Source organism: Myotis myotis, unplaced genomic scaffold (assembly GCF_014108235.1).
Source record: "Myotis myotis isolate mMyoMyo1 unplaced genomic scaffold, mMyoMyo1.p scaffold_m19_p_2, whole genome shotgun sequence".
Classification (NCBI taxonomy): Eukaryota; Metazoa; Chordata; class Mammalia; order Chiroptera; family Vespertilionidae; genus Myotis; species Myotis myotis.
Genome location: NW_023416324.1, coordinates 198,857,100 through 199,145,457, shown reverse-complemented (window position 1 = coordinate 199,145,457; position 288,358 = coordinate 198,857,100). Strand labels below are relative to the sequence as shown.

Here is a 288,358-nt window from a genome sequence, read left to right as displayed (position 1 = left end):
AACCAACATTGAAGATGCCACATTGGTGAGGCCATTCCAGCTCTCCCTGGCAGATTGGTCAGGGGTGTTTTCTCTTTTATAAGAACTTTTATTCCAACCTCAGTATTGTGTTCCATCTCTAGTCTATGGGCTTCTTAAGGAAAGGGATCATATAATGTTTATCTGTATAGAGCAGGTACTGCCTGTAGTAGCAGTTTATTTTTTAATAAGATGAGTTGAATATTTGAGAAGGAAAGTGATCTATGGTGTTAGATTAAAAGTTAAGCCCTGGCCAGAAAACTCAATTGATTGTAGCATAGTCCCCATATGCCAAGGTTGTGGGTTTGATCTCCAGTCAGGGCACATAGAAGAAACAACCAATGAATACATACATATGTGAAACAACAAATTAATGTTTCTCTCTCTTCTCTCTCTCTCTCGATCTCTTTCTCTCAAATTAATTTTTTTATTTTATTTTTTTTTTATTTTTATTTTTTTTATTGCTTAAAGTATTACAAAGGGTATTACATATGTGTCCATTTTATCCCCCCGCCCTAGACAGTCCCCTAGCCTCCCCTATCCCCCAATGTCTTATGTCCACTGGTTATGCTTCTATGCATGCATACAAGTCCTTTAGTTGATCTCTTACCCCCCTACCTCCTGCCCCGCAACCCTCCCCGGCCTTCCTGCTGCAGTTTGACAATCTGTTTGAGGCAGCTCTGCCTCTGTATCTATTATTGTTCAAAAGTTTATAATGGTCTCTATTATCCATGAATGAGTGAGATCATGTGGTATTTTTCCTTCATTGACTGGCTTATTTCACTTAGCATAATGCTCTCCAGTTCCATCCATGACGTTGCAAATGGTAAGAGTTCCTTCCTTTTTAGAGCAGCATAGTATTCCATCGTGTAGATGTACCACAGTTTTCTAATCCATTCATCTACTGATAGGCACTTAGGCTGTTTCCAGATCTTAGCTAGGGTGAATTGTGCTGTTATGAACATAGGGGTGCATATATCCTTTCTGATTGGTGTTTCTGGTTTCTTGGGATATATTCCTAGAAGTGGGATCACAGGGTCAAATGGGAGTTCCATTTGTAGTTTTTTGAGGAAACTCCATACTGTCTTCCATAGTGGCTGCACCAGTCTGCATTCCCACCAGCAGTGCACAAGTGTTCCTTTTTCTCCACATCCTCTCCAGCACTTGTCGTTTGTTGATTTGTTGATGATAGCCAGTCTGACAGGTGTGAGATGGTACCTCATTGTTGTTTTGATTTGCATCTCTTGGATGATTAGTGACTTTGAGCATGTTTTCATATGTCTCTTGGCTTTCTGAATGTCCTCTTTTGAAAGGTGTCTATTTAGGTCCTTTGCCCATTTTTTGATTGGATTGTTTATCTTCCTTTTGTTAAGTTGTATGAGTTCCCTATAAATTTTGGAGATTAGGCCCTTATCGGATATGACATTGGCAAATATGTTTTCCCACACAGTGGGTTTTCTCGTTGTTTTGTTGATGGTTTCTTTTGCTGTGCAGAAGCTTTTTATTTTGATGTAGTCCCATTTGTTCATTTTCTCTTTAGTTTCAAGTGCCCTAGGAGCTGTATCAGTGAAGAAATTGCTTCGGCATATGTCTGAGATTTTGTTGCCTTTGGATTCTTCTAGAATTTTTATAGTTTCCTGTCGTACATTTAAGTCCTTTATCCATTTTGAGTTTATTTTTGTGTATGGTGTAAGTTGGTGGTCTAGTTTCATTTTCTTGCATATATCTGTCCAATTTTCCCAGCACCATTTATTGAAGAGACTATCTTGGCTCCATTGTATGTTCTTGCCTCCTTTGTCAAATATTAATTGAGCATATTGGTTCGGGCCGATTTCTGGGCTCTCTATTCTATTCCATTGATCTATATGCCTATTCTTGTGCCAGTACCAGGCAGTTTTGAGAACAGTGGCTTTGTAATACATCTTGATATCTGGTATTGAGATCCCACCTACTTTGGTCTTTTTCAGGATTGCTGCAGCTATTCGGGGTCTTTTTTTATTCCAGATGAATTTTTGGAGAGTTCGTTCTAGATCTCTGAAGTATGCCGTTGGTATTTTAATGGGAAGTGCGTTGAATTTATAGATTGCTTTGGGTAGTATGGACATTTTAATGATGTTGATTCTACCAATCCATGAACACGGTATGTTCTTCCATCTGTTTATGTCTTCCTCTATATCTTTTTTCAACGTCCTGTAGTTTTCTGAGTAGAGGTCTTTTACCTCTTTAGTTAAGTTTATTCCTAGGTAGCTTAATTTTTTTGGTGCGATGGTAAACGGGATTGTTTTTATAATCTCTCTTTCTGAAAGTTCACTATTGGTGTATAGAAATGCCTCGGATTTCTTGGGATTAATTTTGTATCCTGCTACATTGCCAAATTCATGTATTAAGTCCAGTAGCTTTTTGATGGAGTCTCTAGGGTTTTGTATGTATAATATCATGTCATCTGCAAATAAGGACAGTTTTACTTCCTCTTTTCCAATTTGGATGCCTTTTATTTCTTCTTCTTGCCGAATTGCAATGGCTAACACTTCCAGTACTATGTTGAACAGGAGTGGTGAGAGGGGGCATCCCTGTCTTGTTCCTGTTCTTAGGGGAAATGGTGTTAGTTTTTGTCCATTGAGTATGATGTTGGCTGTGGGCCTGTCATATATGGCTTTTATTATGTTGAGGTATGATCCTTCTACTCCCACCTTGCTGAGAGCTTTTATCAAAAATGGGTGTTGAATTTTGTCAAATGCTTTTTCTGCATCAATTGATATGACCATGTGGTTTTTTTCTTTCAATTTGTTTATGTGATGTATCACGTTTATTGATTTGCGGATATTGTACCATCCTTGCATCCCTGGGATAAATCCTACTTGGTCATGGTGTATGATCTTTCTGATGTACTGCTGGATCCGATTTGCTAAGATTTTGTTGAGGATTTTGGCATCTATGTTCATGAGAGATATTGGCCTGTAATTCTCTTTCATTGTGTTGTCTTTACCTGGTTTTGGTATTAGGGTGATGCTGGCTTCATAGAATGAGCTTGGAAGTGTTCCTTCCTCTTGAATTTTTTGTAGTAGTCTGAGGAGGATAGGTTTTAGTTCTTCCTTGAATGTTTGGTAAAACTCCCCTGTGAAGCCGTCTGGTCCTGGGCTTTTGTTTGCTGGAAGCTTTTTGATGACTGCTTCAATTTCTTCCATAGTTATTGGCCTGTTGAGATTTTTAGATTCTTCCTGATTGAGTTTTGGAATGTTGTATTTTTCTAGGAATTTGTCCATTTCCTCCAGGTTGTCTAGTTTGTTGGAGTAGAGCTGTCCATAGTATTTTTTAACAATCATTTGTATTTCTGTGGGGTCTGTTGTTATTTCGCCTCTATCGTTTCTGATTTTGTTTATTTGGGTCCTCTCTCTTTGCTTCTTGGTGAGTCTGGCTAGAGGTTTGTCAATCTTGTTTATCCTTTCAAAGAACCAGCTCTTGGTTTCATTGATTTTCTGTATTGTTTTTTTGGTCTCTATGTCATTTATTTCTGCTCTAATCTTTATTATCTCCTTCCTTCTGCTCACTCTGGGGTTTTCTTGTTGCTCTCTTTCTAATTCTTTGAGTTGTAGAGTTAGATGATTTACTACCATTTTTTCTTGTTTGTTGAGATAGGCCTGTAGAGCTATAAACTTCCCTCTCAGGACTGCTTTCATTGTGTCCCATAGGTTTTGGATTGTTGTGTTTTCATTGTCATTAGTTTCCAGGATGTTTCGAATTTCTTCTTTGATTTCATTGGTAACCCAATCAATATTTAATAGCATGCTATTCAGTTTCCAGGTGTTTGAGTATTTTGGGTTGTTTTTATTGTAGTTTATTTCTAATATTATGCCATCGTGGTCTGCGAAGACGCTTTTTATGATTTCAATTTTCTTGAATTTGGGGATACTTTGCTTGTGACCCAATATATGGTCTATTTTTGAATATGTCCTATGAGCATCTCAAATTAATTTTTTTAAAAAGTTAAGAGTGGTTTAGGGAGATACACCGGAAATGGGGATTTGTGTGGTTATCTGGGAGGAAACTTTTCCAATAGACCAGTGAGGGGAAGTCTGGACTCTGAGTTGCTGAAGAGAGAGAACACCAGGGAAGGAACAGGGAGCAGAAAGAACAGACTACCTTTTAATGAGTAAGGCTATGAAATAAAACATAAAGTGGATGACTTTTTAAGTTGAAAGCAATAATAAGGAAAGTTTGCTTTGTTTTGGTGACAATTTTGGCCTGCATTTATGAAGGAGAAGAAAGGAATTAACTTTAAAAAAAAAAAAAAGGCAAATGAGGGGGGTTAAAAGAATGAGAAGGCAGTGTGTTCAGGAGATGGGAAGAATTGGGCTCAAAAAACATAGGTGGTGTGGTTTAGCAAGGAAAATGGAAAGGTCTCTTTCCTTCTAAAACAAGAGAAAGAAAGGAAAGGATAATTGAGATGAGACCATTTGATGTCATAAGAGAAACATGGCGGATTTATGTTAATCAGCCTAAATCCTCTTAATGAAAGGAGTGTAATGGTCACCTGCTGAGAGGGAGAGAGTCAAGAGTAAGTTTTCGGTTGATCATAAGCAATGGTGAAGTCAATAGAATATAAACCAGTGACATCACAAATATTACTGAACAACACTGAAAACCCATCTGAGGCCAGGGGCATACGTTAACAGTCCCTGCAATACACTGCAAATCACTGTGTGACGTCCATCCAATACACAGCACTGTGTGACGTCCATCCAATACACAGCACTGTGTGACGTCCATCCAATACACAGCACTGTGTGACATCCATCCAATACACAGCACTGTGTGACATCCATCCAATACACAGCACTGTGTGACAGCCATCCAATACACAGCACTGTGTGACGTCCATCCAATACACAGCACTGTGTGACATCCATCCAATACACAGCACTGTGTGACGTCCATCCAACACACAGCACTGTGTGACATCCATCCAATACACAGCACTGTGTGACATCCATCCAATACACAGCACTGTGTGACGTCCATCCAATACACAGCACTGTGTGACGTCCATCCAATACACAGCACTGTGTGACGTCCATCCAATACACAGCACTGTGTGACATCCATCCAATACACAGCACTGTGTGACATCCATCCAATACACAGCACTGTGTGACGTCCATCCAATACACAGCACTGTGTGACATCCATCCAATACACAGCACTGTGTGACATCCATCCAATACACAGCACTGTGTGACATCCATCCAATACACAGCACTGTGTGACAGCCATCCAATACACAGCACTGTGTGACATCCATCCAATACACAGCACTGTGTGACATCCATCCAATACACAGCACTGTGTGACATCCATCCAATACACAGCACTGTGTGACATCCATCCAATACACAGCACTGTGTGACAGCCATCCAATACACAGCACTGTGTGACATCCATCCAATACACAGCACTGTGTGACATCCATCCAATACACAGCACTGTGTGACATCCATCCAATACACAGCACTGTGTGACGTCCATCCAATACACAGCACTGTGTGACGTCCATCCAATACACTGCAAATCACTGTGTGACGTCCATCCAATACACAGCACTGTGTGACATCCATCCAATACACAGCACTGTGTGACGTCCATCCAATACACAGCACTGTGTGACGTCCATCCAATACACAGCACTGTGTGACGTCCATCCAATACACAGCACTGTGTGACGTCCATCCAATACACAGCACTGTGTGACGTCCATCCAATACACAGCACTGTGTGACGTCCATCCAATACACAGCACTGTGTGACATCCTGGAGACGCATTTCCTCCTGAGTGGAGGAAATAGACTGTGGAATGTGTCCAGGATTGGGGAATAAGGTAAAGGGGTAATGAAAGATAAGTTTAAGTGATTATGGGATCTTTAAGTGGGTAATGAGGCCAAGGAGATAGCGTGGTTTTTCATACCTGAGTATAGTTCAAAGGACTTAGAAATAGTCACAATGGGGACAAAGCAACAGATTCTGTAGGAGTGTGGAAACTCATGACTGAGAGGCAGGTTCCAGAATTTATCATGAAGGACCATTTTGAGTGACAACTAGGGCAGTGATGGCAAACCTATGACACGCGTGTCAGAGGGGACACGCAAACTCATTTTTTTGGTTGATTTTTCTTTGTTAAATGGCATTTAAATATATAAAATAAATATCAAAAATATAAATCCTTGTTTTACTATGGTTGCAAATATCAAAAAATTTCTATGTGTGACACGGCACCAGAGTTAAGTTAGGGTTTTTCAAAATGCTGACACGCTGAGCTCAAAAGGTTCGCCATCACTGAACTAGGGTATCCCTGCTAGTGTGAACAACTGGGCCGAGGGGGTTGGAGGGATTCCAGCATAAGAGAGAGAGTTAAATCCAGGTGTTGCCGTTGTAGACACTGAGACTGCAGGAGGTGTTTCAGTGAATAGAAGCTGCAAGGAAAGCACCAACCACATAAGGGTTTCAAAGGAGAAGGTCTTGGTGAGTTGCTGTTGCAGAACCATGAAGCCTGGGTGAGAGTGGGGAGCAACAATGTCATCTGGTCCCAGCTCTGCTTGGGGGGAGAAGGACAAGTAGAGTTGTCCTTTTGAGAAGGAAGAAGGGACGTGCTGTTGTAAATGGAAACCAGGAAAGGGGGAAAAAAAAAAAGAGCAAGTGTCCCAGGCAAAGTTTACATGTATATGTGAACATATTTGTTCCCAATTGACAGATGTAAAATATGTACTAAGGTAAATATAACTAACACTAAAAAATAATAATAATAATAATTTTCCATTCAGAGGTTACCAGTTTAGGACATAAAATGTTTAGCAAAAAACAAAACAAAAAAACAAAAAACAAAAAAAAACCACAGGATTTTATACTGCTGATATTCATGGGATACTTTAAAATAGCCTTACATCTCAAAATGTCCTATAACCAATAGGTCCTAACCTTTGATTAATTTGATCAATTAATTTGATTAATTTTTACTTATGCTGTATTGTAGATTATCATTTTTAGATGGGTAAAATTTCCTATATTCTCTCCAACATCAATATAAGTTTTTAATAGATAATAAAGTAATTCATAGTGGCTCAATAAGTTTACTAGTTTTCTAAATTTTACTGAGTACAAAATATATACCAGGTACAGTGCTATGGACTAAAGATGCTGAAAGGGGCCATTAGAGGATATTTCTTTTTTAAGAATGCTGAGTTTTCAAGCTATTTTTAATTTTGTGTAAGTATGCAAATAATCTTTTAATATAATCAGAAAATGTGTTGGCATGTAAAAAATAGATTATTTTAAAACTTAACCTTATTTTAATAGATATATTTATATAGTATAAACATAGTAACAGTATTACAAGATTACAGTGCTATTTTAGAACATTAAAATATAGTAAAACTAAGTTGTTTATGAATTCTCACACATAAAAGTCTTGAATTTAAAGAACTAAATGTTGAATAATGTATGTGTGAGGAGATTTGGAAAATTTAGGGTTGTGTCTGTCATATTTGTAATTACTACTGTTTTCTAAATAAACATTCAGAAATTAGTTCGTTTGGGGGGAAAATGGAGCATACCTCAAATGTCTCATAGGAAAGTTCTAAAACTTTTGTGGTTTTCATAGTACCTGAAGATTTAATGTATTTTCAGCTTCCAGAATATTGTAACTTAAAAAACAAAGTCATTGAACCATCAAAGAAAAAACGGTTTTAAAATGTAGTGCTTTATTGCACAGAATACGGAAAGCACTCTTTTCTTACATAATTGTCGTGTTGGGTAAGAGGGGGAAAAGTGTTTCATGATTAAACAGTGACCGAACAGCCCCTTTACCCTTCCCTGCCTTTTTGGAGAGTCACACGTGTATGGGTGCCAAATCACAAAGAACCACAAAAAGGTACAGGACCCAGGGCCAGGACTGCAAGGACTGCGAAGGAAGCTGGTTTCATTATCATGCTGGCCGCGGGCTCTCCTAACTGGGTCACTGTAAATTGAATCCACCATTCTTATAAATGCTGTCATATAAAGCAATATTTCTGCACATAGTTTTGAAAAACTGCTCAACTAAAATGCTGATTTTTTTTTTTTTACTTCCTTTGGTTATATTACCACCAAAGTTTCTCTGCGTCCAGGTATTCATTGCTAACTTGGATAATGGATCTATTCAAATAAGGTTGGATGTGCCTAAAATGCCCCAGGTGTTAACTCTCGCCTATACTTCCCCCAACTACTTGAGGTAGTGCAAAGAATTATCATCTTTCTATAGATTTTTGTTTTTTGGGTTTTTTTTACGCTGGTAATATAGTTCAGGGAAAATGAGAACTCTCTGACATTTTTACTAGTTGTGTGGCTTTGAACAAATGGCTCTACCTCTTTAAAAAAAAAAAAAATATTGGGATGCTTATTGCAAGCAGTAAATGAAACCATGTCTAGCTTATTTCAACCCTGTTTCTTCTGCCTTGTTTCCTTAGGCACAGTTTCAAAATTTTCATCATTGCTCAGTTTTCAAGATCTTCCCTGTAGTTATCTGTGTCCTTGTCCATATCAATTAATGCTTTAGACTGCATATAATAATACAGGCTTTAAAAAAAGATATATTTTCATCTGCTCATGTAATAAGAAATCTGGAGATAGTTACATCAGCTCAAAATGTTAGGACTTAGTTGTCTGATCCTCTTTGACATTTGTGATCACAAGATTCATGTTCTAGCTTCAGTCACCAGGTCTAAATCCCAGGCAAGAAAAAGGACAGGAAAAAGGCCAGGACAGAAAGGAGGTGGGGGTGGGGGTGGGGGGAGGGGGCACATACCAGTTGAATCAGCTCATTCCTTTAAAGAGCTTTCCCAAAATTTCATGCAATAACCTCTACATAGATTTCACTGGCCTGGAGTCGCTCTAGGAATAATTTAAGAGTTTAATATTTTAGGTTGGCTCATTGGCCTTCACACAGAAATTTTATGTTTTGTTAGGAAGGAGGAGAGAAGAATGAGTGTTAGCTAAACCGCATGCTGCATATACCCCGTCCTTTCTCTCCCAGTGGGTCCTAAGACCTTATTTATAACAGGAAGAGCATAGCACTTAGGATTAAGAGCCATGAGTATTACAGTTAGTTTTATGCGTCCAGTTGGCTAGACCAAGAAATCCAGATATTTGGTCAAACACCAACCAGTTTAGATGTCGCTGTAAAGGTACTTTTTGGAAGTGCTAACATTTCTGTCAGTAGTAGACTTTGAGTAAAGCTGATTACTTTCTAAAATGTGGGTGGGTTTCATCCAATCTATTTCAGGCCTTAATAGATGAAGAGTGTCTTCCCCCAAGGAGAGGTCATTCTGATAATTCTGTCTGATGTGAGTAGCATAATCAACTCTTCCCTGGGTCTCTAGCCTTCCACTCTGGCTTGCAAATTTCAGATTTACCAGCAGTCCCCCCAATAAAGTGAACCAATTCCTTAAAATCAATCTCTCTCTCTCTCTCTCTCTCTCTCTCTCTCTCTCTCTATATATATATATGTATATATGTATATATATATGTATGTATATATGTATATATATATATATATATATATATATGTATATATATATATATATATTAAAGGCCCAGTGCATGAAAATTCATGCACTGGAGGAAGGGGTCCCTCAGCCTGGCCTGCCTCTTCTCACAGTCTGGGAGACTCCAGCAATCAGGGGAAGGTGATGCCCCAAGCAGAATCCTTGGCTGGCCCTGGTTACCTGAGCCTCAGGTGGCCCTGGGCAGCTGGGGGGCTGAAGGGACTGGGGGGTCTCCAGAGGCACACACGCAGAACAGCCGGGCCCGCCTGCAGCCGCGGTGGGGCTGAGGGGACTGGGTGCCACCATCTTGTCACTGTGGGCGCCGCCATCGTGATGCATGAGGGTCAATTAGCATATTCCCTCTTTATTAGATAGGATGTGTGTGTGTGAGTGATATATATGTTTATTATATAGTAGAGGCCTGGTGCATGAAATTCGTGCACTGAAGGAGGCTGCCCTCAGCCTGGCCTACACCCTCTCGCAGTCCAGGACCCCCTGTGGCGAGCGGGCATAAGCTGGCATTCGAACATCCCTCTCACAGTCTGGGACCCTTCGCAACTTACTGCCTGCCTGCTCACTGCTCCTTAGTGCTGCTGTGGGGGCAGGAGAGGCTCCCACCACTGCCCCTGCACTCGCCAGCTGTGAGCCCGGCTTCTGGCTGAGTGGTGCTCCCTCTGTGGGAGTGCACTGACCACCAGGGGGCAGCTCCTGCATTGAGCGTCTGCCCCCTGGCAGTCAGTGCACATCATAGTGACCATTCTGGTCATTCCACCCTAACGGTCACTTAGGCTTTTATTATATAGATATACTAGAGGCTCAGTGCATGAAATTTGTGTACTGGGGGGGTGTCCCTCAGCCCAGCCTGTATCCTGTCAAATCTGGGACCCCTAAGGGGATGTCTGACAGCCTGCACCCTCTCACAATCTGGGACTGCTAGCTCCCAACCACTTGCTTGCCTGCCTGCCTGATTGCTCCTAACTGCTTCTGCCTGCCAGCCTGATCACCTCCTAACTACTTCCCTGCCAGCCTGATTGATACCTAACTGCTCCCCTGCCAGCCCTATTGCCCCAACTGCCCTCCCCTGCAGGCCTCTTCACCGCCAACTGCCCTCCCCTGCTGGCCCGGTCACCCCTAACTGCCCTCCCCTGCTGGCCTTGTTGCCCCAAACTGCCCTACTCTGCAGGCCTGGTTCCCCTAACTGTCCTCCTCTGCTGGCCTGGTCCCCCTAACTGTCCTCCCCTGCTGGCCTGGTCACCCCTAACTGTCCTCCCCTGCTGGCCTGGTCACCCCTAACTGCCCTTCCCTGCTGGCCTGATCGCCCACAACTGCCCTCCCCTGCTGGCCATTTGGGTGGCCATCTTGTGTCCACATGAGGGTGGCCATCTTTGACCACATGGGGGCGGCCATCTTGTATGAGGCCATGATGGTCAATTAGCATATTCCCTCTTTATTAAATAGGACTAGACTAGAGTCCCCGTGCATGAGATTTGTGCACAGGGGAGGAGGGTTTCCCTCAGCCCAGACTGTACCCTCTCCAATCTGGGACCCCTTGGGGAATGTCTGACAGCCGGTTTAAGCCTGATCCCACAGAGATCGGGCCTAAACCAGCAGTCGGATATCCCTCTCATAATCCGGGACTGCTGGCTCCTAACTGCTCACCTGCCTGCCTGATCGCCCCCTAACAGCTCCCCTGCCAGCCTGATTGACATCCAACTGCTTCCCTGCTGACCCGATCACCCACAACTGCCCTCCCCTGCCACAACCCACCTCCTTCCCGTGAGGCGGCAGAGACTCCAGGACCGGCTTCCTCTGCACTGCACAGAGCCGCGGGACCCCTAGGCCTCACTGCACGGAACGGCTGCTGGGTCCCACCTCCACTGTGCATGCGGCCATCTTGTGACGGCCATCCTGTGGCAGCCATCCTGTGGCGGCCATCCTGCGGGGGCCATCCTGCGGGGGCCACTTGGCTTTTATTGTATAGATATGTCACATCCTCTTCTATTTGCTTCTATGGAGAACCCTGACTAATACATTAGGTTTGAGTTTTGGGTCCCAGACTTACTAATCGGGTGATGCTGGACAAATTACCTGCAACTCAGGACTAGTTGGAATGAATAGGAATGCTAAGACTGTGCTCTAAAGACCTTGTATAGGTGTGTATGAAGGATAATGGTGGGCAGTAGGGAGAAATCTTGGACCTTTTTATTTCTATTCTATTGTTTTAACTTTATTTCTATTTAGTTGTTGTTTTTAATTGAGCTCACCCATTAAATTCTACTTGAAGAAGTGGGTCTACTGATTATAATCACACACCAGATGAGCTTTACTAGTAGGTTTCATTATACTTCTAACAAATAAGTGTTGTGTAAATGAATTCAGCTTGAGGCATGCTAGGATCTCCAACTGGTGGGGCCAGTTGGGACTGTGGCTAAGGGAACTGATTCCCAATGTAGATGAGCTCCCCAAAAGTATCCAGTGCCCCAAATGACAGTGTCTTAAAAGGAGATGAAAACCTAGATTAGATTAGAGTAGTGTACATACACAGGGGTTCAGCCCAGTGGACAAAGAACAGCAGTGAGAGTTTCCAGACAGGGGTGATAGTGCTATGGGTGAAATCCATTATTTGGTCTGAGGCTGCACAAGTAATTCTCTGTATCCCCACCTGAGGTGGGGAGTGATGCTTCTGATATACTTGCTCCTGATCAGATTGTTTCAGGAATAGAGGGGTTAATATTGATATGCAAGTCTCTGTTGCCATGGTGAGTCTGGCTAGGGCAAGTAAGGTCTGACACTAGATCATATGACCTTTTTATTGTCAGAAACTCTTTACCTACAGGAGATACTCAATAAAAATATGATAGATAAATAAATCCTCAATGTCACTGTACAGCTCCCAATACAAACGCAAAGGGGGGCATAGTATTAGATGTAAGAATATCATGTCTGTGTTTTCAAGGAGATGTTCTCTTTAAAGTGCAGCAGATTACTTCCCCCAGAAGCAAATCCTTGCTTTTCCAGGTGTAAGAACATTTCTGCAGAAAGACTTTAACAGGAAAATTGGTATATGGTGTTGTAGTCCACCTCAACACAGCAAATGAAAAGATTTCTACAAGAGGGAAAAAGCCATTTTTCAAAAGATGGTGAAATATAATACAAGTAGAGTTTATTATTAGAACTGACTTTATTATTGACCCAAACTAATCCTCTGTGAAATTTGACCAGTCTGCATTTTGCATTTCATTCAGTTTATTCTATAATAGCTTTAGGAGAGGTGGTTTTGACCAAAAGGGTATCAGATATATCTTAAAATTAATAATTTAAAATCTGTGGCAGTGTAAGCGATTAAGAGCTTTTCTTCTTCTTCTTCTTTTTGATAGTAGCATCTGGTTTCAAGTCCAGGTTCTGCATACTTAACAACTGGGTGACCTTGGACAGATTGCTTAATCTCTATAAGTCTCAATGACCTCACTTGTTAGGTGAGAGCAATAATAATACCTATTGCCTTATAGGTACTGAGTTTGAAGATTATATGGGGACGTTCATGTCAAATACTTATTAGGCAAGTGCCTGGCATATAATGAAAATTTGGTGTTAGTTATAATTTTTCCATTTTGAAAAAAAAAATGATGGCTACGTTTAATAGATACAAATCATCTTCCATTCCTAAATTGAAGTGAAATCTTGTTAAGTGGGTAGTGATTACAATGGTGTCCTATTTACCGAGTTTCTTTTTATAAAAATATTTTTTTATTGATCTCAGAGAGGAAGGGAGACGGAGAGAGAAAAACATCAATCATGAGAGAGAATCATTGATCAGCTGCCTCCCACACACCCCCTACTGGGGATCGAGCCAGCAACCTGGGCATGTGCCCTGACCAGGAACCGAACTGTGACCTCCTGGTTCATAGGTCAATGCTAAACCACTGAGCCACACCAGCTGGGCCAGAGTTTCTTGTTTGTACATTGAAAACATTATCTTGATAGTATCATGGTCTAAAGTGGCTCTGCTCACTCTGACTTTGGGAAAGATGTTGGCATGAAATGAAAAGTCCTACTTCAGATCAATCAATATAGGATGAGAGGGGCGGTAAGGTCAGGAAGATCAGTAGGAAAAATAGGAAGTAGGGCGGGAAGGATGGAGAAAAGAGAGGAGGAAGGGAGAGATACAGACAGAGAGGGAGGGCTCATAAATAGTTTAGAACTGCTTTCTGGGCAATTGGAACTGAACCTTCATCATGGGTCTGGTTAACACGTACACCTCTGCTCCCCTCTCCCCAGAGACCACCTTCCCTGGGGTTTGCTGATGCTCAGGCTCTTCCTGGTGGCACCCTTAGGATTATCTCAAGGTGATATTCATAGAAGCTACCTTCAGCATAGCTGGAGGTTAATAAATTGCAGCTACTGTTATTTTACTACTTATATTTGGGAATTCAAACTCTATAGGATCACACCTAAGTAAGAAATAGGAGGGGTGAAAGATATTAAGCTTAAATAAGACTCACCAAAGCGAACATTTAGCTCAATGGCCCAAGGTCAACTTTTGAATTGCTAAGTATTGTGAAATGAGGCAACCCGTTTTTAGCCAGAGTCAAGGGGCTTAAGGCTAGGACTGAAATTAGGAAGACTGCCAACTGGGAAGAGTAGGTAAACACAAGCCTGACCCAGGATACCTGGCCGCATAGGTGAAGAGGTGAAGAAGCAATCAGTCTCTCAAGGAGACTCATGTTGTTGGCATTCATTCAAGCTCTGAGGCAAGCTGGCCGCAAGCTGGAAACCTGAACCTTTCAGATACTTGAAGAGCATTGTGATCAATGTCTCTAACCCACTCTGCTATGATGGGAAGTCTGATTATTTAGCTTTAATCACCATTCCATTAGCAATACCAGACCCGCTCTCAAATCTAGATTTAACTAATATTTACCGTGTATTTTTTCTCTTTATTCTCGTTCTCTCAGAAGCAGCGTAAGTTTTAAGTTCACATCTGTAACTAATGCTATAACGTTTCTGTGTTTCAGTGTTTGCCTTTTGTTGTCACTGGCTCTGGTGGATGGTCTGCCTCGCAGCCAGGAGTGAAATGCTCAGTCAGGTTTCAGTCCAAGTGGGTGTGTTTCCTTGGAAAATCCTAAAGCAAGAATTTTAAAATGGCCATGAAGTGTCTCAAATTCTAAGTAGTGAATAGCAATATTTAAAGCGTCTTGCATGAAGAATTCATGCATATGCCATTACTTTTGTTATTTTCCTTGTTCCCATTCTGAGTGATAGTCTGATGAGCTGGAAAGAACCTTAACTCTTGGACCCCACAGCCCATATTTCAGTTCTGACTCTCCCACTTGCTCTAACCTTAAGCAAATAACTTGGCCTCTTGGAATAAAGAAGAACATCTCTCTTTTTAAAAGTGGGGTGCTGCCCATTTGAGAGAACTGTTAGAATGAGATGACAAAATATGTGGAAAGATGGAGCACATGATAAGCATTCAGTAAAATATTGTTGTTTTTATTATTCTTGTTGTCACTAATCATAGTTCCCCATGTCATCAAATCACTCTAAAATATTAGTGGTTTGGCATATGCCTTGTGAAATTATCATAATTTAAATACTTTACTAATTAGAGCATATTTGTCATTGGACAGGGCTCTTGAAAAGTCGCTGCTCTTAACTCATAGAATTTATAAAATGTGATGTGATAGTGCTAATGGTGGTTTATTTTTATTTTCAGAAATCTTAGTACTGGATGCCTTTCTTTAAAAAGCTGATCACTTACTAATGGATGCAAAGTAAGACATGATTTCTGCCTGCCCTCAAGAAAAATAAGCCTAGCATGGAGTATGAATAAAACGCAGGAAGAAAAAGCCAGTGGGTGCCATAAACATGATACAAAGTAAAGAGAACGCTGGGTAAATGGATCAGAAAGACTTTGATGGCCATGCAAAGATTTACCATGGAAACATGGGGAAAGGCATGAAGAGGAGGGGATTTCTGGTAGAAGAACCAGCATTATAGTAGATACAGGAAACTATGGCATGTTTGGTGATAAAATTATAGACATGGTGTAGAGTAACTTTTCTCAAATTCTTTTAGTAGTTCAAAATCTTTTATAAATATTTTTTTTATCCTCACTTGAGGATTAATGGAGAGAGTGGAAGGGAGGGAGGAGAAGGGAGAGAAAGAGAGAGAGGAAAAGAGACACATCCACGTGAGAGAGACACATTGATTGGTTGCCTCCTGAATGGGCACCTCTACTGGGGCTGGAAATTGAACCCATGACTCTTTGGTTTGCGAGCTGATACTCTAACCACTGAGCAAAACTGGCCAGGGCTAAATAAAATGTTATTCAGAACCCTCATATATAAACTATTTCAGATTAATAACTACTCCCTAAGTTTAGATTTAACACAGTTACCCCTACAATGCTCTGGTATCATGGCATTTAGACATTTGAATTGCAGAGGAATAGGCAATAAATAGTTGTAGTCTCGGCATTTGTTGTGCTTGGATCAAAATTTCATGAGACTCTCCTTGGATCATTAGGATTCCAGAAAACTCATTTGAAAAACCACTGGAATAGAAGAATTTGTAATACAGCCTGACAGGTTTATCCTCCCTCAATTAAAACTGGGAGCCTTTGGAGGTTTAGTGTGAGAATGCTATAGAATAGCATGGCTAAAGGAAGATTAATCTTTTCAAAGAAATAGGATAAACTGGAAGAAATAAAAGTGAGAGACAGGGAAACCTCTTACTTGGCAGACTGTTGAAATAGTGCAAAGGAGGCTAAACCAAGGCCCAAAATGAGGATGGAATGGGATGAAATATTTATTAACACTCTGGTTTAAATTGGAGCTTTACTTTCCAGTAAGAGAACCCTGTTTTAATTTCACGGTCTTAATAGTACAGTTGCTATTATTACTTCTACATTATAGGCTCACATACATTTTGTTGGCTTTTAAAAAAATTTCATCTCTTTGAAAATTAACTGCTTGCTCCCTAAGAAATGGAATCTCCTGTAATTATTTTGGAAGGTATATTTTTAGAATTGTGTTTAATTGGAAATGATGATCTGAAGGTTTTTCTTTCTTTCTTTTTTTTTTTTTCTTTAGGGTTTTAGTTCTTTAACTCTTAGTCCATTAAAGACTCAGGTTCCTCTTTCCTGTATGAGATAAATTAGATGTAAATCACATGTCACTCTTTAAAAAATAACTTGCTTTAAATGAGTCCAGAACCTTTTATTTTTATTCTTGTTACATGAACTTAGCACGAGATAGGATCTTCATTATCAAGCTGGCTGGACTTGATAAGTTACTGTGAGACCCATTTCACATATAGAGAACGAAGTTCAGATAGGTTACGTGATAAGGCAAAGGGCATAGAAGAGAATATTACAGTTCCAGGATCAAAGCCAGGTTTGTTGCATCCTAAGGTGCTGCAAACAGCACCCTGAGGTTTCCTGGTTTCGTCTCTTGTTTCAAGGAAGTCTCCAGAAACTTTCAGAAACAGCTGGCATTTTCACAAAAGCTCCCCCTGACAAACCACCCTTCCTAGTAGCCAAAATTCTTTTCCTTCCAGGTTCTGTAATCTTAGGAGGATAAACCTATTAGATTACAAATAGCTACAAAAGGAAACCAGATTGGTGCACAGTAGCTAGGAATTTGCCTTTTAGTAGCAAACTTTGGAAAAACTAAAAATGTCAGGAACATGCTGGGATTTCAGGCACTGTGAGTAGATTCTTGGAAAGTAAGTATTTTAGGGAAAGGATATTTCCTGGAGACTCACCAAAAGCAGAAAGCTTTTTCCTGAAGTTTGTATAATCCAATCCTTTCCCATCACAGAATGACAATGTACAGCCAATATTAGTGATAGTAGAAGAGTTGTTTAGCCAGGGGACAAGGGTACAGATGGAAATGGTTGATGTCTCATGTCTAATGGGCAGATTGAACAGGAAGAATGATCCCTTAGAAAAGAGACAGGAAGATATGACAACTGAAAGAGATGTCAGAGAGGAAAACAAATGCATTAGATTTTCTTTTCACAGAATAACAGTTTCCTTCCCATGACAAGAGACAAAGCAAAAGTAAGATTTCATGCCTACCGATGACAAGCAATTTTCGTCGATTTACAGTATTTCTCTAGGCTAGTGTTATCCAGTAGAATTTCTGTAATGATGAAAGTTTTTTTATATCTCAGCTGTCAAAGTGTTAGCACTTGAAATGTAGCTGACACTATCGAATAAGTGATTTTTTAAAATCTTTAATTAATGTAAATTTAAATAGCCTCATGTGTCTAGTTGTTACAATATTGGTCAGGGCATCAGACAAGGTAAGAGTTGAAACCATTTCTCCACCTTTCTTCCTATCCAATCAAATGAGCTTTTGATAGTTTATTTTTCCTAAGTATTACAAAAGATTTGTGGTTAGATTGCAGGTAGAAGTTAGCTTTTCCCTGTGAAAAAATCTAAAGCAAGTGAGATGGCTAGCTTGATCCGTAATTTCAGCTATCAGAAATAGTGTTCTTAAAATAATAGTTTTACAAACATGCACTAATCATTTCTGTCTAAAGACAGAGTATGTAACTCATTTACATAAAATAGCATAGGAAATTAATGAGTTAAAGTAAAAATCATTTAAGGTGACAGTTCCTTTTGTGCCATGAAAGTATTAGCCAATGACATGAACCTCCTTTCTTGGGGGTTACACATTGAAAGAAAAGGAGGAACCAATAAAAAGAAAGGAGGCTATCGTGCAGGCTTTGCGCACACAAGTGTCTCAAGGGCTGGACAAAATGTAAAATCATACTAAGTGTGAAGCAGGGAGCACTGCCCACTTCCCTGCCCCCTTTCCCCACCCCATCACCACCAAGGGTATTTTACTGATCTGGTTACACCAGGGGACCACCTGCTCAGCCAATCTGCCCCACCACAGCCACCACACTCCCAACACAATTGGGGAAGCCATCTGGCCTCTTTCAAGCAAGTTTCAAGACCACTGTACTACATGGTTGCTAACGTTCTCTTCAATTCTAGCATCTTTGATTCTAAGATTATATAAATTCAATATTTTTGGTGGGAAAAAATGAGTTTTGTTTTCATCCAAATGCTAAATCATGGAGTTCTGATTCATAGAGGTAACTTCATAGCAGCTACAAGTATTTATGAGGTGAGGATTTGAAGATTATTATATGAAAATGTTTTTCTATGTAAAATACTATTTACTGTTTATTTGCATGCCAGCTCAGAGCCTCTACATTAAGGGGCAGCCATGGGCATAACCTAATCAGTAGTATGTGTGCCTTATATATTTTGCGTAACCACTCACCAACAAACAAGAAACACAGCTGGTGCTCAATTAATGTTTAATAAATGAACAGTGCAGAACTTTTGCACAGTAGTCAAACTTTTGCCCAGTAAGAATAATTACCCTACCTTTCCATACTGAAAAACTCCTAAATCCTTTGATGTTATAATGTCTGACATCATTCATTTCATTTTGTGTCTTTGATGTAGTTAATGGTTCAGTAGTCAATGGCTTATCTCCATCATAGCCCTAAGTCCACCTTCTTCTCTGACTCTATCATCACCTCCATGCTCCTAACAGGCGCCACACATTGTGAATGCTAGGTTGCTGAGTGCTAGCTTTTGTTGTATTCCTTTAAAGATTATCAGGCTTCATTCACATTTTATAACTTTGATCTTTGAAGCACCTTTTTAAGTCATTTTAAGGAAAATCTAGAATAAAATGTACACATTTTGTTTGAGCCACACTCTGAGATGGGGCCGCTTAGGTAGACTCTCCTGAATGTTTTGTGTATGCAACAAGGCATCTCTACTGTAGCTGAGAGGAACTCAACTCCCAGCTGTGTGTGAGTTTGAGGAATTACTGATTTTACAGTTCTGATATAATTTTTCTTCCCCTGAAATATGGTTTTAGTCTGGACTCATGGGCTACACATTCCTCGTGTGTACTTGGTATTCAGACAAAGAATACACATCCCAGCTCTGATCAGTTTGGCTCAGTGGATAGAGCGTCGGCCTGTGTAGTGAAAGGTCCCAGGTTCGATTCCGGTCAAGGGCATGTAGCCTGGTTGTGGGCACATCCCCAGTGGGGGGTGTGCAGGAGGCAGCTGATCAATGTTTCTCTCTCATCGGTGTTTCTAACTCTCTATCCCTCTCTCTTTCTCTCTGTAAAATCAATAAAATATATTTTTAAAAAAAGAATATGGATCCCCAGTCAGATTGTTGTAGCCATTTCTCTACAAAGTTCCTTAATCTCAGATGCTTTGTCCTTCAGATTCCAACTGCTCAGCCTCCTCAAATTGAGATATCATCTCCCCAACTCCATGAGACTGCCAGGCTTCTTTTGGTTTCTTCATTCCTATAACTGCAGCCTAGAAATTACCTCAAAGCAAGGTCAACTTACTAATTTCTGTCTTCAGGGACCATTAACTGCACTGCCAATGGTCCAATTTCTAAAAATAGATGTTGTCTATACTTTGTCCAGTTTTCTATTTGTTTATGGATGAAGGTGAATGCTAGATTCCATTACTCTCTCATGGCCAAAAGCAGAAATGTTTTGCTTTTCAAGCATAACTTCCTTTCATGCTTGTAATTTCACTTTAGTTTCTTTTAACACACAAGGTTCCCTCTCACCAAGGTGGTTATATATGTACAAAATAAAACATTCCTGAAGAAGAGATTGTTTTCGCTTTGGCTGTCACTTTTGTCTCTTCTCAAGAGATTCTAAAAGATTTTTCTGATGTGCGTTTTTGACTGGACAAGACGCATCGGGACTCTACGTGGAGTTGGATGAGGAAGCACTGGGCCCTGTTCACTCTCAGTTCCAGTCATCAGTGGTGGTACCTGAAGTTGTTGATTGCCATAAAAATAAATTTTAAACATCAGTGAAAACGAAAGTATTAAATTATATTGATTTTTATTGTAATTAATTAATTAATTATAAGATAACTGATAGAAAAAATTTCCCTTAATGGTTGACTTTTGTTTCCCATTCTAGGTGTTTTAGGCACCTCTAGGTTTCAGTGAAACTCTAGGTGATGCGACAGTTTTTTATAAAAAAATTTTGAAAGCTGGTCTTAAGTGTAACTATGAAGTTGGCAATTACTATTCATTCCAAAGCAGGAAGAGGAAGTAGCTGCAGATCTAGTTACCCAAGAATTATCAAACTTTTATCCTAGAAGATGAGAAATCTAGAATTAATACCAAAATTTATCTTAATGTAATCATCATGAAGCGTCAGTGAACATATAGCTTAATAGCTTAGTTCCATTTGAATTAGAAAATTTACAGATTTTACAGGATGCAAAGGTGCAAAGATCATATCAGACTTTTTATACTATTATTCAGATCTCCATAGTACAACCCCATTTAAAAAATTAGTATTTAGTAAGCAATTAAGATATGCTATAGGCTAGAGGGACAAGAATGCTCAAATTACCTAACCCTTTATTCAAGGACATTCTTAGTTTAATAATAGTGTTGTGTAGTATAAACCTTGTAAATATATTGAATCACATTTTTTAAAAAAATGCGAATCTATATTTAAACGTTATCTCAAGTAAAATTACTAATGTATTTAGATAAACAGTAGAGACCTTCATGCAATGTATTTCAGAGTATAATAACACTGTGACTTTTACACTTCAAACATCCAGTAGCATAAACAGTGGTAAGTATGCCTGAGACAATTTGGAAAATTGCCTGGAAAGAGTCAGGGTGCTGCAAATTGTTTTACCCAACATGCGATATCTGAATTGGAGGGCTGCAAAGCACTCTGCATATAGGTACCTCCACATTCCCCTCTCCCTTAAAGTTAGTTACAGGAGTTCCTTGTAACAAAATCCATTTTTTAAAAATATATATTGCAATGGATGGTAGTTCATTGATTTAGTCACATTTCTGGTCTTTTGTAGTACAGTTCAAGATTTTATTGTTTTCTTGACCAAGCTAAAATAAAACAGATGCCAGTGAATCAGACAAAGATGTGAATTTGGCATATGAGTAGACAGAGGGTAGAATTAATGTTTCTTTCTTGTTTAGTTAAGCAATGATAAACGTATTCTGTTATGGTGAACAAGGAGTAATGCTTTAGAGTAGTAAAAACAGTTTAGTTTTGCCAATTCTGAAATTTGTAATAAATTAAGCATCAGGGAAAATAAGGAACAAACAGAAACATGATATCAACATGTGGAAAATCTACTAAACAGTAGGAAGACCTACTGGTCTCAACTTAAAGTTTTAAGTACTAATGTTCATATAAAATTTTTAAAGAATTATTATGTGGGAACTTGTTCCTCAGCCTTGAATACCTACTAATTGAACAGGGTAGTTCACTCATTGAATCGCTCATTCAAATACCGATTGAATGTGGGTGAGTGTGGTGTCTATTTGTATATGTAAATGTAAATAATGTGCTGAGTGGTATAGGACACATATTACATTTGGTGAAAATGCAGCCATCTTAATATTCACTGTGGGGTGAGAGGAAGACATGATCAGTTTCTGACAAAGCATAATTTATTTTTAACTCAAATTTGCATTCATGTTTTACAAGAAAAAAGAATGATTTCAAAATGTACCAATATGACCAATGTTTACAAAATCAATGGGCCTATAAGTTTGGATGTTTTCAAGGGAAACAAAACAAAGTTTTAGTCAATGACAAAATAACCCATTGATGTTTAGGTCCATGAAATGTGTTCTTGCTTGGCAAGAACGTTTAAATGTAGCAGGATGGCATACTAGAAAGGTACCCAGGTTAGTTATCAAGAATCTAAGAGAATTTAAATGGGAAGCAGATATCATTTTCATTCTAAAACTTGTAATTTTTTATAAAACATATCTAGGTCAAATCTTTCAATATTAATACTCTCTCCAAACTTTTCTATCATATCCTATTAAATCACTTTTGCTTATAGCCATAACTAGACATTATATGTAGTAAAATAGAAGTTAAAATTTTTGAGCTATGATTTTTTTCATTTTTTTTCTTTCAGCAAATTTTAAACAATAAATTATGATAAATTTAAATGCATGATAATTTTAATAAAATACTCCAATATAAAAAAACCAATAAAGAATGTTAAAAATTATTCATAAATAAACTAATATTTGCAATATATGCAGGAAATCATTTAATAAATAATTCTTTGTCTAAAGTTTTTATTTGTAACTGAAACAGTTCTTCATTATTATCTTTCCAAATAATATTTTATGTCACCATGGAGAAAGAATTTGACTCATCAGCATTCAATAGTTTTATTAAGGCTCTCTGTGTAACATTTTTTGGAATCTATAATAATAAAAGCATAATATGTAATAAATTAACCAGACAGCCAAATGATATTCCGGTGTCATTCCAGACGTCCTTCTGGATGAAGCTGCAGTGGCAGGGGCCAGGTAGAGGCAGTTAAGGGCGATCAGGCAGGCAGGCGAGCAGATAGGGGCTATCAGGCAGGCAGGCAGAAGGGTTAGGGGTGATCAGGCAGGCAGGCAGAGTAGTTAGGGGCAATCAGGAGGGCAGGCAAGTGAGTGGTTAGGAGCCAGCAGTCCTGGATTGCGAGAGGGATGTCCGACTGCCTGTTTAGGTCCAACCAACCGGGCCTAAACAGGCAGTCGGACATTCCCCAAGGGGTCCTGGATTGTGAGAGGGTGCAGGCCGGGCTGAGGGACCCGCTCCCCTACATGAATTTCATGCATCGGGCCTCTAGTTTTTAATGAAAACAGCTGAAATTCTTGCATTTAGAGTATACTTTGAACATTTGTATCCTTCCATCTTGCTAACTAATAATAAATGTAAATTTACGAGGTATAATTTTTAATTAATGCCTACCAACTGAGAATTATTAATAGTTCCAATATACTAAATGCTAAAAGACCAAGGGATTTAGTCTGCTGAATAAAAAATAAAATTGCTTCCTTAAGAACTAATAATAGACAATAATCTGTCTATAATAATAGACAATATGTTATTAGTTTAATAACATATCATATGTACAAATTTTCTATAGTTTCTGAAAATTGTCTACAATATATGACAGAGAGTCACTGATGAATTTCTTTTTTCTCAGAAAAAATATACTATGGGTATGAAATAAATAGATATCTTTTAATATATCAACCATGTAACTATTATTCCCAAACTAGAAATAATTTGGGTATTCTATTATATTTAAAAATTTGAAAGAATCAAAGTAATTTAGTTTAATTCCGTCAATAGCCCCCAAAACCAAAATAAATAATGTATAAGGTTGTAGACTACAGGCTATTTACAATTTTTTAATTAATTGCTCATATCATCAGCATCACATATCTCATTCTCCTAATCTGTACAGTTTACATATAATCAAAGAATAGTCAAGAATTTAGAGATAATTTATTCTAAACCTTTTCATTTTACAGATGCAGAAAATAAAGTCAAGAAAGGTTGTGTCATTTTTTCTTTATATTTAAACATTTAAACCTTTAGCAAAGTCGAATAGTACAAAAAACACCTTGTTACCATTTGGCAAAGTTGTTTGTTCTCACTTCACACACACGTATGTTTGTTGAACTTGCTGTTGAACACCATGATACTTCATCTCTATTTTAGAATGCATCTCCTAATTAAGACATTCTCACACAAAAGCACAATACTGATAATAACCTCAAAGTTATTTATAGTAATTGAGTTATAACATCTAACCTGCCATTCATACTCAGATTTTTGTCTCCAATGTGTCTTTTATAATTTTTTTCAAACCAGGATCCACTCAGAGTTCATTTATGGCATTTGGTTACGTCTCATTGGAGTCTTTTCATCTAAAACTATCTTTATGTTTTTTAATTGTTTTAAATGACACAAATTTTGGGGGAGTACAGGCCAGTTGTATAGTAAAATGTCCCACATTTTAGATTTAGGTGATTATTTTTTTAGGAACAAATTCAAGTCAAGTCAAGAAAGTTAACAAGACTTAGTATAACCTTATAACTATGGGGAAACAAATTCAAACAGCCAAGATACAGCTAAACTTTTGGATCACATCTCAATAAAACTTGGAGTCTGTCTGTATTTCTAAATTTAATCAGTTAAAGAGTTGTAATCAAATGTCTGTGGCGACCAAATTATTTTGAGCATGTTAAATCATGTCATACTTAACCTTCCTCTTTGATGAGTTTCTGCAATTTTAAATAATTCCAGTGAGTCATTTTTCTTAAAGTTTTTTGAGTGTGTGCCATTTGCATTACAGATGAGTTATTTCTCCCAAAAGTAGTTTTTCCTTTCTAGTCTCTTTTATAATTTCCCAACACGTTACTCACCCATCCCTACATACTTCCAGGTTTGGTTTTTATTTTTTATTTTTTAAATATATTGATATTGATTTCAGAGAGGAAGGGAAAGGGAGAGAGAGATAGAAACATCAATGATGAGAGAGAATCATTAATCGGCTGCCTCCTGCTTGCCCCATACAGGGGATCGAGCATGTGCCCTGAACAACCTGTGACCTCCTAGTTCATAGGTCGACACTCAACCACTGAGCCACACTGGCAGGGCCAGGTTTGGTTTTTAAGTGAACTATGTAAAGAATACCTAACAAAAAGATAGTTAGGAATTAGTAGTTTTTCATTCTGATAGTTGGTTTACAAGTGTTCATCATATTTTCTGAACTTACCTTTATTTATAATTTTGCTTCCAAGTTAAAAAGAAATCAGTGATTTTCTAAATACTACTTCTGCTGCTTCGGACATAAATTTCTTTGTGAATTTTGATCTCTTGATCATCCTCAGCATAAAACTCACTGCAAACTTTTAGCTTTTGACTATGCATCTCCCTAAAACCTTCATTTGCCCAACTAACATCCTTAAGGTTTATAGCTCCTTCTCTAAAGATCTCCTCTGGGTCTTATCTTGCCAGGTTTTGTGGAAAGAAATTATTGATACTTCTCACTCACCTTTGACATACAAACCACTAATACTTAATTCCTGAAGTCACATACTTACACAATCAGACAGGCTGATTCCCAAAACTGTCTCTTGCAGGTTGAGGCCTATCTTGGTTTGTAGAAAATAGTTCCTGTGTGTCTGTTGATAGCAACAGAAGTGATGGCAGTTGAAACTGCTTGAATGCAGAGCAATCAGCAGTGTCAATCACTGGTTCTAAATGTATGGGCCATATCTTTTTTTATAAAAGGTCTCTAAATCATACATATGCATGTACTTCAGTAGCCTGGACATATATGGTCTATAACAATATATTCTATTATGTTCAAATGCATATAGGTGATGTGAATAATAAGTATTAGTAAATTAATAGTGGCTTTGTCATTATAGATTTTCCCAACCTGAAAATGGTAAAAATAGAAAGGCAGATATATAGGATTCTGCTATATATGAACATGAATCCGGAAGGATGTGTATAAAAATTGAATAGTAATAATCTCCAGCTGATTGAAACAAAGAATAATCTTTATTTTCCTCCTTATAGTTTTATGAGGATGACAGATTGCTTCTGAAGCTCCCATACACCAAAAAACTTACACACAATTATATGCAGAGTGTGTATATACACATAGATACACTATCTTTAATAATAAAAATGTAATATGCAAATTGATCAAACAGCAAAATGACCCTCCGGATGACCTTCTGGACCACCACACTATGACACTCACTGGGGGCAGGCCAGCCAAGGCGGGTGTGATGAGATTGGTCGGGGGACCCCGCCATTGCCCCATGATTTCCCCTGCAGAAGGAGGCCCAGGCCACCCTCTGTGGGGTGATCAATGGGGGGCTTTATGATAGATCGCCCCAAAGAGGGAGGCCCAGGCCACTGGCAGGCAGAACGATCTATGTGTGTGTGTGGGGGGGGGGGGGGGGGCGTGCTCCACAATTGCCCCAAAGAGACCCAGGCCATCCTCTGCACTGTGATGGATCATGGAGCCCCAGCCAGGTGGGCAGGGCCTCCCTCTGTGGGACGATCGATCTGGGGGCCCCACGATCAATTGCCCTACAGAGGGAGGCCCAGGCCGGCCAAGCAATTGCACTCCACAGAGGGAGACAGCACTGCACAGATGTCAAGCAGTGGCAGCAGCGGGGGCGGGGCCAGCTGCCAGCAGCTGGGGGAAGGAACACCCTGATAGGCCCTGATCACTGGCGCAGGCCAGGGATACTTCCCTTGTGCACAAATTTTGTGCACCAGGCCTACCTTGAAAGCCCCTGATTTAGTTGAGGATACAGTGTATGGGCTTAGCTTCTCCAGTGTGTGTCACGGATTTCAGCTTTGATATTTTTGTGAATATTCAGACACTATAAACATATGTGACTTAATTTGAAGACTTCTAAAAGCTGTGTACCTGCTAGTAAATGGCTTTGGGAAGAACAGAATGCATTAAGGCTCATGTAAATGTTTTTTAACAAAACAGCACATCTAAAGCTTTGCAATATGACCACCAAGGGCTCACTCTGCAGTAGCCAAATGCCATCCACACTTCCCATCAACTGTCAAAACTGCTCTTCAAAACTCTAAAGCAGTGAACTCTATTGAGAAAGACAGCTCTCCCAAAGAACAGACATGAAATCCTCCTTAAGAAATCCCACTTCTCTTTTTGATGCTTACAGCCCCATAAACTGAACCCCCATAACATTCTCAAGTAGGTATCTCATCATTGCTCCAAACAAACAAAAAGCAAATAAATGGAGCCCATGTATCATTTTATGAGCGCGTCCCACATTACACCACACCACTGTTTCCGGGAGTCTCATTAAAGCAGCCACAGCGTTCTCACAGGGGCTGTGATCTGCTGGAGTCATCACCAACGGCTGTTGCGCTACCTGGAGGGTTGGGTGTGGCCAGTCCCCAGCAACTTTCCTCTGGAGGCTTTTGTCTTGGCCTGACCCCATTTGGAAACATGTTCTTCTGTTGCGGTGGTTGTGTGCTGTGGAGGGGAACATATCCTTTCTTTGTCTCACCATAGAAATAACACACAGCCCTCTCAGGGGGCAGAAGCAAAGTGTTTCACTAACCATAGAAAGTGCCTCTGCTCAGGATTTGACATGTTCTTACAGAAAAAAAAAATCTGTTAACATAATTCATTTGCTAGGATATGAAGACTCTTAGAAATCATATACTCATTGGATTAAAACTATAATGAATGTTCCAAGAACGAAAAGCCTTTAAATCATTTGGTGATTACGGAAAGATTAAAGAAAATAAAATGTTGATTAGAAAAAAATGAAGCAAAAAGTTATTAAAATATGTTAGATAGGTTCAACGTTGAAAACTATTTCTAAAGTGATCTGTTCTATTTTATATTAATTGAGAAAATTTGAGACATTGTTATTTATAATTTACAACTCACTAGTTCCATTAAACAAATACAGTTTTTGGAAAATCTACTACAAACAGAAACTGTGATAGGACAAGAACAAAGTACAGCATATCTCACCCCCTTCGGAGCTGACAGTATGTAGTATGCGTCCTTGAATCTAAGAGTCTTATTGCTTCCCTATGTGAATAGGCCTCACATCAGGACCAGCCTTTTACTTAATGCACACATTAGGAGGGAGTGTTTTTAGTCATTTCTGCATCAAGCATTCGATTCCATCATCCTTACTGTACCTGATCGTCCAGAAGCAGGAATTAGAGGCTGGCACGCCACTCAATGCCATGGAAATGTTCCAAATCTCATTAGGCACAAAAGAATGCATATTCGAGGGCCTAAGAGAATTCTGTTCAACACCAGATTATTTTTCACACTGCCTTCCCTCTAAATGGGTGTTTCTGCCCGTAGAGAATCTGACATATGTCCTTATGACTCTGAACAATTAGAGAGAAAGGCATTATTAATTTGACTGGGAAATGAGGATGCTGTAGCTTCCAGTTTATTTTTACTGAAGCAGTGTTTTGCTTACATCATTTCCCTATTCGAAAATAATAAGTAGCTCCTCATTTCGAAGGCCTAAAATTGGACTAGAGGCTCAGCTTTAACTGGACTTCTGTCCACTGCACCTATCGCTAGGATCTAGCCTAGGGCTGCGCTAATTCTATTGAGCACTTGAAATGTGGCTAGTGTGACTGAGGACTCAATTTTTAATTGTATTCAATTTTAATTAATTTAAGTGTAAATGAAAAAATACAATTTTCTATATTGATGACATATTGAAATGGTAACATTTCTATCTGTTGAGTTAAATAAAATGCTTTGTTCAATTTTATTTCACCTGTTCCTCTTTTTTAAAAATATATTTTATTAATTTTTTACAGAGAGGAAGAGAGAGGGATAGAGAGTTAGAAACATCGATCAACTGCCTCCTGCACACTCCCCACTGGGGATGTGCCTGCAACCAAGGTACATGCCCTTGACCGGAATCGAACCTGGGACCCTTGAGTCCGCAGGCCGACGCTCTACTGGCTGAGCCAAACTGGTTAGGGCTTCACCTGTTTCTCTTTAATATAGGAATTAGAACATTCTCAGTGATATATGTGGCTTGTATTATATTTCTATCACACACTGCTGGTCTAGAGACAATGAAAACCCTTGCTTTTCTTGACACCCTGCACTTAAATAAAATATGCCTTCTTTTCCAGATTTTCCTTCCTGATATAAAAGATCCTTGTGCTTGCAAGTGTTAGAAACCCAAGAATTTATTGGCACAATAAGTGAAAAAAGCAGAGATCAGGAGTCAGGGGCTGTAGTGATGTTATCAAAATTCAGTCTTACGGATAGCTAATCCCAGCAAAAGCAGAGCTTAAAATTTCCAGACGTAAGTCTCATTGGCTGGCTTGAATCATATGACCTTCTTTGAACTGATCACTGTGGCAAAGGGAAAGGATTAAGCATGTATTGACCAGACATTGGTCACATGCTTACACCAACGTTAAAGTATGAAGAAAACCAAGGCCACTCACCTTACATTGGCTGATGCCAAGGATGGGCTTGGTACTAAGAGAAACAGTAATGGGTACGAAAAAGAACAGATGCCCAAAAGACCTGATTGCTCACCTAAAGGTTGTTTTTGTTTGTTTGTTGTTTGTTTGTTTGTGTGTGTGTGTTGTTGTTGTTGTTTTTGTTATTGTTTTTTGCTTTTTTCTGGGGTCATACTTCAAGACACCATTTCTTACTATGCCCTTTGTCATCCTCTCTGGCTTTATCTGCTCCTTCACCTCTCCTTTCCAACCTTCCCAAATAGCAACTCCATGAATAGGATGCTTTTTCTCTGGCTTCCATGCATCTTCCAATTCCTCCCCCTTCTAAGTACCCAATGAAGTCCTACTCATCCTTTGAGTCTCTGTTCATTATCATTTCTCTGAACTGTGATCTTTGATTCCCCCAACCTAAGACATCTTCTGTGGCTTTCTACTGTGTGTTTCCTCTGACACTGTACACCTTCTGATAGGCCACTTTCAAAGTAATACGCATAATTTGATTGCATAACAAGACTAATGTAGATGTGGAGAACAAGCCCTGCCTGAGTGGATGCACTGAAAAGGAACCATTTCAGAAAAGTTAATGAAGGGTTGTTGACAGGTGTTGACATGATTAGGAGTCGACCAGGATTGGTAAAGAACCCAAAGGTTGACAATGGTAAAAGCTGTCACCACTCCTAGACCTAAAAGGCAAGGAAGAACCATGTTATTGAACTTGGTCAAAACTACAGCTGAGGAAGAAGAACAGGTGGAATGAGGTGGCTCTAAAGCGCGGAATGCAACCACTTCCCAAACCGTGCCTGACAGGATGGAGATGCAAATACACACTCCAGTTCTGTTTCCTCTATCTCGTGCTGATGCCTCCATTGGCTAATGCTAATCAGAAGGAAGAGGGGCAAGGGAGCCTGGGATGTGGTGTGTATAGATCAGCTTCTAGGCAAAAGAGCAGGTCAGGGAGGGGTGAGACAGACAGAGAATAACCTGCACAGTCCTATCATTCTTTTGGTATTCCCAGCTCCTGGTATAATTCCTTACATATAGCAGCAAATAAATATTGAGTGGATGAATGAACGGATGACTTTCCACAAATTCCTCTATTCTTGATTCTTTTGATTCATTTTTCTTAACAAACACAAGACATGTAATGTTTTTTAAATAAATAAATGAATGCATAAATTATAATAATTTTTAGTCCAATCGTGTGCTCTCCAAATTTGGGAAGTATCAGTGTCGTACTTATCAGGAAACTTATTCTGCTGGGCTTTTTACTTATAATATCTAATTAATCCTCACAGAACCCTAATAAAATTGGTATACTCATCCCCTCTTTACAGGTGAGGAATTGAGGATCAAAAGTATTTGAGAATGATCAGACAATGCTTTCCTCTTCAATTCTCCAACTGCATAAAATCAAAACAGAAAAATGATATGAATGCTTAAATAGTAAAGCCGTTTCTTTAATAAGTTAAAAAATAAATCCATGAAACAGAAGTACTTCTCTCACCACTGAGCTATATAGATAGCAACCAAACTACTGCTATTTCAGTAGTCTTCAAAGTTGGTCATGAAATAGGTCTTGGGGGGAAAATGGTAGCTAAAACCATGAACATACTTATTTTGTTTTAATCGAACACTATTTTTAGGGAATGAATGGTGGTGATTGTTGTATAACAATGTGCACATACTTAATACCTCTGAACAACACACTTTAAAATGGTTAAAAAAAAATCTAGCTAATTTGACTCAGTGGATAGAGCATAGGCCTGCAGAATGAATTGTCCTGGCTTCAATTCCGGTCAAGGGCACATGTCTGGGTTGGGGGCTAGATCCTTAGTAGGGGATGTGCAGGAGGCAGCTGATCAATGATTCTCTCTCAACATTGATGTTTCTATCTTCCTCCCTCCTTCTCCTTTCCTCTCTGAAATCAATAAAAAATAAAATAAAATGGTACAAAAAAAGGTCAATTTTGTTTTATGTATATTCTAACACACACACACAAGCAATGAGGACTTGAAGGAAGTCAATGTTGACAACTTTCTCAAAAAGGGAAGTAAATAGGGCAGGTCACTCAGGGGAGCATTTTTTGAGATGTAGGAAACTTGAGCAGATTCACTAGCCTGGAAAGGATCATTTAGAGAAACAGATGCATATGCACCAGCCGAGTAAAAGAGACACAAATCCTGAGGTAGCCCATTAAAATCCAAGATATTGAGCACTGTGCTTCCAATAATATTAAAACCCAATAATATTAAAATTTTCCTTCAAGGATTTTTCCTATACGTATCTCACAATGAATTCAAATCAAATTTTATATTGATGGCATGCTGGTGGGTTTTTTTATTTGGACTTTTTTTGTTTTGTTGTGTGTGAGGGGACAGCTTTCTTAGTATTGTTTGTTCATTTATTTTTACTTCTTGCAAATTCACATTAAGTATGAGTTCAGGTGAAGGGCAAAATGGTTCTATTTTTAAACATCCCTAACTACAGTTTATTGCCCCTTTGAAAATAAGGTTAAGTAAAAGGCAGAGAGTGGTATAGTATGATCCTTTCTAAAGTCCAGAATGTGGTTTTTACAACTTGTGGAAGTTTGCATAACCATTAAGTTTTTCTTGCAATTCACCTTCTTCCTCTTCCCCAACAAGCAAGGGAGGTGGGAAGGGACCACATACAAATTGCAGCTACCCATTTGCTTCTGTTATACTTTCTTTCCTTTGAAGTTGGCAATAGCATTTGCTTTGATCAACTGTTGTAGGCCCTTTTGGACCACTGTCCCTACTGTCCCATAAAAGTTCTGGTAATGTCCCAACCTGTTAGAAACTTAGCCAGATAAATGTTCAGCGTTTCAGGAGGTGCACCTGTTTTTTGTTCTTGTGGCTGAAGTTGAGAGAGACCATAGCACTTGGATAAGCAACAGTTTCGGTTTTGTAATGCTTTATCTGTATGTCACAGGCAGCTCCTCATGAGAAAGGAAGTTTAAGACTTGTAGGTAACAAACCACTACCCAGATTCCAGGAAAATGCCCGTTTACTGAAGCCATTTTTCCCCCTTTTTATAAGATGTCTGTAGTCAGTTTAGCATTTAGGTCATATTCCAAAGACTTTAAACTAATTAGCCTTATAAGAGCAATTTCATTCCTCGTGTATCAGCTTGACAGTTTTCTTCCTCCGAGAGCAGCATTTTCTGGTTTTCTATGATAATTGTTGAACCACACACGAGATGTTTCCTTATGTAAATGATCATTACTTGATCAAGTATAGACTTCAATCACTTTTCTAAAATTCACTTACAGATATAAATGTGTATACAGTAGTTACATACATAGACCCACACAAACGCTAGCCGGTCACTGTGATTCCAAGTGTAAGCTTTATGAGTAATTTTTCATTTCCATACCATGTAAAAAACATAACAGCTCTGGTGTTTCACCACTTCCTCTTTGGGTGACTATCCTTTTGCAGAGGAAAAAAGAAATGCCTCATGAAGAGAGCAGAGGAGAGAGCAGAACCCTTTGAGGAGTTGGTAGATGAACTCAAGTATTTAAGCAGCTTAACAAGCAACTGTAAATAAGACAGAGGTAAGAAAACACTTGTTCCTTGCTATTTCTTTATTTTATTATTTGGATTACTCTTTATAGAACAACAGTTTTAATGCTGGCTGGATTACACAGTAGATTAGATAAATCGAATACCTCTGTCTAGTGAGCAGTCAGTATATTAAATGAAACCGTTTAGAAAATTTGCGAAGTTTCAACTTCACATACAACCTTTTAAAAAGCTGGAGATTTTTAAAGTTCTCATTGATCTCACGTTATTTTAACTGCAAAGTGAAACCTACTCCTTTCCCCATATTTTTACGCATAATTTAACCCTGAGAGAGCTTTTGGACTAATAATAAATTTGAGAACTTTTCCTTCTCCTAGCTCGTTTGTTCTTAACATTTGTAAATTTCCTACATAGATCCTTTTGTACAGTGTGCACTTTACTAGTTGGACTTTAACCAGGAAGAATACATCCTTGCATTTGTTTTTACCCACTGCCAAAATATATTGTATTATTTACAATGTGACATTTCAGTATTATTTTTCCTATCATCACATTATGGTGATATTTAAATAGTATAGAAAAAGCAGTTTGTAGTATAGGTAGTATGATTTTAGAATCTAAATAAGACAAGTAAACCCAACTTTAGAAATTTATCTTTTTCTTAATAAAATTAATTTACAATTATAATGCTTAAAAATGGAGCAAGAACTAAAACAAAGTAAGACTATTTGGATCCATCATTGGAGACCCAATTAAGCAAAAACTGATCTCATTAGTGAAATGTTAAAATGATCTAAATCCAGCAGAAAATTTTTCTTGATTGTGCCAATCTAGAGCAATGCTTATACATATTAACTATTTCACACAGTTGTGTTCATTATTTAGCAATTTTAAATCTTCTTTTTAAAAACAGTTGGCCTCTTATAGTTGGCATAAACCTTATAGTGTTTAATACATTTTTTAAAAATGCAGTAGGGAAGTATTCTGTTTAGACATATGGGAGTTTGCATGGTTGCCGCTAGCTACTCATTTTGAGAAGCTGACATACATCACACATTTGCTCTGTGATATTTGGTAAAAGGTAGATATCCCAAGTAATAGAAAATTTGAATGAATTTTTACTTAATTTGGTTCAGTGGTTTTTTTATTTTCTTAAAATAAAAATTTTAAGAATTAGAATTATCTCGTGGCTTAAAAAAAAAGTAATTTTGCATTGTTCCATCAAGTAATGGATTTAATTTTTATTAGTTTTGGAAAACAGTAGTATCATACTGGTTCTATTACGTTACTTGTAAAATGTTTTGTTGTTGTTTTGGACACAAGGTGCTATAACAAGAGGTTATAGGGAGAAGGAAAGCAGACTTTTAGTATTATAAATTCAGGAAATGAACTGTGGACTCAAGTTTGACATCCTGAACTAGATCGTCATTTTTAAATTAAAGTTGATCGTTGTGAGAAACCCATAAAAATTGTGCATTCACATCTTATGATTTATACACTAATTAAACACAACTAATTCCATCAGCCCTTGATTCTGTTATTTACAATACCATTTGAATGCCCTCTTTTAAAAAATAATGGAAGTATTATAAATGTCCAGAACTTCATGTATGAGATATTTTTTTTTATCATGAACTGTTGAGCGCTGTGGATGTTTTACACATAGGGTGGTATTACACTGAATAACTGATAACAGCCAAGAGAAAACATAGCCCAAGGAGATTATAGTCTCAATTGATCACCACTGTAATTAAGAGCAGCAAATAAAGGGCAAAGCAGTAAAGAAAATGCCACCCTGCTGGCAAGACAGATGTGCTGATGCTGTTGCTGGCTGTTGAGGATGATTAAAGTTCCTGAATGAATAGCCTCGTCCCAGATCACAGAAAAAAAGTTCAGAATTTGTTCTGCCTTTGCAAAAATTGTATTGACAGAAAATTTAGTGCTTATCTGGCTGCGTTTCCACGAGACATAAAGATTGTTGAAGGCGACATTTTGGTCATTGTTAGGAGAACAACGGATGCATTGCATGTGCTTTTGATTTCACATACTGTTGTAAGAACAAGTGTTTTGAGCCTGTCCCCCAATCCAAATGTTTAAAGTGAAATGAGGGATAACATTGTAAATATAGATGTTGACTTTTGAACTATAGATGTATATTTTACTATGCTTCGTTAAGATTACCTTCACGTGGCACCCTAAGACATTGATTTTCATTGAGTCTGATGAAAGCTGAAACTGCATGACTGCTGAACAGCATCATAGAACTTTTACATCTGTCTCAGAAAGGCATGGATGGCACGCGGGTGATCTTGCTGGGAGTGCGTCAAACTATTGATATCCAGGGTTGATCCGGCCGATCTAACATGGGGAGCATGGAGAGGTGTCTCCCTTCATGGTATGACCCTCCCACCTGTCGAAGCTGCTTGTCATGGGCTCTATCCCATCCCAGCAAATGTATTACCTTTCAAATAATAATTCACTTTGAAGCAGCAATGCTATTTGTTTTTGACCCATAGGAGGGGACTTCCAAATGAACTTTTGAAAGATTGAAACATTTTTTCGTTTGCTTATTTTTAACCTTCTATTGGTCATTTTTCTTATTTACGAAAATAAAGACAAGAACGTTTGTTGCCCGACAGAAAGATTATGGTTTGGGTGCAGACTAAGAGGGATGGAATTCAGGAACAAAGATGCTCTAAATCTAGATACTGTGGGTCTTCCTGCCTTTATAAACTAATGTGTGTCTACCTACGTTTGTTGAACGATTTTTAATTGATGAGACTTCTAAATAAGTTCTACGTGTAGCATGTTCATGTTTATTATATTAATAAAAGTATATGTTAAATAAATATAAAAGTATTGTTTTCACAAAAATATGTACTGTGGCAGTACATGTGCTCTGTTACATAGAATATGCATCTCAACTTCATACAAGAAATAACTTCGGCCATTATAAAAGACAGATGCAGCTACTTTTACATTTCTTCATATTTCCCCTTAAAAGATACATTAAATGCAATCAATTTATACATCTGTACTTTAAAATAAAAACACATATTTAGAAATCTTTAAATTTATATTACCTGACATCATTGATATTGTTATTATTTTACATGAACTAAAACTGGGTACTTAGATTTGATGTTTTCCAAATTCCTTCTAGTTTTATTTTGTCATCATTCTATACATGTACAAGAAATAGGTTTTAATTTTTCAGTATTATTGAGGAAAAGACTGAATTTGTATCTTTAAATGTGGTATTAAAGCCATTTATTAATATAGGAACCATGGAACGTAGATCAGAAATTTAGTCTACTGGCACCACTCCATGAACCAGTATAAAATGTCACACCTCATTATTTTTCTATTTTATAGATATTTCATCGTAAACTTTAGTGTGTTTTATATGTATTAGTTATCACATTCTCAAAATTCTTCTTATTTGGAAACTATGTAAATAGTAATAGGATCTTGAAAAACATCACCACCTTGTTTTCATTCTGAAAAGAAAAGAAAACTAGTAGATATTTTTTTACATATGCCTTAGTTAAATGTATTTCCACTTTTCATAAGAAAAATAATTTAAGCAGATACTTTTATTCCCTTTCTATGATGGTGAACAGATCGGAATTAGAGTAGACGCAAAAACATTTTCCATGAAATTGGGCTGTTTTCTGAGTAAAATAAAACATGGATCTGATAGCACTAGATTTAAGTGCTCACTGGAAATGCTTTAGTACTTCATTGTTAATTTTTTTTTAAATTTAGAAATAATTTTAAGCTCAAAAAAAGTTGTAAAATAAAAATAATACAATGAACTCCCATATGCCATTACTAAGATTTGCCTAATCTTAATATTTTACCCCTTTTACTTGATAATTTTCTCTCATTCTATCTTTCATCTCCATAATTTCTTTCCTGGACCAGTTGGGGGTAAGTTATAAACAACATAGGCCTTGCCTCAGTGTCTCACTGATAAAAAATAGAGGTAATCTCTTACACAGTGCTCACATACAATTATTCACTTCATACATTTTCATGCATAAGATGCTTTTATAGCATTTGTCCATCTTCTAGTTCTGCTATTCACCTTCATGGTGTTTTCTCCTCCAGAAAGGAACCAGTCTAGAGTCAAGGATCACATTTAGCTGCAGTGTCTCTTTAGCCTCCCTTCATAGCCTCCCTTCATCGGGGACATTTCCACATACTGTCTTTGTCTTTTAGGAAAGCGGACATTTTAATGAGTACCAGCTAATCACCAACTCCTTTCCCCTCTTAACAGAAGGCTTCTCATTTTGCCTTTGCCTGACGTTTCCTGGTCATTAGATGGTAGTTATGCCTTTTCTGCTAGGATACTGCATAGGTGATGGAGTTTTCTCCAGGGATGGCAACATCTTAAGCACACATCTCCCACCTCGGTGATGTTCATTTCGTTTGTTTTTTTTTAATTTTTTAAATTGTTTTCAGAATGGAAGTGTGAGAGAGAGATAGAAATGTCAATGATGAGAGAGAACCATTGATTGGTTGCTTCCTGCACGCCCCACAGTGGGGATTGAGCATGCAACCTGGACATGTGCCCTGACCGGGAATCGAACTATGACCTCCTGGTTCATAGGTCGATGCTCAACCACTGAGCCACGCTGGTCGGTGATGTCCATTTTGGTTGCCTGGTCAAGGTGGTGCCTGATTTCTCCATTTTATAAAGATAGCTCCTCGTAAGAAACTCCCCCTTAGGTTTATTATTAATTGATGCTCTCGGCTGATGCCATCTTTCCTATCACGGTTACAAAACAACATTTCAACCCCAGGACGCCCCGCACATTTGTGTCAGTTTTTCCCTTCTACTATCAGCGAAAGAACTCCCTGATCTCCCATTTATTTAATTATTCATGCCTGTATCTAAATGTTACTGAATTCCTATATTTCCAGTGGTTTATATTCATTACTGCCTTCCTTATTTTGGTGTGCAGTGTCCACCCTTGACAAACGGGGCCTCTTCATTCTGGCCTCTATGTCTTTTGTGGCCTGCCCCCACCATATTAGGGAGCACTTGGGTACTTCGTGTGGCATAAAACGATGTTCCAGGCTGATTGGGTGCTTATCCTGTTCCACCCCTGGGACCACTCATTTCTCATTTCCTTGGGGGGTGAGGGGGGTGTTAGAGGCTGAGATCTGGGTGTCAAGATACTCACTGCCCCTGGAGTCCTTTTGCTTCTTGACCCTTTCACAGAAATATATGAATGCATACACACAGCTAGAGACACAGACATACAAATGTGTGTACACAAATGCATATGCATGTGTACATAAAAACATTTGTACATTTACATATATTTTGGACATGATAAGTTCATCTGGTACCTCCAATTCCAATCTGCCCCCACAGGGTCTTGTTTGCCCTCCCCCTGCTCCTTTTTCCCAGGGAGAGTCCTGGATCCTAACAACACCATCATGCTTACTCATTTACTCAGCTCCCTCCCTTCTTCCCTATCTCGTTCCTTTCCTCTCTATCTCCCTCTCTTCCTCCCTCCCCCCTCCTTTTCTCCCTTCCTCCTTCCCTATCTCACTCCCTTCCTCCTTCCCACCCTCCCATCCTGTTCTTTCTTTTGTTCAGGCTTATCATAGTACTCATTTGAAATACAGTTGGGTTCATTTGTTTCAGCTTGTTTGTAGTTTTAGGACATTTTCTCCCCTCCCCCCTGCATTCTTATTGATTTAATTTAATTTTTTGAATTGGTTTACTTTAATCATTTTTCCCCCTAAGCCATGGAGATTAAGGGCTTCTTGCCCCAGCCATTTTTATTAAACAAACTTCATATGTCATCTCTTATGATACAATTTAGAAATAACTGTTTGAGTTGTTGGATAAACTTCTGTCTTTATATTTCAATTCTATTCAACCTACATTTAGTCTGAAATCAATTGCCTTCTTGGGTATTTCTAAAATTGACAATTTCAGATATCTGTGGTACTTGTTCAACCTTATAAATTTATTATTCTGGAGGTTATTTTCTTTAAGTTAAGTGTGAATATACATCACACAATTAGATAAGGAAAGGAAAGAAACAACCATGGATTTGTGTAGTTCATAAGTACCAGAAAAAACTCTCACCCTTTTATATGAGTGATTCTAGAATGTTCCTTCCCCTAACACTCCCCCATATTCTATTGATACTTACAATTCTGAACATATGTCAATATTTGTGGTAGCAAGAGAAAGTGGGTTCATGTCAAAAGATTCATTTTCAATTTCCATTCTGTCTGTGGATCTTAGATACCTCTTCTTTCTTCAGATATCTAGTCCCATAACTTCAATTTTTTTATCCCTATTTTCTTAACTTTCTGCCAATCTCTCTTCTTTCTCCAGATACCTATTCCTATAATTTTAATTTTAAAACAAAGAAATCCCTGCCCTAACCGGTTTGGCTCAGTGGATAGAGTGTCAGCCTGCAGACTGAAGGGTCCTAGGTTCGATTCCAGTCAAGGGCATGTACCTTGGCTGTGGGCACATCCCCAGTAAGGGGTGTGCAGGAGGCAGCTGATCGATGTTTCTCTCTCATCGATGTTTCTAACTCTCTGTCCCTCTCCCTTCCTTTCTGTAAAAATCAATAAAATATATATATATTTTAAAAGAAATCCCTATTTTCTTAACTTTCTGCCAACTTCTGGACTCATGCCTCAAAGGGATCATTACATTTCTTCACTCAGATATCAACAAGCATCTCAAAGTCAACATATCCACAATATAATTCCTCATTGTCTTTCTTGCTCTTCTTCATCCCCAATGGGTTTTGGTAATTGGATCATCTTACACCCAGTTATCTAGGTCAAAAGAACCATTGATTCCTTTCTTTCCCTCACCTACATCTTACTTATCAGTAAGTTTGTCAATCTATTTTCCCAAACTATGTCCCAAGGCTGACCACCATCGGGAGCACAAATGGACACTTCCCTCTCTGTTCTGGTTGTAGCCTCCTCAGGAGTTCCTCTTTCTCTACTCTTGCATCCTTGCCAGCATGACCTTTTGAAAATAAGTCAAATCATGTGGCTCCCTTCTCAAAATTCTTTAATGGCATCCTACTGGAATTGGGATAAAATCCAGATTCCTCACTATAGGTTATATGTTTGGCTTCCACCCGCATCTCCTCTTTCATGTCCTACCTCTCCTCCCTTTATTCGCTGAGCTCTGGCTCCGCTCCTCATTTTGCCCCTAAGCCATCACAACCTCATTTCTGATTCAGGGACTTTTTGCATGCTCTTTCCTCTTTCCTGGCATGCTCTTCCCACACGTATTACTGCAACACGATTCTTCTTTGTTCAGATCTCTGCTCAGATGTTCTTACAAATGGAAGTCTTCCATGACCAACTACATATTGTAGTGTAATGTCCCTAACCCAGTCACTCTCTGTCCTTTTGCCCCATTTGTATTTTCTCAATAGCACTTAATACAACATAAAATTTTCATTTTTTTCCTACACAGTGTGGCTCAGTAGTTGAGCGTCAACCCATGAACCAAAAAAAGGTTATGGGTTCCATTCCTGGTCAGGGCGCATGCCTGGGTTTTAGGCTGGCTCCCCAGTAGGGGGCATAAGTGAGGCAGCCAATTGATGTTCTCATGAATGTTTCTCTCTATCCCCATACTTTCCTCTCTCTCTCTAAAAAAAAAAAAAAAAAAAAAAAAAAAAAAAAAATTAATAAAAAACATATTTAAATTTTTTTTCATCTTTATTACTTTATTCAATCATTTATTTTCTGTTTCTCCCACTAGAACATAAATCCAGAGGGTAGGGATTTGGTCTGCTTAGTTCATGCTACATCCCCAGTACCTAGAAGAATGCATTGAACATAGGAGGTACTCAAATAAATGATGATTAAGAAAAAGGCCTCAACATTTCTGGGCCTCATGTATAAGGAAATAGGCATAATAAAATATAACAACCATGTCCCAGGGTCATCTGGAGGAGGCCGAGATCAGGGTAGAGCTCTAAACTGCCATGCAATTGACAGGTGGGGATACTTCTGCTAGCACTGAGTGAAAGGAACTGAAACCAAAAAGTGGTCCCCGGAGTCAACGAATAGAACGAGAAGTTCCCCTTTTCTCTGTGTGGGCTCTTTCCCCTGAGCTAAGAAGAGAGGAGTTCACAGTGGCTGCTGCAATGTCTCTTAGAATTGCTCAGAGTCGCTGCTCCCTGCCTTTGCACTTGACTGCCCCTGCCCTCGCCACCCAGAAATACATGTGCCCACCCTTCTATGCCTGTTAGGGTTCACTGCTTCCCTCAAGCCAGATGGAAGAGCGGTCTCCTTTCAGACTCCTTTCCTGATCCGCCATCTGCCTCTGCTGGCCTCGCGGCTGAGCATATAGCTCACATAGTGTTTTGCAATTATTTCCTGATTCTATTTTTGTCCTTAAAGCTACTCTAGGGAAACTGTTTCTTTTGTGCCAATGTATTCAGTTTAGGGTTATAAATATGATTTGGTTCTTGAGAGTACTAGGCTCTAAATAATAAAGAGGATGATGATGATAATGATAATCATGACAATGTTAATAATAATAACAATAGCTTTTCTATTACATTTCTTAGTATCGGTTTTTCAGTACCATTGCACATCACTTTGTAGTATTAGTTTTTAGTATTATTTTGTATCAGGTGCTTCCCATGATTAACTAATTTAATACCCTTACCAACCCTGTGAAACAAACTCTATTATTTCTATTTTACAGATTTTTTAAAAAAAAGTTTAATAAAATACAGCCTGGGGAATATGGTCAATAATATTATAATAACTATGCATGGTGTCAGGTGGGTACTAGACTTATTGGGGGGAACACTTTGAAAATTATACAACTGTCTAACAATTATGCTGTCCACCTGAAACTAATACAAAATAGCATTGAATGCCAACTGTAACTGCAAAATAAATTTTAAAGGAAGAAAAGCTCAGAGAGTGAAATGTAGCTTGATAATGGTCACAGAACTGATGTTGGCTGGACCTTTATCATGTTATTATTCTGCCTCGACTACTTATTTATTGTGAAGTAAGGCAGGCCAAACTGTGGTTTAGATACAGCAAATACTCCTCTGATTACAGGGTAAGTCTCACACTCTAGTAGGAAAAATATTAAGAGAAGTGGATTTCACAATATGAAAAATATGTTGTGTCACCTGAGCCCTCACAATAATTGAGAGTTACACTCCCAGGGCAGCAATGGCACCAGGATCCTGAGAAGGACTGCTTTGGTGTTGAAGCAGCAACATTTTCAGTAGATGGAAAAGACTTGGGATAATACATTTTCAGAAAATGCAGAAAAATCTCAAAGAACAGAGAAAACCTTTTCATACATGAAATTACTATCAAACCACATTTTCCTCTATTTTATGGTCCTACCATAGGAGGTATTTGATGGCCCTGACTTTGTGGTTCTTCTCAGGAAGTCAGTTGTGTAAGAAGAGGTGACAAAGGACCAGGATCCCCAGGTTGTAGGCCAAGAAAAGGAGTTGTGCATTGTGAGCAAATATTTGCAGGGACGTGTGCATGTGTGGATTGGGAGAAGAATGCATTGAATGAACTATTCATTATCTGTGTTTTACACGGGCCAGGGAAAACTGTTGTTAGAAGGGAAGCAGGATTTACTACATAGGTCCAAAGCTTTCTTAGAAGATACATTATTATGTTTAGAGAAGTTTTAGATAAGCTGTGTTGACCTTCAAAGGTTCACTACACTTTCTTGCCTTTTCATTTCGATAAAAGCTGCAGGTCTGATAACAGTGAAAAAGGGCTCAAATATTATTTAAATGTGCCAACTTAAATTTTGTTAGCTATTTTACTGTGGGATAATTGGCCATTGAAAATAGGTACACTGATATCTGGTAATGGGATCATCAAGCACTTTCATTTTTTACATAGATATGAAGAAGAAAAGACTAGAGAAAAGGTGATTTTCCAGTCTCCAGAGACAGTAGATGGTCTCTTGTCTCAATGGCAATGACAATAGACACCCTTGAAACCTCAACCTCTTTCTCTTTAAGGTAGTAGTTACTTTGCATTTTCCAGAGTAATTATCAATTTTCTCTGATTTATGTTATTATCCCAACAGATCTAAATGACCCAATTATTATCTTTTGAATCCAAGAGTTATTTAGACACACCTTTTGGGGGGAGTTGGTAGGTTGAGTGTGATTTAGGAAGGGGATAAAAAATAGCTTACTGAAAAAGACATATTCTTTATTATTATTATTACTAGGGGCCCGGTGCACGAAATTCGTGCACTGGGTGTGGGGTGGGGGGGAGTGTCCCTCAGCCCAGCCTGCCCCCTCTCACATACTGGGAGCCCTCAGGCGTTGACCCCCATCACCCTCCAATCGCAGGATCGGCCCCTTGCCCAGGCCTTGACGCCTCTGACAGAGGTGTCAGGCCTGGGCAGGGGACCCTCATTTCCCCCCATCACTGGTTCTGCCCCCAGCCCATGCCTGATGCCTCTGGCCCAGGCGTCAGGCCTGGGCAGGGGACCCCCAGACCCCTCCGATTGCTGGCTCTGCCCCTTGCCCAGGCCTGATGCCTCCGCCAGAGGCGTAGACCCCCATCACCCTCCGATCACCTGATCGGACCCTTGCCCAGGCCTGACGCCTCCGCAAGAGGTGTCAGGCTTGGACAGGGGACCCCCATCTCCCCCCGATCACTGGCTCTGGCCCCCGCCCAGGCCTGAGGCCTCTGGCCCAGGAACCATGCCTGGGCAGGGGACCCCCATATCCCTCTGATCGCTTGCTCCACCCCCCATCCAAGCCTGACGCCTCTGACCCAGGCTTCAGGCCTGGGCAAGGGGACCATCATATCCCCCCAATCCCCGGCTCCGCCCCCCACCCAGGCCTGATGCCTCGGCCAGAGGAGTTGACCCTCATCACCTTCCGATCACCAATCACCGGATCGGCCCCTTGACCAGGCCTGAAGCCTCCGGCAGAGGTATCAGGCCTGGGCAGGGGACCCCCAGCTCCCCGCAGTTGCAGGCTCCGCTCCTGCCCAGGCCTAACGCCTCTGGCCGAAGCATTAGGCCTGGGCAGGGGACCCCCAGCTCCCCACAGTTGCAGGCTCCACCCCTGCCCAGGCCTAACGCCTCTGGCCGAAGCATTGGGCCTGGGCAGGGGACCCCCAGCTCCCCGCGGTTGCAGGCTCCGCCCCTGCCCAGGCCTAACGCCTCTGGCCTAGGCTTTCAGCCCAGGTAGCGGGGACCCGCAGTGGCAGCGGGGGGCGCCGCGATTGCGCGGGCTCCGCCCCTGCCCCTGCAGGACACCTCTGGCTGAGGGGTCCGGTCCGGGCAGCGGGGACCCGCAGCTGCAGCGGCCCCGCAATCATGGGCTCTGCTTTAGGCCCAGGCAAGGGACCCCTAGTTCCTGGGACTGCCAGCTTTGACCGTGCCCAGCTCCCATTGCTGGCTCCACCCCTACTTCCTGCTATCACTGGCCAGGGTGGCAAAGGTGCCTGATTCTCCGATCATGGCTGGGGGGCAGGGCAAAGGCGGCCCCAGGGCCGCCTTTGCCCTGCCCCCCAGCTCTTAGCTCCCCCCTGGGTTTCCGATCACTGTCAGTGGCAGGGGGCTTCTTCCTGTTTTCTCTTTCGCCTCCCTGCATTGTGCCTACATATGCAAATTAACCGCCATCTTTGTTGGCAGTTAACTGCCATCTTTGTTGGCAGTTAACTGCCATCTTAGTTGGCAGTTAATTTGCATATAGCCCTGATTAGCCAATGAAAAGGGTAGCGTCGTACGCCAATTACCATTTTTCTCTTTTATTAGTGTAGATTACTAGAGGCCTGGTGCACGAAATTCATGCACGGGGGTGGGGGGCGGGGCGGTCCCTCAGCCTAACCTGCACCCTCTCCAAACAAGGAGCCCTCAGGGGATGTCCTACTGACAGCTTGGGCCCACTCCCTGTGGTTCTCTGCTCTCTGCGGGGCCTGCCTGCTCCAAACCACGGCAATGGGCAAGCAGGCCCTGCTGGGTGCTGCCTGCCGGCCTCGCTTGCCTGCTGGGCTCACATTGCCAGGGTGACGCTGCCAGCATCCTGCCCAGCTGCTATGGGCGCCGCCATCTTTGTCACAGAGTGACGGTTACTTTGCATATTACTCTTTTATTAGATAGGATTATTATTATAATTATTGAATAAATAGTGTCAACATCTATTAGTTAGGAACCACAAGAACATATGCCTTCCCCTTATACTTAAGTTAAAGACCAAGAGGTGAAGGGATTAAGAGGTGCAAGTTGATAGTTAGCAGAATAGTCAGGGGGATGTGAAATGCAGCATAGGAAATGTAGTCAGTGATATGGTGACAACTATGTATGTTGCCAGGTGGGTACAGGAAATACCAGGAGAGCACTTTGTAAAGTGTATGATTGTCTAATCACTATGCTGTATACCTGAAGCTGATGCAAAATAATATTGGATGTAACTGTAATTGCAAAATAAAATTCAAGATTCTTTAAAAACTATAAAAGAAACTAGAGGCCCGATGCATGAAATTCATGTAAGAGTAGGCCTGCCTTCCCCCAGCTGCCGGCACCGGCTTCCCTCTGGCACCCGGGATCCGAGCTTCCCTCACAGCCCCGGCTTCAACCAGAAGGTCATCCGGAAGAACGTCTGGTCTAATTAGCATATTATGCTTTTATTATTATAGATAATTTATAGAAGTGAAAAAAGTTAATGACAACTAGTATGGCTTCTGTTTCTGGTTTGGTTAAAAGCTGTGGCCTTGGATGTGTGTGCTAGAAAGATGGCAGTGGGTGGGGTTGAGAGGAAGAGAATCCTAACTTCCCCAAGGCAGGCAGACATGATATTGTGGGAGCGGGAGCTAATTTTTAAGGGCTCCCAACAACGTCCAAATAGGAAACCATGTGCTACTGGTACTGGGAAGTGTGGAGGAGTACAGATGACTTAGGTGCTCTTTAAGCGGTGAATTTTATCCTATAGTGTAAATATGTGGGAATGAGGATCCCCTTATTATGGGGTTAGTGCAGGGGTGGGCAAACTTTTTGACTCGAGGGCCACAATGGGTTCTTAAACTGGACCGGAGGGCCGGAACAAAAGCATGGATGGAGGGTTTGTGTGAACTAATATAAATTCAAAGTAAACATCATTACATAAAAGGGTACGGTCTTTTTTTTTTTTTTTTTTAGTTTTATTCATTTCAAACGGGCCGGATCCGGCCCACAGGCCGTAGTTTGCCCACGGCTGGGTTAGTGCAAAGTGTGAAAAGCTATGTGGTTTCCAAGGGCAAGTGTGAGAAAATAAATGCATGGAAACCTGCAGTGCGTGAACATGAGAGAAACTTTTAAAACAGGAAGCCATTCTCTGACCTGCTGCTTTTTGAAGGCATCTGAACCCAGCAGCGTATCTATTAAAGTAGGAGACAAGCAGGTTTTCTGTTGTGAGAGCCCTGCCATTTGTTGCGTTAATGGGAGAGTGTAGCAAGAGCACATGGCTCGGGACATGACTGTATTTAGTTAAGGTGAGGATCGCCCAACAGATCTGCCTGCTAAGGATGCTTCCTCAGCGCCAGTTCTCCTCTCGTCCTGCCTTATTTGGCTTTGTTCCTCTGGCTGGAAAAGAATCTCTTTCACAAGCATAAATGTTCCTCTTTCTGTGGGTGACGTCGTCATTCCTGTGGCCCGAGCGTTGGTTACTAAATTGTACTTAGCAACACATTATCATTCCTTTCTCTCTTGGAGTTCTGCGCCTGTTTGTTCTGACAGAGTTGAGGGACACGTTTTTTGTTTTGTTTTTTCAGGGAGGTGAAAGTAAAAAAGCTGAAAAAAAGGAAGCTATGCTTGGAAGGTTCTCTGGTCTTCTGGTACTTGAACAAGTAGACAACTAAAGTTTTATCCTGTGGTAACAGTTCTGAGTTTAAAAAACGCACATACGCCTCTAAAGGAAGTGGTTTCCATGCAACCGTGCATCATATACTCTCCTTTAAAGCGGTAGATGCTCTTTGCTTGGCTTGACTTGTCCGCCTCGTGTTTTGCCTTGTCAGGTTAATGGGGAAAGTTGGACAAAAGAAGGCTGTGCACTGTCCAGTTAAGAGTGATGCTGCTAAAGTGCCTGTTTGTCGTTCCCGGGAACATCATGGATTCCCTTTTCATTGCATCCTACCTCTCTGTTCAAAAAACTAAGATGATCTGCTTCTTCTCTTGCAAAGTGTGGCTGTAAATTTTTTAAAGTTGTAATTTGATCTTAATCCTTATATTTAGAAGAGACCTGAAGTTTGACATGAGTTTATTTTTCAAATAGTCTAGATTTTTAAATTCACAACTACTATTTCAAATGATAGAAATAGCTATCGTTTCTCAAAGGCCTGACCTATGTTAAGCTAGTTTTCATGATGTCATTCATCACCACAGGTCTGTGCAATAGATGTTTTAAGTCTGCAGGAAGCTGAGACTAACACTGTCCAGAATCCTGTGTCTAATAACAGACTCTAAAGATTGTCTGTCTTTCACAGAAATCAAGGCCATGGGCAAAACAGCAACCTTTGAAATAACACCCTCTTGTTTTGTAACCTGGTTCTTCTAAAAAGTGTGGTGCACACACAGACCATTGCACCAAGCCTGGAGGGAGTGGGTATGTCCCATTGTCAGCAGCAGCCCTATGGAGACTGGCCTGTGTGTCATATTTAGCATGTGTATACCTGTTGTCTATAACTCCAAAGTAGAAAGTGTTTTCCCTGAGTCACCTGGTTATGTGGTCATAAATAAAATAGATTTACTTGAGCTGGCTTCTTCTTTCACTGTGGTAAGAAAAATATCCGAAGTTGTGCCCAGAATCATCCCGGTGCTCCCCTTTTCTAATAATGGATGTGGCCGCCTCATGTAAATGAGATATTTTGTGCCAAATCTGCACTTTCCTATAAGTGCAAGTCTAATCTAACAAAGTTAACACCTCCCAGGGCCCATGTCAAGTTCTCAGTATTTAGGGAACTTGACAAATTATTTACAGCCTTTCCCAAGCCCTATCTACCAGACTATGTAAGAATAAACAGACTTCAAAGTCGGCACAAGGTAGAAAAACTACTCTGGCTCAGTCTGTAATTTAGACTATCTTCAGAAAAGAATGACTTCATGAAAAGAGAGGCCCAGAGTGGCCAGCCCCTTCTGAGCAGTTAACTTTGTCTTTACTTGAGTGTAGAGACTAAATGACAGGTAGGAAAGTGCTTTTGCAGGAACGTGGGAGTCTTGAAACTGTAGAAAGAAGTTGCACGGTGCATGGGAGTAAGCCGGTGGGAAGATGTTACAGACTGCGGCTCTATTGCTAGTCCAGAGCAATCAGGCATAAACATCTTTGAGTGGCACCTGAGCACAATAAACTCCTATAAAGGCGCTTGATACATTATTTAAAGTAACTACATATTACCTTTTATATCAGGGAACAGAAAACAAATAATTTTACATCCAGGAACAAAGATTTTTTTTTTTTTTTTTAAAAAAGAACCTTTAACTTTGACAAACCAAAAGGTAATACCATTGGATTTTTAATTGATTGATTTATCTACTTACTTATTTTAATGAGAGAAAGGAAGGATGGGGGAGTAGAGAGAGAAAAAACATTAATTTGTTGTTCCACTTTCATATGTATTCATTGGTGGATTCTTGTATGCGCCCTGACCAGGATCAAGCCTGCACCCTCGGCATATCGGGACAATGCTCTAACCAACTGAGCCACCGGGCCAGGGCCTATTGGATTTTCATATTTTAATTCAAAAGCTGACATGCTATACTCTGAAAGTATGAGAAAGAGAATCTGGCTCTGTCTTTAGCTGTCATAGCCTTAAAAGATTAAACCCAGGTAATGAATGAAAGCAAACACACACAGACACACACACATATACAGCAAGGGTAGTCATGATCAGTCACAGCACAGGTTTCCTCAAACCTTGCCCTCAAGGGCTGGATGGTGGACACCCTATAGCTTACCCGTGGTCGGCAAACTGCGGCTCACGAGCCACATGCGGCTCTTTGGCCCCTTGAGTGTGGCTCTTCCTAAGCCTTAGGAGTACTCTAAGTTAATAACAATGTACCTATCTATATAGTTTAAGTTTAAAAAATTTGGCTCTCAAAAGAAATTTCAATCGTTGTACTGTGGATATTTGGCTCTGTTGACTAATAAGTTTGCCGACCACTGGCTTAGACTATTTCATGTCACCAGTGATAGAACTCCAGCTTACAAATTGGAGAGGAAACCAGGCAGTGTAGCCGTGTGGTGTAAATGGTACTCTGATGGCTTTCACACACATAGCTGTAATTCTAGATGTTTGAATTCAATGAAAAAAGAATTTTAAAAAATGATAATTGCCGTTTGAGTTTAGATTCATTAGTTGACATTCTTCTCTTTCTCTACACTTTGCACATTTATATTCCTTACTTAGTTGATTATAATTATTTACAGTTTCATAGCTATTGTCCCTGCTGGATGGTATGTTTCAAGAAGCCTGAGGCCCAGTTGTGCTCACCCCACAGCCTCAGATTCTAGCAGAGGCTGGCCCTGTGCCAGGTGCTCAGGGACGCTTTGGGGGCTGGACAGGAAAGCTCTTAGCAAAAAGGCTTAGAGTGAAAATCCAGCAGTTAGGGGTGACCTCCAGCCAGAAAAATCTGAAAAGGGGAAAAGAGTGTTCCATAGTGTCTAAAAATCCATCCGTTACTGAGAAGGCTAGATGGATCAGGTCCTGCCAGCAGTTACTCGCTGCTAAGCTTATGGCCAACAAATGGGCATTCAGATCCACCCACGTGTGGCCAGAGGGTCGTTTGGACTGATGGCACATTCGCAAAGACTGTAAATTGAGGCTTCTAACATTACCGGAAAGTGAGATACAAACGGGAAATGGACTATTCATTTATTTGTACCGAAGATTTAACTATATTAATTGGTTGAATGAATTTATAAAGTATACTAACATTTGCAAAGAAGTTTTATTTCCAAAAATTCATATAGACAATATATAAATGTATTACATATATATTCTACAACATACATATATTCTATAGTCTAACATAGCCCCAGGACACTGTGTCTCTCAGAGGCCCTGTGGTCATTCCCAAGGGGCGCTCAAGTCGTAATGTCTTTGAAAGGGGCAGGGTGAAGGCGTTTAAGCAAACAGCAACCTAACCATTATAGAATATGAAGGATTATCTTCTGTGTGGGCTTGACTGTTTGTGGAGTTTGTTGTAAGCCCACAAGCCACTGACGCTTCCCTGGTGTGAAGTGAAACGTATTTCAGTTGCCTGAGAAGAACCATGGCTTTGGCCAGTTCCTCAGTGGTTAGAGCATTGGCTCACGGACCAAAGGGTCACATGTTTAATTCCAAGCCAAGGGCATGTACCTTGGTTTCAGGTTCAACCCCTGGACCCGACCCGGTTGGGGCACGTGCCAGAGGCAGCCAGACAATGTGTCTCACATTGGTCACATTGATGTTTCTCTCTCTCTCTCTCTCTCTCTCTCTCTCTCTCTCTCTCTCTCTCTCGCACCCCTCCTCCCTTCTCTAAAAAAACAATGAAAAAATATCATTGGGTGAGGATTAAAACAATGAATAAATAAAGCACCATGTCCAAGCAGGTGCAGGACAAAGGCACACCACTCTCAGCTCTCCAAACCTAACAGCCTGACTCTACTTAAGACAGAGTTTCCTGCAGAGAACTTTCTATAGAGCCAAATAAACTTGACTTGCCAAAGGCAAAAAATGGAGCAAGTCAATGGATTGCCAGTGATTCTGGGAAATTTCATTTCCCAAACTCCGGCTCAGTGGTAGGAAACCTTAGTTGTCCTAGTGTCTGTCTCCTCATTTGTAGGATGGGCTTAAATGTACCATCCCACAGGCCTCTTGTGAGGGTCCCAAGTGCTAATGCCTGCAGAGTCCCTAACATTTCAGTTTCCCTTCATAGAAAGGGAAGGCAGTGGGGGGTGAGGAGGCAGAAAGGTGAGGAGAGGGATCCTTCCGCAGCCAATTAGTGGTTCATTATGGTTAACAAGCTGTCCTTTGTCAAAGCAAACACTTTTAAAGGATTAGGCCTCATTCTCGCTTTAGTGCGAATGGCTTTAATCAGATAATCTCCTATCACCTCCTGGAGGATTTCTCATTGAAAGTCTGGGGAAGTCAGGAGAGAGCTGCCCGATAGCCTGGGACGCACTGGGGCAGGGGCAGGGAACCTGCTGGCGGGGAACCCCGGGGTCTGGGAATTGGACTTGACACTCCAGAGGCTAAAGGCAGCAGCAAAAAGAAGAAAAACAAACTTTCTCCTCAGGTTGCTAGGGCAACGGTTTGTGTGAAGCGTTCCTATGATGGAGTTGCTTGTTTGTCCAATGGCCCTTCACCCCTACTCGGTGTCATTCTTCCTGCCACGCAGCCCTCGCATGTGCCAGGTAATTGTACTGTTTGCCAGCTGCTTGGGGGTCTGTGCGGAGCGAGGCCTGGCCCAGCCCGCTCCCCCTTGCCATCTGCTCGGCACATGTGAGCACTCAGAGTTTGCTGAATTTAACCGAATTGTTGAATTTGCTACTCTCTGTCTCAAATGTGCGAGGTTCTTTCCCACCCCACCCCCCCCCGTCTCCACCCCCACATCTGTCTCCTCCCACTGGGCCAGACTGCGAGCGCCCTGAAGAAGTCTGAATGATTTCTGTAGCACCAGTGCCAAGCACAACTGCTGGCCCATCGTCAGTGCTCACTGCATATGTGTTAAGTGAATTAGGGAGCACTGGGCAGCACACTGAAGCCCACGCTAAGCTGTTAGGATTCATTTCTGAGGACTGCACGGCTCAGTTGCCACACTCCGGGCAAGGCAAAGAGGGAGAAAAGAGAAAAAAAAAAAAAAAAGGTGTATATGACGCTCCTACCATTTATTATGCGACAAAAATCACTTTAGGGCATTTCTTCAGACAAGGTCTAAAGGTAATTTTGGGAAACAGGTAAGAAGGAGTAAGAAAAGCCAACAAAAGATGCTAGAGCTAGAGCTAGAGCTAGAGCTAGAGCTAGAGCTAGAGCTAGAGCTAGAGCTAGAGCTAGAGCTAGAGCTAGATAGAGATGAAGGGAGGGAGGGAGGGAGGGAGGGCGAGAGAGAGAGAGAGAGAGAGAGAGAGAGAGAGAGAGAGAGAGACAGAGAGAGAGAACCCACACAGTGGAATGAACAGAGAAAGGGATATAGAAAATTATAGAAGCTAAACTAAGGAACTTAAAAGTGAAATGAGTAGCTAGATACATACACATTTAGGTGGTGGTGGGGGGGGGGTGGGCAGCTTTGTTATTGGTACTTTCAAAAATTTTGTTTGCATTTAGGAACAAGTGAAGCAATGGCCATTTTTGACTTTCAGGAAAAATAAATTACACACACGCCACACATTTCACATTATTCAAGGCACAGAGATGATCACCTTCTGGATTCTTTGCAGCTCTGAGATGTGAGATTCTAATGTTTACTCTATCCCCCTGCTAAGGGTTTTCATCTAAATCACTTTCTTCTGCCAGATCTTCAGCCACTTGCTGCCCTTTGCCCTCTGACCAGGGCCCACCCTTTTGGAGCACTTTCTGCATTCTGTTCTGCGATTAGGCCATTAGACTCCACACAGCGGTCAAGGCTAATCTAGTCAAATCTGTGAAGAGCACAACTGGATCCTGTACCACCCCCCACCTCCACCCCACCTCTAAAACAGACACTTCAATGGCCCCACTGTCCAAAGGTATCAAGATTGTAGCTTTACATTTGGATGTGATTGATTCGATCAGGGGGGTTTCTCTTGACTGTAAGCTCCTTGAAGTATCCTGCTCGTTTTTCTTCAGCATTAGATTTCCAGTTCTCGCCTAAGCGCAGATTCAAGGCTCCAGACCTGCGGTTCCCACTGCCTTCAAAGGTCCTTCTGCAGAAGTTCCTCATGTCCTTGAGGACCCTGCCTATCTCTGACCACCTCAATTCTTCAGCATCCTGTTTAACTACCACCTCCCCTCCTCATCCCCTCAACCTGCTTTCTTTTACTTCAGAGCACTTACCTCCATCTGAATTAGTCTCCTCTATTTATCTTCTTTTTTAGGTTTATTCTTTATTTTTTTTAGTGCCTATTGCCCTCCATGCTAGCAGACTCTACACTCAGACAAAGGTGACTGAGTTGTATTCATTTCTGTAATCGCAGTAGCCAGAACAGGACTTACTATGGTAGATACTCCATAAACATTTGTGAAATGAATACAGGCATTATGTGAAAAGTGTTTCCTGTGTGGAAAGAAGGAAGGATAGAGAAATGGAAAGAACACAATAAGACAAAAGGAAAGAAGGAAGAAATAGAGGAAGAAAAAACTATACTAGAAGTATAATGTGGCTCCTCTTCATATTACAGTTGGGGACCTATATTAGGGTGTTTGGTTCCCCCAAGTTTTAAAGAAAAACAGTGACAGTAAATGGCCTAAGAGAGTCAGAAGGACATTAATGCCAGTTCTGCTCCGTCACAGTGCCAAGTACTTACACACGGATGTTCTCCCACCTAGCAAGGGAACAGGACTAGATGGTCTCCAATGTTCCATTCCCTTCTAACATTCGGTGCTTCTCAACTTTTCTGAAGTGTACTTGCTTTCTATTTCTTTATTCCGATGCCAGAATAATTATATTGAAGATTTAGATTCAACTATATTGAAGATTAGGTTAGGTAAAATTACTTAATTGATAAATGTATAACCAAATCAGTATCTTAACTATTTTAACCTTTATAAACATTTAAGACAAATACATTGATTTTTATAAATTTTCACATTTATATGATTTATGCATTAAGCATTACATATATGTGTAATGTGTTATATAATATTCTATGTAAACAATCTGTTGTATGATATAATATATAGATAGATGCCCCTTGACTTAATATGGGGTTACATCCTGATAAACCCATAGTAAACTGAATATATTTTAAGTCGAAAATGCATTTAATACACCTAATCTACTAAACATCATAGCTTACTTTAAATGTGCTCAGAACACTTACATTAGCCTACAGTTGGGCAAAATCATCTCACTGTGACTGCCCAACGTCACAACAATATCATACCTCATATCACTAGCTCAGGAAAAGAGCAAAATTCAAAATTCGAAGTATGGTTTCCACTGAATGTGCATCACTCTCACACCAAGGTAAAGTCAAGAAATCTGGAGTTGAACCCTTATAAGATGTGGACTGTCTGTACACTATATATATATATATATATATATATATATATATATGCGCAAAGTGTCCCTTCAGGAGTTCGACCAACTGGGAATTTGATCACTTGCTATGACATGCACTGACCACCAGGGGGTGGCGCGGAATGAAGGAAGGCCCTGGCCAACAGCTGGCAGCTGCTAGGGGCTCCACCCGTGCACGAATTTCATGCACTGGGTCTCTGGAATATAATAAAACATATATTATATATATTTAAAATACTGGGTATAATTTTAAAAACATACTTTGGTGTGTGAAATATATAAAGGTCCTTGAAAGTAAACTAAATTCATGTCATTCTATCAAGTACGTTTATTCTTGAACAAGTTTGAATCCAGGGTATAAAAGAGTGTGCCTCCTCCCCTGTTGTGAAATTTAACAGAGATGCACTTTTTGCATCTATTTAAAAGGGATTCCCCATCTGAGAATTTTTCCAACTCTTCATTGCCTTCCAACAGCTTCTTCTCTTAACCATCTATTTTTAAACACGGACTAGAAAGCAAGGGACCTGAATTGGGTCTCAGTTTTGACACTATCTTGCAATGGGTTATTTTTATCCTGGTGTAAGAAAAAAAACATTCCTAGATCAATGATTTGAGATTCTTTCATATTTGGGTTTTTGAAAAGCATACCTTCTTGGGAAATTTTAATTTATATGATTTTTTTTTGGGGGGGGGGACAGAAAAGCAAATTATACTTGGGAGGCACTGAGAGCTTATTGAGAGCTATATGTGTGGTATGTAGAACAAGAAAGATACAATTCAGAACACCTACACTCACACTTACACACTTAATGACTGCGTTCCTGTGAAAAAGATAAATGCTACCATTTCCACTATTGGTAAACCAGGGAGTTGATATTATCTCTAAAAAACATATTTCTTAACTGTATTTCTGTTGGGATTAATTGGTATAATTAAGACTTGAATGGTCTGAAATATTTCAGTAACCCACGGTGAGCATGCTTTCTTTTATCTGAGAATGTAGTTTTATTTCATCTGAAATTGTTTTCTATAATTTTTCCCACTGCACATAAATGATCTTCATTATATTTATGGATGTACTCACTCATCAACCTGGGGACCATAACTACACTTCACAGAAGTAAGAGAAACCATAATTCTCTCCTGGCACCGAGAGAATATCGATGGGTATTCTAAATGAGGAACTATTTACTTTTTATTACTATAATAATTTTTTTAATAATTTCCACAATTTGAAACGTGATTAGAATTCCTCTGGTAGTTGAAAGCTGGCAACACGATCTAATATTTTTAACATATGAGCTGCTATTTGCAAGAGTGCTTCAAAATTTAAAATTATTCATTATTCATGTGATATTGTCTATGATAAATTAAGCTAAACCAGTGACAGTGAAATTTTATATCACAATTTACTTTAACTAATTTTTAAAAAATATTTTTATGTGTTCTTATTGATTTCAGAGAGAGGAAGGGAGAGGGACAGAGAGATAGAAACATTAATGATGAAAGAGAATCATCAGCTGCCTCCTGCACGTCCCCTACTGGGGATCAGCCCACTACCTGGGCATGTGCTCTGACCAGGAATCAAACCATGACCTCCTGGTTGATGAGTTGACACTCAACCACTGAGCCACACTGGCTTGGCTTTAACTCGTTTTTGAGTCCTTGGTTGATCATTGTTTTATATGAGGGTTTTGTTTGTTTTTGTTTTTGGTTTTTTTTGGCCATCCTTTTCCTCTCTCAGATGTAAAATAACATTTTTCCTCTTTGTTAGTTACCGGGTTGTTCATTTTGTTTTTAACATTCAGGGTCTTTCTTGTATTTCTTTGTAGTCTGTTCAGTGGAGCAGAAAATATGTCTCAGTTTCAATTTCTCTTTTGTTCCCACAACATCCACCCCCCCCCCGCCCCCCGCCCTCCAGTACTGAAGTGGAAAAATAATTTCCCCTCTTGCTCCATGCACAGATTCAAAGTCCTGTTTTTCACGATGTTGTTCCAAACAGCAAATTTTCTAACCCACAAGAAAAACACACCAAAGCACTAACTTGGAACTCCACAAGGTCTGAGAACAATTGGAAATAATTTCCCACAAGCGGGATCAGCCCTTGGCTGTTCATTGGCCGTGCTGAGCAGAGAGAGGCACATGGAAACCAGCGAGGGCACCGACCTGCTAGCAGATGCAGAGGTGGCCCAGCTCCGCAGCCAGAGGCTGCTGTTGTGGAGCATGGCAGGCAAACCAAAGAAACTAAAAGGCAAGTAGCAAACAATTCAGTAGGCCAAGCCAGGGATCTGGACGCCTCCCAAGGCTCCTCCTCTCCTCCTTCCCTGCGTGAGTCACTGTTCCAGTCTGTCCACACCCATTCAGCCTTCTTCCGTAGGCCGCCACCCCACACTTCAGTCCCCCTCAAGCTGTTGCCACAGGATCTTTCTGAAAGGCAAGTCCAAACTCCACATATCTCCTTGCTGTGTCAACTCTTCTAGTTCATCGCAGTTCTCAGAGTGAAGTTGAGATTCCTTGGCCAAAGGCAGACCTGCTCTTAGGTCATCCGCCACCCCCCAGCTCTTATCCTCCTCTTCCAACAGGCAGCCTGCTGTACTGGCCATGCTCCTTTCTCCATTTGACCAGGCCCCAGCCCCTTTTTCATCTTGCGAATTTCTACACACCTGTTTTTGTTTTTGTTTCTTTAAATCCTCACCTGCCTGAGGGTATTTTTCCATTGATTTTTAGAGAGTGGAAGAGAGAGGGAAAGACAGAGAGAAATATTGATGTGAGAGAAACACATCAGTTGGTTGCCTCCTGTACATAGCTCTGACCAGGGCCTGGCCAGGAGGATCCTGCAACTGAGGTACGTGCCCTTGACCAGAATCGAACCCAGGACCTTTCAGTCTACACGCCGACGCTCTATCTAGTGAGCCAAAACAGCTAGGGCTCTACTCACTGTTTAAAGTACCCATTAAAGTAACTTCTCAGGAGCCTGCTGGGTTTGTCTCTTCCCCAGTAGAGGTATTATCCTTGAGGGTAGGGACCGACTCTGTCTTATCATCCATTCTGGCATCTCTGGCATAGCGGGCACCATAGTTGTTGAAATAAATGCGGAACGAGAAGGAAGTCCTTGTAGCTATTAATTGGGAGGTAGGGAATGTCCATCCAGAGTCTCTGAGAAATTGCCAGTGTCCTTTTTAATTTGCTTCAACTGTGTGTGCACTTGGGTAGATTTTAATCATGAACACCGAGAAGGGGCACCATTTAATTAATTAACGAATTAGTTCTGGAAGGGAGCAGTGTGCAGTATTAACTCGGTGTTTTGTGGACCTAGCTAAGGGCCGAGAATTCAAGCTCTGTACTAATGCCTCAGGAAGTATTTCTGTACTTGAGCACATTTCATGTTTTTTCCTGCCCCTTCTTCAGCTGGTCCCACCCTCTGTAACACAACTTAACAGTAAGTTGTAGGAAGAACATGGAACCATATCTACCATCTGGTTCCAAATTGTGTCCAAACATGAAGCAAATGTTTTCAATTAGCATCATTGAACAAGTTATCAACATTCCTTAAATCCAAAGAAAATTCTACCCCCCCAAATTTCCATCACTTTATCACACCACGTTAAGTCTAGGATTCTTTCCATTCAAAGTGAAGCCAAGTTACATCTTATAACACCCAGTGAATTATGATTTGGGGCTGCGGTTTCTTTTGCGCCAACAACAATATGACTTATTTGCCTTGGGATAATCCAGTATTTCAGAAAATGATATTTTATTTATTAAGAGGGTTGGGGGGGAGGGGAGGGAAGACTGCTTTCTATCAATCAAATAATTCGGAGTGGGCAAGAAAGGGGCTTTTTTTACATTCCAAAAATTATTTACAAACTAGATGGGAAGCTAGCCTGTGTTTGTGCTTGTGTGACCATCCGCCCGACTGAGGAATTCCAAAACTGCGGACACCCTGTTACTTGAGAAAGATACTCATCGGAGGTCGGTCTTGCAGATGTTTTTCCCGCCCGTGAGCCATCCAGGTTCAAACAAACCGTGTGGTGCCTTTTTCAGGCGGCAGCCCCCTCCGATCCCACCGCCGGATCCTCCTCGGATTCTCACCTTCAGCCTCACCTTGCGGGCTCCCTTACAAAGCCCCCTCCGTCGGGCGCCTGCAGCACGCACACCGATGCGTCTGCCCAGGAGGAGCCGAAAGTGCTAGGAACGCGCCCCGTGGGCACCCGGGCTGGGAGGTTATCATGTGGGACGTGTAAGATGGAAGATACCACCGGGCGGCGGCGGGGATGCACCTCGCCCGCGCCGGCTGGGGTTCCCTACCGCTCTCCGCGCCCACCCGCGAGTGGCCACCACCCCCCACTGCGGACTCGGCTGGGTTGAGGGGCGCCCGATCGGCCCGGGGGGAGAGCGGGGCGGGCGGCGGAAAGTTCCAGCCTTTTGCCCGCGCCGCGTGCGTTCCGGGCCCGGCGAGTCCGCCCCGGGCTTCCTGGTGGGGCTGGGCGGGCGGGCGGGGGAGGGGCCGCGCAGCAGCGGCGGAAACCCGAGCTCGGCGATAAGAGGCTGCACGGCGACATGCAACAGTCTTTTCACTGCAGCTGAATGACTTGTGGCGCTCACCATGCTCCCGTGACCGGGCGCTGACAAGTTCCATTTGCCATCGCGCGGGCCTCTCGGAAGCCGGACTCCCACAATGCCCTGGGCACTCGGTCGGCAGTCGGGCTGCTGGTGAAAAAAACATGTGAGAGGTAAGTTTCCATGTCCGCCGTCTGCCTGCGCTGCCGGCCGGGCGGCTCGGCATTGTCTGGGCGCTGCCGGGGCTGGACGCGGCTGGAGGAGGGAGGGAGGGGAGGCTCCGGGCTGCGGCTCGCGGCGGCGGGCACCGGCTCGCCCGGGCTGCTCCCCGATCGCACCATCGGGGGCTGGAGGGGGGGAATCGGGAGGTCGCAGATGCAGCCCGGCTTCCGCAGCCCCGTCCCCGGGCAATGCGGACACTGTCAGAGCGCAGGCAGCTTCCAACTTGGCAGCCGAGAGAGAGAGAGAGAGAGAGAGAGAGAGAGAGAGAGAGAGAGAGAATATAAACAGGTGCGTGCAAGTGTACTTGCAACTTAATGACCTTCGTGGGGTGGGGGGGAGGCGGGGGGAGCGAGCCCATCCGATGGGAGCCACCGTTTCTCCCCGGAGACCCCGCATCCCTGTCCCTGGGGCTGCCCTCCAGCCCGGCTTGCATCTGGGCCGAATATGTGCACGCAAAGGTTAATTCTCTGCCTGCTCCCCATAAATTACGCATGACATGTTTAGCTGGGCTTCCTTATATGGAGAGCGCCGTATTTCAGGCCAGTTTGCCTTTTTGCCAAGTTTACAGGGCGGAAGACGCCCTGCCCGAGAGGGCGCCTACCCCCCGCCCCCCACCGTTTTGTGGTGCGTCACTCAAAGCGGTAAGAAAAGTAAGTGCAGGCGCCGTGCTCTCTGGGTGGAGCCGCCGCTGGTTGATTGAATTGTTTCCTTGAGAGGGTGAAAGGTAGGAAAAGTAGTTAGTACTTGGGCTCAGGTTTTTAGACAAAAGCAGGACAAATATGTACAGCGCTCCCCCTTCCCCCGTTTTTCTTTCTTTTTCTTTTCTTTTCTTTCTTTCTTTTTTTTTTTTAACGGAGCCGGAATCTGTTATTGGTAGTCATGTGTCATGTGAGAATACTTTGATTCCGGAGCCTGTAACATGAGCAGGTATATATGGTGGAGCTGACGCTTGCCCCGCACACAGCACTTTGCAACTCCAGGGCTGCTGCCAGAAGAGCAATTGTGTTTCTAAGTCTCTCCCGGGCCGGGAGCCTTAGGCAGCTGCCGTCCGTGTGTCTGTGACGTGTTTCCGTGGAGTGGGCTTCCCTAGGGTTCAGGGTGAGCCAGGAGCTGCCCGCAAGGTTATTGCCACTGCCTCGGCCCTGCGTGCCCACCGGCGCAGGCAAAGCGCTAGCCAATGGCAGGGTAAACTCTGCCATCTTCTGAGGGATTGCTTCAACAAATTCATGCACCGAGAGGGAAGTCGTGATGAGCGCCTCTGGTTTTGCAGGCCCTCTGCAGCGCGCTTTGAAATACTACACCGGTGCGCACGGGGTTCCTCCCTCCCGAGGGGGTTTGAACACGGTGCCCGTTTATACACAGGGGGCATTTATCGCCCAACTGTTCTACACCAGCCTGAGTGACCCCCACTCCTTGTTATCTCCGCGTGGGTGCCTGAGAGCGTTGGTGTGTCTCCTTGCCTCGTTGAGATAAAACATTATCAGCCAGACAAGTTAAAATGAAAGTTAAGGAGCGTAGAATCCGTCCGAAGAGTATTGAGCTCAAAATGTAGAATGTCTGAGGGGTAGTTACAGCCAGAGACGCTGAATACCATGATTTGGTGGCCCAAGAAAGCGCATCGTTGTCACTTGTGTCTTTGCTGTATTAGAGTTGGTGGCAAGTACAGCTCAAAACTGTTTTTATGAGGAACCTACAGTGGTCTGATTTTTGTCTGTGTTCTGTATTTGCATGGGAGTGGACGTTTGTTTGATGACTGTTAGAACTTCTCACAAGATGTAGACACAGTTTTTCGTTTTGTTTGTTTAATGGGGGGGGGGGCGGTGGTTTCCTCTTTGAGGACTACAAAAGTTGCCTTTTGTGCTTGAGGGAACAGGTTGGGTCAGCACCACAAAACCTGTTCACCCATCCATCCGCCTGTAATTACAGTGTCATCCAAGACATAATCATCAGGTCTTATTATTACAGAGAGACCCAGAAAAGCTCACATGTGCTCAGTTTAGTTTTCCTCCTCGTGTGACTAAGAACAAACTCGCGTGCAGACACACATCAAGTGTGATGCTCCTCTCTGCAGCTATGCCAACAGAGAATCCAAAATGGTTTATGGTTTGAGATATTATTGCGTGTGTTTACATTGCCACATTGGAGGCAAACTCCAAGTTGAATTAATTGCATCTTGATTCCAACATTCTGTTTTCTTCTGGGCACAGAATTCCTATGCAATGAAATACTGGATTCTGTTCCAGAAAAAGAACAGAATATCCCAAGGTATCTCCTGGGGGAGAAGGGGGAGGCGGGGAGGAGGGCAAAGTGTAAAACTGTATTTCTCATTGAGGAAGGGTGTGTTGCTTCATTATATAAAATTTCCTATCCTCCCTGTAAGCAAAACCAAACTGTCCTTGCATTTATCATTGTCACCATACATTAGGCCTGTGTTGGATGTATCTATTTATGGAAACAGAGAGAGAATAGCCCAGCTGCACCTTCTGGCTGGCTGCTTTGTTAGAAGATGCTCGGATTAGAGTTTATCTTAGATCTTGGTTTAGAAGAAGCTGAAAAGAATAGGTGGTGGGGTTTCCTATACTCTAAGAAAGAGAGTATGGGCAGTAGATATGTGGACCTGGGGAGTGAAAGGAGGAAGTGAGAGACATTAATTTAAATGTTTGGCTCAGTATATAAAATCCTAACAGCAGTACCGATCATCCAGGATGTTACACAAGAAGATTTTAAAGTGTGTGGCCCGTTAGGCCAAAAAGCTTCATCTTACTGGCAGTCTCGAATGTCCAATATAGTAGCCACTGGCCGCTTATGGCTGTTGAGCACTTGAACAATGTGGCTGGTTTGGATTGAGATTTACTTTAAGTGTAAAATACATACTGGATTTTGAAAACATTGTACAAAGGGAAGGATGTAAAACATCCGATTGATATTTTTATATTGATCATAAATATGTTGCAGTGATAATATGTTGGATATATTTGTTCCAATAGAATATATTATCAGATAATTTCACCTGTGGTTTTGTTTTCTTTTAACTTTTTAAATGTGGCTATTAGAAAACTTAAAATAACAGATGTGGCTTGCATTACATTTCTGTTGGACAGTGCTGTTCTTGAATAAAGGCGGAGAGCAGTACTCTGGGAGAAAGCCTACAGAGCTTGCTGGTCAAAACACAATAAAATGAACTATTATTTTTTTTCAAGCTAACGCAGTTTAGTATATGTAGAAGTTCCTCATCATTCTTATCCATTGTAACCAAAATTTGAGAAAACACACCACCTAACATCTATTTTTATTTCCTCACAACTACTGTTTAGTTTAGAGATTTAATGGTGAGGTAGTAATAGCACAGAAAAGACTTATAATTAGGGGATGAGTGTTAACACCTCTCAAAGGCCAGAATAGAGTATGATTGCTACTTAGGAACATTTAGAGACACTATAGTTATCATTGTCCCAAAGTTACCAAACATGAACGAGTCTCTCAAATTTATTTTAGAAAAGAGCTTTCAGTAAATAACAATTATCTCCAAATGCTTAATATGTATTTTCCTTTGCTATGACTTTCTTGCCTTCGAAAATAAAAACACCAAATAAATCCAAACTCCTGACCAAAGGTTAACCAAAGATTAATGAATTCACGATGATGAGAAATTTGCATCTGAAGGGAAGATGGTATTGTTTGAAATGTTAGAAAGGTAAAAATAGGTTTCTGCGGCAATGTTATGGGCCTTGAAGAATTTCTATACACAGAGAGGTAGCTTTATAATTTGAACACGGCCTTGAAAAATCATCTGACTGGTAAACAAAGCACAATGGCATAGGTCCTGGAAGCATTCCTTTTAGATATTTTCATAACCGAAGTACATTTTGCCATGCACAGTGAGAGTTAGGCTGAAAAAAAAAAAGCAGTTCTTTTCTAACTGTATAAAGTATGCTTACTTTTATTTCCTTGAAGGATGCCAAAGATATAAAACAGGAAGGATATAGTGGGGTTTTTTGGGGCGTGTGTATGTGGGGAGCAGATTTTATTGGGAACCTCAGAAGAGTTGCCTTTGGCTGGTTGTCATCTTGAGTCTGTCTCCCACTATATAAGGCAGAGCTGCCATTAGTGTCGACACATGTTTGGAGCGTGAGGAAGCCAGGATCCTCATGAACACTGAAGATCATTTTTGATGAGTCATGACGCATGCTCACTAATGATTGGAGAATTAATAATTGCAAAGCAGAGGACTCAAGAAGAACTACTGATAGATGACATTTCATGTCTCCCGACATAGTTTGTATTTTTAGATTTGAAGTAGGGAAATTGATTTGTTTGCAGTATTTTTCATATTATAAAAACGTACATTCCTGTAAGCATTACATCTGTACCCTTGGGGAAACACTTAGCAAATACATGGTTACAGTTTTCTACATACTATTAATTAGGTTTTTTTATGATTCCGGTATATCTCTTTGAGATAATTATTCATGTTTAAAACTTATATTTGACACTGGATTTCCTATATCTGTAATAATGATACATTCACATTTTGTTTGTTTCAGCCTTATCTGATTTAAGAGAGCATTACTTTTACAGTGACCTTTCAGTGCTCTATGGGGATAGATAACTCTCATGGAAGTAGAAAGATAGTCTGGGGTGGGTGGTGGGAGTCAAGTTAAGTGACAGAAAGAATAGGAGGGCACAAGGCCTGCTGCGGGGGGAAAGTTGTAGGGAAAAGCTGGGAGCCATTGACTGAACTTGCCACACTCAAGTATTCTCCAACCCAAGACCCCTGTTGATATTTCTGCTTACTAAATTTTAGTTTCAAAATGCCTATGAAGAGATACATCCATTTCTATAAACACTACTAGAGGCCCGGTGCATGAATTTGTGCATGGGTGGGTCCCCACAGCCTGGCTGGCGATTGGGGCCGATCGGGACTGTCTCTCTCGCCGATGGGGGCCCAGGGCTGATCAGGGCGGGCTGGCAGGGGCCGGGGGAGGGACCGCAGGAGGTTGGCGGGCTGGCCAGGGAGAGGGGCTGCGGGAGGTTGGTTGGCCACGGGAGGTTGGCTGTGGGAGCGCACTGACCACCAGGGGACAGCTCCTGCGTTGAATGTCTGCCCCCTGGTGGTCAGCACGTGTCATAGCGACTGGTTAAACAGTCAGCCAGTGGTTTGGTTGTTAGGTCACTTAGGCTTTTATATATATAGATACTTATGTACATTTGTTTTGCAAGCCAGTCTTTGTTGCAGTGCAGGTATTACAAAAAAAGACCACCAGGGGATCATGTGTTTTGAAAAGTGCAGGACTGTATATATGTAAGAGTGACTCAATACTATTAACATTTTAAATTATTCTATCTTTATATATTTATTGTATTTCTGTCTATATCTTGAAAGGAGTAATAGACTTCAGTGTGGGGAGGGGCACAGACAACCTCACAATGTATAGATTTAACTTTACCAGGCCAGATCCGACTAGATGTCTAGCCTGCATAAAATCATTGACTCTTTGTTCCTTAATTTCTCCAACTCTGAAATTATAAACATAAGTAATTACTACTAGTAGAAGCTGCTACTTGTCATACATTTTTTTTTTTTTTTTTTTTTTTTTACAAAATATCTCATCTAATCTTTTTACAGCTGGAAAATAGGCCTTATGACCTTTATCTTAAAGATTAAGTAGCATGACTAGATAACACTTTTTGTCATTTGTAGAGCTATGAGTCTTATTTATTTTTTCTTTATTTCAATGTCCATATTTTTAACCATTTTTTTTTGTCTTGCCTTCAATGCTATATAAAGAATAGTGAGGATGGTAAGAGCTATTACAGTGATTTCTAACATTTTGGACTACTTTTTATGTGCCAGATTAAGGTTATGAATTAATTCCTATATTCCTCAGAACAACCCTATGATATGGGTACTATTAATATCATAGTTTCACAAATGGGGAAGCAGGCACAGGCAAGTTAAATACTCAAGGTTACTTAACTAAAAGTAGCACAACAAAGCAGTGAACCAAGATAGCCCAATTCTAGAACCCATGATTGGATGTAAAAGAATAAAAATAGATTTAAAAAATACTTGCATTGGGTGCTGGTAGGAGATTGAGACCATCAACATTTTGGAGTATTCTAGTCATGCTTCCTACAGTATTTGAGGGGACGCTAGAAGAATGGGTAGAAACTAAGAGGATAGAAAGAAAAGGCATTGGCGGGGAGGATGGGCTGTTAGTAGATAGGAAGAAATGAGGAATCAGGTGGGAAAGGGAAATTGTTAACTACATTTTGGAGGACATCGGAGAGCAGGTAGTATGTTTGATACAATGGGGAACATAAGAAGACACTTGGCTAGGCAAGCAACCTTACAGGAGTTATGTTTTAGCGCATTTTATAGAGGAAGAATAGGACACATATAGCGTGAAGTAGAGACTGTAGAATAGAGACGAGGACTAAATGAGGGAATGAAAAAGAGGCTATGCATGCTGGGGTAAAAGTGACAGGCTTAGGATCCATCGGAGGTAGCAACTGATTAGAGGTAGACATTAAAAGTGATGGGAGGCCCTAACCGGTTTGGCTCAGTGGATAGAGCATCGGCCTGCGGACTCAAGGGTCCCAGGTTCAATTCCGGTCAGGGGCATGTACCTTGGTTGCGGGCACATCCCCAGTAGGGGGCGTGCAAGAGGCAGCTGATTGATGTTTCCAACTCTTTCTCCCTCTCCCCTCCTCTCTGTAAAAAATCAATAAAATATATTTTAAAAAAAGTGATGGGAGGTATTCAAAATCATTTAACAAATATAGTAAGATTTATTAAAACTTCATTAACACTCTTTCTTTAAACTTTAATGTTATCCCTGTTCATCATATTGTTACTTGTGAGATCTTTTATTTTTTAAATAACTATATTTTAAAATACCAGCAAGAGAAACACACTTCAAATTATGTTTTATCAGGAACGAAAGCTTCAATAGGAGATACATATTAAATTCTTAAAGCGTTTCGTTTTGTGTCAAGCTCTTTAAAGCACAGGATCTGACTATAGAAGATCGCCAAATTCTTTAACCCAAACAGGCAATTCCAAAGTAAGCATAATTTCATCTTTAGGGGTAGATTGTTATTTGCTAGGAAAGGCCTCATGGTTGGCAGGCAGTCCTGGTCTCACTAATGTTCATGCAGAACACCAGGGTGACCTAGTCTCAGCGATGAACCAGGTGGCAGGGAGATACATGATAAAACCAGATTGCAATGTACTCAATGTGCTTGATGTTTATACGTCTCAGCCCTTGCTATTTTAGGGAAGGTGTCAGTATAACCGTGATAGTCTTTTTCCTGGACAACAGAATGATTTACATATGGGAATAAATAAGCAGTTGCATTAAGTTCACAGTCACCTGGAGTTGTGAAGGTAGTTATATTTCAAGGAGAATAGAAGGCTTTACAGGACACTCATAGGTCTTTTTACCTAAGGCCATTACATGCTTTGCAAGTAAATGGCTTAACATATAAGTAGAAAATATCATAGCAATGGTAGATAATGTTATATTATGTTTAATATTTATATGCCTGTTAATATATTGTGAAAGCCACACTTGGAAATGTCTTTTTCTGTTATTAGACATTTTCCCCCCCTTATCTGGATTTTGCTTTGTATTATAAAGATATGGTAAAAATCTGTTTTTGATATTAAGATAATATTAGAAAATGTTCATTTTAAAGTAACTAAGATTAAGTATTAAGCATTGTAATGAAAACTCCTTCTTTGCCTTCTGTGTTCAAGATAAATTTTACTTCAAATTACTTTTCAGCCATTATTTGAGTTTCAGTGCTCAAATATCTCAGGGAAAGCTGCATTGTCAACTTCGTGGCATTCACTTAAGGTGTTTGGTCTTAAATACCCCATCCAGAGGACTCTCAGAGTTTGGATGGGCATAGCAAAAGTGAACATCAGGGAATACAAGCAAGTCTTTGATCCAGGTGTAGAGACTCTCTGAGATATTGTATTACCTTTCCAAAAAATAATTTGAAATGTCCAGAACAATAATTGAGGCTATTGGTAAAATATATACAAATAGAATTCTGCATACTGCTTTCTGGGGGACCATATGTTCTGAAAATTGCATGTGGGGAATGACTTTGTCAGAGAAATAGAGTTTTGAGGGTTGGATTTTTAAAACAAATACTGTTTGGGGAGCAATTAATATAGGAAGAGATTGTGTCTGTTTGTCAGTAACGGAGTATAAAGTTTAACTGCTGAGGTCTTTTCACTTACTAAGTTACTTTACTAAGTTTAACAATATGGTGATATAGGCTAGTCACTTCATCCATCGTGTTCTGCTGAACAGTTAATTAGCAAACCTATTTTGAGCACCTGTTAGAGTTAAGGAAGAAGTTCCAAAGAAGAATTACATAGTTTATATTCTTTGACATGTAACTGGCTTATAATTGGGGAGAAAGATGAGAAATTGTGCCGGGAGCCGGTCCATGCTTGCTGTTTCAAGGGGCCTGGCATATATGGCATACTGTTCTTAATATGTTTGCTCACCTTCTTGGCACTATGTGTTTTAACCAAGGTCTCTGAGAAAGGGTGTTTCCCCAGGTAGGGATTTTCCCCTGAAGTTAGGGAGGGAATAAAACCTCTTAACTAAGTGCCAGGTGGGTAATTAATCACTTTAACTACGAACAATCATGCTTAAGCTACATAATCTTTACTCCCTGGAATGGAGATAAGAAACGCCCTAACCTTTGTAATAGAGATTGATAGGATTGAATCAACTGGTATAAATACAGATGTAACAAGACAGCAAGAGTCAGAACTTAGAATACAGAGCTTAGAACACAGAACGAAGAAGACAGAACCAGGAGGCACAGAACCTACACAGAATGTTCTCTAGAGACAGAAGAACTTCGCTGGGGAGAACATGGCAAAAGATCCTGGACTGAACCTGACTACAGAAATTGGCAAGAGAACCTGACTAGAACCTGGTGACTGAACCTGGCTGGAGAACCTGGAGAACCTACACAGAACCTACAGACAGAAGAACTTCGCTGGAGAGAACATGGCAAAAGATCCTGGACTGAACCTGACTACAGAAATTGGCAAGAGAACCTAACTAGAACCTGGTGACTGAACCTGGCTGGAGAACCTGGACAGAACCTGGCTGGAGAACCTAGTGGGGGAACATGGCTACAGAACCTGGCTGGAGAACCTAGCAAGAGAACATGGACACAGAACCTGGCTGGAGATCCTAAGCAGAAACTCTCTGGAGATCCAGACCAGAACTTGGCTGGAGATCATGGCTAGGCTGCTGATCAACTGAACGCTGTCTCCGTGTCCTCCCTTCTTCGCCGACTCCGTCCACACCTTTGGGGACCCCTGGACCCCTGGGGCTGGACCCCGGCAAAATTGACATATAATTGGCATGTCGTTGGTGAGAAAGACAACAAAAGTTAACAGTGTAATTGGGTATTGCTGCTGTACAATTGAGTACCAAAGGAGGAACTTTGAGCCTTTGTGGAACTGAATGGTCAGGGCATGCTGTATGGCGGAGGTGACACCTGACGTAGGTAGGAAGTTTACACGGTCTTCGGAGTATGGAGAGAAACAGCATGAACAGGTGGAAATGATGAGGCTACTTATTTGAGCATCTTCTCTTTAGGAGACATTGCTGGCTTACGTTCTTTTGGGAAACACAATCTCATCGTGGTGCTAAACAATCAGGGAACAGACCTATGTGGCAGGAACCTTCATCCTCTTGCTAGAGATAAGGAAACAGACTCAGAGAAGGTGGTCTATATGTCCAAATGCACATAGCCGGTGAGCAGCCACACTGGATGGCAGCCAGGCCATTCCTCACTGAAAAACCAGAATTGTTTATTTCCCCTTGCAAATCTGCTAGGAGTGAATGTGGTATAGTTATGATCCAGTAACTTAAAAACTTCACTCATACAACATCTGACACATGTCAAGAAGGTATACGTTTAATATAATCGGTGGACGAATAAAATTTTGTCTTTATGCTTTAAGGTTGGATTGGAAATGGCATGTCGTTTGACAAAGGCTTATACTCATTTCTATGATTTATAAAAAACAAAACAACAAACTAGACTCCCGTCTTCAGCAGCTATGATAAGGGCTTACAGTAGTGTGACGATTGCATTTGGCCCGTTTGGGATCCTTTTCCAGAGGAAGCTTTGCAAAGTTCCAGAAGATAATGTACTTTCTCACCAATAATGGAATGTCAGGCAGTTTTCACCAAGAAACAACAGGGGTGACTGCGGAGTGCATGCTAAATTCATTTGTCATCCTCACGTGGTCATTTTATACTTTCCTGTTGCATCATTTTCACACACTGGCCTGTGCTCTCTGCCACAAATGGCAAAGCTTATGACTTGAGAAGATAATCTATGCATGGAAGACTTGTTTTGCCGGAGACACGGCATTTTGCTAACAAATTCCCCTCTTCTTAGAGTTATTTAGAACGCATACCAAGTAAAATTGTATATTGTTTAGAAAAGGACAATGGAAGAACCTTACGCCATTGCTTTTGGCCTCAGAGGAAAACACTGTTATTGAGTGGATATTTATTGAGTGCGGTGTCCTTTGGAGGATGGAGAGGCGAGTAGGATGTGCCCTGTGCTCAAAGCAGTTTCCTGTGTAGTGATTGAAATATTCACAAGAAACGTACGGGCAAAACAAAGTGGGCACGGAGAGCCAAGAATAGGCTGCCCGTGGGCAGAGTGGGGAATTTTCCTAAAACCATCCAGTAGACACACGAACTCTTTCTGTACTTTGTATATTAGAGAGAAGACCACATCAACTCATGATTTATTAAAGTCCAGTATTTAAGACATTTATTTTTCTGTTTGAGTATTTGATAAGTAAGCAGGAGCCAAACACAGTGTCAACCTAGACCAGTGGTCGGCAAACTCATTAGTCAACAGAGCCAAATATCAACAGTACAACGATTGAAATTTCTTTTGAGAGCCAAATTTTTTAAACTTAAACTATATAGGTAGGTACATTGTTATTAACTTAATTAGGGTACTCCTACGGCTTAGGAAGAGCCACACTCAAGGGGCCAAAGAGCCGCATGTGGCTCGCGAGCCGCAGTTTGCTGACCACGGCCCTAGACAAAACAGAAGAGATTAATTTATTTCTGCTGCTGCTATTTTGGACAAAGGTGGTACATAGAATTTATTGGCGGAAGCTTCTTCATGCTCACGCCTGGTGAGATTAAAACACGCAGTCCTGACAGTCCAGTTTCAGAGCCTGCAACTTTTATGTTAACAGAAGAGGAAAAAATCCATAAACGAGAGGTGAGCTGTATTTCACTTCAATGACAAAGGGTTTTAGATGTGCACACGATGCTCTTTTTCCTCCGGCTTTTCTTCATGTGCAGGAAATAAAGCTGTACTTTGTGGGCTAGTTTCCAAACTCCCAAACGGTGACGGTGCAACGGTGCGTGTCCTGTAAGACCCTGTTCAGCTGCGAAGGGTTTGGGCTGTTCCTTGTGTCCAGGATTTAATCTGCATTCTAGGTTAGAAAAGTCAGAAGTGCTCTTTTATCACTCACCATGACTCATTTCTACACATCAATGCTTATTTAAAGCCCACTGCAGAAAAAAGTTGATGATCATACGTCAACTGAAATTTTCAAGAGAAATTAAGATTCAAGTTCTGCTTTTCTGAAGTGTATGGCCTAAAGCAGCCGTGGGCAAACTACGGCCCGCGGGCCGGATCCGGCCCGTTTGAAATGAATAAAACTAAAAAAAAAAAAAGACCGTACCCTTTTATGTAATGATGTTTACTTTGAATTTATATTAGTTCACACAAACACTCCATCCATGCTTTTGTTCCGGCCCTCCGGTCCAGTGTAAGAACCCACTGTGGCCCTCGAGTCAAAAAGTTTTCCCACCCCTGGCCTAAAGGATAAGGTGCATTCATGGTGAAACAACGAAAACAAAACAAGAGTCACGAAAGACCAGACCATGAGCCATCATCATAATTATAAAAATAGCTGTGTATCTGGTAGGAACTTATTCTTTCATCTGTGTGACCGTGTCTGGCTCTTACACAGCCCTGTGAGATGCATGCGCTGCTGGCCCTCTCTAGTCCACAGGTGAGAATATGGAGGCTCCTCAAGGTTAAGGTCAGTTGATTTGCCCAAGGTCAAATAGCAAGGTACTCTGAGTGCTGAGGTCTCAACCCAGCAGTTTTGCTGTTTGTCTCCCTGAGTAAGTACACGATTACAGGGAGTATATAGATTTGAGGTCTAATCCAGGTTAGTTTTAGAAAGACTACATGGAGGAGAGAAAATGTGAAAGACAGGTTTTGAAGCATAGTGGCCATAAAAAGGCAGAAGATGGAACAGGCTTTGAAGCTCCACTGGCTTGGAAGGGAGGGCCGTATCAAATGGCCTTATCTGCCTCTGTGGTTTGCACACCTAATACCCTCTGCCCCGGCACTCGCCAAGATCAGCAAAATCTACTTTTAGACTCAAAATCATTACCACCTGTGCCGTTTCTGATGTCACTTGTGAATGACATAGCACTCTGCCAGTTGCTCAAGTGGATGGCTTTAGGTTGTACAGCGTAGGGAATATCTTGAACCCAAAAGACTGTGGCAATGCTCTTGTAATCTATTCAGCTACATTACTGGAGGCATTAGGGCAATTAAATTCATTTCTTTCATCATTGAAAAATAGAAACCAGTTGCCAAAATAAAAACAATCAAACCTGTCATTGAGAACTGACATTCGCTCGGAGATTTCTGATGATGTTTTCTCATTTTCTCCCCAAACTCTAGTGGAGTAATGAGAGCATGTCTGTGTGTGTCATGTGTGCATATATGATGTGTCTTATATACACTGTACGTCTATATTCCGTGAAGGATTATGAAATAGTGCGTAAGTTATAGCTAAGCATGGAACAGAGTAAATATACGAAGTGAAGGAATACATTCACCAACTAGTGTGAGTTTGTAAATTTGCTTTGAAATATTGTGTTTAATATCATTTTGTGGTTCTCTGAAGTGATTACAAATAGGATTTGTGAAATTACAGTATGCCACAGATGCTACGTAGAAACAAAAGACACTCTGACATACAAGCATAAATTTAAATATATTATTACTCTGTAATAGTTATTAAGCTTTGAGATCACTTGATAGATAGCATTATTAAGAAACTTAATCTGTGTCTTAATGAGTTGATTTTCATTGCTGTTTTCTTCCATTGACATTAAACTTTAACCTGTTCAGACAGCAACAGGTTTGTTTGTTAATGACCTGACATTAATGGATTTAAAAAATAGTTTCCTGTCATGTACTAAGAATTCTCCTGCATATTTTTTTCTCCTGCATAATTTTTAAGAGAAATATTCCTTGCTGATGTACTAGTTTTGGGGGAAGAAAATTAAGCACCTATATTTCAGTTCACTGGTCCTCTGATAAATGAAGTATAATTAAGCATGCAGATTCTGCAACATTTGCTTAAATATTAATTTGGGTTCTTTTATATTCTAGGCACCATGCTAGGCATTGAATATATAATAGTTAACAAAAACAGATGCAATTATAGAGGTGCAATTATAAAATGTAGACATCTCTCAAACTTGAAATTGGCCATTGCAGAAATAATGACATTATTATGGTTCTTGTTGCCACAACATTTAAATACTCTTTTCAGTGATTAAAAAAATATTATTTCTAGAAGTCAGCAAATATGTATTCCAAAGCCTCTATTAAAGTTAGGCTTACCGCGTATACGCAAAGTATTTTCATATAAAAGTGCCATTTTAGGCTGTCTGCTTTACAGTTTAGCAAGAGAAATAGCATCACAAAGGAGAAGGCAGAAAGAGAAAACTCAGCTTTGAGTGGCAGCACAACATTGTGAGTTTAAAAGGTCAGGCTAGTGCAGGAGGCTCCAGTTTTGCCACTCAGTACCCAGCAGAAAGCTGTGACAGCCAGGGCTGATACAGCTGAAAATATCTGCAGCCTTGGAAGCCTTGTGCATTTCCGAAGGTCATTTTGGCATTAGAGTAAGAACACGGATTCACGGGGAAGGTCGAACTGGACAGCCGGGCAAGAAAATAGGTTGCTGAACCCAACCATTGTACATTGTTAACTGCTGTAATGGGGTCTCCTAGTTCTGTGTGGCCATCTTTCATAGAGGACGTGTATAACGAACGAGCTTTACTGGGGTGAATTCTAACATCTCCTTTCTCTTCTGAAACTTGGCGTTGCGTCTATACCCTTACCTGGTACCAGGACAAATGTGGATTAATTCTATTTGTGCATGATGCATGCTACATCCAAAAAGGATCTGAGTCGGCTTACACCAGTCAAGTGCTCATAAAATGGGACTGTAAAGAAGAGACATAACAAATCAATTAGAAGGAAAAGAGATGAAACGAGTACTTGAGATGAAATTGAGCACTAAATTTATCTCTTCAGCTTCCTGGCAACCAAAGCAAAAGCTTTAGGAAGTAGAAAAATCCTGAGTTTATTTAATAAGATCTCCTCATCTCCCATATATAGTCTTATTCTTAGCCCTTAGGATATTTAGTTAAATAGTTTGATGCTGCCCTTGGGTGAAATCTTGGCATGGATGTAATGAAGAAGCGAAGGCAGAATTCTTACTGACTTGTGTCCAGCCCCAAATTCCAGGTCTGTCTCCTGCCATCCAGTTTCATATGAGTGCTCTAAACAGACCAATCCCCCAGTGTTCACATTCTGTGCTTTTCTATATCCTGGCAAAGGATATGGAAAACATTGAATGTGATATTACCACAGACTGGGTTGCCATTCCTTTTTGTTTGTAACCAAATGAGACTCACTCATCCTTAAATCTAGACCTATCTCAGATGTATTTTCTATTGTGAAACCACCCCTGACATCTCTCTCTAACTTACCAAGTTTTATTGTTATCTCTGCTGTATACTTCTCCCTTTTTTTAATGTACAGTTATTTGTGGGTTGGTTTTACATCCCAGATTAAGCAGTAAATTCTTCAAAGTTGGATCCACGTCTTACCCCTGTGTCTAGGCTACAAAAGAGGGTCATCAATAAACTATTAACATAATCAATACATATTTTCTTTATGTACTAGAGGCCCGATGCATGAAATTTGTGCAAGAGTAGGTCTTCCTTTCCCTGGCTGCCAACACTGGCTTCCCTCTGGCACCCGGGACCCGGGCTGGCTTCTCTCCAGCCCTGGCTTTGTCCGGAATGACGTCCAGTAGGACATCCGGTCTAATTAGCATATGACGCTTTTATTATTATAGATTATTTTTAATGAATATGTTTATCCACTTAAGGTTATTGTCTGTGTTGGATATATGTATTTGGATTGAAAGAAAGCATTTCTTTCTCTAGGATAGTAGGGAAGAAAGAAAGAACAGCAACAACAAAAACCCATGAAGCACAATTAGAACAACAACTGCAGTTTCTTTTCAAAGGAGATCTTTTGGGACAGTGAAACTGGGATTGCATTTTTTTTTATTCTTTTGACTTTGGGCTTTCTTATTAGAAAGGAATTCAATATTTACCATTTCTCTGCCATAAGGCAACTAATATACTAGTGAAAGAGAACAGGTTTGGTACATGTAAAAGAAAAATACCGTTTATGCCATTTTTTCAAACCCTGAGCGCTTTCTCCCTAATGTACTTTTCTATGGTTTTAACAGCTGTCAAAAATCTGACTTTACATGGCTTAGATTAAAAGTGTTCCAGACAGCTATTCCATCTCCTTTACTGCTTTTCAGATACTGTTTTAGTGGCTGATATAGGTCAGCCTTACTGTATGCATACTTATTTAACACACACTTAGTTTTATACTTTTAGAGCAGAATTCCATTTTACTTATGTAGGTTCCTGCTGATACAATATGAACTCCTCTAATGAAAGCTCTGAAGAAAATGTCGACTCTTCTTGCTCAGAAGGCAAACAAACAAAAATAAAATTGTGCTCAAAGACAATCTTTAAATCACTTATTAAGTAGAACCCTGTGTTGTATTAATTACTGGATTAAAACTGGTTAACAGTCTTAAATAAGAAGAAACTGATAGACATGTGTATAATTTTCACATCTCTAAGTATATGTCATTAGTGTCCAGTGCATACTCCATAGTCGTATAAAGACAATAACATCCGACTCTCAACTCCATAGAGGGGTCATCTTATCTCCTTAAGAATCTATAGGCAAGGCTTTCTCCTTCACTTACTTCTCAGAACAAACCACAGTGATGCAGGCGGGCCGCTTCAACGTATCCCACTCCACCCCCAATCTCTCTGGTTTATGGCTTCCATTATATTTGTAGTCATTGTCATTTCCACAGAATTTGGCATTAAGTTGTCAGCATGTGTTGTGAATTAAATTTCAGATTTGAATCAGAAGACCTGATTTGGGGTCCCAATTCTTCCCTTTAATTACCTTAGGGGACTTTAGTGAGTCCGTCACTTAACCATGCAAGCCTGACTATTTGTTCACAGGCGGGCAAGATGAAATAACCATCGCATAGAGGTGTGAGTAGCAAATGTCAAAATTCAGGTGAAGGAAATTGTATACCAAAATATAAAATATTTTCTGCTAGTGTTGAACAAAAACAGAATATATGAGTTCTGGGGAAAGATAAATTGTTCTACTTGGTTCCTCCAGTAGAAACTTTTTTATTAAAGAACCAGAGGCATACCTTGCAGATTTTATACATAAATCAGAAAAAAATGTAGCACAAGCCAGCTTCTCAAAAGTTGATTTCTGAAAGGGTTATTACCTAATGAAGGAGCATAGTTTGTAGTTTTATCTAAAATAAAGTGGTTCTTATTGTGAGAAGATTAAAGCATTATTTACGTCTTTCCCCCTCTATTAAGTTTAACACAGAGGTTTTACTTGAATTTAAATGAAAAGCTATATTTTAGTTATACATGAAGAAATGATTTAACTAATTTTTATGTTAAAGTTTTTCTTATTCTTTTGATCATACGCATACACACAAACATCTGTACATATCTATACACCTATACATATAATAATCCTTATTTCACATTTTATCTATTAACAATTGATTTTATCATATTGTAGTGATTGTATAGCTGCTTAATTGTATTTTCATCTTTTTGAAAAATAACTATACTATTATAAACTGTTACTATAAATATGAAATAAGGAGACTAAATATCACCATCTCTAAAGTATTTATTTTATGCATGTGTTTATATACAAACTAGAGGCCCTAAGCACGAAATTCGTGCAAGCGTAGGCCTTCCTTCCCCTGGCTTCTGGCACCAGCTTCCCTCTGGCACCCGGGACCAGGCCTTCCCTCGAAGCGCTGGCTTTGTCTGGAAGGTCATCTGGAAGGATGTCTGGAGGGACGTCTGGTCTAATTAGCATATTATGCTTTTATTATTATAGATTATTATAGATGGTGCATTTGACATTCAGATATAATAGAGACTTTTTAAAAAATTGATTAGAGAGAGGAAGAGAGAGGGAGAGAGAAACATCAGTCAGCTCCTCCTGCATGCACCCTGACCTGGGATCCAACCAGCGATTTGGGTATGTGCCTTGTTGGAGAATAAAACCAGCAACCTTTTGGTGCATGGGAAAATCCTCAACCAACTGAGCCATACGCTGACCAGGGCAATAGACAGTTTTAAGATTGCTTTATGATCCCTCTTTGAATTTATCCAGGGTAATCCTTCAAATATACTGAGGGGGAGGAATTCTTTTTACAAACGAAGTATGTTTTTGCATGCTAACTGGGAGTGAACTGTTGCTGAGCAGGAATATAACATAAGTGATCTGAGATGTGAAGAGTGATATGACATGGTGTGTAGTATCACAGACGGATGTGGAGGGGCAGGCATGGCATGGTGCCTGGTTTAAAATAATATTTTAAAAAGTGAATTTAACGTAACTTTGCATAACATTCTGCTGGTATGTTTCTATCTAGTTGATGGAATATAATCAAAAGGCATGCTACCGAATCTCCAACAAGCCATCTTTTCAGGACATACATTGGGTTTTTAGAAAATTATTGGGTAGACATGTAACAGATTATTGCTGGTGGGAGTAATATTTTAGCTCCAGTTGATTATGATTGCCAATACTTAATGGAATTAAGAATAACCTAGAGAGTTTGGTTAAAGTTTGGTTAAGTTTCGCCTTCAGCCTCAGTAGGTCTATAGGATAGGTCCCAAGAATATATATTTTTAACAGTTCTTCCCAGCTGACTGTTCAGATAGTTTAAGATTCTTTCAGGAGCATTTATATCCCAGAACAAAAAGTGTTGCTATTGATAAACTGTTGGCGGTTACTTGGCTTTTTTTAGCCAGCTACCAATGCATTGTGATTTCCTTGGAAAGTTGGTTATTGCTTTTTAAGTGCATATGTTGCTGGTGGGGACACATAGACCTTTAATCACTGTCGCATTAGAAGGGTGCAGTCGGTTCTTTGGATTTCCTCATGTGTTACAGCGTTCTCAGAATGTACGCAACCTTAGGAACAATTAATTAAGAAAGGGGTGTTCTTTTCCTATTTAGCAAAGGAGTCAAGCCGCAAACTGCCGGGTTAGTTTGCTCATTGTGTGTTCAGTACGTTTACTCTTTTGGAAAGTACAACATCCTACAAGAAAGTCTTTGATCTCATCTCCTGAGAAGCGTGATTTTTATTTATACTCTGATAACGTGCTGAAATCACATTGACAAAAAGATAATAAAAGCATTGGACATACCCACACGTTGCCAGCCAAGCATCTGAAGTCTTTTGAGAAAAATCCAGTTTCAAGTACTTCTTTATTCTCTGAACTGTTTTAATAATTGAAAAAGGACTGTTTGAAAGAGGGCTAAGTGAAGGGAGATTATTTTCTTTTCTAACAGGGCATATGTCCATTGGCAAAAGTCCGCCAAAAGCATATGCCTGTCTTGGTTCTTTTAATTGGAAGTACATGGCACTTCAGGAGAACACTCCAGTCCAGGGTCAGAAAGGAGGCAAGAGGAGCCCTAGCCCCCAGGGAAAGGACCACGTGGGAAAATGTGCTTGGGCCTCCGTGAGTTCACCGCTTTTATTGTGCCTTAGCTAGTTTGATAACGCCTTGCATTATTTATAGCCGTTGTCAGAAACCATTTCCTTTAGTCAATTAGTGTCTAAAAAAGGAGGGAGTGGAGTAGGATATTTTCTGACATTCGTAGAAATAATGTGTAAAAAACGCATCCCCTTAATGATTAGATATTGTGCTGTCAGAGATTTTCCAAATATAACATGCCCTGTGGACTGTTAACTGCACATTTTGTTTTTATTAATAAGAATAGTAAGTTATATATTTTTTGTTTTGATACACTGTCACCCCCCAAATTTACTAATATTCAAGCTTTCAGCCCCTGTTCTTTGGCAGATAATTACAAAATATACATATTATGATTGTTTTAGGAATGAAATGATTTATTTTGAAGTAACAAGAGTGGAAAAACTGATTTTACAAATGTTTCCATTGATTAGTTGCCATGTAAGGGCTAACAGTTCAAAATATTTTGCAAAATACATTGACAAGTCTCTCGTTCTATTTGTCGGAAAAAGGACATATATCTTTTGCCCATTCCCACAATAAAAATTTACAATCTAGATTTAGGGATAGTATCCATTTAAGGTCTAACATAGATTTAACAGACATTGTAAAGCATTTTAGTCATTTTTGGTAGAAGTACATTTTGGTAAACATTTTTGGGGAAGAAATTTGTTATTCTAGTTCAAAGTTAATATATGCAATACTCTATGTTCAAAGTGTATTATTAAAACCACTCAAATGTAAGCATCGTTGGTTCATACAATTGCAACATGGCTTAAAATAATGAAAGCTGGCTTTAACATAGGTTACCACTAGTAAAAAATGGACAGATAGTGGAGTAGTACATAGTTGTTAAACAGTATTTATGTTGGTATATTTCTATTGACAAAGAAAGGTCACTAATATATACTGTAGAAAGCAAGTTTCAGGATAATATGCTTAGTATGTTTCCATCGTTTCTGTAAAATGATAAACCATGTGTATATATGTATGTAAATGAATAGGGAAAGGACTAACCACATCATACTAATAATAGTTGTTACCTTGGGTTGAGAGGGTTCTGACTTGACAGTAGATGGAGGGGAAATTCAGTTTGACTTCCAATAAAACTCTTCTGTTTGTTTTAAATTTATTGCAGTGAATACATTCATTTAGCAATGTCTAAGACTACAAAAAGAAGGAACGGAGGGAGGGAGGGAGGGAAGGAGGGAGAGAGGGAGGAAGGGAGGAAGAAAGGAAAAAGAGGTGGCATTAATCTATGTAATTTACATAAATTATTTGCTAGAGATTTCTGTTCATCATTTGACCTTCTATTTTACCATCTCTTCCATTATTATTTACTCTGTATAGGAAATAGCTTTATAATTTATACCTAAGCTTAATACATAAAAAAGGCAGAACTATAGTTAAGAGTACAAATTGTTAATTATTTGACTTTGAAATAATTCAGGTTATTGTGGTCACTGAAGATGTGAAAGTCTAGATATGTAAGGAGAAAATAGGCTCAAAATTTAAATAGACACTGTTTGGTTGAAATTTTAATTTGCTCTTGAGCCTTTATATTTCTAATATGAGATCCTTCACTTTCACACTGTTAATCACACCACATGGAAGGTTTTTATTTTATTTTACAACTCTTGGTATTTTCATGTATGTTTGCAAAGTTACTGGGACTGAATGACTCACAGATTCCAGTTCTGCATTGTTGTTTGATGCATATGTAATGAGATTTCAGTTCTGAAGTCTGTTAGATATTCAAGGAATTCGAGTTGTGACACCAAGTGTGGTAAACCATTTATGTATAGATATAAATTTAGTTATCATGGAGACGAATTATCTTTTATCCAGTTAATCTTATATTTTCAGATTTGTAGAACCTCCCAGTATGTTTTTCTTTTTTATAAGTGAAGCCGTATAAGAAATACTGATGTAGAGACAAACAAAATATGCCTCCTTGTTACCACCCTTTTTTAAAAAAAATTAGTTAATTGTTGAGAGTATTGTTACCACCCTTTTAAAGAACTGCAGAGCTGCCTTTTGAAATTTTATGCTTCTGCAAAATGCAATCTGAAGCTCAGGGTTATTCTATAGCAATTGCAATATCAGCCTAATTGGTTGTTTTTCAACATCTCAGACCTAGTTAAATATATAATTTCTGTAGAACCTTCTGGAAAGAATACTTACACTACACTGGAGTGAAAATAATAGTTGTCAAAGCATGTCTTTGTTTGTAACATATCTTCCTCCTTTAAACCAGGGAAAGACAACTGGGTCTTGACTCACTATCAGGAGAAACAATTCTTGTTTGTATGTAAGGATATGTGAATTTGTGACTTTTTTTTTTTTAAAGCTCAAGTTTAACTGAGATTCTCATATTTTATTGTTACTGGAAAAATTCAGTTGATATTTGCATGTTATTAAGAGGATCTTTTGATACTTGTTAAAAAGGTAATCTTTAAGACCAAACATATCAATCAATAGAAATATCTATAGGATTCTAACATTAAACTGTGTAACAATTTTGTGGCTTGAATATTTGTAAACTTTTCAATAAGAGCTACATATGTGAAACTATAGGACTTTTACTGATTAAATGGAAGGAGGAAATGTTTATGCATTGTGTTGTGTTATAGGAAATCCACTAATTCATTGAATTAGGATATATTCAAGTAATACCATACTATATTCATAACTGGTTTCATTTAGTGTATTCTGAAGAATAATTATTTTAGGTCTTTATTTAACTACAAACAGATTTTTATATACTTTTCTCGTAATGATTAATAATTAAGCAACATATTTTGGGCACTCTTTAGTAGAAATAAGCCAATGAAAATTCCTAGATTGAAATTACTGTTAGGTTTTTGATCAGACATCTGGAAATTCAAGATTTATCTATTAAGATCAAGCTTTTAAACTCAGATATAGTTGATAGTATTGAGGGCTATTGCCACGTTAAATATTTAGGAGCTCTGGAAAATATGGCAACTATGATGATGTGGTCCCAATAGAGATATGCTTTGCATTTTGGCCTGAATTCGAAAATTTCTTTACATGTTGAGTTTATAATTTGTCCCAATTAATTGAGCATGCTCAAATGGAAAACAGGGATGAGTTAATTATGGAGATCTTGTGAGAGTGATATCTATCTTGGAAGAAAAGTTGGAACAGTGGGGCAAAGAACTACACATGCAGCTAATTTCAGGGATGTACAAGGTCCATGGGAACATTTCCCAGTTCTCTCATTAATCAATGCCACACTTATTTTTGAGTTGTGCAATAATGTTATTAGGGAAGCATAAATGAATTTGCTGTCATTTCTCAAGCAATGAAGGTCATATTTAAAAATGTTTTAGGCAGTGATACCACCAATTGCAGTAAGAAGCTAGGTGATAGCCCTAACCGGTTTGGCTCAGTGGATAGAGCATCAGCCTGCGGACTGAAGGGTCCCAGGTTCGATTCCAGTCAAGGGCATGTACCTTGGTTGCGGGCACATCCCCAGTAGGGGGTGTGCTGGAGGCGGCTGATTGATGTTTCTCTTTCATGGATGTTTCTAACTCTCTATCCCTCTCCCTTCCTCTCTGTAAAAAAAAAAATCAATAAAATATATTTTTTAAAAAAGAAGTTAGGTGATATTGTTCAGAAGTTGTAAAGGTTGAAATTTAAAATAAAGATTTTGGCCCTTAGTTACTATGCCAAATAAAATATAACTTATTTAAGTAAACTATAGACTCAATTGCATTGGGAATAACAATATCAAAATGTATTGCATTCCATTTAATGTTCACAGTTTTGTTATACTAATTTCACATTTAGATTCTGTTGGGTCAATGTACCAATCTTCTTGAAAATTGCTAGGAGGGTGACATTTGGTTTTTCTACCGTTTAGCTCTTGAGCACATATCAGCATTCTTTATTTTGTTGTATTCTGTATTCTGATTACTAAATGATATGGACAGATCAAAAATGACTTCCTAATGCCTACAAAGTAACTTTTTTGTGTAATAAGTAAATATAATACTAAATGGGATTAATGTTTTCTGTAGACAAATGATAAAGTAGCATGGGCCGTGTTATTTTATTATACTTTCTCATTTCTAGAATAACAGATAAATGTTAAAAGGCGGCCTGTTTGAATATTATCAGAAAAAAATGCAAATGTTCTCTTCTTTTGCCAGAATTGATGACTGATTCTGTCAGAAATTCACAGATAATTGTTTAAATGCTTCAGATTTGCAAAGCCACATGTAACTGTTTGCAGTTATTCTGCGGATAAAAAAAAAAAATATTTCATCAACTTCATAATTAAAAAGGAATGTAAATATGGCTCTATGTTAACTTCCTTGCCTCATATTCTTTCTAATGAATGGAGTTTGATGTTGGTTTCCTTCAGTTATAAATGTGATGATGATGGTGTCTTAAATTGTGTGCCTATAGCCAAGACATTGTAACTTATAGAAAATCCTTATGAACTAGTGTTCAGATATACTGAGGAAAAATTCAGTTGAACTACAAATACTGATTGTTGGCTGACTCTGGACCAGGCACTGATTTGGTGCTGACTCTGTCTTGGAGAACTAACCTGACAACTGCCTGCTGTCCTGGAGTGTCCATTTTTATGGCAAAGGTAGGTGATAAGCAGGGAGTAAGATAGGTACATACTATTATGACAACTACTAACAAGTTCTGTGAAATAAAATTAAAGCCAGGGAAGGGTCTAGTAAGTCTGGGCTGGTGTTGAAGGTTGGATATTTTTTAAAAATAAATTTGCTGGGTAACGTTGGTTAATGATATAATTTTCAGGGGTATAGTTTTATAATATATCATCTGTGTGTTGCATTGTGTCCTCACTACCCATGGGCTAGTCTACGTCTGTCTCCATTTGACCTCCTTTACCTCTTCACCCTTCACTCAACCCTGTTGTGTGTTTGTGGGCTTGTTTGTTCTTTGCTTTTTGTTCTACATCTCTCATATGAGTGAAATATTGTTCTTGACCTTTCCATCTAACTTATTTCACTTAGCACAATACTCTCAAGGTTCATCCATGTTGTCACAAAAGGCACTATTTTATTTTTTTTATGGCTAAGTAGTATTCCTTTGTGTGCATATGTGTATATATTAAAAATAGCTTTATTCTTAATTTTTTGAGGAGCCTTCATATTGCTTTTCATAGTGGCTGCAACAATTTATATTTCTACTAGCAGTGTACAAGGGTTCCCTTTTCTCCACATCCTCTCTTGCACTGGTATTACTTGTCTTATTGATAACAGCCATAGAACAGGTGTGAAGGGATGTCTCATTATGGTTTCCCTTACAGCTAGTGAAGTTGAGCATCTTTTCATATACCTGTTGGCCACCTGTATGTCTTCTTGTGAGAAGTAGACACTTCTCTGTTCACATCCTCTGGTTGAATACTTTTGATAGTGAGCTTGAAAAGCTTCTAGGAAGATAACTTTGCAGTGGGGATGGATGAAGGCTTATTTAGGTACAAAGCTAGTGACCTGGTGCACAAAATTCAGTGAGCCATTGTGATACATTTATCTTCTAATGACCTTAAAGCCTTTTAAATTTTACCTGATAGGGGAATCAGTTCAAATTAACTTTTTAATCATCGTCTGAGTAGAGGCTTCATGTTTATTTTGTCTTAACTATAAATACTTAGGGGCCATAATCATTTTCTAAAGTGAGTGCAGCTTGGTTAGCTGCTTTTGGAATTCTGATGTTTGGGGATAGTGAGTGCATCACTAACGTTCTTTCCTTATTCCTCCAATAAGGGACCACTTGATGATTAGGGATTCAGACCTATCAGAATCTTAAAGGAATGCTTTGGCGGACCTTAGATTACTTACTTATTGGAGTTGGTAAAGAGCCTTTTCTTGGCAGCCACTTGTCACCCATAGCATTTTGCAGTATGTCTACCAGCAGGCCGCACTGACATTCCATTCCCGAGGATGTGTGGTTGAAAGTTATCTTATTTTCACAGCAGTGTTTCTAAAACCAGTCATTTGCATATCTCCTTCATGATTTTTTTTTTGCCAATGTATTTACTTAGTCTTATTCTTTAAATTCTTTTTATTAAAACTGAGCCCTTTGTAAGTTATCATACCTGTGTAATCACAGGCTTGATGGGTTAGTGTTAGCATTCCAGTGCTTCTGTTAAAAGTATGTTGTTTCTGTATCACTTAAAATTTCAATAGTGTGCTTACCCCTCGCTGAGAAACACTGACCTCAGCTTTTTGTTAGGTAGACTTGAGTACTGCTGAAGACTGCATTAACTCATTTGGACCACAGTTTTTCCCATATAAGAAATAACAGCTCTGTTACTCTATTTAGGAACTTAGTGAGCAGAGAAATGGCTCTACAGCCTCCAGAAATGCTTAGTGGGCTGCATATGGAAATCTCTGTTAATATTTGGGATGAACCCTGGGCAAAATTGTTCATGAGCTAACATAGTAAATGACTAATTTTCCAAATAAACTTACTGATTTATTATCTATTTATTCACTTGCTAACTTTATTTAGTAATGTGTTAAATAATTACTAAAGTGATGCATTGCTAATTGCAGACTTGTCGACACCAGTGAAGGGGATGAGAAGTTATGGTTTGGGGCAAAGGGCTCCCTTTCTGTCCCCACCAAATATACATGGTGAAGTTGGACATCTCTTCCAGTTAGAATAAAATTGCCTTTGTAAATGAGAATAAAAAAGCCCTCACATAATTACTCAGTTAACTTCCTCAATATGTAACCTATTTCAGAAATCAAAAGCTATTAAAAAAAAGTCCCCCAAATTCCCAGCTATCCACTCTAAGATTAATAGGACCAAGCCGCCTATCTTTTGGTTCAGAAGAACTGAAATGATTAGTAAACATATGTGAGTAAGAAATTTTATCTTGCTCATGGAAGCCATCCAGTTCTCCAAAATAGCATTTTATTCTCATACCTTGTACGTGTCTATCCTCTATTGAAGTTTGTATGTACATTTACATAGATATTTATATGAAGGACATCCATTGTCAGTTTAATGCTGACATATATCAATTACTATGAGTAATTATTTCCCATGCTTAAAAAAAACTTTTTATCCATGAACCTTTTCTTGACTTTTTTTCTTCTATTTTTACATTTTCTTTCTCCCCTTATTATTTCCCCCCTCATATCTTAAAGTAAAAAATCACAGTGATTTTCGGTATCACCCAAGGAGAAATTGGTTTTTAGTTCTTGTGACAGAATATGCTTATTTGTGGAACAAGTCACATAATGTGAGGAACTCTATAGGTGAGTGTTTGGAATATGGTCAGTAAAGGGCTTGTTGTTAGGCAGGTTTCAAAAAGTTTGATTCTCACTGCAAAACTATTAAATTCCCTAATCTTTGTGTGGTTGTTGAGGGAAGTTTATTATAATACTAGAGGCCCGGTACATGAACTTCCTGCGCTGGGGGGAGGGTCCCTCAGCCTCCCTGCACACTCTCGCAGTCCGGGACCCCTTGTTCCTTACCGCCCGCCTGCTTGCTACTCCTTACTGCTTGGCTTGCTGCTCCTTAGCACTGCCGTGGTGGTGGGAGCTGCGCTTGCCAGCCTTGGGCTTGGCTTCTGGCTGAGCGGCACTCCCCTTGTGGGAGCACACTGACCACCAGGGGGCAGCTCCTGGGTTGAGTGTCTGGTCGTTCTGGTCGTTCCACTATATCGGTTGCTTAGGCTTTTATTATATAGATGTTGAAATATAGGTCAGAAATTTACCTCATACACAATTTATCCAGTAAACATATTTACAGCAGCAATATTTCCTTTAATATTTATAAGCAACACATATTTCTAGTGCAGATATGTTTGCAAGAATTATATAAAAGTCTGGACATTACCCACACCTGTTTCAATATTGTTGTATAGGACAAAAATTCATTACTAGTTGAAGAAATGTTTTGGGAATTCAGTAGTAATCCAAATCCAATGAAATCTTAATTACCAATATATTAAGTTATGAAGATTTTCAGTCCCCCATGAAATTATTTTATTTAAGCAAAGAGAAAGATAATCTGGTATCAGCAATTTAGTCAAATAAATTTATAAAGTGTAATCTAAATTTGTTACCCCCTTCCCCCTTCCCCCCCGCCCCATGTCAGAGGTGGAAACACATATTACTAGATGCATTACAGCTAGGTAATAATGCATAAAGGTTGGTATCCATTTTGATTGCTGTGTCCATGCCTGGCTAATTATAAATATTTTGGTTATCATCCTCCCCAATATACTTTACAATTAAATAGTATTTTCAACTTATAGAGATATGTCTATAATTCTTCCAGTAATGCCTTTTGAAGTAAATAGAATTTCTCTGCTACAGAAATTAAAAAATAATTAGAGCACCCAGTTGCCAGCATTTTAGTAATTGAGTGGATTAAGCTTATAACATGGCAGTAGGGGAAGATAATCACTTCTAGAAATGGATTTGGTAGTTGTATTTAGGCAGAACTTCCAAGCATTGAAGACATTAGTAATGGTACCGTCCTCCTTCCTCATAGAGTATGGACCCCGAAGATGATGCTGAAATATTTTCTCAGGGTTGGGGATACATCCTTATGTAGTCATAGCAACGTTTATTATCATCAGTTTAAGTAAAATTTATTTATCAAACATTTAAAAAAATCTATTATGTTCTAGGTACCAGATAAAAATATGGTGATAAACCCTGTTGTCAGGGAGTCTGTAACCCAGGGGTTAAAAGAACCAAGAGATACAAAGTACTGAGAATATTCTGAAATGGAATAATGTTTACCATAGTTAGCCCAGTCTTATCAAGTTGATGTTTGAATAGCAACTTAGACAAGGAGAAGGGATTTGCCCAGTTGAAGGGGTGAGGAAGTATGTGTCAAACCAAACAAAGGGTTAGCCTGTAACAAGTCCCAGGAGCTCCCAGTAGCATGGCATATGCCAGGAACCCTCCCAGCTCCTCCCCACTGCTCTCTGAAAGGCAGGAGGCTAGAGTATAGCACTGGGAGAAACCAAAAGACTAGAATGTGCCAGTTCAAGATAAGGAGAAAGGCTTAAGACAGAGGAAGTTCTCAGACTGATGGTTGCCAGAGAGGAGGAAGGTTGGGGGACTGGGTGAAAAAGGTGAAGGGATTAAGAAGTATAAATTGGTAGTTACAGAATGGTCATGGGGATGTAAAACACAGCATAGGGAATAGAGTTTATTATATGTATGTGTATATATATATATATATATATATATATATATATACACACACACATATATATGTATATGTATATATATAATTTTATTTTTAAAATTTATCTTTATTGTTGAGAGTATCACAGATGTCTCCCCTTTTCCCCATTGACCCCCTCTACCCAATAATATTGTAAATTATGTACAGTGCCAGGTGGGGACCACTATTCTATCCACCTGAAACTAACACAAAACTATATGGACTGTACACTGTAATTGAAAAATTAAAAAAATAGAAAGAAGGAGTTGTAAATGGTATTAGAGGTCAAGTAAAGGCTTTGGATTTGGCTTTTATGGGGCATTGACGGCTGTTGCTGCACCGTGAAGTAATAGGTGTGGAGGTCACATGGATACAGATTCCACAGTGAATGGGAGAGGAAGGAGCAGAAATACAGCGCGTGTAGATGACACTGTAGACATAAGTCTGGGAATGACGCCTTGAGAGCTTTCCGGAGAGGAGGACACGTAGCCACCGGGAGTCCCTGGCTCCTGCCAGGCCACCGCCTCCGTGCTGGAGTTCCTTCACCCCTTGGAGGGCTAAGACAGAATTGAGGGAAAGTTCATATATTGAGGGGGTATAAAGGGAAAGAAATCTTGAGAAGGGGTGAGTCAAGGGGGAAGCTCAGCTGTGGGCAGGAGAAGGGAAAACTCCTGGGAGATCGAGAAGATGCAGGAAGTATAAAGATGGGCGGCAGGAAGGTGAGAGAGAGTTCATGCCCTAGGGCCCTATTTGGACTAGGAAATATTTGAGACATAGAAGATCATCCCCTCACGGAGGAGTAGGGCCTGGAGAGTGATGAGGTTTGGGAAAAGCTGCTGTGTGGAATGTGCGAGGGAGCTGTCCAGGCCAAGGAGATTCCTAGACGTGACGCTGGGCTGTAGTAATTTATAGCGGCCGTGACGGATGTGTGCGTATGTGTGTGTTCAGGTATGTGATTATATTCATGTGTTGTGCTCATGTACATGTTTATAAGGGTGTGTTCATACGTGTGTTTGTGTATCTTTGTGCCCTGGAGATAATTCCAGTCCAGATATAGTCATCAATCACTTGATTTACCCTCGTTTATGGAGATCCATCTGTTTTTCATCACTATGCGAGGGACAGATTATTTCTGCCCTTGGGGACAGTGGCTCAGACCTATAAGGAAATAAAACCCTGTATAGGGTGCCGTGTAGTAGTTCAGAGGAGGTAGGTTAATATGTGAATGGAGAGGGAGGAGGTGGCATCTTGGAAGCTTCTTGGAGGAGGGGGCCTCTTAGCTGGCTTTTACAGGAAGTGAATGTTGCAGGTGAGGCATTTCAAAACTCTAGAGGGAAGGACAACAGAGATTGTTGACTCAGGTGTGGTGCATGCTCAAGGCATGCAGTAGCTGAGAAATTCTGAATCAGGGCAAAGATTCAGGAAGGTGGATGGATGTTAGAGTTGGTGACTGACCTGACTTTGTTCTGATAGAAATAGGAATTAGGACCAGAAAATATTTTGAAAACAAAAATATTTCTTGAGCATTGATATGAGTTGGTTCTTTTTTTATCTTTCTCAAAAGTTGTAGTGTAACTTCAGTATTTTCTAAGCCAAGTATCTGGTAGGTTTTTTAAAAAAAATAATATTAAGAATGACAGTATTAACCCTAAAATAAATTTTTAAAAATATGTGCTAGATATTCATGTTTACATGTATGTAATATATATTCATATTCTATATTCCAGTTCAGTTATATAGTCTATATTATAGGCATTTTCTGGTGTCTAGGTTATAAATGTACCATATGCCAAATGACCATTTTTGGCCCTTGAAGAACTATAATCAAACATGACTGTGTCATTTGCCTCTTTGGATTGTGAAACTTTTAGGTTATTAAAGCCTTGTTTACTTTGTTGATAACATTCATAAGGGAAAAATGTATACTTTTGCTTCTGTCACTACTAAGCATTTTCTGAAAGTCTGCCCTTCCGAATGAAAGAGAAAGTAAGTTGCTAAAAGCAAAAATGCCTTGCTCTAAGGAGCAGTCTTGTAGTGCCTAGGTAATTAGGCAATAGGGGATCCCCTCCAGGCCCCCCCCCCCCCAGCCTCCGGCTTCACTCGTACCCCTGAAGTGCATCATGCTAGCTGCCCAAATCGAATTGCTCACTTAATATTTAATGTTTCTGCAATGGAATCACTTTCTCCCTTGAGGTTGACTTCAGATTTGCCAGACACACTGACAACACTGCACTCCTTCTTTTCCCCACATGACCTCAGCTTCTGCTTAAAAAATGGACGAATAAAGGATGCTTTTGTTCCTATCTCGCCTGCCTGTGATATATTGACAAAGTGTCTGCCGGCTGAATGGCATAGTTTTACAGTGTGAGGGCTGCTTTCAGCGGAGGGGCAGGACTCTGGCTTCAGAAGGAAGTGAATTGGATAGGTCAGGAGAGCGTACCATTCGTAAACACCCCTTTCCTTTTTTATTCACGTGTCAGGACGGCAGGCGCAGGCTGCTCAGTGCCCGTCCCTGCCCAGAGCCAGAGGGAGAGCAGCTTGGAAGTCAGCTGCAATTTTTTTAAACCTTGCTTTTCCCCCCGCCTCTGGCCATGATCTTCAAGTGCCCGGACTTGTCTTAGGAGCTGTTTTGAAACTAACATGGTTTAGTCCACTCACTGCATGTTGGGTAAATTCAAAACCCACATGCTCGTCCTCTTGCAGTGGAATAAGTCACATCTGATGGACATTTTCTGTGCTTATAGCATAGTAATGAACGTCTGACAGGCGCGACCTTTCATAAGACAGCCCACACTATTGGCTTTCTGCCCAGAATATTGCTGCAACACTATCTGTGATTGGTTATCTCTCTATCATGCATTGCTTCACCAGGGGAAACGGCCCCTTTTTTTAATAAATCTACGATGGCTGGCTGCAATATGCCTCACTGTAAGTATTGTGTGTGTGCGTGTGTGTGAGCAAGTGTGTGTGCGTGTGAGAGAGAGAGAGAGACAGAGAGCAAGAGAGCAGGCTGACACGAATATGACTGAGTCTGGTAGCACATGGCAAGGTTGTGGTACTGTAGGACATGGGTGAAGTGCTACTTTAGTAAATCTTAACCTATCTCTTTTTTCTACAGGTTGGTACTAAGAAGTGCCTTTCCTGACGTCTCTGCTGCTTGGAACCGCTTCTAGAGCAGTCTCTGCTTTTGCCTTGCTTGCTGCCAGCTAGACTGTGACGACAGCACATCCACCCTCCACCTCTAGCCCAGACACCCCCATTTCTACTTAGAATCAAGAGAAAAGCTCTAAGTATCTGGCATTGCCCTAGGCTGCTTTAGTTTTTTGAACGAAAAGTTTTGCTGAAAAAAGTAAGATATCTTCTGCCAGGAAATCAAGGAGGAAAACAAAACAAAACAAAATCATTTTCTCGATTTTGCTCTAAACTGCTGCATCTGTCTATGCCAAACTAATCAATACCGATTGCACCACCAAGCTCCATTGCAAATCCAGCTGTGAGGAGATTCCCTTTCAGACAACTTTGCTGAGAGCAGCTTGGAAAATCGGTGTCCAGGGGTCTGCCACGGTTTCATGCTTGCATTTTGGGCTCAAAATTGGCACTGGGAAGGGGTTACTGAGAGCACAAGGCTGATTCCAGGCCCTCCTTTTAAACGTTCATCTACTTAAGATCCTAGGATTTCTCTAAAACAAACACCAAAACCTCTTTGAATTAACAGTTTCATGCTGTGAATTTCTAGTGGGAGATCTTTTCCTTGATATCGACAACACAATTTTCCATGTACTTTTAAAGCAGGGAGTGGGGGAAACGTATTTTGGAGGGGACGTTTTCATCATCATTTTACAGTTTTATCAGTTCAGCATTCAGCATTTTTTTTTTTTTGGTAGTAGTTTTTTTTTTTTTTTTTTTTTTTTGAGGGGGGGTTGGGTTTGTTGGTTTCACTGAAAAATTTAACTACCTGTAAAATCTAAACATGGCTGTGAGTGTCGCACCGATTCGGGACACAAAATGGCTAACACTGGAAGTCTGTAGAGAGTTCCAAAGGGGGACTTGCTCGCGGCCAGACACGGAATGTAAATTTGCACATCCTTCGAAAAGCTGCCAAGTTGAAAATGGACGAGTAATCGCCTGCTTTGATTCATTGAAAGTGAGTAAATGTTACATTATTTTAAGGCTATGCAATAATTGAATAGAGGGGATGTGGACATAGAGTTCATTGAGTTTGGGATGATGGATTGCCTTGTTAATAGTTTAGTTCTATGGGTGTTCTTATTGATGATATTGGGGTTGGGGGACTTGATTGAGAACCAATAGAAGCAAGCCTGGCCAAACTTGTTTGTTATGAATAACTTTACCAGTCCTTTAATGCTATGCTTTTTTTTTTTTTTTTTTTCCTAGAGCAGAAAGTGTCAGCTTTTTAGCTTCGTAATAAGTCAGCATCTATAGGAATAGTAAATGTAGATACATGTGTGTGTTAGCATATGCATAGATTATATACAAGGCCATGGCAGAAGCTGAATGAAGATGATTTGATTTTGCTTGTTTCTAAAGGTGCTGTAATGTTGTAAAAGAATAGCAAATATTAGGTCAGCTAAACTTGGAAAGATGTTTTATAGTAATATTTTGACATTATGGATTTCCTTTTCATTGTATGAGCATATAGTTTTAAGGCCAGAAGCAATGCAATTTGTGGAAAAAATAATTAGAAGTTTTGATCTGCTGCCTATAGCACCCTATCTAAGCCATAAAGTTTGTTGAATGTGAGTTTAATAAATAAGTAGAAACTCTTAAGTACTAGTATTAATTGGAATTTTTTTTTAGCTTCTAAATTTCTAATTTGAAGGAACTTTATTTTCTGTTAGGTCCTAATTATTTTTTTATTTGTAACAATCTCAGCTAGAAATATTAAGAGTTAGTTTTCGTGGGTACCATAATACTAAAAGATTCACTTTAGTATAACTAGACATTCAAAAATGTCCTTGTATTTTAGGTATCAGGTTTGAGAGTGGCTCTTTTAAAAGACAGCATACATGTCTTTAATTTTGACATGCAAGGTCAAGTCTAGGAGTATGAAGAGTCCTGGGTGCTCTGTCTGTTTGGTTTAATTCAATTGCCTTTGAATACTAATGTGCCAATATAATTCCCTCTTTGAGCCTTTGAGATGGCTCTGTTGTTTGTGTATATATATATATGTGTGTGTGTGTGTGTGTGTGTGTGTGTATATATATACACACACACACACATACATATATATATACATATATTAAAAGTCTCATAGTTTTATCCTTTGTTTTGCAAAAAAAAAAAAAATAGTGCTATCATATGCTTTCCTTAATAACATGGGGTGAATTAACTGAAATAGTTAGCTCATAAGCCAACATACAATTCACTCAGATGTTATAAGTGCACTTAAGAGTTAACTAGTTCAGTGAATTGCTTTTTTGGGGGTCCAGATTGGGCTGCTCCCTTCGCTAAAGTTTTTTCTCCAAAGACTCAAGGATATTATCTTCAGAGTAGGATAAAAAAAGAAAAGGTATTTACAGTAACACAGATAACTTACAATGTTAGATTATTCTTAATGTCCTAACCCTAAAGATCAGTAAGCAAAAGTTATAAGTTATCATGGGGTCCTTTTCCCCCCTTTACTCTAAAGACATCATTGAAGGGCACAGTGGTTGTAGCTTTGTGAACATGTATTCCTACATTCATGCCGACTGAATGTAGGTGTAATTAGAAACGGGGATCCATAAAATGAGGGGCAAAGGGCTAATTACACTTGTCGGTAAACAGCTGTGTCCATAAGTAACCCTCTTTTGACCCAATTACTAGTAAATCCAATTTTTAATCCTACAGACAGTTGATGATGCACTGGTAGCTGCAAAATGAAGGACATTTAACTTGGCTGTGACATTGAGTGGTTTCACAGAAGACTTGCCTCCACAGCATTTGGGAACATTGTGGAACATTAAAATTCAGTTGCTATTTTTCCATTTCAAAATATTTTTCTTAGTCGCTGCTCACTTGTGGCCGCAGAACAGTCCCCCTTTGAGTAGAGTAGCAGCTTTGCTTAGAGACGTGCTGTGTGGTTAACAGGATTCAACCGCCACATCAAGGACTTACTTTTTTTTAAACAACAAATAATTGGAAGATATAAAATTTACTGATGAAATGAACCCATTTTTAGCCGCTAATCAATGCAGACTTCGTCTTTCTTCTTTGTCTTTCTAAGAGAAACTGAAATTTACGTCCTAGTCTAAAACCCGATTTAAAAAAAAAAATATATATGTATATATATATATTGATTTGAATCTGAGGAAGAAGACACAAATGTATTTATGATGAAGCTTCATTCCCAAAGCAATAGTTCCTTGAATGTGAGTGAAATAACTGTATTTAGAATTAATTTTAGAATCTTTGAAAAGGTAATTAAGTACTCATGTTTCAAAAATTAGTTGTTTTTTATATATACTTTTAACACATGTGATTCTTAACACAGTGTTTGGAATCTGACCTTTTATATAGTAGTCTTCCTGTGTTCAATTTTGTGGCTAAAATAGATCAAAAACATATTTAAAAACAGTTAAAGTAAGCCTGTGACTCATGCCTGAAGTTCTGAAATTTGGGAGCATTATGAGATTTCCATGCCAGTAACTGCTAGGTTATTTGTATTGTCTCGGAGAGTAAACGGAAGGAATTGAGAAAACTTGCAATATCCTGACTTCTTTAATAAAATGTGTTCTGTGTGTTGCTGCGATCCACAGTCCAGCCTTTTGTGAGTTCTTGAGCCGTGAGATGGAGGTAGCCTGTGTAATCAACTATTTTTAGCAAGTTAGAAAAGCAAACCAAATCCTCGCCGCGAGGACCCTGTGAAATGGCTGTACCCTTCAGCTGTGCTGTTTCAGACTTTGGCCAGGCTCCCAGGTGACTTACGTGTATAGCAGACTTCTCTACTTAGAAGAGGAGAATTTGTTTCATTAAAAACACAAGTCGAACAGTTCAGAAAAGTCGTTATGCAAAAGAAACCAATCGGCATATGACTAAAGGCAGTAGGAGGAAAATTAGCCGATAGTATTTTAGTTGCCCATTGGTGATGTTAAAGTTTAAATAATAAACTTAGATTAAGTCAACTAGATGAAAGCAGAATTTTGTATCACAATAAATATGTTGATAAGTAAATGAGAATACATCGTAATGAGGGATATATATATATATATATATATATATATATATATATACACACACACACATATATATGTATATATATATTAGCAGTGGAATGACAACAGTAAGAAAGAGCTAAGGCTGTAATAATGTGCACTGGTTTATAACTAAACAATATTTTAAGCACTTAATGTTTCTCACTTAATTTCTTTTAAACATGCGGTCTTAATATACAACAGTCTAAAAGTATTTTCAAGTTAAATTGCTTGCAAACTATAGATTTGAGTGTTTTAGTAATACCAGAAACCCTGAACATTTAAAAAGGTACACTCTTTGATTCTAGAGGAGATTTTTTTTCCTTATGGTTTCTGAAGAGATGACAAAATAGAAAAAAAATTAAAAGAAAAATATCAACCCTGCAAGCTGCCATTAGAACATTATGTATCAGAAATTATTATGTAGTTAATAGTTAATGGCAAGTTGCCTAATTTTTTCCCCCCAGTAAATCTCTAAACTAAAATTTGGGTAGTTGATGGAAAGAAGCCTACGGAATGTATTTTAATGTGATGCTAAGTGATCTGTATTCTAACAAAGCTTTCACCACATGATGAACAGAAATAGACTATTGCATATTGATTCTTTTTAAAAAACCATTTATTTTTCAGGTACTTGGGGGGTGGGGAGATATAATCTTTATGTTTATATCTATTTTCCAAAAATATAACAAAACTTTTATATTTGAAAACTCACTTGTTCTCTTATCACATTAGGCAATTTTGTTTAAGCTAATTAAGCGTTTATTTCCCTGTCATACACATTTGTGTATATAGATAGCACAGCCGATCAAATTTATCAGATACATCAGAGATCGGATCCCACCGCAAGGTGGCATAAAATCAAGGGCACTGAGTGAGCACATTTGAAGTGTAATTGGAGACCTGGAAGAATATATGAAATACAGAAATCAGCTATTAGAAGACACAAACAAGTGAGCATCCAGGTAAATGAACAACTAAAACATCAGTCAGTGAGGCCAGTCCAGCCTCTAGCTGCTCACACAGGACAGGGCTAGCGTAACTGGACTTTATGAAGTGGTCCTGAAGGTCTTGGCAGTTAAATTTTAGGAGACCCTCCATTGTCAGCACAGTGTATCTTCAACGTAGCAATTGTCCCTGGTGCTGCTCTTTCTAAATCCCCAGCACAGTCTTTTCATTCTAATTTTTCGACGGGCTTGACTGATAATCCTGACAAAATGATATCTGCAAGTTTCAGACTAAACGTCCAATTTTCAGGGACAGCTTTGACCTGGCAGGCTTCTAATTGCAATGACTTTTACTAAGAGTTTTGTCATTGTTATTGTTGGATTATTGTTTGCTAATGGCATTTCCTATGTGATATTAAAACTTTGACATATTGTTACATATAGGTACATATTCAGTGTGTCTTTCAGGGACAGGTTGACACAGGACTTCCTTGTTTGCCCATAATGACTTTGGACATGAACTAACAATAAGGCATGACATGTGTAGCGGTGTGTATCATGTCAAAGTTCCAGGTGTCTTCTCTAAGCGGAAAGTGCACAGCTTTGTCAAGAATACCCTGTAAATGTGCTGTGATGTCATCAACTTTGACATGAACCTCTCCTTAATGAAATTCTCAATGGCTGTAGCTGCTTTGGTAATAAAACTTGACTCCTTTATCAATTTATATTCTGATAGAATTCTTTTAGAAACATATATATATTTTTTAAGAAAGTGCAGATTTTTAAACTTTTGGACATATTTCAAGCCAGGGTTTGAATCCTGCTACCTAAGGCACTACTTCTAGAGCTAGTTAATTTGTTTCCTTCCAGAAGATTTTGGTACACTGCTTCTATTTCTATTTCTCATTTAAACCTTGCTTCAGTTTGTGTGGGTGACAAACTAAAAACAACTTAAACCTAAAGCGCTGTGGCACTTACAGTTGAGTTCAAACTTTGTGACTCAGACTTCTAAACCTACACAAAATTCTGATTCCACAAACATCCTCAAAACAGTTGCATCTACAGGACCGTTGTGACTTAAAAGAGTCCATGCAGCGTGGGTAAAAATCTTCCAGTCAGGAAAAGCGTGACATCCGCCCAGTTGACTCCAGAGGTGAGAAATGGAATGTTTCTTAGACCCAGAACAGACACACCCCGGAACCTGGTTTGGGAAGCTTATCCTGTCGTTTTCCTTGCCCAGGATAAATAGAGGATTTCAGTGACCAGCATCGCTAATCCATTACCTTTCATGCTGAGCAGTGTCTATGCCTTCCCACAGACTTAGATAAAGCTGGTTATTTTCTGACAGAGAGACCCTATTGAGGAAATTGTGAGTTGTTTTTTTTTTGTTGCTTGTTTGTTTGTTTTTAACTTTAGCAGGAACACATCTCATGCTTTTAGATAGGGAGCACTGTTCTATATTAACAGGCCAAAAATTATGACCATCAGTGGGCATGGATCAATAACCAGATGGATTTTGATTTAGCACTAACGGTAGTAATTAATAATATGTAGAAACTTCAGTCAGAGCAACTGAAAGCTAAGCAAACTTAATTGTGTGGTGTATAATACATTATTAGAATAGCGATTTCTCTGTGAATTTCAGTGTAAACAAGATTAATTCTAGTGAGATCTTATTCTAATATTTATTTATAATGAACAGAGATTTTAATTCTAATAGTATATTTCTTCTACAAATAACATCAACTACACATCACCTACAATGTTATTCATATTCTCTGGCATGTTTTTAAAAGATTTTCACTTTGAGGTAAAACGTTTGATTTGTTAGAAATAAAATTTTTATATTATAAGGACTTCTGTTTTGAAAATTACTGATAGCCCTGACTGGTTTGGCTCAGTGGATAGAGCGTAGGCCTGCAGACTAAAGGGTCCCAGGTTTGATTCCAGTCAAGGGCATGTACCTTGGTTGTGGGCACATCCCCAGTAGGGAGCATGCAGGAGGCAGCTGATCGATGTTTTTCTCTCATTGATGTTTCATACTCTCTATTCCTCTCCCTTCCTCTCTGTAAAAAATCAATAAAATATATATTTAAAAAAAAGAAAAAAGAAAATTACTGATAGTTATAACCCTTATACATTACAATTTGGCTGAAAGACTGTCTCCTGGGTACCTTTGGCCTTGGTCGTCTCTGACCTCTCGTCTTCTTATGCTTCATCTCTGAGTTCTTTCCAGCTTCCTGATTGTTTGGCTTCCTAACTGTTGTTTCTGATCCCTCTTTATGTTATTCTCTGGAGTCACACAAAAATGACTTAGACACTTTTGTCTTTAAGGAATTATAATCAGCATTGAGTACCAGAGACAGCCCCTCCCCAGCATGTGGCATTAGCAGAGTAAGGGTTTATGTTTTAGTCATTTGTCCAGGCCTGTATGATGACTCCATAGTCATTAGAACAGAGGTTTCTTCATCCTTTGTTCCTGAGGAGCACATGCTTTCAACCTTAAGATTATTTCAAAATTGCAAGATGGCCACTGTGGCGCCAGCCATCAGCTCTGCCATTCCCTGAGGCAGGAAGAAGCAAGAGCAAAAGGGACCACTGCCAAGCTCACTTAGGCTCCTTTGAATAAAGGTCCTTTAAGCTTCACCCAGTGATTATTCCTGGTCTCTCATTGGCTGATTTTGGCAGCAAGGAAAGGTGGGAACTGTAGTCTTTAAAGTGTTGCTTAGAATAAAATCAGGCCTTTGATGGATAAGGTTGAAGGGGAGAAGGAATTTTCAGGAGGGCAGTCACTGGGATGGAAGAGTTAGAGAGATAGTCCCCCCCCCCCCCCCCCAGGGAGCTTCTAGAGTCAAGTAACTCTGAAAAGCACCTGGGTCTAGGAGGTTGCTGAGGGGAGATCACAATGGAAGAGAAACCTTTATCTTCTTATCTTGGTAAACCTGTCATCACTTCTGGTTAACCAGGGCTGTCTTTTTCTTTTCTTCCAAATTTTGATATATTTAGTCCATAAAACCTGGCATATCACAAATGGATTGATGTTTACTTATATAGAAAAAGAAAATGGCTTCATTTTTATTTTTTATTGCCAATGTATATTTATGTACACAGTTGCGTATTTATAACTGGACTGGAACAGGAACACATGTCATAAAAACAGGTCTCCAATGATTTTACTTGGCAGAAAGAACTTAGAGTTATTCTGATACCTATTTCTGCTCTTCTACAAATGTATTTGTTTATTTCCTCTGAAATAAAAGTAAAATGAGTTAAGATTTATTGAAATTGCTGTATGCTGGTCAGTATTTTCAGCATTTTTTAATTTTTTTATAGTATTTCTCTTTGAGAAAGTTACCTTTATTATGACCATTTCACAGATGGCCACACTGAAGGACAGAGAAGTTAGGTGATACGTGCCAGGTCACTCGGCCAGTAGAATGTGAACTCCAAGCCTGATAATCTGACTTCACAGCCTCTACTTTTAGCCACCTTTCCCACAAACATTGCTTCTTAATTTACACATCTACATCATACAGATTCCACAAAGAAAGCATCTGACATCAGTGCTTAAGAATAAAATTGAATGTTTAAGGCGAATTTATGACACAGAACCTAGAACAGTAAATAGTAAAGTCATTATATGTTAACTCAACTAATGAATCAATGAGTGTACACATGATAGCATCAAGAACCCTGCCACCAAATTTGAAAGATTATATATTTGTTCTAAGTATATGGCCATATAGAAAAAAGGTTGTAAATGAATCAACTTCAATAAGTAGGCACTGTGTAAACTATATAACTGCCTCCCAATGTATTTTTAAAAAGGCATATTCCAAAGTTTCAAGGTTTAGGAAGCCTTTTCCCACAGAGGCAATATGGTTAGGTCATCAGGCCAACCTGGGGAAGCCAAGTAGCGATAGGATGCTTGAGTTACAGTCCTGTACAAATAGTGCCCTGAAACCCCGGTGATTAATTAAACCCAGGAGACTCCACAAAAGCCTTGTAAGTACCATCTTATCATAAATCTTAAGGACTACTAGCGTCAGAGACCCCAACTGCTTTTGTCCAAATGTTTCTATGGAAAGATGTATTTCAGGTTTCAGTGTGGGGCTCTAGGAGTTCACCTTGGCCGACTGCAAAGGAAGTGGCCTCCCCCAGACCCCTGGGACACATTCCCCAAGTCAGTGCAGGAGTTGTCCGCAGCTCCCACTTCCGGTTGCTCTTGACCCCTGGAGCTGTTCCCTTTGCACAAGGCGGAGACTCAGGATCAGCCAGGACTAAGGACGGAGGGGGTGTGGGGCTGCAGCCCAAGCCTTCTCAGGGTGGACAGACCTCTTTGTCAATATGACTTCCAAGCACCCCCCTTTCTTTTCTTTTTTCCTAAAAAAAACTCACTTCCTTTTTTAATGCACCGCCTGTTGATCCTGAGACTGGTCCACCGTGAAATTTAATATTAAAATGACCAGCTTCTCTTCTTTCTCTTTTCTTTCTGAAATTTTCAAAAGGGTAGCCGTTTTGATACTGTTGTTTTCTAATTAGTAGTAGCCATGGGGAAATAGGTGAATAATGAAAATAGCAAACTAAAAAAAAAAAAAAAAAAATTGGGGGGTCATTTTATTACAGGATATAGTCAAGGGATCAGCAATAAAGAACCAGATGTGAGAAGAAGGGCATTTAGGAGGAGATTGACGGTGGGGATTCCATAATTCAAGGAGTGTAACTTAAACACTTCCTAGGTCAACCTTTGAGAAGGCAGATACTAAAACACAGTCCCCGGGGGCTGATTGCTCATGGGGAGGCCAGTGCATTGGGTGGTGGAGCTGGAATTTAGAGGGGGAACTTCTCAGCAGCCATTGGAAGGTCAGTGGGAGAGGCACTGAAGGAACATGGAGAGCCTTTGGTGGTGTATCTTTCCTTTGTCCTCTCCCTTCCCTCTCACAACTATTCATTCTGAGACCACAAGTGGAAAGAGAAGGAGAGGGAGTCCTCCATGTGAGAGTTCCCACAGCCACAGGCCGCCAGACCCACGCAGCCGTCCCTGGCTCATCATTGGTCGGCTGGGGACCACCTGTATTTCCACCCGAGGTCACAGTTTTGAGTCTTGGCAGCATTCTTTTGCAGCCATCTTGATTTACTCCACAATATTTATATGTATTTTTTAGTTTGGTAATGCTAGTTGAGACTCACTAATTATTGAGACTCAGTACCCTGAGTGCTCAAGACCTCGAATGATGCCAGGCATCTTAAGCGAGACTTTATCTCTCTCTGTATAAAATTCACACTTTGTGTGTAGGCTTCTGGATTTCAGAATCACTTATGGTTAAGTCTAGGCTCCTCTCAGATAAGGCAGGAAGCATCTGTGTTAATAGTCGACAGTAAATTACGGAAAGCAAAACATGGAAAATTAAAGTTAGAAAAGCTGGGAAGCTTTTCTATCATTTTCAATTTTCTGCACAAGCACGGACATAATCAGTGTTTAGGATCTGCTTGTGATGGATAAATTACATCTGTAATTCATTCTTTGCATGTTACTACATTCAGAAGATAATTTGCTTTCAGATATCTTTGTTCATCTAATATTCTAAAACCGTTCTTAGACTGAAAATAAGTCTAGTAACATCTCCCAATCCCAGGAAGCTTTTATAACTAAACAGTGTTAGTTTACCAAATGGCCCAAATTAAAAAAATAAAAGGTTTTAGAGAAAAACAGAGCCAAATTTATTATGCTCAAAAGAAGATTCCTCTTTGGTAGATGACGTTGCTCCTTATAAAACAATTCTCCTTCAAGGGAGACACCCGAGAAATGAAGCAAAGAGGAAGAAATAACTAAAAAAATCATTATTTATATAAAGAATTCTGTTAATAAATATCTGTATTCTGAATGACCTAACTTTCTTCACATTATCTCATATCTGTTCATGGCTAAGTGGAAACTAATGAAATCTAAATCTAGCCATGAGAAAAGATTATCATCATGATTTTATTTATTGAACTTTTTTTCCACTATTATGAACTTTTACTCCCAAACATTGCCTTCCATGAATCATAGTGGAGTAATAAATTGAAAACAAATGTCCACATAAGAAAACCCAGTATAGTACAAAACAAAACAAAAAACCCCTCAAACTCAGATGAACTAAAGAGTCATTATCCACACTGAAGAGGAGTCATTTCCATTGCAAATTTTTGCATGGTGGAATCAATTTAAGTAGCTCTCCCAAGGCCTTTAGAGTATGATTAACAGGTAGTAGCTTAAAATGTAACATACATATAATGGTTTAAGTATGCATAGTGAGAAATACAAAATTATTTGATATTTTTTTTAGAATCTTCATTAGATACCATTGTCTTCTGTATTTCCCATTAAGGATGAACAATACCAAAAGAGAGAGAGTGAGTTAGAGTTTTAAGATTCTAAGACAAAGCTTGGAAGTGAAGTGCAGGGCACCAGATAAGGGAATTTTCATTTCATAAATACCCTTATGATTCTTTTTTGGTATAAAATATAATATTCTTTCTAATTCAAGGAAGTTGTATAATTGATGTTCTTCTAATGCATAGAATCATGAGACATTTTGTGAGAGTTTGTTAGTTTTATTTCATGCATTTTACTGAATGTTTATAATAATATTGGAAACAAAAATGTACTTAAAAACCTTTGCAAATTGTATATGGAATTAAACCTACATGAAAACATTCACCTACCTCTTTGACGATGTTTCATATTATGTCTTCCTATCCAATGCCACACTTATGTATTTATGACACATTTTAATATTAATTTTAAAATTAATACTTAGGAATAAAATTTTAGAAATTAATTTTAATTTTTTGTATGTTTGTTTAGTAATTACAATATTAATAATGTTGAAATATCTAGATTTAGTAAGAGGAAATGTTTTCACTTTAATTTTATATGATGCATTTTTATACTTTAATTTTAATGATGTATTTAAAAATAGCTCACCTCATTCTTTTTAAGAGTTTTACATTATATGTAATTGAAACAAAAAACAATTTGTAATACTTTCAGCAATAGATTTAAATAAATAAATAAGATCGAAATGGAACAAACTAAAAAAAAATAATAATAAAAAATATTGTATATAGTAAACCAGTGATGGCAAACCTTTTGAGCTCAGCGTGTCAGCATTTTGAAAAACCCTAACTTAACTCTGGTGCCGTGTCACATATAGAAATTTTTTTATATTTGCAACCATAGTAAAACAAAGATTTATATTTTTGATATTTATTTTATATATTTAAATGCCATTTAACAAAGAAAAATCAACCAAGAAATGAGTTCGCGTCTCACCTCTGACATGCGTGTCATAGGTTCGCCATCACGGTAGTAAACGGCTACTATGCAAATCGACCGAACAGCAGAATGACCAGTCGCTATGACACACACTGACCACCAGGGGGCAGATGCTCAATGCAGGAGCTGCCCCCTGGTGGTCAGTGCGCTCCCACGGGGGAGCGCCACTTAGCCAGAAGCCGGGCTCACAGCTGGCAAGCACAGTGGCGGTGGCGGGAGCCTCTCATGCCTCCACGGCAGCACTAAGGATGTCCGACTGCTGGCTTAGGCCTGTTCCCCAGCCAGGAGTGGGCCTAAGCCAGCAGTAGGACATCCCCCGAGGGCTTCTGAACTGCGAGAGGGCACAGGCCGGGCTGAGGGATCTACCCCAAGTGCACGAATTTTGTGCATGGGGCCTCTAGTGTAAATATAATAATCACTGATTGTCTTTTGTTCCTGCTAAGACAAAAAGGACATGTTTGCTCTCAGAAAAAACATGAATTTGAGATTATGAAATTCCTGGGCTTACTGGATATTTAGTAAATATTAGTTTAAATTGTACTCCTGGATTGTTAAGAGATGTATCTCAAACATTACTGTTCATTATATGATTTAACATGCTCTCTGACTAATATATAATTATTCTCACAGAGCCATTCATTAGATGAATAATAGCTTGGACAAACAGCAAAGGAAATATTTAACATCAATAGCTAGTGTCATGAATACCTTTCCTGAAATGATTGGAAACTCAGTGCCTTTTGGCCATCCTCTTGAATGTATCAGTTTAGTTAAATAGCCATATAGATATGTTTTAACAAAATTGATTTTGTTAAATTCAAACTTGTTTAGTGTCCAAAACCAAATTGATCACAGGGAAATGTAAGTTGTATTTACCATCCTTTGATTTCATTTCTTTGGACATTTTCTTCATTATTATTATTTTGGTGTTTTCTGAGTGTCTAGATTTGCCTCTGCACTCCTTTCCTTGGGAAGACATTTACAGTTAATATTATTTTATAGCAAATAAATGTTGGTGCTAGGAATAGTGAGAATGTGACCACTGTTGGTTTTCACTTAGTCCCAATGCTGCCTTGGAATTTTTAATCAAAACAGGATCTTCAGAAAAATTGCAAAAAGCCATATGCAAAAACACGTAAATAAACAACTTGTTTTATGACATAGAGGAAGACCTCGTTAAGAGCCCAAAGCGTGAATTCAGCTGGATCTAGGTTGGATTCCTTCAGTCACTTCCGGGTAACTTCCCCTCTCCAAGTCTCCGTCTCCCCCTGTACAAAATGAGACCAATGCTACTGCTTTGAAGGTGTGTGAGGAGTCTGTGAGGTCAGTTGTATAACATAGGTCACTTCATGCAGTGTCTTGCTCAGTGTAAATAGTCCATAAATGGTAGCTGCTCGTGTTCTTGCTTGAATGCTGTAATTCAGTCCAAGTCTTCTTTCCCCTTATGGGAAGAACTTTGCCTTACGTCAGAATACATGTCATGTTAATTTGAATATTGTATTAACGGGTATCTATGTGTTACCTTATTAGAAATCATGAAAAGCGACTTTTATCTGGAATGTGTATAAATGTGCGTTATCAAATACTAGCTTATTTACTTACCTGTGACCAAGAGAAAAATACCCCTTCACCTCTTACCATGTGGACCATTCACTTACAGCTCATTGAGGTTGTATTCATAAAATTATTAAGTATTTCTATCATGGTCTAGGCTGAAAACCCATTTCATAAATGCAGTTACCCATGAATGAACAAGTGGTGATAACCACATCTGTTCCAACTTTAATTTCATTTCAAACTAATGCTTTATGCTGGTCTGAAACAGTTCACACTTGGTATTTCAAATACTATGTGATCGCACAATAATATAACATCTACCGCTTTCTCAAAGTTGTAAAGAAGCATCCAAGTCCTCATTTTTTTCCTCATTTTTTTTCTCCCTCTCACTATTACTCAGAATTAACAGTGATCCAATTCTAGCCCAGTAAAGTAGTCTCTTAATTGTGCCAAGATATGCAAAGATGCTGGCTGAATCCACAAGTTTGGTTAGAAATAGGAGAGAATATATCTTTTTCAGCAAGTGGGCAGGGGGAATCCTGATCCCTGATTTTATTGGTTCTTCAGAAATAATATTGGTTCCATGGCCTTCTCTGGGTTTTCCTTTATGGTCGGGTGTAAATGTTGTTATTCTCTAATTCTGCACATGAGTTGTGCCCTTACTGTTTGATTTACTATGCCATACCACTGCCTCCTCCTTGGGACGATTGATTATTGCCCATTCTGTTCTGTGCACTGATTATGTGGCAGTGAGTTCATTGTGTTACTTGATGTTGAGGGAAGATCAAATATGTGTTCAAAGGAGATGCTTGTAGTTTAATTGAGTTGGCTGTTAGGCCTTTAACATGTTGAGAAACAATTAGGAGAAAGTACAGGAGAACCTCTGAGGGCAGGGAACATAAAACATTTGTTTTCAGCATTTTGGAAGGTGCCAAAAATTGTGCAGCTTTAAGGCCTTCCTGGAAATAATGGCCAATTGATATTAGTTAGCAGATGTGTAGAGCCTGGAATTTCTGACCCTCCCTCCCCCCCTTATGTATTTTTCTTTTGAAAATCAGGGTAGGTAGCACATTCAGATACTCCTGTATGATTGAGAAAAATTCACTTCTCTTTAAGAATGATTTCCTATAGAAACTACCTATTTTGGGACAACAGTAGAAATAACAAGCAGAATGTTTATGTGTCAGTGTATGCTCACCTATTGGGGGCATTGCAGAGGGAGAAAATGAAATGAAATGATTAAGCTAGGGATCAAATGAGTTTTGTTTCATGTTTCATAGTTAGAATTATTTTTTTCCATGCAAATTACAACATTTGAAGTGAGGCTGATACTTATTTTCTCTAACATTAATTGTTTGAGTTTCCCAAACTTTAGACAATTCATACTTGATGTAAAAACATTAACCTTCAGAATGAGATCATGGTACCATGATCCCCTAATGAATGTTACCTTTTGTTTTAGCAGCTCAGCTGGCTCGGAGCCATGGAAAAGTTTTTATTTCCCATCAGCTCCAAGGTGGGAGCCAAACCAAAGTTAAAGAAACATTTTCCAGCAGACAAGTTTCTGCAGATATTATCAACAGTCCAAGAGCTTGCGCTCGGGGCTCTCTCTCTCTCTCTCTTTCTCCCTCTCTCTCTCTCCCTCCCTCCCTCCCCCTCTCTCCTTATGGAATTACTAGATCAGGAAAAAACTATTGAAATACTGAGAATGAAAGTAACTTTCATGTTAATAAAGGAGCTCCTTATTAATCCTTCCCAGTCACAGCTTGGCCTCAAAGTTTTCTTACTTTTTCAGAATGTATTTGCTTTGCGATGATTGACAGAGGATCACTCTCTCCCTGTGTTAATACCTTCCAGGGCTTCCTGCCACCTCTGGTTTGTTTGGCTAGCATATGATTTTTGAAGAATGAGGGAACATAAACATTCTGACTGGCTTTTTTTTTTTTTTTTAATGCCTGTTCAAAACCTGGCCTCAAAAGACCTGCCAGTTCAGAATTGTAACAGTAAAAATAGAGAGTGTATAAGAGATGGTGCCAATTGGACCACTTTGCTACAAATACCTAGTAGACCCAAGCCTTCCCCTTGCTGAGTGATCAGCCATACTCACAGCAGGATCTGCTTCAGGCCTGGTGAGTCAGGGCTTACGTGGCATGCCCACTGCATGCCAGATAGCATCTCAGGTACTTTTCCAGGCTTCCTGCAAAAGCGAAAGAGACTTGGAAAGGTGTATTTCTCTTAGCACCTTCCCCACCACCTAAACCTACTCAGTTGGAGTCTCTAAACCAAGAGACATGCCCAGATACATTTTGTAAAAGCTATAGGCCTTTGGATAACAACCACTTGTTTAATACTGCCGAGAAATTCAAGGGAACACAGTATTTTTGCCATGACTTCTCAATCTATAGAGAAGACGGATTTTTCTCCTAAGGATAAAACCATCTGGAAGTCTTCACATGATCCAAACTCACATAGAGCTGGCTTTGCTTTATGATTAGCACTGCGGGTGCATTTTGAAACATTATTTAAAGAACAAAATAAGCTCTTCACCTACTCAGTATTTCTTATTTATAGTTAGAAGGTGTAGTCACTGTTTCATTAACATCCCCATTAGGTTTCTGATTCAATAATAATTGTTTTGTTCTAAATAACATCCCCTATGACTTCTGTTCTCTGAAAAAAAAAAACCAGTGATACTTGATGTGTATCCATTATAACTAGCAGGTTTCCATTGACTATATATCTTTCATTTTGTTATATCTTCTTTATTAGTTATAATAACATAGCCAGTTGGTAAACGAATGAGTGTTAATTTTGAACGATTCTTATAATGTGTATCAACAAATGTGAGTCCCAGTGATGATCCGGTTTACCTCGTGACTATTTTGTTTTTTGTAAAGAATTTTATATATTTTTTACATAATGTATTTGATTTTATGTTCTCCAAATAACTCCCATACTCTCCAAATAACACTGATATCTTCTCTTTGAATTTCTAATTGATCCTTATTTGTAGCACTGAAGTTAAAAAACATGAGTCATAATGAAGGACCTTACCCTGTTCATTTAATTTTTTTTAAGTGCAATGAATTTAAATGAACAAAATGTTTCCTGCATAAGTGGTAGTCCTCAGGCATCTCAAATGAATAGACTAGCCTGTGTGGGTATAGTTTTATAAGCTATCAGCACATGAAAGTGGTCCTAAAACCCCTAATTCTGTTACTTGGGAATTTCATGCATACATTGCATGTGTTGTTCTAGGAATTAGGGAAAATCAGTGGTCAGCCTTACCCTGTAGTATATTTTGACAGCATGAATGAGTCAAGCGAGATATTTTCCAGACTGTTTCATAGTACAAAGGAAAGGGCTTCTAAGGAAGTCATTCTTATGACTAGCTGAAAAATATTTTTCTTAGTAACTGTTACAGAGAAAAACAGGTCACCATTGGAAGAAAAATGAAATCTCCAGTTACATGCATTCGAAAGTGATTTGATCGCTCAAATGTGTTTATCTTATGACAAAACTCCTTAAAAGGATACTGTTCAATGCAGCTCCAGATATTTAATAAATGTTGTCTTCAAGCTCAACAAGAAGCGGTGTAAAACCATCACGCATTTGAATTCAATCACTGTGGTAGACCTTCGGCCATCTTTTTTTTTTTTTTAACTGTGGTTTCTTTTGTTTCATCCCCCTCCCCCATTTGCACAAATATAACTACATCACATAACCTTAAAGATAAAATGATTTAAGTTTATAAAATTACTGCAAATTTATTCCACTGTGTGGTTCTAAACTGCACTTGACCTATGTTTGTGGGTTTACAGATTCTATTTGAGGTGATTGGTCCAGCAGCAACTCTTCACCCGGTGACATAATCCTCAGTGTTGAGCTTGATGGATTCTGACCACTGAGTTTATTCTTGTTGCATGGATCTTTGTAAGGACAGGCTGCAAATCTCATTTCTAAGCCATGACTAGCTATTATGTCAATTGAGAGAACAGAAATAAAATCAATACACATTAAAAAAACAAAACAGATATTCTCTAGTCATTCACAGAACGCAGCCAACTTCCAAATGGTAGTATCCTGGCTAGTGAAGTACCCCTAATTATTATGATTTTTCAATATCAGGTTAATTTTTAAGTTTGGATTATAACCAACGTTATTTTTATTTGCACTATTGGCAGTATCTAGCAGATTTGAAGTGAATTAGAAGAAAATTGAGATTCAGTGGTGGTTCCACTTGGGTTAAGTTTTTACCGGATTCGCAGTAATAGAGGCAAATGGCCTCATAGCCAAGCCTCCGCTATAATTAAAGCTTGATAAAAATTGTAAGGATGAAAACTTCAGATGCTAGGTTTGTCCATGAAAAACCTGACTTTTTCTTCTTGCCTAAATGTAAGGTTTGTTTACTTGGCATTTAAATGATTGTTTGCCCAGTGTTCAAGGGTTTTGCTTGATATTTAGAGATAAATTTTTTCCCTTGTCAGTTTCAACAATGAACTCCAGTGATCCATAGGTTTTGGGGATTGTAGTTGGAAGAGTCTTTAGGAATAATGTCATGAAATCCATTCATTTTTCACATGAAGAAACCAAGAAGCCACTGGTGAGGTTAGGGCTCAATCATATTTATAAATAACCTGAGATCACCAGGAACCTTTAATTATGACTAGTCAGTTGTTCACAGCAAATACTGGAATATGGAGTCTTCATTTCATGAAAATGGCATCACTGACTCACTGCTGTTAAGGCCGGGGCACTGCTATTCTCTACTGTTCAGGTGAATAACTCTTGACTCCTCAGATGGGTTGGTTACTGGTAGCGTTACTGGTTTACAGTGTTTTGCTGTTTAAACAGGCTCTGCCCACCTCCCCCCCAAAGTATGCATGCATATACCTAAGTTCACTGTAAAATTTACTAATACAAAGGATGTGTCAGGCATCATTGAAAATTATAATAAAATATACAATATTTTGCAGTTTAAATTATATATAGCCATTGATTCTTACAGAAGACTTTTTTTTTCCTGCTAAACTTTTGCTCATTTAGCAAAAAAACCCTCCAGCTAGCCAACCTATGGTTGCTGGTGAGAGATGAGTTTACTTCTGTCTCTATGCCCTTAATTACCAGAGGCTATCATTAGACAATGATTATCAAATAAGGCATACTTCATAAAATGAATAACTTCTTTTTTCTCTGCATTCCCTACCATTTTCTGTATCACAGAATAAATCACATTATTCTTGATTTTACAGTTCATTTATGTATGTTTCTTTTTCCCATTGGTTTATAAGCTCCCTCAGAAAGGAAAGCCTTACTTAATCACCTCTGTATGCATGGTGTTTTGAATATACTTGGCATTCATTAAGTGTTTAGTGAATTGCAAGCCATGTTTCTTCCTGACCATGACCAATAATTGTGAACAGATTTCATGTGCTTTTAAATTCAACTTTAGAGAATGTTTTTTTAAAGTAATGGGACATTTGTTAGGTAGATGTATATAACTGTTCATAAACTATTTCTCTATGAAATCCAACACCCTTCAGTTATGGTAGGATCCATCTAGTTAAATTGACCTGGCATTATCATGGACTATTTCTGTTCTGTTGATGTAAATTTCTGGAACAAGCCTGTCAGGAGCCGGTCCATCCTTGCTGTTTCAAGGGACCTGGCATATATGGCATATTGTTCTTAATATGTTTGCTCACCTTCTTGGCACTATGTGTTTTAACCAAGGTCTCCTCTCTGAGAAAGGTTTTTTCCCCAGGTAGGGATTTTCCCCTGAAGTTAGGGAGGGAATAAAACCTCTTAACTAAGTGCCAGGCGGGTAATTAATCACTTTAACTATGAACAATCATGCTTAAGCTACATAATCTTTACTCCCTGGAATGAAGATAAGAAACACCCTAACCTTTGTAATAGAGATTGATAGGATTGAATCAACTGGTATAAATACAGATGTAATAAGACAGCAAGACACAGAACTTAGAATACGGAACCAAGAGAGACAGAACCTAGGCACAGAACCTATACAGAACGTTCTCTAGAGACAGAAGAACTTCGCTGGAGAGAACATGGCAAAAGATCCTGGACAGAAACTGGCCTCAGAACCTAGAGACAGAACCTAGCGAGAGAACATGGCAAAAGATCCTGGACTGAACCTGACTACAGAAATTGGCAAGAGAACCTGACTAGAACCTGGTGACTGAACCTGGCTGGAGAACCTGGTAACTGAACCTGGCTGGAGAAACTAGCAAGAGAACATGGACACAGAACCTGGCTGGAGATCCAGAGCAGAACCTCTCTGGAGATCCAGACCAGAACTTGGCTGGAGATCCTGGCTAGAGATCCTGGCTAGGCTGCAGATCAACTGAACGCTGTCTCCGTGTCCTTCCTTCTTCGCCGACTCCGTCCACACCTTTGGGGACCCCTGGACCCGCTGGGGTTGGACCCCGGCATCTGGCACCCGAACAGGGACCCCTAGGTAAGCCCCACTCTCGGGATGGATAGGAGTCCACCGTAGGAAGAGGGTGGATAGTCTTCGCCAACTCCGTCCACACCTTTGGGAACCCCTGGAACACGATTCCCCTAGGTAAGCCCCCCCCCCCCATTGAGAACCCCCACACTCGGGACGGATAGGACTCCACCAGGGTGCTTCAGACCCCCCTATAGAGGATAAGTAGGGTAAGAAGGTGGATAGTACAGAACTTAGATTGAGAAGATGTGCCATACTGAGTCCAAAGAAAGAAGACTCTGTATTGTTCTTTTAACATATGCTTGCTAGCAGAGGAATTAAGGTTACTCCCAGTCAGACAGAACGTTTTATACAAGAAGTATGTCCATGCTTTTCTGAGGAAGGAAAGGTAAATGTAAAGGCATGGGAGGAGGTAGGCCCAAGGAGCCTTATCCTTAACCCCACTGCAGCCTTTCCACCCCGGGAAAGTGCAGGATTGGCAAGCTCTCCCTGGGGTGATAGATCAGGACTCGGGTAATAGCGGAAAGCACCAATCCTACTCTTAAAATGGATATAAGAGAGCATTTGAGGTTTTTCTTTTTAATGCCTGCTTTTAAAAAATAAAAAAGGGGGAATTTGCCAGGAGCCGGTCCATCCTTGCTGTTTCAAGGGACCTGGCATATATGGCATATTGTTCTTAATATGTTTGCTCACCTTCTTGGCACTATGTGTTTTAACCAAGGTCTCCTCTCTGAGAAAGGTTTTTTCCCCAGGTAGGGATTTTCCCCTGAAGTTAGGGAGGGAATAAAACCTCTTAACTAAGTGCCAGGCGGGTAATTAATCACTTTAACTATGAACAATCATGCTTAAGCTACATAATCTTTACTCCCTGGAATGAAGATAAGAAACACCCTAACCTTTGTAATAGAGATTGATAGGATTGAATCAACTGGTATAAATACAGATGTAATAAGACAGCAAGACACAGAACTTAGAATACGGAACCAAGAGAGACAGAACCTAGGCACAGAACCTATACAGAACGTTCTCTAGAGACAGAAGAACTTCGCTGGAGAGAACATGGCAAAAGATCCTGGACAGAAACTGGCCTCAGAACCTAGAGACAGAACCTAGCGAGAGAACATGACAAAAGATCTTGGACTGAACCTGACTACAGAAACTGGCAACAGAACCTGACTAGAACCTAGTGACTGAACCTGGCTGGAGAACCTGGACAGAACCTGGCTGGAGAACCTAGCGAGGGAACTTGGCTACAGAACCTGGCTGGAGAACCTGGAGAACCTGGCTGGAGAACCTAGCAAGACAACATGGACACAGACCCTGGCAGGAGATCCTAAGCAGAACCTCTCTGGAGATCCAGACCAGAACTTGGCTGGAGATCCTGGCTAGAGATCCTGGCTAGGCTGCTGATCAACTGAACGCTGTCTCCATGTCATCTCTTCTTCGCCGACTCCGTCCACACCTTTGGGGACCCCTGGACCTGCTGGGGTTGGACCCCGGCACAAGCCCTTATTTGGACACATGCCATGTTTTGTGTGTTATCTTGTGCAGGCAGCTCACGGGGACCTGGTCAGCTTCCTGGTACCTTAGCTTTATATACAGCCCATGCCTCAGAGAGGAATGAGAAATTCATCGATGCTCTGGCACAACACGCAGTTATTTTGATAACAGCATTAGTAAGAATGCTTGGTTGCAAAAGCATCCTGCTGTTGTAGCAGCATCATCGGTGTATTGTGAGGGGCACATTCTGGGAACCAGACTGCAACTGTATTTGTTGTGTTTTTATTACAGAACTAATAAGAATAACAGAGATATGAGACACTTATAGAGAGATCTATCCGTCTCTGTTACATTTGAATTTCTGCACACTCTAACTTCAGAAATGAAAAATTTGTTTGTCCTCCCACTGTGAAAACTTGACAGTGTTGCAGATCTTCAACCTGAAGCAAAAGAATCCAAGCTTCAGAAAAGCATAAATGCCTGGGCCCCTGCTACTTGTTCACTTGCTAATTTTTTCCCCCCTCCAACAGTTATTTTAGGAGTTGTATGATATAAGCTATTTTGAAAAGAACTGGAAGTTCTAGAGAATCCAAAATGATCCAGATTATGTGTGGATGCCAGTAGTCCTAGCAATTAAGAAATTTACATTTATCCACTTTGAAGAGGATCATCAGGAGGGCTTAAACATTTAGTACTTCAGGCTCATTAAGGGTGAGAGTGAAGTAATTATATAGCTAGTCACAAACACGACGATCACCACTTGAACATGAAGACGTTACTCATTGAGACTCATTGGCCCTCTTCAAGGAGCCTCACAATTGGTAAATGTCATCTACCTAGAGAATACGTTCTGCTAATCTGTTAGTTTATATTTGGCATGCGGTTTTCCAAACAGAGTGTGTTTTCAGAGAAAGTATGGCCTGGATATATACAGACTCTATAGAGTCTTGGCTGGTTGCTTTGAACAGTGAGCCTGTCCTTCCTACATGCTCAGAAGAGATGAGTGTAGAGAAGACCTTTGTACTCTGTTTATTTTATTTGTTGATAATAATGAGGATCATCTAATTTTCTAAACTTGCAAGTTGGAAAATAATTAAAATGCTTAAGAGACATCAGACTAAGTCTGGGCTGCTCTTCTTTGTCATTAACAGTTTGAGTTTTATTGTGAGTAACTCTGCATTTTATGTCTTGCTTCCTATTTGTATAGGACATAGTGATGTATTCATTTCAAAAGACGGGGTAGTCAGATCTACATTTAAATTAACGGGAAGAGATTGTGAGATATATATATATATATATATATATATATATATATATATATATATTTAGCTTGAGATTTTTTTGGTGGTTGTTTTCATCTGGACATATCAGTTATCACCCTATCTCTTAATGCCTAATCTAAAATGTAACTCATGGCTGTTTTAGATATGATTCTAATAAGGCAGGTAATATTACCTTAGCATAGGCATATGAAAACACATACATTACTTACTATGTTGTTTTACTGCTGCAAGAGAGAAGCATTAGAACTCTGCCTTTTCCTAGTGTAGACCGTTGTTAGGTTTTTACCTTCATGTCTCCTGTCTGGAAGTTTTTTAAAAGCAGAGACTGTGCCTTCGTCACCCATGAATCTCCAATGTCTACCCATAGGCCCGACACATGGTAAGCTTCCAATAAATACTAATTTATTCCTATTGAATTTAAAATGGAATGCCAACTGAAATAGTAGTAGCTCCTGATCCATGTCATAACCTTCCTTGCTTCCACACTCAAGATTAAAACAAAACAAAACTGTTAAACTGATTATAGTCATTACAGTTAAATTAAACCGTGCATTTCATTAAAAATTGACACAGTCAAGTCTTTGAAAGACCTCTTTCATTCAAGAAAATGAAAAGATGCATTGTATACAGAACACTAAAATCATTTGACTTGAGTGTCTGCTTCTCAGCTAATTGGGATATCACAAAATTAAAAATATATACTTACATTATCATCTCAGTCTGATAACTTGGCTGAAAAAATGCCAATTTAATTAAATAACAAAACTGGTTGCCTGAGTTGTTTTATGTACTAGGCAACAGTGTTGGTGATTGATTTAAAAATCTTAATCACATATTTCTGTGAATTTTTCTCTCCTAAGGGTGGACTGAAAAAGTGGTACTCCTGCCATTTATAAACATTATGAGTAAAAATCAATGGTTAAATGGACCCAATCAAAGATGCCTGGCACCTACTATTAAGATAAGAACATCAGAAAGCAGCATATATGGATGGACTCTAACAAGGCTCAAAAGTATATTTTGCATATGCATTAACTAGCTTAAACAGAGCTAATGACTTACATGTGCTCAATGGAGTCCATTTAAGCCAGGATTCTCTTAACTGCGAGGTAGGCAGCAGTTTTATGAGAGCCAGATTCAATCACAGGTCACCAGTAGAGTTGTTACATGCCAAAAATGGGGACACACTAGTTTTAGGTTGCTAGACCTCCAAAAAAATTTGTGTAGAATTGATCTTTTTTGCTTTGCTAATTGTAAGTTTCTTCTCTTTGATTATTATGTTTGCATTCTATGTGAATAATTGATTTTATATTTTATTTAAAATTCATCTAGATATATTTATTCATTGGACATTATTGTTAAACGATAAGGAAACTTTGTAAGGTGTTAGGAACAATATATTAATATTAATAATTCAAACTCTCTTTTATACACATATAAAATTTAACCATGATGATTCATTCAACACTATTGTTAAATGAGGAACCTAAAGGAATGTTTTTAAAGCAATAATATAAATATAATAATATTAGTAATTTGAATTCACACATATATATGTATATTCTTAACATACAAATAAGATATATGTATCTAGTTCTATGATTGGCTTTCTTGCTCTATCCTTCTGATAAATATCACTCAACACTTTTTATAAGACAGGTAATTTGTACAAAGCAAGATATGCAAAAATACCTCCCCTCCACTTTTTGGTTGTAATGTCTATTGCTGACCCCAATCAAATAGTTTCCTTCAACTTCTCTAGATGGAAATAAATCCCTTTGTGTGCTCCCTGAGGGAGGAATAATTTAGCAGGAAATCACTTAGTAATCACAGTTCATTAATAACATTGAAAGAATACTTTTTTAAAATGTCAACCCTGTCATTCATAGAAAATGTATGTTTCCTTGAGGAATCTCTATGAATTACTTCTTTATCCTCATTGCCTGTCATATATTACATTATATTCCTTAGGAATTCATTAATTTCAAATATAAATGAACTGCTAGTTGCATACAGAACCCTATAAACAATAGAGTTAGCAGTTGCCCCTTTTCTTTGATTTTCTTGTTATCCTCTGGTCATACAATTAACCTGTTACTTTCACTCTCTACTTATAACTTGTTGAAGGCTGTGGGCAGTGATATGCTGGAGCTGGCTCACATAAGATCTCTTCCCAGCTCCATGTTCAGTGACTTCCTGCTGGCAGCTTGAAATTGGCCATGGTAGAAACAGTTACACTTCTACACTATGGAAACTGACAAATGCGAGAACTCCGGGTCCTCCTCTTCCTCAGAGAGCCCTTATAAAACACTTAGCAGTGTCATCTCTCTCTAAATCATTTGACCATGTGGACTAGCCGTGTAGCATTTTATTTTCAAATATTTTCTTTCCAAACTGTTTGAAACACTCAGACATCACTCAATATACCACTTGCCAACTGAGTGACTCAGCAAGTTACTTCGCCCTTCTGTTCTCCATTGCCCTTATCTGTAAAGTAGAGATAATAATATTATCTACCTCAAGATTGATGTGAGGTTGATAAGAAATACATTTATCTATGTGTACTATCAAAATATCTCTTTGTATTTAAATTAATAGATATTTATTGATCTCTTATTAAGTGCTGAGCATTTTTCTGAGTCTACATGGGTCATTGGTTGAGACCTAATGCCTGTAACACAGAGTATTAGCCACAGTCCCCTTTTGCCGTTCCAACCTAACATCCTTTATTCTTTCTGCCTGTCTGCTTGGAATATTTTTTCTCCCTTTATGAGTTTTGCAAACTTTTTTACATATTTCGATTTAGTGCACACATTATCTCCTCTAGGAAGCTTCTCCTCACCTCAGGCCTGGCCATACTGTTGTCCTGCCTCTTTGTTCCTGTAATATACCAAATTCATATCTTTATAACTGTCTTGGCACATGAATCACAATTTTGCATTTCTCTCCCTCCCTGGATTTGAGAACATGGCCTGTGACTTACTACTTTTATGTTCTTACCATTGAGTGAAATACTTGCCAGACACTAGACCAGGGGTGGGCAAACTTTTTGACTCGAGGGCCACAATGGGTTCTTAAACTGGACCGGAGGGCTGGAACAAAAGCATGGATGGAGTGTTGTGTGAACTAATATAAATTCAAAGTAAACATCATTACATAAAAGGGTACGGTCTTTTTTTTCAATAGTTTTATTCCAGCCGTAGTTTGCCCACGGCTGCACTAGACCCACTAGAAATATATGTTGAATGGTTGTTGGTTGAAGGAATTAGACATGGAATTTGCTCCTAGAGACCTATGACTTAACTGAAGAGGTAATATACACACGTGGGACATGAAGGTGAAGAACAAAGCATTTTAATAACGATGCCTATATTTTTAGATTTTTAAAAAGTTTATAATTCATTTCACATATATATGATGTTTTGAATTAGGTAAGGCTGTTATTTCCCCATTACAGATATAGACATTCATGTTCACAGAGGTAAATGAATTGAGTTAGGTCAGCCAATCAGATTTAAGCAGCATGGCCTGGCCTGTCAACCAGGTTTTGTGATCCTGGGTCAGAAATACAAGAGCAAGTTTGGTTGTTCTTTTTCTTCCTATATTTTGATAGTTTTTAAATTCAGAGAAAACATTGCAATGATCCATATGTGTATGTATGTGTGTGTGTGTGTGTGTGTGTGTGTGTATCAGTATTTTTTATGCATCTACCCATGTACGCATCAGTCAACATCTTACCCATCTTGTTTAATTTATTACTACCATCAACATGCATTTTAAAACAAATCCCTGAAGTATTTTAAAACAAATATCAGACATCTTATTATTTTACCTGTAAATTCTAGTATGTATCTGTAATAGGCAAGAATTTGTTTTAAATATAACTCTATTTCCAAATTTATCAAAATTGACAATAATTTTATTATATAACAATACCCACTTTATGCTTAGTTTTTCACAGTTGGCACATCTGTTTATTTTTATAGATGGATTGCTCAAATGATCTTCTAAATGAGATATACACATTTTGTTTCTATGTTATGTTTTTTAAGGTTCTTTTAATCTATGATAATTCCTGCCCCCCCCCCCCCCCCCGCCATGTCTTTATTTGTTGAAAAATTCAGGTCATTGTCCTAGAGCAGGTCTGAGATTCAGAATTTAGCTACTTGCTTCTCTATCCTGTCATTTAATTTGTTCCTCTGTCACTCCTATTTCCTGTAGACTAGAATGTAAAGCTAGAATTGAGTTCATTTACTGTTACTTATCATTATTTGGTGAGAATACTTGCTAGATGGTTCAGTGAACTTCCATTTATATCGCATCAGGAGGGCATCATTTCATTTGTCCCCACATTTGTTTTGTAATGAATCATGTTTTATTTATGTATTTTACTCATTTACAATGTTTTTAAAAAGTCTTTATTGAATTTATTGGGGTGACATTGGTTAATACAATTATGTTAATGATGCTGAAATCTATCAATGGTTTCAGGTGAGCCTGGGCCAACCCCAAAACATTCTCCACCAGAATTGGACCCAGTGGTTTTACAACCCTTTGTTGATTATTTTGTAGTTCCATGATTTTTTTTAAAGGAATTTTAATTACATAATTCCTGCTGCATTTATTACCTGGAGTTTTTCTATAAAGGGCTTTACATAATAACCAATTGGAAACTCCATATCAGAAGGTGGAGAAAATGCATGATTCTGTCAATTTTCAAATCAGACATTATCTTCTAATATAAACTCCATATAGATATGTTCAAAGTGTTCCAACAGATTTTTACCAAGTTTTCCCTGGATAAATTATCTTAATTATTTCTCCAAATCTTATATATTTTTTTAATTAATATACCTTGATAACATTATTTTTTGTGGTACCAAAAAGTCCCTTTTTCTTCTTTTATTTTTTACTATAACTATACTTCTATGTGATGGCATTTATTCACTCAGAATATACACATTGAGCATTTTTTTCCTTGGCCAGCACTGTGCTAGCTGCTGGGGATGTAGATCTATGCTTTGCTTTTCCATAGAATATACAGTTTGGGTTTGTTTTCTACTCATAATGTGATGTGATTAAAAAATAAACATGTTTGCCGAATCCGGTTTGGCTCAGTGGATAGAGCGTCGGCCTGCGGACTGAAAGGTCCCAGGTTCGATTCCGGTCAAGGGCATGTACCTGGGTTGCGGGCACATCCCCAGTGGGAGATGTGCAGGAGGCAGCTGATCGATGTTTCTCTCTCATCGATGTTTCTAACTCTCTATCTCTCTCCCTTCCTCTCTGTAAAAAATCAATAAAATATATTTAAAAAAAAATAAACATGTTTATGAATCTGCTTTGCTTACTATAATATTTGGTGTTTATACTATACATTTGAACTAATAATACTTTTAGCTGCTCTTAGATTCCTTGGCCCTTGTGTTTAAAGTAGGACAACAAGGGGATTTGAAAATTAAGTTGCTCCTGCTGACCCAAAGCAAATGAAATATTTCTATATAGGATATTACATGTGACAAACAAGGATGTTATTATTATTTGGGAAAATAGGAAGGTGAAGTAATGGGGATTCTCCCCAAGACTCACTTACTTTAAGTGGTGGAATTCTGTGCTATTTTAATATAAGCAAGTATTTGAACTTCATTTGACTTCTGTTTTAGGGAAGTGAGGGTGACATTTTGTGGATGTCTTTATCTCCTATAATTAAAATGTTTTTGTTAGGATTTTTGAAGGTGTTTCTGAATTTTAGAAAATGTACAGTTTCTAAAGCTCTTGGAACATCTTGTATCGGTGGCCTCTGTAAATGGGACTAGTGATACACTTCTTCCTCTAAAGAATTCTGTGATTATACCATGAGGTAATGACCATGATATAATATTGAATTAATCAAAAAAATGTGCTATGGAAACCTGAGGTTGTGATTTATATTGTTTTGGTAGGCATGTGATATTGTGTTGTAAATTTTAAATATAATGACTATTTAAATCATTGTAATTCTAAAAATCTTCTCAGATGTCTTCTCTGGAATAGAAACGACTCTTTTACTCATGTTCAGCTACTATTATATAGCTGTTATAATTATTTGAGATTAGGGTGAAGGCAATTTTTTGGCATGTAATTAGAAGTATTTTTTTTGCAATTGAAAATCAGAAAGATGGAACCACTTCAGATTCTGCTTATAGGTCTGTCTATGCTAACATGTTTTATGATGTTATGGATAACTGCTGGGAAGCAAGAGAGTTCTAGAGATGGTATTCTGTTTCTTTGTTAGCACCTTAGTAAAACATTTAAAAGAGATGAAAAGTATAGCCCTTTAATTGTGCTATCTGGTAAGTCTGAGGATTAGACTGCATTTAATTTTTATATATAAAAATATATAAAAATTGGATATTTATATTCTGTCAAGTGAAAGAATAGTTGCATTTTTGACTTAAAGAGAAATTTGATCTGCATAGCACAATTGTCAAATTAGCTAATCCATAAATATTGACTATTTTAATTTGTTGAAAGCAGAAGGCTAGCATAAAGAATGTAGTATCAAAACTCTAAAAGAAGTCAGTGAAAAGTAAATGTTATGCAACATGAGAAGAATACAGGGGAAAAACTGACAGAATAGAATAACAGGAAGATTAGTCATTTCTGGAAGAAAAAAAAGGGTGGAGAGTGGGGGAAGAAATATTTTAAACAGGAAAGTAGATCTGGAAGTGCCATAAAAAAAGACAGATATGAGCTAATTAAGAGTGAAACTGGACTTTTGAAAAAGGAATAATACTGGTTGCATTTAATTACAAAACATAAAATTTGTATTAACAACAAATAAAAACAAAAATGGGCAAAATTTTTTATTAGGGATTAAGAGAACCCTGTAAAAATAAAAGAACAATGTTTACTTCTTAGCTGAGGTGACTTATCTTAGGCCAGCCAGCACTGCCATACATACTCAAAGAAAATGTATTATTTTTAAAAAACAAACTCATGTTCTACATTCATGTGTTGATTAAATAAAAGTATTCTTTGCATCTTAAAATATGCTTGCTATTTGGTTTGAAATAATTTTCACTTATGCATTTATCTGACAACCAAAGGAGTAACAATCTCCAACTATTTTAAGAATTTTTATAAATTCTTAAAAATATGTTGTAACTCTATATGTCATATGTGTGTGTGTGTGTGTGTATATATATATATATACACACACACACACACATATATGACAGTCCCTATAAAGAGAAAACAAAAAAAGTAAACATTGTGTGTGTATGTGTTGGTTAGTGGAATCCCATTAATACCTGGTTTCTATCAAAGGTATTTGGGCATTTTTGGAGCACATCTTCCTAGACACATTTTTCAACATCTCTGAGTGTTCTCATCTGTCAAATGGGAACAATAATATACCTGACTCAATGTTGTATAATCAGAATTTACAGGACTGGTAGATATAGGTATATACCTGACATGGAAATGGCATTTTGTTCTATTAATTTACAATCCTGTATACAGATATGGAAGACAAGCATATATGATGCATTTCCAACTAACACATGGGAAGGTGGACAATTTCAGTAAAAGATCTTACTAGTGCCTTGATATCTTAAAATGTCATTTGATAGGTTATGTGTCCATCCATACTTGACAAATATAGGGTGTCTCAAAATAGGTATACACACATTTTGAATAATTATAAAGCTGTGTTTATTAAAATTTGTTTCATTTCCAAAATTGAGCTATCTGCTGTTAAAGTTTATACATTTTTGGGGGGGACACCCTGTATAAAACTGTTATTTCTCTTAGTCATTCTGTAGTAACTACAGAAAATAAAAAATCACATAAGATGTATTTAAGTAAAGTAGGTATCTTTAGGATTATATAAGCAGAACCTCAGGATAAAATCTATTCATTCAAAGATATACAGAAAAAATATTATTTAATTGTAGAAAAATGGCTTATGTATATTGAAATATCAAATTAATCTAATTTAGAGACCCAAGACTTCTACTATTGTATGTAACTATATGGATTATATCATTATGTATCATTGAATCCATAGAAATGTGATATACAATCAAGTAAGTGTTTCCTGTTGATTTTATGTTAAATTGCAATACTTTCACAGCTCACGTGCACATAACTTGCTGAGATAAATTTTAACTCCAGCACAAAATAAGCAGTTTACATGAACGCCAAATTACTGCTAAAAAATCTCTCTCTCTCTCCCTTCTTTCTTTTCCCCTGCTCCACTCTTACACACACACACACACACACACACACACACACACACACACACACACACTGTCCCCCAGGAATAACTGCATAGGAAATGTTTATTTTCCAAACTACAGAAAACAAGCGTTATCTCAAACACTGAAAGTTCTTCCTTTTCCTGACTTGGAAACACTAAGTCATATTGAGTTGCTCGTAGATTTTCTTTAGCCAGCATTTAAAGCATAGGTTTATTTAAAGCATAAAGTTGTGAGGACAAAATGACTCAGGAAACTGTAATGCATAATTGGAGCTTTTCCCTTTTAGGTCACCAGTTTATATTTGGCTGACTTCGTGTTAGTTAAGGATTGGTTATGGTTGGTGCATTGTTTGGTTTCTAGGAGAAGCTGGGAGCTCACTGCAACCTCACCTGTTTTGACCCAAGTACCACCTAGAGTTGATATTCATTAATATTTTTCTTTCCAGATAAAGCCAAGTTAAAGGAATTAAATAAAAGAGAGTAGGCCCAGTTAGAGTTGGAGAATAAGATACTAATTTATTCATTTAACTTCTGTTGATCGATCTTTCTAAATGTAACATGTTAAAATGATCAGAAACTTATGTTTCTATGTTTTTTTAAAATTATTATTATTTTTTAATACTCACCTGAGGATATTTCTTCCATTGACTTTTGAGGCGGGGTGGGGGGATGGCGGGGGAGAGAGAGACACCCATGTGAGAAAGACACATTGGTTGCTTCCCGCAAGAGCCCTGACCAGAGTGGAGAATCTAGCCTGCAACCTAGGTACGTGCCCTTGACCAGGAACTGAACCCTAGTCCCTTCCATGCATGGGCCAACATTCTAACCACTGAGCAACACCGGCCAGCTATTTTTCTGTGTTTTTAATTGCACCACCATTAACATCAACATCAGCAAGAAATAAGAATTGTTACTGTACTAGGTAAGTTTAGCAGTCAGTAAAAGAATTTAAATATATATATATATATATATATATATTTGTATGACTGCATAAATGAGTCATGATCTTCCCAGTGTATCACTTAGTATTGCCAAGGCCATAAAAATCATTTGTTATGATTGTCTTATGTAATAGCCTATGGGGGTCACTTTGTTTTGCTCACCCAAAAGATGTCAAATGTGTTTAGAATAACTTTTGTGTTAATTCAGTGTTAACATTGAAGACAGATAAATCTTATTGTCAGCCAAAGAGAAAGCCAGTCTTTTGTGGGTATAATGTCTGCTAGCACTGCTCTAGAATTCTGCAGGGAGGATAGTTGTCCAGAAATAGGCAAAGAATTGACATCTTCCTTCTATGGAAACTTGATTATTAAAAAAAAATTGAGAGTAAGTAGACTCAAACTGCATCGCCTCAAACTGTGTCACATGGACACCTAAATTTCTTCTCGCTAAATGCCATCAAATGACTGCATTTCTTCTTACTTGTGGCTAAATTCTACCAGAGACGAGATGCCGTCACCGTAACTGTATTATTGTCTTTCTGAAGTGTTCATGGTTTCTTGTGCTAATTTAATTTACATTTGGTTAAAGCCACAAAAGCTGAAGCTAACGAAAATTAGTCCAGAGAGGCAGGCTTGCTGCCAAATTAAAGAGATAGATTGGTCTTGGTATTCTTCACTGGGGTTTCAGGCTTACATTTGGGACCCTCGGTTCTTGGCCTGGGCTGTCTGAGATGACCCAGAGGGCTTAGTGCAGATTCAAGGATGGTCGTTTCAGCTGCTGAATATTCAAGGAAGCCTCTTGGTCCAGGGTTGGTTCAGTTCCCATCTTAGGGGACGATCCCTGGATTTCTGAAGCCTCCTCCAAGCTCACAATTATTATCTTGGCCCTGCACATAATTAAATGTATTTGCCAATGATGGAGTAAGGTACAAGTATGACTTCCAGCAGTGGTGATCCCCCAAAGCAGAATGACCGACACTGTGATGATAATAAGGTTATTGCTAGTACCTCTGAAGATACGATACATTTGAAACAAAAGTGAAAATTGAATTTGTCCTTCACTTTTTAAAAATCTGAGTAACACATACAGCGTTTGTTAATCTCCTTAAATTGGTGAGCATTGTGAAGAGAAATGGATGTAGAATTGTGTATTATGTAAGCTTATGTACTTCATGCATATTACATTTTGGAAAAGAATAGCAGATCCTCCCCCCGCTAGGGTCCTGGCCAGACCTGACATTCCTTATTCCCTCTCTCTGTGTGGCTCACACCATCAGCTTCCAAGACAGCAGAGAGTAGGCACAGACTTAAAGCTACAACTCAGGGGCTGCCTTCCCTGGAGCTGAGGCTTGCATTTGCTCCGTAGTGGTTGTTTCTTAGTAGTTGTCTGACCTCTGGCAGCTTACCTGACACTCTATGCCTTGGATCCCTTAGATGTGCCCCTCAATCAGAGGCTGTCTGCCTTGTTGGATTGTTGTGAATCTGAAATAGATTAATACATGTGGAGGACTTACGGAATTCCGGGGCACACATTAAAGGCCATGTTTATTACTTATTATAAAATGTAAACATTTTCTAATGCCTGTGTATTAAAGGGGAACTTAAAATACACAAAGAAATGTAAACCAAAACGCATGCTGCAGTTTTAGTGAAACGTTTAGGAGCCGCAGTTCTGGAACCGGACCCCCTGGTTTCAAATCACTGGTGAGCTTGGTGACCTTAAACATGTGATGGAACCTGACTGAGCCTCAGTTTCCTTATTTGCAAATTGCAGCAGTGATAATATCTGTGAAGATTTGGCCCGGCCGGTGTGGCTCTGTGGCTGAGCATTGACCTACAAACTAGGAGGTCACGGTTTGATTCCCAGTCAGGCCACATGCCTGGGTGTGTGTAAGGAGGCAGCCAATCAGTGAGTCTTTCTCATCATTGATGTTTCTGTCTCTTTTCCCCCCGCCCCTTCTCTCTGAAATCAATAAAAATATATTTACAAAAAAAAAAAAAAGATTAAATGAGATAGCACATGTAAAACACAGAGCACAATGCCTGGCCCTTTATGACTATTCAGTGGGTTAGCTATTGTTCTTATTACTTTGATAATGAAGTGAACATTAATACACGAGAAACAATATTATCCTCGGAATCTCTGTGTGTAGGGTTTCAATGTTGCTAATTAGAGCTGTTATTCTCTACTGTGCAGCGAGCGCATATCTTAGAGTTTATAATTCTTCTCTTCAAGTAAATACTCATTAGGAAAATAATATGTTTTTTTTTTCACGTATTCTTTGCAGAGCTATTTAAATGAAAAAAAGAAATCTAGATTCTTTTTATAGCTATAGGACTTTATCTCTGAATGTTAAGTAAAGGGAATGCTTGGTTAATGACGTTACCTACGTAACTCTGTTGCCCAGCCATATTCTAACCACTCCTTATGGTGAAGAGAAAACTCATCAGTAGCACCCAAACGGGAGTAAAATATAGAAGCAGAGAAGTCGTTGATCCTTCCATAACATAGGATCACAAGACCGACTTCTCCCCGTCTGTTGGCGCCGTTGTAAAGATTATGAAAACATGAGCGTTTGCAAGAGATGACCCTGTGCCAGGAAAGGCAGATAGAACATTAGGAAAGAAATGACCAAAATTGCACGAGGCCATGTATTTTATATGGTAACATCCTTTCTTTCATTAACAGGAAATTTTAGTGCAATCCGCTTGCTTAGTCGGAGTGGGAAGGGTGGATGGAAATTTAAAAAGGATTCATCCAGTCTTCCTAATAATAAAGTAAACCTGTTTGCCTTGGAACTAGAACCTTCGCATTGCACAGTCACTCTATATTTCTCACCTTGTTTGGGAGCAGATTCTGAGTCTGATCACAGGAAGACACCTGTTTTGACAGTCTGCCGGAAAGGCGCAAACATACAGGTAAACTCTGTCTAGCTGTAGAGGGAACAGAGTGCTTGGCTAGCATCCTGCCAGGAACTGGGTCTCCACGTTCTGCTCCAGCTTCTTCTGCTGCTGCTGCTGCTAACGTTGCTGGGAAGGAGACGTAGCTGACCTGGCATCTCCTTTACTCTCGGTGCTGCAGCAGCCACTCAGGAAATGTTGTTTAAGGGGAACCTTCTGGATCCTTTCATGGCACCATGGCACGAAGAAGCCGTATTTTATCTATTGAAGATAAAGCATGGAGTTGGCTAATGGATGCTGGTGAGTGAACAAGGCACACGGGGAGCCAGTTGACTGGCATCTTTTGGGTAGGCTCGATCTCTCAAGGACTGAGATGGCGTCCATGGGAAAATGGCCTCTGAGACTCTGAACCTCAGAACGTTGTCTTAGAGAGGAACCTAGTTCTAACACACGTGATCCTGTACGTGTACCATACATAAAGTTTATATCCCCTCCCCCCTGGATTTGCTACTTGAAAAGACACAAATCCTGAAGTTTGTCAGATACCTCAGTATATGGAGCATAGTTTCTCATGGAATTCCTGTCACTATTTGATCTGTGTTCTTGTTTTTCACTTGAGCCATAGTAATTTAAAAAAAAAAAAAAAAGACCACTAGTAATAAAAGCAAGTATTCCTCCTTTCCATTCTAAATGAGAACCTCCCTTTTCACAACAGTGTTGAATTATAAATAAAAATATTATTTAACATGCATAATTTAATTCTTGCCAGGAGTATTCTTTTCAATTTAAGATAATTGTAAGTAAATTTGTAAGATATCGGTCATATTAGTCAGATAGTTGCATAGGCGTATCTGGGACATTAGCAATAAAGAAACTTTATTGTTAATATATTTATGCACCAATACAATACTTTACGGGAGCAAGATCCTTTATTGACCAAGGGAATGATTTGAATGAGATATTTCAGGTTTTCTCACTCTGAAATTTTCTCAATCTCAAATTCTCTTTCCCCGAAGCAGAGGCCATTTCTTAAATAAAGCCTACTATATTTGAAGTACACCACACATATACATATATTATATATATATATCTTCCACCTTATAATTTTTAATGGACATGAATATGGGCCAGTTAGTAGCTTACCTCTGTCTTTCTTTAAAAGATTGCAGTATATAGAAATATTAAGTTTGCCATAGAGGTGTAGACCAAATCTTTCTAGAATAATTAATCTGTGATGAATAGGTATTTCATAAAAAAAGGTAGAGTTTAGGAATTTATAGTAGTATAATAAAGGCTCTGACAAGTCATGCAGGAATTCACCTGTTTTATTTTATTTTAATTTTTAAGAAATTTATTTGACCATAACCTACCCCCCCTCCACCCCTACCCCTACGATGCAATCTTTCTGAAGAGTGTCTTCTCACATGTGGCACCACCATTCAGCCAATTAATATTCATTGGACACCTACTGTGCTGCCAGGCTAGGTGTAGGGATGCAACTGAACACATTTATCAAAAATTTATCCTTTTGTGATGCTTAGCAACAGGTAAACACTGGTTTAGATGGTCTGATCTTATTACTTTAGTAAGACACTGTAGTAGCAATACAATATTTATCTTTAAAAAGCTATTGCCAATTTTTCTAATTCCATGGATAATAGTCCTGACATACTGTCTTATCTGAAGAGTCTTATAAATGGACCCTGCCATTTCACATTGGCAGTATGTATTCACTCCCTTGTTTTTTCTTGCACATTTAAAAAAAAGTTATATTGTTGAAACTGGTTTTTATGAGTGGGATTGAGAACGTGGGTCAGAAAAACAAACTGTAATTGATTTTTAATAAAGTCAGATTTTTTATGTTTTAAAAAATCCACTTCCATTTGGTTTTTACCATAGGGATTCTCTGAATATTTTCTTATCTAAACCTATCCTATTGACAAGATATGTTTTAAAAAATTAAATTAGTTGAAATCAATATCTAAACTTACACACTGTTCATACAATGAAAGTATTTTTAGAGGAACATTCCGTTTCCTCATCTTCTTCCTTTATAAAAACTCAGTTCTCTCATATTTAAAATACTAGTTGCCTAGTCAATACCAACTATTTTGCAGAATAAGGGTTATTTTATAAAAATGTTTGGCTTAGTTACTTACTGGACATAATTGAGTTTGCCTAAGCAAAAGCTACTTTTATTGTATATATAATAGCATTACATTTAAGAGAACATAACTATATATATATCTGAGGTGAGACACAAGATTCTCTGAGCTATTTGAAATCAAGTGAAATACATTATCCCTATTTTAGTTAACTTGGGTTACAAAAATGTAAGTAAATACTTGAGCTTCAGAATGACATGGGCATCACTACTATCAGGCAGTAGAGTTTCTTCTTATTTAATTATAAAACACGTATACCGTACTGGTTAATTTGCTTCTGGTCTTGAAAAAGTGGCAATTTCGAAGTGAGACTGATTGTTTTTATTTTGATGCATATTAGGGATTACTAAAGTTCTGTTTAGATTTAATTCCTGACTTGATTTTTATCCGGCTCATTAAAGCAAAATTGTCCTAGGGTCTGCCTCTTGTAGCTGTTTAATATTTAATAGCCAGTGGGCTCCTGAAGAGGGGGAGTTCCTGGGGGCGTTTGGGCAGTTGAAGAGCCGTGAGTAGTGGTTAGCAAGCTGTAAGCATCTCCTTGGAAAATACAGCGTGAAGTCGAGATTCAGGAGAGTCTTAGTGAGTAGTTTGTTTGACACATTTGACAGTGCACTGCAATCTACTAAGTTAACCCCACTTTCCTTTCTTCCTCCTCTTTTCTTTTCCCCTTTTCTCCTACCTCTCCCCTTTTCGTCTGTGAACACTCTTTATCCACTCGCCCCTTTTTCTCCATATTCTCCTTCTCTTATCTCACTGAATTCCTTCAGTATTCCTCAGCTGATCATAACGGAACGTAATGTAGCTGATCAAATGTGCTGTACTTACTTAAAAAGTGATTTCGATTCCTTCTCCATGTAACCTTCTCTCTGTCTTTTCATTTTCCCCTTGGATAACTCACACCTTTGCCTTTAATCTCTGTCTCCTTGTAGATTGCACCCTTGGACATTTAATAGCCGTACATTTCCTTATCATGATGTAAATGTTATGATGGCAGGATTTGGGAATTTTTTTGAAATGTGTTAGATTTTTAACCTCAACTGCAGTAGGCCTACTGTAATATGTCTTCCTTACTTTTCTTTCTAGAGCTAGAGCTCCATGTCCCCCCTCCACTGTGTTTTTGGCTGTCGTATGGGGTGCTAGAATGGCCTGTCTCCATGTATTCTGTTGCATTTCGCCATCGCTTCTTGTGTTCTGTCGGGGGATTTTTGGTGATTCTTTTCAAGCGCTACCTGAGCTCTGCGCTAGTTGTTCCCCTCCCCCTAGGGTCTCCTGCTGTGTGGCCCTGTCTCCACTTCCTTGGCCCTGTCCATCCACAGAGCCTTGGGTCCCCTGATGGCTGCCTCTAAACCCTTGTGAGGGCCGGAACATTCCTCCCCCTGCTGCTACAATTGAGCCCAGTGCTGGGTACCACGTTGCCTTCTACACTTGCTTTCAGTTGTTAAGGCTTCCCAAGCTTTGGCTGTGGCTCAGTGATCCCGCTGGCAAACCCTGGAGCTTTTCTGGCCTTGACGCTCAGTGGTAGCAGCAGGTGTTGGGATTTCTCCAAGCCCCTAAGACCCTGGGAGCGAGACAATGGCCGTTTGACATAGACCTCAGGAGTTTTCAAAGCACCAAGAGGCCTCTGCAGAAGATGTGAGAAGGTAAGATTCCGATTTCTCTAGGAAGCTGTTGAGAAGATAAAATGCGGGGTTCATGTAGGCTGAATAGCACTGGATTCTATGAAGCATTTTTTTTTTTTTCTCCTTCACCATCTGCATTGTATAGCTAGCAAGAGAAATCCTAGGGAGAGTTAAAACTGTGAAACATAAAGTAGAAACGGTTTATTTTTCAAAGCCTGTGTTCTGTTCATCTCCTTGTTCCTGTTTCAAACCAAAAACATTTGATGATTATATCCCCAAATTCTTAAAACTCAAATTCCTAAACCCATAATTAATTCAAAAGCAGTAGGAAGAGCAGCTCGGATCTTGGTAGAGCTAGGGCGCATTATTGTCCTTTGTCAAAAATTACAGCTTAGCATTCTAAATGTAGCAGTCTCTTCTTTTAGGGCCTTACTTTCAGTTTATTTTTAAAAAAGTATTCTCTGCACCTATTTTTTTGGGGGGAAAAATAACTTCCTATGGGTATACCTAGCCTGGATGAAGGACATATGTGGGGTGTTTGCATGTAATAATTGGTAGAAGAGAGATCAGTAGCTTCTGAGAGTGAACATCACAAACCATTTCTTCAGCATTTTAGGTTTTGTGGCAACACTTATTTATCAATAACCCTTTGTTCTTTGCCCAGCCTCCATTCATGGGCGGTAATCTGCAAAATGATATTAAGACACCAATGCTGAAATGAGGTCTTTGGTGACCTTACGATCCAATCATGTCTTCTTTTTCCCCCTTTGCTTTCAATGGACTTAATCTTGTCATTGATTCCCTATAGCTGGAATCAAGGAGATTAGCTACTGTCACACTGAAACTCTTTCCCTTCAATAAGTAAAAATGTAACTCAGGTTTTAAAGATGAAAAAGAAGAATGTTGACTAATAGTTTTACAAAGGGAAAAATAAGATTTGTCTTTGGTAGTGCTTATTTCGGATGCTTATTTTTAAAACTAAAAGTGTTCAACAAAGTGTTTTATTTGCACTTTAAAATAATTAAGTTTTATTCCCTCTAGACTTCAAAGTATAAGGAAATAGAATGTTTTGAAGTCTTTCTGGTGCAATACATTGGGTAGTAGATTTCATATGTAAAAATAGAAAAGGGAAATTTTAATGCTTTGATTCTTAATATTGGTAATGAATTTGCAGTTTTTTAAAGATGTATATAGTATAGTCTTAAGGAGTTTGCATTATTCTTAAGTCGGCCTATGAAATACATTTTTCCTTTTTTTATTTACCTAGAATTCTTCTTTTAAATATTTTTATTGATTTTAGGAAGGGAGAAGGAGAGAGATAGAGACATCAATGATGAGAGAGAATCATTGATTGGCTGCCTCCTGCACGCCCTCTACTGGGGATCGAGCCCGCAATCCAGGCATGTGCCCTTGGCCGGAATCGAACCTGGGACCCCCACCAGTCCGCAGGCTGACGCTCTATCCATTGAGCCAAACCAGCTAGGGCATTACCTAGAATTCTTATACATATGTATACACACATATAATTTTGAATTACTTAACTAAATATGAAGATTAAAGCGATATATTGAACTTATGGACATTTATAAAATTACTTTAAAACTCTAACTTCAAAATATTTTTAATGGAACATAGTGAATGTGGCATTAATTGTATTTAATATTTTATCAGTAAAGTAACTTCACAAAAGCAGGGCACAATACAGTCAAATTTAGAGTTTTAGTGCTTACTTTTGGGGGCATGCAGAAAAAGGTACATAATTTCAAAAAATAGTGGTGCTGTAAAGATCTTAGAAATAGGGGACTGATAACTCACAATTTCTGAAGCACAGGGCTAAGGCCAGAATCTAAGTCTTTGAGTTCTAATCCAGTGCCCTTGCCTCTATGCAGTGCTATTTATTGACATTGCAATACATTTGAGGGGCCCCCTTGCCAATGTCTGCAGAGCAGTGGATGGATTCTGGGAATTAAAGAGATTTTCCTCAGTATCAAATATGCCTAAGCATGGCTGGTAGACGTGGACTTATGGTGCATTGTGGCCTGATTGAGGCCTTTAGAATTTTTTATTTGTCTTGTTTAGTGTAGCTTTTATTACAGTCAGATTTTGAAAAGCACTGTAGAAGAGCCATTAAAATGTTTCTGTTTGAAGGGAGGATAGAACTTCTGGCATGCCATTCATTTCAGTTTATGATCCTGTAAATTGGGCAATTATCTGAAATATTAAATTCTTAGAATTGAAAGATTAGACCACTGTGCAAATATAGGCAGTTTATTTTCTGTTTCTAAGCAGAAATTTTTAATTGACTTCTTCCACTGTTTCCAAACATGAAAAATTCATTAGCTCGCTTCTTTATAGATATCCGTTTATTTGTGCTATCCTAAAAGTGGAAAGAATGTAGATTATATTTGCATGAAATTATTTGACATATTTATTAATGAATTGCTTTCTGGTCCCTGACTTAGCAATATTGTTTCAAACTCAGGTTTTCGCTGACTTTACTGAAAACCTACCATCATTAAATAGGACCTTGTGCGGACTCCTTCCTTGTGATTCCTTGGGAGATAACATTGTAATGACCCAGTTCCCTTACAGGATGTTCAGGATGGACTCAAGACCCAAGATGGACCTAAGAAAAAACTAGGTGTAAAAATAAGAATGGATTCTCTTTTTAGGAAGTTTAATTTGAAAAATAGTTGAAATACTTTTGATATATTTATAACACTTATTTCAGAAAGAAAAAAAAAAAAAGAAGCACTTGTTCATGGAAAATCTTAAAAATCTTCTGCAGGTTCTCCAAATCAGGTCTTCGCCCCAATCATTATGACCCTGAGTATTCTGTCATCACTCAGCTCATGAGACTCAGGCCTCTGAATTCTCGTTTATCGTGTCCCTTCTTCGAGAGAATGAGGGCCGTCCTGGCTGGTGGGCTGTGAGCAAGATATTCATGCTAGATACTGAGAAATGTCAGATGTCAGGTTTTCTGACACATTTCCTTTGTTGTAACAAATAAATCAGAGTTACCAGCCTTGTTAGACATATCCATGTAGGAAAGAAATAAAAGAGCAGATCTGCTTGGCCCACGTGGCTCAGTGGTTGAGCATCTACTTATGAACCAGGAGCTCATGGTTCGATTCCCGGTCAGGGAACATGCCCGGGTTGCGGGCTCAAGATCTCAAGTAGGGGGCATGCAGGAGGCAGCCAGTCAGTGATTCTCTCTCATCATTGATGTCTCTCTCTCTCTCCCTCTCCTTCCTCTCTGAAATCAATACAGATATTTAAAGAAAAGATCAGCTCTGCACTTGGTCCGAACAACTAAAAGAGAGGACAGATCTAGGGATGCACCCAGATCCTGACATTTCTGATTCTTTAGAGGAGTTTTACACTTCAAAAATAAGCTATTCTTGCTCATTCATTTCACCATATGGAAATAAAGCTTGCTGAATCAGAATTACTCAAAATTAAAATGATCTCTGTAGTTTATTATAATTTATTGATTTCCTACTGCCTCCAGCTCTGGTAAAGCCTCACTTATTCTTCACAGAAACACCTTGAGGTATACAGTGGTATTAATTTATGTTTACCAAACGAAGAAACTGAGGCCAAGAGAAGTTAAGTAACCTACCCAGGATATCACAGCTAGACACCAGGATTCGAACCCAGGATGTACGTCTCCAGTGTTCATCCTCAGGGTCCTTATTAGTTGTCCTCACTGGCAGTGGGTGCTAGTTCCCAAGTTCAGTCCTAAACCATCTCGTGGCAGAGTGCCCACAGGATGCCTCTGCCTCAACCTCTTCCCCACTCAGTATGAGCCACCGCTGTTCCCTCCCTGGCTCCTTGACCTTGGAAAGGTTATTACTTCTTATCCCCTCTCAGTCAGTGTCCCACACGCTCTAAAATCTGAATAATATTAGCTCTTGTCTGGGTTTTTATGAAGATTTAATTTAATTTAATGAGACTGCATGCTAAGCACTTAGCACAGTGGCTAGCACATAGCAAATAGCCAATACCTTGTTGATGTTATTATGTCATGCTCCCAAGGTCATACAACTAGAAAGTGATCGAGTCAGAAATCAGACCAAAGTCTGTGTGACTGGAAGCCTGAAGGGAAACAAGAACACATACATCTGCACACACACACTTTCCAAAAGCAGCAGCGACAGCAGGAACCACAGGGCAAAAGCTCCTGCTCCCTCGGACCTCTGACACCGCCTTCCATCCCTCACCATCCCTTTCGTGATGAGTAAGGCACAGTGTCCTGTATGCTGATGAGAACAGGAGCATAGTTCAGTGGTGGAGGAAAACCTCTGACAGTGAGGCTTCCAGGGATTGGAACTTCAGCCTCATCGCTTCCAAACTGTGATATGAGGCAAGTTATGTAACCCCTCTAGGCTTCTTTATCTATGTATGAAGTTAGGAATAGTACCAATCATGCTGGGTTTTTGCAGGTAGTAATAAATGCCTTATTCATTTTAATAAAGGTGTATATATTCCTTTAAAACTGCAGTATGCTTTCAGACTGAAATGCGTGGCTCATGACAATCAGAAACCCCTAGAGTTTTAGAGATCGATAGGATCTGGGTGATTTCATGATCTTCCATTCTCCAAGAATCTATATGCTTACCCTGTCAAGACTGTTTTAGCTCAGTGGCAGGCCCGTGGAGAAGGGGAAAGGGAAAACCATCAGAAATCAGAGTTGACCTAAATAAGGGCTGGTTGTACCATTGGGAAGGTGGGTCAGCTTCTCTCGATCTGGGCTGTCAGTGACTGGCATCACCATCACCAGAAGGACACATTCTCCTGTCCTTTCTCTTTTGAAGCAGAACCCAAACCAGCAGCGGGGCTCCCATCCTGGAGCGAGAGACTTAGCCTGGACTGAGTTGAGTATCAAGGGTTAGACTTGAATGCTAGTCAGAGCAGGGACCTCTTTCATTCTTGCTGCTTCAGTGTCTAGATCAGCGGTTCTCAACCTGTGGGTCGCGACCCCTTTAGAGGTCGAACAACCCTTTCACAGGGGTCGCCTAAGACCATTGGAAAACACATATATAATTACATATTGTTTTTGTGATTAATCACTATGCTTTCATTATGTTCAATTTGTAACAATGAAAATACATCTTGCATATCAGATATTTACATTAGGATTCATAACAGTAGCAAAATTACAGTTATGAAGTAGCAACGAAAATAATTTTATGGTTAGGGGTCACCACAACTGTATGAAAGGGTCGTGGCATTAGGAAGGTTGAGAACCACTGGTCTAGATTCTCAGCTCCGTGAGGCCAGGGATTTTTGTTTTATTTATTTGCAGTGCCTTGCACAGTCTGGGAAATAGTGGGTGCTCAATCCATGGTCGATAATTAAATAAAAGAATGTAAGTTCCAAAGCTAGGACAGAAGAGCTCATTGAAGGATATCATGGCTACCGAAGGGATTGGCTGCCTTGCAGGAAGCATAGGATGCCCGGGGCTCCCTCAGGGACCGAGGAAGGGTTAAGGCCTATCCCGGGGCTGGGTCAGGGAGCTGAATGTGCAAAAACTCTGTAATGACTGGTTGGGAGACCTGGCAGAATTGAAACTGCCAATGGTGCCTGATTAATGAATGTAGGAATCAAGTATTTCAAATCATTTATTAAACTTTCAAGCAGAGAACATATTTCACGACTCAAAAGCTATTGGAGCCCATTTACATTTGCTGTTTCATACAGTTATAAATGGTATGCTGGCATTAAAAACTCGATTTGGGTGCCAGGGACCTGAGGAAAATGTATCTGTAAATATGCCATTGATGTGTATACTCTGCTGTAAAGAAGTGATCAAAATATGGTTTTAAATATGTAATACTGTAAAATTATAATTTGTGATATGTGAACATAAAATGAAGCGCTTGTGTGGATATGCGGGAAGTCAGAGTGTAATTCTTAAAGCTGAAATATCTGTGGGGGGTGATTGGTAAATTGTTGTTGCTGCTTTCTTTCATTATAAATTTTACTATTTTAATGTATATTCCCCCAAATAACAAGATGACAGCATCTTTTAATCAGTCCATATTAAAAAGCATAAACCATACTAGAAAGAACAAAGAAAATTAAGTATATTTAGTGTTAAACCTAACAATGTAAGTTGATATTCAAGTTGCCTTAAAGGCGTTTTTGAGCTGATCTGAACAGATACTCAAATACCAGACTTGTCAGCTCCTTAGATTCAAACCCAGGAGATGGCGTGCTGGCTGGCACCTGAAAGATGGTTGTTAGAAAACTTCAGCTGAGAGGTAAAGTCACACCAAATGTTGCCACAAACATGTATGTCTCCTTCATTTGGAAAAGACCATATGTTGCGGCAGAGCTTCTATAATATTAAGATAGTGTGGAACTTTCCAGAATATCTCAAGGTCGCACTCGTAAATCAAGTGCTAAGTTAGTACACATGTTAAAAATTTGGCTTTGAAAAATACACGTCAGTGTGAGGGTAAACGAAAATGGAGTCCAAAACTGGAAAAAATCGTCACTGTTGCATGCACCGTATTTTATAGAAAGGCAGGGTTCTTCCATGCTTTTATTTACTTTTACAATATACTTTTATTGATTTCAGAGAGGAAGAAAGAGGGGGAGAGAGAAACATCAATGATGAGAGAGAATCATTGATCAGCTGCCTTCTGCACACCCCCCGAGCCCACAACCCGGGCATGTGCCCTGACTAGGATTTTGAACCGTAACCTTCTGGTTCATAGGTGGACACTCAACCACTGAGCAATGCCAGCTGAGCCCATGCTTTTATTTCACAGGTGCCTATAAGCTCTCCCTCTCTCCCCACTCAGTCTGCATACACAAACGTGCAAAGAGATGGAAATACACACACACATACACACACACACGTGCACACACACACACGTGCACACAGAACAGGAATGGTAAGGTATTAACTCTGTAAATCTCTTCATCATTTACCTTCATGGCTCTGCATCCCTGACTTGTGTGTGGGTCTGGCATACTATTTATGATGGTGGGTAGAGACACCCTGGCAGCACTTTTTTTCCTTTATGATTTTTATTTTTACTTGCTAATGCCTGCTTTTAGTTTATTTTGGCACCCCATAATGTGAGTTTTCATTAGGGACTATGTTTGAGACATTATGGGGGCAATATGTACTAACTTACAAAAGGCAAACGCATCGTAAAGTCCTTTGCGTGTGAAATAACTTTGATACCTGAGTACCGGTGTTTCTCCTCCCAGCCTTTGCCCTGGGATGTGTATTTGGCAGTTTAACCTCTTCTGTTTTACTCTTTTAAAAACAGAAGAGGCAGTGGTACAAAAATCAGTGGGATCTCTCCCTGAGGAGAATTTTGTCATCTGAGATAAAAGTGTCACCGATGAGAAAAAAAAAGTTATCAATAATGTGAGTGTTGTCTCAATGTATGAATTTTTTTTAAAATATATTTTATTGATTTTTTACAGAGAGGAAGGGAGAGAGATAGAGAGTTAGAAACATCGATGAGAGAGAAACATCGATCAGCTGCCTCCTGCACATCTCCCACTGGGGATGTGCCCGCAACCCAGGTACATGCCCTTGACCGGAATCGAACCTGGGACCTTTCTGTCTGCAGGCCGACGCTCTATCCACCGAGCCAAACCGGTTTCGGCTCAATGTATGAATTTTTTAAAGGAATCTTGCAATTAAAAAAAGTGAAATTTGCCACATGAAACAAAACGAATACATATTTAAGAATACTGTCTTTATTTAGATGGGCAGCTGTATAGTTAAACCACTGTGCACGTGTTTATGTGTGTGTAGGTGTGTTTATAGTACACTAGCACGTTAAGGGCCATGTCAGTCACCGATGAATGACACTATACTTTCCGTCCGGACCTCCTCAGTCACTGGTGCAGCCAGCATATTGGTGAAATCGGATATCTCAGGCTAAACCGAAAGGAAGACAAAACAGGCTTGGTGCTTAACGTGCTAGAGGCCTGATGCACGAAAATTGTGCAAGGGGCTTGGCCCTTGCAGCCCCAGCTTCGTCCAGAAGGTTGTTCAGCTGTCTGGTCTAATTAGCATATTACAGTTTTATTATTATAGATTAGATGTAATTTGCAGAAACTACTAGCTCTCACACCATTTCTAAGTCGAACTGCAAATATAGCAGCATAGCTTTCCAATTAGGAACATTATCTCTGGAGCCGAATAGCATGGGCTCCAGCCCCCACCCCACTGACTTCCTGTTTGTGTTTCCTTGGATAAATTATTAGGCCTCACTCAGCTTCAGCTATCTACTCTATATAATGAGGATAATAAAAGAACCATAGGATTATTTTGTGGATTAAATCAATGAATAAGCTTAAACCTTGTACAGAGGTGCCTGTCATACACTATGTGTTTAACAAGCTGTTTATGGGTGTGTTTTTTTGTGTTTTTTTTTTCCCCCTCTTCTTTTAGTTTTTGCCTGGTTTCCAACAGAGGTGTTGTTTAGCCTCCTGTCTTAGGAGGTGGGGCTGATGGGAAGTGGCGGTCTTACCTCAGCCAGGAGGTCAAATGCCAGAGGCCAAATGTATGCGATAGGATGAGGTCCAATACTGATAAAAAGCTTAGGGATGATTGAGGGGAGGGAGCTAAGCTTAAAATAGAAATAATCTGAAGTGCCAGGCCAGTGTGGCTCAGCGGTTGAGGGTCGACCCAGGAACTGAGAAGTCGCAGGTTCGATTCCTGGTCAGGGCACATGCCCAGGTAGCAGGCTCAATCCCCAGTGGGGGTGCATGCAGGAAGCAGCTGGTCCACGATGTTCCTCTCTCATCGAAGTTTCTATCTCTCTATTCCTCTCCCTTCCTCTCTCTCTAAAAATCGATAAAAACATATATAAAAAAATAATCTGAAGTCATGTTCTCAGACAGAGGGTGTTTGCAGCCACACCCTTTTGGAGAACGTAGGGAATCGGCCTCAACTGTCTCCACATCACTTCTCCGTTTCAGTGACATATAGTCAGAAATTTCTAACAATATCTATTTAAACAGTTGTTTCCTTATTTTTTTTTAATTGTGTCTGTCCCATAAATAGGCTAGATTCATTATTTTTAAAAACTTCCACTGTTTTCCTTCCTTTTGATGTTCTCCACATTGCCCCATCGTTTTCCCAGAAGACATTATTTCACAGGATTAAGGCAAGAGTTATCATTCATGGAAGAAACCTGATGACCATTAGACTGAGGAGAGAAAGGACAGCCACATTTTCCTGGAATGATTCTAGCTAACATCAGTGTTTCTCCATGTTGAAGTTAGGACGATATGGTCCTGAGTTACTTATGTTTCAGACGTTTGCCTAGGCCGTTGAAAGCCACCATTATCACCTACAGCACAAAGTAAAGGTCACCCAAGAGGAAAGTGCCCAATTAAAAACACAAAAATAGCGCCCTGGCTCAGTGGATAGCTTTGGCCTGTGGACCAAAGGGTCCCGGGTTTGATTCCGGCCAAAGGATTGTACTCGGTTGTAGGATCCTCCCCAGCCCAGACCCTGGTCTGGGCTTCTGCCGGTGGCAACCAGTTGATGTTTCTGTCTTTCCCTCTCTCTTCCACTCTCCCTAGAAATCAATAGAACAGTATCCTCGGGTGAGAATGAAAAATAATAATAATAAAAGTAAATAAATAAGTAAAAACGCAAAAATAGCAAAGGTTTCGGAAGGCATTTTGGTGATTCCTGCCCCTGAGGTGGAAAGCTCCCGTGACCCAGATGTCGCAATGGTTCTCATGGCTCTGCCCTCGGCCCCACACCCACTCCCGAAGCAAAATCACTTCAATACAATCAGTCACCTGTGCTACGTCTTCAAAGCCCAGGATGGAGGGACCGAGCTTATACTTTCTTTTACGTAATTTCCGTTTTGGAACCGTGTTGACATATTTGTAAACAAACATTTAATAAACTCTCATGAAACAAAGGGGCACTATCTACTCTAGATAGTAAAATTACCGAGCGGAAATGGGCCCCTTTAAAAGGACATCAGCTTAGGGCAAAGTTTGATTTCAGGTTCATTACAGAACCAAATTTATTTTCAAATATTTTACTGGGTTGAAAAGTAACAGGTTAAAAAATAATGTTAATTATTTGAAAAAAAAACAAACAAACCATGAATTTGCATGGTTATTAAAAAAAACCCCACAGAACCTCAAATAGAATTATAATTATCCCTTCATTATTTTTATCATAATTTTTTATTTCAAATATATTTTCATTTATGTTTGTCTTCAAATTTCATGTTTCAGTCTTCAGACGTTATGCTTAAGCCTTCACATTGGCTGTTTTCTGCTTGTAACTCAAATATAACAATTCTTTTGGAATCAGGTCAGTTTCTACTCAGGGTTCATCCTGTTCTTGGCGTTTTTGATAGAAGTTGGGATCTTTACAACAAAGAAGACGGAAAACGGCGTCAGAAGTTTGTGGGTACAGCCCTGAAGTGTGATTCTGGAACTTAGTTTCTTGTGAAAGGCCCCCATTTCATCACCATGTTATGTCCTGTGTGTCATGTCCTGGGAGGAAGAGCCACCATTTTGCCTCCCTGGACTGAATGAAATCTAATAGAGACAATGCCCCGCACAACCCCTTCTATACATTCCCCTTCATCTTGTTATCAGAAAAGCAGTATAAATGCAAGCTTTAGGGTACTCTGTGAAAAGTGACTTTATTTCCGGAATCCTGCTCACTAATGACACAATTGTATGTTGCTCTCATGAGCACTAAAATTGAAAGTATAATGATTGTTTTGATAATATAATTGGTAGTATAAATTTTAATCGTTGAGAAGAACTGTAGGGTGGGAGGGAAAAGAGCCTAAATTCTTCTTTTCCTTCAAGATAAACTATAAATTGTAAAAGTCAAGATCATTTTTAAAATTTGTTCTACGATTTTGAGACTGCTTTCTGTTGCCCTCCCTCCCCCCAAAGAGGTTAACAAACACTAGAGAGTATAGAGTTTACTGTACCAACAAAATACATTCTTTCCTCAACGGCTGAATAAGTCCATGTGTGTTTATTGAATAAATGAATACGCTCTGGTGAAAATCAGCGAGTAGATGAATGAATGGATAAACGTAGTGGTAGCACAGTCCGCTTCCTCTTTGTTATTTTTAGGAAACAATACTTATTTTAAAGTATTACAAAAAATTCATTGAAAGAAATTGGCTGAAATTCCTCATTTTCTCTTATGGTAACAGCCAGTTATAGCAGGATGGGAACTTGGTAGGTTACAAGATATTGTTTATGTAGGTTGAATTACCTTACATTTACAGAGCTTTTGGGAGTCAGTAGATGAGAATACATAAATTATAAGCAAAAGGGCAGTCAGCACTCGTCTAAAAATAAACATCGGTCCATGTAATTACATCCTAAATAAAATAAATAGAAATGGATTAAGAAAATTACAGTGGCTTAGCAGAATTCCATGTGTTTTCTGTCCCTGTTTTCATTTGCTTTTGATGGTGACTGGTATTAATGGAACACCATGCACTACATATTTTGAAACATTGAGCCAGAAGCAGCAACACCCAAAAAGTATATTAGATGTCTTTAGTGACGAAAAAAAAATTAAAAAAAGCAAATATGGGCTTGATATTGTCATGGTAGGTTTTAACTCTTGGAGGAAAAGGTTGAGGAAACAGGTTAAATATCAGTATGAACGGAAGGCTTGGAAGTCTCAGGACACTTTGGAGAGTACAATGAACCTTCCTAAAGCCAGGGAACAGAAAGAGAAAGAAACCACGGTGGGAAATTGCAGGGAAGACAAGAGCCTTGCTGACAGAGAAGCAAGCCCACATTAGCATAAGTCCTGGCTCTCATGGGCCCTCAGGGGGCTCATTCCCCAGGAATGTATCCCTTGTGCGAAATAGAGGACTTGTGTAAACACGCTCTGTAGACATTTGAAAATGCTCGAATAACAGCTCTTCGGGGGTTACTACGTAATTATTTCTAGCTGTTGCATTTATTTATCTTGGTACCAATTTATAGGGCTAGTTTTTGACTTGGTGTTACATACAGTGTCTTATTTCATAGTTTGAAAAAGTACATACACCGCCTTGGAGAAAAATGCAAACATCAGTGGCTTTATTCAGTGAGGAGAACAACTGGAAGCTTATTTCATAGTATTTTGTAAATGAATAGCTGAATGTAACATTATATCCATGGCATGTTAAAAGAAATAAAAAAGGAGGAAAAAAAAAGGAAAAGATTGGGAACTTGGGCTTCTGCATAAACCTCTTATCAAAACACTAGCTTTTGATTTTATCTGAGCTTTACTATAGAAAGTTTTTACCATTTTTACAAAGCCTGGAGGAAATTGCTGAACGAGAAAAGCTGAATGTCATTTCAGGCTAATCTTTTAGTCACCCTAATAATAGGAAATTATTTAGTTCTTATTTTTCATAGTAGTCCATTTTGAGCAATAAGAATCATGTAGCCCACTCAAGGATATTTCAGGAAAACTGATGTGATGCTTTTAAAAAATGTACTTAAAAAGTGGGCACATAAGTGTTTTGCATTACGCTACTGTTTTATCACTCAGTTCTCTGCGTGTAGTTAGGAAAGCTAGCTGAAAATGACCTTGAGGTTTATTTATAGTTTGGATGATTAGGGATGGGGCATAGTCAACAAATTATAGGTGTATTCTCTTTCTTTTTACATTGCTGTCATATTAAATATATAAGTAAGTATACAATACATAATATTGATAAAATATGTAATATCGATGTGTTCTTACTTTTTTAGGGAGACTAAGTAGGGAGCAGATAGCTGATTTGGTTGGGGATGGCTGAATTTAAAGAAAAAGCACCTGAAGGTCATTCTCATAGAACTGATAGGGCTGTGTTATAGGACAGTGCTGTTATATTCAGAGAGAATATACAGTCAGGAAGAGGGATAGAAAGACAAGTCTTAGTGATCTCCATATAATCAGCAGTCAGAGCAGAGGAAAATAAAAGAAAGCGACAGAAAACTCATGGGTTAATGCATAGTAGGAAAGGAAGATGGTGCATTACCAAGAAAGACAAAAGAAAGATACGTAAACAAGTCGTGGCTGGTGCCAGATGCTCCAGAAAGGACAAGAAATGGGAAAAGGACACTGAGTCCAGCAGTTAAAAGTAACCTCCGAGAAAGCAGTTTGAGTGGAACCGGGAGGGCGAAGGTAGGATCCCCCTCGCACACTAGATTCCAAGGTGAGTCACTAGGAAGTTGGCAGGTAGGTCTGAGGGCTCAGCAAGTTTAGACAACTCTGTGGAGACACTGAGTAATAAAAAGAAGAGGAGACCTGGATGGCCGCTGGAGAGTCCAGCAGGAAGAAGATTGTCATTGGACAGTGGATGTTTGTTCCGCCAATGGAATTACATTTTTTCAGGTAAAGGAAGTCACAGGAGTCGGAGAAGAGAAGAATGGAGATTCATGAAAGTAGGAATAAGGGAGGGTGAGTCAAAAAGAGGTCACCCTTAGGAAGGAAGAGGAGCCCAGTCCTTCCTGGGAGGTAGGGTGGTTCCCTCCCTACCATCCCTCCTCTCGGCCTTCAGTCTCAGCTCCATTGTTGCCTGCCTTGTGCTCCCACTCCCTGATGCATGGCTTTTTAAATCCTTTAGTTTAACTTTGCTGTCCTTACAGTCCTCTGTTGACTGCAAATTCTTTGTGGGGAGAGGACATGTTTTACTCAGGTAAACCTTGCTTAATAGGCTCCCTTTTCACACGATGCCCTGTTTTTCACTAACATCCAAGTCCGTGCTACCAGGAGAAAGGTTTCCCAGCCCAGCCTGTTCATTAGAGTACATGCTGACGGCTAATTAGCTACCTCTGTGAATGTCAAATGGTGTTTCTAAAACAAACCCTTAATTTCAAATGAATGGGAAAGGTTATGAGATCAGACTGTTTTGTGTGTGTTTTTTCCTGGTTAAAAATGTCACAACATGACAAAACATCACTTAGAACTTAGAAGCGAAGGCTTCCAAAGCCAGTTAAACATTTTAACCGTAATTCATTGTAGAAAGTGGAGGCATTTTATTGAAAAGAAAATAATTTAAGAAAAGCAAATGTTTGCTAAATGCTGTGGTTTACACCACTGTTATGTCAGTCGAATAAGATTGGGTGATGCCCTTAACTTTTGGTCTGATCTGCACTCTAGGCACAAATCTCTTGCTTCGAATAGTTAAACTATGTTTTCTGATTCTTTCTTGGCGAAAGGAATTCTAAGCAAAACTTAAAAATGAAAGGTTGCCTTTGCCTCCCATTTAGAAAACATGCAAATATGTTTCTATTTGTTTATAGTAAGTTTATTGCTATTTGTTTTATGGTTGCTAGTCATCCACTTTACTTTTTATATCTGATCAATGATCTGTCTTTCTGTCTTTCTTTCTTTTTAAAAAAGAGCTCCATAGATACAAAAAGATTATAGCTACTGTTTTCATGGTTTTAGACCCAATTTTACACCAAAAGTGAAATATTATATCTATTTACCTTTCTAAATTATGTAAAGCCATAAAGTTTATAATGTATGCTGCTTGATCTTATTCCTCCTGAAATATTTAGTTTTATTGCTATTTCCAAACAAGTAGGGAAGGAAAAATCGAAGGGTGAGACAATATATCTAAATAAGTAAAATATGGCACATGCCAACTTTTATATATTCATTTTTCACATTTTTATTATTATCCAAAAGTAATTTAAAACACTCACTGATGCCCTAGCCGGTTTGGCTCACTGGATAGAGCGTTGGCCTGTGGACTGAAGGGCCCCGGGTTCAATTCACATGCCCGGGTTGTCGGCTCAATCCCATTGTGTGGCATGCAGGAGGAGCTGAGCCATGATTCTCTCTCCTCATTGATGTTTCTCTCTCCCTCTCCCTTCTTCTCTGAAATCAATAAAAACGTACTTAAAAAATAATAATAAATAAAACACTCATTGATCATTACTGTTGTGCAGTTGCACAAATATCTTGTTCTGAAAATTCCTAGGACAGCCTGAGAAGGTCTTTGAATGTCATTAGAATTTTAAATTGAAGCCCCATTTCACCCTGCCCACCTCTGTAGGGCCACCTCACACCACTCTTCAATGTGGACTCTTCTCTCCTGCCTCCCTGGAGTTTCCTACGCACATCTCACTGTCTTACACTTGCACTTCTCAGCATTCCGTCTTCTCATAAAAAACTTCCCACTCTTGTTTTCTGAAAAATATATTTTTATTGCTTGCTAATGACTGATTACTATAATCTTGTTGCATTCATTTCCCTGACCCGTCTTAGGCGCGGGTGCACCATTTCTCTCCACTAATACTAGCAGTTGTAGTTCATTATTAATAAATACGTATAACAGGATATTATAAAACTTAAGTTATGAAATTTTTATTAAAACGTTTCTTACATGCCGTTATATTGGCTGGGCCATAAAAATATCCGTTGTGGGCCGCATGCGGCCCGCAGGCCACGGATTTGATCTGTACCAACAGATCCTAATCTTTTTGGCTCATGGTCCATTTCGAGATTCTAATAGAAGTTACGGAACACGCACAGTGCACATCAGCATTTAACCCTCAGATCTGGCAGGCAGATTCAGGGGTTCATGAATTCTCTGCAGCCCATCCACCAGGGCCCTGCCAGAGTTGAGAGCACTTGACCTCTGCTACCTAGATAGATGAAGCAATGGAGGAGATGAGAAAGCTGTATGAACATACATTTTACCTGCCTTAGGTAAAGACTAGGAATCTTTCAAAATCAAAACTTGGTGCCTCAATTTACATAGAAGAGGTAATTTAGTTGCTACCTAAATACAGATTCATTCAAGGAGAGCAATGTAGACAATAGACCAAATTGTTGATCACTGAGAGCCAGCTAGCTATTGAGGAAAGCACAGTGGCTTTTGTTCATGGTCTCTTGCTAGCCTGTACTATATGAACTTTTGATGAGAAATGGACTAGACTTTTCATGTTTTTAGTTTTAACCATTGCAGAGAAGCTAGTGCTTTGCTATTAAAATCCATACTTGAGTTTGAGGATCATACAGATTAATGAAAGGACTTGAAGGGATTTCCATAGCTTACTTCTATCCTCAAGGTCTCTTCATTCTTTAAAATTATAAAGCAGGTCTCTTAAATTTGTTTTATAGTCTCAATTACTTCACTCTAATTTTACATTTTTTTTTTACCACATGGGAAATAAATGCCCCAAAGCCTCTCATTTATTTATTCGCTTACATATGGAAGAGAAGTTCATTTCAAGTGGATATGTATCCAATCATGGTTTTAGAATACTTTTCAGAAATAAATTCTTGTTATTTGTGCCCATTTTATAGAGGAAGAAATTGAGGCTCTGGGTGTTTAAACGATTCTCCCCAAGTTTGTGCTTCTATAGAAAGTTTCTCAGTAGATTTTACTTATTCCATCAAAGGACATTCTGAGAGGTATACATTCTCTATTATTTATAATTATTCTCCCAGAACTGGAACTTATGTGGGTGCTCAAGACATGTTTATTGAGTGAAGGAATGAGCAAACAACTAAATGAAAGTTTTTAAAAAAAGAATGATGAATGACACCCAATTCCTGCCCAAGTGTTGAGAGGAAAAGTAGCATCATGATTTGGTAGTGGGACATCTGAGCCAGAAATCCTCTGTTCACAAACCAGGTCAACCTTATGCTGCATCAGGGAACTTGGCAGTAACATTACCTACCCCACAGTATTTTTTTTTTAAATATATTTTATTGATTTTTTACAGAGAGGAAGGGAGAGAGATAGAGAGTTAGAAACATTGATGAGAGAGAAACATCGATCAGCTGCCTCCTGCACATCTCCTACTGGGGATATGCCCACAACCCAGGTACATGCCCTTGACCAGAATCGAACATGGGACCTTTCAGTCCGCAGGTCGACGCTCTATCCACTGAGCCAAACCGGTTTCGGCTACCCCACAGTATTGATGCAAAGTTTAAAGGAGTTTGTGTACGCAGATGCATAGAACAGTGCCTATGTCCAGGTTAATTTTGCTTTACACATTTAAATGCCAAGAATTATGTAAATTGGGATATAAATATTTAAATTTTGACTAAAATAAGAATTAGAGAGTGCATATAATTTGACATTGATTGAATAAAAGGAAGCAAAATATTTTAAACTTTGGCTTATTACTATGCATTTGGTAATCCTGGAAATTGAGCCTAAATTCACATATTAGTTCTAGCATAAATATTTAAGTGCACATTATTTAAGATATCATGAAACTTAAAAACACTTCACTTTTATAAGATTATAGAACTGACCTTCTAAATTTTATTTTCGTTCACTGTCACGTTAAAGAAAATTTAAATGTCAGTTAGCGAAATGCAGTCACTAATTAGTGAGCATCCGATATGAAGCTGCTAGGCTAGCGATGTTATTAGATAGAGTTCACAATTTAGACTAATATAGGGAATGTATTCACCTGTTATTCTCTTAATGAATATATATTTCAAAACTAATTTAATATGAACATTATCCACTGAATGTGACTTTCTTCGCAAGACTCATTTAATCTGCTTCCAGCCGGTTTCAGTATTCAAGTCGATATATTTCATCAGAAGCACAGAGTGAAAAAGCAGCCCAGGATGCATTTATTTTTGCCATGTGATTCCTCCCCGAAGACGAGGGAGTAACCATGGAGCTTGGTCTTTAGCACAGTACCTGTTGGCCAGGTGAACTGACGGGCAGTAATAGCAGGAGTGTATTTGGCCCTGCAGCCCACGGAAGCACAAAGAAGAGCCTGCTTTGCTTTAAGCATTTGCAGAATTGCTTCTGACCTCGTTTCCTGACATTTGGATTCTCACGGGAAGAAGCGAGAGTCCCAGAACGCTGCGAAGTGGGGAGACTGTGCTTTTGTTGGAATCACGTAGCTTGTGACCCAGCACAGCGGAGCAGCGGAGGTTGGTGACCATCATGAGGCTAGCATCCGTTTGCATGGTGTTTGGAAACTCTTCTGATTCATTAAAATGTGTGCTGAGGCAACAGTCTCCCTGGCTTCTGTTTTATTGTGCTCAGATGCAATTTTTATAGTCTCAAACGAAAATAAGCAAATATCCCAGCACAAGTTTTATAGATAAAGGACGGCCCACAGATTTTATTACTTTGTCCTGTTCTAAGACTGACTTGAAACTTAGAGTCTTTCTCCATTTTTATGTGCCACCGATAGCATTAAACCGTTGTGAGTGAAGCTTGTTACCCCTTTATAAAATATCTTGACCAGTTTCTATGCCTTAAAAGAAACAACTGAATCCTGGCACGTATATGGAGACAAGAACACCACTGAGTAACCCAGGTTTGCCTGAGAAAGGACCCCCTTAAAGGTGTCCTGGTTGTAGACAGTATACAGATCCCCCTTCCCCTTTTCCTGTAATTCGCAAGGGTCAGAAGTTCAGCTGTTCATGATATCTGTTCTAGAAGTAACAGGGAATCTATATCCTCCTTGAAAATGGAAATTAATGATGCGGAATAAAGTAATGTTACTATACTCCTCAGGGCATTAGCTTTATTATAGTAATGATTTTCTTTTTGGTTTTTAGAATTATATCAGTATAGTTATTTTTGTTCTCTATCCCCAAAGAGGGGTGTGTATATGTGTGTCTGTGTGTATTGTATGTGTGTGTCTGGGCACACATATATTTTAATGCAAAGTCATGCATTTGCCCTATGATATTCCCATGCTTATAATCCCCAATGTAATGAGTCCTATGGTAAGGGGACAGTCCAGGAATGAGAAGACTGGGTTCTATCACCAAATTCACCATTTACTATCGATATGAGTTTTGGGGCCCACTTTGCACATTTTCTGAGCAGCGATCACACGCGCTCTTGAGTTGCAAAGTAAGCCCTGAATATCTCTCCAAGCTGCTGGGGGAAGATGACTGTAGAGAGCCCAGGACAGCACTTTGCCATAGAGGCCCTCAGGAATGGTGGCTGTGGTAGTGATCTCATCTGTCATCCTTCCAGGTGACTCAGGGGAGGAGGCTGGCCAATTTTCAGAAGCCCTCAATGTAGTCAAGAGCACCGCTATTCACTAATTCTATGCTCCTTGGCCAGACATTTCACATCTCAAAGCTGGTTTCCTTACCTCTAAATTCAGGTAGTAGTCATTTGCCTTGAGGACTTTAAATGACTGTCATGAGGATTTTAGAACCTCTTAACGTGTTATGCAAACAAAAACAGTGGTTGTTTTCCCAGGCGATCTTTGGTTCTAGGTTACCATCCAGAGAAGCAGTCTTGTAGGGGCAGGAAAGTCGCCCAGAGAGTACATGGGAGGAATGCATAAAGATCACTTTTGTTTCAGTAATGGGATCATTAGGGTTCTGTGAATGTGTGAATTCTTTTTTTGGGGGGAAAGAATATGTAGAAAAGTGTGAGAGAAATAGAATCTCAAATGTTATTTTTCATTTTCCCACCATATTCTTGTTTCTTTATGTTATCACTCCCATAGTAGCTCTTGGTGATTGACATATGAATGAGCGATGTAATTGACCAGGGAAATTTAAGCTCCAATGAGAGAACATAAAATGATCAAAGCAATGAGATGCAATGGATTAGAAATAGGGGTGGCCCATGTCATGGATTGCCAGTATGTCAGGATATGGATGGTGGTGGAGAAATAAAGAGAACTCATACTGAAATTAGAACTGTGTGGCTCCTAAGCAGAAAACACTGGAGAAGTTAAAAATGAAGATAGAGGTGTGTGTGTGTGTGTGTGTGTGTGTGTATGTGTGTGTGTGTGTGTGTGTGTGTGTGTGTGAATTAAGAAATGAGTACTTTTGTAGGTGGTATTTAAGCAAAAAAAAGGATTATTAACTTCAAATTATTAAATTTTATACCACATTGATGAGGATGGCTTCTGGCATCTAATGAAGAGTTAAAATGTGTATAAAGGCAGAATAAGTAAACTTAAAAAAAAAAATTGTGATTCAGAGAACTTTAAAGTCATATACAAGTTTATTCATTACACATTTCATCATCTTTGAATACTGATAATTTGTTAGAGATACTTTTAATTTATTCATATTTGAATATATGGGTGAAGATAGTGTAATGTTTAATCACTGGCTTCCTAAGAATTGTATAGCCTGATTTATATATATAAAAAAAACTAAAGACAAATGAGTAAAGAGGAGAAAAGTAAAGTTGAAAATTACCTTTTGGAATTTAAGTGACTTGTGAGGATAAAGAGTTGAAAAGATGACAAAAGCTATGGGGTGCCGGGGTCCAGCCCCAGCGGGTCCAGGGGTCCCCAAAGGTGTGGACGGAGTCGGCGAAGAAGGAATGACATGGAGACAGCGTTCAGTTGATCAGCAGCCTAGACAGGATCTCTAGCCAGGATCTCTAGCCAAGTTCTGGTCTGGATCTCCAGAGAGGTTCTGCTTCGGATCTCTAGCCAGGTTCTGTGTCCATGTTCTCTTGCAAGGTTCTCCAGGTTCTCCAGCCAGGTTCTGTAGCCATGTTCCCTCGCTAGGTTCTTCAGCCAGGTTCTGTCCAGGTTCTCCAGCCAGGTTCAGTCACCAGGTTCTAGTCAGGTTCTCTTGCCAATTTCTGTAGTCAGGTTCAGTCCAGGATCTTTTGCCATGTTCTCTCCAGCGAAGTTCTTCTGTCTGTAGGTTCTGTGTAGGTTCTGTCTCTCTTCGTTCTGTCTTCTTACATCTGTATTTATACCAGTTGATTCCAATCCTATCAATCTCTATTTCAAAGGTTAGGGCGTTTCTTATCTCCATTCCAGGGAGTAAAGATTATGTAGCTTAAGCATGATTGTTTATAAAGTGATTAACTACCCGCCTGGCACTTAGTTAAGGAGTTTTATCCCCTCCCTAACTTCAGGGAAAAATCCCTACCTGGGGAAGCAACCTTTCTCAGAGAGGAGACCTTGGTTAAAACACATAGTGCCAAGAAGGTGAGCAAACATATTAAGAACAGTATGTCATATATGCCAGGTCCCTTGAAACAGCAAGGATGGACCGGCTCCCGGCAATGGGGGAAAATTGTATCTCATTCACTGTTAAATATCACATTGAATTTTCTTTCTAAATAGGTATCTTTCCTTTGCTCTTAGGAATGAAGAGAATGAATTGAGCTGTCTAAGTGATGGCATTGATTTTTTCCTTTATTCATACTAATAGAACATATTTTGAGTCTTTTCTGATTACGGGTTGAATAAGAAAGCACTGGTTCAGCTGTCCCTTCCATCAGAGGAATACAGCATTCCACGTGGGTTAACTTCTGAATTATAAAAGATATCATTTGGTTTTTCAACTAATGCATACATATGTTATAGAGAGATACCAGTTGCTTAAAAGCACATTAACTAATATCTTGTATTAGTTAATTTCCCCTGAAGGGAAGACAGCTTGACTCTTTAAAACCTGCATTTAGTATTTATGGACAAAGACTAATTATTCTCCTGGAGTGTAAAACTTTATGCCCCCAGAATTACACAATTTAAACGTGTTCACCTGTTCTGTCATTTGACATCAACTGCATGTATAGCAAAAAAAATGGTTTTTGCTTACTTCTTGGTTGGCATTAGCAGGAGCTATACATATTTTCACCTCCTAGTCACTTGGGTTGGACAAATGACATCAAAAGTTCCAACTACTTGATTTACAAATGGAATCCAAACCGATTTGCTTGCTAAGAGATTTCTGGCCTCAATTTCAAAAATTTTCCCCATGTCTCATGCACCATTTATTTAAAATGTTATTCAGTCGAAATTTTCAGTTAATATTTATCATGGGATGTGTAATTGGTTTCTGACTGTCTAGCTGATAAATGTTGAACAAACAGCTCTGAGAGGGAAAAAGAATCACCTTGATTTATTATGTTTGCTGATCTCTGGTAGAAATACTAACACCAGGACTAATTTCAAACAACCAATATGAGTGAGGTCACTGAGTGTGGAGGTGAGAGGAGGCACATACTCATCAGCGAATGCCAGCCAGTGCAAGCCAGCTTTGCACAGCCCTGGAGGGGTCTGCATTCCAGAACCCCAAATTTCCCTTCTAGGTTTTGAGGGAGGCATGCCGTGCAAAATACAGGATGGCTCTAGGTATCTCTACCCATATTAGTGAATGCGATTGCTACATGGGAGCATAGCTGTGGGCCCCAGCCCCTTCTTCCATTCATACAGAAATCCCTCAGTGACTCTGTGGTGAATTAAAAAGCTAGAAGATTCCAACTGGTGTGGCTCAGCAGTTGAGTGTCAAGCCAGGAACCAAGAGGTCACTGGTTCGATTCCCCGTCAGGGTACATTCCCTGGTTGTGGGCTCAATCCCCAGTAGGAGGCATGCAGGAGGCAGCAAATCGATGATTCTCTCTTCATTGAAGTTTCTCTCCCTTACTCTCTGAAATCAGTAAAAATATATATTTTATAAAAAAGCTAGAAGAGGTTTTAGATATTAAGCAAATCATCTCTGTTTTACAGCACCTACCTGTGCTTCATCTGCAGTCACACCAGACTCATGCTGTAAAACTCAAAGCAGAACAATGCTCGGAGCACGTTCCCAAGAGAGATTTAGGAAATTATAATGTTGTTGCCTCTGGAAAACATTGGCCTTTTTCCTCCTTGTTCCGCTTCTCCCAGGATACCTGCTTGTCAAGTTTTCAGTAGGTTCTTTGGGCTTCGTCATGGCAACTGAGTACGTTGGCTAGGGTCCTAAGGGTTTCCAAATGTTTCATTATCTCTTGTTTTCAATGCTTTTTCTGTCACTTTTTAGTATGTTCACCCTAACACTTCTTGGCCAGGCCCCTTTCCTGTGCTTATAATCAGATTAGTATTCCCTTATTTCTCCCCTCCTCCAGTATTTTCACATTTATTTGAAGCAAGGGCAGGGCCCAACCCCGGTTATACCATAATAGAACCAAACCATAACAGAAGCCCCACACCCACATCTCAAACCCTGGTGGTTAAGATAAGTGGTAGCTAAAAATAGTGCACCCATCCAGTAATTGTCTGCGGTAAGATTAATACAATATTCACTTTTTTAAATGGGTAGAATCCGGGGTGAACAAATCGTTCCCTGCTTATGCCATTTAGGTCAGTCCCTCATCCTGGGGCATCCTTCTCTTCGTCCTTTCCTGATCCTTCTCTGTCCTTCAGGCTCATCTCGGGGTTCGCCCCTGCTGTGAGGTCTGCTTTAATTCGCCTCCTCGGCTCCCAGCCCTAATTAGGTTAGCTCTCCAGCACTCAGCTGACCCTCTGTCAGTACTTGTACAGTTATTAAAATTGCTGCTGTTTCCCTCCCAAAATTTCATTGAGAAATTTCAAACCCAGCAATGTGGCAATACCACTGTCCTAAATATCCATATACCATCTACATGGGTTTCCCCAGTGGGCTTATGCATTCATACACTTTTTTTTTTCTGAATCCAGAAGGAAATAAGTTGCACGTATCCACTCTTTCTGTTAGGCAGCCCTTCCTGACTGACAAAAGAGCTCCCTGTCTTTGGAGTAAGTATCCGTAATCATGTTGGGAGGTTTCTTTCTCGATTTGTTCATTCATCAAATAGTTGTTAAACTAGCCACTGTGTTTAGCTGAACCTGGAAGGTTTCGATGAGTAGATCGCTTGACTATAAAATCTGTATATGATTGAGGATGGTTAGTTCATAAGGAGAGGATAAAATGTTACCGTTGTTACGTGAAGAAAGGACCCGTGAAAGTACCCTCACGCATCCATGCATTCATTCAGTCATTCGGTCACCGGCATCTGTTGTCTGTTCTATACCAGGCACTGCCAGGGGCTCTTAGTGTTCACAGACCAGGCTTCTCACCTGTGAGATTTCCGTCGCACCCAGGAGAGGCCATCAGCGAAAACCGTGGAATATGCTCGTTGATGGAGGTCCCCGGGGTGCTAGGGACACTCGGGAGAGGAGGGCAGGCCAGGCTTTCAGAGAGGTTGCAGTGATGCTTGGGTAGTAATGTGAAGGATACGGATAAGGAGTAAATTAGGCAGATAAAAAGAGGAAAGGCACATTTGAGACCGAAGCGTCAGCATATTTCAAGTCAAAGGAGCATGAAAAAAGTGTGGGATGATCCCGGATCTGCCAGCAGTTTGGTGTAACTGCAGTGGCAGTTGCCAAGGGGCATTTGTGAGAAAAGGGAACACACAGGGCTGGAGGCGAAGGCCCAATGGATGAGGGGCTTTCTGAGTTCACCTCAAGGGTTGAAGCTTTCCCTGAAAGCCATGGGAAGCCATTGAATGATTCAGGTGGGACAGGGGTAGATATCCGATTGGTATGTTAGTGAACTTACCCTGGGAAAGATTGTGAAAAGGACAGAGCTAAATATTTTTAATTTAGCAGACTAAATATTGCTCGACTAGGACTAACTCAAAGAATACAAGGGATTCAGTGGCAGGGTTAGGTAATTACTGTGCAGTGTAGTAAATTAATCAAATTATTGTTACCTCAACCCATGTCTCTTACCCACAAATGGATTTTATTTTCTTTCAGACATTTTGTCCTAAGACAACTGACATGTAATTTTTTTTTAATTTTTTTAATGTATTGCTCACAGCAAGGAGTTAGTAGTCCCTGCAGTTAATATAGCTGGGGGGGGGGGGGGGGCGGGAATAGACACAAATTGGAAAGGAGGAGTAGCTATTATTAGACACACCTGGTTCTGCAGGGGACGGGGTGTCATTTTAAGTATTTTATTTCTTGCTGCAGAACCCTTTCTGCTGAGTAAGTGAACGGGAACTCATCAATGAAAACCTGACTGATTCTGGAGATTTTATAATTGATGCAATGTTTTTGTTTATTGGGCCAATTAGGCCTGATTGACTTGCAGATTGCAGCAGCTCTGACAAAGCTCCCATTGCTCACATTCCTGGTCTCTGTGCTCACCGCAGTGCCTACACCCTACCCTACGGGGATGCTCTTCAGCATCAAAGGGCCTGGGGATGAGTCTGAGGCAGCACTGGTAGGGGTCCCTGGTGCGGATATTTAAAGTCTGTGAGAGAGATTGCAAAAACTGACCTAGCCAGATCAGTTCAAAATATCACATGGTGTTTGTTTTAAACTCCTAGAGACACGCAGATCACATAGTGCTTGCTTTAAAGTTAATGCCACAAATGCGTCTCTCAACTGGCTTTCTGAAGGACACGTTATGAAACAGACTTTCACGTGGGCCAGGGTTTCTCCCTGGTACTGTTGCCATCTTGGGCCTGACAAAAATTTGTTGTGGGGGACTGACCTGGGGATTGTAGGATGCTCAGAATCACCCCTGGCCTCACCCACTAGACTAGTTTCCCTTCAAACCTTTAGGTCTGACCATCAAACTCGTCTCCAGATGCTTCCAGGTGTCCCATGGTGGGCAAAATTGCCCCTGCTTCAGAGCCATAGATGCAGGTATTGCAGGGTTAAGATGAAACAAGCAAAAAAGTAGTTTAGTTAATCTACTCATGGGCTAATTGCATTTATTCATTTCTCACATATGTATCTATATTTATATAAATATAGACAAAGATGTAGGTATAATGTTGTGTTTTTTTGCCGAGTGCTCAAATTCAGAGAATATTTCATAGGATGAGTAAATCTGAAATATCTGTGGAACTAATATAATATATGTGTGGGACTTTCATACTTTTTAAATGAATGTATAGAGAAAGAAAACTGAATCACAAAAAATGTATATCAAATTAAATAGATGAAGTTCCATAACACAGTGTCCATTTTTACATAATAATAGCAGAATTAGGATTAAAACTGTGAGAACGAAACCAAATTGGTCCCTTTTTAGTCATGGTTTTCAATATTGAACTTATACATTGTTTTAGAATTTTATTTTTATCTACAAATTTAGATTTTTTCACTTTTTAAATGTTATTACTAGTATCTGAAAATAGCATTGAGAGATGTAAATTTAAGTTGTTATGGGATTATATACGTACCCTACATATCAAGAGCCTAATCTTTATTCTAAAATGTTAACCGCTCAATGTCAAGTTTATATCTGAGCCACAAGATACCATGGTATAGGGTGTTCAGGCATTTAGAAGGGATATGCTACCATCATTAAGTTGAATAGAAGTATTAGAATTTTTCTAGCTAAATTCATCTAAGACCAATAATTTTCTAAGAGGAGGATGATGGAGGTGATAAAGAAAAAACCCACTGAAATTAATTTGTCTCAGCTCAATATATTTAAACAATTTCTAGCATTTTTTCCCAGTAAGCTTTTAACAAGCACTAACTCTCTGCCAGGCATTGTGGTGCCAAGCTAGGTGTTCACACCTACATGATTTCATTCATTCTGTAAAACAGCCCACTGAGGCAAATATGGGTAGTTCTGTTTTATAGGTGAGGAAACTAAGAATTAAGTACTGAAATACAGGTCACATAGTTGGTCAATATCAGAACCAGAGATTGAGCCTAAATGTTACCCTTCCTTTATTGGATAAAAGGACTACAATATACCAGGGACTTGGTAATGAAGAAACCATGGTATGCCAGTTCCGGCCCTACCTGAGATAACAGTTCATCAGAGTGCCTTCACATCTCATTTTTTTTTTTTTCATGTTTTTTCTCATTCACATTGAAGAATGAGATTTATCCATCACGTAGCTGATGGACCCAGGGAACATGATCTGTGAGTGGTTGCAGTAGCCATGTTCCATCAAAACTTTTCCATAAAGAGACTATCTGTCAGAAGAATTTTTTTGTTCCCACAATATCTTAGAAATGCGAGATGTCCTTATTTTTCATGCATGACTTCCGGCATAGAGTTCCTTCTTTCTCTAATTTGATCACGTTAAGTTATGTAATTGATAGAGGCTATAATACCATCTTTGTGTAGCAGTGCCTGCATCTTTTATATTTAAAATTCCTTAAGACGAGTGACATCTGTGCACAATAACAGCTATAGTGAGACTTGCATTAACGCTGTGTTTTTGTTATCTCAGCAAGCGATCACTTGCAAGGAGACAATGTCCCCTTTGTGATCCAGTTGAACACTGCCTGCTTTGACATGTCCAGCATCTGTGCAGCATGGCGGAGGTCAGGAAGGACACATTCGTGACATACCTGCCATCACTCCAGACATCCACCTCCAATCAGGATCGATGTGGGAGTGGGAACCTATCTGGCACCCTAGATGTTCCATTAATCCAATATGTTCTTTGAATCAGAAAACAAAAGCTTTAATTGCATGATATGGCCCAAACTGACCTCTTAGTAAACAGATTTAATTTGGAAGCAAAAATCTCAATGTCTTCAAAAACATTGTATCTAGAACACATTTATAACCTCAGACTATTTTCTAAATCCAGTTCTGCCAATGGAACTTAGCTTCTCATCAAATACTTTAAACGAGGAAGCCACCAACCTGGAAAAAAAAGTCAGACGCGAGGAGAGCGATTACAACAGAGTAGAGAGTAGATCTATTATTACAAGGGTGAAAGGGAATCCAATTCATTCTGTGACTTCTGTCGTTTTCTGGGCATAACTGAAGATCCAGGGCAGCCCATGTTAGGACCCTGGTTACAAATGTGATGGGAGCTCCGTGGAAATGGACCGCTTTGCCTGAATGCTGAACTGTCTCCCATCACAGTGAGCTCAGCCTTGTGTAACTGACCGCTCTTTGGAGAAGTTCCTCTGATGATCTAAGTCACTAAATCTGTGTATCACCAAACCTAGGATGGTTGCAGGTGGTTTATTTAGAAAGCATTTCCCTATGCTAGAGTTCGAAACATACGCATGTCATATCTTTAGTAAGTTTACCATCTGTAAATATATATTGAGACAAATTTCTTAAAGAGTAACCCAAAACTCTCTTGGTTAGCAGATTGTAAGTTTTGAAAGTAAAATGGATATGCAGCCTAAACCAATTTTCAGATAATTTTTATAATGTTTAGTCCCTTTTGTTACTTAGTTAGCTAAGTGAAAATGTATTGTGTGACTTTTCTCTTTACAGAGAGATAAAATGATTGAACGTTTGCTATTTCCAAGTTGTCGCACTACAAGGCAAAACAACTCATGTATTAATATTGTCATCATTCATTCTCTGAGGTCTTATAGTTTTTCACTTTCAAATTTTGATATCTGAAATTGGATGAATGTAATTGAGCCACTAAGCACAGTTTATCTTCCCTAATTAATAGATGAATTGCTGAAAAGATGCAGTGGTTAGGTTACTGATGTCAAGCAGCCTTTTTTAGTTATTGTTTTGTTTTTCAAAAAAATGTACCTTCTGAAAATAGAATTAAGAAGTGTTTGCTTCATTTTACCTTGCCTTAAGTACAGTTTGGGGACAACTGAGATAGCCTTGAGGTTGCTATAACAGAGCTACATTATTCTAATTACACAATTTTATTAAACATCTTTCAAAAGGCTGAAAGTTTATTCTGGTCCCTCCCCCCTCCCCCCTCCCCCCTTGGAATTCCAATCTAGTTTTCAGGGACTCGTTTCTTCTGAGATTTTCTATCATCTTAAAAGGGCAAAAAAAAAATAAAATGATTTATATGAGTGTGTATATATGGGTAGGAATGAGGGAGGGAGATAAATGTTTGGACTCAAAAGATATAAAGGGATCTTTCAAAAGCATAAACAAGGCAGCCTGTGTCAAGGCAAACCTGTCAAAGGATTGCTAAATTTGCTACAACCTAGAGGGAAGGCAAGCCTGACAGTCCATGAACCATTATTTCTTTATCTACAAAATTAGGTGGTTCGCCACACTATTTCTAAATTCTCTTCCAACTCTAAGATTCCTCAATTTATTAACTGCAAACTTGAAATGGAAACAAAGGAAGAGTAGTCTCAGGATCACATTGGAGGTTAAAAGCTGACAACCAGGTTTGTAACCCAAGCTAGAGGGATTGCTGCTCTTTGAATATTGAGTAACAGCTTTCCAACCTTGAATTTAATTACCATCCAAAGTGTCTTATTTTGGTCTGAAAGATACATCTGGTTTCAAGACATGATTTTTAGAGAAAGCAGACATCTTTATCACGTGTTATTTTTACCAGTTGATTTTTATAGTGCTTAATTTTATTCCATTTCAATCCATTTCTCTTTTTCTTTTGCTGTGTGAGTCATCCTGCTGCACTCTGCACGGTATAATGTAATATCCTCAGCACCTAATAAGCTGGCAGATACATTTCCATTTGCATGTAGATGCTATGGAAAATTTAACTGAATTAAACTGTAATGCCTCACTTACTTTTAAGTGGTCCGTGTTGGAAGATTAATGAAGGAATCTTACAGTTTATTGTTTTATTTTGGAAATGGAGCAATCCGATGCTTTGAGAGGATAGAGTATGACAGGTGCAAGACTGAAATTTAAACACGTAGGCAGAATGAGGAAGCACTTATTGCAGCCAAGTAGGAAGGTGAGCAGCTTTTGGAACATCGTCGTCATCCTTTTCTGTTTTACTATTTGTGATGAAAATGAAGGACATCAAAATCATGGCTTGCTAATCAGTTATTTGGGATGGTGAATTAAGACAGATTTCCTCTAGGCACCATCTCATTTACCCTTAATTAACAGTCAAGGAATCATTTGCAGAATATTAGGCATTACTAGTTTGATGTAGCAGAGATAGACTAAAATGATAGTGTTCATATTTCATAGCAAAATTGAGGATGTGTTATATATTTATTTAAAGTAATTAAAGCTTTAATTTGGAAGGAAAATATATTGGGCAGAGTTTATATTTGACTCTCTTCAGTGATTCAGTTAATTTAGGGAAAGAAGTGATTTCATGTAAAACTCTATGATTAGCTATTATTAAATAATTTTTAAAGGAAGATTTTCAAACATATTCACAAGTGGAGAGAGTAGAATAATATAGCATGATCCCATGTCAAGATTTTTAATATTTGTTAAGCATGTTGCTTCTGTCTTCCCACTTTTTTCTTGCGGGGGTGGTGGGTTGGACGATGGGTGGGGTGGCACATCCTAGATGCCATATAATTTCTTGTATAAAGGCTTTCATGTGCATCGTGTCCATATCAAGACTGCTTTAAAAACAAGGATCTCCTTTATCTTTTCTTCTTTAGAAACATTGAAGTTAAAAAAAACTATAAATTAGAAGAGAAGACTAGCCCAGCTGTAGAAAGAGCACTTATAACATCACTTCTTATTTTTAAATTTCTAGGTCCAGTGATTTCTTATTAGAAAACTATCCAATTTTTACAGTTCTAACAAAAGACATTTATGCATGCACTTTGTTTACATTTCAAGAGGAGGGCGTTGGCCAGGGAAGGACCATTTTCATTCGCTGGATAATGGGCGAGCGCAATGGCCCCACGAAAGCGAAATGCTCTGAGGCATCTTGGGCCGGAAGTCATCTGTCCCACTCCGTGTCGTTGGTGTCAGCCACCACTGTCTCCCAGCGGCACTGCACGTGGCCACTTCCCGGCTTAGTATAAATTATTAAGTAGCTACAGGACAGTGGCTTAAACCCACGGAGCTGACAGATACGCCCTGGCATTTCCCTTACAGGCCTTGGCCATTCCAACCAGGGTGTGAACTTGGAGTCAGAGGAAGCAGGCTGCCCATGGGCCGGATGTGATTGCCGGGAAAGTGCCATGGCTTTATTATTTGTGGAAGAAAATCTACATCACATCTACCAAATAAGAATAAAGTGTTCAGTGTGTACCTGGACGTGGAAATGATAATTGGGGAAGTGCACACTGCCCGCCGCCCCCCCCCCCCCCCCCCCGGCCCCACCACCACCCACGGCTTCTTTGTTTGCTTCTGGGTCAAAGGAGGACTTGTAAAGGGGGAGTAATTATGTTTCCCGTGGACAGCGAAGAATTGACTTTACCATGCTATTTATTGGAATGCGTCTATTATTCTTATGTCTTACTTACATGACAAAGAAGATACCTTTTGACACACGTGCATCAGAAGCCATTGAGGTTCTGAGCTCCTTTTGGGAATAGTTGTTTTCGATGGTGAATAAAGATGGGGTTTGCTCCAAATTTTTTTTTTTTTCCCTCTAGCAAAGCATGGATGCTGAAAGGCTCCTCTTGGCAACGTGTGTGTAGCTCTTCTCACAATGAAGTGTAGAGAATTGAAGACTAATTTCATTGAAATCATAAATGCACTGCCGTCTGTAGAGGATCAGTTAGTCGAGATAAACACCACTGATTACTGCTGAATTATGCATACAAATGTTGATAACATCCTGGGTAATGAATTCGGAAAAATAAATAATAATTACCCTAATAGAGACCTGTTACTTAAATTTCCATACATTTCTTGAATCCTGAACAGGACTGTTTTCTAACTGGCTAATACGGTCTTACCGGTATAATTTAAGAAGCATTTACAATGCAACATAAGCCATATTTATTTCCCTTTAGACTTCAGCAGATCCAGGTTTTAGATATCAACCCTTTGTTTCCAGGAGGAATTTCTATTTATTTTCATATTCCTGCTACAGGACATATCAATATACTCATAAATCAAGAGTCTGAAGTATAATATGAGATTATATTTTTAAAAGGAAGTTTATACAATTTCAAAAACAATTTTAAACTAATGACTAAAACATTTAAAAATTTAAAAATGTAGTTTTTTTTCTCTGATGACTCTATTCTGTTAAATTGTCCCAATATATACAAATATTTGACTCAGATGTCTTAGAAAACATTCTCACAGATCATCAAGAAGGAATATAACTAGAGCTGTGCTTTAATTGTTTTTCTGTTTTCAGTCTTTGTTTCATACTGTGAAATAGTTCTGCCTTCATAGTTGGAGTCTCTGAAATTGGAGGGGATTCTTTGTTATTTGTGGCTCATACCTGATACAGGAAGCTGTTTCAGAAGCAGGATGAAATGTTAATGGCGGGAAGACTTGCTGACTAATAGTTGTTGGAAACTTGCCATTCGTCAAACTGTTAACGTAGACGGTCATATATTAGATCTAGCTGAGAGCGGAGCCAATGCCCAAGGAATCTGAAATAACACTTTGTTGGCAAACAGCGTGTTTTTAGGAACAAGAGCTTGTTGTGAAAGACGCAGAAGAATCCTATCATTTGTCCCAAATCCGTGTCTTGGCAGCTGCTCTGAGGGCTGCACGCACTTTGTCTTCTTGGGGAACCGGGATTCTGCCACTGCACCTGCGGGTCTGCACGCTGACTCGTTCCCCATCTCCTCCCGGTCTGTTTCCCTTTTCCTCACTTCCTCTTTTCCCTGGTCTTCCCTTTTCCCTTGACTCAGAATGGGATCGGGAGTTGGGGTTGTGGTTGGTGATTCACAGGCCAACTTTCTGTTCCTTTCATTACAAAACCCCAAAACCATGGCAGTCAGGAAAATTCAGCAACAACAGTGAGTCTGTTCCAAGTAGTTGAAAGATTTTCCTTGTGAGTAGGAAGCTGTTCATAATGGTTAAGAGTTGTACCTTTCTTCAAAAGAGTCACCTTTTGGATAAGATGACATTTTGCAGTTTTAATAGAATTATGCTTGGGGATGATGCTTTTCTCATTAAATTGTCTGGGTCCTTGTTCTTATGTGGGCCTTGGAATCTGGGTTGATTTGAAACTGTGTTCTGACTAAACCATCTCCAGGGACCCGAACCTCCAGATCAGCAATTTTCAACCTTTTTCATCTCATGACACACATAAACTAATTGCTAAAATGCTGTGGCCCACCTGACAAAAAATAGGTATAATTTTGATTCATCTACACCGGATAGCTATTGTGTTGGTTGTTGTCCTTTATTGGCAATATAAGGGAATAGAGGTCAGTGCCCCTGACTAAATAATCAGATATTGCATGTTTTTTGCATGTTGGCATACTACAATATTGAAAATTACTGCTCTAGATAGTAGAGAAGAGGCACTATAGCTGGGGCTGGTAGAGTGGTTATAGAGCCCAAGTTAAGAAGTTCAAACTTGGCACTTGAACTTATCAGCCATATGACTGTTAGCCAATTGCTTAACCTGTTTCTGTTTCAGTTACATTATCCTTTCTTTGGGGGTAATAATAGTGCCTACCAACAAGAGTGTAAGGTTTTAAATGAGCAAATACATATGAAGCACTCGCTTAGCACATGTTATATAACAATTATGTGTCCAATGACAAATTATTGATGGAATTAAACATATGCCTCAATCTATTTGGAAATCACATTCATAATAGAATCTTTGGCACTTATTTACTTAGAATTCTTTAATATTGAGTAAACTATCTTCTACATGGCCCTAATTTCTTTTACAATGAGAACTATTGTTACATTGGTTAATTTATCCTATGTAATAAAGACGTAATATGCAAATTGACCATCATGCCCTCATACAAGATGGCCACCCCCATGTGGCTGCCACAAGATGTCCAGCAGGAGAGGGCAGTTGGGGGCGATCAGGACAGCAGGGGAGGGCAGTTGTGGGCAACCAGGTTAGCAGGGGAGGACAGTTAGGGGCGACCAGGCCAGCAGGGGAGAGCAGTTGGGGGTGATCAGGCAGGCAGGGGAGCAGTTAGGCATCAATCAGGCTGGCAGGGGAGTGTTTAGGGGAGATCAGGCTGGCAGGCAGACATGGTTGGGGCAAACAAGCAGGCAGGCAGGTGAGCGGTTGGGAGCCAGCAGTCTGGGATTGTGAGATCGGGTCTAAACCGGTAGTTGGACATCCCCCGAGGGGTCCCAGATTGGAGAGGGTGCAGGCTGGGCTGAGGGAACCCCCCCAGTGCACGAATTTCATGCACTGAGCCTCTAGTTATTTGATTAAATGTACAGCTGTCATATTCTGCGCACAAGGAAAGAGAATTAAGGCTATTCCATCTAGTCTGGCTATGCAAATGAGATATAGTAGTATATTTGCTTGTATAATATTTATCAGTTTTGTTTGGTTTTATGAAATTATTTAAATGTTTCCCTACATGCTATTTATTTAATTGCTAAACAACTTTATGCAAAACCATTTTAAATATACCTGTACCATTGCTTTTTCCTATAAATATTTTCTCTTTGGAAAAGATAAAACCTTTTTATATTCCCAAATGATCAAGAAACCCTTCCTAATATACTGAATTGTTGAAGTAAGTTTGTAGTAGACAAACTACTTTAGCAACTGTAGTTTGATTTATAATATGATTATCCTGTATATTTAACATATACTGAATAACTTAAAACTAGGTTGGATGCAATGGCAATTAAATATAAAGACTCGTTTTACAAGACGTTACCACTGACACTTCTGATAATTAACCTTGAGTTTTTCTGTTGAAGACTACCTAGTCCTAGCAGATTCACAGAATGTACACTGAAGTAGGGATTCCTGTACCTGCTAAACTGCGAATATGGTTATTTCTGAAAAGTTTTATGAAAGTATGTGATCCTTTGCCAACCAGTGGTCATGGATATTGGGTAATTACAGCATTCTTCTGTGCGATAGAACCCACCTGTGGATGCACAGTAACTTTTTTTGGAGGCTTAAATATTAAAATTATTTCAGATTTTCCCTCAAACTATTGTTTTGATTGTACTCCATAGTTTTGGGCAAGATGTAGTTTCCTTTCCTGGGACCATTCCAAATTGCTTAGAATTGTCTTTATTATATTTATTGGGACACAGCTTTTCTAAATTACACTTTAGTAATTGCTACAAATAAGTGGTGAAGAAACAGGAGGTTACACTAGGATTGTTTGTTTTTTGTTTAGTTTTTATTGTTTTCGTGTTTTTAGTTTGTTTAATTTGTCTTTGTTTGTTTTTGGTCGAGGTTTAGATGAAATGGGTTAAGGGTTTAAGTACCCTGTCTCTGCTCCATGTGAATTGGTTCAGGACTCTAATTTCCTTGAGATAGACTGAGACTAATGACATTATATGCTAACCCTCTAAGGCAGCGGTTCTCAACCTGTGGCTCGCGACCCCTTTGGGGGTTGAATGACCCTTTCACAGGGGTCGCCTAAGACCATCGAAAAACACATATATAATTACATACTGTTTTTGTGATTAATCACTATGCTTTAATTATGTTCAATTTGTAACAATGAAAATACATCCTGCATATCAGATGTTTGCATTACAATTCATAACAGTAGCAAAATTACAGTTAGGAAGTAGCAACGAAAATAATTTTATGGTTGAGAGTCACCACAACATGAGGAACTGTATTAAAGGGTCGTGGCATTAGGAAGGTTGAGAACCACTGCTCTGAGGCAATTAAAGATCTTCAAAACAGGTATAATTTCTAAAACTAAAACAGAACTTAAAATCACAGACTACTGTTCTCAGCCTGGATGAGTTAATATTAATGCTAACCCACAAAGAGCTCTTAAAGATTTGGGGTTATGAAGACTTGTATGCCATTGTTTCATAGAACATTTCAGTTGCATAACCTTGAGATAAAAATGTTTTCCTTCACTGTTCATCACTTACTATGTTCTCTGTGTTTGAGACGTTTCCTTTGGTTACAGATTTGAAGTTTGAAAGATGCATCGTAAAGTATAAAAATAGGAAGTGTCCACCAAATGCAACATTATCAGTTGTAGAACATATTGGTCCTTGAATGCCTAAAATACAGTGCCTGAAATGGTAAGAGGAAAAAAGGAAGTGGGCTAATTTGAGAATTTGACACTATCTTTATCTTCCAGATTGCTCAAATTAGACTCTTTCTTTGCATCTAAACTCAGAGTTTATCTTCAGGTCTAATTGACGCTGAACCCCAAATAGAAAGAAGAAAATGAGAAGATAAGGGGAATGGACAGGCGATAGGAATAGGGATGGGAGATCTTTCAGATTATTAATTGATTGCTAGGTACAAGTTCCTAAAGAGGTTTGAAATAGGTTTTATAGCTTTTGCCTCATCATCCTGCCCCCGCAAGCCTTGGCTAAATATACCCAGAGTATTATAAACTTGAATAAGTATTTCTATCACTCTAACATGTTATATTTAACCCTTCATATAGGAATTACTACATTTTTCAGTGCTATATTTTAATATAGGTTTTACCCATTTTCCTGTATTAGGTTCATTTTTAAATCACTTATGAGTATTTGTGTACTTCAAATATGTATATATTCCCCTGCATATTTCTTTAAGCATTGAGTTATTATTTTGACCCTCTGAATATGCTTTTTTTGGCATTACATAGGAAGATTAATTAATCAAAATATTCATACGCCCATTCCAAATTAAGTTTTTTTTTTCTTATCATAGCAAGTTTTTATAACATACCGTTTGTGAAGGACACAGTAAATGAAACAGGGTCAGGGGTCAGATGAATAAACTGGCTTCATGTCAGAAAATACTTCCCTGGTTTTAGATAGACCCCACATGCAAAAATCATACATCTTTTCTCAAACTAAGATTTGAGCATAGGTGTTTTATATAACAAGTTTTATTTTTATATTACATTTACATAAAAGGCATCTCTATACTCTGCCCATAGTCAGACTTATTTGAAACAAAGCCTTAATTGAAAGAACACATCTGGGTTTGGGGGTGTGTGCACATGTGGGTATATGTGAAGGTTGCAGAAGTTTATAGGTTTGCTTGATAGAACTATGTCTATATTCTTTAGGCAGGGTGTGGAAAAAGCCCAGGGCATAATTGAATTAGTATATATTCTTACGTGCTAGAAAATAAAAATAAAAACGAACTCTACCTATAAAATAAATGCACACTGCTTTCTTTTAAAAAAGCCTGTTTACAGTTTGAATAGTGTAAAGTTTATGACATTAAAAAGATGAATAGTTATGATTGCATACTTATTGAATTATTATAATAGGGAAATATGTTATTGAAAAATCTATCACAAAATTCATTTGGGTGATGATTATATTCACTAGTTAGCAAAATTTTATTTCACTTTTCCACATTCATATTTCTATGAAAATTGGTCTTAATTTAATATGTAAATAATTATTCTTTTCATTTGCATATATTAATTTCCAGATGTGTTTCTATGGAGGGTGTGTTTTACCTCTCTGATTAAAAAATGCTGTCTAGTTGAGCTTTATAACAGCAGGGTGAGAAAAGACCAAAGTTTGTTTTTCTCTAAAATGCTTAGTTTCATTTCAAAAGAATCAGCCCAGACAGTGAGTTTAAAGGTGTTAGTTATTTGATGGCAAATAATTGTTTGACTTATTACTTTGTTTCCCAACTCTTTTGTTACCCTAACCTCCTTCAATGCAGGGGTCATATTTTTTGAGGTTAGGGACATACTAGATGCTTGCTGTATTTCTCAATTGATTTATAAACAACCTTTGTGTAACCAAGTAGCCATAACACACTCCTTAGCTACCCCAAGGCTGCTATATTTAGACTTGTTTAGTAAGCAGAGGTGGTAATGTTTAATTGAGTAAGCAAATATAAGTATGAAATAGTTTGCCTTTGAACCCATTTGGCAGTAGAAGAGCCAAATGGAAATCTAGCTGCCCACTCTTACCCTGTTTGTCTTGCGCAGTAGGTAAGCGGGCTGCCACTCAGACCATGATTCGTTAAGGAAAGGAAACCTTTCTTTCCCCTACAATTATAATGTAAAATCAGAAATGTAAGAGTACATTGTGAATCTGTAATAGAATCCTGGTCTCTTGTCATGATAACACTGGGTTACATAACACTTTTAAGAAGGGACAAAAGCTGGAGAAGCCATACATTATATTGGTGAGGACTTGAGGGATAATGGAAGTAAGACTTTCCTGCTCCTTCCCTACAGCTCCAGGTAATTTGAAGTGTGAAAGGCAAAATAAAACTTTGAAAATCCCAAATAAATGGGAGAACTTTCTCTAGAGACTCTATTATTTTTATAGTACTTCTATTATAGGACTTTGGTCCATGCATGCCATTGGATATGAATCCCAGACAATTAATGCAGAGTGTAGTATACCTTTAATATTTTTAGCTTGAAGATATTTGTCCTCAGTGGCAGAACAGAGTTGGGTAGGTGTTCTGTTATGTCTCTTCGTACATTGAGTGGGGGCTATCTCGGTCTTGTTTTTCTTACCTTTTAAATTCAGTTTTGGTTATTCTGACATTTTCTACAACTTCATTTTATTTTTTGTTTTGTTTGTTTGGTTTTTGCTGTATCAATCTCAGCTCTATAACCTAGTTTATTTTGTATATCATCTCATACATATCAGGGTGTTTCCGCATAATATCGAGTCTCCCCATAACATCTTGGAAGGAGTGGCTCTCACCTGAGAGGTAGGGGGGGCCTTCCTTCCAGTCTCACAGCCCAGGGAAGGGAGGACCTGTTTAATCCCATGTCAGGGCTCCAGGGCCCACGACACATGGCTCTCCGGGGAGGCAGTTTTGTTTTGACACAGGTTCCTACCAAAATTTCTCTAAGATCTCTGTTGCCCACTGACAGCCTCTGTGTCAGATTGCTTGCAGAGGATGAGTCTGTGCAGATTGAGTTGCTTTGGGGTGCTGAAGTGAACCCCACTTTCTGGGTCTGTAACAACTACTACCACGGCTGGAGCCTGGCATTCCCACTTACCCCGGGGCTGCTGACAGAGTTCACACAGCTCCTAGAGGAGTTCACAGGCCACTGGGGCGTTTCCAAGGCCAGTAGTTTGTGCTCATCCCACGGGGCGCTGTCGGGAGAGTGAGTCCATAGCACACGCAGGTGCCCATGGCCCTCCACAGCTTCAGAGCTGTTTATGTGCCCAGGCAGAGCCAGAACGTCTTCTGAAAATAGCAAAGATCTGCAAACGTTGGTGATAGAGCAGTCCTGTCCCATGAATAGAGAATACATCAGATTAGATGAGCCCTGTGAAGGCTCCATTGTGAGGAGGTCAACAAAGATCTGTTATCCCCATGGAACGGCTGCCATGGAGCTGATTCCCAAGGGACAGCTCTCAGGTTGTTCTTGGAGGGACCCTCTGGGCCGTGCCGCATGGTATTGGTGCCAAGGCTCAGAGATGAACACTTATTTTTCAATTTATTTTTATTTTTATTGATTTCAGAGAGGAAGGAAGAGGGAGAGAGAGATAGAAACATCAGTGATGAGAGGGAATCATTGATCGGCTGCCTCCTGCACACCCCAAACTGCAGATCGAGCCCGAAACCCAGGCATGTGCCCTGACCAGGGATCGAACCATGACCTCTTGGTTCATAGGTCAATGCTCAACCACTGAGCCTTGTCAGCTGGGCAACACTTTTTAGCATGTAGATGTATCATGATATATTTCAGGGTCCTTTTACCTTGAAAACTATGTCCGTCATGTTGGAAAAACAACGAAAATGATGATCTGGAGATTGTCCCTTTAAGCTGTGACTGAGAGAATTAGTGATTCCACCTTTGCTCACCTCAGATTCCCATTGTATGTTATGGACACTTAAGGAGATCAGTAGCATCTAAGTAAATCCATACCATTAAAGGGAGTTTTAGACTTACTACTTATTGGATTTATTATTTGTTTAGATTAAATGAGAATTTGACTTAGCAACCAAACATTTTCATCTCATTTTTCAAAATATAAAATTTATGTAATTTGTCTTTGAATTATTACAGACCTCCATATGCCTAGGGTACAACAGAAGTTTATAATGTTTTATTTTAGGAAAAGTTACACTTAGAGCGGGTGGTGGTAGGTGGAAATAGGCTACGGCAAACTCTGCCAGGAGGAAATACTTCTTAGAAGAGTAGCTACCAATCATTATACTTTTAACCCATATGTCAGGGTATATTTAAAACTTTTTTACAAGTCCTTTTCATATATAAAATAATCCTGTATCCCCAAAGAGTGTTGTTCCCAGGATTTTGCCTTGCTAGAGAGTCATGGAAAAATAATGGAAAATGAAATGTTTACAGTCTGAAAAGCATCCAAACTAAATTCAGGTTGATATTTAGACGTTACCTTAAAAAAAAAAAAAAAAAAGAAAATCACATTGTATTGTCAGTGTAAAAGCCATAAAATGTCGTGACAATACTCTATGAAACAACATGTCATAGAAAAAGAAGCTGAGCAACCAATAGATTACAGTCACGGTGTTTAACACCCTTTCAGGCAGCCTGACACGGAGCTGGTTGTTGAAGCAAATCTGATGGGCACTGAAGCGGGCCATTTTCAACTTTCCCTGGCAGGTGTGGCCTTGATGTGACGTTTGCTTTTCCAACCTTTGGCTGTAACACCTGAAATCTAAATCTGTTTCATCTTGCTTGGACAATCAGACAACCTATTGTGTTTCTTTGGAAGTGCCTAATTTTATAAACCAGCGTTGTCAGGAGTTCAGAATCCCAAACTTTGTACCATGAGATAGGCTGTGGTCCTGTTGTTTTTCTGAGTATTGCCTGCGGATTTGATTCTTCTGTGGGCATGTTCTCACGGAACTTGTTTAGGTAATTATTATTCACTCTTTAGGCCTGAAAAGATGATCAAATAAGCATGGTCTAGTTTTCAGAATTATGTGTGCTTTTTATGTAATGCAAGAGAGGTTCCACGTCTCTAGCAGAAATTGCAGGAAGAAAACATTGTGCTGGCCATACTTAGCTTTGAGGCATGATTTGCATCTTTGTTTCAGTTTGAGAGACAAATAGGGTAAGGTTTTGAAAAGAAATGAACTTGTAAGGTATTTTTAAATATATACTTTTTTCCTCCAAGAATATTTTTTCTTGTTTTAAGGTCTTTCTTAGGCTAAATCTTTCAAAAGCCATTATTGCCTTAAATAAATAAGGTATTCCCTAGTCCTCTGTCAGGGCAGAAAAAGGGGAATTTATAGGCCTGGTCCTTTTACATACTTTTTAATGTTTTAGTTTAGGTGATCTCCCATGATTAAAAAAAAAAAAATCTTCCTCCTAACAATTACTTTCTTTCATCTAGAGCATAATCAATTAAACTCTTCATGGATTTCAATTATATCAAATTATATTATTTTTGGATAATCAATAGTGTACATATTAGTGTATTACTTAACTATCCCACTCAGCACCTTTTCCACATGACTGATAATTCTGTCCTCAACTGACAAAGGAATAAATAATTTTTAAATTTTCATCAGTCATGGGATGACTTTTTTATGTATGTAATGAATTAAGTCACATCATAATAGATCGATCCTTTTAAATGACAGATATTAAATGCGTCACTTGCCTTTTGGAGTGATGTTGAAGTGAGTACAATCTGGGAACTGCGTGATAGAATTTCTACAAAACATTAATATTTATATTGTGGGTCACCACCTGAAGACTAATAGCTCTATGCCCAGAATTCTTGTCATGGACTCTGTTAGTAAAACAGTAATAAAAGTGATAAAGTGGTTCCCTATTTTATATCCCGTGGCTGGTTATGGTCATCTGGCTAGAGTCTAACTCATATTAATCCCTTGAGTCAACAGTCAGGAACATTCAATGATGTACTTAAAATACTTTTTCACATGTGGTATTTAGAGTGTTTAGAATGTCAAAGGATCCTTTGTAACAATCTTCCCCTTGAGTGGTTCAAAAGATATTTTTAAAGTTATTTTTCAAAGAACACAGTGTTTGAAGACTTTCAGAAAATATAAATCTCATAGAGTACTTTGGAAAAAAAAAAAAAGTTTAGTTCTAGAAAAAAAAAATCACACCATACACTGAAAGTGATATATTAGTCAAATAATCCATGAAAAATTCAAGAAAGCAGAGTATGGGTTCATTTATGGTTGAGAAAGGAACTTTTATTTTTTCACGAACAAGAGAATGCGTCTGATGCTCCCTTAGGGAGCTACACCCTTCTCTATAATTGTGTTTTTTACATTTTATGTTCAAATGTAAATGACTGAAGAGAAAGCATAATGTGTTCATATTTTTCTTAGCACATATTAAAGCCTGTTTCCATGGCAACAACTTTTAATTGGCAAGTCCCATTCTGTCAGTACTCTCAAGCTTATTTTACTTGGGTACATTGAATTGTTAGCAATGTTTCACAAAGTGAGACTTAGATTTGGCATTGTTCTTTGGCATGAGAGATGTTCCCGGTCAAGGATTTATTTTATTGAATAATTTAGCTGTCATGTGTTTGTGTAGTAGGTTGCTGTAGAGATGATACGTGTATCCCTCCCAACATTGTTGTGTTTGGGGAAACCTACTGAGGATTAGTACAGACACTCAGACTTGCAAAGTGAGAAAAGTCACTTGTATTATTTTATACAGGTATAGGAGACAACTGTCTCATCCGGCAGAACAGAGATTGACAAAAATTAAAATCCTTTGGGCCTATGTTTCAGTGATTCCTTGTGGCCTTGCCTTTCATAGTATAGAGTAGATTGGCTTATTAGAAACAAGCACAGTTTGTAGCTTGCCCCTCTTGAATTTTCTCTCTTGAATCAATGCGGTGCAGAATGTGGAAGCAGGTATTTGGTGAGTTGCATTTGGCTGCTGCAGTGTTATAAAAATAGATTGAGTAAACAGACCCAGCAGGCCAATGCGGCTTGGATTTTGAACTCTTCCGAGACCCAATATAACTTGGATAGTTTATAAGTCTGGGGAGAAATACGAATCTCGGAGATAATTGTAATATTATATAATGAAGAACTATTTTACAGCAGAGAATCAGGTGTTGTATCTATAATAATTATTTCAGAGAGCTTTATCTGAAAGCTTCAATTTTTAAGCTATTCTAGTCTGCTGTGAATTTTTTTTCCCTTTGCTATTTTTATATCACTGCAGTAGCATAACCCTGCACCGAACACAAGACAGCACTGCAGTTGGTGTTGAATGTAAAACTGTTATTAAACGAAAGCTAACAAAGTAAATCCTTGGAAAGAAAGAAGTCGTCTGCATTGAAGACTGGTGATATTAAAACTAAAAATTAAAATATGAGAGGAGTAAATGACGCTGTAGAGTGAGTTCTTCCTTCAAAAGCCACGATTCCATATAACCAAGAGCTAAAATATGTTTAGTCACTCCTTTTAATTATTCTCTACTGTTGCAGCTTTTTTTTTTTTTTTTTTGAAAAAGTGTTCCCTTCTCATATATCATCTTTGTCTCTTAAAACTGTACTCTTAGCAATTTTGGTTAACAAATGACTTTGTCCCTCTCATCAGAAGTCACAGAAAGCTTTTATGTCTGACTAGTCAAATCTTACGATAAAGTCCCTCTGTACCCTTCTAATCCATGTTTCCTGAGCAATTACGATTCTCATAATTGTATATTTACTTATATATGTAGAAAACAAATTATATATATTTGCAATATATTTATATGGCTGGTGTGTGTATATAATATACTTTGTGGGTAGATTTGAGTGTATCTCACGTATCTCCAAGAGTCTAAGAAAAGTGATAAAAGGGGTATTAGTACCATATAAAAAGGAGTGAATCAGATTACCAAGGCCATTTTACAAATGATAGAGAGAAAAATAAAATTAAAAATTGAGATTAGGTACCCTACAGTTAGTTCTCTGTTCAGAGCTCCTTTCTTTAAGCCACAGGCCCCAAGCACCGTTTTATAGGCCAACAGCATTTCGCTAGGCCCTGTGCATTCTTGTGTTTGACTATCCAGGAGCAATCCCAGAGATTCAGGGCATGTAATGGATTGTGTTGGCGCTTGGGAGGAAATGTAAGTCACGTGCTCCGAGTCAGCTTAATGACTTGGCTAGAGAGGCACCTATTGGCCGCCCACCTTGGTGCGTCCTTGTTGACTGTTCCCATCACCAGCGACTCAGACAGAGTGAAGCATTTCTACATTTGGGAATTTACGAAGGTCTGAGGGCCATAAAGCTTTAAACTATCAAGGCTTGTTTCAAAGGAGTACTATACATGCAGGGTTTGAAAAAGGAAAAGATCTAACAAAGATTAGTTATAGTGTTTAGATCCCCAGCCTCCCTAACCCTAGAAGCCCAGTCTCATAACTGTGTGGAGCAGGGTTCTTCTCGCTCCTCTCTGCCCTCAGGTCTCTCCTAAGAGCACCTGGCTTGGTCCTGGGGGCTTCAGACGCAAGTTCACTTCCCGCATCTGCCCACCTAACATCCCACCTGGGGCCCATGACTTTGAGGATGTATGACTAGATATGCTATGGGATGAGAGCAGGACTGGGTTTTCTGGGAAATGGCCAACGAGTCTGGTTCAGAGACCTAGCAGTTGAAATTCGGAGCTGGAAATGTGGAGATCTCATTGGTAGAATTTCGTAGGTATCTACGAGGCACACGTGGTGGTCTCCAGATACTTTATTTATACAGGTATGCAAGTAAATGAACTGGTTGAAAAAAGCAAATACCTTCATTCCATGAATCATGCAATAAAGTAAGGGCAAAGAAGGAAAGTGAGGTGTTGGAGCAGTTTCTGAGTTACTGGAAAATGTGAATGTGGATATTATTAATACAGACCAGTAATAAACCTTTTCTGGTTTTCAGCCCAATTCATTTTTATTTAATCTTGTCAAGTTCACATGAAGTATTTCATAGACCTTGAATGGGGATTAATCTCCATAGGGGCCCTGTATAGATGGGTATATATTGATTTTTCTGTTTCTGTTTATTTTCATTTGTATCATCTGTTTACCTCCTTCACCCACTTCCCCCACACCCTTTCTCACACTCCCTCTCTCTTTTTCTGTTCCCTCTTTCTTTACTCCCCCCCCCATACACACACACACACACACACACACACACACACACACACCCCAAATGGGTATAAATGGGTGGTGGTCCTCTGGTGACTAGTCTGAGATCTAGCTTTTGGAAATAAAACACCCTGCTTTCTTTCTTACATCAGAGAAGCACACCCAAGTAGCAGTAATACTGATGCTGGGGGTACTTGATTCAGGAAGAGGGTCACAGGACACAGGCACGGATGTCCTTGTCCCACCATCTGTGGCGGGCAGAGCAGGAGCTGGTACTTTGTGTAAAGGCCCAGATTACCAGAACAATGAACCGAGGCCTTCAGAACGCACTTATATGAGAGAGGCTGGAATATTTCACTTAACAAATTCAGATAAACTTATAATAAGAACAATAGCTACACTTTACTGGTGTTTTCTAGGTGCTAGGTACTGGCTTTACATACATTTTCACTTTGTAAATTACATAGTTATTCCCATTTTACTGATGAGGAAACTGAGGTCCAGAGGATAATGTGGTGTGCATGAAGTTGGTCACATAGCTGGCATTTGAACATGAATATATCTTTGGTTTCCACTATTAAGTGCTGTCTCCTTAATCAGTGGTAAAGGAACCTCACAGCCTAATATTACACATAAGCACCATCTTTCTTGAAGAAATAAAAACCTTCCCTAGACTGGGTAATGATGGTCCCAACTTTTAAATCGGAAGTCTTCACAGCTAGGACCGGATGTGTTATGTGACTGCTTAAGCTTCCGTTCACAGATGTATGACATTGGCCTTCAGATGCTTGACCTTCTTCCCACATTCCCATTTCTTCCTCCAGCTCCTCATGCCTATGAAGCCTCTTCTTCTTGACCTTGTCATTTTCACTTGAAAACGTGGTTCCTGCAACTTGCCTGAGAGTCACATGGGGAACATTAATGCTTCGTACAGTTCTAGGAGATTTTTGGGAAGAAGGTTGTCAGCATTGGGGGGGAGGGGGGTTACATTTTGCATGCTTTCTTATTTTCTGTGCATTTTGCCCATGCCTGACGTGGTGTTATTTGTGTAGCATCCAACTAAGCGTTTGCCAGGTGTTATTGCAGTGATAGTTCCCATACGCAACGCCTTGGCATAAGTCAAGATGAGAAACAAAGTATGCGTTAGCGATGAAAACTCCGACTTGATCAGCAAAGGGCTGACGTCCCAATTGGAAGCAGGGAGAAGTAGCATACCATTGCCTCAGGCGTGACGAAGCTGTTTGTCTATCCCCTTCCTATCCCCAACTCACAGGGAAACACATTTTAAAAATTCTGATGAATGCTTTCCAATTCTGTTTGGTGGGGAAGGCTGAGTTTGCAGGGAATTGGGAACGTATTGGCACTGTCTTAGCTCCTATCATCTGAATGAATTGCAAACTGCTTTTAAGCATTTATTTTACTGAGCCTGGGTTACAAACATAGGGAGCATCATGAAGTCCTGTCATTTAGCAAAAAAGAGAAAAGCATGTTTACATTCTGGAGAGGCAGTTGAGATTTATAAATAGCAAATAGTAGTTGCATAAAGACTTCTTTTTTCTTTATATAATGCAATATGAAGAGGTCCCCAAAGATGGGCCTTATTTTTAAAAATGCAATCCCTCCTTAGGTAATATTGTACCCATAGTAATATGCGCTTCACTTCTTATTGCCACATATTGCTTCTGTGAAAAATTTCAGAACCTCTTTCTGAGACAAAAGTTGAGAACTAAAATTGACAAGAGACCCATGGCAGTGGTGTTAATGGGGGCAGAGCTCAACAAACTGAGCCTTTTATACATATTTGCATTTCATGTGCTATTTCAAAACTCAAAAAATGCGTGGAATGCTTTTGCAAATCCACATACTTAACCCTACTTCTGCCTCTTTGAATAACCAACTGCCCCAGAATTTCTGTTCTTCTTAAGTAGCTACAGGATGTACCATACCTTCAAAGTGTTAATTTTTTTAAATATGTTTTTTATTGATTTCAGAGAGGAAGGGAGAGAGAGAGAGTGAGAGATAGAAACATCAATGATGAGAGAGAATCATTGATCGGCTGCCTCCTGCACTCCCCTTATTGGGGATTGAGCCAGCAATCTGGGCATGGGCCCTGTCTGGGAACGGAACAGTGATCTCTTGGTTCATGGGTCCATGCTCAATCACTGAGCCACACCAGCTGAGCTCAAAGAGTTAATTGTTAATTTTTGAATATATATCTCCTTTAACATTTCTTCTCCACTAACCCCTTTCTATTTTTGGCAAATTATGTAATAGCTTTAATTGGCTGAGCCATAATGGCAGGGTGGGAAAGACACAGGAAGAAGGCACATCCATTACAAAAGCAGCCTTTCAGAAGGTCTCAGCACTCTGCCAAAGCCGTCAGGTTCTCCCGAAAGGTAGCTACTCCCACTTTCAGCAGGAATGTAAGGAAAACTGCATCTAAGATGCAAAAATATTCCTGAGAATTCATCCAAGTAGAAAATCTCAAAGCCTCTTCATCTGTTTCTAACGTGCAGATGGTCTGTTACATTTTTTTTTTTTTTTTAGCATTTTAGTGCCATGTACAATTTGTTGCCTTAGCTTCGAAATGTCTAGAGTGGTGTCATCTTCTTTCTTTGAAGTACCTCCTAGAAGGAGTCCAGAGTCTCTTACCTAGATGCCATAGGAAAGGAACAGAACTCCTATACATAAGCATCGCTGTCCTACCCACCCAACCCTTAGTGGTCTGTCTCCATGTCTCTTGTCGCTCCTCCTCAGCTCCCTTCTGCAGCCATGCCTACTGAGCTCTAAGATCTTAGAAAGCACGGCATAGTATTCCCAATAGAGTTTGCACAGAAGGGGCTCATGGCCATTGGACAGCTTTTAAGTCTGTAATGAAGATTAAAACCACCAATTGTCTTGCAGGGAGAATCTATCCTAGAGGACTTTTTGAGATCCAAAACTAATGTCAGGTTCCAGAGTGCTTTTAATGGGCATGGCAACTCTAGCCCTTTCACTTTCTCAGATTTGAACCACCACAAACGGGCAGCAAAGAGATAATAGTCTCTTGATATTGACTTACCTTCTCAAGAGAATGAATGGTAAGGTAGAATGTGAATCCTCTCAGGTCTGAGAGAATATCCTTAGGCCATTTAACCCACTTTATTCATACCTCTTATTGGGGGTGTTGCTCAGGAAGTCAACTTTCATGGATGTCTCCTATGTCTGACTCTCTTTTCCTATAGGAATTGCATTTTGTATTCCTTTTTTTATCCTGTCACCCAACATAACGATAAGCTAATAGATATCCAATATATGTTAACAGATCAATGTAAATAAGTTTATTAGCAAAATTATAGCTGTATGTTCCTCATTCTTATGTATGCACAATAGTTGGCACAGCAAATCTGAATATTATATATAATTCACCAGTTTTTTTTGTAGGAATTGTTTTCTTAATGAGTCATTTCTTTCTCAGAGTCTTCAGAGATATTATCACTTTCAGTAGGATGTATAAAAAAACATCTTAAATAATTTTTTCTAAGAACCTCACTGAAAAGTGTTATCTCATTTACAGAGTTTTTTTAACAGTTATTGTGAGTAACCAATTTAGTATGAATCTATTTTTATCACTAACATTCTGTTCATCCTACATGGTTTTCCAAGAGGAACCAAGATGATCAGATAGGTTTTCTTCACAATTTCTTCCAAAGTGTGAACCACTGAGACCTGCTATTATCTTTGCAGTCTCAACACTAATACATTGGGTGCAAAACTGAGTTTTTCCCAAGGGGTAACATAGACAACTTTCTTTATGATTTGCAAAGTGTCATAGTCAATTGTGTGAAATCCATGGTATAACTAAATGTGTACTCTGGTGATAGATATAAGAAGTCTCTCTGACTATACTTTACTATATCCTATACAATAAAGAGCTAATATGCTAATTAGACCAGAAGGTGGAACAACCTTCCCAAACGCCCTTCCAGAACAACCAGTGGGCAGGGGGCGGGGCCGCGAGGCAGCCAGGGCTGCGAAGGCCTACCCTTGCATGAATTTCGTGCATCAGGCCTCTAGTATACATACACCACACACACACACACACACACACACACACACACACACACACACACACACATAAATATGGTAAAAAAAGTCAGAGGTTTTCTTAATTGCCGTATTTTAAACACCACTGGCTATTTGAATTTCAGCTTGAGATTGTTTTCATTCGAAATGCAGCCTGCCAACTGTGTTCATACAGTACATGTGAATCAGGCAGATGAGTCTCCATCGCTTTAGTTTGTGACTTTGTACAAATTACTTAATTTCACAGGATCTCCGAATCCTCATCAGCAAAGTTGGGGCAAGATGGGGCAATAGTACTCTCCTCATAGATGGCAGGGAGGACCATGTGAGATCTGTTCTTCCCTTTATTCAACACTGTGGCTCACTCTGAGCAGGTGGGAGACAAGGCCCTGCCTTTGTGGATCTTACATTTCCTGTGGACTCAGTCACTCAGTCAGTAAACATAAATAAGCAGCTTAACGGCAGGTACAACCAGTGCTGAGAAGGAGATAAACAGGGCAGGGCAGGCGGAGCTGGACTCAGGAGGACTTGAGTGGACTAAGTGGGTTATATCCACTGCTCTGCCTGGAAAAGCATAGACAATAAACAGTAATGTCCCCCTTCCCCCATCATTCACAGTTCATTTTCTTGCCTTGTATTTTAACTATGTTCATAAATTTGTAGAACAACAATATGCATAGTTTTTATTTTGTGAGAAATGTTTTTATTATAAATGTAAGGTTTCAAAGCAGATATTTTATTGCTTCAGGCTTAGAAGACCAAGTTCATTTTCATTTCCTTATAGAGTAATACCATTATTTAAAACTCAACTGCAGGATAGTCCTGATTATCCTTTGATTGTTTTTTCTTCTCTACCATTTTGGGACTTAATAAATTTCACAGAGGCCATTTGTGTGCTAGCTTACCTTGTTAACCCACTTGAGTAGTGTAGTGCAACTGTTTTGTCTTAGATTGTTAGGTACCACGTAACCAGATGAACAGTCATCACACTTGAGTTTGTTTCATGAGTGCCGTCTTTCTATAGCCTAGGACCAAGTCTTCCTGAACTTCACATAGGCCTCAACAAAAGCATTCAATGAATGGATAATTTTTGCTTGCAGATTTCTTGACCAGGCTTTTAAGTTACTTCCACTTTGCCTTAAACTCTCTGAACTTACCATATTTTTCTGTGTATAAAACACTATTTTTTTTCTAAAATTGTTAGATTGAAAATTGAAGGGCATCTTATACAAGGAAGTCAGCCGAGAGGGGAGTTACTTGGGTGTGTAGCTGCCCATACCTTGTCAATCAGGCTTCCTCCAATCATGAACCTTATTGTTACTGATATCAGTTGATGCTGTAATTGGAGGTGGAGGTGGAGAGTGCGCAGATGCAATAGGGACCGGAGCTTTCTGGGCCCATAAAGGTGTCAAAAAAATAAAAAGATAAATATCAGTAAGCAATTGTCTTACTCTGCAACATTCAAACTGAATGTAATCAGCTATGCAAAAGAGCATGGACATAGAGCTGCAGAGAGACAATTTGGACCTCCTCCCACTGAGTGTGTGATCAGACAGTGGAGAAAACAGGAAGAACAACTCCTTAAGATGCCAGAAAAGAAGAAGGCCATAGAGGAAAACCAGCAAAATATTGATTCCTTCATTTGGGTTGGAAAAGGCCGGGGGGTTGGGGGGGGGGGCGTCTTATATATGGGGCGTCTTATACACGGAAAAGTACGGTACCTCCCCTGGACAAGTCTTCGTCCCTGTTAGGTTGGTGTGGCCATTGTCTGTTGAATAGCCTGAATATTCCCACCGGCGTGGTTTGACTTACTGCCATTGTATCTGTTAAGACCACCTGGCTTTGGGTGTCCTGGAAAGCCAGCGCCGTTACAGAGCACAACATCCTCAGACTTGGCCTCACACCTGACTTTGAGACTTACACTGTGTTTATTACTCTTGATCCTGGAGAAGTCCTTTGACCTCTGTGAGCCTTCCCCACCAGCATCGTGTAGCTGATGCCACTTCTCAGATGGTCATTGTGAGATTCATTGAGAAGGATTGTGAAAGTGCTTCATTCCCGCCTGTTTTTCTCGGCACTTTGTCCACCTTGGTATCAGAGGACGCACTGCATAGTGTTGATAATCCACTTTCTGAAATGTGTCCTATGTTATGCTTTATGGTCTGCCCCCCCACTTTTTTTTTTTTTTTTTTTTGTAGGTCATTGGATCTACAAAAAGAGAGAGGTTGGTTAAAAATTTCAAAAAGGAATTTTGGGGATTACCTGCTTATTTTAATGAACCATCTGTTCACTTGTGTGAGCAGAGTGCTTAATTTATGAAAAGTGAAGTAGGAGAAGTGGGCTGTGGCGAGTCAGCAAATGTTTTTACATAGTAGACTCATAGAAGTATAGTGAAGGGGAAAAAAAAAAACATGGAGGTGTAGTATAGTTTTAAATATGTCATTCGAAAGACAGCAAAAGGAGAAATGACAGAGGATAGCCTCAATAAGTAGTGAACTGGCAAAACTACACAAGAAGGAAATATAACAAGGCAGCTTTTAAGCTCAGGTAATAGCATGTGATATACTGTTAAAAATGGATGATCTGATCTGAAAGTTTACCCAAATTAGACAATCTGAGGTATAAGAACATTGGTATTCCAAGACCTGCTTATTCTCAAATGATTGGTGATATGTTTTATGCATAAATAATAAGGCTATTGATAATTTGTAATTTTTACTTGAATCTATTTAGGTATTTCTTGGTCCTTTCATGGTACTCTATTTAATCTTTCCCTAAAATAACAGTGTTGACTAACACATTATGTAAATCTTTTCCTGCTGTGTGTTCCATGGGCTCCAATAATTTCACCAGCTCACTCTTGGGCAGGGGGGAGTCGGGGGAGGGGGGCTGCCTCCTTCCACACATAAGCAAGTCTGCTTTAGCAAACCCTGGTAGTTTATAATGTAGAATACTGGTTTTAAACAACTTATTTTTGTTTACACAATCAGTTCATTTGTTTAAAGGCAATTTTCTTCTCTTCTAGATGAATGTTGAAAACAAACTCCCTCAATAATGGTCCTTTTTATACCACAATTTATTTAAAAAGTTAAAATAAACCAAAAAAACAGTTGTCCCAATAATAGTACAAGATAAATTTGTTGTAAATCAGGAGCCACAACATTTAAAATGAAATTTGAAAAAAAAAAGGGGGGGGGGAAAGATAGCTGTAATATTTTCAACAACAAAGATAACTTTGAAAAATAAAATTTGAAATTATTTTGACTTATGGGTAAGTGCTAACAATTAAATTAAAAAAATAAACACACAAAAACCCCAAAAGCATAATTTCAAAAATAGCTAAAAATAGTTGCACGTGGAGACTTAAACCTCTTTTGGATAATTTGGAACTTAATCATGTAATTATGATTCATTGAAATTGTTTTGGAAAAATGTTCTACACCAATTTAGCACAATTCCTTTTAATTTAATAAAAGGCCTTTTATGTTTGATTTTACAATATGGTCGGATTCTCTTAATGTGGGTAATAAAATTGTTATTTTCAAATATTATAGATGAGTATGTCACAATCAGAAAATATACATTAAAATTATCAGTATCAAGTTCTAGTGGAATAAAATGAGGCAAACATGAACTTTGTTTTTTATTGTCTTTGGTTTTTGTGAAGCCAGGAAGCATGTAAAATGGTTATTTTAACAAAACTACTACAATAGGGAAAAAAAACCCAAACATTTTCAGTTTCATTTTATTGGTACACCCCTTGATCAATGCATCAGAATTTTTGCTAAGCTATCAGTTTGACATTTCTCAGTAACATTTTCCTATCTGAGTAATCGAAGTTACAATTACCCTATATTCCTTTCTCATGTGAATATAGTATGGAGTCCCATTTTTATCTGGTATAAAGGAAACAATGACACATAGAATAATGGGCTGATGATTGAACCAGAAATTTCCTGTTATGTTGCAAGAAATTGCAAAATAATAAAGCTTAATTTGGCAGTTAATTAATGTGCATTTTCAAAACATTACTAGGTTTTGCAAAAGCACCATTCTAGAGGTGTGTTGGGAAGTTAGACATATAGTTAACACATGTTATCTATATGTACATGCATATATGCGCATATATATATATTATAAAATGTATATTCTGCTTTATAAGTCTCCTTTACATATTCATTCAGTGCGTTCACACCTGTTAGGAGCCTAAAGCTATTCTAAGTGATCTGTTTTGGGAATGCAACTGGAAAATAAACATCTTCTTAGCATCTTTGAGCCTGGTCTAATGATGGAAACAGACAACTGATAAACCAGGTGATAAAGTGTAGTGAATGCTCTGAAATCAGCTAGAAGAATGTTAAACAAAGACTTGAAGTTTTAAGACAACTTCCTGGTGGAGGTGACATTTAACTGTAACTAGAAGTTAACCAACTCCCCTCCCCCCTAAAAAAGGGGGGCATAGTGTCTTAATAGGTGGATCTACATGGACAAAGTAATATCTTGTACAAAAGATGGAACCTAGCATGGCAGAGAGAGGAAGGGAAAGAGGGAGAGGGAGGGAGAGAGGGAGAGGGAGCGGGAGAGAGAAGAGAGAGAGAGAAAGCATTTGTGTTTGAGTGCATTAGGAGTGGGGTAGGAGATTGTGAGAAAGATGGGTCTGGGCTGATTATCTGGAGAATGGTCAGGTCTGTGTTAATTATTGCCTGGACTATTGAAATAATTACCTTAATTGGTCACCCTCCGCAGGCTCCCTGCCAGGTCAGCCCACCTGTGCTCCTGCCTGGTGAATTCAGGAAGTACAGCTTTGCTAACATTGTCCCTGGCCCCATTCAGTGACTCTCCCTGGCCTGCAGATGGAAGTAGACAATCTTTAACTCACTTTTTAAAATTAGGCTAAGTTAGACTCAGTCTACTTTTCAAACTTATTTCCCACAGCTCTTATTACAGATTTATTACTTGTCATCAGTGCTTCAAATTATGCTGTTTTTCTCTACCTGGAGATATAACTCCTCATGTATGAATTCCACCTCTTCTTCAAATCTATTATTTGATTCTTCTAAATTGGAAACATTCTCTTTTTCCTTCAAAGTATGAGAACTCATTATCTGAATGCCCCTTATGACACTTTTGCCTCCTAGCCTTATATTTTAGTTATGTGCATGCTTTATTTCCTTTCATAGACTGTGTCTGATTCAATTTGTGTCTCCACTGCCCCATAGCAGTGAACACATGAAAGGTCTCAGCACGTAGTTGGTGAATAAATGTGTAAATGAGTTATTCTGGAAGATAACAAGATTTAGTATAAATCATATTCAAGGCAAGACCACTTCCACATTTATTTTATTTTACTCTCTGGCCTCATCTATTCACTTCCTACCTGCTAACTTACTTTTTGGGTTATATTAGGAGACAATGAAGTATTTGTTCTGTTCTGCTTTCTCTCTCCCCTATGTGTGCACATGTGTGCATGCACACAACACACTATATTTCTGACCTAAGCGCAAATCTAGCTCTTTTAGAACAAGTCCATAAACTCATTACAAGAAACACACAAAAAAACTTTATTTTATTTTTGATGATTTCTAATGGGGGCAGCCCATATTATCAATTTCTATCCTTGGAGCTGTTCATGGGATAATAAACAGCTGGACGCCTCCTTATCAGAAGGCTGATAAGAATCACTTCTTGGAATTGCCCTGAGAACAGATGATAGATGTTGTTGTGATAATGATAGACATTGTATTGCATCTGAACAGGACACTGAGGAGGTCACCATCAGAGAAAGCATTCTGCCCTGATGGCCTTCGAAAGCAGATGCCAACAAGTCTGTGGAGAATTCTTATATTCTTACTTAAAATTTTGTGTGAACATTTTAACTTTAGGTTAGGAAACTTATACTTGAATTGTAAAAGCCACATTCTCAAGTGAATCTGGGAACCACCTAAGACCTCTTACCCACACAGATGAAAATGAAGCTCAATTGTATAAGGTCTATTATTACTCAACTAAAATCAATGTCATTGACACGCTCCTTCTTTAGTGTACCATCTATGTTGAGTAAATAGAAAAAGAACACTTAAGGTCTCTCATGGGTACATAGGTGACCTGGATCCCTTGATCCTCTTTTTCCCATGAGGTCTTTTGCTTCTAATGAATCAGGTGTTTGGAGGCAACTTTCTTTTTGGCCAGAGGTGTGGCTGGCCTGCAGGCTTTGTTCTGGAGTAATGTACCTAAGAAAACAAAAGGCAGTGGTTCTTTTTATACAGCCTCCTGCTCAAGAGTGGCCTTTCGCCCATGGTCTGGGAAAAGAGCTGTGAGGAAAACAGACAGCTTAGAAACAGAAGTATCAGGCAATTGACAGATAGCATTAGCAGTTATCTGGAAGTCACTGGCGAACACGCTGGGTTTAAATGAACTGTAGGAAAGTGATTGTGATTGTGACGGTGTTTGATGTGTGACTGAGAATGTGTATTGGTCTATATCAGTGATGGTGAACCTTTTGAGCTCGGCCTGTCAGCACTTCGAAAAACCCTAACTTAACTCTGGTGCCGTGTCACATATAGAAATTTTTTGATATTTGCAACCATAGTAAAACAAAGACGTATATTTTTGATACTTATTTTTTATATTTAAATGCCATTTAACAAAGAAAAATCAACCAAAAAAAATGAGTTCACGTGTCACCTCTGACACGCGTGTCATAGGTTCGCCATCACTGGTCTATATAGACTAACCGATGGACCTCAGAGTAGTAGTCCTTAGAATCATCTGAGAGCTTGCCTGAGACCCAGCCAAGATCAATTAAATCAGAATTTCTGGGGGTTGTGGCTTCTTGTATTTGTAATGCATAGCCATGACGGAGGACCAAGGGCTTGTGCATTAGAGGTTGTCTTGGTGATGTGCTAGCTAGAACACTGGAAGTGCCTTCCACTATTCAAAAGTGCTTATTCATTCTACAAGCAGTTGCTAAAAATGCTTAGGTTGCTAAATGAAATTTAGTCCAGTCTTTAACAAGTTCTTAATCAGGAGGGGTGGACAGACTTGTAGAAATTATCTGTAATGCAACTTGACAGGTGCTGAATTCACTGGGGAGTTTATTCTTCCTGGCAGGGAAAGAAAGAGGAGGAAGGGAGGGGAAGTGAAAGGCAACGTGTCCTCAGAAAGTGACATCTGAAAAGGGTCACCTCTCGTAAAATCATGTGTCACCTCTGAAAACGGTTTCCTTTTGTTATCAACCCCTTTTAAAACACAGATGCCTGGTTTCTTAGTCCTCACCTTGGGCACTGGCAGAGCTTTCTCCAGCCCCCAGGAGCTGTATGAGTTGGACTCAGTGTCATAAAGGAGGCCCCTGTTTGGTTATGAGGTTGAGACCTGTGGGAGGTCACAGAGCTGGTGAGCGAGACAGGGACAGTAAGTCCAGGCTCCTGGGTAGTGATTGCCATCCTCGACCACTAGAGGCTCAGTGGGGGCTCCATCAGTAACAGAGATTCTAACTGGATGGTGAGCTGAGGGATTCTGCCCAGAGGGGAGGGTGAGGGAAGAGGAGGAAGGATGCTTTCGAGTGAGCGTATCTCGAGAAGTGGGCCTGAGTCACAGCACGTGTGTGTGTGTGTGTGTGTGTGTGTGTGTGTGTGTGTGTGTGTGTGTGTGTAAGTTTCCAGGGATGGGAGGAGAGTGCGAGGAGAGTGAGAGGGGCCCAGTGATTTCCGTTTACTGAGTACCAGACCATGACTGAGGCTCTTGTATTCATTCCTTCATTTAATACACCATCCCTAGAATGGTTTGCTTCTCTTCCATTTTATAGAAGAGGAAGTTGCCGTTCAGTGAGGTTGGGCTAATACATGTCAGAGTTGGCATTTGCACCCCTCTCTGATTCCAGCCCGTGTGACCATCCAGCTGGGGCTGTGAGGCATTCTTATGTCGAGTCCCCAGATAGCTCTTAACCTATAGCTCTCTGAGGCCTGTGTGTGTGAGAAGCCCACATGGTATGGACACAGCTAAGTGTCCCTATTTCTTATGAGGGTGGGAGTAGAGCAGAGAGTTGTGGTTGGATAACAGTACTAAGAAGGTCCCTGGAAAAGGAGCCAATGGGAGGAGAGTAGGAAAAACAGGAAAATGTCATTGGATGAAGAGAAAATGGGTACCACGTGTGCAGGTCCTGAGGAGGTCCTGGAGAAGGTGCAGAGGCACGTTAGAAAAGTATGTTATGGGACAGAATATCTTATACTCTGAACTCTAGTCAGCACTCATTCCCGAGGCAAGCAGTTCATGGGCATATTGGCCCAGCCCAGGCTGTGGGCACAAGGTTGGGTCTGAGTTCAAGGGCATATTGGCCTGGCCTGGGCTGTGGGCAGAAGGTTGAGGCTTGAGCCCCTGCTAGAGGCATTCCCTAGGGATGAAGACATGTACACATTGCACAGTAAAGCCAAGTAACCCTCTTAGTTCAGAGGCAAGGGCAAAGTGCCAAGGAAGGTAAAACCTCCATTTTTCCTGAGGGCCACCAGCTTTAGCCAGAGGTAGAGTGTGAAATGCTTGGATACGTTGCTTGACTCAGTGCACCCAAGCCGGGTGCTTAGCAGATCTGGGCTTTCTGCCTAAATGTTGTTGATATGATAGCGAGAGAAAAACATCATGTGACAGCCGTCTGTGCTTGTCCCCGTTCCGCTCGCACGCTGGCTCATTAAAAACCAGTGTTGCCATGGCTGTGTTCCTGCGAGGCCCAACATCTCCATACTTTATATCCTAAATAAGCCAGTAAGAATACCCTCTGCAGCTTCTTAGCATGGAGCGCCCGTGCTGATTAAGCTTGTTCGATAGGCTTAAGCGCTGACTTCAGTACCTTTCTGCCTTAGAACCTCACCCGATAGGTGTTTTGTAAGAGTCCCCTAGCTTATCAGCACCTATTTTCATTTATTTGTTTATTGTTCATATGGCTCATTCCCCAAAAAGCTACTCAAAGCTATTAGAAGCATATGAATTCTTTCTAAAAAATCCCACAACTTTCCACTTTTAGCCCCCGTGACAATTTTTCAGTAACTTGGGTTGAATGTTACTCTTTTGATATTTTCGGACCTGCCCTAGAAAGCCATTGATTGGCAGTCTCTGGGGTGGGGCTGGGAGACAGGCTCAGATAACTGGGATTATGATGCTGGTTTTTGACTTGGGAAGATTTTTTTCCCACCCTGCCTGCCCGTGCCGCTGCAGTCAGCATCCCATGGAGACGCCTCCTGGGCTCCTGAGCCAATGGCCTCTCTCCTCCCTGCAGCCTGGAGTCAGAGAGCTGATGGCTGTGCACAATTTTAGCAAATTGTCATGGGGCTGGGGGGAGGGGAGAGCTTGCCCCACAGGGACGGAGCCGGCGTCATTGAGCACATTGTGTGCAAGTACAAAGTTGATCTGTCTGAAGGAGACAGTGGTCAGCAGTGGGGAGGGACCTTTGTCACCTCATCGCTCCTTCCTGCTCTGTCATTGTTGTTTGTCTGAAGCGGTAGCACTTCATGGTCAGACGGGAGGCGGGATTTGTGAGGTCAGAAAGCCGCATTTGTGTTCTGTTAGGGAAGCCAAGAGGTATTTGGAGGAGTCCGAATGAAAAAATTGGGGGAAAGAATTGATATTTGGCCAAAAAGAATGTTTCTAAAAGATTAGGAGAGCAGTGTGATGCAGCAAATTCTGTATAAAACTGACAGCCAGCATTTGGGACATCTGTCATAGTTTGGGAAATTATTTAAGCACTAATCATATACATAATATCCATGTTCCCCTCTGGTAGACTTTGACGGAAGATTTACAGTGGGAATATTGAAATGGGACTTTGAAAACACTCCATAATATTGTACTTTAAAGTTTATCATAACTAATGTTGTGTTATGTTTCCAGATATATAAGAACAGGGTTTCCCCCTATATTTGTAGGCATGTGTAGGATCTGTGGTACCGATATATCAACTGACTTTACCAACCCATTTCACCCCTTTGATTTTCTTCAGTTTCTTTTATATTGCTAAATAAAATACTCGCCCGTTAAAAACCTACCATCCTCTCTCTATTTCTAACTTCATATTTTTCATTTCATATATCTTTTCTATATAAAAACACCATATCTGTGCTATATTCGAATCACAGAGGCCAGGCCAGTGGAATCCACTGCTAATCCAAGAAACTGCTTGTCGAAATGGATAATGTGAAGCAAAATTTAAACTTGTTTGGTATTCAGATTATTTCTTCTCGGTAGAAAAAAATAGTTGATCCTATAATACTGGTGTTGCTGAGGGAGAAAATAAAAGAATGACAGATAAACTGAAATTTATAAGAGAATCTGTTTTTTCTATTCCACTTCAGAAATACCACATGGATTAGTCTTCAAAATTAGTTGCTTATAATGTGAAACACCTTTTTATTTTGCTTTGTTCAATGCACTAGGCACTGAAATGGGGTCTATAAAGAACTGATTAAACAACTCTTCCAAGAGATTTTTTTAAGGAAAATAAAATTATATGCGTTTAACTTAAGAAGTTTACCTCTTCTTCATTCTCAGGAAAGCTCTAGAAGTATAATAGAGACAGTCACCCTGTAATCCACTTAATCATGGTATGAAGATGAATGGGGTACGATTTGTAAAACATTTTGTATTTCTCAATTCAAGGGCATGCGCCACAAATAGAACACTAAACTTTATTATGTAAATGTTAGGACTTTCAATTATTAGCCACGATTGCAAAGTGTCTGATTCGGATGCCATCAAACTTCACAAGTGTTTCTGCTACAAACAGTTGAGAAGCCTGACAGTTGCTGTACCGAAAAAAAAAAAAAAAAAAAAAATGAAGCAATTGAAAAAAAGAATAGACATGTAGTGCTCTGGCATTTCCAATTTCATGATGCTATAATAAGTCAGCCAACACATGTTGGACTGCTTCATGATGCTGGCACCTATGAAATGTCACTGGGCTTTCACAAGGTCATGGAGACTCGGGGCTGGCTCAGAGATGCTGGCCAGACTCAGCTTTGGAGTTCAGAAGGCTGTGGAATAGGGGAGACAGTAGGTGCCAATTAAAAGCTTGAGGCACTTCAGAGATGGCTACACCCTACGGTCCTATGGAATGGAGGAGGCCATGGGCATAAGGAAAAAGTGAGACCATTTCTTCTCCAGCATCTTGTAACCAGTAACTCTAAATATATGATTCTTGTGGGCCCTCTCTGAGGAGGCTAGGATTTCTTCAGATGACTACCAGCTAAAACTGTATGCTGATAGGACTCTTGTTGTCACAGTTGTGTGTATATCTGATTTGTCACAGACAAAAGTGGCTGGAGAAAAGAGTTGTATCTTTGTGACTAGAATGTGTGTGTGTGTGTGTGTGTGTGTGATTGTTGCCTTTTTCTCTTTTTCCACCTCCTCAGCAGCAGCTAACCCGACTCTCATGCATTATTACATAATACTTATCTAGATGTGTAGAGTTTCAGTTATGCCATTTTCAGGATGATTAATGGGAGTTGCACAATAAAAGCTCCCAAGTTCTCTGGGGAAAAAGTCATAGTATCCCGATGTTTGAGCTAGAGTGCGTGGATATTGCGTCAGCATTGAGTTTATTTTGGGTTGTTGTAAATGTCACTATTGGTTTTAATGTCCAAGAATCTTCATCATCAAACTTAGCAATGTTCTTTAAAGTGGTGCTAGAATATCCATTGAGTAAGAGAGATGATTCTTTAAATAGGTAGAAAAGTCTAACCTAAAACCAGATCAGAGCAGATGTTGACGAGAAAATGTTTAATGCCCATGAAACTAATTTTCCATTTTTAATTATACTTCCTCCACCTAAAGTAAAAGGAATATTTTAATGTATGGAGTCAGAATGTGAGAATACATCTTATTAAGCTGCCCATGAAGTCGTGTCTGGTTTGAAGATGCAAAGATGATCTTAAAGATTTTCTTGCCTTTCCAAATGATAAAACTCTAAAATAAGTACAAGGGTGCCATGATACTAAAAATAGGAAATTTTCAAGAGGAAAAAAAAAAAATCCCATTTACTTATCTGAGTTAAAGGGCCAATATTTGAGAATAAAAAAATTAATAGAAAAATTACTCTTAATATGTCAATACAATATAGTATACCATACTATTTAAATATAGTAAATATGTAGTATTGATTTATTAACAGTATCTATACTATACATATCTATGATACTGTACAGTATACTATTTGTAAACCAAAGCAAACAGTGACATCAAATCAGTGAAATCTCCATGGAAACTTCCTAAGGAAAACCAGCATTTCCAGTGAAAGTTGCAAAAAATTTATGAGTGTAAGCTTGGACCCCTGTGATATTTTATATGTAAGTTTATTTAGCTTTTTATTAGAATTGATGCAGGAATTGATTTAAAAGCATAGTGGAACCATAGAAAACATTTTTGGAAATGCATGAAACTATATTTCTGGACTGCCAATGCTTTTTTTATTTTATTTTTTTATCCGCCTTTCGCAGATTTTTTCTGAGATATTTGTATCTTCATAGCTAGAAAAAAAAAACCCAAAAAACAGTAAGAATTTTCCATAGGAAGCTACCAAATACCTTTGCCAGAATTTCTGGCCCATATCTGAGCAATGACTATCTCTAGAATGTGCCACTAAAACTCTTGCACATCTCATCTGTCCCCAAGAAAATATTTTTGTTTAAACAATTGAAATAAATGGTTACAGTTTGAACAGTCTTACCAGAACACCAGCATTTCCAGTGAAAGTTGAAAAAGACTTATGAGTATCAGCTCATACCCCTGCAATCTATTCATTACTCTTTTATTTCCAGAATCTGCACAAATATGACTCAGTAATTATAATCCTACCACATAGTTATTCTTTGGCAGCTTAATAAGATATCTTCTCACATTCTGACCTCATACATGACAATATTTCTTTTATTTTAGATGGAGGAAGTATAATTAAAAATGGGAAATTGTTTTCTTTTTCATTTTTAAAATAGAATTTTAAGGTTGTTTTTTTTTAATTTAAGTTCCACCAACTTCTAAGTAAGATGTTTTCTTTTTTTATTGCTAATGAGTTCTTAAGTAAATATTAAAAATATTTTATGTCTTGTAAAAATCGTGGTTTTTTCATATCTCTAAGTAACCATCTTTCATTCCATTTTATGTTTGTTCTATAATTTATGTAAATATATATGTATCACATACACATAATTTTTAGATATATACTCTACATATAAGCTTGGATATAATTATTTAAAATATACTTTATTAAACTATAATGTTTAAGAATTAACAAAGCACTTATTTTTAAGCTCAAACAGTTAATCTAAACATACATCTTACCTTGTTATAATCACAAGATTTGTGCCAATTTCAAAGACTAATGAAAAAAAAAATCCTTAAATTCATAGTGGAGCAGTTTGTAACTTCAAAAATTGGGGACTTGATCAATTGATCTCTCAAATGACCATTATTCATCATATACAGGCTTTTAAGACTACGGGGTTGGGGGAATGTTGACTTTTTTGGACAGGTTATTTCTAATTTATAGATGTAGAAAAATTATTAGAGAAAAATGGACTCAGCGGGGATCAATATTATTGAACTTCCTCCATTCCCTTAAAATATATAGTTCATGTATTACAGCGATGCCTTTGGAATCTGGGTTGAGTTAAGCTATAAAAAGCCTCCTTGAATGGAGTCTAAGGTATTGATGGCACAGGCTCTTTAATGCAGCCTGCTAGTCAGCCTAATAGCTCACTGAAAATCAGATTTCAGTGCAATCAACAAAAACAAACCACAGAAACCTAACACTGTAAGAAACGTATTAAAATAGCATTTTTTTCCTTAGTGTGGCAAGTACAGAATGATGATTAAGGGCCAAGCTTATATTATATTACTGATGGTTGTCATGCACTGTCCTTGTGTTGTGCTACTTGTATTATAATTTTTTTTTTTTTAGCACTTTTAACAGAGAACGGTGCTAAATGAAGCAACTGCTGCTTGTGATTTGCTGGAGACTTAGGAAAAGAGAGACAAATAATAGTTATTGATATCCTGTTATACCTGGAGCCATGTATGAGCTTGGCCTGCTATCTTGCTCAATCCTCAGATGCTGGGGTCCAACCCCAGCAGGTCCAGGGGTCCCCAAAGGTGTGGACGGAGTCGGCGAAGAAGGAATGACACGGAGACAGCGTTCAGTTGATCAGCAGCCTAGCCAGGATCTCTAGCCAGGATCTCCAGCCAAGTTCTGGTCTGGATCTCCAGCGAAGTTCTGGTTAGGATCTCCAGCCAGGTTCTGTGTCCATGTTCTCTTGCTAGGTTCTCCAGGTTCTCCAGCCAGGTTCTGTAGCCATGTTCCCTCGCTAGGTTCTCCAGCCAGGTTCTGTCCAGGTTCTCCAGCCAGGTTCAGTCACCAGGTTCTAGTCAGGTTCTCTTGCCAATTTCTGTAGTCAGGTTCAGTCCAGGATCTTTTGCCATGTTCTCTCGCTAGGTTCTGTCTCTAGGTTCTGAGGCCAGTTTCTGTCCAGGATCTTTTGCCATGTTCTCTCCAGCGAAGTTCTTCTGTCTCTAGGTTCTGTGTAGGTTCTCTCTTCTAAGTTCTGTCTTGTTACATCTGTATTTATACCAGTTGATTCCAATCCTATCAATCTCTATTCCAAAGGTTAGGGCGTTTCTTATCTCCATTCCAGGGAGTAAAGATTATGTAGCTTAAGCATGATTGTTCGTAGTTAAAGTGATTAATTACCCACCTGGCACTTAGTTAAGAGGTTTTATTCCCTCCCTAACTTCAGAGGAAAATCCCTACCTGGGGAAACAACCTTTCTCAGAGACCTTGGTTAAAACACATAGTGCCAAGAAGGTGAGCAAACATATTAAGAACAGTATGCCATATATGCCAGGTCCCTTGAAACAGCAAGGATGGACTGGCTCCCGGCACTCAGACATCACCAGTGCGGTGAATGGTATTGTTACTATTCTATTGAAAAGGTCTGGCCACTCAGAGAACTTAAGTAATTTCCACAGGTCACACAGCAAGTAAGTTACAAAGCTGCTATTTGAACCACCCTATGTTTGATAAAATGTACAATTAAATGGCACTTGTTGGAACTGCATTGTAGCATTCAAACTGAAAAAACGAAATACAAAAACCAAACAAACAACTTATTGATATTTATATTTTGCATTAATCCAAACAGCCCAATTTAATGTCTTGAGGCCAAGTCTCTGGATGACGTAGAGTAGTATCTCCCGTACAGATCTGCATAAGTAAGCGCTAGATACTGATGGAATTTCTGCTCTGAGATTTTTAGAACGTTATCACTGTATAGATTTTTAGGGTGTCAATCTCAACACAAATCTTCTTTCTTCCCTGGTGAAACTCCCAAACATGTCACCTTAGGTCCTTTTGTCATGGCACGCTTCCTTGTGCAGTCAAATTATAGGTGTCTGAATAAGTGCAGCATTCGGTTAGTGCAACTCAAAATCAAAGTTTGGTATTAGATTTAGTCCACCCCCCCCCTTCTGTTATCTTTATTGTCTCCAGAATAGAGTTAGAATAATTCATCTTCAATTATTTTGTAAGACATGTCCCTTCATTCATTCTGCAAATGACTCTTGAGGTGTGGGTGCTGGGAACCCAGACAGCTGCACCTGGAGAGAGAAGTACCAGTGTCGTATTTACCTGAATTCTCCGAGGAAGGTATGCTGCCTGTGGTTTTCCCTGGGGTGTTAGGCAATCCCATAGAAAAGGCTGTTTATTCTAAGTTATTCTTTACTTTGTTTTTATTTGTCAAACCACAATTATTCAGCAGCACGGTCAGCATTAAACAAGTCCCGAACTTCCTAAGGAGCTAAGTTTATCTAATATTAATTGCAGAGGCGACTGTGTTATTTTTTCCACACGCGTCAATGCAAAATTCATGCAGCTTTATAGAGTTGTGTTTTGCCGTGTTTTATGCTCTCTCGGCATAACCTGGGCCCCCAGACCTAGTGCCACAGGCCTCTGTGGATGAGGCTTGTATACTTTTCCCAAGCATCGCTTTTTGAAAGCACGGCTCAGATGCTGTCAGATCAAGCCGGGCACAGAAGGGTAGCCTTCCTGAGTAGAGGTAGCAAATACAGAAAGAAAACCAAAGGGCTCAGCTTCTATTCAGAGTTTGCGATGCCCGACACGGGATATATAGGGGACAAATTGGGTTTCTCTCCTTCATTATTTCAGCCTGGGCTGTGTTCACAGGTAGGAGGCCCGGTGGTTTGTGTTAAGGGGAGGCACTTGAACGAAGTCCTTAGCAAGACCGCTGTTAGCCTTGGCAAGGCCTGGTTCCGTGCTCAGGGCTACCTGTGTACTGTTTATGAAACTATGGAAACCGAGCTGAGTGCATTGACGGTAACTGAATCCACAGGGTGGATATACCCCTGCTTGTCTGCGCTTAACAAAGTCCAGTCTTAGTGAGAATGATGACGTGGAGATGCTGAGAACCAGGATTGCTCTTAGGTTGTTCTTTGCATGGAAAAGGCAGGTTTTCTCTAGGAGACTCCAACTGAATGACCCTGAAGTCAGACTATCCATCATCCTTGAGCTTATTTCTGTTGGCCAGTCCTTCCCTTGACTCTAAGTGCTGTTTTTGTAAAAGGTGTTTTGTATCCAGATGCTTTTAAGCTAATAACATGCTCATGACCTCAGCAGATATCAAGCATGACAATTTCATATGGAACAAGTTATAGATATCTAAATCTTACTTTATTTGTGAACATATCAATACCCATAATAATTACCTTCATGCCAAAAGGTTGTTTTTTGTTTGTTTGATATGCAATTTAAAAATGTGGTGGAAGGGATGGTAATAGCAGCTTCAGACCTTTATCTCGCTCAGAGAGGGGCATGCAGTGAGTGTCAAGAGCATGACTATACATTAGCTGCTTTAATCTTCATAATAAAACTCTGGTGAAGGTTAGGTAGCAATTTTGAAATGGATAAAAAGCCTGAGGCTTATGGAAGTTAGTCTTTTTATGCAGTTCAGACAGCTGATGAGTGAGAGCTAGGCCTCTACCCCAGGTCTTCAGACCTGTATGGTCCTTGCTATCAACTACTGTCCTCTACTGCTGTCTGATCTCAAGTTCAATTAGTAATGCTTTGTTACATAGAGCTTATTAAAGTAACAGGCAGTGTCCTAAGATAGTCACTCTGCATAGAAACTTATTCCTAAACACCTTCATCTAAACAAGCTAGAAATAGATCATTCAAATTAGAATTGACAGCTTTTATCACAAACATAAGCATCAGTTTCGTGTCAATTTACAGTAAAAGGCCAAATTATGGGAGATAAATTTTCCTTAGGAAGTTCAAATAAAGCTCAGGAAGGTGGTTGGTGCCTTCAATTAAATCTTTTTTTTACCCTCAAAACAGTTCTAATTAGAATGATTGATAAAAGAAGTTATCAAGGTAGCAATTGATGAGATCTGTTACTAACAGTATGACTTGACAGTACATTGAAATAATATGGGTACACTCCCTCATACAGCATTACATATGACAGACTTTAATAAATATATTTTGATAAAAAGAATCATCAAAAGGATGGTATATGCACATTTCTTATGTAATCAGTGTCTTTTTTTTAAATATGTTTTATTGATTTTTTACAGAGAGAAAGGGAGAGAGATAGAGAGTTAGAAACATCGATGAGAGAGAAACATTGATCAGCTGCCTCCTGCACATCTCCTACTGGGGATGTGCCCGCAATCCAGGTACATGCCCTTGACCGGAATCGAACCTGGGACCTCTCAGTCCGCAGGCCGACGCTCTATCCACTGAGCCAAACCGGTTTCGGCCACATTTCTTATTTTAATAGTACCTTATTGTGTTTCTCCATTTTACATTGTAAATTTTTTTGGTGGGTAAATGTGTTTATTTCTGATTGATTTATGGTGCTTGGGCACTGGAGACTGCACTTATCTTTGAAAGGGTAAAGGCTATATTTTTCCCCAGTATTTCATTGTACTTACTAATCTCTGTATACAGTGGTCACATATGAGAATTTTCTTCTCTCTATCTCTAAATATGTTAGTACATGGCCTTTTAAAGCTTAGCAGTAATTAAAATTTTATTTGTTATGAAATACTTGTAAAGGTGTTTTACTGAAAATACAGTGTGCCTTGAGTCCTCTAAGTTCATTTCCTTAGAACTCAGTACAAGTAAAAATAGATAGTAAAACTTCATGATTCTTTGGGGTTCATTAAAGTTAACCAGAAGATATTATGGAAGGAGCTTAATATTCTTTATTTGATATTCTATATTTTAATATTATCTTGGCAATTTGTAGATTTTTAAACTGGGATATTGATACAATAGAGCTAATATTAAAATTTAAAAAAAAACTTCTTTAAGCTTTAAAATCTTTCCAAATGTCTGAATACCTCATTTTCATAATGCATTTGGGTGAATTCATTACTTATTCTAAACGTATTATAAAATGATGTGGGCAGTACATTGTGTGCATGGTAGATCCAAGTGATAGGTTTGCATTATTATTATTTTTTAAGATTTGGTAATTTTACTCTTTTTTAAGATAGTTTCTGCTTTTGTTTTTTAGGGTCGTTGCTCCAGGGAGAACTGCAAATATCTGCACCCACCCCCACACTTAAAAACACAGTTGGAGATAAATGGGCGCAATAACTTGATTCAGCAGAAGAACATGGCCATGTTGGCCCAGCAAATGCAACTAGCCAATGCCATGATGCCCGGTGCCCCATTGCAACCCGTGGTGAGCATGTTTTCAGCCCTCATTGATTCCGTTTGTAATGCCAAGTGCTCCGTTTTAGTGTAAAAGTGACGATTGCACTAGTTCAAGGAACACAGGTGACAGGATCAGTTAGTTGCCTCGTACTTTCTAACACAGTTATCAGTCAAACCCTGAAATTGTTTTCACACTGTGAAGTTACTTATCTTCTGGGTAAATCGTGGAAATTTGCATTGTAACATGTTTTTCCCCTAACATTTTCTCCAAACTAAGTTCTGTGACTTTCAAATATAAAGTGTTTTGTTTGTTTTTTAAAAAGGGTCAGCAATCTCATCAATCTAGTCAGTGTGTATTTTCAGGCGACTTTAATGGCAATAGTAATCGTAAAACTTGGCATATGTCATCTCTAATTTTGAGAAAAAATTTTCCTTCCTTTTCTCCTTGAAGAGACTCTATATAGTTCTCTCTCTCTCTCTCTCTCTCTCTCTCTCTCTCTCTCTCTCTCTCTCTCTCTCATCTTTCTCTTTAAATCCTCACCTGAGGATATTTTTCCCATTACTTTTCAGAGACAGTGTGAGGGAGGGAGGAAGAGAGAGAAGCATCTATGTGAGAGAGACACATGCATGTGCCCCAACGAGAGGTGGGGGACTGGGCAGGGAGTGAACCTGCAACCCAGGTATCTGCCCTTAGACCTAGAATCGAACCTGTAGCCCTTTGGTGCTCAGGGTGATGCTCCAACCACTGAGAGACACTGGCCATGGCTAGTTCTCTTTCTTAAAAAAAAAGCCTTTGTTATTCTTCTAAACACAAGTTGAAATTATTTTGTGGTTACAGTGCTGAAAGAATTCTGACAGTGGTGAATCAATATGGACACAGAAGTCTCATAAAAGTAGAAATTATCAGGAGAGGCAGAAACTCCAAGGACTTTTAAGAAAAGACTTAAACATTAGAAGCTGTAGGGGGTCATGGGGATTTAATGTTTACTGAGCATCGTAGGGGGATAACATTTGAGTCTGAGCACATCTATTTATTTATTTACTTATTTGGATTTTTGAAGGGTGTAGAAGGTAAATGATTTCAATAACCTTTACTCACATTTGCTCATAGAAATGTAAGAGATTAATGTCATAATTATAGGTTGCAAAAGGTGTTCTGATATTCATTGTGATATGGTAATTCTGTGGTTAAACGTATGTTGAAATTTGCAGTGATAAGATTATATCTGTCAGTAATTTATGTCACTAACTTATGTAGTATTTTGGGGTCATGGGAATGTGAAGACCCACATTTTTTTGATATGCTAACTGTAGCAGTGTGCTAACTAATTTTTTTCCTAATACATTTTAACACCTGAACTCAATGTAATTGTTATTCTCTCTTAGAACTTAATGCACCAATCATTCCAAAAAAGAGGGGGGGATTGCATTTCGAGGTGGGAGGGATCTCCATATCACATCGGCAGTGATACCAATTATCAATTCTATACAGTTGAGGTGAGATAATACTGTAATTCTGTGTCTGTTTTAATCTGATATATATATATTTTTTTTCATTATTTGGGGGCTCAGTTTAAAATATGATATCTTAAATTTATTTTTTATGGTACCTGCTAATTTTACATGTGTACTTTGGGATAGCATAAACTCGTTCATTTGGTTTAAAAAAAAAAGTGTTTTTCTCTCCAGCATAAAATATTGGATAAGACTTCTCTGTTACACTTAGCCCTCACATAGGTAGCTTCAAAGATCCGATAAATCCTTGTGGTAGCTACTACTTTCCTTGATATAAGATCTCTCCTTGAGGTACTTTGTTCCACTTAAACATTTAAAGCGTATCTACCCGCTCAGTGACTGAGCGCGCCTCTGAGAGCAGCAGTGTGGTTCCCAGACGGCAAAGAGCAGCACTGGTCCTGGCAGTTCCTCTACTGAGTTCGTCCTTGAGTTATACTCTCAAGGTCGTTTCCAGGGTCATCACATCATAATCCTGGCACAAACTATAAGCAACATTCATGCCCATGGCTTTGAAATACTAGGAACAAAAATATGCATTGTTTAGGCAATCACTAAAGCACAGGTTTCTGGAACCATTAGACAAATCACCACATTTTCTGGTGATTTTGTTGGAAAATTCTCAGCTTAGACAAAGCATTAATTTTCTTTTCTTTTTTAAACACTTTTATTTTCATTTGTTATTTTCCATCACCATTCATCCCCTCTATGCCCTCTTCCACTCCCTTCTCTGGCTCCACGCCCCCCCCCCCCCAGATGTTCTGTTATGTTATATTATGTTCTGTTATGTTATATTATGTTCTGTTATGTTATATTATGTTATGTTATGTTATGTTATGTTATGTTAATTTCCCTGGTTCCTGGATTTGAAAGTGAAATAACCCTGTTGCTAGAGGCATTGTGAGATCAGTCTAGAAATAATATACTCTATGCAGAGTGACGTTTTTGTAATAAGTACAGCAGTCATTTTAAATATTCAGTTTTAAAGCACTTGCTAATGGGAATGGCTTTTAATGGCTACAGAGAAGGCTTTAATCTGGGAAATTTGCTTCAAAATCTCACCGGAGACGTTTTGATCCCTGTAGTCAGCCCTGTTTTAATGAAGATAATAACATGGAGATTCAGAAATAAGTGAGATGGTCCTAACCAGCTGCCTACTGGAACTTTAATGCCTGGCCCACAAATAGGGACGCTAACCGGCTGGAAGCAGCAGGTGGCAAATGTGGAAAAACCCCTCCCAGAGGCTGGCCAGCCGATAGTGTTTGCGGGGATGGCGTAAACTTGGGTCCTACCCAGGTGGTGGGGATCTCCAAGGAGATAATGCTGCGAATAGGTCCCCACCATCAGTAGCATCAGCAGTGTCTGAGCAGCGATGGGGCTTGAAGTCACACAGGCGAAGCCTCTTAGTTTTCTAATCTAAGGGCAACCAGTTGGGCCCCCAAACTGTGGCTGGAGGAACACGGATTGGGCAAAGGCTTAGCAAGGTCCAATCAGATTCAGAAGTATCTAGTGTTGCCCTAACCAGTTTGGCTCAGTGGATAGAGCATCGGCCTGTGGACTGAAGGGTCCCAGGTTTGATTCCGGTCAAGGGCATGTACCTTGGTTGCAGGCGCATCCCCAGTAGGGAGTGTGCAGGAGGCAGCTGATCGATGTTTCTCTCTCATCGATGTTTCTAACTCTATGCCTCTCCCTTCCTCTCTGTAAAAATATATTAAAAAAAAAAAAAAAAAAAAAGAAGTATCTAGTGTTGTGCCTGGCATGTCACAGAGAACAAACCATTGCTTGGGCAAGTGAAAGAGTGAATGAGGGAAGGAGCTTTCCAAACACAAGAAAAAGAGGCAGAGGTTCATGGTGGTTGACCTTTTCCGGCATCCAGAGGAATTGCAACCAGGCCCCAGAGCCCCAGCCCAGGCTCTGCCACACCGAATGGGGGCCATTTCAGAGGCGGCCAGGGGCTGCATGAGGGCCCTTTGGGGACCAGGAAATGGCTGTATGTCACTCCGTTTGGGTTCTCGTTTCCTCATAAATCTTAAGAGACCTGGTGTATGCGTGGAGGGTCTTTGGAACCTGACACTGGGCTGACTTGGGGAGTGCAGGGATTTATAGGAGAGTTTCTTGTTTGTATGGACTTCATTAGATTGTAGTGAAAGGCACCCAGCCAAGAATCAGAAAGAGGACTTGATGTTTTGGGGGCAAATGCAATACTATGCGTGAGATTACTGAACTCAGTACTTTTGGTATCATAAATCCTCACCACCATCCTATTAAGTAGGTAGTATTATCCCAGATTTGCAGATGAAGCCTGAGGTTCGGAGAGATTCATTAATATGACTGGCCCTGCTGCTGACTAGCTCTGTAACTGGAAGATAAATGGAAGACCTATAGTATCTAATTATCCAAATTTAGATTTATTTCCTAAGTGCCACTTTAATTTTTAAATTTAATTTTTTTTTTTTTTTGCTTTGCCGTGTACTCTCTGATGCAAAGGCAATCTAATCACTTCTCATTAACCTAATGGGAGGTAGATGGCACCTTGCGGTTTACGACTTGGAGGCATCTGATAGAGTCCTTTGGTCCGTTCCTGAAAGGTCTCTTTCAGGCTCTCGTCACTGCCCTCGGAGAGCTAGCAGAGGCCTCAGGCGCCTTTCCCTGTGCTCCCAAAGGTTAGGTTTGGCCATCCATTATGTCCCAGAACAGCGGCCTCGAAGGCACACACTTGAAGGCCCTGTTGAGGTCCCTGACTCACGTGGAATTCCCATGTATTTCATGCATCGGAAGCAGGGTAGTCACGGAGGACTTCAGAGTTCCTGCACTTAGCTCAGGTCTCTGGAGCTTCTCTGCTGCTTCTGTCGCCTCCTCTCTGCTCTCGCCTCGGGTTGCCAGCGGTTGTTGTCAGTTTGATGCTGAAAGCTGTGATGTCATCATTTGTCACACTTTGAGGAACACCTGGGGTTCTTACATTGTGTTTTAGAACTTTCCTTTGCAGTTTATCCAACTGGTGGTTGAGATAAAGCCACTTCATCCAAGTATTTCTGGTAAAATGTTTCCAAGTCAGTCACCCTGAATCATATTTCATACATCTGCCCTTTTTATTTAAATCCTCACCCGAGGATATGTTTTTATTGTTTGTTTGTAGGAAGAGAGAGGAAGGGGGCGGGGAGAGAGAGAGAGAGAGAGAGAGAGAGAGAGAGAGAGAGAGAGAAACATGCATGTGAGAGATAAACATCCCTTGGTTGCCTCCAGAACCTGCCCCAACTAGGGATACAACCCGAAACCTTGATATGTGCCCTGAACAGGAATCAAACCCGCAACCTTTTTGGTGTATGGGATGATGCTCCAACCAAACTGCGCCACCTGGCCAGGGCATCCGCCCTTCTCAATCAAGGAGCCTGCACTTCCTTAAGCGGCTTGAAAATGGGCCCCAAATCCTAGGGACTGGCATGTTTGTTGCTACCTTTCTCCTCAGAGAGCTAGAAGCAAGTCTTCTCTATTTAAACGTTGAGAAAAAATTGGATTGAAAGAGAAAGTGAAATTCAGGATAAAGCAAATGGTCATTTGATTTGCCCAATCAGCAAGTCAGTCTAGAAACAGTTTAAAATAGGATTGCTTTCATTGTAGTTGTCTGCTACCTTCTTAGAAAAAAGGCATTGTAATGTGATATTTGTTGCTCACTCCCATCACCTTTTGGCCCTATGTTCATATTCAAAACAATTGTTTACAAAGGCTGTTTACAGATTTTATACAGGGTTGTACAAGAATCTGGTTTGATACACCTCGATTATGCTGTTAATTTTTTAAAAACGCTTTATGGTTTACTGCTTGCAAGTTTGACCTTCAAAGATACACACACAGGTAAAATCTAGACAGATCTGACTTAAAATTTGTGTTCTGTAAATGCCAGCATATACCAATTATGTATTATTTATTGTATGTACTCCCTCTGTTTTATTAAAACTTGCCAACATTGTCTGCAAAACAAGCACTGTCTCACATAGCATTTTAAAATAAATTAGGGCTTCTATGATATTTGTAACATTACAGCATGGGAAAATGATAACTTAGAAAAATTCAGTATTAGAAGTTGCAAAACCAAAAAAAAAAAAAAAAGAAAAAAGAAATTAAACTTTTCTAACAGGCGTATTAGAGAAATGGATGACATTAAATCTCCTTTTTAATGTTTAAATCTCTATTTCTAGAAAACCTTTAATGCATTTACTAATTTCTTTGACAGAGAAAAACAGCACATCCATTGATATACTTGTTAAATGAATGTCTGCTGAGGGCCTGTGTAGATGCCAACTGCAGGATCTATACAAAATGAACAAAACACAGGACCCAAGGCTACCCTCTGTGGCCCTGAGTGATGAGGATCTAGGAGAGCAGAGGGCAGGAAACGCCTGTTTAGAGTTGGAGGTGTGGGTGGATATGGGACGACTTCAACAAGGAAGAGCCCTAATTCTTGAAGCATGATGAGGAATTAAATAGGTGGGCTGTGCAGGAGCATCCTTCAATGTGCAGAGAAAACCATGTTCAGAAGAGAGTCAGAAGGGAACACGAGTCCTTAGCGACCGCACATAGAATCAGACAATGGAACCTACCTCTGTTTTTATTTATTTATTTTTTTTTTAAAATATATTTTATTGATTTTTTACAGAGTGGAAGGGAGAGAGATAGAGAGTCAGAAACATCGATGAGAGAGAAACATCGATCAGCCGCCTCCCGCACATCCCCCACCGGGGATGTGCCCACAACCCAGGTACATGCCCCTGACCGGAATCGAACCTGGGACCCTTCAGTCCGCAGGCCGACGCTCTATCCACTGAGCCAAACCGGTTTCGGCCCTACCTCTGTTTTTAAATAGTAGTAGAAGGCCCTTTCGTGTCTGGAATTGGAGTCATCCAGGAGCATTTAAAAAAGCACTGCTGCCTTCCTACATCTCCCGAGAGTCCGATGAGGGGGAGGGGCAGGGCATGCTGGATAGAAAACTCTAGGTAATTCTGATGGGCGGCCTGCACAGAGAACCCCTATTTTCAGAACCACCTGGAATCAAGATACACTTGTGTCCATATCCTAGGTCTTTTGGGGCCCATAATCTCCGAGAGACTTCTTCTTTATCTGCAAAATGGGACTAATAATACCCACCTGCCAAGGCTGTAATTCATCCACGCATTCATGCATTCACCCACTCAAGCACTTATTCAGTCTATATTGAGTGCCTCCTGTGTGCCAGGCATTGCTCTATGCTTTGAGCAGTTAGCAGTGTATAAACAGGTATTCCCCATTCCCATCTTGAAACCAAAGCAGTGGAGTTTTGTTTTTGTTCGTCCCCTGAAGTTTACACTCTACTGTTACGAGGATTAAATGCAGGAACATAGGTAAAGCACCAAGCACATGCCTGGCACACAATAAGGAGAGGGAATTATGCTAATAACCCTGTTTGCACACATTTAACAATGGTCATAATGTGACATTAAATAACATTTTCATTTATAATAAAGCCCAAGCACTTAATGGAATCAGAATGGCTCTTTGAAAACAAACAGATGATTAGCCCATCCAAGCATTCCTAAGCTTGCAATTAGTTTCAGGGTGTTCACAGACAAAAGACAATAATAAGCCAACCTTCCTGATGCCTTCCCAGAAGCACGGTATCTGCAAATCATCGTTACAAGGATGCAGTTAGTATCAAATGCACCGATTATGTAGTTACGCATTATCCTGTGGATACTTCAGAGAAAATAGGATGCCGCTCAATACCGCCATTGCGTTAATATCCGTCCTTGGGATTCTCCTGAACCCTGTCAGGGCGGCTTTTGGATGGAGAATCAGCCGTGTAGCAGTTCAAGTTCTTTACTAATCAGATTAGGGCACTGGTGGGTCCAGCAGTGACCTTCCTCCAGCAAGGTGCTCTTTGAAAAAGGATGTAACAGATTTACCAGAAGAAAACTCAAAAGAAATGAAGGAATGTTGTACTTTGTTGTTTTTAAAGCAGCTTTTGGAATCAGATTTCAAAGCATAGAGCTATTATTATTGATTGCCTAACTGTTTAGCAAATAGCACCACTTATCTGGAGAGGGAGCAATTTGAGTTAATGCTTGTTGAAGAGTTGATGTTTCGGGTTTTTAAAAGCTGCTGCAGATTTTACTTGGGGAGAGTGTATCCTAAAATTCACCAGATTTGAATTTGTTCTGCTGGATCAAATCCAGAAATCAATTCACATGACAACTCTATAGAAACAGTCCGGCGGGAAAATTGTTGCCATGCTTTTTTTAATAGAAGTGTTCCTTTCCCTTTAATAGGCAACTTCTGTATTCTAGGCATTGTAGATTTTATGTTTATTTTATTCAATGAGCTTTAACAAAGCTGAATTTTATTGGCCACTGGTCTTATTTTCTTAAAATATGAATGCTTTTCTTCCCTCCAAATGAGTTTGTAAGTTGGACCTCTACGTCTAAAGAATTATAGTGGCTTGTGTACTGTGACATGAGCACCTCAGTAACTTTCTGAAGCATGCATTCAAACACGCTCTGTCTGGAAGTACATGTTCCTTCGTAGCAATAGAATACAAAGAGGAATGCTATTTATTACCTGGCGTCTGTTACCACATTCCGAGCTAGTCTTTTAGTCTTCATTGCTAATTTTTAAAAAATAATTATTAAATACCTAATAGGAAAAACAGATGGCTGGCGTGGCTGAAATTTTACATATTGTATCTGCAAGTATGTAGCAGTGTATGTTTACCTGAATATTTTGGAGTAGAAATCCAAGTTCAGCATGTATTCGCCGTGCCAGTCAACCCTTGTCCTGCTGCTGCCTTGGCAGCCAGTAGACAGTGGAGCAGCGTAAAATCAGCTGCTGCTCAATATCCGTTGGTGGTCAGAGATTGCCCAGGGCCCCAGCTTCTGGCAGGTTACGGATTGTTAATATCTGGAATGCTGGATAGTTTCTTGTTGTCAGCAGGTCGCGTAGCTGCTTTGGGCAGGGATGGGCCTGCGGATGGGAGGATGGGAGGTATCGCTTTAGGCCACGTCCTCAGGCAAGAGCCATCGATCTGGCAGGGCAGCTAACCGTGGCATTGAAGCCAGCACATTCGGAGGCATCATCGTTTTCACTTGAACATATCAGAGGAATCCATGGTGTATCGTTTCTTCTGCCAAGTGAATCACATTATGTATTAAATATTCTACTTTTCACGGTTTTCTTACCAAGTTTGCGTGCGCTAGCTGCATACACAAAAGATTTTGTCCTACAACAATGTGTGAGGTCAAGAGCAGAGTGCATCCCTGGGACAGAGATTTTCAACCGCAGCTCCGCTGACATTTAGGGCAGGATAACCTTTGTTGGAAGGGGCTGCCCCATGTGTTATGGGACACTTAGCAGAACCCCTGGACTCTACCCATTAGATGCACTAGCACCCTCCAGCTGTGGCGACCAGAAACGTCTTTAGGTATTGCCAGCTGTCCCTGTGAGGCCAAATCACCCATAGTTGAGAACTGTCCTAGGAGCAAGGGAATACTCGGGCTCCCTCACAAATACAGGATGGGTCAGGAACAGACAAGATAAAGGAAATGTTGTATTTTTTAACATGTTTCTTTGAACCATAAGAATTACTTTTGTAACATACATCTTAATTGCATTAAAAATTTGTTCCAAATTTCTCTTGAACACTGTATAAACTCAGGATCATCTTTCAGAGGGAAGAATCGCTATGTTGTAATGTCCTTTTATTCTACAAAAAAAATTTCTCTGACTCTATTTCACACCACAGGGTAAAAGGAAGTGAATCGTTAAAAATTACTTTCAAGAATAGGCTCCATTTTGTCCATCAGTTTTTGTGTTTTAGAGACAAACATTACTATTACACAAAGCATTAAACTTCAAGAATTGAAACTCCATTGAATCAGGAAGTTGAAAATGTATCCTCAATCACATGGGAAATTGTTGTGCTCGGTTATGCTTTTAAAATTGGAAAAGAAAATTGCTTGAGTAGATTTCAGGTAAATTGCTTAATTCCATCAAGAACAGATATATTTCCTGATATGCACATTTTTATACCAACAAATAGAAACCATTCTCATGTATCCATGAAAGCATTTCTGGCAGAAATTCAATCTTGTCGCATTTTCCTTAGTGTGGCCATAGGTGTTCCCCTGAAGAATCGCTTAGCATTTAGCTAGAGGTGTTCTGTTGCAGATTTCCTATTTTCCAATGGTTCTTCCCTCATAAGGTGAATTCCCTGCTAAATGTCTCACAAGAGCATGATAGGCTGATGCAGCTTATAATTTCCCCAGAAAAACCTGCAACTGGTGAATATGCCAAATGCTTTATCTTGTGTGCCCACAAGGAATGGTGCCATCCTCACCTTTCCATGACAACATGAGATTTATTCACAGTTTACATGGACTGTGAAACTTAGCTATCCACTGAGAGTTCTGCTTTATTTATGCAAGATAATAGGGCACTTGCAACCTATTAACAGTTGTAAACAGATCCTTCAAGAACGTCTGACATAGTAACTATGAAATGTATTTCTTAGATATGTGTCTAGGGTTCAATCAGGACAAAGATGGAATGTAGAAAACCACAGGAAGTTTCCCTATTGAGTTCTTGATCTATTGTTCATAAAGAAATTGCAAGTATTAGAGACGGCAGGCTTTAAGATTCCGGTGGAAAATGTAGCGGCAGGTTACATCTTGTATTTTAGAAAAACATTGGTTTGATCAGTGCTTATTTAAGAATCATCCTTATCCTGAATAAGAGTTAATAAACACAGAATTAAATGGAGGGGAGGTAGGGAGGGAGAAAAGGAAGAATAGGTTGGGGATGGATGGATGGATGGATGGATGGAGGTTGGGGGGGTGGATGGATGGATGAAAACATATATATAATGTAGGATATCAACTTTCAACTAAGACCTTCATATTAAATTTTTCTTCTTACTTTATTTTTCAGCCAATGTTTTCAGTTGCACCCAGCTTAGCCACCAATGCATCAGCAGCCTTTAATCCCTACCTGGGACCTGTCTCCCCAAGCCTGGTTCCAGCAGAGATCTTGCCGACTGCACCCATGTTGGTCACAGGGAACCCTGGGGTCCCTGTCCCTGCAGCTGCTGCAGCTGCAGCACAGAAATTAATGCGGACAGACAGACTTGAGGTAGGAATGATGGGCTGGTTTCTGTACGTACTCTATTCTAATTTGCAAAGTGTGCTATTTCTTTCTTTCTTTCATTGTCATAAAAGTTACAAAAAATTCGAAGCATTGGTTTAATGCTTGGAGCATTTTACTAGAATATGGGCATGCTATATTTGATGAACGTAATATTCAGGAAAGCCACAACATCCATGTGTAGATTAATGGGTAAGAGCTTGGACTCTGGGGTCAGACCGTCTGTTACTTTGTTGTGCGTCAGTTTCCTCGTCTTTGAAATGGAGGTAATAATGGTAACTTCCCTCAAAGAGAAGAAAGAATGCCTGGCACCCAGCAAATGTTTCTTAAATATTTATCGCTGTTGTTATTAAGAACAAATTTGATCAATCCCCTGATACTTGTTCTCATAAAGATGTTATTTAGTTACTATCTATAAAGCATTTTAAAGTTTATCATTGCAGATGGCCTCATAAGCTTCGCTATATTTTGGTTGGAATAGCAGGGCAGCTTTGTTGATGAAGTGCACTCCCATAAACATTTTTAATTGGAAATTGTGTGATGATCTGAGTCTCAGAGTCAAGGATGATCAGATGTACGTGCTTTGCTATTGCTACATGAAAAAGAAATTAAAGATATAAATCTTACATTGAAGTAGTTGTTCCGAGTTTCAGCATGGCTGTAAATCGATAGATTTGGTGAACTATATAGATGCAGGAAAAAATGGCAACATTACTGTCCACTGAAGCTCTAAAACCTGGCTTTGGTGTCCAACTAAAAAACAAAATGACCTTTTCCGCTTGTCCCTGGTTCAGATGAGGCCATACTGAGTGAAGAGAAGTTTTGCATGTTTTAATTATAGAGAAGGCAGCAAAATAAGGCTTTTGTGTGAATATAATTGACACTAATAATTTACAAGTTTAGCAAGAATTTATTTAATAAGCACCAAGTTCTTGTTTATTAAGTTACATTGCAAGCTTTACAAAGGATCTCAGATTTCAGAACAGTTATAACTGTACCATCATTTTGATGACAATAATAATAGTTAATACTTATTGAATATTTGTTATCTACCAAATACAGAGTCAACCCCTCACAAGCATCACACATTTAATATTCAAAACAAGCTTATGAGGAAGATACTATTAATTTTTTTAAGATACATTTTTATTGATTTCAAAGAGGAAGGGAGGGAGAGAGAGATAAGAGAGAATCATTGATTGGAAGCCTCCTGAACACCCCCAAAGTGGGGATCAAGCTGGCATCCCGGGCATGTGCCCTGACTGAGCTTCGAACTGTGACGTCCTGGTTCATAGGTTGATGCTCAACCACTGAGCCATGCCGGCCTGGCAAGATACTCTTATTAACTCTACTTTACAGGGCAATAAATTGAGGGGTAGAGATGTGACATAATCATTCAAGTTCACAAAGGTGGGATGTTCCAGTGGGGTATGAACTCAGAATCCCATTTTAAAACACTACGTCACTCACCTATTCCCATGCAGGTGATAATACAAAGAGGAGGAAGCACATTTTGGCTCCCGTATACTCTTTAAAGTTTTGTTTGTTTTAGGCTTATGCCTTACCTTTCATTAAACATTTTGGAAAAGGCTGCTAATTAAGAGATTATTGCAAGTAGGACCCAGGAAGGACTTTGAAACCTAGTTGCGTGCCCTCTGTGGTCGAAGGACTCAGCTGTGTGCTAGAGAGAGAGGTACACCGTGACCTGTGTGTGGTTTGTCATTGCACAGTTGCCCTTGTTCATTCATTAACTAATGCTGTTTGCTGATAAATTGGGAGGAAACTTAAGAAATTTTAAATATTTAAAAATTATCTGATGCTCAACATGTGAACTCCACCCCCAGCCTTTCTGAGGCAAACCCTGGGCTCATAATGCATAATTGTTGATTGATTAATGGGAACCAAACAGACCATCAGAGATGAACTTTAGTGAATTAATTATTAATAGGAGATGACATTTAAAAAGCTGAGAAAAATCTCTATTGAAATCTCTTTAAAAGAATCTCTCTCAAAGGCTGAGCTCTGTGGTCAGAACTCTTCTGAAAACGAGTCCTCTCACAATTTTAGGTAGTCTGTAATTAACTATATTTGGTATGATGTTTAGTTACAGTGAAACCTTTTGTCGTTTGGTTTTATTTTTCTTTTGGGAGGAGCTGCGTTGTGTATTTTGTCTGTCGTATTTCGCAATAGTCACAACAAATGACTTCTGCTGTGTTGACTTCATTTCCTTGTAACCTGAATCCCACTTCTCTCCATGCCTGGTGGTGGGGCGGCTTCCTGTCTTCTTCTGGTTAACTGGATCTGATCCAGTGTCACCATTACAACCTGTTAGGCTATTGCACTGTGAGGCTAAGGGGCATGTCTTCCTGCTCAGCACTTGGGATTTTAGACATTCAGATCTTCAGGTTACGTCCTCTCATGCTAATTGCACTCCAGATTGGAGTCTAAACGACATGGCAATGAGTGCACACACTTATTTGCTAATTGGCCACGTGTTTAGTCATTGGGGTTTAATTCTATACTCTATTTTTTTCCCTCAAGGAACTCTGAAGTACATGTTTGAATTTTGAATTCCTTTGGAAGTGGAAAAGAATTTAAATCAGTTAAAATAATGGCTGATTTGTCTTGCCACTTCCTTCTTTTTGCTACTACTTATTAGACAATAAATAAATTTAAAAATACCATAGATTTATCAGCCTTCTGGTTCTTATATAATTGCTTGGATGAACTGACATGTATTTACAGCACCCAATGTAATTCTATAAAAAAAGGTTAAATTGGAAAGCAGGGATCCAAGGATTAGTGCTAGTGATATTGTTAATTAGGTGAGTGAGCTTGAGTCAAATTTCTCATGTTCTCTGAACTTCCTATTCCACACATAAAATTAGGGGATTGTACTGGATAATCTCTAAGATCACTTCCAGTTAGAACATTCTGGGGACATTTAGGGAATTTTCTTCTTTTTAATGCCAGCCACAAGCTTTTGAAAATTTATTTTATATGCTGGTGTCCCCCCAAAAATGCATACACACTTTAGCAGCTGATAACTCAATTTTGAAAATGAAATGTATTTTAATAAACACTGCCTTTATAATCATTCAAAGTGTGTGTATACATTTTTGGGACAGTGTGTGTGTGTGTATTTGTATGTGTGTGCATGTGTGTGTGTGTGTGTGAAGCAGACACATAAGCTTTGCTTTATACCAATATTCATATTATCCATCCTTTGTGTAATATCTTTTAAAAGACTTGCTACATTGTAAAAAGTCAGCTTTCTTGGTTTTCTCTAATGAGGAGCAAAAGTCTTAAATATCAGTAACAGTGGCTTTTAGAATTCCATTTTGTGACCTTGGGATGCCTTTTTGTAATTTCCAAGCAGATTTTTATTTTTGAATTATTTTAAGAAATTGTTAAAATCTATAAGTACTGGAAAGAACTGAGGTTTTTATTCCAGGTCCTGCTTCATTATGAAGAAGTATTTGACTTAGTGTCAAGAGACACAGAAACACAGTAATTTTTTTATGGTGCAAAAAGGATCCTTAAATGCATTCATTCTCTTATTTATTCAACAATATCCAATGAAGAACTATTGAACATCTTTCAAGTTAAAAGTATTGTGAGGGAAATCTTTGATATCTAACTGCTATCTGATCACCAACCAAAAAAGGTCCACATCAGAAGAGTCCAAGCTCATGAATGATGCCCAATAGCTGTTATATGAATGAATAAATGAATGAATGAATCAATCAATCAAACAATCAACCAGTTACTCAGTTGATCACAGAAAGACATGTACTCTTATTCAGAGTTCAGGATAACCCAACAGAGAAATTAAAACATGAGAAATGTTTAGCTTTTGTTAGCATTCTCCTTGGGAACATGTTTAAAGTTTGAACATTCCAAGTATAAAATATAACATCTTGTTCATGGCCCAAGTCCTTGGGATGATTGTTAAAAATGCAGGGCCTCATCCCCAAAGACTGTTTCAAGTCTGCAGTGGGCCGCTGGAGCTTTTTCACAGCTCTGCCAGGCACATCTAAATGCAAAGAGTCCACGGTACTCTTCCCCCAGTGGATGCCAGCATCTCTTCTCTAAGTCCCAACTTTTCATCATTTACCTCATGTACAGTTATTTGTGACTCTGAATTAAAAACATGCCTCCTCCAATTCACTCAACATCCTACAGTATAAGTTGCTGAAAACATGATGAAGAGCATAATAAAATATTTTAGGTAAACAATGATTATTCTCTTAAGAATAAGAGAATAATCATTGTTTACAACCGAAGGACTTGTATGCATGCATATAAGCGTAACCAATAGACATAAGTCACTGGGGGGTAGGGGAGGCTGGGGGAATGTCAAGGGGGGGGGAGAAGGAGAGATATATGTAATACTCTTTGCAATACTTCAAGCAATAAAAAAAATCCATTAGAATAAAAACACACACACAATGATTATTAAGGTAATTTATACCACATAATAGCATTAATCAAAGAAAAGCAAACCAATGGCCACCTATTTCAGATGCTGATGAGGATAGAAGATTTCCATTAGGTTACAGTATCATTTTTATATCAGCAGTATGAGAAAAGCATACAAAGTATTTCATGGAAGGTGGACAAATGACTTGGCTTCTGATATCTTCAGCTAGAGTTTGTTTTAAAATAAGTTATTCTTGTGCTGAAGGTTTTATTCTACTGAGGTAATCATGGCATGGTGTTCTAATTCAGGCCCCTGGGTTCTGGGTGCTTCTACTCATGTTGACACACAAAAAAGACTCTAGGCAATATATTTTTACTAGAGACCTGGTGCACAAAATTTGTGCATGGGTAGGGTCCCTAGGCCTGGCCACTGATCAAGGCCAATCAGGGCCTTCCAGCTGCTGGCTGGGGCCCTCCTTCCTATTGCCAGCCAGGGCTGCTAGCCAGGGCCTTCCTTCTTTCCGTGCCACCCTCTGGTGGTCAGCACACGTCATAGGGAGCGATCGAACTCCAAGTCTCCCAGTCAAACTCCCACAGGGACAATTTGCATATAAGCCTTTTAAATATATAGATATGATTTAAATGATTTAACCCTCATTTAGCTTTATGTGCTTTTTTGGTTCATTAATTGATGTCATATTTTTAATCATATATGATACCTATTAACTAAACAAAAAAGAGCACATAAAACTAAATGAGGGTTAACGTGACAGTAAAAGCAAGCCTAGATTGGGATGATCTATTGAATATAAAAGACATTCAATTAAAAAAATTAGAAAAGCAACTGCTTTTAAGGTAAGGAATGCTTATTGATAGGGTTATTTTAATTTTGTATGTTCACAGAGGATGTTTGGGTACTGCTTGTATGATACTTTAGTTTATCTAGAAAATCGCTAAGAAATCTTAACAGTTCTGTGCACACAGGTTTACATAGTTTAAACATATTTTTAAATCTATAATAAAGCTTTAGAATGGTTCTTAAAAGTGTACTTGCACCCTCGTTTAAACCATCTAATGTACTGTGTCCCTGTCAATTATTTCTCTTGTGATTAGAGAGATGGCAGAGTTGTAATTTGTTTCAAGGTTTGAACCTTGGTTTGGTCACTCAGTTTTGCTGTTCTTCCTCTTTCTTTACCCAAGCTAACACTAAAATGTCTCCATTTTTCCTGTTATTTAAAAAAGAGTAATAAAAGGAACTACAGATTTGAACATTTTGGCATATTGATGAGCTTCTTTCATAGATATTTGTATTTTCCTGTCCTTTTGGTTTGCATATTTGGAATAAATAGGAGTAAATAAATTAAAACGTGGCAGTAGATTTAATATGAAATTTGTTTTAGTTGGTCATTTATGTATATTCAGATATGATTTTTTAAAATCACATTAAGTCAAATTACACATTCTTAGCTGTGCCATCTATAGAAATAGGCTTGTGTTCTCTGGCCTAATGCTAACGATGGGTTCTTCTTTGTAGATTTCAAAGAAAACTCACGTTTGTTCTTAACAAAAATCCTCTGAGACAGACGAAATGGGTGTCTTTTTCTTTGTTTTTTTAAAAAAAGAAAAAATGAGATTCACATAGACCAAATTTGTACAATTATTAGATAACAGACTAAAACTAGATATTATATCACCAGATATTTATCTTGGGAAATTTAATTGTATAATAACTACCTAAGATCATTTCCCTGAATCACCAGATTTTTAAAATGGGGAGATTTTAACCCTTTTGAATTGAAAATATAGATAATTTCTCTGCATTAAATTATATGCTCATGACCAGTAATGCTGAGGATACTTATAAAATCAATTATCCAGTATTCTTTTTAATGTGCTGTGCTAGCTCAAGCTTAATAAAAAATAAAGTCCCTGATATTTATTGTTGAGCAACAGGTATGTATATGTCTTTGAATATGCTCCTTAAAATTGGCCATTAGGTTTAAAATTACTTCCCAAAATATTACTAGTAAAATGGACTGAGTCCCTGTTTCTTGTTATAATTAGCTTCCTGTTCCTGCTTTTGGATGTTATTCTCCAAAGATGAGTCAGTTTAATACATTGAGCACAAATCATGTTACTGGAATTGATCTCTCCTTAAGAACATGCAGTTGACGGTCTAGTTTTGAATAAGTTCAAATATTGCTATTAATTTCCTTAGAATCCCAACGTCTTAACTTGCAGAGAACTGCTGAATTTAATTCTGCTGAGTTTCGTCATGTTTATATAAAATTAGAGATCAAACAACAGAACTGTCTATTTTAACCAGACATGTATGGTGTGTTTTAAGCTATCTACACATTTTCTCAGTATTCTCGAGGAATCGTATAGATAGCTAGTGAGCGTAGGAACTAGAACCCAAGATTTCTGATTATAAACTCTATCCTTTTCCCATTGTACCACTGCTATTTAATCAACAGAAGCAGCTTTATAGAGAATTAATTCGCATTTCTTTGAGAAGTTTTTCTGATTATTTTTATTCCATAGAGTTTTTTTTGGAAATGAAATGTAGTACTTAAGTGTTTTCAGTGAATATCTTCATTGAAATGATGCTTTTTGCCATGAAAGAACCTCTTATTCATTTTCTATGTAAATATTTAAAACTTACTTGATTTAAATAACAAATCCTGCCTTAATACTTATAGAGTAAAAGACTCAACCAATATTCTTCTTAATTGAAGCATATTATGTGTCTAGCTAAATGGATGGAATTATTTTAATCTAGGTTTGAAAAGCCACTTACTGAACTATAAAAAGTAGTTATACTGTTGATCCTCTAATGCCATTTCTGTACATTTATCCTTAGAAAATGATCAGAAAATGCCTATAGTCATGAATGTATTCTTTGCAATATTTATGGTATTTGGGAATATTGGAAATGATTTGGATGTTCTCTGAAAGTTACTTATATGATACACATCTATTTGATGAAATTCGATGCAGCCATAGAAAAATGATTACTGTGGACACTTAGTAAAATGAAAAGTATTTAGCAAGAGCAGGTCACAGAGGAGGAGCTACGCAGACGACTGCATGAGATTAGAAAAAGAACCGTAATGTTGTTAGGATTTTCAAATTTAGTTTTACCTTCTGTGTTCCAAATTGTACAAGTTCTTATCCAGATTTGAATCACAAGATCAAATTTGTTGAAATTTTGTGTGTCAATTATATTTTGCTAATAGAATTCTATAAGAGATTTCTTTTGGGGATCAGCAGAGTCTAAAGTTTTCTTGCATTTATCAGAGAAATCAGGCCAAACCAGCCCCTCTGGCCTGTAGCTCGCACAAGTACAGGTTTTCACAAGAGATTTTTACTTCTTTACTTTTCAAAGACAAGAATAATGGGAGAACAACTATTTCAGTATATTTCTTCTGTTTCATTTCCCATGTCTGGGAAAACCTTAAGCTGGGGGGGGGGGGGGAAGGAAAGAAAGAAACAGACAACACATATTCAAAAGCATTGGACGAAATTATTTGAAGTTCAGAAAAGGGTGGCTTCAGAACAAATTCTAAACTAATTGCTAGTTACCAACTCTGCTTAGTTTCAGAATTCTCCCTTATTGCATCCCACAAGCAAGTACAAAATTGTAATAAATCATTACAATAAACCTATAATGAAATGGAATAAAATAGGGTTGTCAGTAACTTCCTAAGTCATATTTATATTCTTTTTTTTTACGTCCTCACCTGAGGATATTTTTTAATTGATTTTTTTAGAGAGAGTGGAGGGGAGGGAGCGACAAAGGGAGGAAGGGAGAGGGAGAGAGAGAGAGAGAGAGAGAGAGAGAGAGAGAGAGAGAGAGAGAGAGAGAGACACATCAGTTGGTTGCCTCCTGCATGCACCCTGATTAGGGCCTGGGATCAAGTCTGCAACCATGTCTGGGAATCGAACCCGAGACCCTTGGGTCCAGGGCTGATGCTCTAACCACTGAGAAAACAGGCCAGGGACATATTTGTATTCCGGATATCTCTCAGATTATCTAGCACAGAGTAGTTTATTCAATGATTTTTTTAAATTAAATAAATTGAATGAGGTGGTGAATAGAGTTGGCTCATTGGTAGGTATGTGGAATACAAAGCTTTAGCTAGTTTGAGGTTTCCAAATAGTACAAGATGTCATTTCTAATGTTCTTTTCAAGATGTAGCATGATGCAGATTACACAGTCCTTTCTAAAGGAAGCAGACAATAGGATATGAATATAATGGGGAAAAGATCTAAAATGAAATGTGATCATTTTATGTACACACATCCAAGAAAACCTCTGCTTTTAAAATAGTAACAGGATTCCCATTCCTCTTTCTTGCTGAACTCCAAAATAAAGTGCTCGGGTCTTTATTTGCTCAGTTGTAAAAACAGTGAAAACTAAAAACCATTTCCTTGAAGCCTGAAGCAGGAACATGAAAATGTTAAAAGAACATTCCATGTTTTAGAAGGCCCTCTTGTGGTGAAGAGGTCAAACTATCCCAAATGAAGACAGTTTTGGAAACCTGACAGGAGCAGCCACCATGACAGACTTTATTAATAATAGTAAGATTCGAAATTGAGCAAATGAATGCGAAATAATCCATTTTCACCTTTCCTCCTTGGCCCCCATGGCAAAATTGAAAGACATAAAACAAATAGGCAATAACAAAAACGAATCTTTTCCCACCTGCTTTATATAACTACCAAGTAAATATCTAATGATAAAAAAAAAAAAAAAAGCTCCTGGCAACATTTTACTAAAAAGCTATAAAATTTTGCTTTATACATTTTCACTTGAGAGTAATTTCAGATTAGCACAAAAGTTGCAAAAATAGAACTGAGTGTTCCTGCCTGTTCTTCACCCAACTTACCTAAATAGTAACATCTTACATAACCATAGAGCCATTTATAAAACCAGATTAGCATTGCTATGCTGCCGTTAGCCAATCTACAGAGCTTAATCAGGTTTCATCATTTGTCTTAACAGCATCCTTTCTCTGACTCCAGAGCTGTCCAATCTGCGCCTTTCTCTGTCTTTCATGACCTTGACCTTTTGGAAGAGTACTGGTCAGTTATTTTGTAAAATATCCTTCCATTTCAAGTGTGTCTGCAGTTTCCTCGTGATTACTTTCAGGTTATGCATTCTCAGCAGTCATACAACCAAAGCGATGGCGTGCCCCTTTTTCAGTGCCTCGTAAAAGTAGGTACTTGAACATCCTGTTACCGGCGATGTTAACTTTGATCACCTGGAGTCTGCCAGACTCCTGTACTGCAATGTTGCTATTTTTTTTTCCCTTAGTAACTAATAAATATACCGACATATTTTACATTAGGTGTTTAACATAATTAGTATCATAAATGCATTTTCCTGCTCATGGACATTCTACTGAAAAGGAGGAATTTTTCAAGCTATTTTGTTCTCTGTTTGCAAATGCTCGTTTCCCTTTTCAGCCGTGGCCTTCTCTCACCAGTCCTGCACTGTCAGTGAAAATCCTCAAGACAGATTCAACTTGTTCCATGCTGATTGACCCCCCCTTGCACTTCATAACCTTGTAGGTATGTCGAGAGTACCAGCGTGGCAATTGCAACCGAGGAGAAAGCGATTGTCGGTTTGCTCATCCTGCTGACAGCACAATGATTGACACCAATGACAACACCGTCACCGTGTGTATGGATTACATCAAAGGGAGATGCTCTCGGGAAAAGTGCAAATACTTTCATCCTCCCGCACATCTGCAAGCCAAGATCAAGGCTGCCCAATACCAGGTCAACCAGGCTGCAGCAGCACAGGCTGCAGCCACCGCAGCTGCCATGGTGAGTAGGCACACCGGCCCACTCCTTGTTAGCAAAGTGAACAAGTGTCTCTGACGACAAGCTCTTCCTTTATTAACCTTGTTTATTTATTTATTTATTTTTGCTGAAGATATGTTTGTTCAGGTATCCCAGACAATACCTAGTGCAGTTACCGTTCACAGAAGTGAGGGTAACTCCTCAAATGGTTTCACATTGCTTCTACCTTTGGCCTAACTCTTAATACTCTGTCTTACTCTGGATGGTAGGGTCTCTGACATTTCTGCTTTGTAAAGAACACCTGTCTCCTTTTCAGTTTAACGGTATTGCCATCTCTGGTGCTCTTAGGTCTGCGTGCCATCTAATCAGCCAGTGTTCTCCTTCTTCGGTGCGCTCTTCTGCACACCATGGCTCTTCTCTCTCTATATACATCTTGCTTTTAACAGTCACATAATCTGAAACTATTTAGGAGAATTGCTCCCACAAAATTGTTTTTAGCATTAGCTGCAAGATTCGAACCACGTAGGCTCTCTGGATTGTCTTAAATAATATTGTGGCATAAACATAATTGTAAAAGGAGAGATGCTTAATGATGCCATTCTCTAGAAAGGAGAAAAAGAGGCGTTAGAAATGGGATCATTTAGAATAGATAAGAAACTCTGGTCTGAAGGTAAATTTTGAGGTGATCTCATAGCTGATTTTAACGAGCCCAGTCTTTGTTCTTCGCTTAGCTATTTTAATGTTGTCCCTTTCTATACATAAATATATGACTCGACCATTAAAATAGTCTTAAAGCACAATAATCACGAGAGAGGTCTTTTCTGTGTTTGTTTATGGATACTTGAGCAAAAATACAGAAGGCTGACTCTCTCCTCTCTTCCTTTCACTTTTTTTTTTTCTGTTAGAGTATCTTGTTTGTAATTAACTACAAAGAGGAGTTATCCTCCCAATAACAACTCAGTAGTGCCCTTATTGTGCATGCTTAGTCTTGTTATTCGTTGTATATGGCATTCCGATGATTTGTTTTTTTATTTGTTTTTTCTCACCTACCCAAAAATGCACTGCTGCCCCCATGATGCACCTCTGCTTGCTGTTTATGTTAATGCGCTTGAACCCCACTGGCCCATTGCCATCATGTGCTCGCTGCCTGCTAATTAAGACTCAGTCGGCTGTCAAATCACTGAAGCGACCCCTCGAGGCAACCTTTGACCTGGTACTATGACCTTTCACCTTTTAGCTTGGCATGTAGCTTTGTTGTAGATACAAGTTTTTTTTTTTTTATAGTCAATTTTAATATATATAAATATATATTTTCTGTTATAAAGTTGCAAAGTACAATGAAAAACTGAGTGTGGTTTCCTGACAAAACTAGTGGAAAGACTATATAATCTAAGTACCTGGATGGATATCATACCATGAAAGATTCTGAAAGCCCAGCAGCCCACATTCAGTTTAACTACATTGTAGAACGTTCAAATGAAATACTTCAAGGACATTAAAATTGTAATTTTGACTGTATATTTATGTATCTCTTTGGTTAGCATGGCTTTAGCGATAGAATTATTTACTTTTTAATATTTAAAGTTCAGTGTTCAAGAAAAAAAAAAACTTGCATGCTCTGGGACATTTGCATGTCTAGGTCGAGCTGGGGGCGGGGCAGAGTGGGACCAGTTTTTATTTGACCTGTTTCATTCACTCCGTACAATTAACGATTAACATTGCTTATACTTGTCAATCCTCATGGAGCTCACAGTGCAGCTTTTCTTCTCTTCCTAAATCAGTGGCTTCTCAGAGAAAGCCCGAAGCATTATGGGACTTAAAACCCTTAACGCATTGTAACAAGTGCTCATGAACTAGTGGGGTTTTTGTTGTTTTTGTTTTTGATAAAAATAATGCTTCCTTTAAAGCTTTTATCTTGCGTTTGTTTTAAAAATTGTTTGTTTATTGGATCCGCCCCCCCCCCCCCCATGGGTAGTTAAGTGCTCTGCTGCTTGCTTGCTCATGCTTCCTAACAATTTTAGCCTTCAACTGATTTTTCTTTTTTCTTTTTCTCTTTTTACTGGTATTTGTTTTTTATACTCGTTCACTAAACAGGGAATTCCTCAAGCTGTACTTCCCCCATTACCAAAGAGGCCTGCTCTTGAAAAAACCAACGGTGCCACCGCAGTCTTTAACACTGGTATTTTCCAATACCAACAGGCTCTAGCCAACATGCAGTTACAACAGCATACAGCGTTTCTCCCACCAGGTAAGGGGTTTGAGTCTGTTTATACATGAATCAGCCAATCCACGTAGTGTCCTACTGGTAGAGCAGATAAACCAGCCGTGCCCCCAATTTGTTGTTAGTCATAAATAAGGTGGAAGGTAAGGTGCAACAGGGAGAACTTCTCGGAGGTGTCTCATGTGGTTTTCCTTAGGAACTAAGAATTAGAGCTTCATGATCCATGGATGAAAGATCAGTGATGTTTTATGTACTTATTTTTGTTTGTGCAATTTAGAATTGAAATGTAGTGCTTTTTGTTTTTTCTTTCCTCAAATGTGTTGTATGTGTGTCAGGCTACTGTATACACTTTCTGCTGTAAGACCCCTTTGCCTTCATGATTCCGTAAGAGTCCATTCGAATTCTTTGAAATGACTCCTTCAGTTTTGAGTTTTGATTTGTCAGCCCTTTTGTTCTCAAGGTGGAGAATAAAAAACTGACTGTATTCTGGGGCTCTTAAAAGTGCTCTCTTCAGTACCAATCAGTGCATGGCTTACGATCACAGTTGACCCTAAGCTAATATTGAAAGAGCTGTAAGTGCCCAGTGAAAATAACATTTCTTCTTGAGTCATACATTTGTTGATTTCAACTTAGACACATAAACACTCTAGAACTATCCACAAGGTTATGAAATTTAAAAACATAAACTAATCAGCCATTTACTGACCTGGATATTTAAGTCATTCATCTACTTCAGAAAATACATATTAATTTCCTTGTAATCTGAAATTCAACTAACCGGAGACTAAGACCATTTTCCTCCTTACCTCTTAACCTTACAAAAAAACATCACCATGGGTTCTGAGACTTATTTAATAAAGTAATTTTTATTTTTTTAGTTAAATTAATACATTTTTAATAGGTGTGTCAAAGATCCAGACCCATTTGTATATGGCACTATTGGCAGGGCATTAAGTTCATAATACCATGAGGAAATGCGATCATTTATTTTTTTCATAATAAAAAAAGAATAAATTATATTCTCATTAATTTTCACTAAGCACACTTTTTTATATTGTGCATCTTTGGAAACTGGTCATCCATATATAGAATATGTAGTAGCACTCAATGAGCTAGAATATTCCACTAACTGAAATAGCCCACGCTCGAGGCACTGTAAATAAACCATATCTGTACTCATAAAATAATATCTATCAAATTGAAGTTTGTCCACTTTCAAATTAAAATAAAACCATTTAGATCTGTAGGGTATTTTTTTTTGTATTCTGAGTTAAAAATCACATTTATCTTATATTTTATAATATTAAAACATATTCTTCAACATATGTAATTTCCCAGATATTTCTGAAATTAATCTTTTTGCTCTTGTTAAAATTGCCATGCCCCTAAATTTATGCTGTCTCCAACACAAAATCCATCAATTTTTCTATAGTCAGATCTCTAGATAAAATTTCAAAGAATTACACCTAATGCTTATCATACTATACCCACAAAAGCTTGAATTATCACATCTAAATTTGAACCTCCAGCCAATTTTCCATTGTTTCTTTTTGTCTCTCCTACTTCTTTTCCTTCTCCTTGAAGTAATTTTAACCATGCATACATCTCAGTTGTAAATTTTTTCCTAGTTGTTTTTCCTGTATTGTCATACAGATCAATTTAAAAATTTAATCTTAAAAAGTCATGTAATTAAAGTAAAGCACTCTTCAGAAACACACCATTCTGCCACGCAAATACCTTTCATAGGGGAAATTCCAAATTGACAAATACAGTCATTTAAATTTGGTCTTGTCCTGAATATCGAGGGAAGAGAATGTAATTGGCTATTTGTGCATCATTATAAGTAAATCAAACCATTTGATGTTAAAATGGACATCATGATCATTTCAAAAGTGATTTTTGTTTTTGGTAAGTGGGTCCTACAGCATTATGTCTTCATATTTGTGAGTTATTGCACCCTAGCTAGTATTTTCATTGCTGCCTTATGTTTATTTGCTGCAAACCCCTCCCCAAACTGTGTGCATTGGTTATAATGGTAATGAGGAAGATAACTCAAACTAAAATTCAAATAATAAAAGCTGCAGGGTTTTAGAGAGATAGGGTGAGGTTAACTCATTTTCAGCATGTGCAGGCTTAATTATGCATGGGGTGAAATACAGTAGGCAGACTGCAGCATAATTACAAATAAGAAATTTAAAACATGAAACCTTTGCAATATTTAAACTAGGTTTGATGTTCCGAAAATACCATGTTATTCTTTGTCACTCATCTTTTCACCCTCTCGCCCTCCCATTAGAGGATAGTGCTTTCACAGGATCTAGACTCGGTTGTACCGTATTCAGTTTTGCTTGCTCTACTGTCTCAAAGTAACGTCCCTGTTATTGCCGGTTTGTTTTGTTGTCTTTCACACGTCTTTGACTCAGTAGCTGTAGCAAGTGGCAGAGGTCTTCAGGTGTCTTAAATAATGCCTGTCGCTGTAATAGAACTCCACCCGAGAGGCTGCCTCCTGAGCTCCATTACCGAATTTAATCACTGCTCACTGTGGCCACAGTCTAATTGTGATCACAGACTCACTGCAGCTGTCCCAGGGATGCCTGTGGAGGAGTCGGTGGTTGTCAATGGCAGCTTTGTTTGGTAGCGCTGTCTCTGACAAGACTCAATTGGCAGATATTTTTCTAACAAATGTTCATCCCAGATGCTGCTAGTATGTAAATAGGATGTGCCAAGATTCAGATAGAAGTGTAAAATCATTGGAAATATTAAAATCTCAAAGTCTAAAATAATCTCATAGAAAGAACAAGGGATTCTGTTGTTGAGAAAGTGCCCTGTACTTGGCAAAATAAATTAGATTTTTTATGTTTATATGTGACAAAGAAAAAGGAATATATATGTACTGTTAATTTAACATCATGGTCGAGGAATTGTGAACATCAGTGCTAACACCGCATATGTAATGTATGTATCTTCGTTATCTCCCATTCAAGGTTTTTACTGAAGTCTAATTACCAATTTTTGTGTGTGAAATTTGCTAGAATATTTGCTATTCCAAGAAGTCCTGAGGGTCTAAACCAGCAAAGAAAACTAGTCTGTTTTCCTGGATACCAAGTAAACCAATTTGAAACATGAAAGTATCCCCTCTAAATATTCTTCCTGCATTTAAATTCCGAGCTCAGGCAGTGCAGAAATTTCACTTTCTCTTTACCCATAATTCATTGCTTGGTATCCCTCCAAATAAAATGGCCATGTGGATGATCACAAGCTCTTGCATGTCTGTGTGGTTGCTGCTACAGTGAACAGGAAAGTAAAACCAAGGGAATGAAAATGAATGTTCTGGTTTCCTTACATTGTTAAGTCAGCTTTGTGCACTGAATTATTCAGCATTTTAATAATAAATAATATGTTTAATTATTTAACATGTGCTCAATATAAAGAAAATGTTAATGAGTTCATATGTGAAAGTCAGAAATGGCAAAGCGGCAAGGTGGCTAGTCACCAGGTTAAAACGAGACAAACGGCAGTATTATTTTTAAAAGAATTAAGGTGGTTTAAATTTTCCCCCCAAATACTTGTATTTAATAAGGCAGCAATTAGGAGAAACAAAGTGTACCAGCAGACAGTTGAACTGGCTTTTATTCTTCACTCGAGACTAGTTCTAATTGATCACTGTGCTATTGTATGATTTGATTGTGCTGACAGTTACATGCCACTGTTCCCATAATAACAATTTTTCTTCTTTGTTCAAATGAATTTCCTAATTACACGTGTGATGGGATGTTTTAATTCTTTTCCCTTTCAAATCCACCTTCCTGTTGCAATGCATGATGGGCAGGCTCAATATTGTGCATGACACCCGCTACAAGTGTTGGTAGGTGCCAGCTTTGTTTCTTGATTATCTTAAACCTATGGTGCACCTCACAGCCCCTCAAAATCCACTGCTAAGTTTAACTTATATCTATTGGGCAAATCCATTTCCCTTTTACTAACACCTGTCAATTAAATGTCATTTTCTATTTAATTGACATGGACTCACATAAATGTTTTCTTTACACACAACTTTCCTTTAGTCACCTTTGGTGGATTTTGATTGGACTATGAGTTCTAGTGTGTAAAAAAATCTATCTCATAAAAGTAATATATTGTATATTTTTATAATAGTAAATAAGAAAAATTACTTTCATTCAGTTAACTGTATATATATATGAAGTAATTACCTGTATGTTGACTTAGATTTAGAATGTCTATGAACACTATATAAAATTCTTGTTTGTGACTTAGCAAAGTTAGCCTGTTTGTGTCAATTTTCTTAATTTGATGGTAACAAGCTTTTTTTTCCCCTTTTTTTTTCTCTTTCATCTCCCTTCCCCTTCTCTCCTTGGAATGTTGTCCTGCTTTGCGCTGTGATTGCATGTCACTCGCTGGTGATGATGTCCCGTCACATGGCTTATTGCTGTGATAAATACCATACCCAATTATCTCCTCCATGTTGCCATGGTTTCCATATTGCTACACTCTTCTGTATGTTTGCTTATATGATTTTCCCTCCGAAAGTTCCCATGGTGCACGGTGCTACGCCAGCCACTGTGTCCGCAGCAACAACATCTGCCACAAGTGTTCCCTTCGCTGCAACAGCCACAGCCAACCAGGTTTGCTAATTTACAGCTTTGTTTCTTAAAAACCAACTCTGATAGGGCTCAATGCTATAGCCCTTACGCACGGGGATTTCCCATTGAGGTCAGTGGGAATCGTGTGTACGTGAGGGCTGTCGTGGGTGCTTTAATAGCATGGGGTTTCAAAGATTCCTCTTGTTGGCCTACACATTCTCTCTACGATGAGCAGCAGAATGCTTTTTTGCCATTTATAAGTGCTCCAAAGTTGTCGCAGCTCCATTTCTAAAGCTACTAAAATTATATTTACACAAGCAATTCTCATTTGGTCTCAACCAAACATGCAGGTATTTTGACTGATCAAAAAATGTAGCTAATTTTAAGGTTTTATTATTATTAAAATCTGGTACGTACAATTTCTCAGTTCTTGCCTAAATTCTTAATATAAAGCACAATATTTAAATATCTAACATATGCCACAAAGAAACACTCTTGTAAATTGAGTTTGTTATAAATTTGTTAAAGTTTTGTTTGTTAAGCAGATTGCATATTCAAAATAGATTAAATTCATGTTCACATTTTGATTCTTAGTTCTTTAAATGGAAAAAAAATTTTTTTTTATCATTGCCCACCTTAAATCTTGGGGAGTTATGAAGGAAAAAGACAATCAATTCTGTGTTCCATACACGTTATAGAATAACAATTACACAGGTTACTTTTAAGTAAAAGGGATCTGTTTCAGAAATTTAAATTTAATGGTATACGAGAATGACTATGTTTTAAATATATTTTATGGATTTTTTTACAGAGAGGAAGGGAGAGGGACAGAGAGTTAGAAACATCAATGAGAGAGCAACATTGATCAGCTGCCTCCTGCACACTCCCTACTGGGGATGTGCCCGCAACCAAGGTACATGCCCTTGACCGGAATCGAAACTGGGACCCTTGAGTCCGCAGGCTGACGCTCTATCCACTGAGCCAAACCGGTTAGGGCGAGAATGACTATTTAAAAGAGAATGATTATTTAAATATTTATAATTTAAAAATTGACATTGATTCAATGAGCATTGTCATTGAATCAAATTTATATAAAGTAGGTTTTGGCTTGAATATCCAGATATATTTGTTATGAAAGCAAAGTTCAGTAAGGTTAATAGCATATGAAAAAATTTAGAGCCAAATCAAATTTCATATAACCCACAGACTAAGGTTAAACGTAGCCAAGTGAATCTCCAAAGAGCCTGTATGAGATGAGAATCAACATGTTGCCCTTTGGGAAAAGAAGACCAATTAAGTGCCATTTGAATATATAGTTATTGCTATGAGGAATAGCCACCCTTATTTCTACAACACACTGTATTCTGTTGAAGAACTAAAAACTATTAGGATAGCCATTGAAAATTCAAAAGCAGTATAGGGATGCATCTTAAAGATTCCCACAAGCTTTAAACATTTCTTGGCAAAGACCATTCAGTAGTTTTCCTGCAGCTTGTCAAAATAGCCCTGGATATATGCTAACACATCAGACTCATTTACAAGAATGCTAGATTGTGCATATGTAGCATGTGAGTAAGTAATCTATGGCAGACATTTCTTAATGGATTCAGTGCAATCCATTTATGGGGTAGATCGATGATGCCAAATTCTCCTGTGTGTACCATGCATGACTGTAGAATTGCTGGTGTAAGCAGAACTATAGCAAAGCAAATTCCAACATGCCCTTGGCCACCTGGGTTGTAGGGGACACTTTACTTTTTTTGCATTGTGCTGTGACCATTTCATGCATAATCTTGGGTCTTCATACTGTTTTACAACCAAAAGAAAGACAAGGGAATGGATATATATATACACACATATATTATATCTACATATACATACATATGTATATGCCTACAGTACATTAGCGATGCTGGAAATAGCTGATGCCACAAAATGCAGCCTGCATGCTTGCAGAAGTTTATAGCTGGCCCTTCATCTGCATCGAGTGGTGGTGTTGAAGGTCCTTGGTATGTTTCGACAGCCCCATCCCTGATGCTTCTACACTGTTGGGTGCAACATCCTGTCCTGCAGCAGCAGGAAAAATGGTATGAGAAGCTTCATTATGCTTGGAGCACATTTTCGTGCCATTTGCCAATGCTGTAAAACTGTGTAAAGGTGTCAAGCTGAAAAATGGAAATAAAAGTGAGACCTATTAATTCACACTCCAGACGGTGGATTGTAATATGTTGCCTTAGCCTAGGACCTCTAAATTGAAACAACAACGAAAATACCTTCATGTATGTGATCTCACTATCCTCCCACCAACCTTGCTGTGACATGGGATTCGTGCCAGTTTGTAGGTGACGAAACTTAAGCAGAGAGTCATGAAGGGCTTTGCTCAAGGTTACGCGGTAGGAAATGGGTCACTAGTGTTAGAGCCTGTGCTTCCAGTCCTCTGAGAGTCCTCGCCTCTGGTGCTGCCACTCCTGTTAGCAGCTGTAATTCTGCGTTGGGGGAGAATCAGGCTACATATTGGAAGCTCTTGGCTTTGGGGACTATTGAAATAAGTCACCTCTCTATTGGTTTCTTATTATATTTTCTCTCAAGATTTTTAATTCTCTTGCCCATTTATAATACAAAAAAAAAAAAGAGGTGCAATCAGGATTCAGAAATAGGTTGTGATGTAAATTTATGCTCTTACCCAGTTCTCTTGAAGTACGCCTCTGTAATTCCTACCCGGTATTTTAAATTGGAAAAGAAGTTAGATCCCATAAGTTGAACCAAAGAAAATGTTAGAAATTGGTTGCACAAAAGTAGGCAAGACATTTTCTACTTTGCTGTTTGGATTACTGAATAACTCAAACCACAGGGGTGTGGGTGTGTGTGTGTGTAGGCCAACAAAAAGGGCTTCTTTTAATTACTGCTCTGCATGAATTTTTGATAGTTTTACTTCTCTTACTTCTTAAAATCCGATAACATTGGTAGAATAGTATTTAACACAAAGATTTTAAAACTGAGTTGCTACTTTGACATTATGTTTACGTTAACTTACTGTTCTGTTGACCAGATAAGGACTGTCACCTGAGAGCTGAATGTCACTTTTCTTAAGAAATTTAATATTGAAATGTTTTCATCTCTTGATTGTTGGCTTGCTTGCATGGATCATTCATTAAATAATTTTTTATTTGCTAGATACCCATAATATCTGCCGAACATCTGACTAGCCACAAGTATGTTACCCAGATGTAGAATTTTCATCACTAAACAGTAAGTTTGTTATGTGATACATTGTATATATTCATGATGGTATTTTTTAACGATAGCATCTATGTAATGCATTTAAGAAAATGTTTGCAAACTTTCAGAGAAAGCACTTATGCAGAGCTCATATTTTTATCTTAGATGGGTTATGAGGGATTTTATCATACAAATTTGTAATATGTTTATATCACTTAAATACACATAATACTTAGGGAAGATAAATTTTGTTTTTAGTTTATATTAGAAATAAACCACAGGCCTGACGAAAAAATATGACTTAAATCGATCAGGGGCTAGCAAACTTTTTCTTAAAAGACCATAGTAAATATTTTTGGCTGTGTGTGCCACGTGGTTTCTGTCCCCACTCTTTTCTGTTCCAGCTACTCAACTCTGCAAGAAACAATATGTAAGCGAAAGGGTGTGGCTCTGTTCCAATAAAACTTTACTTGCAAAAATAGGTAACATACCCTGACCGGTTTGGCTCAGTGGATAGATCGTCGGCCTGCAGACTGAAGGGTCCTGGGTCGGTCCCAGTCAAGGGCATGTACCTTGGTTGTGGGCACATCCCCAGCAGGGGGTGTGCAGGAGGCAGCTGATCAATGTTTCTAACTCTCTATCCCTCTCCCTTCCTCTCTGTAAAAAAATCAATAAAATATTTTTTTTTAAAAAAAAAATAGGCAACAAATAGGCTGTATTTGGCTCACAGGCAAGAGTTTCCTCATCCCTTTTGTAGATCCTCATTTTTTGGAGGGTGTGGGGGAGTGTATATTCTTAAATGAGAACATGCTTCACCTCACAGTATCATTAGAATGCAAACAGTGTGACTTTAAATAAATTTATATAGCCCCTTGGCAATGGGCAAGGAGACACCTGTTTGGTTGTGGTGCTCTTATATCAGTCAGGGGCAAAGCAGAGGTACAATTCTTCGTTCATCCTAGCTTGATGCCTGTGTTGGTGGCCGGATTGCTTCATGCCTGAGGCACATTAAAAAAAAAGAAAGAAATATATACACACACTCATATATATGCATACACACATCTAAACATCCAAATGAGCTCTAGGTACTTTGAAATAGTCACCTTGGCAGATCATATAATTTCTGAAAATGTTGCCATTGTTCAAGAATGATGTGAAAGTCTTGTGGCTTGTCTTCAGACACACTGACTTAGATACTTTGCAAAGGTGGTCATTTTCCATGCTTAAAGGATACGCATGTGTTGTTGTTTCAGTATGCATGCATCCAAGTTTGCATATATGCTCAGAAGCACATTAGGTAATTATGTTTATATTTTAAAAGAGCCATAACATTTAAAACTGCCTCTGGTGAATAAGATGGGTGATCATTCTCTGTTGCTTCCTTTCATTCATTTCTCTTCATTAACACATTTGCAAGTGACTTTTTGGTGCTTCTATGTGTTAATGACCTTGTCAATGAGATAAAGATGAATAGGCAAGGAGATCAAGATGTACATTTCAGCACACTGTATTAAAATAAGAAAGGTTTGAATAAACTTTTCTTGGAACAATGATAAAGGAGCAACTCTCCCAACAGAGTCAGAAAGTAAGAGAATTTGGACAAAGAAGGTGGCCGCAGAGAGAAGAGAGGAGATAGGGGCCTCACAGGAGAAGGGACAGAGTGCCCTGTCAGGAGACGGCAGGGAACCAGTTCAGAGGCCCTTGTGATAATTACCCAAAATGAAGGCTAGCAAAGGCTGAGCCCATGCAGAGGAGGATAGAAAATATTTGGGAGCGATTTAAGAAAGAAAGGAGGGACTCTGTATGAGAAGTACTACCAAAGACATGCTACAGTCATGAAGTAAATGACTGAAAATGGTTTTGTCTGTTTCATAAGCTCTCTCTATGCAGTTCTGATAATAAAGTTTATTATTCTGAACAATAGCCACATGCTTGAATAAGCATATTAATTTGTAGTATGTAGGTTTGGAAGAAGAGTTCTTTTTACATTAAAAAATCTGTTTCAAGCTTTTATAGTCATTTGGAAATATATATATATATATATATATATTTTCATTCTATTTCTTAGCAATAATCCAGGTTGCAAAAAATACCAAATGACCTTAAGTCCAGCACTTAGCAAACCAGTGGATTTGTCTGTATTGAAGCTTAGGCTCTTCGTAGTATACTAGAGGCTTGGTGCATGACATTTGTGCACTGGGGGGGAGGGCGCCCTTCAGCCTGGCCTGTGCCCTCTTACAGTCCAGGACCCCTTGGAGGATGTCCGCCTACCAGCTTAGGCCCACACCCTTAGGCCCACTCCCAGTAGTGGGCCTAAGCTGGCAGGCGGACATCCCCCAAGGGGTCCTTAGTGTTGCTGTACTCACCAGCCTGGCTTCTGGCTGAGCAGTGCTCTCCCTGTGGGAGCACAGTGACCACCAGGGGGCAGCTCCCATGTTAAACGTCTTCGCCCTGGTGGTCAGTGCGCATCATAGCGACCAGTTGTTCCACCATTTGGTTGATTTGCATATTAGGGTTTTATTATATAGGATTTATATAACAAATGATTGGTTCTTTTCATGAGTTGCAATATTTAAACTTTTTTAAAATATATTTTTATTGATTTCAGAGAGGAAGGGAGAGGGAGAGAAAGATAGAAACATCAATGATGAGAGAGAATCATTGATTGGCTGCCTCCTGCATGCCACCTACTGGGGATCGAGCAACCCAGGCATGTGCCCTTGACCAGAATCAAACCTGGGACCCTTCAGTCCCCAGGCCAACCCTCTATGCACTGAGCCAAACCGTCTAGAGCTAAACTGGTTTTGAGTGCAGCAAAATGGTGGTTTCTTTCATTCTCAAGGTTGTATTCTAAAGTATGCTTTTAATATGTGAAGACTCTCTGATGAGAACAAATTTTGTATAAAAAACAGATCTACTTACAAGTACAATCTATTTCACTTAAATTTGTCAGGAACTTGAGGAATGATATTACCTTTTCTTGGCTGTAGGAAAAAAAATTGCTCCAAATGTTAAATGATCCAAAATAGTTAAAAGTATTATTCTTTTTTCCCTCTAAACACATAGTGTGCTAATCAAGCACCCAAATACAGATGCTCCTCGACTTATGTGGGATTCAGTCCCCCTAAGCCCATTATAAGTTGAAAATGCATTTAGGAAACCTCACCTATGCAACATCATAGCTTAGTAGCTGGTTTCTACTGAGTGCTTAGCATTCCCGCATCAGTGCAAAGTCAAAGAAACGTAAGTCAAGCCCATCCGTAAGTCAGAGACCATCTGTAAGTCAGAGACCATCTGTAAGTCAGAGACCATCCGTAAGTCAGAGACCATCCGTAAGTCAGAGACCATCAGTAAGTCAGAGACCATCAGTAAGTCAGAGACCATCCGTAAGTCAGAGACCATCTGTAAGTCAGAGACCATCCGTAAGTCAGAGACCATCCGTAAGTCAGAGCCCATCTGTAAGTCAGAGACCATCTGTAAGTCAGAGACCATCCGTAAGTCAGAGACCATCTGTAAGTCAGAGACCATCTGTAAGTCAGAGACCATCTGTAAGTCAGAGACCATCTGTAAGTCAGAGACCATCTGTAAGTCAGAGACCATCCGTAAGTCAGAGACCATCCGTAAGTCAGAGACCATCTGTAAGTCAGAGACCATCCGTAAGTCAGAGACCATCCGTAAGTCAGAGACCATCTGTAAGTCAGAGACCATCTGTAAGTCAGAGACCATCCGTAAGTCAGAGACCATCTGTAAGTCAGAGACCATCTGTAAGTCAGAGACCATCCGTAAGTCAGAGACCATCCGTAAGTCAGAGACCATCTGTAAGTCAGAGCCCATCTGTATAGTGAATCGTGTTTAATAGGGCTTGTTGCATGGATCTTAATTTTGTAAGCCAAAGCGTTACTCTTGAAACCTATTGACTTTAGCAGAGAAGTAAAATGAATTTAAATTCTGCCCCACTGTGATAGTGCTAAAAAAGAGCTCCGCTATGTTTTGTCCTTTGATTCTGCAAATTTGTTTTACACTTTTAGCTTAGCCTTTGAGAAGAGTCTAGAATTTCACAAAACTCTGCCTGTCATTGTATCCTCATAGAGAAGGTCAGCAAATTTAGATCCACTTGTGCAGTGTTTCTTGTTTTTAAATGAAGATGTTATAATGTGCATGCATTCACACTAACTCAAGCACTATAATTAATATAATTTTCCTAGTAAGTATGTATTGGAAACTGTTTTGAGATGTCGCCTGTTTTAACAAAAACTCTGTCTTTTTTCCCTTGTAGATCATACTAAAAAGGAAAGGACAGTGTGCTTGGTTAGAGTAAAGGACGAGGTCATTAGCCATATTGTATATACCGTCCAGCAACCCCCACAAAAACCCCTCAGCCACAAGACATCCACATATTGCATGTTAACCAGAAGAGAAGACAACATGGAAACCCACTGCACACTGTTGCCTATACACTTTGTACATTTAATTGATATTCGTGCTGAGGTGATATACCTGTCTCTAAAAGAACAACATCGTCTTTCTTTTCTAGCACAGAGTTATGCATTAAAAGATGCATACCTAATTAGTTTCCTAATAGATTCATGCCATCTTGAAAAGACAGACTATGGTGTAACCACGATTCTCTTATGTATTGGTACGTCTGTAGACCAAGGTATAATTTTTTAAAAATAAGTTTATTTCTTTCAAGGTTTACAAATAACAAAGGTGCACCTTGTATTTAAAATTGCCATTAGAGGTGAGAGCGTGCATGCACAGTCATTTTTGTTTAAGAGTAATATTTTTAATGTAATAGATTGTAAGATGCGGCGAGGGAGGGATCTGACAGAGATGAATGTGCCAAGCAAAACCACAACTGTGTATCTTTTAAAGCACATCATGGCTTTAAGTACCATGTTGTAAAGGATTCTCATGAAGTGCCATAGACTGTACATCAAATTAGAGTATTATTTCTTCAGTGTTATTGTTTTCAGAGCCACCTTTTGTTGCTTATTTGCTAGTACTAATCAGTCAAAGGGCACCATTCTTTTTTTTCTTTTTTTTTTCTTTTTTTTGGAAACCAAAGCTGTCTCAGAAATGGCCAATGTAACCACAGTAACAATAGAACAGCACAACACAATTTCTCTCAATACAGATAAACTCACACATACTGGAGATATATATAATAGATTATATATATATATAATTATTTTAATGCATTGTAGTGTAATATTTATGCATATTATACTGTCTAACATGATATTCAAAAGGGATATGCCATTTCTGAGACACGATAACAAAAAAAAATGTTTGAGGAAATTATTTTGCTTCTATTTATAGCTCTGTCAAAGTCAAAAGACTATAAATGCTTTGCAAAAATGGTTCCACATTTGCTTAAATGCTTCACCACAGTCACGTTGAAAATAGTGACTCTAAACAAAGAAGAAAGCAGCACTGTCATCAGATGCATGATAAACCAAAATATGAAAACGGGAGGTGTTTCATTTACCTAGCAATCGGGTGGGTTACATACTTGGGGGGATTTTATATGTGATTTCTTTTTTTGTTTGTTTGTTCAGATTAACTGCTTATAGCCTTAGAAAGCCTTTTACAAAATTATAAAAAAAAAATAGATGTGCATTCAGTTTTTAAGAATGGATTCATCCAAAGGAATTCCCTTTTTGTGGTTTGGGTGTTGCAGCTAGTAAGGGTATTTTTGCTCTGGTCAGCAGTTCTGCCAGCTGCTGAAGTAGGGGCCAGGTCACTGGTAGTTATAGTGTGGAATGGGAGAGGTGAAAGTTCAGTTGTAGAACTTTCCATACTTCCAAGTTTACTGCAAGTTTTTATGCTTGAGAGAGATGCTTTCTAATATAAGACTGATGTGTTGATTTTACTGATTGTACTGTACATCTATTAAAGCCTTAGATTATTACATTACGGGTTGGAACCCATACCAATGTAATTTCAATCGTGTTAAGAGAGTAATGGTGACTTCACATGTTATTGTAGTTAGTTACATTATAGAATATTACTTATTTTTCTTGTTAAAATGTAGTTTTTCATTTCCTACACTTATTAGATTTCATTTTGTATTAACAATTGAATACCATTTCAGTTTATAGACTCTTGTTTTATTAGATTTTACTGATGAATTTTTCAAAATACAAAAAAAAAACTTTAAAGTAGTTTTTCCTTCATAACATACTCAGTTTTGAATTACATGTAGTGTCATATGAATATTCGTATTATTGTTAACTAAATGATTTATATTTTACTGATTTAATATTAAAGTGTAAGAATGTCAGTCATTGTTAGTTCTTGTCTAGTTTTCATTAAAAGAACAAAGATCTTTTATATGGATATCTTATAAATATATAATCATTGCTAAGTAAGAAGTTAAGTTGTTGCTATCGCAACAATCCTGGCAGACAATTGAGTAATATTTTGATGATTTATTTTGTTTGTAATTAGTTATTATAAGAGGATCTCTAGAACCTAGATATTAGAATAAAATTTATTTTCTACTGTATCCATTTCAAATGTTAAAGTATTGTTTAATATTTTTGAAATCCCTGAATATCAGGCCTTGTTATAAATAAGCTGCATAATCAATAAATAGAACAAGGGACTTTTTGTTGATAATCCAAATACTCAAAGTTTACGTAATGAGAATTAAAGCGTGTGTGCAAACTCTTGAGGGTTGATTATGCTGCAATTGAGCATGTTGGGACGTCTAGAGAGAAGGTTGACTTTTTGCACTTCTGTATATAGTCAAAAGAGAGAAACCTGTATAATAGTAAGATCTTATTTTGAATAAAAACGTCTATAATTACAAGGAGTTTTGTTAAGGCTAATAAAATGAGACTGAGCAAAATTGCTTGCAAAAGTGGCACCGAGTTAGCACTCCGTACCCCTTCAAACATTTGCTTTGCTTTTTGTGGACAGCTTGTAGTTTGCCAGGATTTTTTCAGCTGGAAAGATAGGCCATCCTTCCGAGATCTCATGACTGACAAAAACTCCACTGGGCCAAATCTGCCTGAAGACCATTACCAAAAATAGCAGGTACTTCAACCATTAAGGTGAAATCATGGATCAGATATTCCTTACATTTTTCAAAACTACTGCATGTTTAAAGCTTCAACGACAACAACAAAAAGGAGAGAAAGAACTATACTAAGGACGTATTATTCTAATCAGTTTCTGCCAATTTCAGTGGTTTATTGTTCACACGCGCACACACACACACACACACACACACACACCAATCTTCAAAACAAGTAATGACTTTCACAAAATTGAAACTATAAACAGGCAAACCAACAGCACAGTGTAGCTCTAGTTGTTCTGTGATTGTTTTTTAATTGCTGTAGCAAGCCTGTTCTTTCAGCAGGTGAAAAGGTAAAACACAGTTCAAAGTTCATGGTTCTAATTTGCAACTCAGAAGCACTCAAAAAGTGAATGTGGTCACGGGCACTTGTTTAAGGAATCTGTGTAGCCAGCCCTCGCTCCCGCTGGCTCCCGCGTTGCACTTACCGGAAACCCCACCCCTTTCATCTGCTGACAGGACAGATGTGCTTGCTTTTACTCTTATGTAATCACAACTTACTTTCTGCTTGTAGTTGCTTACAATTATGTATTTTGTCTTGGGCTGCGATTTGTTTTACGCTTCTTTTATTATTACCGCAGTAGTTGACTTTGCTGTATGGAAAAATAAAGTGAAATTGCCCTAATAAAACTTCTCTTTCTTAAGTATCTTTGTGTCTCTGAGATTGAAGAGTAAATTTTTTTTTTGCGCCTTTCACATACATGTGTGTGTGTGTGTGTGTGTGTGTGTGTGTGTGTGTGTGTGTCTGTCATTACGAACGCATCGTTATGAAAATTCATCATCCGGTTTTAACTGACCGCAAGGAAGGTGATGCATCACTGTCTTTCTCGCTGACCCTCCTTTGATACCAGAAATGAGAATGTGAATCCTGATGTGTTGCCATCCCATGCCCATCGCTTCTTGGGAGATCTTGCCCTCCCCTCCCCTGACACTCTAAGTGCCCTGTGGTAGGACTTCAGGTGTAGCGGGGAAACTATAAGAGAAAAAAGAAATTGTCTTATTCATTCTAGATCGCTGTCTTTCTATTAAAGACACTTTACTTGCCCGACTCCCCCAGGAGTCTACTAACACTGGAAATCAGGCAATTTAAGAGAATATTTCAATAAAGACAGAGTGATTACACTTAATTTAGAGGGACAAGAGAGTTCACACACACACACACACACACACACACACACAGCTGAGCCAAGGCATGACATAACTCACTCTTTTTAAAATATATATATTTTTAATTGATTTCAGAGAAGGGAGAGGGAGAAAGAGAGAAATATCAATGATGAGAATGATTGATCGTTTGCCTCCAGCATGCCCTCCACTGCGGATCAAGTCTGCAACCCTAGCATGTGCCCTGACCAGGAATTGAATCATGACCTCCTGGTTCATAGTTCAATGTTCAACCACTGAGCCACACCGGCCAGGCCATAACTCACTCTTGATAGTGCCTGTGTGTGTGTCTGTGTGAATTTTTTAAAGGGTGAATTAAAAACTTGGTTGCACTGAGGCCACGTTTTCCATATGGTGTTGACTTTCTGTTTCCAGAGACAGCCAGTGAAAGCCAGAGTTGCAATGTGGAGAAATGTTCTAATTTGATCAGATAGTGCACTCTCTGTGACTGTGCCGCTTGGTATTTGGTCAAAGCTGCAAATTCTCCTTGCAGGTCAATGATCTTCTAAACGTGCAATAATGTTATATTGTGTGATATTTATAATTAATACAGTTCTGTTCCTGGTTGAGTTCTAACGAACATTCCTGTTATCCTGAGTAGACCCAACTACTCAAGGTGCTGCTTATCAACAAGAGAGCAGCTGCCCTAAGTGATGGTTCTCTAAAGCTGGGCTTTACAGCTTTTTTTTTAGTGTCACAGCAAAACATCCGGCTCTCCAATTAGTGGCAGTAACTTTGATATCTTTCTTTTAACAATGTCCTAATATTTTCATGTTAAGTGCATTTAATTTTATTAATCACAACATATACATGCATTTGAAAATGGTGTTGAAATAGGCTCCAGACGCTTCGTGTTCAGAAGGAGTTATTACTACGGTGACCACTAGGGGTCCTCAAGTCACAGGACGGGAGTGTGTTTTGGAAGTCTAGTTTCTTCTTTGGGAAACAGTATCATTTGCAAGAGCTATTATTTCATTACAGACCCTTGACCCTCACAGAGGTCCCACTTTGGAAAGACCCTGAAGGTCAGTGACACACGGCCATCTATTGTTTCACTGAGGCACACTTTTGAAGAGTAGCTTCCTTCAAACAGCAAACAGCCACTTAACATGTACCTGTTAAGTGGGACACTCCGGCAAGATTTTGTTACTTCTTTAATTGTTATTACTCTGTTCCCTGGTGAGTCTGAGGCAGTTACTCTAATATTGGAGGTAGTCTATATGTTCTGGAAAAATGTTATAATATTGTTCGAGAATTTGGAAACTTTTGAAAGCCTAGAATACACCCACTTTAAATGTTCAAAGTCTATTAACATCAGGACGAGCTCCAAAAATGTGAAATACAGTGATTCAAATGCCCAAGGATTGTTTAGAGTTCTCTTGATCTGTCCAAAAGATACTGGGCCTCATGGAAATGATTAAAGCAGTCATCGCCGACCATGGCCCAGCCTCCGGCACATCCTTCTGGCCATGGTTGGTCCTCACAAGGAGCCGGCCCTAGATGGGGCTGTGGCATCGGCAGCACTTGGGGTGGGTGGTGAATCTAAAGCTACCTGCGGAGTGTGGCTGTGTGAGTCCACGCATGCCCCAGAGTCCCCCTCCAAACTTCTCAGGAGTTGGACTTCATTTGGACCCACTGGGTCCTGTGTGTTCTGATCCCCAGAAGAGCAAAAGCCAGATGTGTGCTGGGGCTGACCAAGGCCTGGGGTTCAGGAACTCTCCTCCTTCACCCTCTGTAGCTCCCTCAGTGTTGTTTGCACCTGCCCTGGACACGCGTCATCCTCAGCTGCCCTGTCCTACCCCAGCCCGGTGACCTAGGTCACCAAGGGGACAGGACTGACTATCTCCTTTTTGTCTTCTGAGGAATCAGGCCCTCAGTTCTCTCCCCTTTTGCTACCTGAGCGTTTTCTTTGTTCATGTAATATTTTACCTTTGCTAATTAAATGCGGGGAAGTGTGGGGTGGGGATAGCCTGCTCTTGAATTTACCATTTTAAGAAAAAATAGCCGTGGCAGTTAAAACACCGATGAAATCTGTTACTACTAGTGACTTATTTAGGTCTTTCAGAAATGACTTACAGAAGCAAGAATGATCAGTTGTTGTTTTTTCTCTCCCCAGTTGGGTTTCATAATGACAAAACAGAATTCTTTTTTTGACAGATAAAGAATAAACCAGGGGGTTTATGCACGGTGGTTGGGAGCCTCCCGGTTGCTATGTAAATTCTAAGTGCCACTCTCCCTCACGTTGGCCCCTGGGGTCAGCCTGGGGTGCTCAGCACCTGAACTTGGAACTGAGAAGAGCTCCGTGGCCGGGTTAAGTTGCAGCTTTGGGTGGGCTTGTGTGATTTCACTGCACTGAGCACAATCTTGCCCGAGAGAAACTGTAACTATTGCAACAAATGCCTAGGCCATGGTCATGATGAACACACCTCAAGTCCAAGCTGCAGAAGAAAACATGCTTCCTGGGAGGGCCCCATATCTGGGGGACTCCTCAGGCCCAATGCCCCGCTTAGTAAATGTGCCCTCGCACTAAACAGTTGCTATAAGGGGGTTAAAGGATGAGTGATATCCTGCCACAAGTTCTAACTAAAAGGTAATCGCTTGGACCTTGATAACTATGACCAAGATTGTCCATTGCAGACAGGACACCCAAGTTCATAATGGACTTAGAAACCAGCGGTGATGGTGGCTCTGAAGGCCTGGAAATCAGTGAGCAGTCCGCAGAAGTACACACTGAACTTAAACTTAGAGCAATGACGGGCCGTCGAGACAGACATTTAGCCAAGCAGACTTCCCAAGTTCATTTACAATGACACACAGCTCATGAGTCTGGAAGAGATGATCAGCTTACTCTTGCCCAGTCATAGAGTAAGAGTGGCAAAGCTAAGCAGAAAACCTAGACCCTGGAAGTCCCATAATATGACATAACTTTAAGTTGAAGATGAAGGTAGAAAGACATATGAGGAATTAGAAGCCTGAGCAGAGGCTGAACAAAAGAAGCCTTAGTAATTGTCATGGAGCAGTCAAACCCTGGACACCAGGGCCTCACCATAGGAAGAACCGCTCTGCTCGCCCTGCTTTGCTTCACCCCTGTCTGGGCCCCTTCCTCTTTCACAACTTCAACCACTGGTGTGTGGGCTCTGAGATATAGCAAACTGGTAACATCTGGGAGGAGGGGCTAAGGAATTGGGGCCGAGGGAAGGGCTGGTTATGACAACTTTGTGCACAGTAAAGATAGGTACTGCCCAGGGAGACAAGTATCCCAGATAGAGGTAGGAACCAAACCGCATAGGAATAGGCTATAACTTCTTAAAATGATTATTTTTTAAGACATGCATTGAAAATGTCCTTCAACTCATAAATGTCTAGGCTGCTCACTAGAAATGGCACTGAAGCCCGGGAGCCACTGGGTGGGTAAGATCAAGGGTTCTGGAATCAGACCACCTGGATTCATTTCTCAGCTCTTCGACCTTGGAAACTTCTGACTCAGTTTCCACCCCGAGAAGATGGAAATAGTAATGCGAGTATGTACCTTGCAGGACCGTTGAGTGGTTCCCAGTCTCTGCTGCAGATTGGAATTACCTGGGGGATTTTTAAGCATTATCGATGCTTGGTCCCTAACCTAACACATTCTGATTTCATTGCTATGAAGGCAACCACTGGGTTAATATAAGAATAAAGTGCCTAGAACAGTGCCTGACATATAGCAAGCAACGGACACATATCAACTATGATTGCTATTTTGTCATTACCCATTTTGCTAATTACTGCACTTAATCTTCAATTTTCATCCTAGTTCTTGGGTTACACATCCCTTTCAAAGCAGCCATATCCACACTATCTCTGTCTTTCCTGTTCAGCAGTGATATTTTTTTCTCCCTGTAATTTGCCACCACAACAGGTCCTGCTCATTGCTGCACATGTAGTGAATATCTCAAAAGTAGAACAAAGTCCTTCTGACTCACTCTGAAAATGTTTATTTCATGTTCCTGCATGGTATGATCACAGACCACAACCCATGTCAAATTGAAAGTGACTGTTTGAATGTAACCAAGATTAACTAGTTGAATTCCCCTTTTATTTCAATTGTGCTCAAGAACAAATAATAGAACAGATGCAAGCATCATCATGAAAACTGTGCTGTTAAAGTATTTAAAGTATGTTATTATATTTATTGAAATAATATTTCTAATTACATTGGAGCAGCACTGATATACTTCCATACAATATTTTATCATAGGCTTTTTTAGGTGCTTGTATTAGCACTGACTCAGTTCCATAAACACATTAAAAATCGAGTTTCATGCCAGGCACCATGCTAGGCTCTGGGAAGATAGAATGGCAAGAACTGCTCAGAGTAATGGCTATAAAAAGATATATAGAACACTGAAAACCCACTGAGGTAGTATTTCCAACCTCTCACACTTGTCCCAAACCCTTTAAGTATGACACAAAACAATTAGAATGCGATTAAATGAAAACCACCCTCTCGAATACAATAATATAACTACCCTACTCATTATCCAACTCCTATTATCCTTAAAAATTGAATATTAAAAACTACTTATGAATAAATGTTTATTTCAGCATTTTTAACAATATTAAAACCAAGAACAGTTTTTGTTTCAATCATTAATTAATAACTAAGCAAAGTATTATAGAGTTATGTGCTTAAAAGCCATTTTCTGAAAATTATTTAATTACATGGGAAAGTCATTTTAGTGGCAGGATTATATGGTACTTTTTAACTACTATAAGTTTTCAAAATTACTATTTGTTTTAGTAAATATTTATTGTTTTTCATTTAAATTATTTCATATCATTTTCCTTTATTTTTTACTTTGAATTCATTTTCATTGTTTCATAGACCACTCACCATTTAAGTGAGTTTGTCACATTTAGAATATAAAAATGCACTGTAAAGCATGATGTCTTGCCAAATTATGTAAAAAATGTATGTTGTTTTATGGAAGACTAATAAAACAATGATAACAAAACTCCTCTTATAATAATCTTTGGTCTTAAATCTCTAAAATTATAACTAGTTTCTGTGTGATTATATCATCCCCTATATACATATTATTTATAGCACAAATTTCTATTTAAAATTAATCGATATGTCAATCTATTTAGTGGTTATCCCTTCTCCCTCCCCTCTCTCCAACAGGTACCCTAATTCATCACAATTGGTTAATATACATTTATTATAATTTGATTGAGAAAGACAACGAAGTGTGTGCAACAGACCTTAAGACAAATTTGCTAGCAGGGTCACTATATTAACCAAGGAGATGAGGACAAGGTGCTGCTCTCCAAGGAGGTGACATTTGCTCAGAAACCTGAATGACAAGGACGGTCTAACATCACTATGGTCGCATACCCTTTCAGCCATCTTTCCTGTCACATGTCACCTCATCCTTTCCACTAAGTTAAATGCCACTGCACACAGAAGCATTCTTTTCCCTCCTGACACTGTGAATGCAACGTTATTTCTTGCTCTATTTTCTTAGAGCTTATTGCTTTGACCACTATTTCATTACTTTTTTATTCTTCCTGATATTACAGGCTCATTGTTGACAACTCTGAATCTCCCCAAAGAAAAGGTACTTTCTTACCAGCAGGAGCCAGTCTTAGTCCCTCTCTGTGTGGTGCTTGCTGCCTTAGGACCAAGTTCTGCAGTTGGGAGGCACTGGCCTCCACAGAAAATGCAAAGTGGGAATATTCTACCCAACTCTACTTTTCAGGCTGTCAAAACAATGCAACTGCTGATTATCTAGAAAGATGAATAGAATCTCAATATTTTCCATTTTTAAAAAAATAATCTGGAGAAATGAGCTGGTATTTCCCAGGCCGCAGCCCACTCCACACTCCCTTTATTGTACCACCAAGTAGAGTAATTTGGAAGTGTTTAATTAAAACTTCCCTCCCTTCTTGAATACGAAAACAAATGTGATTACCTAACCCATTGTCTCTAGAGAAGATAATGTAGGAAAAAATATTCTGATTGGTGTGGTATACCTTATGAATGTATTCTTATAAGGAGTCTGTGGTGAGTGAGAGAGCATATAGTCACAATCTTTCCATAACCTTTAAAATATTCCTAAGTCAGACATTCAAAGATTGTTGCCTTGCATGCAAATGCCGTTTCCTATCATCAGCTGAAATGTTTTTATTTATGTATTTGCTCCTTTTCCCAGGCGCCTAAGGCCTGTGGGTTCATTACCATCAACAGCGGAGCAGAGGAGGAACATAAGCCAATTACTTATGAATGAATTATAAGAATTGCAGTGGAAATGGATTTGTACAGAATATTCACCTGCAGTCTGAATGCTTTTGAATGTCCTTATCTTGTTTTAATTAGGTGGTCCCTTTGTTTTCCTCCCTCCTCCCATTATATTATTGCACAAGGCTCTGAGCTCTGATCATGATTTTTGGCTTTCTCGACTCCCAGCAGATCCCTCGTTTTGGAAAGGCACATGAAAAGATGTATTGAACAATTATTTCATCTGATGTGACTTAAAAGGGCCTGGAAGCCACTCTATTTCCCTACAAACAGTTCTCCCACCTGTTCACTGCTCATTAACAACCCCTGAATAAGAGATGACATTTTTCATTCTCTAGTTAATGAGATTTAAATACTTTATAAGAGACTTTATGGGAAAATGACTTAAATTCATATTAGCTTATTTCTGTCCCCTCTCTCTTTCCACCCCTCTCTCTCCCACCCTTTCTTTACCTTTTATCCCCTGTCCTTTCTTTTGTAAGAATTTAGAGAATGCTAATCTGTGCCAAGCACCATGGTGGACACTGAGAACAGTAAGATTACTCTGAACCAGTCTCCATGCTCAAGGAACCCAAAGAAGAGTTGGGAAGATATATGTTTCAACAAATAGCTGTAGTAAATCTGGTGGGTGATATACTCAATGCAGACTGTGTGGGAAAGGAGAGAGAAAGGTCATCCTAAGAAACAATGGAGGAGACAGACCAGAAGAAGAGTCTAGGGAACATAAAATCCCCTAGCTTTACAATTTTTCCTCTCATTTCAGTGTCATGCAACCTTCTAAAACTTATATCAGCCCGGCTGGTGTTGCTCAGTGGTGGATGGTCTACCTATGAGTCAGGAGGTCAGGGTTCTATTCCTGGTCAGGGCACATGACCGGGTTGTGGGCTCAATCCCCGGATAGGGGGTGTGCAGGAGGCAGCTGATCAATGATTCTCTCTCACCATTGATGTTTCTATCTCTCTCTCCCTCTCCTTTCTTCTCTGAAATCAATAAAAACTATACTTAACTAGAGGCCCAGTGCACGAAATTTGTGCAGTGGGGGTGGGAGAGGACCTCAGCCCGGCCTGTGCCCTCTCACAGCCCAGGATCCCCTGGGGATCAGGCCTAATCTGGAACATAGACATCCCTCTCGCAGTCCGGGGCTCTCGAAGTCCAGGACACCTTGCTCCTTACCACCTGCCTGCCATGGAGGTGGGAGAAGCTCACACCACCTCTGCTTCGCTCGCCAGCAGTGAGCCGGCTTCTGGCTTGGGGGGCTGTGGGGAGTGTGACTCAACCAGAAGCGGGGCTCCCTGCCTCTTAGCGCTGGCCCTGCCCACTAGTGGAGAGGCATCTGGGGCCAGGTCAGCTGTGGGAGGGGCTGTGGGAGGTAGAGGCACCACAGTTGCAGCCCATCCAGCCTCTGCAGTGGCTCCGGGACTGCACCACCCCCTGTCTCCCTGCCTCTGCAGACAGGGCAACACTGGGCCCGGGACCAGGCCCGCACCATGGCCTCTCCCGCTGCCTCTGTGGAAAGGGGGTCGCCGGGATGCCATGGCTGGCCTGGTGGCGCAGGCTCGCTGGCCCCACCCACTGGTCGTTCCAGAAGGTTGTCTGAATGACATCCAGAAGGTCATTTGGCTGTCCGGTTTAATTAGCATATAACTCTTTTATTATTATAGGTAGATAAATACATAAATACATACATAAATACATACATCATACATACATACATAAATAAATAAATAAATAAATAAATAAATAAATAAATAAATGTTTTATCATGCTCATAAGGATAAAGGAGAATATTACCATTTGCCTTCTGTAATTGCACAATACCCAAACCTACATTTCCTTATCCCTGTTTATATGATAAAGTATTATTCAGTCATGAAAAAAATAAAATCTCGCCATTCATGACAATATAGATGGATCCTGAGAGCATTATGCTAAGTGAAATAAGTCAGACAAAGAAAAATATCATATGATCTCACTTATATGTGGAATCTAAAATCAAGAATATAGCAAAGCTTAACTCATAGATACAGAGAACACATTGTAGTTGCCAGAAGTCAAGGTTGGGGGTGGGCTAAATGGGTGAAGGTGATCAAAAGGTATAAACTTCCTGTTAAAAAGAAATCCTTGGGATCTAATATACAGCATGGTGACTATGTTAGTAACACTTTATTGTATATTTGAAAGTTAAGAGAGTAGATTTTAAAAGTTCTCTTGAGAAGGAAAAATTGTAACTATATGTGGTGATGAATATTAACTAGACTCACTCTGGTGGTCATTTTGCAATATATATAAATATTGAATCATTATGTTGTATACCTAACAATTATATAATGATATATGTCAATTATATCTCAATTAAAAACTTATTGCTAAAAATATTAATTTTTATAAAAATCTTCATTTCTCACTGCTCTATAATAAAAATAAATTTTAAAAAAGAAGCAGCTTACGAAAAATATGGCCTTGGCATGAATGCATGTTGGATTCAGGATGGAAAAGCTGGACTGTCAATCAGCTGTGCTTCCTACACAATTGGAGATGCAAGAGGTGCATATTCCTGGCTTCTAAAGGGATAGTAAGAAACATAAAATACAGAGATTGAAAGGAGTGGGATTTGTAATTGACTGGATATGGAGGGGAAATAGAAAGAGGAAGCAGACAAGTATGACTCTGAATTTTGTGTGTGACCCATTGGAAAGCCATAGGATTGATGGAAAGAGAATGGGAATTTAATAGGGATATAAATAAACTCCCGTTTATCAGGTTGAATCTTAAGTGTTTTAGAATCTCTGTGAGGATAGGATCAGCTCACAACGGGAACCATATCTGAAGACATGTAGTTTCCCAATAGGCTTTATTTTTATCTATCTATCTATCTATCTATCTATCTATCTATCTATCATCTATCTATCTATCCACTTGCTTGAAGAACCTCAGATTTAAGAAGCATTCACTCCAAAGTCATTTATGTAATTCAATTCAATAAATTTTACTGTTCAACAAATGATAACATTAAGAAACATTCATAGGACCACCAACAGAGGTCAAATAAATGAGATTATTTTTTTAAAAAACCTTTTAGAAAGTTGTAAGAAAAAGACTGACAGCCCATTAGTAAAACAAGCAAGGGATTTATCCAGATAGTTTCTAAAAGAGGATATTCAATGCAAGTTAAAAATAAAATGAGATGCTACTATAAACCCACTCCAATTGCTAAAATGAAAAAGTCTGACCATGTCAGGTGTTGGCAAGAATGTGAAGCAAATGAAACACTCATACACTTCTGAGTAGAATACAAATTGATAGACCACTTTGTAAAATGATTTAATGTTACTGAAGTTGAAGACCCATATAACCTATGAACCAGCAAATCCACTCTTAGGTTTATATCTAACAAAAATGCCTGCAAATGTACCATGGGACAGGCATAGAGAAGCATATTTAGAAACTTCCCCAAACCAGAAATAACCAAAGTATTCATCAACAATAGATTAGATGAACAAATAGTAATATAGCCATAAAACAGAAAAATATTGAGCAGTGAATATAAGCTAATCAAGCTGCATGCAACACAGAATGTTGACCAAATAAAGTAAAACATAAAAAAAAAATCACTATGACACTGTTATATAAAATTAAAATTCCAGCAACATTATAGTATTTAGAGATGTATATTTAGGTGTTAAATGTAAAGAACAGCCAGGGTTGGATTGTAATTGAGAAGGGACAACTAGGATGTTTGTCAGCATGATCGCCAAAGCTGTATTTCTTGATCTGAGTGACGGTTTACATAAGTTTTTATTATAATGTGTTAAACTGTACATGTGTGTTCTATGTACTTTTCTGTATACTTGCTATATTTTACAATTAAAATGTTTACAAAAAACAAAAAAGCAAAAAGGAATAAAAAAAGGTATGAAGTAAATGTAGAAGAAAATATTAACATCTCTTAGCATGAAAGACTCATGCTAGGAAGCTAGGAGTTAATTTTTACAGATAATAATTACAAATATACTGGTTTGGTGTGTGTGTGTTTTTTTAAATAAAACAAAATGATTTCCTTGGGTCACAGAATTTTTTCCTTTACCAAAAAATTTCAATAAATGAGAAAAGTAAGTGTAGAAAGGAATATTTTACATCTAATTTCACTTAAAGTTATAAATAAACAGTAGAGGAAAATATATTCTTCTTGACTTTGACTCTTTCTCAAACGCTTAATTAGTATCACAAGTGAGACAGCAAAAAGGAAATGTAGGAGAACAGACAATAAAACCCAAACTGCAGCAACAAGCCACGCCTCACTACTGTTCTCCACACCCATGAAAACTGAGGCCTCAAAGTAATTTTGTCTTTTCTCTGATCCAGAGAGAACAAACTATGCTCTTTATGAAATGTGAAATGGAAAGTCATTGGATCCCTCACCTACAGAAATATATATCCTATTTTGCTTAAAAAAAAAAAAATCAAATACATTTTTGGGCCCAATTCAGAGTCATCAATCTATGGTCATGTATACCTTCAAAATTTGTTTGGCAAGATTAGATTCTCATGAAAAGGAAGGCCAAAGATTGTTCACACTCACATATTCTTGATATTTTAGTTCATTGTTTGGGTTCTGAGGTAGTTTTTAAGTAGCTACTTATCATCTTGTTTCTGTGCACTTTTTTTTTAAGCTAACTGCAGAAAATGTGGGCAGTGAACATTTCCAGCAGATGTCAGTGTTGGCGTTTGATGTGATCTAGGGAGGCCTCAAACCCAGGGCTTTGCTGTGAAGATGAGCAAAGTCCTGTGCAGATCCTTCATTCTTGAGAAGTGTGGAAAGGTATTCTTGATGAATTATGTTCTTTTGTGAGATATTATCTTCAGAAGTATATTGCTGTAGGATAGGGAATAGATATGGCTTCAACAGTTTCTTCCATCTCTTTGAGATTTAGCTTGTTCTAGTTATACATAAATTATATGCATTTATTCTTCCTCTTACTCCAAAAAGTGTAGTCATTCTCTATTCTTGAATTTATTCCCATAATGATTATTTGCAGGGGCGGGGGATGCTTGAGGAATCCTAATATGTTTATCTCAGAAGAATATATTTAGCCCCTACGAGGTACCAAAGAAATTGAACAGCCAAGCTGCCTTAAAACAAGTTTTGTAGTTATGGGATTAAGTTCTATCACAAGGTATGAGCAAGTTATTAAGTAATCATGGAAGACAAGGCAACAAATTCTGTCTGAAGGAGGAGAGGTTGACTCCACTGAGGGATCTGGAGACTTAAAGGAAGAATATGAGCTTTCTAGGGAAGAATTTTTAGAGAAGAAATGCCATGCAAAATGTTAATGAATGTTGGTCATACGTATAGCTTCAATACAAGTGATTTTAAATCATAGTTTTTTGGGGGGGAAGATTATTTGAAGTATATTCAAGTAGTTAAAAATAGTTTGGAACTAGATAGAGGTCATTTATTAAGTGATTAAGAATACAGACTGAGTAGTTTAGAGTCTACCTGGATTCAAATTCTTGCTTTCCAGTTATTAGGTTGGTATCTAGGAAGTGAACTTAATGTTCTTGTGCATCCGTTTCTTCACCTGAAGAGTAAAATGACACCAACATTTTATAATATTGTTAAGAAGATTATGTGAAACGCATGTGAAATAGTACAGTGTGGGGGCGCATAGCAAGTGCTCAAGGTGTTTACTAGTATTAGTAGCTATTTTATTTCACTAGAAATAATGAAGAAGCATACCAGAAGGTTGAGATTGGGTAGAGGTACCCACATTTTAATTAGGAAAATAAGTGAATTAATTTTTTATATATCTTTACCAGTAGCTCACCAATGTTTGGTATTAGCACTGAATTTGCTCTGTCCTTTGAAAGGTAACATGTCTAAACAGACATTTAAAGCAGTTGTCTGTTCTGCATATCTTGTGGTGTGGTTTTGGAGCATATTGTACATGTTATCTATGAAGAACCAACTCAGGTTTCTGTGCACCAAGAGAATGCAGGCTTAAAGAACAGAATGTGAGGAATCTCATCGATACAACGACAGTACTTAAATCAGAGAAAATCAGGGTTCTTGAGGACTTTGTTAATATGAGCCTGTAAGCCAACATCCCACTTGAAAAGGCTGATCACCCAGAAGTCTAATTTCCCTCTTGTCTTGTGAAGAAGAGTGACTCCTTCCCTAATTCACAGGAACCAAGAATGAAATGCATTGGTTGAAGGAGAGACTGGCAATCATATTCTTAGCTCCCAAGTTTATTGACAAGAAGGTCTCCATCATTGAGAGACAGGTGAACGATGGAGAATATTAAAATTGGATTGACTGTGTCATTCATTTTTATATTTATTGCATTTAAGTAATATGATTCAGAAAATAAAATGAAATAAAAATAGAAAAACAAGAATTAGAGAAGAAAATCAAATTTTCCAACCATAAGGATAAACAGAATTCCAGTGACTGAGCTGATATGCCTTACACTGATTTTCCAAGCAACCAAAGTGAAAAAAAAAACAAAACTGAGTTGAATTATTCACATGAAAAGAGAAACATAACAACAACCTGATTTTAAAGGTTATATGGAGAGGCAAATGACCCAGAAGAGTCAACACAATATTGAAGGAGCAGAATGTAGTGGGAGGACTGATGTTATCTGACTTCAAGACTTACTATAAAAGTTACAGTAATCAAAACAGTGTTATATTGGCAAAAGAAGAGACAAGTAGTTCAATTGAATCGAGTAGAAAGCCCAGGAATATATCCACATTAATATAGCCACCTGATTTTTGACAAAGACACAAAAGCAGTGCGTAGGAGCAAAGGTAGTCTCCTCAAGTGGTGCTAAAGCACTGGACATCTACTGGACATGCCAAAAAATAAATCTAGACACAGACGTTACACCTGTTACAAAAATTAACTTAAAATGAATCATAGAACTAAATATAAAATGTGAAACTACAAAACTCCTAGTAGATAACATAGGAGAAGACCTAGATGACTTTGGGTATGTTTTTGCCTTTTTAGATACAACATCAAAGACATGATCCATGAAAGAAATAGTTGATAAACTGGACTTGACTAAAATTAAAAACTTTTGTTTGGTGAAAGATGATGCCAAGATATAGAACACAAATCACAGAATGGGAGAAAATATTTGCAAAAGACACATCTGAAAAAGAGCTGTTATCCAAAATATACAAAGAACTATTAAAATTCAACAATAAGGGCACAAAAAAAACCCCCTTTTTAAGGGAGGGAGCAGGTGAAATACTTAATTACAAACATTCATTGATTCCTTGGGATCCTTGAGCACATTTTGCAATAAACAACTTCTAGTTATTTGAAATGAATGGGTTGAAAAACTTATTTACAAAGAATAATTAATGAAAGAGGAAAAAGGTCCATTATTAATCATAGATATACATATTTTAAGCTAAAGGTAATATATGTTTTTAATATATATTTATTTATTTCAAATAGGAGGGGAGAAGGAGAGATAGAAACATCAATGATGAGAGAGAATCATTGATCAGCTGCCTCCTGCATGGCCCCTACTGGGGATCGAGCCTGCAACCGGGCATGTGGCCTTGACCAGAATCAAACCTGAGACCTTTCAGTCCACAGGCTGATGCTCTATCCACTGACCAAGACCAGCTAGGGCTGAAGTGCCGGAAGCCGGTCCATCCTTGCTGCTTGACACAGTCGCTGCAGGAAAGAAACATCTGCACAGCATATGTTTCAAGGGACCTGGCGTATATAGCATACTGTTCTTAATATGTTTGCTCCCCTTAGCGCTGTGTGTTTTAACCAAGGTCACCTCTCTGAGAAAGGTTGTTTCCCCAGGTAGGCATTTTTCCCTGAAGTCAGGGAGGGGATGCCTCTCCTAGAAAGGTTGTTTCCCCAGGTAGGCATTTTTCCCTGAAGTCAGGGAGGGGATGCCTCTCCTAGAAAGGTTGTTTCCCCAGGTAGGGATTTTTCCCTGAAGTCAGGGAGGGGATGAAACTCCTTAACTAAGTGCCAGGCGGGTAGTTAATCACTGTAACTACAAACAATCATGCTTAAGCTACATAATCTTTACTCCCTGGAATGGAGATAAGAAACGCCCTAACCTTTGTAATAGAAATTGACAGGATTAAAATCAACTGGTATAAATACGGATGTAACAAGACAATAAACAGCAGAACTTCGCTGGAGATCCAGACCAGAACTTGGCTGGAGATTCTGGCTAGAGATCCTGGCTAGGCTGCTGATCAACTGAACGCTGTCTCTGTGTCATTCCTTCTTCGCCGACTCCATCCACACCTTTGGGGACCCCTGGACCTGCTGGGGTTGGACCCCGGCACTGAAGGTAATATATTTTTATTTTTATACTAGAGGCCTGGTGCACAAAAATTTGTGCACTGGGGGGGGGGGGGGGGGGGGGGAAGGGGGTCCCTCAGCCCGGCCTGTGCCCTCTCGCAGTCTGGGACCCCTCGGGAGATAACGACCTGCTGGCTTAGGCCTGCTCCCGGGTGGCAGAGGGCAGGCCCAATCCCTAGGTGCAGCCCCTGGTCAGGCTCAAAGCAGGGCCGATTGGGGAGTTGGGGCGCTGCCGCCTGTCATGCACAGAGCAGGGTCGATTGGGAGGTTGTGATGCCACCCTCAGTCATGCTCAGGGTAGGGCCGATTGGGGGGTTGGGGCACCGCCCCCTGTCACACTCAAGGCAGGGTTGATGGGGAAGTTGCGGCGCCACCCCCTGTCACGCACAGAGCAGGGCCCATCAGGGGGGTTGGGGCTCCTTACCCTGTCACGCACAGAGCAGGGTCGATCAGGGGGTTGGGGAGCTCCCCCCTGTCACGCACAGAGCAGGGCCCATCAGGGGGTTGAGGAGCTCCCCCCTGTCACTCACAGAGTAGGGCCAATAGGGGAGTTGGGGCACCGACCCCTGTCACACACAGAGCAGGGCGGATCAGGGGGTTGGGGCGCCGCCACGGTCACACTCAGGGCAGGGCCGATGGGGAGGTTATGGCTCTACCCCGTCATACACAGAGCAGGGCCTATGGGCGGGGGGGGGGGGGGGAGGTTTGAGGCACCGCACCCTGTCACACACAGAGCCACAGGGCGATCAGGGGGTTCGGGAGCTCCCCCTTGTCACGCACAGAGCAGGGCTGATCAGAAGGTTGGGGCACCTTCCCCTGTCACTCACAGAGTAGGGCCAATAGGGGAGTTGGGGCCCCGCCCCCTGTCACACACAGAGCCGTAGGGCGATTAGGGAGTTTGGGCGCTGCCCCCTGTCATGCTGATCTCGGTGCTGGGAGGCCTCCCAGCTCCGCTGATCTTGGTGCTGGGAGGCATATTACCCTTTTACTATATAGGATAGAGGCCTGGTGCATGGGTGGGGCTGGCTGGTTTGCCCTGAAGGGTGTCCTGGACCAGGTTGGGGGTCCCCACTGGGGTGCCTGGCCAGCCTGAGTGAGGGGATGGTGGCTGTTTGCAGCTGGTCAAACACCCTTCAGGGTGGGGGTCCCCACTGGGCTGCCCGGCCAGTCTGGGTGAGGGGCTAAGGGCTGTTTTCAGGCTTGCGGGTGACTGAAGCTACCAACTGCTCCTTTTTTTCTTTTTCTTTTTTATTCTGGGCCAGCTTTAGCTCTGGCTCCAGCTCTGAGGCCTCTGCTGGGTTCTATAATCGAGACACTGTATCAACTCCAGCTCTGAGATCCCGGCCGGCTGAAAGCTGGTTTCTGGGGTTTTGTTTAGCTTCTATATTTGTTACAATGTTTCTTAAACTGCCAGCTCAGAGGTCTGCAGTGGCAGGCGGGAACGTTGGAGTCCTCTGTCACTGAAGCAAGCAAGCCCCATGTTAGTTTCAAGCTGCCTGGCTGCCTGCCACCATCTTGGCTGGCAGTTAATTTGCATATTTCCCTGATTAGCCAATGGGAAGGGTAGCGCTCGTACACCAATTACCATGTTTCTCTTTTATTAGATAGGATTTAACATATGTAAAACTAATATTTGTAACTTTGTTCCCATAAAATCACCTGCTAATGTTTCAGCAAATTTGGGTGAGGCAGATTCATCTTAATCGTGAATGTTTTCTAGTATCGTGTAGCCCTATGCACTCCTTCATTATGCAAAAATGCTTATTTGCTTCCCTAGAAGATGGACAAGCTGTTTGTAAAACCATGTTTCCTAAAATTTGGGGAAATTAAACCTTGCAATATATATGTAAATCATGCAAATTTTTTATATCCTAACTAAGACCAAGCTCAAGCAAGTACATTCATCAGATTGTCCTTTCCAGTAGGATCTTGCTGGGTGGTAGATTAGGGAAGGAAAAGACACAGTCTGTGGCTCCCAGACCTGTCACTCTTGGCAAATGCTCAGCAACAACATAACTGCAGGCGGGCATCACCGGAGGCTTAAAGTTTACAAATAAACTCAACTCAAGATGCCAAGTTGACACTGTAGTTAAAGTGTTTTGCCTCTCAGTCCCACATTTCATTAGGGAAAGTGAGATGTGAATATACATCTTAGACATAAATAAAAATGGTTCTTGTTTTTCTTCTGTGATATATTTTCAGTGGAAAAAAATGGTTAGAGGAAAACTGAATTTGGATACTTTCTATAAGAGCTCCATTTTATGAATTTTCTACAAATAATACATTTTAATTTAGAGACATCTTTTGTAACCTTCGGTTTCATTTTCCAGGGGGACTATCAGAATTTCTGAGTCTCCTGAGTTTAAGACAGGTTTCTTCATTTAGCATTAAGGAAACCAACAAACTCAGCAAACCCTGTGTCAGCATTTGTCTGCATGTGTCCAGGCGTGCATGCATGCGCGCGTGCATGTGTGTGTGTATATGTGTGTGTATGTGTGTACACGTGCACCTGTGCGCTTACTAGATTACTTCGATTTATAATCTCATATAATCAAAGGGACAGCTTCTTTATGTCATAAAGAAGAAAACCCAACTACTAGTTATTTGAATATCAAACTTATGTAGGTACTTCTGCCTTCTAAGAGGTATGACAAATTCCTCTCAATGGGGATAGTAGTCTCCCTGTTGCTCTCCTCCCTTGCGTTATTAAACTTTTAGGACAGTGTGTCACATCTGCCAATGTCTGGTGTCCTGGGGGCATTTTTGTGGCAGTTGTCCCAGTTATGTAGGAGTTCTGATTTCTGCATCTTGATCAACTCAAGAAAAAGACACGAACAGCCGTGGGAGATGAGGCACATGCCAGTATCACCAGGGAGCAGGAAGGATGAGGCAGGGATGGCCACAGGAATTTAAATCCCGCAGTACGCAAGAATCTTATTGGAAGATATGCTAAAGGAGGTAGGATGTGTATGTAGGTATAGTCAAATCCGTGCCACCTGTTTGTGCAGGTGTAACATTGCAATGAGAATTTGATTTCATTTTCTAACATTTGCCTGCTGGCGGCTTTTAAGTCTCTCCTCTCCCTTTTCACCTTCTGTCCCACATCTGAGTAAACTGGTAAGGAAGCCTGGCATTTCCTCTTTTGGCTCCTGAAGGAAGTTCAAACCACACACCGATTCTCCCTGCAGTCCCCTCAATACCTCCATGCCCAACCACCATAACACCCCAAGCTAGTCTCCTTTCCCTACTCTCAAATCACTTGGGGCCCACTTGGGAGGCACAGTGCTCCCCGCAAAAGTCTCACTATGTAATAACCTTCTTCCTCCTCTTTTGGTGTGTATGTGCATGTGTGTATGTGCATGTGTATGAGCATCATCATCAATCTCAACACTCAAACCAAATATTGGGTGTACATCCTGGAAAAGTCTCTGGGTTCGAGGTACTAGGGTAGACTATCCAATTTATATCTTGGACTCTCAGAGAAATCACTGTTCCTTCCAAAGTATAATAAAACCCAGCCAATTCCCTTTGGAGCTATTAACATTTCATTGCTATGTAAATGTTCAGCAGAAGCAGAAGGAAGAACAGCACTCAGGGCATAATTCTGACAGATTATAGTTTGAGGTCTTGTTAAAGGTTATTAAAGGTTATGTCCTCCAAATGATTTACCCATTATGGTAGGAATAGAAATACCAACAGCCTGAAAAAGAATTAGCTCTGCCGTTTTTATTAGGTCAGCATTGGGTTGTTAAAACCCAAACAGACAATAATGATGATATAGGAAGCATTTCAAGGCATTTTTAAATACAATTTTTGTGTCATTCGAAAAGAGTCAGCCTTAAATATATCTGGTTAATCCACTTATTCTCTACATGCCCCATATATTCATTCTTTCCACCATCTAGCTCTTGAGTGTGGAACATTTTGGAAGTTATGCTGTTCTCAAAGGGAGAAAATGCAGTAACTTTAGTTTTACAAAAAGAGAAGGATTGTGATTTTGTGAGAAAAACCAAATGGCTTACCATCCACCTGCAAAAACAATAGAATATGAGCAGAAAGGACAGTAACATAGTAATGTATTTCATTGGGCATCTCCTTGTAATAAACCATAAAATTATGAGCAATTAGATTATGAAGAACTCTACAAAACAAATTGCTTCCAAAGGAGTACTGAAAGCATATAATTGTACCTAGGTAGTGCTTGATTAAAAAATAATACCTCACTTTTGCGCCTACTTTGAAGATAGAACCTATAGGTAATGAGGAGAAACAAAAATCAAGGTTGCAGCTAATTGTTTTAAGAGACAGCAGCCAAAAAGTACAGAAGAGTATTTTTCAGGGAGGTAATTAGGCTTGTGGGAGTCAGAATGCAATCTTGTTAACAGTATGAGGTTCTTTATTCTTTTCCTCAATCAATTATTTAAGCCTATTTCAGGAGTTTACACAATGAATACAGTCAAGGTACAGAGATTTTGGAGGACATGGAATTGTCCAGAGATGCACTAAAAGTAGTTTAGTCTACACTGGAAAGTTTCCAACGTATAAGTACTTGTTAGAAGTTCTAAAATGGATTATTCTCTTCCAATTAAAGTCTTGGCAAGAATTAAGTAGTTTAGTAAGTCTCAGAAATGATAGAGCCCGAGCAAGTCATTCAGGGGCATTTGGCACAGTACACAACCAAATCAAGCCTTGGGAACCAAACCCCAAAATAACAACTATTTATTGAGCACCGATTATGAACCAAGCACTCTGTCAGGTCCATTACATAGATAATCTCATTTAATCCGGGGAAGCTTTATAAGCGTTGTTTTAAAAAATGAGTACATTGTCACTCTGAGAACTTGAATGACTTCCTGTGGCCACTCAGTGGATTAGTGGAAGACAGAGGGTTAATGGAAGGTCCAGCTCTTCCTCTCACACAGTCAGTCCCCTTTGTCTATGCACACAGATAATGATGACGATATAATCCCAGCTCCTCAGTGATGTTGGTGTATTGGGATGTGCTCTGAGTGAACTGGGCAGGGCTGTTTACTCTTTCCTACACCAGTAAATGGCCTTAGGGAGCACACTCAGGCATTTCTTACCCTTTGTAAGGACAATTTTTCAGAGTACAATTTCCCTTGGTTACTTGGGTATTTTTTTTAGCACCTTTAAGTAGTTTTTCCTTTTAATATCGTGTCTAAGTTTTCTAATTTTTATTTGTGGAAAGGTTAATATGGCATCACTTTGCCATCATTTTTAGAAATCCACCCACATCCTTTAGAGGCCATGTATCTGCACTTCCTTCATGGGCAACGCTCCCTAGCTGTCTTTTCCCTTCCCTACCATAATGGTATCGAGCCTGGAAGTCTAAATAATCAGCTTTAAAAGACTCCACTGTCAAGCAAATCTCAGAAACACTATCTCACTTGATATCGGTAGATATGGGATTTGTGTTTTACTTAATTTGGGCAAATAGCTTGCCTGCTGTGTATATAGCTTTCTTTTTCAAAACTTAAGGAACTGAGTGAGATATACAATAACTTCAGCCAATAAAGTTATATTTGCCCCTATGGGCAAGTCACTGAACAAGACCTCTACCAAGTTATAGACATCACCATTGTTTATGCTAAGATTTCCTCCTGTTTTCTTTTTCCCAGAAGAGAGGCAACTCATCAACTGAGATGTTTTCAGGAATTGACATTTTACCTGCTGTTTCTGACTTTCAACATTCTGTTTTCAACCTCAGTGCCAAAATGGTCAATAGGCACATTACTCTCCAGGTGAATTTTATAATGTTCTCTAATTTTCCAACTAGAATGTCACTTTTCTTTCCTCGATTTTTCTGTCAGTTTTTTCCCTTTCTTAGCACTTATGTTATCACTCAAGTCTAATTTCCAATTCCTCCATAAGATTGTTACATCAGGTTTCACTATTCCCAAATAAAAGAAAAAAATACCATTGTCTGTCGTGGCCCAGACTATTTTTACTCTCTTCACAATTCAGAAGATGGATGCTGAGCTGCAGTTTCTCTGATGAATGACAAAGTCAACAGAATAAAAAACATGTCAAAAAATTGCTAGGTTCTGGAATAGACGGAAAATAACAAGGTGGACAAAATGTAGAATTCTTCCACAACCGAATTCCTCATAAGCCATGAGTAATAGTTTTTGTTATTTTTATTTTTATGTCATATGTCCAGATAAAGTAATATTCATCTTATTAAATCAAGTGTGCATACGTGCTACATTCATTATCTTTATAAATTCAACTACTACATGCTTTGAAAGTAGCGTAGGTCATAGAATAGTGAACAAAGTCTCTCTACTCATTGTTATCAACAAAAGTCATAGGGTGATGAAAAACTTTACTTAGAATTGACAATGATCTTTGGATGCAGACTTAGTAAGCTACAGCACAACAGAGCAGAAATAAGTAACTAAAGGATAAGCATCTTTTGAAGGTGATACTTTGAGAGACAAGATAGAGAAGGAAATATTAAAGAATGTCAAATAATTTGTTTTGCTATTTTACCATTGAGTTACCTAAATTGTTTCTAATTACATTTATAAAATGATAAAAGAAATACCTGCTCATTTTGACAGTTCAAACAAGAGTCAAGGCTGAAATCAGTGTTCACACTTATATTAAGAAATCAATTGTTTTGATGTTGTGTTACAGGAAGCCAACACCATAATGCATTTTCTTTCTTTTTATGAAATACCCAACCAGAATATATTAATATCCTATATAATAAGAGAAGAATATGCTAATTAGTCATTATGCCCTGAGGCATAACAACCAAGCGCATCACGACCAGATCACAGATCAGCAGGAGGGTGGGCCAGCAAGGTACAAGCGGGCTGCAGAGAGCTACAGGAGGGGGCAGGGCAGCAAGCTATGAGGGGGGGAGGGGAGAGGGGGCGGGGGGAGCTACATAGGGAAGGGCAGTGGGCAGAGAGCTATAGGAGGGTGGCAGTGACCTACTGGTTCATGGATTCGTGGGCAGGGCTACTAGTAATATAAAATTGATGTACAAATCTTTTAAAACTTGCTCACCTAAATTTATTTGTAATAGACATTCAGTTAATATGGGCAAATGTTTACACATCACAGTTACATTGTATTGTGAATCTTATCGATTTATTTAAAAAATTAACATTTATTTAGAAATACTACTCTTTATTTCATAAAGTAAATGATGTCTTTCATATTGGCCTTTTGGGAAAAAAATTTAATTTGAATTTTTGTTAGCACTTGTTCTATGACACTTTAACTTGGAGGATACCATATTTCTGAAACTAGATTAAAAAACATAAAGGATGGATTGCCTATTTGATAGTTTATGAGTATCAGACTAGAGATAAGCAGAATCCAAGACTATCTTTCAAAATTTCTTATAATCCAATCCTTTTTCTCTGGTGGTGGGGCTGAAAGGAGAGATAAGAAATTCTGTATAGCAGAGTAAAGTAGAATATTAGGAAAAGAGATGCATTTTTGAGTAAGAAAGTTTAGCTATTTGTAAGCATTTTTTGGTATGCAGTCTACATTTACAAAAATGTGCATGTTTCAGCCAAGAAAGCTTTTATAATTTCAATCTTTACTATTAACAACAAGCTATATAATAAAAGCCTAAACGACCATTATGGCAAAACGACCAGAACAACCGGTCACTATGATGCGCACTGACTACCAGGGGGCAGACGCTCAACACAGGAGCTGCCCCCTGGTGGTTCGTGTGCTCTCACATGGGGAGCGCCACTCAGCCAGAAGCCCGGCTCATGGCTGGTGAGCGCAGTGGCAGTGGCGAGAGCCTCTCCCACCTCTGAGGCAGCGCTAAGGAGCAGGGAACAGGCTGGCAGTAAGGAGGAGGGGTCCCAGACTGCGAGAGGGTGCAGGCCGGGCTGAGGGATCTCTCTCAGTGCATGAATTTCGTGCACTGGGCCTCTAGTATGTGATATAGTAGACTAAAGTATATTGATATTGGTTATGTTGGCATTAAATAGATATCATGACTACATTCCACAGTTTGAAGCTATTGTACTACTAGATTCATACATCACGGAAAGTATTATTTATCTCAGTAAAATGCTTAAAGAAAATTGTTTATTGTAAAAATGCATACTGTGCTTATCTTTCAATACTTACATCCCAACATCTTCTGAACAAAAATAAAAATGATTCTTGCTAAAGTGCGAGACCAGGCACATGCATTTGCCCCTATACCTTCTAAGAGTTTGTTAAAAAAAATAAAAAGAGTAAGATGTGTGAGTAAGAGTAAACTTGTAATAGAAAAAAAGAATTATGGAGAATTGTGGAAGTTAGAATAGGGGAGAAGTCATCAAGAACAAGGAATTTCACCATATTTCTCTAAAACAGAGGATGAGGCGTCACACAGTGAGGAAACAAGCTTGGCAAATGGAATCCTGAGGTGCACAGTGAGTTTCGTTACCATAAAATAATGACACATCTGTAAAGAAATTGAGTAAACATTGGAGGAAAGCCATCTCTATGCAAGTTTTATTGTCATTGGGCAGTGCTTGAGTCAGGGTTACCAGTGCCACACCAGTTCAGCTTCCTGGCCCCCACACCCACCCTGCATTGCCCCACATAGAGTAGTCAGAATTTCCATTCCATGGAAATTACTTTACATCGGGGAAAGTCTATGTAAAAGAATGGTTTTACTTAGCTATTACTTCAATTATTATTTTTCTAATTCATAAATTTCCCATATGTTGAATTTGTAATTTTTCTAGTTTTTCTCAAATTCTAAGTTTGTTTATTTAATTCTTTCCTCTTGAATTATATATGTACTTAAAACTACAAAATTTCCTCTAGCGCAACTTTATACAGTGTCTAGGTATTCTGAAATTAAAGATTTGGTATTCTAAGAATTGATGAGAGATGAAAAAAATTACCTTTTTTCCCACCCCCTTGATATTTCATAGTTAAAAGAGATAAATCAAAATCTTTCTATCATGTTTAGTTTTTATATTTATTTTTCTTTATAAATTTTGATGCTAAATCATGTATTGATGTGGGAAATAAACATAAAAGATAATATAGAAAGTATTTTTTCTCATTATTAAAATAATTATTGTTAATCTTAATAGCTGTATCCAACATTTATAGCATAGCAAGATACTATTCTAAGTTCAACACATATACTAATTCATTCAATAATTCTTATTTTGCAGATGAGAAATGAGAAAACTGAGGCTTAGGGAGATTATATAAATTAGGCTGAGTCATACAGGTAGTAAATATGAAAATGTAGACTCTAGCCTAGGTCTCCAACTGCAGAGCTAAAGCTTATGTGTTGCAATTATGTGTAGGGGAAAGAACATAGAAACTAGAATCAGTTGACATATTCTAGTCCCATCTCTGCTACAGTAAGCTCCGGTACAGGTTAATCAAGCTCTATGGTGCTAAGTTGGGATGGTGGTAAATATGTTCAAAGTCTACTAAGTTAGCATCAAGGTTATGTGATCCTTGCTTTTCTGTTTCAGGAGTGAAGATAAATTTATGCATTCCAAATGCTACTGATGGTGGTAAATAACATCATCTGAGATATGGCCAACTTTGACTAAGAGAGCATTCTGAAGTCATAAAACAGAGAAACGTTACCTAGACCCACTACCATTGATTTCATTAAAGCTATACTATAACCAACTGCTCTAAGTAATAGTGACTTAAGATTCCACACAGGCCTAGAACCAATGCTAGAATCTCAGAAGTCTTAGGGGTCAGCTGACATCAGAAAAGTCTTAATCCATGTAATAATTGCAGTGGACATGAACCTCAGATTTAATCATTACCAATTATGCTGAGTTTGCACTGTTCAACCAACTTGGGTCATATTTGAAGTATAATTTGGATTACAAAAACCGCTCCTGTTTACTTAAGCAAAAAAGAAAAAGAGAGAAAATACAGCTTCCTCCTCCCAAAAAAGCATAATATAACTCCCAGCTGAGTCAGCTCCTGATAAAACAGCCTCCTCAGAAGTTCCCCCAACTCTTTAAATTATATCCCATTATTCCAAACTTGGTCATCTGACTGTAAAGGCAAATGGATGGGAATATAGTCCTCTATCCAAGTGCATTGTAGTACCCAATATCATTGGGGTTCCAAACTAAGAAAGGAGAGAGTGAATAGTATCTCTACTATACTTACAAATTACTTCTCTAATTTGTGTAGTGCAGGATTAATTCAGGCTGCTAAAACAATCTGAGAGTTTTAAACAACTAAAATGTTATTAATCACTGAAGTCATTATGTTTTCGATTTAAAAGTTCTCTTTTTCCTCCTTGCCAATCACTTGTACTTTTTGTCTTAATTGGCTGCTATTTTCAATCAAGTACAATTGCCCTGAAGTAAAGTTAGAGTCACATTCCACTGATTAGAGTTGTCTTCTAATGATTAATGAGCCAGTCTGAAATTCACACTGTGCTTATTTAGAACATGATAGCATCATTCAGTAATGAACTTTCAAGAGTTTATTTGTTTCCCGTTGCCATATTTCTAATCAAGTGCTCATATGCATAAAGAATGATTTAAGAGAAATCTGTTTTTTGTCTTATTTACTAGAAGAGTCATCTTAATGGCAAGCCATGAGCATGTTTAGATGGATTATCTAGTCAGATATGAATATGAATTAAAATATTTCATGGATTCATGAAACAATAAAACATAATGGTCTTTAGAATTCTAATAGTCACATAAACTCAGATATGTAAGAAATTTTGAGACTCATTTAGTCAACCCCTTATCCAATTCCATGAATATAACTGCCATTAGGTGATTCTCTAGCATCTTGTGGATGGACTGTGAATCACACCACCCCTTGTGTCAGTCCCCTCTAGAAGGAATTAATTCTTTCACTGAATAAAATCATAAAATTTACTTTCCCCATTATCATCTTTAACTTCCCTTTTTCTGCCATGATAACTGTTTATGTGCTGGGTAGTTATTTTAGACAAAGCAAACTGTCATCAATATTGACAGCCACATTAGAACAAAGTTTAATTTCAGAACAGGATGGCAAAGGTGGTGGAAAGGTCACCCAGGAATCACAGAAGTCAGGGAAAGGGAACGAGGGTGAAGGATCGGGAAGGGGCAGGGAAGCCTACTTTGATAGGTGAGATTTGAGCCAAGACCTGAGGGAAGTGAAGGAACCATCCATGCAGATATCTATTTCTCTGTCCAGAGTTCAAAGCATAGAAAACAGAAAGTGAAAAGGCTATTGGGATAGAGCCTGAGTTTGGTGTCTTCCTTCAGGAGCTAGCAAGACTAGTGTAGCCAGAGCAGAGTAAGTGAGGAGAAATTGGAAGGTAGTTAAGATAGACAGTGAGTGAGATATGATGTCTTTGCAAGATTTTGAGCAAAAGAGTGACATGGTCGTTCTTAGTTTTCAACGATTCACTCTCTTATGTGTGGAGAACATTCTAGAAGGTGAGGAGGAAGCAGAGATCACCTAGGAGGTCTCTGCTCCAATAGTCAAGTGGAGAGATTGGCTTATGCCAAGATAATAATAGTGTATGTGTTCTCAGATTCTAGTTATGCTTTGTAGAAAAGGCCTACCTGATGTACTGATGTAATGGGCATGCAAGAGGGAACAAAATATAATGAATCAGATGATTTTAACTTGAGCACCTGCGAGAATGGCTGTACCACTTGCTGAAGTGAGGAATCTTGGGAGAAGAGTGCCACTGCTGCAGGGAGAATCAAATGTTTGGTTTTTATTTTAATGTGGCATTTAGGCGTCCAAATGGGGATACTGAGTAGGCAGGTAGATATATGAGTTGGGGTTCAGCTGAACAGCATTAGTCTGATGTTTAGTTGTTTGATTTGTAAGATATCATCTATATTGCTTTCTCCTTAGTGTTTCAAAGGGTTGGGCTTGATGATGACAGATGCTCTTTTCCAGTCTAAATTTCAGGATTAATGATGTCAGCAGTACCCTGGAAGACGCTGTAGTGTACCCATCACCTTCAGGATGAAGGCACTCACTTCCCCAACTGCTTGGGTGCTTAGGGCTCACAGTTGCATCAGACTTGGGGGAACTGTCCTTTCTTTGAAGGAGGGTGCCTTGCACATCTTTTCCCCTGGGTGCAGGTCACATCTAATGACTGGTCATTGGAGGATGGCTAATAAGGCCTGGACCCTTTGCCTCAGTTTGGGAACCCTCTTGCACAAATGCATCACGGTTGGTTGTTTTGTTGTTGTTGTTTTTTGGGGGGTGTTCTTTTTGCGTGTCTTTTAATCCTCACCTGAGGATACTTTTCCATTAATCTCTTAGAGAGAGTGGAAGAGAGAGGGAAAGATAGAAATATTGATGTGAGAGAAGCACACTGGTTGGTTGCCTCCTGCACAAGCCCAGACCAGGACCCGAGCCAGGAGGAGCCTACAACCAAGGTACGTACCCTTGACCAGAATCAAACCCAAGACCAGAATCAACTTCGGTCCGCAGGCCAACGCCCTATCCGCTGAGCCAAACTGGCAAGGGCCACAAATGCACCACAGTTAAACTTCCTCCTCTCAATTTTGTTCCCTTACTCCTGAGAAGTATGCTTGAGAGTATTCCCTAATAAACCTTTGAGACCCAAACCTCCATCTCAGACTACGTTTTTCAGGCAGCCTAACTTAAGCCACAAATGTTTCACAAAAGTAAATAGTCATAAATAAAGTGTTTTAACTTTTTAAAAAAAAGTAATAGACATACACGGTGCAATTGATTTGGGTATTATTTACATTATTTATTATAAATATCCAAAAATACTAGTTAAAGAATAGCATTCAATTAAGCTGCCTCCTGTTTGGAATTATTTCAGCTCATATAGATTCATTCAGGGAAAACTGGAGTCTATGACAAATGTGGATTTCATTTGCCTTACATTCTGTTTTAAAGTATACTTTTAATTAAGCCATAGATCCTCACACTTAAAGGAATTTTAACAGCGATTGTATTTAACTAAAACAGGAAAGTTTTTAAACCAAATAACACTTCAATTGCAAAAATACCTCAGAACAATTTAGAATGCTCATTATTTTTATAATTCAAAAACTTCACAAAAGGCACCAGGATTAAACTCTCAAAGCTTTTGTGCAGGTTCTAATCTGTCATTCAAATTCCCGCTTTCTGAATAGGTTGCCTTTCATCATTTCAAAAAGTTGACATTTCTATGGTTAAGCTTAACCCCTCATTTAAAAATCTCTCCCCCTAACTTCCTTGCATTTTTCAGTATTTTTTTTTAAAAAACACTATGAACCAGCAAACTTTAAAAGTCAGAAAGAATGTTTTCTTTTTTAATTTTAAGCAGCAAAACAAGTATGACATTTAAATTTATTGAGTACATTTTTTTAGAAGAAAAGTTAGTGTCCTTTTATTGTTTCATGTGTTCAAAAAGCATAGGAATTGTTTAGCAAACATCAGTCAACTACCACAAGGAAGAAAAAGTCAACCACTCATTTTAATCTTATTTGAGTTGTTGTTAAATAGGTTTTTAGGTTATATTGTGAGATGAAAAATCTTATCTATCAATCACCATCAAACTTGAGCTCTGGTGTAGGTTTGAATACTTTGAGACGGCATGGAGGGACCTGGAGAGTATCATGCTAAGGGGAATAAGCCAGTCAGAGAAAGACAAGTATCACATGATCTCACTCATATGTGGAATCTAATGAACAAAATAAACTGATGAACAAAATAATCCAGAGGCATGGAAGCATGAAACAGACAGTGGAATCTCAGAGGGAAGGTGGGGGATGAGGGGTGGCTGGGTGGGTGGGAAGAGATTAACCAAAGAACTTGTATGCATATATGCATAACCTATGGCCACAGACAATAGTGTGGTGAAGGCCTGGGGTAGAGGGCAGGTGCAGGCTAGAAGGGGACACTAGGTGCAGGGGAAAGGGAACATCTGTAATACTTTCAGCAATAAAGATCAAAAAAGATATTAAAAACTAAAAAAAAAATGTGCTTAGTACATTTTGTTAGGTTCTACCATGTATTTAATAACATTGATTTAAAAACTTTTGGAAATACAGGAGGAAAAGCATACCACTGCAATTAACATAGGGGTGCATATGTGAATTATTGTTTTGGATTTCTTCAGATAAATACTCAGAAGTAGAATTGTTAGGTCATAAGCCATTTCCATTTTTAACTTTTTGAGGAACCTCCATACTGTTTTCCATATCTACTATGTGATCCTCAAGCATGCATTGACTACTACTGTTCACCACATAGCACCGAGGTTTAAGTTCAAAGATCCTGGAGACAGACAAAGCTTATTGAGTTCAGGCTCTGTCATTTGGTAGCTATGACTGAGCTTCTGTTTCATCATCTATGAAATAAAGATAATAACAATTATATATCTTAGGTTTATTGTGAGTTCTAGGCGAAATCACACATGCCAACTGCTTAACACAGTGCCTGGCACAGAGTCAGGAGTCACTATACTGTCAGTTATTTTCTAGTTCAGTGCTGGGGTCCTGCCCCAGTAGGTCCAGGGGTCCCCAAAGGTGTGGATGGAGTCGGCGAAGAAGGAATGACACGGAGACAGCGTTCAGTTGATCAGCAGCCTAGCCAGGATCTCTAGCCAGAATCTCCAGCCAAGTTCTGGTCTGAATCTCCAGCGAAGTTCTGGTTCAGGATCTCCAGCCAGGCTCTGTGTCCATGTTCTCTTGCTAGGTTCTCCAGCCAGGTTCTGTCCAGGTTCTCCAGCCAGGTTCAGTCACCAGGTTCTAGTCAGGTTCTCTTGCCAATTTCTGTAGTCAGGTTCAGTCCAGGATCTTTTGCCATGTTCTCTCCAGCGAAGCTCTTCTGTCTCTAGGTTCTGTGTAGGTTCTGTGTCTCTTGGTTCTGTCTTCTAAGTTCTGTCTTCTAAGTTCTGTGTGTAGGTTCTGTCTTCTGAGTTCTGTGTTCTAAGCTCTGTATTCTAAGTTCTGTCTTCTTACATCTGTATTTATACCAGTTGATTCCAATCCTATCAATCTCTATTCCAAAGGTTAGGGCGTTTCTTATCTCCATTCCAGGGAGTAAAGATTATGTAGCTTAAGCATGATTGTTCATAGTTAAAGTGCTTAATTACCCGCCTGGCACTTAGTTAAGAGGTTTTATTCCCTCCCTAACTTCAGAGGAAAATCCCTACCTGGGGAAACAACCTTTCTCAGAGACCTTGGTTAAAACACATAGTGCCAAGAAGGTGAGCAAACATATTAAGAACAGTATGCCATATATGCCAGGTCCCTTGAAACAGCAAGCATGGACCGGCTCCCGGCAGTTCAGGATCTGCATACGACATTTTCTGAAGATACGCACAAAAACAAAAAAGGTACAGCCTTATACCCAGTGGAGCGCATTCCCACCCTCCTAACTAGCCCTGCCTGTGAACAGACACCAGAAAAGCAACCGCTCATTTAAAAAAGTAGTTAATCAGACATACCAAGGATTTCCAACCACATTTCATCACCCACAACAATAACACCCATTGTCTAAATCCTTGCGTTAGTATGGGTATTGGCTTAATTCCTCAGAATTCTCAGTTTAATAGGGAAGAAATACAAATGTGGAAGTTTTCCTCTTGAATCGTAATACACTAAAGAAATAAATGGAAGGAATTTAGGAAAGACTATGTTTTAAAGAACATTCCATGGTAGTCCAAAAAAGGAGTATAAATCTTGGAATATGTCAGGAATTCTGACTGTTCAGGATACATTTGTTTCTGCTATAAATTAGAGACATGAGCTTTGCACACTGAGTGAAGGTGAGGATGTAGAGAATGATTTGGGGGAGGTTGGTAGGTGCCAATAACTATTAATGGGTACATTCTAAGGACTTAAAAAGCAGACCAATTTTTATTTTAGAATTAAAAAAAATAAGACTATAACCTCAACTTAAGATAAGGTAAAATAACCCCCAAACAACTCTCTTAGTATCTCAGGAAAGAAGAGCTGAGACGTTTTTCAAAAGTTAATCTTAAGGGAAAAGCCTTCTTATAATAAAAGCAGGTTTTCCTCTTAAGAGATACGATTCAGAATTGATTACCTTCCTTCACAGGATGCAACAATAGGAATGATTGACAAGCATGCCAAAGGCTTCATTCTTCTACCTGATTATCAGCTGTGCCTTCTGGGAGCTGATTTCAATGAGTTGTTATACTTTGAGGTGCTGTCATAGACTTTAGAAGGAACTAGAAATGTTAGCTCCGTGTGTTTGCTATTCCAGCAGGGATTCCATGTCTGAATATTAGGTCTAACTTAATAATATAATTTTAAGAAATTTTTGGAACTGTATGGAGAAATGGAGTAGGGTTACCTCAATTAAATATTTATGAGAAAGCTATAGAACATCAGAACAGTGCTTTCTATATTCACTCTTACTTCTTGTCAGTGTGAATAGATATTTACCACTGTAAACAGTGAGTTGAGTATTTGACTAGCATGGAAAATTTACATGCAATACCATTATTTTTATTGTTAATACTTCTCTGATCAGAAATTGAGTAAATACCCCTGGTAGCATGACAGGATCAATCTAACTCTTAGAACACCAATATCTATCTGCTAAAGGGAAGATGTGAACATTTATAAATTTAAATTGAATCAATCCTTCCTAGGGTAAATGAGTCCACAAAAATCACACACTAGGCATATTTAATCTGCACAGAAAGGTGTTAACTTTCCAGGAGTAATACATAAATTACTTAGCATGGTGTCTAGCACATGACAGATACTCAATAAATCTTAACTATATTTTCATTTAGAAGGGATATTAGATTTTGAGTTACAAAGATCTAAAAATAAATGGCTTAAAAATACATGAACTTTGGTCTCATGTACAATGGAGTTGACTTCATTGTATTACCAATATCTTAGAATGCTTCTATTTTCTGCTTTGCTGTTCTTAGCAAAAGCTTACATCCTCAGAACTACCTCATGCTCACAATATGGCTGCCATGATCCTACCTACTACACATAGGTAGAGGAAGGGAAAGTGCTAGTTGTGTAAAATAGTGAAGGTCAGCTGAATCCATGCCATTTAAAATAAACTAATGAACAAACATACAAAACACTTCCAGAGTTCAAACCAACAACTTTTGCTCAAATATCATTGAACACAGTCCCATGCCTTCCCTTTACTTTAGGGTAAGATGGAAAATGTATTTTAACTGAATGCATTGCCAAACCCAACAAAAACGAAATTAAGAAATAAGGGAAGTTGGATTTGGATAGGTACCTAGCAGTCTTTCCTATTGTTATTATTATGATTATAATTTTTGTGAGGTCCATGAATAAATAAGTCCTTTTTTAGTGGTTTGTTTCTCTGTGTGACTATAATGTTTCTCTTTCAGCAATGTGCTGGAGCGAGCTTATACTAGCTTTCAAGAACCAGCTGATAAAATTTCAAGAGCTTTGCACACTGGTAATTAAATGTAGCAATTATTAAAAATTAAATAATATAAACGTGATTAAATAACTTATATAAGAAATAGATAATAAATATTTAAAATTTTCATGCTAAAAATGTAATGCATAATATGCTAATAGGCCTTCTGGACGTCATTTCGGACTTCCTTCCAGATGAAGCTGCGGCAGTGGGGGCCGGGGCAGAGGTGGTTAGGGGTGATCAAGCAGGCAGGCAGTGGTTAGGGGCGATCAGGCAGGCAGGCAGGCAGGCAGGCAGGCCAGCCATTAGGAGCCAGCAGTCCCAGATTGCAAGAGGGATGTCCAACTGCTGGTTTAGGCCCAATCTCTCTCACATCCCCCAAGGGGTTCCAGATTGCGAGAGGATGCAGGTCAGGCTGAGGGACTCCCCCCTCCCCCCCCACACACACGAATTTCATGCACCGGGCCTCTAGTAATGTATAATTATATATTGTCCTGAGGTTATGCTTATTCATGTGTCTGTATGGTGAAAATAATACATAATGGAAACATATAAGGGTGTGTGTTACCATGCATCTTTTCCTAATTCTGCATTTAGTGGCATCACATTGGTAGTTTCAAACTGGTCACGGAGGAGATATTTTACCTCATGGTAGTTGACAAATACTAATATGTGGCCCCTTTTCCTGGAAAGTAGGTTGTAAATATTTATTAGCACACTTCTACCTTAGATGAACAAAAATATTTTTAATAGTTTGCTGTATTGATGCTCGCCAGTATAGAGCTCAGGGTAGGGACAAATTTAATGTTTTATGAACATAATCACACCCAGAAGGTTAACCAGTGAATACATTAAAAGAGGGAAGGAATTTTTCTCCCTCTGTTCATGCCAGGCAACAACTCTCATGGGACCACCAGCAAGGCTCGCCAGACATTTCAGCTCTGAGCTGGAGAGAAGAATTCTTTTGTAACAAATCTCTAGGAGAGATAGGCATGGAAAGGAACTGTTACAGGTTTTCCCCAAGGACTAATAAGTTGGTTTATGTCCCTGAGCTTGGAACACTAATCAAAAAAAAAAAAAAAAGAGAGATTCTTTTTAAAAAAAGCCTGCCTCACTGATTGTCACTCTAGAGGGTGAGAAAGTAAGACATTTTGGGTAAATAAAGATGCAATGTGAAGTGGAAAATCAATGAGACAATGCACTGGGAATAATTTGAAAGGCTGATTTGTTGATGATTTTTTAGTTTCTATTATTTCAAACACATTTATGTACTTGCATTCTAAAAACTAATCTTGAATTAAGAAGACAGAAAGATTTAATATAATAAGACACTGCTATTTGATAATTATTATGCATTCACTCTCAAAATATTTGTTTCTCAGACATATTTTGAAATGAGAGCCAAAACCCTGCTGAAATATCAGAACAAAGCGATCAGTAGTGGTACTTTATGGAAATGCTTGGTCTACAGACTACATACCATCTGATAAACACCTGCACAGTAAAATCACATTTCACAGTTTGCCAAATATTTTTTAAAATATATTTTTATTTATTTCAGAGAGGAAGGGAGAAGGAGAGAGAGACAGAAACATCAATGATGAGAGAGAATCATTGACTGGCTGCCTCCTGTATACCTCACACTGGGGATTGGGCTCACAACCTGGGCATGTGCCCCAACTAGGAATCAAACTGTGACCTCCTGGTTCATAGGTTGACACTCAACCACTGAGCCATGCCAGCCAGGCTAGTTTGCCAAATAATTCATATGAGTATTGGGGAGTGCATCCTCTGGGGAAAAAATTATGCATTTTGTTTATGAAATCATATTGTTACCTACTTTAAAATTATAAGTTAATGGAATTCTTTGGTAATGCTGAGAGGAGGCTTGACTTCTAGAGAATTCTAATTTATTCTTTGGTAATGAGAAATAGGACTAATTATAAAATAGACCAAAATACCAGACTTCCCTGATCACCATAATTTCTTCCTGGAAGACTGATCTACATTTGAAGCCAAATGCTAACAGAATATTCAGCTTGCAAACTACATCTGAAGCCAGGGAGCTGGGTGGTGTTGAGCCACATGTCCACCTTCTCTGTAGAGTACACTCTGACTTTCCTTGGCTGTCCATCAAAGTGGGAGACCAAGAGGTCAACTTCAATTGTTATTTTTTTTCATTGTTTTACCATTTGGCTTTAGTTAAAAAACTGTTTTAAAAACTGTTTATTTTTTACATGTTAATGATATTTACTTTGTCCCAGGTAGGACGCACTGATATCCTCAGATAATTCCTATCATTACTCTGAACATTTAAATGGATATTTCAATAATCTAAATATTTCTTAGATATTTGTACCAGTTTACTATTGCTGAATAACAACTTCCCACAAATTGCATGACTTAATACAACACAGCATCTTTTCTCAGTTTCTGTGTTCCAGAAATCCAGGTGAATAAAGGCTTCTGCCCAGGTTATCACCATGTTGCTTTTTATTTGGGGGGGGGGGGGGATAGTTCCTCTACATAAATTCTTTTGATCAGGATTCAGAATAACAAGTATGGTAATTGTAAGAAATAATAACAGCTGCTAGCTGAATGCCTATTATACCAGGGGCTCTACATACATTATTCCTTCCAATCTTACCTGTGACAAAATTGAATCTCACTTAATATTAATGATGAGTAAATGTTAAAGTGGTAAAAGTTAATTAATGTCAATTTATTGTTCCATACCCCCTCAGCTAGTAGGTCTCAGAAGTAGAGTTTCAAATGTAGCTCCACTTGAGTTTGGAGACCATATTCTCTAAATTCTACACAGTTGGTAATACTCTTACCCTGATGAATTCCTATTCAACTCATCTACAAACATTTATTGAGGGCCTACTATGTGCTGGCACTGTGCTAATGATAAGGAATATAATGGTGAACAAAATATAGTCTCTGCCTTCTAGAATCAGAGCTCACGTTTCAGTCAGATCATAAATGTTCTTTATATCAAACAAAGAGCATATCTATGTTATAGTATTATTGATACTAATTAGTAATTTTAATAACACTGCTTTATATTAAATATAACACATATGTTTCTAATATAGTCACAGTGAATAAACTTTTTAAAACTGCCATAGAATATTACAAAATTTTTATTTGGAGTTACTAATTAGAAAAGGAGAAAGAAACTGTGTGTGTGTGTGTGTGTGTGCATGCACAAATACAGTTGCTTTAATTAAAGAAAAATAAATTATTTGGTGAAAAATTATTATTAACCATCAAATAATTTTATTGTCTATTACAAAGAAACAACTATTGCCACCTAACGGTGGCAATGCAAATTGCTGTAGGTTCTATTATTAGCTTCAGCAACTTTTATAAGCACAATGGATTCCATAAAAATGGTGTCAGTTCAATATTCAAATAACATTAAAATAAAAATATGGCAATTATAAATATGGAAATAGCTATTGATATTACTAATGCAGTATTATATAATTATAGGGCTTGGAAAAACATTATGCCTCATATTAATACCTGACAATAATAGTTTTTTGATGAATGTTTTATGGTATTACTTCTATTATAACAAAAGCACAATATAGCATGAGAAAATTATTTTTATGACTTTATCTAGGTTTTTCAATTATATTGGGAAAATGTACTAAATGTACAAGGTTAAGTCCTTTGAGTTTACCATGAAATAACATCTAAATATTTGATAGTGGCTTTCTAATTATTTTTTGTTCATGTGTTTAAGTGTTCTATGAATTTTCTTTTCTTTTGGGAAATATATGTAAAATGTTTAGTTAAAAACTAATGTTTATTGTATTATTAAAGATGAATTACCATAATGCCAAAGTTAGGTAATCAGTCAGTATAATGATTTAAGGGATATGTGATAACCATTAATATTCAGGATATGCCCGCTAAAGAGACAGCCACAGAGAGTTGCCTTCCTAGTGGGATTTGTAGGTTTCTCAAATTACTGCACTGCCATGTTGCCAAATTCTATGCTGCTAGTATGTCAAGGTACTCCTGAGTTAAAGTTGCTGTTTTTAAGATGGCTGACTATATCATGTGCTTGCATTTGTTGTGTCTTGTTGACATCGGTACTCTTTGGAAGAAGGACATGGGGCAGAAAACTTGGCTGAGTAATCAGAAAAGGTACTCATAAAAGTATCTGTGGGCACTGAAGGGTAGGGCAAGTGTGGAAGGCAGTGCCCAGTGGAATTGCCCTCCCTCTCTGGCACTGAATTCTTAGGGGAACCCAAGTGAAAGGGAGAGTCTGAGGGCAATGTTAAGAGCATAGAGAGACCGTTACCAGCTATGCTATGCTGATGGTAAAGCGTTCAGATTTGGGGTCAAAGAACCTCCATATTGTGAATGAGAAAGGGGTTTTGTAATGAATCTAACCAGTCAAGTGACCAAAAGTGACCTCATAGAGTGGCCACAAAGAAACTCTCAACAAAATTAGAAGTAAATAATAATACAATTAGAAAGCAATAGCAAAAGCATAGGCATTTGAAAAATTTAAAATGCTTATTAATGTAATTGATTGGTTAAAGAAGAAATAATAAATTACCCACATACCAAAATGGATGTCTGATAGATATAATATCAAATAAAAAAGGCAGTTGAAGATTCATAAAATGATGGCATTTATGTAAGTTTAAACATATACATCATTATCGGGTATAAATACGTAGGCACTGGCTACCATAACATGCACGAGAATGACATAAAGCATCTTCATAGCAGTGAATACTTCTGGGAAATCAGGAAGACTTAGCATTATAACTGGATCTAAAACAATTTCTCTAAAAAATAGATCTGAAGCAAAAGTGGTGAAGTATTAATTTATCTTAAATCTGGTTGTAGGAAGCTGAGCTTTTAAAAATCTTTTTAAAAAAATATATAAGATAAGTTGCAATTAAAATAAAAGAATGCCACTTAAGAAATAAATCAGCAATGTAGAAACAAATGTCCTTATAGTCTGAGAAACTGTTTCTATCCTGGCTGTTCTATTTGGGAGTGTGGGGCTTTGGATAAATCACGTCATTACACTGGGCCCCAGTCCCCATGTCATAGCATAACTCTGAGCATTACATAGGGCTTCTATGTTTTGTTCGCCTAATTTATAACTGCCGCATGATAGATGCTCAACAAATATTTATTCCCACATTTGTTGAATAAATGCGTGAATAAAGGAACAATCATGACCTGGAGGTCTAGAATCATAATGAGGAAGCAATGCACACCCTTTCTCAATTTAGAACCCAGGAACATGTCCGATAGAACAAACAAAAGATAATCATTTCTGTGTTTGCCAAGAGGTGTGCAATGAGTCTTGCCAGGTTTTGACCTTTATCTTTTGCTTGTAGCAAATAAAACATTACTTTCTGCCACATGAGAACGCTGCACCTTTGGTCATTATGTCTATAATTTGTCCTGATTTAAAGAAGTTTTTCAGGGTGTAGTTCAATGAGTAATTCTTAAGTGGCCTTCTCAGTAACATCTATTTCCCTTAGAAATGGTGCTTAGATCTTGGATATGATTTTGCTTGTGAAAATGAACCCTATTTGGCAACATTTAACCTGATAGTCATTAAAAGCAAGCCTTCTTTCTACCACCCTGTAGCTCCCCTCTCCCTCCAAAGAGGCGTGTTTCTATTAACTATCTCTGTGCTAAATATTAAACTCCCATCACAGAACACAAAGTTTCTGAACTACCTGGTGCCAAAATAACCAATTGAAAGGTGAATAATCCAGTCAAGATGATTTTGTGGAATTCTTTAGAAGAAAATATGCTTAGTTGAAAAAAAATAATTAGCCATTTCCCTGAACTCGGCTTCTTTTTCAAATGAACTTATCAAAACCATCTGTATGTCTAGACATGGCCCAAGATAAAGTATTCCCAAAAGTATATTAAGTAATGAAAATGAACAAGTTAGAAAATGAATAGTACTTTAGGGAATATTAGTAATCCTGGTAAAAGAATTTAAGGGATGGTTTAAGTTTGAAACCTACTTGAAGTCTACATGCTTAGTACTCCAAGGTGAGCAATTTACTTACATATTAATTTCAAAAATAGTTATTTTACCATCTGGCAACAATATTTTGCAAGGTATAACTTCATTACCTAAGACCTATCTCCTGCAGTTCTGAGAAATAAACTGTGGATATTTTTCTTTGTGGAACTAAAAGGTGAGATTATTGATTTTTAAAATCTGATATATTTTACTCTGTATTTTTTTATATATACTTGCTGTAAATCTTATGGAATCATAACCATAGAGGTAATTTTGATTTGTATAATAAGTAGGCTGTATATGCTTAGGGTTTTATTTCAGGTCTAATAACATTCTACGTTAGAGCTCTTCTAATTTTTCACAAGACCTGGACAAATACTGCCAGTTAAAGTTTACTAGAAAAGCAACGTGCTTAATTTCTCCTGTTTCAGCATTGCTCTCTCGCTATACCAATAGAGAGAGGTGAAGAAAAAGAAAAATGTCAACGAGAAAAGTAAGACTATGACGACACTTACGTAGGATCTGTGATCCCATGGGAAATGTATTACAGCACCTGGATCATAATTTTATTTTTTTACATTATTTTCTTTTTCTAAACTTTTTTGTTGAGATGTAATTTATTTTCTTCTATTTTGTAGGTTGTCTTTTCAATGTTTGAAATAAACAACAGGAGGTTTATAATCTGACCACTTTCCTCAACCTCAGCTTTAGTACCCAAAGGGATCCCAGTGAGCACGCTGGTATTGATTGATTACTTACACTGATTCTTACTACTATGGGCTCTTAGACTATTATCAGCCAGTACAGAAGTACTGCAGTATTTTAACAACCCATACCTGTGTTAACATTGGCTTTCCCCTGGGAGTGTCAATCCTGAAGGCATGTGATTGCTTTTCCCATTATTAGTTCCTACAACTTTGTCTTTCTCTCCTAATTGTCATGAATTGTTTTTTAAGCCTTCTTGTTTTACTTCTGTGTCAGTTGTATTCAAATGAGAATAATGATATATGTTTATCATTATCATTCATTATTTATCAAGCTCAAGCTTGATTAAATAATAAATATTTGAATGACTCATAGTTATCCAGGTTTTTTTTATTTTTAGTTGTGTTTTTTTTTTTTTTTTTTTAGTTTTGTTTTTTTTTTTTTTTTTTGTGAGAAAGCAGTCTGCAGAAAAGAGATTTAGAGATTTGACTAAGAACTGAGTAAAGATCAGGATTCTGGTCTCTGACATGTGGAGTGTCCAAACTGTACGGGGCCTGCCTGGGCAGGATTCAAGAGGGCTGTGCTAACTTTCAGAATTAGAATGTTGTGGGGTTTTCCCCCTTTATATTAACTTTATTAGGATAACACTGGTTAACAAAATTATACAAGTTTCCGTGCACAATTCTATAACATATCATCTGTACACTGTATTGTGTGTTTACCACCCCAATTCAAGTCTCTTTCCATCACCATTTATCCCCTATATACCCTCATCTACTCCCCCCACCCCTCCTTTCCTGCAATCACCAACCTGTTGTCCATGTCCATGAATTTTTTCTCTTTTTTTCTTTTTGCTCAATCCCTTCACTCCACTCCCAGCTGCCCCCCTCCCCCCCAGCCACTCTCCCTCCCGAGAGCTGTCAGTCTGCTCTCTATCTGAATCTGTATCTATTTTGCTTGCTAGTTCATTTTGTTCAATAGATCCCACATATGAGTGAGATCATGTGATACTTATCTTTCTCTGACTGGCTTATGTCGCCTAGCAGATGAGTCTCAACTGGGCTGACTGAGCACTTCAAGTCTCTGCCACGTATCTGTTCCATGCCAGTAGCTGCCTCAGGAATGTCCTCATGGAGATGACAGAAGCACAAGAAAGAGCAAGGCCTCTCAAGGTGTAGACTTAGAAGCACCATACTTGCACTTCTGCTTCATTCTATTACCCAAAGCCAGGCACATGGTCAAGTCCAGAGACAGAGGCAGAGGACACTTCAAAGTTAAATGCCCAAGGGGGTGGATGCAGAGAGGGTAAAAGATCATTCAACCCATCAGCAAGACCTATCAATTCTACCTTAGAAATACTTTCCACACCTGTCCAATACTCCTTCTATCTTATTGCTACCACCACTTCAGTTCACCATGATCTCTCTTACCTATCACCACCTGACTGCTCTGTCCAAATCTTTCTTGTCCATTCCTTCTCAGACCATTCTCAATGCAGCAGAAAACCTGCTCTGACCATTCATTTAATTAAGTCTGCCAAGTGGTTTCCTATTGTTCTCAGGATAAAGGTGAAAATCCTGACTAAGGCCTCAATTGTTTTCAATTTTCAATTGAGGGGTTATTTTAAAGCAAATAGGTGAACCTGGTGAAAGGGAGAAGAGAGTGAAGAGGGAGTGTGGGAAAGAGAGGCTTTGGAATAACTTCCATGTGAGGGCAGCCTGGGACCCCTTTCTCCAACCTCATCTCCTTCCATCCTTTCTTTCACTTTATGGTTGGAACACATCATAATTCCCCAACTTGTACACTATTTCAAGCCTCTGGGGTCTCACTTGGACTGCTCTGTGTCCAAGTAGAGTTCTTACAGCTTCAAAACCCTCTGCGTTATGCCCTAAAAAAAAAAAAGAGAGGAGAAGAGCCCTGATTGGTTTGGCTCAGTGGATAGAGCGTTGGCTTGCAGACTGAAGAGTCACTGGTTTGGTGAGAAAGAAAGAGAGAGAGAAAGAGACTGAGAGAGAGAGAGAGACTGAGAGAAAGAGAGAAAAAAATTAGTGTTTTGGGTTTCTTCGGATATATTCCCAGAAGTGGAATTGCTGGGTCATAAGGCAGTTCCATCTTTAATTTTTTGAGGTAGCTGCACAGTGGCTGCACTTCTCACCAGGGAAGTCTCACTCTAGGTTACCAGAGGGGAAGTGTTAGTTTATGTACTTACTAGAGGCCCAGTGCATGAAATTCATGCACAGGTGCTGTCCCTAGGCCTGGCTGGTGATCAAAGCACAAGCGTCTGGTGTGGAAGGGCAGGTCCCAGCTGACCTCTGGGCTCTGAGCAGCTCCTGGGCCTTCGGGCCCCCACACGCCCCCCTCTACCTGAGTCACTGGGCCCCCACCAGGCTCCCTCAGGGCGTAGGAGCTAGGTGGCAGCCCCGCCCCCTGCCGCCAGCACTGGTTGCCCCTGCCTTGGCCTGGAACACCTGCTCACCTGCTCCACCATCTCGCCACAATCCTGCTGTCATTGGGGCCCATTGGGTCAGCAGCATCTCCACTGCTGCCCGCTGCCACAGCCGAGTCGCTGACGCCCATTATGTTCCATGCCACCCCCTCGTGGCCAGTGCATGTCATAGCAAGCAGTCGAACTCCTGGTAGAGGGGACAATTTACATATTAAGCTTTTATTATATAGGATGTGTGCATGTAGGGATGTTAGTGAAATTTACCAAAGGACTTACTGAGAATCACTGGCGCCAAATGGAAGTAAGCGGCTATTACCATCATGTAAGGAGCTTTAGATAACCACTTCCTTCCGGGGCCTGTGTTTTGCACTGTCTCAGGCAGCGGATTCCTCTTCTTGGGGGCCTGATGACATTCGGCCCTGGGATGAATCTTCTTTGTTTCTGCGCCTCCGTGACTGTTTATACAGAGCCCCCAGCCTTGCCATCTGTAAATACTCAAGCTCGCTCCAAGTGCAGTCGTTGCATTTCTTTGCTCCCTCCCAGTGTCCTTGGCGAAATGCCCGCAGGCCAGCTGCCGTTTTATTGTTGACCCCTGAATGGAGTTTCTTCTGTGGCCTTCGGCAGTTCTCTCCGACCTGAGCATTCAGTGGGGCATGGCCCTTCCCAGCCTGGGTTCCCGACCTCCTCTATGTCCTGCTCTGCAGGCTGGGTTTGCTCTCTAGCACGCATGCCCCAGGCAGGAAGGGGCAGCCAGTGACTTAGCTCATGCTGGTAGGGGGAGCTACTTCCTGGCCAAGGCCTGAATTGAAGCACCTGTCTCCATCCATTTGAGGGAGGCGCTGGCTGGCATTTAGTTACATAAGTACACGTTTCTCTCGCATGAACAGCCCAGCCATGCTACTGCTGCAAGTACAGGGAATAACAACTCACTGAGCAGATTATATTTTTTACTCCAAATATAAGATGGAGTGTGCTGGTGATAGTTGACTTGATTCAATGACTATGTCCCTTAATTAGTTACCTGAAAAACGAAGTTACTCCTGAAGTCTAATATTTTGCAATATTAACCTATGCTCCTGCTCTTCCTTAGATATTCTCTTCCCCTTCTCCTTTCAAATAGGAATTTTTGAATCTGTTCCTATTATCTCATGAGAGGTCTACAGAAGGGCAAAAGCCCATGCTGTCTGATCAACAAGTATTTCCTGATCTGGGTGTTTAAAAGGCAAAACCCCAGAAGCTAAAGATGAGTTGGCTAAATGTAAAAATATTTTTTTAAAAAAAATTGGGAGAGAAGGCTCTTCGGAGACCAGCAAGAGATGAGCACCAGCAGGGGAGAGGGAAACACCAGCGACTATGTCCAGTCTATTGGGTGGGCTGGACAGGCAGTAAAGGGAGGGTCTGCATGATCCAGTGCACCAGGCATCTCCAACACCTTCTATGGCAAAGGCAGGTCACATAAATGGTTGCAAAGGGCCTGGTGTAAAAACCAAAACACAACAAAAATCTGCAACTATTATAAAAATGTCCACTGGCACTCTGCTTCAGAACTTGGGGGTTTGGATGGGTCTATGGCAAACAGGATGGATGAAAGGTCAGCCCCGTCTCAACTCCTGTGATTGTTGCCATGTGAGGAGGTGATCCATTATGCTAGATTTTCTCACTTTTCAGAGAAGCCAGAAATTTTGATTTTTTTAAGTGAACTCTCCTGACTTTTAAAAGTTTGCTAAAATGCTTTTAAAACATAGCATACGGCTGCCAAACAAACCCCATCTGCAGGACAGATGAATCCTCCATGTCTCCGATATGCAACCGGTAGTATAGGCAGGACCTCAAAGATTCCTATGCAGGCCCTACCTAGTTTGGCTCAGTGGATAGAGCGTCGGCCTGCAGACTGACAGGCACATGCCCAGTCAAGGGTACATGCCCCGGTTGCAGGCTCACTCCCCAGTAGGGGGCATGCAGGAGGCAGCCGATCAATGATTCTCTCCCATCATTGATGTTTTTATCTCTCTCCCCCTCTCTGAAATCAATCAAATTTTTTTTTAAAAGATTCCTATGCCTGAGGCTGGCACTGAAGCAGCAAAGGGCTGGGCTCTGAAGGGGTCATGAAGAGAGAGTCCTGGTAATATGCTCTCTGATGACCAAGGACCAGAGACACCTGTACTACCAGTGTCTTGGCCCCGTGGCCTAATTCAAGAGTGTGAGCAAGAAGTGGGGGTTCCAACGAGCAACCAGGATGTCTGTTTCACCAGCCCAGCAAGAGGAAGTTTTGAAAATAGAAATTGATTTACGTTATGGAGAAAAGGTACATGTTAATTCATGCGCACAGAATTTGTGGATTGAGATTTATCCTGCTATGCCAAGGACTGGTCAGGTATTGCTAACAATTCCTGGGTGAGCACAAAATGACCCCCAGCCTTGCACCCATGAAACATTCCCATAACCATCAGGCCATCTGGGGACCTAGCCATATGCTGCAAACTGTTATGGGGGAGGGGACTCCTATTCCATAGAGAATCCAGAGAGACCTCTGTCATGCTTTTTTATTTTTAGCAGTTTTTCACATAATATTAAAGTGACCCACTATAATTATGTGATTCAATGATTCTAGCAAATTTATAGAGTTCTGCAACCATCACCACAATCCAGTTTTAGAAAAGTTGTATCACTGCAGGAAGATTGCTTATGCCCTGTCTAGTCGGTTCTTACTCCCCTTCCTAGCCCTGGGAAACCACTGATCTGCTTTTTGTCTATACATTTTCTTGTCTAGACCTTTCATTGAAATGGAATCATAAAATAGGTACTTTTCTGTCTCTGACATCTTTCACTTAACATGATGCTTTTGAAGTTCATTCACATTGAAACATGTATCAGTAGTTTGTCTTTTATTATGGAGTAGTATTCCTCTGTATGGATATGCCACATTAACAACAAATACATTCACCTGTTGATAGATATTTGGATTGCTTCCTGTTTGGGGCTTTTATGAATAATGCTGCCATGAAGATTCATGTACATGTGTTTGTGTGGCACTGCCCAGCTTTTGAGAGGGAATGTCTCAACATCAGCATGAAGAGCAGAAGCTAAGGTGTGCTTGGGGAACCAGGAGAAGTAACCTGATAGTTTCTGCCAAGCATCTGCTCTCCATTGGGGTCTGTTTCAGTCTTCTCTCAGAACCAAGTCCTAATCAGGAACATTGTGCCAGGAGTTGGGGGAGAGATGAGGAGAGTGGTTGTTATTTTAACCAAATAAAAACAGGTGGCCCTTCCCAGGGAGGATGTTGGCTCTCAAGGTGGAGGGGGAATTTGCCATTAAATTGAAGCCCTAATTATGTGCAGCCCATCAGGGGCTAACATGACTCAGCTTGCACCTTGTGGCTGAGTAACCATGAGGTATGGATCAATGCAGGAAAAAGTGAGATTTGAGATTCACTTTCTGGCACCACTTACTGGATTACATAAATGGGAATACTGGCACGATTTGCACATGGCCATAGGTTACATTTCCGTCAGTGCATCTTTAAGAAGTTAGTTTAAAGCAATAATGTGTTTGCTGTACATTCCACTCACTTAGGAGTCCTAGAAGTATGATACATAAATTGGTATTGTTAATACAAAGTTATAAGAATGGAATTAAGTTCTTTTTAGTCTAACATTATCTTTTTACATTTATTACACAATAAAATGTATATGTATATTTTTAAAAAAGTAAATGGCACCCAATGCAGCTACAATTTCAAAGAATATCTTCCCAGAGGAAATACATGCACACACAGTCTTACATCCCAAACAGCCTTAAGTTTTCTGGCCTCCTGAGATCACTGTTTTCCTAACTGTCTGAATGTCTGTTCTTTTAGCTTGGTATTTCTTGGCATTCCTGGGGAGTGCATGCCCTCTCCTGGTTGTTGCCTATCACTCCACTTTGAACAGCTCCAGTCTCTCTTGTCAGGTTGACCATCTGTAGTAGAGGGAAACTGGAAAAGATAAAAACTCATTCATGGAAACCACACCCCCTGCTCACAGCCTATGCAGTGCTTTCTCACAGTTCTGGCTCAAGCCATGCCGCCTTACCTAGCCATCTGGTCCACCCACTCCAGCAGAGTATTGAGTCTGGGTGGATGCTATTATAGAATGAGTCATCAGTGCTCTTAAGTTTGTGACTTTTCAAAAGACAGGCCAGAGGAGGAAACTCTTTCATCATTAGATGTAAAAACAAAAGGAAGATGTTTGTATTCCATAATTTGTGAGTCTCAATATATGAGTATCACTGGTCTCCTCCCTGCAGATTAAGACACCTTTAAAACATCTATCTGGAATATTAGTATGAAGACTGATTCCTGCTTGTTGTTCCTCAAGTTGCTTGACGCTTTGCCAGGAGACTGCGATGCCTTATACAGCCAGGAGCCCTGCGCTATCTGGACTTGTCTACTCTGCATATCAAGTTCCCCCACTGATGTCTGCCATTGCCTTCTCTGAGAACCCTATGAGTCATACTGGGTTGTCAGCAGTAAACTTATTTTCAGGAAGAATCCTGATAGTCCCTATTTTCCTATGTGAATCACAGAAATTTTGTTGAAGTGAAGGGAGCATGTGGCTCTCTCAACCTCAGCTCAAGTAATATCTTCCATTCCTACAACGCAGTCCAATTCTTTTTATTCTGTTTGATTCAACCTCCTGTCAATCCTTCCTTCACTTCCTTCATTAGATTACACTGGCACTATGCCACGTGGTTAAATAATCTTATTAGAAATTAGAGTGAAAAAGCGAGGTTAGGGCTATGATACAGGGTTATCATGAGGTTTAGAGTTAATATACAAAAGAACTCAGAATAGTGGCTGGCCATAGTAGATACTCAACCATTGTAAGTGATGATGACAGAGATGATGATTACAACACAGAGAAACATTCTACTGAATGTTTTATTTGTTCCATTCATCTCTCTGTTCTGACACCTATACCACATGTTTTCATTATTATATTTTAAAAATACAACTGAATATCTGGTAAAGCAATATTTCATTTCGTTAAAAATATATTTTTATTGATTTCAGAAAGGAAGAGAAAGGGAGAGAGAGATAGAATCATCAATGATGAGACAGAATCATTGATCAGCTGCCTCTTGCATGACTCCCACTTGGGATCGAGCCTGCAACCCAGGCATCTGCCCTGACTTGGAATTGAAATGTGACCTCCGGGCTCATAGGTAAATACTCACCACTGATCCATAACCGCCCAGCAATATTTCATTTTTTAAAGTTATTTTTTCCTGTATATTTTTACTTCCAGATGAATTTCAGAAGCATTATGTCAAATACCAATGAAAGTCCTGATCAGAAGTAAAATGATACATAGTATATAAATTTGGAGAGAATTAACATGAGTACAGTATTAACTAGACCACGTATATGTCTCCATACATTCACACATTGTACTTTGTCCACCAATAGAGATTCATTGTAATATGTCTCACACATTTCTAGACACATTTATTCATAATAGTTTTATATAATTTGTTGCTATTGTGCATTACCCATAATAATCTAAATGGTTGCTATTTGTTTTTATAAATGCTGATGAATTTATGCATTTTCTGTACTTTAGCCATCTTACTGAATACTCTCATAGTTTCTCAGTTAAGTTTGAGAACCTGCAAAAATTAAATAAGAGAAAATGTGAGTCACATGCTTTTTTTTTTTTTTTCTGGAAGGAGATACCATATTTAAAAATATATACACATAAATGACATTTTTATTACTTTCATTAATCTTTTGTTTTTCTATAAGAACATTATTCTTCTAACATCAGTTTTGGCAAGAAGTTATGCCTGGCTGAAATACCATTTCAGTTAATTTTTTTCAGAAAAAATAGAGTCTGGCATAACTTGTTCTTATTTAACTCATGGTGGCTTCATTGATGGCCATTTCCTTTGCAAAGTAAATAGGCAATTCATTCTAAAACTTTCCCTAGAGTTGTTCTCAGACTCACTGGGTATATTTTGTGACTTATATGTTAATTTTAAATTACATGTATTGGGGTGACATTGGTCAACATGATCATATAGGTTTCAGGTGTGGGTTTCTCTGTTACATGATCTGTATATTGCACTGTGTGCCCACCACCCAAAATCAAATCTCCTCCTGTCACTTCTCCATTATATGTTTTTTACTTTTTTGAAACCTGAATTAAAAATTACCTGGTTTTTGTTCATTCATTATATAACTTGATCTTGCTTCATGGTGGTTGGCAGCTGTTTAGCAATTTCATCTGCAAGTTCCCTTGGCCCCTGGGATGTAATAAACCTAAGACAGGAGAGCTGAGTTGATAGGTGATATCTGAAGGTATATTCATCTGTTTTGGCCTTCAGCTCCCTCATGCTAATGTTTTCTTTTTCCTGTATTTCTAGTCTACGAATTATTTTATTTGACAGAAAGAATTTAAAAAGTAAGGATTGAACAGTTCATCATTCTCATGAATCCATTCTCAAGCAAGCTCTTTGTTGTTCTTCATCTGATCATACCTGATCATATTTATTTTATGTATTTTACAATTTTTTTAAGCCCAAGCTTTCTCTGGCCCATCTTACGTATCTATTGCTATTTTCTATATTTATTCTAGGTTGCATGCCCCTTCTTCCTTCTTCCCAACATGTTTATTTAGTGGCTGAGCTCATTATATAACTTTCTATGCAGTCATTTCAGATTCATATGAATCTCTCCTCTGAATTGGGGAGAATTCGAGTCTATGTAAATAAATTTAATTTTTGTGTTGGTATCAACCTTCTTAAATTGAAACTTTTTTCAGAGTCTCAGGCTATGTTATTCTACCTAGATATATTCTGAACTTGTGAAGTTCACCCCCTAAAATCTAAAAGTTAGATTTTATTTTTGGATTTAAATGGTATCTTATTAATATATTTTGTTGCTATCTTTCCCAATGTCCAAATGAAATACTAAGGAAATTAAAAGGAAAATATGCATATGCATACAAACAGGCACACATACACTCTACAAGTAACAGTAAATTGATGGAATGATTCTAACAGAAACCAAATGTTCACTAACTACAATGTTGAGTGAGTATACTGAAACATGCTTTTGGTAAGCTACCTGTGCTACTTGGCCTGACACAGTGTAGTCTAGTCACAAGAGAGTAGACTGAAAAGAATAATCTGTCTACACCTGCCCCTATTCATAAATTCAGTGACTCTAACAACATGTAAACTGGGCAACTAGCTCTAAGCTATTGCAAGGATGATTCTCTTTGAGTAAATTATAATGCTGCTTCTACTCCAATTCCAAGACCCAATCTCATTTTTTCATATACTCATTCTTTATCGCTACATCTTAGGTATAAAATTTCCAGAAAATAGCTAGACAGGAAATAGCGATGGTGGGAGAGGCTGGGAAAAAAATAGGCAGGAGATTGGTCATGTTTTTTCTATATGGAGCTCTGAGGGTAGCAATAAGGGTGGCTCTGGTGGTATATAATAGCATGTATAAGTGATTTTTAAAATTTACTCATTATGGAATATATTGATCTCCTCATTACCTTTTAAATCTTTCCCATTTTACCTTCAACTTCTCTCTCCTTCACTCTGTCCCAGTTTCATTGGTCCCCTAAAATTCTATAAACCCACCAATCATGTTTCCAACTCAAGAACTTGGTACTTGCCACATCCTTGGCCTATAATGGTCTTCCCAGAGACAGCTGCATGACTCACTCATTTCCTTCATACGCATTTATCACCTCGCACTAAGGCTTTCACTAATGATCCCATGAAAAATAGCCATACTATTCTTCTCACTCTGTCTCAATTTTCTCAACATTTGTCATCATCTGACATTCTAAGTAATTACCCACTCATATTGTTTTCAATTTCCCATGATGATAATTTAAGCTCCAGGGCGTCAAGGAGTTTGTTTAATTTATTGTGGGTTTGTTTATTTTTTTTCAGAGGCTAGAGTCATGCCTGAGTAATAGTTAATGCTTTTGGGTGAAGGAATGAATCACATTATATGTTGGAGAACGAGCAATGGACATGAAACTAGATTGCACTTCCACATCCGTGTAGAATTGTCCTAGATGCAGCTTTCTAAGAATATGAAAATTAGATTATGTGCTGTGCACATCAACATGATATCCAGCTGTATATCTGAGAAGGAATTTAGAACAGAATGCAAATAAAGTTAACCCAAGGTCATTTCACACATCTCATTGGTTGACAAATATTAAGTATGGAGGAATCTTTATTGTAGTCAATCATTACAGCAAAATCTCATTACAAAGAGAAGCAAATATAATTTTAAAGCACAGAAAAAATTTTCTGAAATTAATTTACTTTGGGAACCAGAAGAATACACACACATACACATATACACAGATGTAATAGAAGAGGAGTAGAAATATATAAGGAGAGCATAAGTTGGGATAGAGATATTATTATAGAATAAAAACAGAGATTAATAAAATAAAATATAAGGAAAAATAAAAATGGACACTGAATGGATTAAATGTAACTTCGACATTGAGAAATATCAAGTCAGAGATAAAAAATGTAAGGGCATCTGGCAGAGTACAGCTATAAAAGACAAAAAGAATGAGACAATGAGGAAGATGATTGATCTGAAGCAGAGGACATATAAAGGTGACCCTGAAGAGTAATTTGTATACTTAGAGTGGTGCTGGGACAAAGAAGTTGATAAATGGTAGGAGACTTTTCTTCAGCAATTTTACATGTCAGAAGACAATGGGATCAACTATACAATTTTGATGGAAATATAATGTGATCACCAAAATTACTACTCACTTCCAACTATTTGAAGCTGAAGACAAACATAACAGAAAGATATTTTCAGAAATCCAAGGGAAAAAAAACTTAAAAATTTTGATTTCTAGTTACAAAGCTTAACAAGGTAGCAAGATATATAATGAATATGGAAGTATCAATAACAAGTCTTTGGTATTGTTACTGAAAAAACTTCAAATTGACTGATATTGTGAGAGAAGTCACGTCTTAAATGAGGTCATGTATAATGAAAAGGTAAAGAAATTTGAACTTTATCTTATAGGTGACAAGACTACCCCCTCTCCCAGGACTTTAGATGGCAGTTGCAAATAGGGACTTTAGAAGGCAGTTGCAAATCCAGGTTGCACCTGTGCTTCTGACCAAGAAGCTATAGATTGGAGGTTCCAATGGTTCCCTCTTGCTTGGGTTCCATTAATTTGCTAGAGAGACTCGCCAAACTCAGAGACACATTTTACTCACTAGATTACCAGTTTGTTATAAAGGGATAAAATTGAGGAATAGCCAGACAGACTAGATGCATAGAACAAGGTATGGGGAAAGAGTGCACAAATCTCAGGTATTCACCATCTTTTATACTATTTTATTATCTAGTTTAATTTTCTTCTGTTTTCTTTATTGTATCTGGGAATTTCAGAACAGGTGGAGTATCTCTCAAGTGACAAATTCCCCTATTGCCATCTTTTTTTTCTTTTCTTTTCCACAGAGGAGGCATCAAGCTTTCACTGACCATAACCAGACTGGGTGACTCAGCAGAAAAAAAAAAGAAAGATATAGCAGCTTCCCTGCACGCTCTTGGGACAAGACACCTGAATCCCTGCTTAGGGGTTATGGCTAAGGGTGCGTCCTTTCCTTTGGCCTCGGTACTCTACCTCTCTTCTTAACAGCTCTTTCTTGTCTGAATTAGCGTGGGGAGTGGGGGTGATTAGTCTGATTAAATCATCCATAGCATCTTAGATCGCCAACCATTAATACCATTGGCTAGTCTAACCCAGCAACTCTCAGGATGCTTAAGATGTTTAAAATAGGAGAAATAAAGATCATATTATTTTCAACAAACCTAAGTTCAAAAATAAAAGAAGCAATTTTAGAAGTTGTTTCCCTTTTTGAGTGTAATTGGTTTCTCAAAGAAAGGAGAGCTTAAATAGATATAGAGAAGCATATATTTTAACTAAAATTGTTCTTATTTTAATATGTACATGTGGGTGTAAAAAATAACAGATAATATACATATTGGTCTCTGCCCCAATTCCTGGAACAGAGCTCTAAATCCCTTGTAATTTCCTACGTAATAAGAGCAGTAGGGGCATTTCTTGTTTTAATATTTATCTTTGACCTCACTTCTGAAACGTGATTCCCGACCACTGTAAATTCCTAATCAATGAGACCACTAGTAGCCTCTTTTATTTTACTGAGGTAGCTCTGGGTGGGCTCCTGGATAGGGGCTGCTCACAACAAAGACCAAGCCATGATTAGAAGTTTGGTATTTTCAGCCTCCCCAACCATTCTGTAGAGAGGGGAGAGGGACTGGAAATGGAGTTAATGATTGATCATGCTTACTTGAGGAAGCCTCCATAGAACTCCAATAGCATGAGTTTGGAGAGCTTCCAGGTTAATGAATATATCCACACCTGGAGGGTGATGCATCCCACCTCCATGGGGACAGAAGTGCCTGCACTCCAGACCCTTCCAGACCTCACACTTATCTCTTTATCTGGCTGTTCATCTGTATCCTTTATCATATCTATCCTATATAATAAAAGCTTAGGTGGCATCACGCCGGCAGGGAAGTGCAGTTGGGGGCGATCGGGCTGGCAGGGGAGGGCAGTTGAGGGTGATCAGGCTAGCAGGGGAGTAGTTAGGGGGTGATCAGGCTGACAGGCAGATGAGCAGTAAGGAGCCAGCAGTCCCAGATTGTGAGAGGGATGTCCGACTGCCGGTTTAGGCCAATCCCACAGGGTTCCCAGATTGGAGAGAGTGCAGGCCGGGCTGAGGGACAACCCCCCCACCCCCAATTACGAATTTCATGCACCAAGCTTCTAGTATATATATAAAAGCCTAATATGCAAAGTATCCTCTTGAGATTTCGACTGACTGGGAATTCAATTGCTTGCTGTGATGTGCGCTGACCACCAGGGGGTGGCATGGAATGAAGAGAGTTCCTAGCAGACAGTCGGCAGCCACTAGGGACTCTACCTGTGCATGAATTTCATGCACTGGGCCTCTAGTCTGTTAATAAACTGGTAAACATGTGTTTGCTTAAGTTCTGTAAGCATCTCTAGCAAATTAATTAAACCTGAGGAAGGGGTTGTGGGAACCTCTGATTAGTAGCCAAATTCAACAGAAGGTGTAAGTGGGGACTTGCTACTTTTGATATGAAGTAAGGTGGGAACAGTCTTATGGGACTGAGCCCTTAACTTGTGGGATCTAGCACTATCTCCAGGTAGACAGTGTTAGAATTATGTTACATTGTAGGACAGCCAGCTGGAGTTGTGGAGAACTGCTTGGTGTGGGGAGAAACCTTCTCAGATATGGTGATTGCAAGTATCAGAAGTAAAGTATTCCATGTGAGTAGT

General features: G+C 39.1%; 1 protein-coding gene and 1 pseudogene across 21 annotated transcripts; both read left to right on the top strand.

Moving 5' to 3' along the window:
• Positions 1 to 58,837: 58,837 nt before the first annotated feature.
• On the top strand, positions 58,838 to 235,290 carry MBNL1 (muscleblind like splicing regulator 1). 21 transcript variants are annotated; one of them, XM_036349107.1, is made up of 13 exons: positions 59,445 to 59,744; positions 90,388 to 91,413; positions 139,650 to 139,823; positions 196,463 to 196,633; positions 197,992 to 198,102; positions 207,070 to 207,270; positions 217,282 to 217,539; positions 218,675 to 218,728; positions 219,610 to 219,763; positions 223,566 to 223,601; positions 224,285 to 224,379; positions 227,512 to 227,586; positions 231,833 to 235,290. In XM_036349107.1, exons 2-12 carry the CDS (start codon positions 91,240 to 91,242, stop codon positions 227,566 to 227,568), a joined length of 1,485 nt encoding a protein of 494 aa, XP_036205000.1. In that variant the 5' UTR covers positions 59,445 to 59,744; positions 90,388 to 91,239; the 3' UTR covers positions 227,569 to 227,586; positions 231,833 to 235,290. The 21 variants fall into 21 exon arrangements, with proteins under 21 accessions (XP_036205001.1, XP_036205002.1, XP_036205019.1 ...); XM_036349121.1 differs by lacking the exons at positions 59,445 to 59,744; positions 90,388 to 91,413; positions 139,650 to 139,823 and adding exons at positions 125,571 to 125,641; positions 125,805 to 125,923; positions 128,872 to 129,428; XM_036349108.1 differs by lacking the exons at positions 59,445 to 59,744; positions 139,650 to 139,823 and adding an exon at positions 58,838 to 58,971.
• Positions 228,423 to 228,567, top strand: LOC118678033 (annotated as a pseudogene).
• Positions 235,291 to 288,358: the final 53,068 nt, after the last annotated feature.

Coding starts and splice junctions, on each gene's coding strand:
- MBNL1 (XM_036349107.1), top strand. CDS start 91,240: ATGGCTGTGAGTGTCGCACCGATTCGGGACACAAAATGGCTAACACTG. Junction 223,602..224,284: donor GACACCCGCTACAAGTGTTG/GTAGGTGCCAGC, acceptor TCCCTCCGAAAG/TTCCCATGGTGCACGGTGCT. Junction 224,380..227,511: donor CAACAGCCACAGCCAACCAG/GTTTGCTAATTT, acceptor TTTATTTGCTAG/ATACCCATAATATCTGCCGA.